General features: G+C 45.8%; 3 protein-coding genes across 5 annotated transcripts; 2 read left to right on the top strand and 1 right to left on the bottom strand.

Moving 5' to 3' along the window:
- Positions 1–108,853: 108,853 nt before the first annotated feature.
- On the bottom strand, positions 108,854–261,671 carry GALC (galactosylceramidase). 3 transcript variants are annotated; one of them, XM_030214067.1, is made up of 18 exons: positions 261,423–261,671; positions 251,079–251,147; positions 215,423–215,486; positions 209,852–209,965; positions 203,812–203,951; positions 187,169–187,207; positions 172,545–172,672; positions 150,289–150,444; positions 146,320–146,444; positions 145,041–145,168; positions 141,458–141,547; positions 138,809–138,898; positions 133,911–134,055; positions 133,435–133,615; positions 127,709–127,872; positions 122,607–122,683; positions 112,932–113,086; positions 108,854–109,013 (listed from the first exon to the last, which is right to left on the bottom strand). In XM_030214067.1, the coding sequence occupies exons 1-17, from the start codon at positions 261,591–261,593 to the stop codon at positions 112,943–112,945; spliced, it is 2,025 nt and encodes a 674-aa protein (XP_030069927.1). In that variant the 5' UTR covers positions 261,594–261,671; the 3' UTR covers positions 108,854–109,013; positions 112,932–112,942. The 3 variants fall into 3 exon arrangements, with proteins under 3 accessions (XP_030069927.1, XP_030069925.1, XP_030069926.1); XM_030214065.1 differs by lacking the exon at positions 172,545–172,672 and adding an exon at positions 154,552–154,682; XM_030214066.1 differs by lacking the exon at positions 172,545–172,672 and adding an exon at positions 154,552–154,682 and having other exon boundaries at positions 108,854–109,015; positions 112,935–113,086.
- Positions 261,672–262,386: 715 nt separating this feature from the next.
- Positions 262,387–265,607, top strand: LOC115477460 (putative nuclease HARBI1). Its single transcript, XM_030214354.1, has 3 exons — positions 262,387–263,543; positions 264,797–265,165; positions 265,514–265,607. Coding segments are annotated over exons 1-3 (1,161 nt in total). The 5' UTR covers positions 262,387–262,753; the 3' UTR covers positions 265,516–265,607.
- Positions 265,608–282,051: 16,444 nt separating this feature from the next.
- On the top strand, positions 282,052–286,846 carry GPR65 (G protein-coupled receptor 65). The gene is made up of 2 exons (XM_030214849.1): positions 282,052–282,626; positions 285,122–286,846. Exon 2 carries the CDS (start codon positions 285,511–285,513, stop codon positions 286,486–286,488), a length of 978 nt encoding a protein of 325 aa, XP_030070709.1. The 5' UTR covers positions 282,052–282,626; positions 285,122–285,510; the 3' UTR covers positions 286,489–286,846.
- Positions 286,847–288,358: the final 1,512 nt, after the last annotated feature.

The raw sequence follows: 288,358 nt of genomic DNA, 5'->3' as shown, positions 1-288,358 counted from the left end.
CAAGACCTTTCAAGTCAACATGATTAAATATTTTGACACCCACCAGACAGGACTTAACAAAGATCTGGGTTTTCTAGCCCATTACAACGCATTAAAATTGTATTGCCTTGTAAATTGTATTACTCTCCTGTCTCCCTCTCACCTATCCACCCCCATCCTGTTAGACTGTCACTGAAATGCTTTGATGTTTCGCTCATATATACTGTCATCTACCAACATTTGCTTATTTCTGATCTGACGAAGAAGGGCAACCTTGGAAAGCTAATCAAGAAATGTATTAAGTTATGTCCAATAAAAAAGGTATCATCTTATTTTCTTTTCCATGTTTTATTTTGTTTTATTTCTATTGATTAATCTTTTCAGAATCACCCCCATGGGCTTCTATATCTAATCATTAGACCCCTCCAACTATGTTTTGAGTCCATACTTGTTCCCGTCTACTGTCGTTACTACCCCTCGCTGTGTGTCTGCCCCAAGCTTGATTGAATTCTGCCATGGTTTAGGTTGCTTCCATCTCTGTTGGGGTGCTATTGTGACAATACTTAAATATAGGCTAGATGCTAAAGTGGGAAACACTTAATTAAAAGATCGTATCTTCAATATCATCCCAATATCTTCAATATCATCTGGCAGAGAATGTATGCTATATATAAGCTGAGCTTGAGGGGATGGTCCTTGAAACAGCCCTTGTGGCGAAACGTGTCATGTTGGACGAGTCATCCCTCATCTGACTTAGTCTCTGCTAAAGATAAGTACATGTTACTACTACTACTACTACTATTTAGCATTTCTATAGTGCTACAAGGCATACGCAGCACTGCACAAACATAGAAGAAAGACAGTCCCTGCTCAAAGAGCTATGTAATAAAAGTGAGCCAAGTATAGGACAATCAAGCCATTGTGACATCACTGATGAGGTTGGCTCTTATTGGTGGCCTGAGGCATTATGACATCACAATATTAGCTCTGGTTACAAGAGACTACTACTACTACTATTTATCACTTCTATAGCGCTACAAGGCGTACGCAGCGCTACACAAACATAGAAGAAAGACAGTCCCTGCTCAAAGAGCTTACAATCTAATAGACAAGAAATAAAGTAAGCAAATCAAATCAATTAATGTGAACGGGAAGGAAGAGAGGAGGGTAGGTGGAGGCGAGTGGTTACAAGTGGTTACGAGTCAAAAGCAATGTTAAAGAGGTGGGCTTTCAGTCTAGATTTAAAGGTGACCAAGGATGGGGCAAGACGTAGGGGCTCAGGAAGTTTATTCCAGGCGTAGGGTGCAGCGAGACAGAAGGCGCGAAGTCTGGAGTTGGCAGTAGTGGAGAAGGGAACAGATAAGAAGGATTTATCCATGGAGCGGAGTGCACGGGAAGGGGTGTAGGGAAGGACGAGTGTGGAGAGACACTGGGGAGCAGCAGAGTGAGTACATTTATAGGTTACAACAAGATTTAGAATTTAAGTTGCTTGGATCACAAGATTTATACAAATAAGACATCACTAGAAACTAAATTATAAATTCACAGTGAATGGGCATTTGAACCCTTTGAGAACCGATGACGAGGTGGGTGCATAAATCCTTGCATTGAAAAATCTCATATATGTAAGGTGCACCGCTGAGGTTTTCGGGGCTGGTTAAAAATCAATGTGGGATGATATTGAAGATATGATCTTTTAGTTAAGGGGTGCTATTGTGAGCACCTATTACCCTTTCAGGACCTCAAAGCCTTCTTCTCCCCAGCTGCAAATCATGACCCCTTGTTCCCAAGATTCTTTTTCATCGAACTATCAATACTCGCCCTCTTTTGGAGCCTGTTGAATATTTGAATGTTTCTTTCCTATCTCTCCTTTCCCTTCTTTCCTCCTTTGAGTTCCTTGGCCTGACCTTCTCTGCTCCATCTTTTAGTATCGGCTTGTACACGGATAATTAATAAGTAACGTCTTGCTTTTGCTGAATGCGGTTGATGTATTACTGCAGTGACTCAACAAGACATCCATTGTCTGTGCTTGATGTATTTGTTTTACGTGTTAAACTGATATGAACACAGAATGAAGGGAAATGCAGAGAGCACATTGGTAAAACAAATGATCAAAAAGGAACGTGCATACGATAATGAAAATCCCGTCATCATTGAGCAGCATTATACAAATAAAGGGCTCGCAAAATCTTGCCCTTAGGTACAAAATTATCCCGCCTGTCAATTTTTTTTAAATTTGAAACTATTATTTTTGAACTTCCTTAATGACGCCTTTACAAACCCTCTATGCTCCTGAGAGTTCCTATCTCGGCGTGATTTATTACAAACTACATGGACCAGACAGCTCTGCATACAATCAACTATTGCGGAAACCACCTTCTTTGGGACACTTAATAGACATGACTGATTAAATCACATCACTATATTCCAGTTCTGAGCCGGAAGTTTCTAATTAGTGAAAGGAGCTTCATGTGCCCAGAATAGTGCTGATCCAAAGGAACTCATTGGTGCAAGATTCGACTAATCAGCTGCTACATAATTCACCCCGCCTCTTTTTTTTTTTTAATAATACGGATAAATGTTTGCCAGAACCCCAGTAACTTGGCCAAAAAGTATCTATTAGCTGGCATGAAATTTTTAAACAAAAAGAAAAAAATTAAGCAATTGCTATCTGTGGGGTCCTTTTATTAACGTGCACTGAAAAATGGCCTGCGCTAGTGTAGGCGTGTGTATTGGACGCGCACAGATTCATTTTTCAGCGCACCTGTAAAAAATGCCTTTTTTTTTACCGAAAATGGACATGTGGCAAAATTTTAAAAATTGGCACGCATCCATTTTGGGTCTGAGACCTTACCGCTACCCATTCATCTTAGCGGTAAGGTCTCGCGCGCTAAACGGGTGGTAATCGTCAACGCGCGTGCGCTGCTGATCACCGCTCGGCTAGTGCTGTGCGTTCAAAAATTTAAAAAATATCTTCTGATGCGCATAAAAAATGGAATTACTGCCCGGGCCATGCGGTAGCCGTGCGGCAGTTCCAAACTGACGCACATTGCGCTTGCGCGGGCGCCAACGCAGCTTAATAAAAGGGCCCCTGTATTTCTTGATCTGCTAGCTCCATGTCATGTTGGGTCACACCAAAGGTTCATCTAGCCTAGTATCCTGCTTCCAACAGTGACCAAATCCAGGCCACAAGTACCTTCCAGGATTCCAAGAAGTGGCTTTCTCCAGGTCTAACCTTAGTAACAGTTTATGGACATTATCTCTTCATCTAGTTCTTTTTTTTCCCCCCTAACAATTCTCCCAATTCAGTTCATAAGACAAGTCCCAGACTTTACGGGGAGGAAAGTTAGGAAGCCTGGAATGGTGGACCAAAGTTAGCCTGCAGCACTGTATATAACTAACTTTCGTAAATCTCTGAAGACATACCTCTTCAACAAGGCACACCACAACATCTAATAACTGTAACCACAACACCCTACCACTCGACCTCCATTTCGATTGATTTCTTTTTAAGCCCGTATGCTTAATTTTATCATGTCAACCCATTCTCTATGTACCAACATTTGTAACTTCTACTCTGGAATGGCGAATGCCATAACGGAGCATTGTAAGCCACATTGAGCCTGCAAATAGGTGGGAAAATGTGGGATACAAATGCAACAAATAAGTATATAATGCTTGCTTGACTATAATTTGCAGATGACACGAAAATAGCCAATAGGGTGGACACCTTGGAGGGAGTAGAAACGATGAGAAGGGATCTCCGAACCTTAGAAGAATGGTCGAGGGTCTGGCAGTTAAAATTTAATAAATGCTACACCAACAACCACAAAAGCAATTATAGTGATATATTTTTTTGTATTTTTGGCAAATTGTTTTGAAGCTCTGTTTTGACATTTTTGCTACCGTTTACTGATGTATGAAAAGTTCTCACAACACAATTATCGGTAGATCAGGGGTAGGGCGGAGGCACTGGTGCTATGATGTCTGGTTGGATCAGGTGGCAGAGCCGGTGGGTGGGAGGCGGGGCTAGTGCTGGGCAGACTTATACGGTCTGTGCCAGAACCGGTGGTGGGAGGCGGGGCTGGTGGTTGGGAGGCGGGGCTAGTGCTAGGCAGACTTATGCGGTCTGTGCCCTGAAAAGGACAGGTACAAATCAAGGTAAGGTATACACAAAAAGTAGCACATATGAGTTTATCTTGTTGGGCAGACTGGATGGACCATGCAGGTCTTTTTCTGCCGTCATCTACTATGTTACTATGACATTTTTGCTACCGTTTACTGATGTATGAAAAGTTCTCACAACACAATTATCGGTAGATCAGGGGTAGGGCGAAGGCACTGGTGCTGTGATGTCTGGTTGGGTATGATGCAATTTAGAACTGCCAGTCAGTCCAGCATGGTATACCCAGTTACTGAGCACTATAAGCAAATTAAAAAATAATAATATCTAATATAATAATTTGCTCCTCCAACATTCTAATGTGTCTCACTGGGATCGTAACCACCTGCTGACATCACTCCTCCAACGTTCTCCTCCAACGTTCCAATGTGTGTCCCTGGGATTGTAACCACATGCTGACGTCACTCCTCCAACGTTCTCCTCCAATGCTCCAATGTGTGTCACTGGGATTGTAACCACCTGCTGACATCACTCCTCCAACGTTCTCCTCCAACGTTCCAATGTGTGTCACTGGGATTGTAACCACCTGCTGACGTCACTCCTCCAACGTTCTCCTCCAACGTTCCAATGTGTGTCACTGGGATTGTAACCACCTGCTGACATCACTCCTCCAACATTCTCCAACGTTCTCCTCCAATGCTCCAATGTGTGTCACTGGGATTGTAACCACCTGCTGACGTCACTCCTCCAACGTTCTCCTCAAACGTTCCAATCTGTGTCACTGGGATTGTAACCACCTGCTGACGTCACTCCTCCAACGTTCTCCTCCAACGTTACAATGTGTGTCACTGAGATTGTAACCACCTGCTGACATCACTCCTCCAACGTTCTCCTCCAATGTTCCAATGTGTGTCACTGGGATTGTAACCACCTGCTGATGTCACTCCTCCAACATTCTCTGCCCCCTCTCCCTCCCAGTTCCATGGGACCCTGGAACTGGGAGGGAGGGACAGAGGGAGGGGGGACCCTGGAACTCGGAGGGAGGTGGAGGGGGCAGGGGAGAGATGCTGCACATGGATGGATGGAGGGGGCAGGACACAGAGGACGTTGCCTGCATATGGATGAATGCAGGGGAGAGAGCAGAATGCAGGGGAGGGAGGGGACCCTGAAACTCGGAGGGAGGCAGGGAGGGGACGACCCTGGAACTCAGAGGGAGGGAGGGTACGATTCTGGAACTCGGAGAGAGGGAGGGGGACAACAATTCTGGAACTCAGAGGGGAGGGAGAGGGGGACGACCCTGGAACTCAGAGGGCGGGAGGGAGGGGGGACCCTGGAACTGGAAGGGAGGGGGGTCCCTGGCACACACTTTCATGCTCACACACACTCTCTCTCTCACAGACACACTCACACCCAGTCTCACTCTCTCTCTCTCTCTCTGTCACACACACACACACTCGCACATTCACTCTCTCACACAGTCACTTTCACACACACTCTCTCAAACATACACACTCCGAGGAAAACCTTGCTAGCGCCCGTTTCATTTGTGTCAGAAACGGGCCTTTTTTACTAGTATCATATAATTGCTTTTGTGGTTTTTGGTGTAGCATTTATGTAATAAAAGAAAAACCAGAAGATTCCTTAATACCCCAGAAGAGACTAACGGTTAAAATGTAATGCCAATAAGTGTAGAGTGATGCACTCGGGGTGCGGAAACCCAACAGAGAGATACCGAATAGGAGGGGAGAGATTAGTAAGCTCGACTCAGGAGAGAGACCTTGGGGTGTTGGGGTCTGAGGATCTTAAGGTGAAGAACCGATACGACAATGCGACGGCCGTGGCCTGAAGGATGCTAGGCTGATGCTAGGATGCTAGAATCAGGGGGGGTTGTGCGTATAAATAAACAAAGAAAGAAATTTGGGAAACACTTTTTCAAGGCATCTAATGAAAAAATGTCAACCCTCTAGTGCCTAAACTCTTTCTTAAGAAATTATTATTATTCATGTAAATTGCTTGAAACAGCAATCGCTCTAAGTGGCAAAAAGCATTTCTGAACTAGTCTAGCATGCATGCTAATACAATTACTGCAATTAAGCTTCTGTATATGCAGAAAATTTAATAGATAAAAGCACGTACCATTCTCTTGAACGAAACTGAAAGAAATATTAGCAAAAGTACATTTAAAGGCATGAAAATATCACTTTCAAGCGAGTACTAGTTTTGCCACCTTTACAGTGGCTGAAAGTGCAGACAGACATTCACAATTAGTAAAACTAGATTGTTTCCCTATAGAGGCCAGGGTGGGGTTTAAAACTTTGATACTACATGGCCCTGGCTTATTTGTTGAATCTAGCAAAAATTCCAGGAACAAATAGCTCATCTAAACATTTCTTAACCTTTCATTATCCAGGTGCTTCAAAAGTTACATATAAGAAGCGGGTTGCGGATCTGGGGAACTGGGTTCAATTCCCACTGCTGCCTAACAGTTGGCAGTGGGTTGAGATCCTGGGGATCAGAATGTATTTATTTATTTATTGCATTTGTATCCCACATTTTCCCACCTATTTGCAGGCTCAATGTGGCTTACATTATTCTGTAGTGACAAACGCCATTTCCGGATCTGATAAATACCAAGTGGTATAGCATTAAAATTCGTAAATGATAGAGTATATTACAAAGTGATATTGCATTAATGTTCATAGATGATAGAGTAAATTACTTTATTCTGTAGTGGCGATCGCCATTTCCGGATCTGAGAAATACAAAATGGTGTAGCATTGAAATTCGTAAATGATTGAGTAGATTATAAGGTGGTATTGCATTAAAGTTCATAGATGATAGAGTAAATTATATGGTAGCTTAGAAGGTCAAATATAGAAAGTCTGTTTCCGGCAAGGGAAATAAAGTGGTAGTGCATGATGCGTTACGCGTGTCCGGTGTAGGGAGTTTGGCTTTGTTTAGTTTTGGTAGAATTTCGTTGTCTAGTATTTAGGATGGATCATTGTGGTATGCCTTCTTGAACAGGTTGGTTTTCAGTAGTTTTCGGAAGATTGTTCGGTCGTGCATTATTTTTATGACATTTGGCAGTGTGTTCCATAGTTGCGTGCTTATGTAGGAGAAGCTGGATGCATAAATTGATTTATATTTGAGTCCTTTGCAACTGGGGTACTGGAGATTCAAGAATATGCGTACTGATTTTTTTGTGTTCCTGGTTGGCAGATCTACGAGGTCTGACATGTAGATCGGGGCTTCACCGTGAACGATTTTGTGGACCAGGGTGCAGACTTTGAACGCAATTTGTTCTTTTAGTGGGAGCCACTGTAGTTTTTCTCTTAGGGGTTTGGCGCTTTCGTATTTTGCTTTTCCGAATATGAGTCTGGCTGCTGTGTTTTGGGCAGTTTGGAGTTTCTTAATGATTTGTTCTTTGCATCCAGCGAAGATGGCATTGCAATAATCTAGGTGGCTTAGCACCATTGATTGTACTAGGCTGCGGAATATTTCCCTTGGGAAGAAAGGTTTTACTCTTTTGAGTTCAATTCCCTTTGCAGCTCCGGGCAAGCCACTTAGCCCTCCACTGCCCCAGGTACAAGTACTTGTATATACTATGTAAACCACTTTGATTGTAACTACAGAAAGGCAGTATATCAAGTCCCATTAACAAGATTCCATACACAATCTCAAAGAGTAGCAACATTCCATTCAGAACCCCAAAGAATAGCAACATTCTAGAATCTCAAGGAGTGAAGATTTGAGATTCTGGAATGTTGCTACTACCTGAGATTCTACATGGAATGTTGCTAGTGGAGGAGTAGCCTAGTGGTTAGCAGTGGACTTTGATCCTGGGGAACTGGGTTCAGTTCCCACTGCAGCTCCTTGTGACTCTGGGCAAGTCACTTAACCCTCCATTGCCCCAGGTACAAAAAGGTACCTGTATATAGTATGTAAACAACTTTGAATATAGTTGCAAAAACCATAGAAAGACTGTATATAAAGTCCCATTAACAAGATTCCATGCACAATCTCAAAGAGTAGCAACATTCCATGTAGAACCCCAAAGAATAGCAAGATTCCGGAATCCCAGCCTAGTGATTAGTGCAGCAGACTTTGATCCCGGAGAACTGGTTTTGATCCCCACTGTAGCTCCTTGTGACTCTGGGCAAGTCACTTAGCCCTCCATTGTCCCAGGTACAAAACTACTTAGATGGTGAGCCCATTTGGGACAGTGCCAGTACCTGTAAGAAACTGGTAACCACTTAGGTCTAGGTAGTATATAAATACAGAGCGGCAGTAAGCCCAATGCGGGCTTACCACATGCTCTTTCGGGACTGCCGCCAGCCCACCGCAGCTGCTGACAATAGTCCCGCCACAAACACGCACCATTTCTGGGGGGAAAAGAAAACCCCTGGAAATGGCTTGCGCAGCGGTAACCCAGTAGTAATCGGGCATCTATGCGTGTTCTTATAGAATACACCTCAGTCCACGCCTAAGGTAGGCATCAGCATGTACATCAGGTTTTACTTGGCGTAACTACCCATGACTAAATTAGTCATGTGGATGGGCACTTGGCGTATTCTATAAGCCACGTAGACATTTAGGCATATTTTTTTTAAAGTACAGCTAAATTTATAGAATATGCCAAGACGTACTTTTTTTCAGTGCCGATTTTTTAGGCATGATATATAGAATCTAGCCCCATGTGCACAGAGGGTGCACTCTTTCCCACTAGGGTGCACTATTATTGGTGAATGACAGCCCATCCCTCACAATTACCTGCAGTGCATGTCCTGAATTTTATCTATACAAAACAGGGGCTTTTAACAAATTGCCAAAAAAAACAGAAATTGTCAAAATGATATTGCCAAAATGTCCCTATACAGTGACTTGTGGGATGTTTGTTGTCTCAGATGAACACTATACGCCCTTATCGATTAAAAGGGGCATCACCATTCTAAGAATAGCCTATCTCAAAACTAACTCGTGCATTTGGGGTGCACAGCTTGCAAGGAGGACTTTTGGAGAATGTCTGCCCACAGACTCAGCTAGTAAACATGAAACTTTTTAATTGTTGGTATCAAACGCTAAAGAGCAATCTATGTCTTCATTTCATGAACACACATACCTCCAGCCCTTAAATTTAGCATCTTCATGCATGCAGCAGTTGACTTGTACATAAGTACATAAGTATTGCCACACTGGGTTAGACCAAAGGTCCATCAAGCTCAGTGTCCTCTTCCCAACCGTGGCCAATCCAAGGTCACAAATACCTGGCAAGATCCCGAAAAAGTTCAATATGTTTTATGCTGCTTATCCCAGAAATAAGCAGTGGATTTTCCCCAAGTCCATTTTAATAATGTTCTGCGGACTTTTCCTTTAGGAAGCCGTCCAGACCTTTTTTAAACCTGCTATGCTAATCGCCTTTGCCACATTCTCTGGCAACGAATTCCTGAGTTTAATTACACATTGAGTGAAGAAAATTGATTTTCTCTGATTCGTTTTAAGTTTATTACTTTGTAGCTTCATCACATGTCCCCTAGTCCTAGTATTTTTGGAAAGAGTAAGCAAACAATTCACGTCTACCCGTTGCACTCCACTCATTATTTTATAGACCTCTATCATATCTCCCCTCGGCTGCCTTTACTCCAAGCTGAAGAGCCCTATCCGCCTCAGCCTTTCCTCATAGGGAAGTCGTCCCATCCCCTTTACCATTTTCGTTGCCCTTCTCTGTACCTTTTCTAATTCCACTATATCTTTTTGAGATGCGGTGACCAGAATTGAACACAATATTAGATGTGCAGTCGCACCATGGACCGATACAAAGGCATTATAACGTCCTCGTTGAATGAAACAATCTACGCTTTGTTGAAGTCTGTTCTTTCTCCAGGCAATATAGTTGCCCTGACAATAGAAATGTTAGCCATGTGATGAATTCATGAATGACAAATTGCAACTCTGTCCTCTCCCTCCTGTGTTCTTCACCTCAGCCATTAGATGCCATGGTCCTTCAATTCAAGAACAGCTTTATTGACAAAGATGTTCCGACACCTAAATTTGTTTGACCTAACAGGACTAGTATTTCTAGACCCCTTTTCTGACCCTCCTCATTCTTTCTCTACTCCCCTCCCCCCCCCCCCATACACACTTCTCTGATTCATTTCATGGATCCCATTAAGTAATTTGGCAAACACAACACAGAATGATCAATAAAGGCAGATCAAAAAAAAAAAAGTGCCCCTTCCACTGTATAATTGTAATTCAAATTTTTTTTATTTACACCGACATTTCCTTTGGAAAAGCTTTTAGTAATCCCTGGTGGAAAGCAACAATCAGCTGTTAAGATGAGATAAATGAGGGAATGGAAAAATATAACAAGCGCTCCACCTGCATATTGGCTTTAAAGTGAACATCGATCATTTGCTAAGGTAATTATTATACTGGCCTGTGAAGACCTTGTGAATGAAAAGGCTTAAGATTTAGTGTTCTGTGTACATGCAAACGATGCATTTCTCCACAGGGTTTGCTAAAAGGGGTCCTCTTGCAAAGCTCAAATTTTTACTCAAATCAGGTTCTGAAGCAGAAGAAGCTTTTGACCACGCAGAAGTTTATGGGGTCCTTTTACTAAGGTGCGTCAAAAAATGGCCTGCGCTGGTGTAGATGCATGCATTGGAAGCGTGCAGGTCCATTTTTCAGTGTGTCTGCAAAAAAAAGGGCCTTTTGTTTTGGCCGAAAATAGACTTGCGGCAAAATTTAAATTGGCACGTGTCCATTTTCGGTCGGAGGCCTTACCGCCACCCATTGACCTAGTGGTCAAGACTCACGTGTTAACCAGGCAGCAATGGTCTATGCGTCTACAATGCTGATTACCACCTGGTTGGCACCACGCACTGGAGAATTTCCGCTGCGCTTAGTGGAGATTACCACCCAGGCCACGCGGTAGCCAGGTGGTAGTTCAAAATTGACACGTGTAGGACGCACAAACGCGCCTACGTGGCTTAGTAAAAGGGCCCCCATGTTAAGCCTATTTTATAAGAGCAAGTTGGCATGTCACTTGCTGAACACTGAGAAGACTCACTGCCTCATCCTATCGTCTCAGTATAATAAGTATAAGCCTACAACTTTAAATATTCCCAACTACTCTCTTCCTATTTCAGATAGCCTAAAACTACTTGGTGTCACAATTGATCGGAACATGACCCTGGAAACCCAAGTAAATTGCACCACAAAGAAGATGTTTTACTCGATGTGGAAACTTAAACGTATAAAACTTTTGTTTTGTTACATTTGTACCCCATGCTTTCCCACTCATGGCAGGCTCAATGCGGCTTACATGGGACAATGGAGGGTTAAGTGACTTGCCCAAAGTCACAAGGAGCTCCCTGTGCCTGAAGTGGGAATCAAACTCAGTTCCCCAGGACCAAAGTCCACCACCCTAACCACTAGGCCACTCCTCCACTCTTTCCTTGAGATGTCTTCCGCAACTTAATACAATCAATGGTATTAAGTCATTTAGATTACTGCAATTAAATTTATGTAGGATGCAAAGAACAACTAATCAAGAAACTTCAGACCGCCCAGAACACAGCAGCAAGATTGATCTTTGGTAAATCAAAATTCGAATCTGCCAAGCCCCTTCTTGAAAAATTACACTGGCTTCCCATTGAGGAACGTATTGCCTTTAAGATTTGCACCTTGATTCATAGGATTATTTATGAAGAAGTTCCTGGATACATGTTAAATCTAATAGATCTACCACCCAGAAACAGTTCCTGCTTTTCCCAATCCTTCCCAAATTTACATTATCCAGATTGCAATGGCCTTAAATACAAATCTACCTACGCATCCAGCTTCTCCTTCATAGGCACACAGCTATGCAATGCACTACCCAAAATCTTAAGATCAATTCAGAACCATCTAAATTTCAGGAAATTACTGAAGACCACCCTGTTCAAGAAGGCTTACCTTCCAGACTCAGCCGAACTTACTTCTTCTTTGTTACAGCAAAATTCATGGACTCTATTATCTTTAATTATCTTTTATTATATCTGTTGTTTTATACGTTGCATATTCAATTACTCTTATTATTACATTGCTTAATTGTATTTTATTGAACTGTAGCCTGCACTACGATATTGTGTAAGCCACATTGAGCCTACAACTAGTAGGAAAGTGTGGGGTATAAACGTGTTAAATAAATAAATTACAAAATACTAGTGTTAAGTGGCACAGAGATAGAATCAAGGGGACAATGCATGGCTACATTGCATGGATATTTACACCAGCCCTAGAACCGGTGTAAATGCACCAATATTTTCAAGTATGTACATAAAAGATTGGATTTTACAATTTATGTGCATACTTGCACTCTTCACCCTTTCTCAGGCCAAACTCCACCCCTGTGCACATCCACTAGCAAAGTGCAAACCATAATGTCATAGCATGCACTTGTGCACCAATCAGTATATTAAGATATCATTTGTGCGAGCACCTGACCACATCCATGTGTAACTGATTAAAATACTACCAAGACCATATACTTCACCGCTGAAAGTACATACCCCTCTCCAGTGGTGTGCTGGTAAATTTTTAACAACAGGCTCTCTCCCCGGTCCACCTCGGTGCCCCCCCCCCCGTCCACCACTGCGCCCCCCATCCACCTCTGCGCCCCCCATCCACCTCTGCGCCCTCCCTGTCTACCTCTGCGCCCCCCCATCCACGTCTGCGCCCCCCCAAATTGCAGAGCTGGCTATAGCCGGGGGGGGGGGCAATGCGTAGTGGATGCATGCCAAAATTGAAGCCACGCAGTAACCGGGCGGTAACTCCAATTTGGCGCATGTTTGGCACACATAGGCACTTACACGGCTTAGTAAAAGGCACAGCCATCAAGAAGGAGCCAGGGGGAACAAAATTCCCTGAGCCCGGGCCTCCAAGGGGGGCCGGCACCGCAGTCCCACCCGCCATCTTTCGTCAACCGTCTGCCACCGGGCCGGGACCCCTGCATTGAAATCACAGCGCCTGTCACCTCCATGTGAAAGCGCTGCAGGCAGCAGGGCATCAGATTGCCTCCCTTCGGGCCTCCTTCCCTCCCTGTGTCCCATCCTCTTCTGAGATAAATTCCGCGAAGGCGGGACACGGGGAGGGAAGGAGGCCTGAAGGGCGGCGATCTGCTGCTGCCTGCAGCGCTTTCACACGGAGGTGAGAGGCGCTGTGATTTCGGGGGGGGTTGAGGGGGGAGTGGCAGCAGCGATGACCTCAGGGGGGCGGCGGGGGTGGGGCCCCAGGCCCGGCCCAGTCTCTCGGCGGCCCTGGTAAAAGGGCCCCAATGTGGGTTGTCTGCTATTGAGAAGACATTGGGAAGTAACTGCTTGCCCTTGGATTTGTAAATGGAATGTTGCCACAATCTGGGTTTCTGCCAGGTACTTGTGACCTGGATTGGCCACTGTTGCAAACAGGATACTGGGCTAGATGGACCATTGATCTGACCCACTATGGCTACTCTTATGTTCTTATGAAGGATCTAGCACTAGCCTTGGCAGCATGTTATGGCTTCAGCTGCCAGCGAACAAAGTGGGTTTGACGGCCCGAGGATGGGAGATGGGGGGAGAAGAGGAAGCAGTGCTGGACTCAGAGGAGGGGGGGCAAAAGAAAAAGAGAGAATGGCTTTGGATTCATAGCAGGAGGGGAGGGAGGGGAAGAGAGAGGCTACCGTGTGCCGGTCCCGTGACACACCTCCCGGGTGCTGTGTCGCAACACACTGGTTGAAAATTGCTGTTCTACAGTGTTGCTAAATGTAAATATTTCTGATAATGTATCATGTTAGTCCTATATTACTAAGTTTCAGTTTGCCATCTCCAACTTTATCTCATTGATTTTTATTATTGGGTTCGGAAATTTGCAGAAACAAGCTCCAGTTGGGTTAAGACTGCCTGCTTTCTCTGCATTTGATTACACCTGAGACTTTGGGATTATTACGATTTGCAAAACTGATTTGTCTAATCCAAACAGTGGCTATGGAGCTGTGTTTGGCCATTTAGAGGAGTGGCCTAGTGGTTAGAGTGGTGGACTTTGGTCCTGGGGAACTGGGTTCGATTCCCACTGCAGGCACAGGCAGCTCCTTGTGACTCTGGGCAAGTCACTTAACCCTCCATTGCCCCATGTAAGCCGCATTGAGCCTGCCATGAGTGGGAAAGCGCAGGGTACAAATGTAACAAAAATAAAATAGATACTATTGGAGATTCTAAATGGAATGTTGCTATTCCACTAGCAACATTCCATGTAGAAGTCGGCCCTTGCAGATCACCAATGTGGCTGCGCAGGCTTCTGCTTCTGTGAGTCTGACATCCTGCACGTACGTGCAGGTCGTCAGACTCACAGAAACAGAAGCCTGCGCAGCCTTCTACATGGAATGTTGCTAGTGGAATAGCAACATTCCATGTAGAATCTCCAATAGTATCTATTTTATTTTTGTTACATTTGTACCCTGCGCTTTCCCACTCATGGCAGGCTCAATGCGGCTTACATGGGGCAATGTAGGGTTAAGTGACTTGCCCAGAGTCACAAGGAGCTGCCTGTGCCTGAAGTGGGAATCAAACTCAGTTCCTCAGGACCAGAGTCCACCACCCTAACCACTAAGGCCACTCCTCCACTGTTGCTGCTATTTGAGATTCTACATGGAATGTTGCTATTCCACTAGCAACATTCCTCCATGTAGAAGTCGGCCCTTGCAGATCACCAATGTGGCTGCGCAGGCTTCTGCTTCTGTGAGTCTGACATCCTGCACGTACGTGCAGGTCGTCAGACTCACAGAAACAGAAGCCTGCGCAGCCTTCTACATGGACTAGCAACATTCCATGTAGAATCTCAAATAGCAGCAACAGTGGAGGAGTGGCCTTAGTGGTTAGGGTGGTGGACTCTGGTCCTGAGGAACTGAGTTTGATTCCCACTTCAGGCACAGGCAGCTCCTTGTGACTCTGGGCAAGTCACTTAACCCTACATTGCCCCATGTAAGCCGCATTGAGCCTGCCATGAGTGGGAAAGCGCAGGGTACAAATGTAACAAAAATAAAATAGATACTATTGGAGATTCTACATGGAATGTTGCTATTCCACTAGCAACATTCCATGTAGAAGGCTGCGCAGGCTTCTGTTTCTGTGAGTCTGACGACCTGCACGTACGTGCAGGATGTCAGACTCACAGAAGCAGAAGCCTGCGCAGCCACATTGGTGATCTGCAAGGGCCGACTTCTACATGGAATGTTGCTAGTGGAATAGCAACATTCCATGTAGAATCTCCAATAGTAGCAACATTCCATTTAGAATCTCCAATAGTATCTATTTTATTTTTGTTACATTTGTACCCTGCGCTTTCCCACTCATGGCAGGCTCAATGCGGCTTACATGGGGCAATGGAGGGTTAAGTGACTTGCCCAGAGTCACAAGGAGCTATTGGAGATTCTAAATGGAATGTTGCTACTATTGGAGATTCTACATGGAATGTTGCTATTCCACTAGCAACATTCCATGTAGAAGGCTGCGCAGGCTTCTGTTTCTGTGATTCTGACGTCCTGCACGTACGTGCAGGACGTCAGACTCATAGAAGCAGAAGCCTGCGCGGCCACATTGGTGATCTGCAAGGGCCGACTTCTACATGGAATGTTGCTAGTGGAATAGCAACATTCCATGTAGAATCTCAAATAGTAGCAACAGCGGAGGAGTGGCCTAGTGGTTAGGGTGGTGGACTTTGGTCCTGGGGAACTGAGGACCTGAGTTGGATTCCCACTTCAGGCACAGTCAGCTCCTTGTGACTTTGGGCAAGTCACTTAACCCTCCATTGCCCCATGTAAGCCGCATTGAGCCTGCCATGAGTGGGAAAGCGCGGGGTACAAATGTAATAAAAATAAATAAATGTCTTGACTTCATGGTGTAGTTTATCTGGATTTTTCAATACAGACTGTTGGAACATCGTTGGGACAAGTACATCATTGTTTGATCAGAATTTCATTAATCCCTTGACTAACATGGTGTGGGTGCAGTCTACATTGGTGTAATTTGTTTCGGTAGTTAGGTTGTTTGTATACAGCACTATAACGGTGTGATTTCAGATTTAATAGTTTTTAAGATATTTTGCAATATATAACTAACTAGTAAAAAAGGCCCGTTTCTGACACAAATTAAACGGGCGCTAGCAAGGTTTTCCTCGAGTGTGTGTATGTTTGAGAGAGTGTGTGTGACAGTGACTCTGTGAGAGAGAGAGTGAATGTGCGAGTGTGTGTGTGTGACAGAGAGAGAGTGAGACTGGGTGCGAGTGTGTCTGTGAGAGAGAGAGTGTGTGTGATTCTCCTCTCTCCCCTGCCCCCCCCCCCTCCAGCCACCCAGCGATTCTCCTCTCTCCCATGCCTCCCCCTCCAGCCACCCAGCGATTGTCCTCTCTCCCCTGCCCCCCCTCCAGCCACCCAGTGATTGTCCTCGCTCCCCTGATTACCTCCGTCGAAGCGGCCGCATTATTGAAAGCCCTGCCCATCTCTAGCCTTCCTTTCGAGTTCGTTCCCTCAGAGTCCCACCCTCTCGGAGAGGAAATGACATCAGAAGGCAGGACTGAGGGAACGAACTCAAAGGGAAGGCTGGAGATGGGCAGGGCTTTCAATGATGCAGCCGCTTCGACAGAGGTAATCAGGGGAGCGAGGAGAATGGCTGTGTGGCTGGAGGGGGGCAGGGGAGAGAGGAGAATTGCTGGGTGGCTGGAGGGGGGCAGAGGAAAATTGCTGGGTGGCTGGGGGGGGCAGGGGAGAGAGGAGAATCGCTGGGTGGCTCGAGAGAGACCTGTGAAGTGACGCATGTGCAGAACAGCCTCTGATACGTCCCTCATGCTGGTGATGTCGCGTTCCTTTGCCTAGCATCTCTGTAGCGTTCCCTTCCCTCTCACTGTTCCGCCCTCGACGTCATCACGTTTTGACGTGAGGGCGGGACAGAGAGAGAGATGGTTTCAGAGTTACGAACCCTTCACTGCAGTCTGCCACGGAGTCAGCTTCAGAATGTTGGAGGTGCAAATTATCATAGTAGATAATTTTGAAATAACTCATAGTTGTGGTAATATATTACATTGATTTTATTTAATGTATATATTTGGTCACTTACTATTGTTATGCTGTTACCAACAATGGAAGTTTTATATTAAACTATACCTGCAGTAGACCACCTTGGGCGAATCTCTTCATAAAGATGGTTAATAAATCTAATTAAATAAATACAAATGTACAATTAGGCCTCAGGATTCCCTTTTGACAAACGGGAATTACGGGTGTGCAGCCCCCTTATGGTTCTGCTCTGACAGAGAAATACTGTGAGTCAGCAGATGTTGGGTGCACTCCCTGCTGGGTCCTGAGAAGCAGGAGCAGCTTCGAGAAAGGAGTGGATGGTTCCTCTCCTGTCTACTCTACCGCCAACTCAATACGCAAATCACTTTCACGTGGTGTAGTTTCCCGCATCATTTATGGGAATTTTTTGTTCATTGTATGTTATTTTTCATTTTGAGAGCAATATCCCCCCCCCCCCCCCCCCCCCAGATATTTAAAACCAGTTAACCAGCCAGGAATGGCTCCCGGTCATTTAAATGACACTTAACCGGCTATCCAGCAACATTCAGCAGGAAATAGCCTGAATGTTGCCAGTTAATACTTAGCAGATAACTGGTTATACTGCGCAATAGAACTGCCTCCACGGGTGGGCCTGGATGGGCCCAGGCCCAGCCACTTTCCCTCCAGACCTGCCCATCCTACATGCTGCTGCTATCGCTGCCTTTTCTCCCGCGGCTCCGCCAGGTCCGGGAAGCAGCGTTCAGCAGCGTTGCCTGCCTGCCTTTTAAACTAATTCATCTCCCCAGGCTCCGCTGCATTTACTTCTTCGCCCGTCGCAAAGCGCTGCCGTTCGCACAGGCAGCTCCGCTCCCCTTTGCCACGTCCATCTGGACCTACGTATCCACTACAGGAAGTGGATCAGAGAGGGCCGGATGGACGCAGCAAATGGGAGAGGAGCTGCCTGTGCGAATGGCAGTGCTTTGCGACGGGCGAAGAAGTAAATGCAGCGGAGCCTGGGGAGATGAATTATTTTGAAAAGGCAGGCAGGCAAAAAACGCTGCTGAACGCTGCTTCCCGCCATGCTGGTGACTGGCGCAGGGATGAGACTTCTCAAGCCTTGGGGGCCTCCAGAAGATTCTTCTGCTGGCAGGGCCCGGAGATCCCCGCCAGCCCAGGTATTTATCTTTACGGGAGGGGGATGGACAGAGAGGAAATATGTGGGTCATGCCCACCCAGTCCACCCCCAGGCCCACCCAAAAATTGAGGTCTGGCTACGCTACTGACTGCCTATCTGCTAATATTCAGTGCATTGCCAGCTAAGTTTGGCTGCCAAATTAGACTGTTGAAATACCTGGAATATCATTGGCTGGTTTAAACAACTGGCCAGCAATGAATATCAGCTTGAATCTGAAGACTTGAAAAATAATTATGACGATTTGAATAATAAATGAAAATTCAAGTGCATAAACATATGGATAAAATAAAATAAAAAAAATGACAAAAAATTATATTTTGGAGGTTTTTTTTACACCGATGATAAGACTGGAGTCCTATAGGTGCTGGCACTAAAGAAAATTCACTTGCTGCCAAGTAGGGACATTTGAGGGCTTTTTCCTCCATTTATCAAACATATAAACGGCAAGTGACCGACTCACCTGCAAATGCGCAGTAGAGTCGGAACGCTGAGAGTGTAGAAGTCCAAGCCCCGCCTCCACCAGCAGTACAGCCCAGTAGGGAGGAGGGCTTGGACATGGACGTGGAAATCATAGGAGGAGGGAGCAGGGAGGGGAGGAGGGGGCGGAACTGAGGGAAACAGATGCTGGGGGGGAGGGCAGGGGAGAGAGCAGGGTTGGTGGACGGGGGGGGGGGAGGCCATAGGAAAACAAAAAACTACCCCGTTGTTACGGGCTTAACGGCTAGTTAATATATAAATCTGAGTTTGATTTAAAGAGCATTTGATTAAAGAGTTACACAAACAAAGTGATGCTTTCAGCTTAGAATATTTGTTTTGTAGACTGATTTGTTTCTGACGTAGAGTCCAGAGATAGGTTTAACTAAATGTACGAGTTGTCGACATGTCTCACGTTGTTTCAAATGAATGCACCTCCCCAGCAGGGATCAGGTATCTTTAGTCATTGGCATTCACCTCTTGAGACAGTGACTTCTATTATTTATACATTTGTTGAATGTACGATGGCCTCCACAGTTCATTTTCACTACCAAACAGTGCACACACTGGATGCAAATGACGTGTCACTGAGGCCCTACTTTATGACTTTTTAAATTGGAATTTTTATTGCGTTTAACATCACTTACAGTTCATGATGATCAATAGCAGATCCGGCTGAGTATTGATATAACTTCAATTAACATATTGTGTAATTATTTCTACTTAACAGGAACTACAAGCTGAAAAGAATAACAATACCCCGGAGTCTGCTGTGCTTACGAAATGAGCGTGTAAGAAAAAGATAAACAGGAATTCAATTACTGCTAATATGCTTTTGTCCTGTATAATTCCTAACTCATCAAAAGGGGAAAATATCAGGAGGTATTTTGTCTGGAGCATATGTTTCTCAAGCTGTAAAATAAATGTTTGATCTAGTTTGGGTGGTGGTGGGGAAGAGCGTTTCTTTCATAAGTGCATAAGTGTTGCCATACTAGGAAAGACCCAAAGGTCCATTGAGCTCAGCATCCTGTTTCCAACAGTGGCCAATCCAGGTCACAAATACCTCGCAAAAACTTGATGTGTAGCAACATTCCATGTAGAACCCCAAAGAGTAGCAAGATTCCATTTAGAATCCCAAGTACATAAGTAAGTATATTGCCACACTGGGATAGACCAAAAGTCCATCAAGCCCAGCATCCTGTTTCCAACAGTGGCCAATCCTGGTCGCAAATACCTGGCAAGATCCCAAAAAAGTACAAAACATTTTATACTGCTTATCCCAGAAATAGTGGATTTTCCCCAAGTCCATTTAATAACGGTCTATGGACTTTTCCTTTAGGAAGCCGTCCAAACCTTTTTTAAACTCCGCTGAGCTAACTGCCTTTACCACATTCTCTGGCAACGAATTCCAGAGTTTAATTACACGTTGAGTGAAGATTTTCTCTGATTCGTTTTAAATTTACTACATTGTAGCTTCATCGCATGCCCTCTAGTCCTAGTGTTTTTGGAAAGCGTGAACAGATGCTTCACATCTACCTGTTCAACTCCACTCATTATTTTACAGACCTCTATCATATCTCCCCTCAGCCGCCTTTTCTCCAAGCTGAAGAGCCCTAGCCGCTTTAGCCTTTCCTCATAGGGAAGTCGTCCCATCCCCTTTATCATTTTCGTCGCCCTTCTCTGCACCTTTTCTAATTCCACTATACCTTTTTTAAGATATGGCGAACAGAATTGAACACAATATTCGAGGTGCGGTCGCACCATGGAGCGATACAAGAGCATTATAACATCCTCATTTTTGTTTTCCATTCCTTTTCTAATAATACCTAACATTCTATTTACTTTCTTAGCCGCAGCAGCACACTGAGCAGAAGGTTTCAACGTATCATCAACGACAACACCTAGATCCCTTTCTTGGTCCGTGACTCCTAACGTGGAACTTTGCATGACGTAGCTATAATTCGGGTTCCTCTTTCCCACATGCATCACTTTCTGTCCGTTCTGTATGATCGAAAGCACTTCTGAATTTGGTAGGGTAGGAGCCAAAGTCCAAACTTGTTTTCAGAATTTGGCCAAATGAATCTATTGGAATCCAGCACAAATAGTCTCAAATGAAAACCATCATGTTCGGGAAAAATGATACTGATTTCTTTATTCCAGAACGTGCTTGATTGTTTTAGATCGATCAACAATCTTTGGATGGACTCACAATTTCTCAGTTCTATTGTTTCTTTATTTGCAATGTTCCCTTTGAGAGAAGCTTGTTGTTCACCATAGCATGTTATACCTGTAATCAGAAGGCGCAGGAGAGGGAAACCAAGGTACGCTCACGTCGGTGAAGAGAACAAAAGCATAAGGAGCCTTCGAGATAGGGGGGCGTCAACTCGTTTATTTGACAGACCCGACACAATCCGTGTTTCAGCAGATAAAGTGCCTGCATCAGGGGTCTTGAGACAATGCACAAATATCCAAAATTGTTATAAAATAGCAATAAAATGCCAAAAAACCCCACCACAAATAAGTACATAAGCACTGCCACGCTGGGAAAAGACCAAAGGTCCATCAAGCCCAGCACTCTGTCTCCGACAGCGGCCAATCCAGGCCCCAAGAAATGCAACTGTTTTGTTTGATACTTGGAATTTTTGTGGCGGGGGGGTTTGGCGTCTTCAGATTGAGCAGTGTTATATTGTTATTTGATGATGATTTTGGATATTTGTGCATTGTCTCAAGACCCCTGATGCAGGCAGTTTATCTGCCGAACCAAGGACCGTGCCGGGTCTGTCAAATAAATTTGCGTTCACGCCCCCTTTCTTGAAGGCTCCTTCTGCTTTTGTTCTCTGCTCATACCTGTAATCAGAACGATATACTAACTGTTTGCCCAAGTCCAGTTATCCTGTGCATCAGAACACAACAGTTCAGGACCACTAAGGCCACTGAGTTTGCCCATCGTTGATGCAATAGGGCAGATCCTAACCAGAGTCGGGCTTACTCTTGCATCCTTGCATCTAAGGATCCTTTCTGCTTTTCCCTGGCTTTCTTGAGCTGTGGAAGCTTCATGCCATATTGTCTTTGTTCTAAAGCTTCCCTTTTGTTGAAACCTGCTTCTTCTGCGCTATGATATACTTCTGTCAAGTGAGTTGAAACGAAACCCAGAAATGTTGGAATAAATGGCAGATAAAGACTTTGAGGCTCATCTTCAAAACAAAGAATGTCTGAAAGAACGTCATAAGGTGGCAGAAGGATGTTTTTCTCTCAAAGACATCCAAGTTGCGATTTTCGACACCACAGTTTTAGACATTTTGCTCCACAGTTCATCCAAATTTCAAGGGGGCATGTTGGGAGCATGTTTTGGGTGGGACATGAATGACACAAAAAGATAGACGTTTTTCTGCAATAATGGAAAAATTGAAAATGACTAGGGCCAAAATTAAGACTTTTCGGCTAGACCTTGTTTCAATCACGACTAAGTGACCAAAAGGTGTCCTAAATGACCAAATGGCCACTGGAGGGATTAGCCCCCCCTTACTTCCATATACTCCCCCAGTGGTCACTGACCCCCTCCCACCCCCTAAATATGTGAAAGAAATACTACATACCAGTCTCGATGACAGCTTCAGATGTTATAGCTAGTCCTATTAGAGCAGCAAGCAGGTCCCGATCCCACTCTGTTACACTTGCGGTGGAAAATATGAGCCCTCCAAAACCCACCAAAATCCTACTGTACCCCTTTGCAGAAAACTACATTGGCTCCCTATCAAAGAACGCATCGCCTTCAAAATCTGCACTATGGTTCACAAGATCATCCATGGTGAAGCACCGGGATATATGACGAACCTAATCGACCTACCAACCAAAAACACATCCGCATCAGCACGACAATACCTAAACCTTAACTACCTAAGCTGCAAAAGACTAAAATACAAATCTACTACTACTACTACTACTATTTAGCATTTCTATAGCGCTACAAGGCGTACGCAGCGCTGCACAAACATAGAAAAAAGACAGTCCCTGCTCAAAGAGCTTACAATCTAATAGACAAAAAATGAATAAAGTAAGCAAATCAAATCAATTAATGTGAACGGGAAGGAAGAGAGGAGGGTAGGTGGAGGCGAGTGGTTACAAGTGGTTACGAGTCAAAAGCAATGTTAAAGAGGTGGGCTTTCAGTCTAGATTTAAAGGTGGCCAAGGATGGGGCAAGACGTAGGGGCTCAGGAAGTTTATTCCAGGCGTAGGGTGCAGCGAGACAGAAGGCGCGAAGTCTGGAGTTGGCAGTAGTGGAGAAGGGAACAGATAAGAAGGATTTATCCATGGAGCGGAGTGCACGGGAAGGGGTGTAGGGATGGACGAGTGTGGAGAGATACTGGGGAGCAGCAGAGTGAGTACATTTATAGGTTAGTAGAAGAAGTTTGAACAGGATGCGAAAACGGATAGGGAGCCAGTGAAGGGTCTTGAGGAGAGGGGTAGTATGAGTAAAGCGACCTACGCATCCAGTTTTTCCTATATCAGTACACAGCTATGGAACACACTACCAAAAACTGTGAAAACCACCTATGACCACCTCCAATTCAGAAAAAAAATCTAAAAACCCACCTGTTCCAAAAGGCTTACCCCCCCCCCCCAACCCAACTTTAATACCTGAAATCAGCGACACTACAACACCACAGTTCATATTGATCACCAAACAATCTCATCTGTTCTTACTGTCCTCTATACGGCCCCACCACATGTTCCTTCATGTAGTCCCTACCCTTCCTACCCCAACTTAACCATTATCTGTATTTGCTTTATTCCGGAGTCTATTAACGCCTCTCTGGTATCATGTAAGCCACATTGAGCCTGCAAATAGGTGGGAAAATGTGGGGTACAAATGTAACAAATAAATAAATAAGGGCTATTGTAGTGGGGTACAGTTGGTTTTTGGTGGGTTTTGGAGGGTTCGCCATACAATATAAGGCGGCAATGGTGAGATGTATACCTGGGACCTTTTATGTGAAGTCCGCTGCAGTGCTCCATAGGGTTCCCCAGTGTGACCAGTCTACTGAAAATGCTGCCCCCCCCCCCCCCCCCACACACACACACACTTCCCCATACATCTCAATAGCTTGTTTTTGTACATTTTTCCCTTGGATTTTTTTTTTTTTTAAATGATCCTAAAAGATAGACGCACCGAGCATAAAAATGTCTAGCAAATAGCCATTTTTTAAATAAAAATTTGGATGTTTTTATGATTTGAAAATGGCCATGTTCACTACTGTATTTTTGGACGTTTTTCACAAAATGTCCAAAATGGGGTTTAGATGTTGTATCGAAAATGTCCCTCCATATGGCCTATCCAGTCTGCTCATCCACACCATGGGATAGGAGGCAGTGTCCTATTGTGGATTAAAAACTGGTTAAAAGATAGAAAACAGAGAGTAGGGTTAAATGGTCAGTATTCTCAATGGGGAAGGGTAGATAATGGGGTTCTTCAGGGGTCTGTGCTGGGACCGCTGCTTTTTAACATATTTATAAATGACCTAGAGATGGAAGTAACTAGTGAGGTAATTAAATTTGCTGATGACACAAAGTTATTCAAAGTCATTAAATCGTGACAGGATTGTGAAAAATTACAACAGGACCTTACAAGACTGGGCGTCTAAATGGCAGATGACGTTTAATGTGAACAAGTGCAAAGTGATGCATGTGGAAAAGAGGAGCCTGAATTATAGCTATGTAATGCAAGGTTCCACATTAGGAGTCACCGACCAGGAAAGGAATCTAGGTGTCGTCGTAAATGAAACGTTGAAATCCTCTGCTCAGTGTGAGGTGGCGACTAAGAAAGCAACTAGAATGTTAGGTTTTATTAGGAAAGGAATGGAAACCAAAATGAGGATGTTATAATGCCTTTGTATCGCTCCATGGTGTGACCGCACCTCGAATATTGTGTTCAATTCTGGTCACCGTATCTTTAAAAATATATAGTGGAATTAGAAAAGGTATAGAGAAGGGCGACGAAAATGATAAAGGGGATGGGACGACTTCCCTATGAGGAAAGGCTAAAGTGGCTAGGGCTCTTCAGCTTGGAGAAAAGATGGCTGAGGGGAAATATGATAGAGGTATATAAAATAATGAGTGGAGTGGAACGGGTAGACGTGAATCGCTTGTTTACTCGTTCCAAAAATACTAGGATTAGGGAACACGCAATGAAGCTACAAAGTAGTAAATTTAAAATGAATCAGAGAAAACTTTTCTTCCCTCAACGTGTAATTAAACTCTGGAATTCGTTGCCAGAGAAAGTAGTTAGAGCAGTTAGCTTAGCGGGGTTTAAAAAAGGTTTGGAAAGCTTCCTAAAGGAAAAGTCCATAGCCCATTATTAAAATGGACTTGGGGAAAATCCACTGCTTATTTCTAGAATAAGTAGCACAAAATGTATTGTACCTTTTTTTGGATCTTGCTAGGTACACGTGACCTTGATTAGCCACTGTTGGAAACAGGATGCTGGGCTTGATGGACCTTCGGTCTGTCCCAGTATGGCAATACTTATGTACTTATGTACCAACTGTTCATCTCTACCATCTCATCCTCTCTCTCCGAGATCCTCTGTGCTTCTCCAATACTTCCTTCAATTCAATCCTTCATCTCCACCATCTATACTGAAAGCCCTTCACTAATGACTGAGTTTAAACTATGAGGATTTAGGAATCTATGTAAACAAAAGCTCTGATAGAAATGTCCAGAATTCAGTGAGGCCAGGAAAGCTTGCTCTTAAGACCATTCACAAATAACTCCCTTATCGCCATAGTTCTGGTTTTGTCCTAATGCAGGGTCACCATAAGGGCAATACTATTGTAAAATTGTTTACGCTAGCCTTACACATTTCTTACTGAAAATGTTGCAGAATGTGGCAATTAGATTGTTAACTCATGCGAAGAAATCAGATCACGTAGCTCACTGTTTAAAAAACATCACTGGCTGCCTGTTATTCAGAGAATTACTTACAAAATTGCATTTCTTACTTTCAAAGCATTTAAAATGGGCTGTCCAGATTACCCAGCTGCTCTTACTATTCCTTACACTCCAGCACGGGTTCTTTGGTCTATTAATGATTATCGACTAATCCTCCCGGGCCCAAAACAAGCTAGACTGGAATCCACAAGACATTTGGCTTTTTACTTTTTGGCCCCTTCTACCTGGAATAACTTGCCGTTGACTTCGCGGTATTTCTTCACTGAAAGATATTAAAATTGCACTAAAGATGTGGCTTTTTGGGCAGGCTTTTGACATTGATCAGGGAGATGGGTAAGGGCTTTCCCTTAAATTTTAGTTATTAGTTATTAAATATAATTGTTACTCACATAAGAACAACGTAAGAGTAGCCATACTGGGTCAGACCAATGGTCCATCTAGCCCAGTATCCTGTTTTCCAAACAGTGGCCAAGCCAGGTCACAAGTACCTGGCAGAAACCCAAATCGTGGCAACATTCCATGTAGAACCCCAAAGAATAGCAAGATTCTGGAATCCTAAAGAGTGACATGATTCCATGCAGAATCTCAAAGAGAGGCAACATTCCATGTAGAACCCCAAAGAATAGCAAGATTCTGGAATCCTAAAGAGTGACAAGATTCCATGCAGAATCTCAAAGAGTAGCAACATTCCATACTACAAATCCCAGGGCAAGCAGTTGCATCCCATGTCTATCTCAATAGCAGACTATGGACTTTTCCTCCAGGAATTTGACCAAACCTTTTTTTAAACCCAGATACGCTAACCGCTGTTACCACCTCCTCCGGCAAAGAGTTCCAGAGGGGGGGGTGTCTTCCTTTTTCTATACTATCATTTGTATCTTTTACATTTTCTTTGTTTGCATGTCTTCTGGCCTATCTTATATTGTAGTTCTTTTCTTATCTTCCTTTCTAATTGTTTTTATTTAATATTGTACCCTGCTCAGTTCTACCAGTTAGTATGGACAGTACAGAAAGTTTAACAAACCATAAACCATAACATGAATGCACACGTTATGCATATAAATGTTTAGAATATGAGCATGTATGCACATGTCTGTGAACTTATGTATACATATGCTATCACGCTGCCTATTCTGCAAATACCTGCTTAACTTCCATATTTCATGGGGGCGGTACATGGGCGGAGCATGGGAGGGATGTGGGTGGAGCTCCCACTTATGTGCTAAACTTACAGAATACTGTAAGTTATGCACGTTCCACTGTGATTTACTTGCATCCCTGCCACATGTACAAGTATGTGTCTGTACTCCCAGCCAGAACTTGATAATAATGAACCTGTCTGGGTCTTCTCTGAACCTAAATCCTGAGGGCCTGAAGCTAGCAGCTGAAATTAAAAGCAAAAACTCTGTGTGACCCAGAAATGGCATTTCGTGACAAGCTGGATTTGCAGCTTGTAGAAAGAGTCACCAAGAGCTAAAATGTTCCAGCCAGGGGCGGAGGACAGAATGTGTATAGGGGTTTTCTGCAAATTATCTGGACATGCAGGCATAAGATAAAAGGTTACTGATGAAATGGACCGTGAAGCAAGCCAGTAAACATTGTAATCGGAAAGATGTTGGTCTGGACCACCCCAATAATCTTGATCAGCTTTAGAAGCAAAGAGGAACATAAAAAAGGCAGGACTAGTGACATGTCTCCCATAGACTCAATGTTAAGTTTTCCATATGTAAGTGATTGTATTTCCTAGCTCTGCGGAGATGTGCCTAGAGGCTGTATCTTTATGCACCCCGTGTACACTCCCATGAGAAAAGCTTTGTAGACATTATCATTATTGGATGTCTGTTTTTCTAGCTTGGTAAGTGAATAAAGTTCAGTATTTTCTCATATCTTTGTGGCGTGCACTTTGTTTCTCCCTAACTACTGGAGTGCGTGGAGTATTCCTCTGGGTTGGGACAAAATAAATAAATAAACAAACAAACTCTTCCAACCTAGGCAGCTGCCAGCCCCCACACATGAGTGAAAACTGAACATGCATGGAGGGGGGGGGCAGGGAAAAGGCTGCAGCTCCCCCAGGCAATTTAGGGTGGGCTTGAACCCAAAGTGGGTGGAGGGTGGGCTTCAGCACAAAGTAGGTGGGTCCCAGCCCACCCATGGCTATGCCATGGCTTTGAGATTGTTGAAATTCTGTCTTGTATCCCCCCCCCCCCTCCTTTTCCTCCATTCTAACATATGCGTATTTAGATCCTCAAGTTCATTTTGCAGGGCTTTAGAGGAGCAAAGATTTTCGATAGCAGTCACAAATAGCATTGTAAATGAACTGCTATGCCTGAAAGCCGGCATTGAAGGACTCCCACACATTTTTAAGAATATAATGGTAAATGAACATTTTAATCGGTGACCACAGCAGGCTGTGATGTAGGAAACAGCATTTGCATCTCTTTTTTTTTTTTTACTGTTCTTTTATACAGATTTTATGTACCACTGCAATCCTGGGAACCTGACTTACTACAGATATTCCTGCTGTGTCACTGCTGCATTTACAGTTAAGAGGGAGAGGACCAGGACACTGTGTGGAGGAGTGGCCTAGTGGTTAGAGCACTGGTCTTGTAATCCAGAGGTGGTAGGTTCAAATCCCACTGCTGCTCCTTGTGATCTCTTGGGTAAGTCACTTAACTCTCCATTGCCTCAGGTACAAACTTAGATTGTGAGCCCTCCTGGGACAGAGAAATATCCAGAGTACCTGAATGTAACTCACCTTGAGCTACTACTGAAAAAGGTGTGAGCAAAATCTAAATAAATAAATATATGGAATGTTGCTACTATTGAAGATTCTACATGGAATGTTGCTACTGTTTGAGATTCTAGATACAATGTTGCTAGTGGAGGAGTGGCTTAGTGGTCAGAACACTGGTTTTGTAATCCAGAGGTGGCTGGTTCAAATCCCACTGCTGCTCCTTGTTATCTTGGGCAAGTCACTTAACCCTCCATTGCCTCAGGTACAAACTTAGATTGTGAGCCCTCCTGGGACAGAGAAATACCCAGTGTACCTGAATGTAACTCACCTTAAGCTACTACTGCCACCCTAACAGTGGCAGCACTGCAGTTTCAGACACAGAGAAGCATCCCTAGCAGCTCCAGGGACAAAGTTGACACTGTAGTAGTGACAGTTTTACAGCTCCAGATACAGAGTTGATGCCCAGCAGTAATGACACTGCAGCTCCGGTTACAGAGCTCTCACTAGCAGTGACAGCGCTTAGGCTGACCCTACCTTTGCTTTCATCTCATTGCCTCCAATTCATACTCCTTCCCCCATCACACCAAACCCCTACACAACTGACGACCCCCCCCCCCCCCCCCAACCCTTCCTTCTCTAGACCCAGCCATAGTTCTTCAGTCTTTACAGAGAAAAAAACCCACCAGGCAACAACTGGTACTTCCCCTGGGCCAGCTCCACTGATCCCTCTAAGCCAGTGGTTCCCAAACCTGGTCCTGGAGGCACCTCAGCCAATCAGGTTTTCGGCAGGGGCGTAGCTAGGTGGGGCCACGGGGGCATGGGCCCCCACAGATTTAGTCCTGGCCCCTGGTTTTGCTGGCAGGGGGGTCCCCAACCCTCCGCCAACCGAAGGCTTCTGCAGCACCGGTCTCCGGCACGTTCGCTGATCTATGCTGCTGTCTTCTTGAGTCCTGACGTCCTGCACGTTCCTTTAAATGAAACTGAGTATGCACTGAAGAAGACTTCGACTAGCGGGGGTTGGGGACCTCCACCAGCAAAGGTACCTTATGGCGGTGGCGGCAGGGGGGGGAGGAGGGTTGGAAGTGGCAGGGGAGGGTCAGAAGTAGTGGGGGAGGGGCGGCGGCTAGGGGAGGCGGGCTAAAATGTGTCCCCCCCCCACCTTGGGCTCTGGACCCCCCTCCCACCGAGGTCTGGCTACGCCCCTGGTTTTCGGGATTCCCACAATGAATATTTATGAGAAAGATTGGCATGCACTGCCTCCAGATCTCTTTCATGAATATTCATTATGGAAATCCCGAAAACCTGACTGGCTGGGGTGCCTCCAGGACCAGGTTTGGGAACCACTGCTCTAAGCTAATTGTGAGTCCTCCAGCTACAGTCCTGCCAGTGGGGGGTGCTGTTTCACTATCACATTTTCAATAGTGAGGGACAGGCAAGCTTTGCAGGACTCCAGAGAATCTGCTTGTCCCTAGTGATAAAAAACTCAATATTGAAGCACCACCCTCCATTGGCAGCAATGCAGTTGCAGGATTCCCGCTCAGCTTAGAGGGAACTGTGGCCAGCTCAATCATTAGGCAGACAAGGCATCCACCTGGTTCAGCACAATTTGGCGGGTGGTACCAATATGGCAGTTAGCCTGTCTAAAGAAGACTTTTAGCGTGGCTGGCATGGGGCCTCAAGCATCCACTCAAGATCAAGGCCTGCTGATTTCCCCTCTTTGCAAAACAGGAAGTTTAGAGGAGGCATGACCCTTAAGTATTGAGTAAACATGGATGCTCAAGTTCCCATACCAGCCATATTGGGTCTTTTTCAGACATGACTACTGCACTGGTGATTCCCCGGAGGGAGAAGGGAAGGGAAGCTGCTGAACACCTTGGGGAGGGTAGGAAAGGGGGGATGCTGGACACCTCAGGGAGGGGAGTAGGAGACAGATGTAGGGCACCTCTAGGGAAGGAGGTGGTGATAAGGAGATAGGGAATGAAAGCGATTCTGGTCACCTGAAAGGGGAGATAGGGAAGGGGAGATGCTAGACAACTTGGGAGTAGGAGTAGGGAAGAGGAGATGCTGGACTATAGACAGTAGGAAAGGTGAGATGCTAGACAAAGGGGGAAACACTTAAAAACATAGAAACACAGAAAATGACAGTGAATAAAGACCATATTGCCTATCCAATCTACCCATTCATACTATCTGCTATTCCCTTAGTGATCCTCTGTGCTTGTCTCATGCTTTCTTGAATTCAAGTACAGTCTTTGTTTTTACCATGTTTCTGCCACCATTTTCATAAAGAAGTATTTCCTTAGATTACTCCTCAGTGTTTCCCCTTTAATTTTCATCCAATGTCCCCATATTCCACAGCTTCATTTCAATTGAAAGAGACTCACCTCCAGTGCATTTATGCCATGGATGTATTTATATGATTTGTATCATAGCTATTGAGATCTTTAAGTCTGTCCCTATAGACTTTATGAAACAGATCATTGACCATTTTGGTAGCTGTCCTCTGGACCAACTCTATCCTGTTTATATCTTTTTGAAGGTATAGACTCCAGAATTGTAAACATTACTATAAATAGGGTATCCTCCTTTCTCTTGCTGGCCATTCCTCTCTCTATGCATCCAAGCATCCTTCTGGCTTTTGCTGTCACTTTTTCTACCTGTTTGGCTACCTTAAGATTATCTGATATGATCAACCCTGGATTCTATAAAGGCCGTCCAAATTTGCATTCCAAAATTTGGGTGCGATTCTGAGATGCGCATGCATCTTAATTGGTTAACGAGACAACTAACAGCAATAATTAGGTGCTATAAATTATTCATGCTAATTGGCACAAATTAGAATTTACACACGCATCTGGCTGCACACTATTTTATAACACTGGGTGCCCAGACGACACCCAGCTTTACCTCTCCACACCAGACATCACTGCGGAAACCCAGGCCAAAGTATCGGCCTGCTTATCCGACATCGCTGCCTGGATGTCCAACCGCCACCTGAAACTGAACATGGCCAAGACCGAGCTCATTGTCTTCCCACCCAAACCCACTTCTCCCCTCCCTCCACTCTCTATCTCAGTTGATAACACCCTCATCGTCCCCGTCTCATCTGCCCGCAACCTCGGAGTCATCTTCGACTCCTCCCTCTCCTTCTCTGCACATATCCAACAGATAACCAAGAACTGTCGCTTCTTCCTCTACAACATTAGCAAAATTCGCCCTTTCCTCTCTGAGCACACCACCCGAACTCTCATCCACTCTCTCATTGCCTCTCGTCTTGACTACTGCAACCTACTCCTTACTGGCCTCCCACTTAGCCATCTATCCCCTCTTCAGTCCGTTCAGAACTCTGCTGCACGTCTTATCTTCCGCCTGTACCGTTATACTCATATCACCCCTCTACTCAAATCACTTCACTGGCTTCCGATCAGGTACCGCATACAGTTCAAGCTTCTCCTACTTACCTTCAAATGTACTCAATCTGCAGCCCCTCCCTACCTCTCTACCCTCATCTCCCCTTACATTCCTACCCGCAACCTCCGCTCTCAAGACAAATCCCTCCTTTCAGTACCCTTCTCCTCTACCGCTAACTCCAGGCTCCGCCCTTTCTGCCTCGCCTCACCCCATGCTTGGAATAAACTCCCTAAACCCATACGCCAGGCCCCCTCCCTGCCCATCTTCAAATCCTTACTCAAAGCCCACCTCTTCAATGTCGCCTTCGGCACCTAACCACCATACCTCTACTCAGGAAATCTAGACTGCCCCAACTTGACATTTCGTCCTTTAGATTGTAAGCTCCTTGAGCAGGGACTCTCCTTCATTGTTAAACTCTACAGCGCTGCGTAACCCTAGTAGCGCTCTAGAAATGTTAAGTAGTAGTAGTAGTAGAGGGGCATAATCTAAGGGCGCCCATCTCCGGGAACGGCTACGAGAAGGGGCGGTCCCAACCGTATTATCGAAAAAGATGGGCGGCCATCTTTTCTTTCGATAATACGGTTGGGGCCGGCCAAATGCCTAGGATTTGGGCGGATTTGAGATGGCCGGCCTCAGTTTTCGGTGATAATGGAAACCGAAGGCGGCCATCTCAAAAACGAGCACATCCAAGGCATTTGGTCGTGGGAGGGGCCAGGATTCATAGTGCACTGGTCCCCCTTACATGCCAGGACACCAACCGGGCACCCTAAGGGGCACTTTTAAAAATAAAAACAAAACATTAAAATACCTCCCAGGTGCATAGCTCCCTTACCTTGCATGCTGAGCCCCCCCAAATCCTCCCCAAAACCCACTCCCCACAACTCTACACCATTACCATAGCACTTATGGGTGAAGGGGGGCACCTAGATGTGGGTACAGTGGGCTTTTTGGGGGGGGTTGGAGGGCTCCCATTTACCATCACAAGTGTAACAGGTGGTGGGGAGGGGGGGTTGGGCCTGAGTCCACCTGCCTGAAGTGCACTGCACCCACTAAAAACTGCTCCAGGAACCTGCATACTGCTGTCATGGAGCTGGGTATGACATTTATGGCTGGCATTCAGGCTGGCAAAAAAAGTTTTTAAAGTTTTTTTTTTTTTTGGTGGGAGGGGGTTGGTGACCACTGGGGGAGTCAGGGGAGGTCATCCCCGATTCCCCCTGGTGGTCATCTGGGCAGTTTGGGCACTTTTTTTGAGACTTGGTCATGAAAAAAAGGGTCCAAAAAAAGCGGACCAAATTTTCGCTACGGCCGCCCTTCTTTTTTCGATTATCGGCCGAGGGCGTCCATCTCTTAAGCACGCCCTGGCACGCCTTCGCTACCCTTCCAACACACCCCCGGGAACTTTGTTCGTCTCCACGATGGACTGCAGTTGGGGGCGCCTAAAATCGGCTTTCGATTATACCGATTTGGGCGCCCACGGGAGAAGGGTGGCCATCTCCCGATTTGGGTCGGAATATGGCTGCCCTTCTCTTTCGAAAATCAGCTGGCTTGTGAGCAACCCAAAAGAGGGCATGGGTGGGTCAGGGGCCTTCTGAAAATTTGTGTGCAGTGTTAGAAAATACCGGGGATGCGTGCCCAAATTGGGTGCCAGGAATTATACCTTGCTTCAGCTGGTGTAAGTCCTGGCACCCAAACTTGGGTGTGGGAATCGGTGCTATGTGGAATGGAACGGGTCGATGCTTTCCAAAACTACTAGGACAAGGGGGCGTGCGATGAAGCTGCAATGTGGTAAATTTAAAACGAATCGGAAGAAATTTTTCTTCACTCAACGCGTAGTTAAACTCTGGAATTCACTGCCGGAAAAGGTGGTTAAGGCGGTTAACTTAGTGGACTTCAAAAAAGGGTTGGCCGGCTTCCTGGAGGAAAAAGCCATAGAATGTTATTGAATGGACGAGGGAATAATACAGTATTTCTAGGATGGGCGGGACAAATTGCTTGTTCTTTTGGCCGCTGTCGGTGACAGGGTGCTGGGCTCAATGGACTCTTGGTCTGTCCCAGCATGGCGATGCTTATGTGCTTATGTACTATAAAGGGCTCTCATGCCGGAGCGAGCTTTATAGATTAGGGCTGAGTGCCAATTTTTCAATCTGGTCCTATGTCTCTGGGCTGTTTACCCTCTTTAGACTGGGTACTTCTGTTTCTTGAAATGTTTACTATGACCATGAAAATATTTGCCCACCTGTTTACAAAGCCACTCTAACGACTGTGGTGCAGTAATGCCGACACAACCCATTCACTTTGAATGGACTGTGTCGGCATTGTCTCGCGGCTTTGTAAACAGGGAAGTTAAAGATGATTGTGCCTTGCAAAGCGATTCAAAGTTTATTGGATGCATCATTTAGTGGAGGGGAGGGGGGGGGACGGAAAAACCTAGAAAAAATGTAAATGGACCCATCCACAAACATTTGCCCAGGACCTCTGAACTGTTAAAGTAGCACCAAGTAGGGGGAAAAGACATGATGGCAGTGTGTCAGGAGTTTAATGATAAAGATCATGATTAGTAGTAACAGCAGTAGTCGTAAGATCTCTATACGTGCAACTCTAGACCTTATTTTCAATTGCTGATTCTTTTTGTCTAATGGCCCCTAAATGTAAAGGAAGAATTAGATCATACGCAGCTATGTCTTCTACTGCTCCTCAGGATCAACAGCGAATAGTGGGGCTTTCACAAGCACCTGAATGGAGCATCTGTAAGCAGGGCCGCCGAGAGACTAGGCCGGGCCCGGGGCAAGGCCACCCCCTGTCACTCCCCCTACCACTGCCGTCCCCTGTCGCTCCCCCCGCCGCTTCAGTCCCCGGTCTCACCTGCCTGCCTCCATGGTGTGAAGGTTGAAAGAGTGGCTATCTCAAAATAAGGATTTCATCCTCATAAGGAGATAAGCTGGAAGATACGCAAGAGAGCTATATTATAACTCTTAAATGTATTAAAGCAGAGAACATCTAAACTCCATTAACTTCTGAGGTAAGGGGTTATTAGGCTTTGAGTCTGCTAACCTAATTAAGTTTATTCCCCATTGGGTGGCTTCTCCATTATTTCTTCTGTACGATTTAAACATTATAGGTTGAAGAAAAGCCAAAGGACTTGTGCAAGGTTTATGCCGTTGTGTGTCCCATACTGTCATTTCACCTGTTCCTTACCTCCTTTTCTCCTCATTCCTAGATCTTCTTCTGAAAAAAAAAAGATATTTTTGCATTTTTATTTATTTACTCCTATTTCGTTACACACCGAAGCTGAGTTTAAAAAAAAAAAACTATCCCACACGTAATAACAACATCTGTTGTCTAAATGGAAAGACAGTTCTGCACAGCGGCGTTCCTGGCCTGGATGGCACCCGGGGCGGAGCGCCGATGCGCCCCCCCTCCCCCGCCGCTAAATTACAACTTCCCCCCCTCCGGCAAAATGACACCCCCCCGGGTGCACGCCGCTGGGGGGGGGTGCCGCGGCCTGCACCCGGGGTGGACTGCCCCCACCGCCCCCCCTTGGTACGCCACTGGTTCTGCATTATCTTTGAATACTTGGTGGTCTGGAGTTTGTCTTGGGCGAAAGTATGAAGAAGTCGCTGCTGTCAAACGACGCTGTGTTCCCAAATTCCAGACAGTTTGGGTTCAGTTAGATATTTTGGGTTCACAGGGGGGGAGGGTCCTTTTACTAAGCTGTGGTAAAAGGGGGCCTGTGCTAGCGTCAGTGCGTGTTTTTGATGCATGCTGAGGCCCCCTTTTACTTGAGTGGGTAAAAGGCTGCCTTTTTTGAAGCCAAGAAATGGCTATGCAGTAAGTGAAACACTTACCATGCAGCTGTTTGAGGGGGGAGCACTTACCACCACCCATTGAGATGGTGGTACGGAATACCACGCTAACCTGGTGGTAACCACTAATTAACTTCTGGCGATACAAAAATAGGATGCATTTTTGTAGCATCGGAAATGGTACGCGCTAGGGGTGTAACCTACTTGCAGACCCCTGTGGTATCCTGGAAGTAGCTCCGTATTGGCGTGCAATAAGACCATGGCAGGCTTACCGCCACTGGATTCTGTATAATCTTCAGTTACATAGAAGCGTATTTTCAAAGCATTTAGTCTTCCAAAGTTACATAGTACTACTACTACTGCTTATCATTTTTATAGTGCTACTAGACGTATGCATCACTGTACACTGGACAGGAAGAGACTGTCCCTGCTCGACAGAGTTTACAACCTAATTAGGACAGACAAACAGGACAAATAAGGGATAAGAACAAAGAGTAGAAAGATTCCAGAATCCCAAAGAGTAGCAAGATTCTGGAATCCCAAAGAGTAGAAAGATTCCAGAATCCCAAAGAGTAGCAAGATTCCAGAACCCAAAGAGTAGAATCCCAAAGAGTAGCAAGATTCTAGAATCCAAAAGACTACTACTACTTATCATCTCTATAGCGCTACTAGACGCATGCATCACTGTACACTGAACAGGAAGAGACAGTCCCTGCTCCACAGAGTTTACAACCTAATTAGGACAGACAAACAGGACAAATAAGAGATAAGGGAATTACAAAGGTGGAAATGGTAAAACATGGGTACTGAACAAGTGAGTAAGGGTGAGGAGTTAAAAGCAGCATCAAAAAGGTAGGCTTTTAGCCTAGATTTGAAGACGACCAGAGATGGAGGTTGACATACAGGCTCAGGAAGTCTATCCCAGGCATATGGTGCAGCACGATAAAAGGAACGGAGTCTGGAGTTAGCAGTGGAGGAGAAGGGTGCAGATAAGAGAGATTTACCCAGTGAACAGAGCTCCCGGAGAGGAATGTAGGGAGAGATGAGAGTGGAGAGGTACTGAGGAGCTGCAGAGTGAATTAACTTATAAGTCAATAAGAGGAGTTTGAACTATATGCGGAAATAGATAGGGAGCCAATGAAGTGCTTTGAAAATGAGCCCCATAGTAACATAGTAAGTGACGGCAGATAAAGACTTTAATGGTCTATCCAGTCTGCCCAACAGTCACACTCATTGTCAACCATGATTAAATCAACAATGAATGTGATAATATATGCTTTATCATGAGTCTTTCTTTGGCATTTCATAGACTGCAGAAGTCCCCCCAGATCTATCTTTATGTTACACCTACCTACACCTTTTTGAATTCTGTCACTGTTTTTGTCTCTCCTGCCTTCCTAGGGAGGGCATTCCAGGCATCCACCACCCTCTCCATGAAAAAGAATTTCCTACATTACTCCTAAGTCTACCACCCCACAACCTCATTTCCCCTTCTCTGAAAGAGATTTCTTTCTATATTAATACCTTTCAAGCAATTAAAAGTCTGTATCATATCTCCCCTGTCCCTTCTTTCCTCTAGCCTATACATATTCAGGTCTTCCAGTCTCTTCTCATACGTTTTATGGCGCAGGCCCAGTATCATTTTTGTCATCTTCCTCTGGACCGCATCTAGCCTTTTTACATCCTTAGCAAGATATGGCCTCCAAAACTGAACACAGTACTCCAGGTGGGGCCTCACCAGCAACTTGTACAGGGGCATCAACACCTCCTTTCTTCTGCTGATTACGCCTCTCTCGATGCAGCCTTGCATCCTTCTGGCTATGGCCGCCGCTTTGTCACACTGTTTTTTCGCTTTAAGGCTCTCGGACACCATCACCCCAAAGTCCCTCCCTGTCTGTGCATATTAGCCTCTCACCTCCTAGGACATATACCTCCCTTGGGTTTCTACTCCCCAAATACATCACGTTGCACATTTTTGCATTACATTTGCAAAATTGAGGAGTTATGCTCTGTGGGTTCTGTATTGTGGGGTGAGAGGGGGTGACTTCTTTGCTATTCAAAGTTAAATAAATAAATAAATTACATCCCTTAAGCAAAATTTCAAAAATATCCCCCTCCATCCCAAAGAAAATTAACCTCCCCATCCCTCCAATATTCAGACTGCAGCAGTCAACAGTTTTTTAAAACTCCGGTCACCATAGGCAAAATTATCCTGATATTCCCTGGTAGTATCCACATACCTCAACTTCTATAAATGGTGCTCAAAATTGAACATGCAAATTTGGGTGTGTGACCAATTTATGTGCGCAATTTAATTAGGTAATGAGCCAATTAGTGCCAATAATAGAAAAGGTTTCTGTAGCACCAGAAATGACGCATGCTGGGGGTGAGGACTAGTGCTAGGCTGCTGCGGTAGCCCGGCAGTATTTCCTGTTTGGCATGCGGGAAGCCTGCGGCGGACTTACCACCGCTTAGAAAAAGGGCCCCTCGGTTTGGAGGTCAGTTGCTATGAATGTTATGTCATAAGAGGGTTAACAGCCCTTTTACTAAGCCAATTAGGTGCCTATCGAGCTTATTTTCGAAAGAGATCGCCGGCCATCTTCTGACACAAATTGGGAGATGGCCAACCATCTCCTGAACCCGGCCAAATCGGTATAATCGAAAGCCGATTTTGGCCGCACCAACTGCGTTCAGTCGCGGAGTCGGTCAAACTTCAAGGGGCGTTTCGGCAGGTAGCAAAGGCGGGATGGGGGCGGGACAGGGGCGTGGTTACAAGATGGCCGGCTTCGCCCGATAATGGAAAAAAGATGGCCGGCTCTGACGAGCATTTCGCTGGCTTCACTTGGTCCATTTATTTTTAGGACCAAGTCTCAAAAAAGTGCCCCAATTGACCAGATGACCACCGGAGGGAATCGGTGATGACCTCCCCTTACTCCCCCAGTGGTCAGCAACCCCCTCCCACCCAAAAAAAAAAAGATTCTTTGCCAGCTTCTATGCCAGCTCAAATGTCATACCCAGCTCCCTGACAGCAGTATGCAGGTCCCTGGAGCAGTATTTAGTGGGTGCAGTGCACTTCAGGCAGGTGGACCCAGGCCCATCCCCCCCTACCTGTTACACTTGTGGTGGTAAATGTTGAGTCCTCCAAAAAAAAACCTAAACCCACTGTACCCACATGTGGGTGCCCCCCTTCACTCCTTAGGGCTATAGAAGTGGTGTAGAGCTGTGGGGAGTGGGTTTTGGGGGGGGATTTAGGGGGCTCAGCACCCAAGGTAAGAGAGCTATTCACCTGGGAGCAATTTTTGAAGTCCACTGCAGTGCCCTCTAGGGTGCCCGGTTGGTGTCCTGGCATGTCAGGGGGGCCAGTGCACTACAAATGCTGGCTCCTCCCATGACCAAATGCCTTGCATTTGGCCGGGTTTGAGATCACCAGCATTAGTTTCCATTATCGCTGGAAACCGATGCCGGCCATCTCTAAAGCCGGCCCAAATGCTGACATTTGGCCGGCTCCAACCGTATTATCGAAACAAAAGATAGCCAGCTATCTTTTTTGATAATACGGTTCGGCCGTCGCTTTACAGCACTGGCCATATAGATGGCCGGCCATCTATTTGGCCGGCGCTGTTCGATTATGCCCCTCCACGTGTGCCCAACACACGCCAAAATTGGGTTACCGCCCAGCTATCGCGTGGCCATTGTGGTAATTTCATTTTTGGTGCATGTCCAAAAAATATTTGTTATTTTCTGTCGCGCGTAGCGGACCCGCGTAGGTCATTACCGCCCAGTTAATGTGTTACCGCTAAGTCGACGGCTGGCGGTAAGGTCTCAGACCCAAAATGAGTGTGCGCCAATTTTGATATTGCCGCACGTCCATTTTCGGCAAAAATTTTAAACAAAGCATTTTTTTTACAGGCGCGCTGAAAAATGAATCTGTGCACACCCGAAACCCACGCCCACACTAGCGCAGGCCATTTTTCAGCGCACCTTAGTAAAAGGACCCTTTAAATTGTTTGATTTAATCGTGGCTTATTGTCAGTATGGAAGGATAACACTGCTTTAAGCATGACTGATTGGTGGAATGTGCTATGTCTTTTGAGAAAGTATGAAGAAGCATTTCAAAACATTTGGGCTTCTCTGGATCATTTGTATACATAGCTGACATTTTGCCGGTGCACAGGGGACACTGTTTTACCCTGTGATGTATAGCCCGCTTTTGTTATTGTCATTGATTATGTTTTGACAATAAAAAGCTTGAACTAAAAAGCTAAAAAAAAAAAAATCATATATGCTCATTTTTCTCATGCAGTCTAGATTTCCTGAAAATCTTCCTGGCTGGAAGATGAGCTTGGGAACCCCTTCCATAAAGGCCACCACATTCTGATCGATGATGACCAAGTAGGAAATTAGCCATTAAAACATGCATCGTCTGCTTATTTATAACAGGGCTGGCCCAAGAATGCTGATAATTAACAGGACTTCTGCTTATTGAGTAACTGATTTGTATTCCCCGAGAAGAAAAGCTGAAATCATGTATCACCCATGAACACAGCATTAAGAAAACAAAACAGGGAATATATATTTCTGTGCTATAAATCCTCCCCAATACGTTCACCTCTGCCTTTAACAAACAGTGCTAGACTTTGCAGGGAAATATTAAAGTTCATTTAAATTGCAAATCTGACCTTATTAAAATGGCTTTTCAGAGAGTCATAAATAAACACTGTGCATTGTAATGTAGCCAAGAGAACGCCGAGCGCACTCTCTCTCTCAACCAACTCTGTAATTAAACTGAGGAAGTAAAAGTTCATTTTCAAAGCTGAAAATTTCAAAGATTTTTTGTGTGTGTGTGTGTGGGGGGGGGGGGGGGGGGTAGGGGCTGGGTTAAAGGCTTGATACTGATTTCTGAGAAATGATTCTACCTAAATTGGGTTTTCTTGAGAATTTTGTGGAACGGTGACTTCTTCCTTTTTATACTTTTTTTTTTTTTGTTACATTTGTACCCTGCACTTTCCCACTCATGGCAGGCTCAATGCGGCTTACATGGGGCAATGGAGGGTTAAGTGACTTGCCCAGAGTCCCACTAACAACATTCCATGTAGAAGTCGGCCCTTGCAGATCACCAATGTGGTCGCGCAGGCTTCTGCTTCTGTGAGTCTGACATCCTGCACGTACGTGCAGGACATCAGACTCACAGAAACAGAAGCCTGCGCAGCCTTCTACATGGAATGTTGCTAGTGGAATAGCAACATTCCATGTAGAATCTCCAATAGTAGCAACATTCCATGTAGAATCTCCAATAGTATCTATTTTTTTTTTGTTACATTTGTACCCTGCACTTTCCCACTCATGGCAGGCTCAATGCGGCTTACATGGGGCAATGGAGGGTTAAGTGACTTGCCCAGAGTCACAAGGAGCTGCCTGTGCCTGAAGTGGGAATCGAATTCAGTTCCTCAGTTCCCCAGGACCAAAGTCCACCACCCTAACCACTAGGCCACTCCTCCTTCACTTTTCTGCTGCATTTAGGGGTCCTTTTACTAAGCTGTGGTAAAAAGTGGCCTGTGGCACTGCATTGTGGCGCGTGAAATTGACACACGCTAGGCCACTGTGCACCATGACAGAAGAAAGGCCTTTTTTTAAAAAGGGGCAGTAAATGGTCGTACACTAGTATTTAAATTAGTGCATGTCTATTTACTGCCTGAGTCCTTACCATCACCTTTTTAATAGGCAATAAGGGCTCACGTGCTAACCCCATGGTAATCGGGCAGCGAGCGGCAATGTGGCATGTATATATCCCCCATAGTTGTATATAGTTGATTTCCTTTTCCTTCCCTTTAATGTCCACCGCTGCTGTAAATATGTAAATGGTGTATGTAGGAAGCTGCTGTTTGTGCACCTTCCCAAGACCTCAGTCATGTTGGTTGTGGGTGAGGAAGCAGAACAGAGAGTAATCACTGCCTATGCACATCTGCTGGTTGGTACCAGGCAGGTGGCTAGCGCGAGACAACATACCTTTACTTTGAGGAGCTCTATGCAGCATGTCAAAAGAGTGGGGGACTGCAGAGTGAATGGGGTTATGGGGATGGTCTGTTGCTTCAAGCTGTCAGCAACAGATAAGGAAATGCTTAGAGTAGGCAAATTATGGCCCACATCAGTGTATGCGGCCCTCTAACTGGGGCCAGCAGTGTAACTATATTCCTAGGATCGTTTGCAAGGAACATCTGTGACGGGACCCAGGTTCCAGTCTCCAGCATGGAAATGGACTGGGAGATCAGCATTCCAGGTGTCCTTATGTCACAGACCATTCAGTCCCATCAACCCAAGCTTTCCCTCAGACCAGAGATCTGGCAGAAGCATTGGTCTAGGAGAATGGTCAGATAATTCACCCCCAGGGGACAGGTGGCTAAAGAGTTCAATGGTGATAGAGGTGTGAGCCACATTACTGTTTTGTATTCTTATTTCTAGGTAACTGTAGCTACATTAGGGGATCATCTCCTTAATTTTATTTCTTATTTATTTCAGCATCTGATATACAGGTGACTCCTTGTACCTTCAAAATGTTCCCCTAATCCCCGGAGGGACACTAGCTGAGCTCATGGCTGTAGGGTGTCTAAATTCCCCACCAATCACAGAACACCTTAGATCAACGTCATCCATGTATTTACTGGAATGTCCATGCCGACTTGGACTAGGGGGCACGCGATGAAGCTACAATGTAGTAAATTTAAAACGAACGGCTGATGCTCAGGAGGAGCAAGAAGAAAGAAGAGCAGGGGGCAGGCAGCGAATGCGGCTGTGCCGGAGACCACGCTGAAGAAGGCTTCGGCTGGTGGGGGTTGGGAACCCCTACCAGCAAAGATGAGGGGTAAGGCCAGGGGGGGTGAGGAGGCGAGGCGTGGCAGTGGGAGGGCAGGGCGGCACTCAAAATGTGCCCCCAACCTCGGGCTCTGGCCCCCTCCCACCGTGAGGTCTGGCTACGCCCCATCAGCACTCCGTTAGCATAACTGCTGTCATTACAGTTGCAGCAGTGCTACCCCCCCCGATACTCCTGATCTCAGCTTTCACCCCTTGATATATCCCCCCCCCCCCCCCCCACGTGCAGGACGTCAGACTCACAGAAACAGGAGCCTGCGTGGTTGCGTTGCTGATCTGCAAGGGCAGGCTTCTACATGGAGTGGCCTAGTGGTTAGAGCACCGGTCTTGCATTGCAATCCAGAGGTGGCTGGTGCAAATCCCACTGCTGCTCCTTGTGGTCTTGGGCAAGTTACTTAACCCTCCATTGCCTCAGGTACAAACTTAGATTGTGAGCCCTCCTGGCACAGAGAAATATCCAAAGTACCTGAATGTAACTCACCTTGAGCTACTACTGAAAAAGGTGTGAGCAAAATCTAAATAAACATTTAAGATTCTGCATGGAATGATGCTACTATTTGAGATTCTATATGGAATGTTGCTATTCCACTAGCAACATTCCATGCAGAAGCCTGCCCTTGTAGATCAGCATCGCGGCCGCGCAGGCTTCTACATGGAATGTTGCTACTGGAATAGCAACATTCCATGTAGAATCTCCAATAGTGCAGGACGTCAGACTCACAGAAACAGAAGCCTGCGTGGCCGCGTTACTGATCTGCAAGGGCAGGCTTCTGCATGGAATGTTGCTAGTGGAGGAGTAGCCTAGTGGTTAGTGCAATGGACTTTGATCCTGGGGAACTGAGTTTGATTCCCACTATAGCTCCTTGTGACTCTGGGCAAGTCACTTAACCCTCCATTGCCTCAGGTACAAACTTAGATTGTCAGCCCTCCTGGGACAGAGAAATATCCAGAGTACCTGAATGTAACTCACCTTGAGCTACTACTGAAAAAGGTGTGAGCAAAATCTAAATAATCACAAAGAAAAAAAAAATCCTTTATTCCAGTTAATATTTGTTCTGCTGTACAGCTTCTGAAGCACTGGACTGAGGAGAATTCAACGCACTTCTTTCGGTCACATCGCCTCTTACTGTTGGAAGTTGGCCATCCACAAGATTTACTGTGTTTTGGGTAAGAATAAAAATGAAACAATTAAGACTTCAGGTTGTATCCACGATGGACGCAGAAAGCTAATAAATTTTAGAATTAAAAGCCAAACAGATAAGCTGGATTGGTTTCTTGCTTTATGGGAAATCCATACCTGGAGGTAAACCTAAATCAGTACACTGTCAGCAAGCAAATTGTTTCCTTCTGCTTCGGAAAAAAAATAATCCAGCCAAGAGGAGGCGGTTGAAATTACATGACATTTGACTCTTTCTTAACTGGTCACTACAGTGCCGGAGCTTTGTCACAGGTAATTGTACAACTAAAGGCCTCACAGCTGCTTAGAAATGATAGACACATCTGCATTAATGTTCCACAAAACTATTTGAGTGGCAATTTTCAAAGGACGTAATGTTCAGCCCATAGTAGTCAGCGATTTTTTTCTTACAGCTACAGGTTGAACTTAGCCTGTATATTCAATACCAGCCACCTCCGGGCAATAGAATTGAATATTCAGGTTCCCGCGGTCACCCAGAACCTAACTGCATTGTGGCCGATATTAGCTCTGCTGAGCAGTTACCTTGCCATGCAAATTTATGACAACGTTTTTGCTGTCCTGACTTTCCCCCCGTTTACAGTGAATGGGCTGTGTCGGCATTAGCGCACGGCAGCAGGGCCACCAAAAGGGCTGGCGGGGGGGGGGGGGCAAAATTCCCCAGGCCCGGGCCTCCAAGGGTGGCCCGGCGTCGGGATCAGGCCGCCGGCACTGCAGTCCCTGGTCTCATCTGCCTGCCTCCTTGGCTCCAGGCCCCCTTTATTCAAAGCAGCAGTCGCAGATCGCCTCTCTTCTGGCCGTCCCTCCCTGTGTCCCGCCCTCGCAGGAACCGGAAGTTACATCAGACTAGGGCGGGGAAGGCCAGAAGAGTCGCGATCTGCAACTGCCGCTTTGAATAAAGGGGACCCGGAGCTGTGGAGGAAGGCAGGTGAGACCGCGGACTGCAGCGGCGGGGGGAGCAATGGGGGGCAGCAGGGGGAGGCGGCAGGGGGGGGGGCGGAGATGGGGCGGCCTTGCCCTGGGTCCGGCCTAGTCTCTCGGCGGCCCTGCACGGCAGGCCACTAGCACAACCTAGTAAGCAGGAGAGGTTTATCTGTTAACTTAACCAGTTAGCAGACTGAATACATTGCTAACCGGTTATGTGTACTGGCTCTGTCCTTGGACTGGCCTGGCACTAACTGGACAATACAGGGGCAGTCAGAGCTGATATATTTGCCGGCCTAACTCCCCCCCCCCCCCCCCCCCCCCCCCGTTTACTAAGCTTTGCACCAAATGTCTGTTATTTTGTTACAAAAATTAAATCACAAAGTAATCGTTTTCACTAAGGAGCCCTTTTACCAAACAGCAGTAAAAGGTGGCTCATGGTGGCATCGGCCTGCGGGATTGCCGCATGCCAAGGCCACCTTTTACAAACGTGGTTAAAAGGAGCTTTTGTTAAAGGGCCAGTATATGGCCATGCGCTAACGATACGCATTGACATGTGACCATTTGCAGGAGAAGCCCTTATCGCTTCCTATGTGGGAGGAGGTCAGGATCCGGCGGTAACCAGGAGCACACAGCACTGCCCGATGACCATCAGGCACATCCTCTGTGCTAAACAATACAAAAAAAGTTTCTAGTGCCAGACATAGTGTGCAGTGAACAAGCCTGGCAGTAGGGCCAATTTCTTGCAACCAAACCCAGCTGTAGCCCTATCGCCAGGTAGTAAAAGGGACCCTAAATGCCATATTGCTAAAACAGATCTTAGCGGTCGCTTCCTGAATGACGCCATTTTGAAAACAGAGACCGTTCAGTTTTTACAGCAAATGCTCGTAACATTTGATAATAATAATAATAATAATATATTTTTAATAATAGCACATTTGGTTTGGGGTTATTTGGAAAAATGTTGGGGGTCTTTTTTTTTTTTCCGGACACCATGTATGCAGTACTGTACAGTGGAGAGAGTTATGTCCCTTCCCCATGGAGCTTACAGTCTAAGGTGTCCTTTTACTAAGGTGCGCTGAAAAATGGCCTGCGGTAGTGTAAGCGCGTGTTTTGGATGCGCGCAGATCCATTTTTCAGCGCAACTGTAAAAATACCTTTTTTTTTTTTAATTTTGACCGTGCGGCAAAATGAAAATCGACATAGTGGACGCACGCCAAAAATGAAATTACCGCCTGGCACACGTGGTAGCTGGGCGGTAACTCAGAATTGGTGTGCGTTACGCGTTTTAGTAAAAAGGCACCTACGGTAATAGGAAAGTGACTTGCCTAAGATTGTATAGATTCCTCAGCAGAAGAAGCAGGATTTCAACTCTGACTTCCTGGACACTCAGCCCCTTGGTTTTATTTTCATCTGAAATAGCTCTATGGATTGCCCTTGAAGGCTGCATTAATCATCCCGTTTTGGAAGGCAGAAAGACTAGATGCAAAGTAGTAGATTAATTATTAATTGAAATGCAAAATTAATTAGTATAGTATTAGAATGAACAATGTGTCACCATATATGCAGAGTAAATGAATACAAAACTGAAGTACTCAGGTTATTTGGGGGGTGTTTTTTCCATCTCAAATAGTGGCCGAGTTTCTAAAGCTTTGAGTATGCACTTTCGGAAGATTAGAATTTCTATCTTCACCTGACCTGGTGCTTTCCAGTTTCAAATGAATGTGGCTGTTAACATATGTTAATTCAACATCAAAGCTGTTCTCTCAGGGTAATAGAAGAAAATTTGAATTATCAGCTGCAGAAAGCTGAGTCAGCAGGATTCAGCTCCTGTTGCTCAAATGGCAGATTTGGCTCCCGGTAGAGGAGAAATGACTACCTGTGAACATCAATGGTGTGGGTTGCCATGGATGATCTTGTACCTTAGAGTGTAGGATCTTGATGAGGAATAAAGAGCCACAGGACACCGAGAAGTAGATACATTCTAATACTGATAAAGCTTTTCTGTCATATCTTGATACAGCATTTATGTAATTTTATGTTATCAGAGTCTTATAACCCGTCAAATCTCCCAAAAGGAATTCAAGGTGAGGTAACGAAAGAAGTAAACTGAAACATAAATCACAACTTCAAAAAAGACACACAATTTAAACATTATACAGAAAATAATTAAACAATATATGTCAACTAACATAGTAACATAATAGTAACATAGTAGATGATGGCAGAAAAAGACCTATACGGTCCATCCAGTCTGCCCAACAAGATAAACTCATGTGTGCTACTTTTTGTGTATACCTGGACCTTGATTTGTATCTGCCATATTCAGGGCACAGACCGTAGAAGTCTGCCCAGCACTAGCCCCGCCTCCCAACCACTAGCCCCGCCTCCCAATCTCGGCTAAGCTTCTGAGGATCCATTATTTATAATTAGAAAAAAGTTAAGGGGCCCTTTTACTAAAGGACGCCGAAAAATGGCCTGCGCTGGTGTAGGAGCGTGTTTTGGACACGAGCAGGTCTATTTTTTAGCGCAACTGGAAAAAAGGCCTTTTTTGTGGCAGAAAATGGTTGATTGCTTAATCTATTCTGTCACTTATGAACTTTAATGCAATACCACTTTGTATTTCTCATTCCGGAATTGGCGATCGCCATTACGGAACAATGTAAGCCACATTGAGCCTGCAAATAGGTGGGGAAATGTGGGATACAAATGCAACAAATAAAAATAAATGTGCGGCACACGTGTCCATTTTCAGCCTGAGACCTTGCCGCCACCCCTTTTTTGCGGTAAGGTCTCACACATTAACCGGGTGATAATCATCAGCACATGCAAACTGCCGATTACTACCTGGTAAGCACCACACGGTAGACTATATAAAATATTTTCTACCACGTGTTTTGGACGCATGTCTAAAATAGAATTACCGCCCAGGGCACGCGATAGCCGGTCGGTAGTTCCAATTTGACATGCGTTGGATGTGCCTTAATAAAAGGGCCCTTCAATTTTTAAGTCTTTTCCGAAAAGCAAAAAGATTCCTTATAGAATGTATCTATACTGGTTAACTGTTCTAGACTCAAGTAGCAGAAAACAAAAATGAACCAGAAAATAATGCTTCAAATCGAATAAATTTAACAGATGGAAAGATTATCAGTCGACATGATTGAATGTTTACAAGCTGAAGATTTTTGCGTGGTTTTTTTTCTTCTTTAAAGTCACAATATTCTGGTCCCTTCAACTTAAAGATAAATGAAGTTTTATCAATCTTTTCTGAAACAGTTTTTTTTTATGCCTGTGAAGAGTTTGAACCCACTATAGATTCTTTCAACTCTAATACATAAGCAAGGGCGGAGGAGCGGGAACTGAAGCTTTTTGTCTTTTCAAGAATTTTTCAGATTGCACCTCGTTTATTTGTATATTAAGGTGTTAAAAATACTATTGCTGATATGTTTTGGGAAAGAGTCCATCTTGTTTGGAAGTGATTTGTTGAAACTCTTTTCAATCTCTATTTTGTTTCGCTCTTGATGAGAGTCGTAATCATCTCAAACCACTTAGGGGGAAATTCTATAAATAGTGCTCAAAATTCAGCCCCGAAAAAATTTGGTGATGAATGGTATTCTATAACTGACTCTCCACGATCGGCACCCTGTTTAAGAACCCCTGAAGAAGGCTTGGGAGTCGAAACAAGGCCCGTGTTGGGTTCAATTTGTCAACGTAGTAAACTTTTGTTGATTATCTTGGAGCATGTGGTTGGCTTCTTCCACTCTTGTGAACTATCTGTAATTTTTTTTAATGGCCATGCACTAATTGCAACATTAGCATATACAAAATATAATTTAAATACAATCCTCAATTAGTTTGAATTGAAATCTGCATTAGACTGTTGTGCTTATAAATGTGGATTTTTTTTTTTTTTGCCAGTGATGAAGAGTTTTTAGCTCTGAAGGGGTTACCCTGGAGCTCTTTGAGGCTTTTCCACCCACTATTATTAATACATTAGCGGATATATTACTTCATCCTTTACCATACATTGTTTTTATAGTGAACATAGATCTACCAACAAGAAACAGAGTCGGATCGTCAAGATCATACCTAAACCTACACTATCCAAATTGCAAAGGACTGAAATACAAAACAACCTACGCATCCGGCTTCTCCTACATAAGCGCAAAACTGGAATGGCCTCCCAAAAGCTGTGAAAACAATCCATGACCACTTGAACTTCAGGAAAACACTGAAAACCAACCTCTTCAAAAAGGCCTACCCCAACGACCCTACGTAAACCTCTTCAACCAGAAACACAGCATGACTAATGATCGCACTGGACAACACACAATCTTCATCCCTCTGACCCTCCACATTTACCTCATTCGATTACTATACAACCTTGTATTTGTTATCAACCGACTGGGCAAACGCCTCTGACAGTACTATGTAAGCCACATTGAGCCTGCCAATAGGTGTGGAAAATGTGGGGTAAAAATGCAACAAATAAAAAAAAAAAAATAATACAGAAACATAGAAAATTAGTCATTTTGGGCCTGATTCTATATATGGCGTCTAAAATTAACTTGCGGTAGGCAATTACGCCTAAGTGTATTCTAAATACCAAGCGTACGTCTATCTGCAGTATTTAGAATACGCTTAGGCATAGTTTATGCAACTGAATCTACGCACGTCCATCTACACCAACGAAAAGCTAGTGTAAATCCCTGCACGTAGATTTATTCATTTATTTGTTGCATTTGTATCCCACATTTTCCCACCTCTTTGCAGACTCAATGTGGCTTACAATACATCATGAATAGTGAGAATACATGAGAAAGTATACCTTTAGTAATAGCATAGAACTTTTGGTAACATGATAATGATAGAACATGGAAATATTTTAACAAGCAAACATCTTAAGAGATATTTAAGAAATATATAAGAACTAGTAAAAAAGGCCCGTTTCCGAAACCAATGAAACGGGCGCTAGCATGTGGTTTTTTTTGTGTGTGTGTGTATGTGTCACAGAGTTATTTTGTGTGTGTGTGTGTGTGTGTGAGTGTGTGAGGGTGCGGTATGTGTGCAGGTTGTTGATGTGTGTCTTTTTTTGTTTTGTTTTGTTTTTTGCTTGGGGGTTGGGGGATGTGGGTGACGGCTTGCCTGAGGACGGGGATGGTTGTTTTAAGCTGGCGGAAGGGAGAAGAGCACGGTCTCGGGCCGTCGGGGGGTGATCCGGTATGTTTGGTCCATTTCAGGCCGGCTGCAGGGGAATGCTGGAACATTTATGCGCTGCAGGAATCAGCGCCGTCTTTTTCCGGGTGCTCGGGGAATATCCGAGGTGGGAGACTGCTTGCCTGAGGCTGGGGATGGTTGGGCACGTCCTTGGCCGCTTCGGCAAAAGGGGAAGAGGAAGGGGGTGGGGAGTTACCTGCAGCCGCCTGAGAAACCATGTATTCTTTGTTTGTTTTGTATTATTAATTTGCATTTCTGTTGAAGAAAGAGTGGATGCCTTTCGAATGATGGAGGTGGTGCGTCGGTGTGCGATTGTTTTGTTAGTTTGGCAGCCAGTCTCCAGCGATTCCTAGGCAGGGAAGGCGTACTCCTCCCCCTTCCTTGGTCGCTGTTTGCTGCTGGCTGGATCATGGGTAATCCTTCCAGCTGGGCCGCAGCGTGTCCTGTTCGCCCACGTCCCAGATGGTGACGGGCACGTTGTTTTCCGACTCCTCTGACTCCATGTCAAGCGATCCCAAATATAGTCTGTGCTATGGGCCCTCTGGTACTCTTCAGTACTGGCATTAGGCATTTAAAAATTTCTCCCCCCCCCCTCCCCCGGTCTATTTTTGCACAAAAAAAAGAAAAAAAATCTCTCCTACTTGAAGAAAGTGGCCAAAAATTATATTTACGGTCTATTTACATTTCCTCCAGTGAAGTAAATTAATAAGATGAATTATGGCAGTTCCATCCTGAGAAATAGAATCAATCTAATGGCTAATACAGTGAATTATTTGTTTTTCTCTCCAACTTGTGAGGAATTTGATTTTTATTTCATAATTTCCAGTGCATTACTCACACACCAATATACTAAGTACATTCAGAGTAAGCATACATCAACAATATATACACGCACAATAATCATAAATAAAACTCAAACCAGATTAAAGTCATAACAGATCTAGCAGACCACGTTACATTATAATACACAAAGGAAGATTAAAATTGAGTAGCGTGATTCACAGTGAAGAGCGGGAGGACTTATTAAAACTAATCTGAGCTTAGGGGGCCATTTTATTAAAGAGATGATGCACGGCAACAGGATTCCTCTACGCCAAACCAGAACTAACGCCGGGCTACCACAGGAGCAAGAGGTCATTTTCACCCCTCATTGGCCATTTCCGGCACTACAAAAATATGTTATTTATTTATTTACTAGTAAAAAAGGCCCGTTTCTGACACAAATGAAACGGGCGCTAGCAAGGTTTTCCTCGGAGTGTGTATGTTTGAGAGAGTGTATGTGCGAGTGTGTGTGTGAGAGAGAGTGAGTCTGGGTGCAAGTGTGTCTGTGAGAGAGAGTGTGTGTGTGAGAATGAGAGTGTGTGCAAGTGCGTATGTGAGACACAGTGTGTGTGAGAGAGAGTGTGTTTCACACAGATACAATGTGCGAAAGAGAGTGTGTGAGACACAGACTCTCTGTGAGACTGAGTGTATGAGACCAAGAGAGTGTGTGAGTGACTGTGTGACACATAGAGAGTGAATGTGATACAGTGTGAGACACAGAGTGTGTGAGAGACAGTGTGTGAGAGTGAGAAAGACATTGACTGAGAGAGAGAGTGTGTGTGACAGGCCCCCCCCTCTGGTGTCAGGCCCCCCCCCCTCTCTCTCTCTCTGGTGTCTGAGCGTTACTGTGCAGGACCCTGAGCTCTGGCTGTGCTTCAATGAACTGACCAATCCTATTTAATAGAATGCACCTCCAACATTCTGAAGCCGAGAAACCTCATGTGGTTGGTCACTTCTGCTTGTGACGAACCCGGAAGTACTCGAGGGCGGAGCTTACAGAGATGGAGCCTGAGCTTCAGAAGCTTCAAACCCTTCACTAAAGCCAGGGAGTCAGCTTCAGAACGTTGAGGTTGGTTTTTATTATATAGGATTTGTTGCATTTGTATCCCACATTTTCCCACCTATTTGCAGGCTCAATGTGGCTTACAATATTCCGTAATGGCGATCGCCATTCTGGCATGAGGAAATACAATTTGGTCTTGCATTAAGTGTTCATAAGTGAACAAGTAGATTGGTAGTCAAGTATAGAGAATTCATTATCGGGATAAGAAATAGAGTGGTGTAGTGTTACAGTTCATTCGAGACAAGTTGATGAGGCAATCAGGTGTAGAGAGTTCGGTTATGTCCAGTTCTGATATAGGTTTCGTTGACTGAAATTCTAATTTGTAGCACCGGTGCTTACCTGGCAGTAATCGGGCAGTGCCGCTTGCTGCCCGGTTGGTGCCAGATAAGCATGGGAGCCCATACCACCACCTCAATGGGTAGAGGGTAAGTGATCCCCCACAGAAACGGCCGCGCGGCAAGTGATTCACTTACCACATGGTCATTTCTTTTCCAGAAAAAGGACAGCCTTTTACCTGCCAAAAACACGCACTGACACTAGCGCAGGCCCCCTTTTACCACAGCAAAAGGACCCCTTAAATGCCCAAACGTAGGCCCTAATAGGAATCACAGCAAAAATATCAAACTCGGAAGGCAAAAAGTCAAGCAAAATCCTGGGTAAATAAGGGGCCCTTTGACTAAAGGGCGTAGGCGCCTATGCATGTACAACCACCGCTCGGCTACCGCATGCCACGAGTGGAAATTCTCATTTTTACGCGTGTCCGATATGGATGGCAGAAAATGTTTTTACTACAGATTGGTTTAGTTATTTCACTCTGTAGGTTTTTCGGAGGTGGTGGTTGACCCATGATTGAAGCCTTAATAGGTGTGTCCACTGAGTTGGTACCCTTGGCTATCGAGGCCTTTTGTTTAAATCATTTTTGATATATTCTTTGATCATAGCACAGATATTTCTCATAGCTAATTAGAGCAAATTTTCTTTAGTTTCTCATCTTTCTGCTCTAAGCAGATTTGTTAATTTTTTTGAATTTTTTATTTTGTACCACGTGGTGCTAGCCAGGCGGTAATCGGCAATGTACACACGCTGACGATTATCGCCTGGTTAATGCAGGAGACCTTACCGCGAAGTCACTGGGTGGCAGTAAGGTCTCAGGCCCAAAATGTACGCGCGCCGCTTTTTATTTTGCCGCACGTCTATTTTTCGCTAAAAAAAAAAGGCCTTTTTTGCAGGTGCACTGAAATATGGGCCTGCGTGTGTCCAATACAGGCACCTACACTACTGCCAACCATTTTTCAACACATCTTAGTAAAAAGACCCCCTAAGAGTATTATGGCCCCTTTTCAAAGTTGCGGTAAGCACTAACGCATGCCTACCACAGCAAAAAAAACGGCGTACCGTGGAGCACGCTGAGGCATCCCATAATTTCAGGGTGTGTATGTGCTACCCAAACACTAAAAAATATTTCTTGTGTGGTGGGGGGGGGGTGTCTAAGGGTGGAGACTGGGCATGTTCTGTGCTATTCAGTTCGTGTAGCTACATTGCCGTGTGCTAACTGATTAGCGCGTCAGCCCTAACTGCCTACAAAGTGGGTGGGGTTGACACGCTTTAATAGCCATATGCTAAATACAAAAAATGCAATTATAATGCATATATGTAAGTTGCGGTATAATGCATTTATGTTTTTGTTTGTTATGTATACTTGTAAAATTTAATAAAAATAAAATTTTTTAAAAAATAGAAAAATTTGCCATTGAACCCTAGCAGTAAAAGTGGCCTTAGCACATGGAAAAGACCTGCATAAGGGCACACTAAAGCCACCTTTGACCACTCTTTGGTAAAAGGAGCCCTCAGTGATTTTTTTTTTTTTAATTCTAGTAATTGTATGTATTCTGGACCTATCAGTCAATTCCAGTTTTGTTTTATTCAGTGGCGTAGCTATGTGGGGCCATGGGGGCATGGGCCCCTGTAGATTTGGCCCTGGCCCCCCTGCCGACAACCCTCTTGACCCCCCTCCCACCGCCAACCCGCCGCCGGCACAACTTAATAAGGGATTGGCATGCGCTAACAATTAGCACGCACTTGAGCCCCTGTTACAAAGCTGCGGCAAAAAGGTGCCTGCGCTGGCATCGGTGTGTGTTTCTGACACACGCCCAGGCCCCCTTTCACCACAGCGGGCAAAAGGCAGAAAAGCTCAATACATTTTATGATGCTTATCCCAGAAATAAGCAGCGGATTTCCCAAGTCAATTTAATAATGGTCTATGGACTTTTCCTTTAGGAAGCCGTCCAACACTTTTTAAACCCTGCTAAGCTAACTGCCTTTACCACATTCTCTGGCAACGAATTAATTACACATTGAGTGACTAAACATTTTCTCTGATTCGTATTAAATTTACTACTTTGTAGCTTGATGGCATGCCCCCTAGTCCTAGCATTTTTGGAAAGAGTAAACAAATGATTCACATCTACCTGTTCCACTCCACTCATTATTTTATAGACCTCTATTATATCTCCTCTCAGCTGTCTTTTCTCCAAGCTGAAGAGCCCTAGGTGCTTCAGCCTTTCTGTACCTTTTCTAATTCCACCACATCTTTTTTGAGATGCGGTGACCAGAATTAAACACAATATTTGAGGTGTGGTCGCACCATGGACCGATACAAAGGCATTATAACGTCCTCATTTTTGTTTTCCATTCCTTTCCTAATAATATCTAACATGCTATTTGCTTTCTTAGCTGCAGCTGCACACTGAGCAGAGGGTTTTAACGTATCATCAACAATGACGCCAAGATCTCTTTCTCGGTCGGTGACTCCTAACGTGGAACCTTGCATGACGTAGCTATAAATCGCTTTGCATTTGCTCACATTAAACGTCATCTGCAATTTTGACGCCCAGTCTCCCAGTCTCTTAAGGTCCTCTTGTAATTTTTCACAATCCTCTTACGATTTAACAACTTTGAATAACTTTGTGTCGTCAGCAAATTTAATTACCTCACTAGTTACTCCCAACTCTAGATCACTTATAAATATGTCCTGGGTCCGGTTCACTGTCCACTGCACTGACCACTAGGCTATTCCATCCACTTGCTTGCTGCTTTTTTGAGAATGGCCATAGCTATAATAGAGCCTGGTATCTACTGTCACATCTTTGGTGGGGGGGGAGGGTCAGTGACCACCGAGGAATTCATTAGACAAACTGCAGAGTAAAGTGTCCCAAATCTGAGTTTCAAAAATCGCAATTTAGAGGTTTTGGTGAGGAAAACGTCCATCTGCCATTCTGTGCCTCTTTTGCAACGGTCTTCTCTTTTGAAAATGAGCATCGTAGCATGTAAATGCACGGGGGGAGGGGGAGTGTTCACAAGGGTGAACCATGGAACAGGCATTGGCAGGGCAACAGAGAATACAGCAACTTACATGTGCCCCTGCGGCACCTGGATGCTTCACTGTTACAACTGAAGAAAGATTGATGACATCCGAAGTAAGAGAAGAAACAGCCAAAGGGTCCAAATCAAGGAAATCCAGGGTTTATTGACAAAACATTAGTACAACAAAGACCCAGCATGGCCGTGTTTCGGCATATGTTGCCTGCATCAGGGGTCTACTGCTTCCAGAAAACGTGCATATGTGTGAGCACCAAAATCACAATGTTTTAAACTTTGCTGGAAGTTTCTTCTTCCTGGATAGTATAGTGCTTGTAGTCAGGCTGAATGAGAGGCTGGATGTCAGATGGAAAGAGGGAGAGGAGGGACAGACACTGGATGAGGGGGAGAGAAGGGACATATGCCAGATGGAAATGGGGAGAGGAGGGACAGACACTGGATGAGGGGGGAGAGGAGGATAGATGCCGGATGAAAGGGAGAGAGAGGATGCAGATGTTAGATAAACTGGGGAGAGAGAGGGGCCTGAGTGGATGGAAGTGAAGGGAGAGAGGGGCCAGATGCTGAATGGAGGAGGGAGAAAAAGAGGAGAGACTCTGAATGGAAGTGAGGAGAGAGAAGGGTCAGATGCTGGATGGAAAGGGGGGAGAGAGAGGGGACAGAATTTTCCCCCTCCTGCACATGAGACAGACAGAAACAAAAAAAAGGCAAAGATCTGCCACAGAAATGGCAAATCAAAAGAAAAAAAGCAGATCAAAAAAGACAAAAAAATAGAACAGGAGGGTAACAGAAGAAGTGGTTTATTACACTTCTTCTGTTCTATTTTTTTTTTTCTTTTTTGATCTGCTTTTTTTCTTTTGATTTGCCCCTCCTGCACATGAGAACCTCCCCTCCCGACTACCCCCTACAAGAGTACCTCCCCCCTCTGAACCCTCCTGCCCTGTTATCTGACTGTCAGCATCTCTTTGCTCTATAGGATTCAACACTGCAAGACTTTCTTCCTATTGTATTTTGGTTTGCCCTCTGTTACACCAGGTCAATGGCTGGTTTATAAGTGCAGGCATCGAAATGTTAGTTGTGCTGATACTGGGTTATGCTGGTATTCTACAGTGGAATCTGGGCAGAGTGTTTTTTTCTAGTGAAAAAGGTGCCGGTTCTCAAATGCCAGGCCACCCTTCAGGGGTGGAGTGATCACCGATGGACCCACCCCACAATAGCCAGGTCTATGACAAGGCAGAATTGGTGTGTAGAGCCTGAGCTCTTTCATTAAAACTTGGGGACCATGGGTCAGTTTTAGCAGACAATGGAAAAGGTGCCGGTACTCAGTACCCCCAAGTACCCCCTCAAAAAAAGCCCTGCTTTTATCACATGTAGCAGTGATTTTGATTTCTACAGGCATTTCTTTTTTCTTTCATTTAGGGGGCTTATCAACATGAGCTATTGTTAAGACGTTATTTTACTGTTAACTTGTAATTAGCTTGATTGTTCTATACTTGGCTCACTTTTGATAATGTGATGTCATAATGCCTCATTCCACCAATGGCTAACAGCCAACCTCATCAGTAATGTCATAATGGCCTGATCACCTACACGTGGGTCCCTTTTATCCAGTGCGTTTGTTCTAGCAAAAGAGGTGCCGATACTCAAATGCTAGGCCACCCTTCAGGGGTGAGGTGTTCACTGAGGGACCCACCCCACAATAGCCAGGCCCCCTGCAACCAGTCACAGAATCTATGACAAGGCAGAATTGGTGTGTAGAGCCTGAGCTTTTTCATTAAAACTTGGGGACTATGGGTCAGTTTTAGCAGGCAATGGAAAAGGTGCCAGTACTCAGTACCCCCAGGTACCCCCTCAAAAAACCCTGAATCTGGGTACCCGGATGCTATTACAGGTAACAGACACAAAAAGGTGATGAATTGGCACAGGTCATACGTACATAAGTACATAAGCACTGCCACGCTGGGAAAAGACCAAAGGTCCATCAAGCCCAGCACTGTCTCCAACAGCGACCAATCCAGGCCCCAAGAACCTGGCAAAAACCCCAAATTTAATAACAATCAATGGACTTTTCCTTCAGGAATATGTCCAGACCCCCTTTAAACTCAGCAAGGCCAGGTGCCATCACTACCTTCTCCGGCAATGAGTTCCAGAGTCTAACCAAGTGCTGAGTAAAGAAAAACTTTCTCCAATTTGTTTTAAACCTACCACATTCTAATTTCATCTTGTGTCCCCTGGTTCTATTATTGTTAGAAAGTACACATCTGTCCGCTCTACCCCACTCATTATTTTGTAAACCTCTATCATATCACCCCTCAGCCGCCTTTTCTCCAGGCTAAAGAGTCCTAGCCATCTTAACCTCTCCTCATAGGGTAGTTATCATTTTCGTCGCCCTTCTCTGCACCTTCTCCAATTCCTTTATATCTTTTTTGAGATGAGGCGACCAGAACTGAACACAATACTCCAGGTGCGGTCGCACCGTGGAGCGATATAACGGCATTATAACATCCTCATGCGTGGTTTCCATCCCTTTTCTAATAATACTCAACATTCTGTTCACCTTCTTAGCCGCCGCAGCACATTGAGCTGAAGATTTCAACGTCCTATCCACAATGACTCCCAGATCCCTTTCTTGGTCCGTAACTCCTAAAGCGGAACCTTGCAGGACATAGCTGAAAATCATTGAGTCTCCCATTGTGCTTCCCTGACAGATGCACAAACTGACAATTGGCAACTCCTGCTCACAAGTTTCAAACCGGTGGTAATTCAACCTCTTTTGATATTTTTATTTCAACATAAGATATCAATGAATACGCAGCCAATTAACTCTGCTTTAGCCGCTGTGCCCCTTCCCATATCCCTGCATTTGCATGATATTTTTTTTTTCTGGAACTGCAAAGTGACCACTGCATGCTGTGAAATAATTCTTCAGAATAAGATGTCAGAAGCAGTGAAAGTTATAAATGTGGGCCAAGGACCTCTCACGTCCTGAGCGTTAAAGGCCCGTACGCTTCATGTGACATGAGTCACTCATTCTCCCTCTCATGACACCTTCATGTGACAACGCTCCCCTATGAAAAAACGTACACATCCTAGCATACCTTCACCAGCAACTCACATTGCACTGCAGAAAGCTCAATTTTTCGTTTTCCTTAATGAAAGCAGGATTACGTGTCCATGATTATATCAGCAGCGAACAGGTCAAGATTGCCCGATTCTGAATCTGTCCTTGCTATCATGAAACTCTAAATGTGTTCATCATTATTTTGAGCCTGGTTCTGCTTACTGAAATGTAGTCGAATGCGTTGCTTCTTTTCTTCATGCTTCTCATATTCGGTGCATGTTTCCGATGTCTCCTGATGTGGGCGCAGTGCCGATTATCCATGGCTTGGACTATAATGAATAGTTGGAACCGTTATTGTGCTCTTGACAGATATCAATAATCAGTTAAGAACATAAGCACTGCCATACTGGGACAGACCGAAGGTCCATCAAGCCAAGTATTCTGTTTCCAACAGTGGCCAATCCAGGTCACAAGTACCTGGCAAGATCCCAGAATATCAAAACAGATTTAATGTTGCTTATCTTAGAATATGCAGTAGATTTTCCCAAGTCCATCTTAATAATGGACTTTTCTTTTAAGAAATTATCCAAACCTTTTTTAAACCCTGCTAAGGTAACTGCTTTTAGCACATTCTCTGGCAACAAATTCCAGAGTTTAATTACTCTTTGAGTGAAGAAATATTGTCTCCGATTTGTTTAAAATTTACTATTTTGTAGCTTTTTACATGCCCCCTAGTCCTAGTATTTTTGGAAAGAGTAAACAAGAGACACTCAGCATTTTATAAACCTCTATCATATCTCCCCTCAGTTGTCTCTTCTTCAACCTGAAGAGCCCAGATGCTTTAGCATTTCCTCATAGGGAAGTTGTCCCATCCCCTTTATCATTTTGTCACCCTTCTCTGTACCTTTTCTAATTCCACTATATCCTTTTTGAGATGCAGCAACCAGAATTGAACACAATATTCAAGGTGCGGTCGCACCATGGACCGATACAAAGGTATTATAACGTCCTCACTTTTGTTTTCCATTCCTTTCCTAATAATACCTAACATTCTATTTGCTTTCTTAGCCGCCGCAGCACACTGAGCAGAGCATTTCAACTTCTCATCAACAATGACGCCGAGATCCCTTTCCTGGTTGGTGACTCCTAACGTGGAACCTTGCATTACGTAGCTATAGTTCGGGTTCCTCTTTCCCACATGCATCACTTTGCGCTTGCTCACATTAAACGTCATCTGCCATTTAGATGCCCAGTCTCCCAGTCTAGTCAGTTAAATGTGATGAAAAGTTTCCAGGCTCTTGATGTGGAGAGGGCATAGGGAAAGATACAGTGGGCCTGATATTTTAAATGGTTTAAATGGGCAGAGAGGCTTCTGCCCGGTTAAACCCTGCTGAGCTGGCCAGCCGCCAATATTCAACGGCAGTTAAGTGGAATATTGAATATTGTCTGTGGCCACCTTGGCACTATCTGGTTAGTATCTGAGTGGTTCAAGGGTGGAATCAGGGCAGAGTCAGGATAGAGCCAGTAGCCAAACAGACTATTCCCAACAAGAGCACCTCCCCTCTGAACCCTCTTGCTCATGATCTTACCCTCCTGACCACCCCCCCCCCCCCCCACACACACACACACACACACACCAGCCCCTATCCTGGAATCCCACCCCCACCTGCTTACCTTATGGTCTTTGGTGGTCTAGTGGGTAGTTAGGGCAGGAGCAATCCCCACTGGTTCGTGCCCATGCTGGTTCTGAGTTCAAAATGGCTGCCGTGACCTCTTGTATCAGAACTGCAAGATTGCTGCTAGAGGTCACATCAACCATTTTGAACTCAGAAATGGCACGAGCAGGAGCGAGTGAGGACTGCTAATGTACCAACTACCCGCTGGACCACTGGGGACCCTAAGGTAGGCTTGGGGTCTACAAAGGGGTGGGAGAGTCCTGGATAGGGTTTGCTCGTAGGGATAAGTCACGAAGGGGGATAAGATCATGTGGAGGGGGGCAATTCTCCAGGCAAGGCAAGGTTGGAAGGAGCTAACTTGATACTACCTCCATTGTATGAAATTTAGCTCATTCATTGTGGATATCCTGAAAACCTGGGTGTGTGCTAAGGACCTGGTTAAGAACCCCTGGTCTACAGGCACCCAGTTATAGAATGCTCGCCTTTGTGCGTCGATATTTCCAAATTTATTTATTTTTAATAAGAATTTCTCTTTCTGTTGCCGGATAGGAGAATCGTTTTGATCGGACGGTGCTAGACTCTTCATGGATGTAGCGCTATAGAAATGATAAGTAGCAGCAGTCAATTTGTTTTCTTCGCTGAGCTCTCCGACGGCGAAAACAGCCTCTGCCATGGAGCAGAATCAGGGCAGAAATGCTTAGGCAGCATCGGAATGGTTTTGGTCACATCTTCCCCCAGGGATAGACTGCAGACGGTGCTGAATGCAAGACGTGCACCGCCGGAACAGTTAACACATCACCAGGCAGGCAGCGAGAAGCAAAGACAAAATTACAAACAGGCTCCGGCTGCTTCTAAAGACCTGGATGCAGCACAGAGAAATGGACAGTCTGATGTATAGTTAATAAATTTACAAGCAGAATAGTTAAGGCACTTAGATTCCTGTAATAAAATCTTGGCCCGATTGATTACGTACTTGTCTAGCCAGAAACCAGAACTTCATTTTATCTTATTTTTTTTAACCTTCGCCTTTAGGCGGCCTGGACATTCCATTATCATTTGCTAAACACAGCAATAAAGCCCGGTGGAAGACTGCAAATCAACTGTGAATAACGGAAACGTCTATGGGCTTGTTACACCCACTGTTTCCTCTAAGCTGTGTGGGAGCCCTTTAATATTTTGCTTTCCATTGCTAGGGACAGGCAGCTTCCCTAACAGTGTTGCCAGATGGAAAAAAAATTTGTCACGCCCAAAGCCAGCCCAAAACCGCACAAAGTCAACCTGCATGTGAATGACATCATTAATAAATATTAATGAGTCAATTTGCATATGAATGGCCTCGTTAATAAATATTAATGAGGCTATTTGCATACAAATGGCGTCATTAAGTCCGCCTCCGTGGGGCTTCTACTGGCCGCGGCTGTGGGAAAACCAGCCAACCCGTGGCCAGTGGCCGCGGGGGAAAAAAACTGCAGTGGGCAAAAACAACGCCAGCGGGGCTTTAAAAAAGCCGCCCAAAATCCCGCAACCCGCATGCGGCGTGAAAAAGCCGCAGTGGCTCACGAAAAGGAGCCCAATTGGGCGAGAAACCCGCAGCCCTGGCAAAACTGCCTCCCTAGAGTCCTGCAGAGCTCGCCTGTTCCCTTCACTATTGAAAATATGATAGTGAATTAGCACCCCCTGCTGGCAGGACTGTAGGCGGAGGACTCCCGCTCAGCTTAGAGGGAACAGTGCTTAACATTGTGCACCATTTGGCCTGTGCAGACGTTGCACAGCCCTACCTGTCCAAAACCAGCAGGTGGAAAAGAGAAAGCTATGAAAACTCAGAGCTCCTGAAGCAGGCCACAAAATCCTCACGAGAAATGCAACCGAGACAGCCATAAATCACCAGTTTTCCTGGAGCATAGACCAGTTTACAAAATACAACAACACTATTCCTTCTACATGTGCGATAGCATGTACTTAAAAACAAAATAAGACAAAATGAATTAACGGAAATTATGTGAATGGCTGTCCTAGAGATACTGATTAAATCTGTACATCGGACATTGAAGGCAGCCCTAACAAGAGGTGAGAAAAGGCAAGACCTTTAAGGAAGATGGGACTTCTGACCACCTTTGACGTCACTGGGATAAATTTACTGCACTGTTAAGCTCTGTGGTATGTCTTCTAAGGCATTGAGGACCCCATGCCACAAGGCCTGCTTCCAAAAAGACAGCAGAGACCTAATAAATACAGAGACTTCTGACATTTATTGACATCCCGGAGGCTCGTGGTATATGAGAGACAGAGCCACAGAATGCTAACGAGTATCAGGCTAGTGCAGTGAAAGATGAAATGAAGCGACTGAGCTAGAATCCAAAGGAGGAAAAACTGACAGTGAGACTTCAAGGCGTCATACTGATGTTGCATTCAGAGATACAAATACAGAATCCTGTTTCTTACTATAAAGTCTAGTAAAATGCCCTGTTTGGAAGCATCTCGGTTACCCTTTGTGAACACTGACTTGTATAGATATAGTATATGTCACTGAGGATCAGAACAGATTTCTTTGATTTGCAGATAATCAAGGCATTTATGGGCACTAAAGCAATCCTTTGGCAACACAGGTAAAATCGTCATGCTAATAAAGGCTCCCTTTTAGCAAGCTGCGGGAAAAGGGGGCCTGCGCTGGCATCGGCGCCTGTTTTTCACGCGTTTTACCCGCAGCGGGTAAATGGGAAGTCTCGCTTTCCTGCAGGAAATGGCCATGCGGCAAGCAGGGGCGTAGCCAGACTTCGGCAGGAGGGGGATCCAGAGCCCGAGGTGAGGGGGCACATTTTAGCCCCCCCCCCCCCCGGCATTGCCGACCCCCCCCCCCCCACCATTGCTGACCCCGCCACCGCCGCCACCACCAACAACAACTGTACGTGCAGGACATCAGACTCAGAAACTGAACGAAGCCTTGTGCTGGAAGAAGAGGACCTTGGCTGACGGGGGTTCGGGTCCCCCGCCAGCAAAGATAGGCGACGGCGGGTTGGCGGCAGGAGGGGGGTCGAGAGGGCTGTCGGCAGGAGGGTCCAGTGCCAAATCTATGGTAGCCCAGGCCCCCATTAGCTACGCCACTGTCGGCAAGTAAAGCACTTGCCACGTGGCCATTTCAGGGGAGGAGCCCTTACCGCCACCCATTGCGGTAAGGGCTCCCATGCTAACCCGGCAGTAACCGAGCAGCGCACGGTACTACCTGATTACTGCTGGGTACACTCCTGAAATGATGCCATGCTAGGGGTGGGAAGTGCTGCAAGGCTGCTGTGGTAGCTCGGCGGTACTTCCTGTTTAGCAAGCGGTAAGCCTGCGTTAGGCTTACCGCCGCTTAGTAAAAGGAGCTCAAAGTTAGCTGAATCATCTTTATGACCAGACTGCTGTGGTGGGACACAACTGGCCATGTCCAGAGGTCATCCTTCCTGTCCAGTCAGCGTGTTTCACAGAATACAGCGCCCATAGGGGTGAGTTCTATAAGTGGCACCAAAAAAAAATCGACGCCGGAAAAAAACCCACCTAGCGCTACTCTATAAACCACACTTACCGTTAGGAATACTTTAGAAAATAACAGTGCCGGGAATCGTGCCTACATTTAGGCATGAACATTTACGCTAATGAAAACCTGGTGTAAATCTCCATGTGTAAATTAAGTGCAAATCCCACTAATTCTATAACAACTCACATAAATTTTAGGAATGCCCTCTTTTTTTTTGCACTAGAATTTAGGAGCTTCTCTTTATAGAATACATCTAAAAAGATGCTTGAGTGAATTCTAATTATTGCCAATTAATACCGACAATAGCTTATCACCCAATTATCAGCGCTAATTGGCTCGTCAATCAATTAAGTTGCACATACAGATTGGACACGCATTCAAATTTGCAAGCGCAATTCAAAGCGCCATATATAGAATCCGTGGATATTGTGTTAAATTCATATAGTAATGCTTTAGACATCTAGTTGTGGGTTATGTTCATCGTTGCCCAACCACGGAAGGGGTTCAGTCTTCAGTTATTCTCAGCTCAACAGGGGAATTTCCATTTGTTACCTTCCATCTTAAGTAGAGAGGTGTGGTAGCCGTGTTAGTCCACTCTTAAAGGTTATCAATAGAAATCAAACAAAATAAAACATGGAAAAGAAAATAAGATGATATCTTTTTTATTGGACATAACTTAATACATTTCTTGATTAGCTTTCGAAGGTTGCCCTTCTTCGTCAAGATTCAATCTGCACAGACATCACATGAAAATAACCGGTGCCAGTCAAGCCCCCACCCCTGTAGGCCAACACTTTACAAGACCAGAACACTGCACCAATGATTTCACAGTAAGAATACTGAAAGGTAATTTTAAAACAATACAGGAATGTAAGACCTTTGAAATGATTGAATATTTTGACACCCAACAAACAGGACTTAATAAGGATCTGGGTTTTCTAACCCATTATAAACCATAAAACTGTATTTCTCTGTTTATTTCTCTGTTTATTACCCTCCTCTCACCTACCAACACCCATCCTGTTAGAATATCAATGAAATGCTTTGATGTCCCCATGCATACCCCCACCCTCCCACTCTGTCAGACTGTCAAAGTAATGCTTTGATGTTTCTCTTATATATACTATCTGCTACCACATTTGCTTATTTCCGATCTGACGAAGAAGGGCAACCTTCGAAAGCTAATCAAGAAATGTATTAAGTTATGTCCAATAAAAAAGGTATCATCTTATTTTCTTTTCCATGTTTTATTTTGTTTGACTTCTATTGATAACCTTTAAGAGTGGACTAACACGGCTACCACACCTCTCTAGTTCAAAGGGGTTAATGTCTCATTCAGTTTCAAAACAAAGCAAAAAAAAGAAAAACCATCCCTTTAAATCCGAGTTCTCCCAAGTCCAACCGCCTGGGTTTCAGTTTTAAAAGTCTTTCCGCTTGGGTGGTTGCAGAATGGCAGTACACCTCCCACAACACAGCTTACTTGACTCCTGTGACCACCCACTGCCTTCAGTCCCTGCAACTCTGCCCCAGAGTACAATTACAGTCCATGCCAACCGGTTCCTCCAAACCTGGTGTGCTGGGCCCTCCAGACTCTCCTTCCTCCAAGCACTCCATTAACTCTGCTTCTCTGCTAGGCTGTTGGTTAGAGACCTCCTCCCCCTCTCAGGTGGAAGGAATCCTGTACTGATTTCTGACCCAAGGGAATTGAGCTTTGTCATCACGGCTCCCCCTTCGGGCCCTCGTCTGCCAAAGCAGCTGCTCTTTCCAGTCCTTTTCCCCCTCCCTTCCCCGTGGTGTTCCTACCGGGTTTTGGGCCCTACCCCACCGATTCCTTCTCCCAGGGCCTTGTGGGGAATGTAGTCTGGCCCCATACCTCCTCCTGACCTGCTTAGACCCTCCAACCTCCTTACAACATATAAAGTATCACATACCATGTAAAATGAGTTTATCTTGTTGGGCAGACTGGATGGACCGTACAGGTCTTTATCTGCTGTCATTTACTATGTAACCCCTCCCACGACCCCATGCCGCCCTTTAACCCTCTGCATCTGGGTTCCCTTGTTGAGATGTGCCCTTCATCCCATACTCAACTGGATCTTCGTCCAAGTCTATGTTCCACCTCAAGACATTTTCTCTCATTTTCTTAACTTGTTTCATTTTAACCCTTTCACTCCCTCAGGGTTGCATGCACTGAGAGCACCACAAGAAACAGAGACTTATGGGGACTTGCCCAGGTTCAAATTCAGAGGGAGACAGTAAGAAAACATTAATTTCTCCTGCCATGAAGCCCACGGGCTGCTTTTGAAGTAAACCTGATGATTTTCAGTATGTAACACTATGGCTTCCCTTCTGCAAATGTTTATAAGAGGAGCAGAAGAATCACCAGCATCCGACAGGCTGAAACAGTCCTGAAGAAACCTGTGGGGAGGGATCTTAACCCTATCCTTTGCCTAAAGATAAGCAGCTTATACTGGATACTGGGAGTGTAAATGAATTGTTTAATCCAAAAGTAAATAAATGCACTGTGAGAAGGTCTCAGCTGGGAAACAGAAGCGATTCCTTTTGCTTCGTTACTAAAACAGTATCAGACGCTTGTTTGAAAAGGTCTTTGTTACCTCTTTGATAGAGGCATTCTGAATACGCCATGCGCCCTCCCTGCCCATCTTCAAGTCCTTACTCAAAGCCCATCTCTTCTCCCTTGCTTTTGGCGCCTAACCACCTTCCCCATTCATGATACCTACACTGACTACATAGTTTGTTACCTTTAGATTGTAAGCTCTCTTGAGCAGGGACTGTCCTTCCCCATGTTTTAACTTGTACAGTGCTGCGTAACCCTTGTAGCGCTATAGAAATGCTAAGTAGTAGTAGTAGTGAATGAGCTGAGGACTGAACTGCATGATGTATATGAGGGCCTTATCGAAACATTATGCTTGCAAGCCTCGTCTTAATATTCTGTCGTGCAAAGTGTATTAAACTTGATACCAGTCAGCAGTGGGGGCACCAGAGGGGCAAAGAGATGCGGCAGGGAACCAATGAATAAGAAATTCTGGGGAAACCCTGAAGGAGGAGTCCTACCCTACTGTTTGCAAAAAGCTGCTGCAGATGTCCTGGATTCCTGCTCGGTGAAGTAAACTGCAGGAACATGTGATTCATTTGAATGAATTTGGACGTTTTCATTTTGTTTTTTAACATTAAGGCCGACCCAGCTTCAAGAAAAAAAAAAAAAAAAAAAGATAACCGCTAGGCTTCCACTCCCTACCTCACCCCAGCTCATGGATCTTCTCCAGTAGGACTCTATATTCCCCACAGTCCCTGAAGATGCTAGGACTCCACTCTCCCCCAGCCCCCACTCCTAAGGACCTGTTGGATCGCTAGTTCCGCCCCTCCTCCATCTGTTTCCCCTGTACTCTCTAACTCCTCGATATCTCTGATATCACATTTTAGGTATCTAGGTGTCAAACTGGACCAAGAGTTTTCCTTTTCCCATCAAATCTTCTCCCATGGCTCAAGCCTGCTTTTACTCTTTACGGCAATTTAAAACTGTTAGACCATATTTAGACATCTCCTCCCAGAATACACTTCTCTACATGCTCGCACTTTCCCGTCTCAACTACTGTAACACCATTTATGCCGATCTGCCCCAATACGCCCTCTGTCATCTTCAGACTAATCAAAATATAGCCACTAGGATCCCCCTATGCTCTACAAGGTTCGACCGTATTACCCTCCTCCTTAACCAACTAAACTGGCTACCAATTTCTTCATGTATACATTACAAAATCCTGGTACTAGTTCACGAGGTCCATTATTCAGGTCTCTCATTCTATCTTTTTTCCTTTCTTATTTCATACATTTCTTCTAGGGCCGATTGCTCTTTTCAGGACAACCGTCTTCAAATTCATACATATCCTATCCTATATAATAAAAAGCACCTCCAACGTTCTAAAGCTGACTCCGTGGCAGTGAAGCCTTGAAGCATTCGTGCTCTCTGTAAGGCTGTATCCATCTCCTGAATTGACGTCACGTACTTCCGGGTTCGTCACAAACAGCACTGACCAATCACTGGAAGGGAACGCTGAAGAGTTGCCAGGCAAAAGAATGCAACGTCACACGCATGAGGGTGTCGTCGTCCCTCCCTTCCAGTTCCAGGCCCCCTCCCTCCAAATTCTAAACGTCATCTTCACTTACCAAGTTGGGGTTACAGCGGTCGTCAGCAGCGGTAAAAGGCGTGCAGGCTCGGCCCTTCTTTGTCTCTCAGCTCTGGTCCCGCCCTTGCGGAAACAGGAAATGAGGGCAGGACCGGAGCTGAGAGAGAGAGAAGGGCCAAGCCTGCACGCCTTTTACCGCTGCTGACGACCGCCGTAACCCCAACTTGGTAAGTGAAGATGACTTCTAAAATTCGGAGGGAGGGGTGCTGGAACTGGAAGGGAGGGACACTGGGAGGGAGGGGGGATCCTGGAACTGGGGGAGGGGATGACCCTGGAATTTGGAGGGAAGGAGGGAGGGGACAACCCTGGAACTCGGAGGGAGGGAGGGGGATGACCCTGGAACTCGGAGGGAGGGGGGATGACCCTGGAACTTGGAGGAAGGGAGGGAGGGGGGACAACCCTGGAACTCGGAGGGAGGGAGGGGGACGACCCTGGAACTGGGAGGAAGGGGGGGCCCTTGGCACACACTCTCATTCTCACACACACACTCTCTCTCTCACAGACACACTCGCACCCAGTCTCACTCTCTCTCTGTCACACACACACACACTCGCACATTCACTCTCTCTCTCTCACACACACAGTCACTCTCACACACACTCTCTCAAACATACACACTCTGAGGAAAACCTTGCTAGCGCCCGTTTCATTTGTGCCAGAAACGGGCCTTTTTTACTAGTAAGTACATAAGTATGGCCATACTGGGACAGACCAAAGCTCCATCAAGCCCAGCATTCTGTTTCCAACAGTTGCCAATCCAGGTAACAAATACCTAGCAAGACCCCAAAAAAGTACAAAACATTTTATAGTGTTTATCCCAGAAATAGTGGATTTTCTCCAAGTCCATTTAATAATGGTCTATGAACTTTTCCTTTAGGAAGCCATCCAAACCTTTTTTAAACTCCACTAAGCTAACCGCCTTTACCACATTCTCTGGCAACGAATTCCAGAGCTTAATTACATGTTGCGTGAAGAAATATTTTCTCAGATTCGTTTTAAATTTACTACTTTGTAGCTTCATCGCATGCCCCCTAGTCCTAGTATTTATGGAAAAACAAGCGATTCACGTCTACCCGTTCCACTGCCCTCATTATTTTATATATCTCTATCGTATCTCCCCTCAACTGTCTTTTCTCCAAGCTGAAGAGCCCTAGCTGCTTCAGCCTTTCCCCAACTCATGCCATCCCCTTTATCATTTTTGTCGCCCTTCTCTGTACCTTTTCTAATCGCACTATGTCTTTTTTGAGATGCAGTGACCAGAATTGCGCTTAGTGTTTGAGGTGCAGTTGCACCATGGAGCGATACAAAGGCATTATGACATCCTCACTTTTGTTTTCTATTCCTTTCCTAATAATACCCAACAAGCTATTTGCTTTCTTCACCGCAGCTGCACACCGAGCAGAGGGTTTCAACATATCGTCAACTATGACACCTAGATCCTTTTCCTGGGCAGTGACTCCTCATGTGGAACCTTGCTTCATGTAACTGTAGTTTGGGGGTTCCTCTTCCCTATATACATCACTTTGCACTTGCTCACATTAAACGTCATCTGCCATTTGGATGCCCAGTCTCCCAGTCTCATAAGGTCCTCTTGTAATTTTTCACAATCCTCATGCGATTTAACAACTTTGAGTAACTTCGTGTCGTCAGCGAATTTAATTACCTCACTAGTTATGCCCATGTCTAGATCATTTATAAGTATGTTAAAAAGCAGCAGCCCCAGCACAGACCCTTGAGGAACCCCACTAACTACCCTTCTCCATTGAGAAAACTGACCATTTAACCCTACTCTCTGTTTGCCATCTTTTAACCAGTTTTTAATCCACAATAGGACACTATCTCCTATCCCATGACTTTCTAATTTCCTCTGGAGACTTTCATGAGGTACTTTGTCAAATGCCTTTTGAAAATCCAGATACACAATGTTGACCAGCTCACGTTTTTCCACATGTTCATTCACCCCTTCAAAGAAATGTAGTAGATTTGTGAGGCAAGATTTCCCTTGACTAAATCCATGCTGGCTTTGTCTCATTAATCCTTGCTTATGTATATGCTCTGTAATTTTGTTCTTTATAATAGTCTGTGGTGAATGCTGAAGGAGAATACCTAAGGAACTGCTCCCTTGGACACCTCCTCTGCTGGCCTTTTCGCTCTATCTTTCTCTGGAACCTTCTCACCATGGTTCATTATTGGAAATTGACTGACCGCCCTGCTCCTAGACTCTATCTCATTTCGAAACCATTTCTGTATTCCGAACCACTTGAGAAACAGACGTACCCTAACCTTCCATCATCCACAGCCCTGCAGATAGGATTGTTAAACATTTGTTCACTAAAAAAAAAAAAAATCAGTTTTGTTCCACAACCTTCTGTTACAATTCGGTTTTAATACATTAGGAATGACAGAATAAGTACATAAGTAATGCCATACTGGGAAAAGACCAAGGGTCCATCGAGCCCAGCATCTTGTCCACGACAGCAGCCAATCCAGGCCAAGGGCACCTGGCAAGCTTCCCAAACGTACAAACATTCTATACAATCAAGCCATTGTGACATCACTAATGAGGTTGGCTCTTATTGGTGGAATGAGCCACTATGACATCACAATAGGTTAAATCACTGCTCTATGTAATAAAAGTGAGCCAAGTAGAGGACATAAGTACATACAGTGGTGGAAATAAGTATTTGATCCCTTGCTGATTTTGTAAGTTTGCCCACTGACAAAGACATGAGCAGCCCATAATTGAAGGGTAGGTTATTGGTAACAGTGAGAGATAGCACATCACAAATTAAATCCGGAAAATCACATTGTGGAAAGTATATGAATTTATTTGCATTCTGCAGAGGGAAATAAGTATTTGATCCCCCACCAACCAGTAAGAGATCTGGCCCCTACAGACCAGGTAGATGCTCCAAATCAACTCGTTACCTGCATGACAGACAGCTGTCGGCAATGGTCACCTGTATGAAAGACACCTGTCCACAGACTCAGTGAATCAGTCAGACTCTAACCTCTACAAAATGGCCAAGAGCAAGGAGCTGTCTAAGGATGTCAGGGACAAGATCATACACCTGCACAAGGCTGGAATGGGCTACAAAACCATCAGTAAGACGCTGGGCGAGAAGGAGACAACTGTTGGTGCCATAGTAAGAAAATGGAAGAAGTACAAAATGACTGTCAATCGACAAAGATCTGGGGCTCCACGCAAAATCTCACCTCGTGGGGTATCCTTGATCATGAGGAAGGTTAGAAATCAGCCTACAACTACAAGGGGGGAACTTGTCAATGATCTCAAGGCAGCTGGGACCACTGTCACCACGAAAACCATTGGTAACACATTACGACATATCGGATTGCAATCCTGCAGTGCCCGCAAGGTCCCCCTGCTCCGGAAGGCACATGTGACGGCCCGTCTGAAGTTTGCCAGTGAACACCTGGATGATGCCGAGAGTGATTGGGAGAAGGTGCTGTGGTCAGATGAGACAAAAATTGAGCTCTTTGGCATGAACTCAACTCGCCGTGTTTGGATGAAGAGAAATGCTGCCTATGACCCAAAGAACACCGTCCCCACTGTCAAGCATGGAGGTGGAAATGTTATGTTTTGGGGGTGTTTCTCTGCTAAGGGCACAGGACTACTTCACCGCATCAATGGGAGAATGGATGGGGCCATGTACCGTACAATTCTGAGTGACAACCTCCTTCCCTCCGCCAGGGCCTTAAAAATGGGTCGTGGCTGGGTCTTCCAGCACGACAATGACCCAAAACATACAGCCAAGACAACAAAGGAGTGGCTCAGGAAGAAGCACATTAGGGTCATGGAGTGGCCTAGCCAGTCACCAGACCTTAATCCCATTGAAAACTTATGGAGGGAGCTGAAGCTGCGAGTTGCCAAGCGACAGCCCAGAACTCTTAATGATTTAGAGATGATCTGCAAAGAGGAGTGGACCAAAATTCCTCCTGACATGTGTGCAAACCTCATCATCAACTACAGAAGACGTCTGACCGCTGTGCTTGCCAACAAGGGTTTTGCCACCAAGTATTAGGTCTTGTTTGCCAGAGGGATTAAATACTTATTTCCCTCTGCAGAATGCAAATAAATTCATATACAGTGGGGGAAATAAGTATTTGATCCCTTGCTGATTTTGTAAGTTTGCCCACTGACAAAGACATGAGCAGCCCATAATTGAAGGGTAGGTTATTGGTAACAGTGAGAGATAGCACATCACAAATTAAATCCGGAAAATCACATTGTGGAAAGTATATGAATTTATTTGCATTCTGCAGAGGGAAATAAGTATTTGATCCCTCTGGCAAACAAGACCTAATACTTGGTGGCAAAACCCTTGTTGGCAAGCACAGCGGTCAGACGTCTTCTGTAGTTGATGATGAGGTTTGCACACATGTCAGGAGGAATTTTGGTCCACTCCTCTTTGCAGATCATCTCTAAATCATTAAGAGTTCTGGGCTGTCGCTTGGCAACTCGCAGCTTCAGCTCCCTCCATAAGTTTTCAATGGGATTAAGGTCTGGTGACTGGCTAGGCCACTCCATGACCCTAATGTGCTTCTTCCTGAGCCACTCCTTTGTTGCCTTGGCTGTATGTTTTGGGTCATTGTCGTGCTGGAAGACCCAGCCACGACCCATTTTTAAGGCCCTGGCGGAGGGAAGGAGGTTGTCACTCAGAATTGTACGGTACATGGCCCCATCCATTCTCCCATTGATGCGGTGAAGTAGTCCTGTGCCCTTAGCAGAGAAACACCCCCAAAACATAACATTTCCACCTCCATGCTTGACAGTGGGGACGGTGTTCTTTGGGTCATAGGCAGCATTTCTCTTCCTCCAAACACGGCGAGTTGAGTTCATGCCAAAGAGCTCAATTTTTGTCTCATCTGACCACAGCACCTTCTCCCAATCACTCTCGGCATCATCCAGGTGTTCACTGGCAAACTTCAGACGGGCCGTCACATGTGCCTTCCGGAGCAGGGGGACCTTGCGGGCACTGCAGGATTGCAATCCGTTATGTCGTAATGTGTTACCAATGGTTTTCGTGGTGACAGTGGTCCCAGCTGCCTTGAGATCATTGACAAGTTCCCCCCTTGTAGTTGTAGGCTGATTTCTAACCTTCCTCATGATCAAGGATACCCCACGAGGTGAGATTTTGCGTGGAGCCCCAGATCTTTGTCGATTGACAGTCATTTTGTACTTCTTCCATTTTCTTACTATGGCACCAACAGTTGTCTCCTTCTCGCCCAGCGTCTTACTGATGGTTTTGTAGCCCATTCCAGCCTTGTGCAGGTGTATGATCTTGTCCCTGACATCCTTAGACAGCTCCTTGCTCTTGGCCATTTTGTAGAGGTTAGAGTCTGACTGATTCACTGAGTCTGTGGACAGGTGTCTTTCATACAGGTGACCATTGCCGACAGCTGTCTGTCATGCAGGTAACGAGTTGATTTGGAGCATCTACCTGGTCTGTAGGGGCCAGATCTCTTACTGGTTGGTGGGGGATCAAATACTTATTTCCCTCTGCAGAATGCAAATAAATTCATATACTTTCCACAATGTGATTTTCCGGATTTAATTTGTGATGTGCTATCTCTCACTGTTACCAATAACCTACCCTTCAATTATGGGCTGCTCATGTCTTTGTCAGTGGGCAAACTTACAAAATCAGCAAGGGATCAAATACTTATTTCCCCCACTGTACTTTCCACAATGTGATTTTCCGGATTTAATTTGTGATGTGCTATCTCTCACTGTTACCAATAACCTACCCTTCAATTATGGGCTGCTCATGTCTTTGTCAGTGGGCAAACTTACAAAATCAGCAAGGGATCAAATACTTATTTCCACCACTGTAAGTAATGCCACACTGGGAAAAGACCAAGGGTCCATCGAGCCCAGCATCTTGTCCACGACAGCGGCCAATCCAGGCCAAGGGCACCTGGCAAGCTTCCCAAACGTTCAAACATTCTATACATGTTATTCCTGGGATTTTGGATTTTTCCAAGTCCGTTTAGTAGCGGTTTATGGACTTGTCCTTTAGGAAACCGTCCAACCCCTTTTTAAACTCTGTTAAGCTGACCGCCTTCACCACGTTCTCCGGCAACGAATTCCAGAGTTTAATTACGCGTTGGGTGAAGAAAAATTTTCTCCGATTTGTTTTAAATTTACTACACTGTAGTTTCATCGCATGCCCCCTAGTCCTAGTATTTTTGGAAAGCGTGAACAGACGCTTCACATCCACCTGTTCCACTCCACTCATTATTTTATATACCTCTATCATGTCTCCCCTCAGCCGTCTCTTCTCCAAGCTGAAAAGCCCTAGCCTCCTTAGTCTTTCTTCATAGGGAAGTTGTCCCATCCCCGCTATCATTTTAGTCGCCCTTCGCTGCACCTTTTCCAATTCCACTATATCTTTCTTGAGATGCGGCGACCCAAATTGAACACAATACTCAAGGTGCGGTCGCACCATGGAGCGATACAACGGCATTATAACATCCTCACACCTGTTTTCCATATCTGCCATTTAGAATCGTAGCTTAAAGAAGGAGATACTTATTATCATAAACAGGCATGCCCTAAAACCTTTGTGTTTATCTGTAAACGTCTTCTCAAAAAAGAGAGGGTGTGGAGCTTTATCAAACTATTGATTCACCAGTTTTGCTATCTAGATGCTAAGCTAATCCAGACCTTGTGTTTCGTATCACTTTTATTTATTTATTTTATTTTGATTTGTGTTTAGTACCACCGTCTATTAATTTATCAGCCCCCTCCTCTCTCAAGTATCTGTAGATACTTTGTTTATTACCTATGGGGGTCCTTTTACCAAGCTGTTGTAAAAAGAGTCCTGCGGCAGCCGTTTTTGTTTACCGCGGCAGATTTTAAAAAAGGCCAAAAATCGTCATGGCCATGCTGTAAAATTACATTTACCGCACGGCCATGCAGGGGCAGCACTTACTGCCACCCATTGAGGTGGCAGTAAGGGCTCCCACAGTAACCTTCAATTGCACTCAATCTGCAGCCCCCCATTACCTCTCTACCCTCCTCTCCCCGTATGTTCCCACCCGTAACCTCCGCTCTCAGGACAAATCACTCCTATCTGTACCCTTCTCCACCACCGCTAACTCCAGACTCCGCCCCTTCTGCCTCGCAGCACCTTATGCCTGGAACAGACTTCCTGAGCCCTTACGCCATGCGCCCTCCCTGCCCCTCTTCAAGTCCTTACTCAAGGCCCATCTCTTCTCCCTTGCTTTTGGCGCCTAACCACCTTCCCCATTCCTGTTACCTACACTGACTACGTAGTCTGTTACCGTTAGATTGTAAGCTCTCTTGAGCAGGGACTGTCCCTCCCCGTGTTTAAACTTGTACAGCGCTGCGTAACCCTAGTAGCGCTTTAGAAATGCTAAGTAGTACATAAGTACATATAAGTAATGCCATACTGGGAAAAGACCAAGGGTCCATCGAGCCCAGCATCCTGTCCACGACAGTGGCCAATCCAGGCCAAGGGCACCTGGCAAGCTTCCCAAATGTACAAACATTCTATACATGTTATTCCTGGAATTGTGGATTTTTCCAAGTCCGTTTAGTAGCGGTTTATGGACTTGTCCTTTAGGAAACCGTCTAACCCCTTTATGGAGGATCTTGGCACTGTCCTTATCTCAATTCAGTCAAAAGGGCACTGTTTAGATTTACTGGCAGACAGTGGCATAGCTATGGGGTGGCCTTGTGGGTCTAGCCCCCCCCCCTATATTGGATCTGGGACCTCTGGCTTGGCTAGCAGGGGTCCCCAACCCCTTCCAGCTGAAGCCTTTCTCCAGCGCTGTTCTCTGCACATTGCCTGCCCTGCTTCCTCTCACGTCACGTGCATGCTCGGTTTTAGTGCAACTGAGCACGCGCGACGCTTCGGCATGGCCAGGAGCAGCGTAGGAGAGGACAGAGTGAGGGAGCAGACAGAAAAGCGCGGGGGCGGCAGCCCAAGTGTGGGGGTGCAGCGCCGCAGCAGTGGCCCAGGTCAGGGGCAGGCACGCGGGCAGTCCAGTCGTGCCTCAGACCCGGCTGTGTCTCTCAGCGGCCCTGCTTGAATTGTGATGTCCCATTCCAAAGCAGTGTCTCATTTGTAGCCCTGTTTCTCAACATGAAATACAGGACTACAAATCCCAGAATGCTTTGGAACAGCAAGTCATTTTGGGTGGCTGTGGGGTTCGAAAGGGACCAACCAACTTGACCTTAGTGTCCTAAAGTTATCGTGGCTTGTTATTCTTTCGATCCAGGGTAACACAGAGGAAAGAGAAAGTCAGCAAATACCCCCAGACTGAGCGTGGCTCATTTCTCATGGCAACTATCAAACACTTAGAAAGACTGAGAAAGATAACCGAAGCAAAGATACAGCTGTCACTGAAGAAGCAATTAGATGCTGTCCTGAGGGAGACAGTAAATAGAGAGGGATGAACTTGGATAGACTAAGAACTCTTTACTCTACGTTCAAAGAGATAGACAAGAGGATTTAGAGGGTCTGCTTGGAATGTAAATTTGGCTCTACTGTGTCAAACTTCAGCATGTGCTCCGGTGGATTCCACAGATATTTTGTACTTCTCTCCTCCGCCTCTCCTCAGAGCAGGGTGGCAAAGGGTGTGAGACCTTCTGCCTCCTCCAGGCTGCTTCAGCCCAGGGCAGGACCACTTTTCCAGCAAGAATAAGCAATGGAGTCTCTAGACCCCCTGCAGAACTGCCACGGTGGAGTTTTGTCAATGCTCTGGAAATCTGCCCAGTTTCTCTGCAGCCTAATATGCAGTAAGGGGCCCTTTTACTAAGCTGCGTTAACAGATTTAGCACATGCCAATCATTAGCACTTGCCAAATCCATCAGTGCACCTTAGTAAAAAGACCCCTAAACATTTTTAATGAAATCCTTGTATTTATTTTACTGACTGAATCAGTGGCGTAGCTACGTGGGGCCATGGGGCCCCCCTGCCGATGATCGTCTCGACCCCCTGCCTGCCGCCAACCCTCCCCCGCTGCTGCCTACCTTTGCTGGCGGGGGACCCCCAACTCCCACCAGCCAAGGTCCTCTTCTTCCAGTACAAGGCTTTGTTCTGTTTGTCTGACGTCCTGCACGTACACGTGCAGGACGTCAGACTCACAGAAACAGAACGAAGCCTTGCAGATCAGCCAGCGGCCGCATTGATTTTTTTTTTTTTTTTTGTTATATTTGTACCCTGTGCTTTCCCACTCATGGCAGGCTCAATGCGGCTTGCAAATTATATACAGGTACTTATTTGTACCTGGGGCAATGGAGGATAGAAGATCTGCAAGGCTTCGTTCTGTTTCTGTGAGTCTGACGTCCTGCACGTTGTACGTGCTGGACGTCAGACTCATAGAAACAGAACGAAGCCTTGCACTGGAAGAAGAGGACCTCGGCTGGCGGGGGTTGGGGTCCCCCGCCAGCAAAGGTAGGGGGAGGGTTGGCGGCAGGAGGGGGGTCAAAGTTGCTGGTGGTGGTGGTGGCGGAGGGGGCTAAAATGTGCCCTCTCACCTCGGGCTCTGGACCTCCTCCCGCCAAAGTCTGGCTACGCCCCTGGGCTGAATCCATGTCCCTGTCCAACAATCAAATACAATTATTTGAGAAGGAGAGTGTAAGTCTACCACTTGCGAGAGTTAAGCAAAATACCACAAAATACTATGAAAATGTACATGCACGTCATACACAAATTTAGACACACAGTTCCATTCACAGACAGAACTGAATTTTGAAGAATAACATTTACAGGGAAGAAAAGGCATTTCTTTGCTTCATATGGGAGATTAACATTCTCAAATCACTGTGCGGCAGAAAAACATCCTTTAAAAATAATAGCACCAAAACAGGCTTTTTGTGGCTTCTACCTCACGTCACACGTTCTGAGCTTGCACTTATAATCATTAATTAATTAATTAGGATTTATTTACTACTGTTCTCCCACAGGCAACCTTATACTGGTCTTTAGTGGTTAGTGCAGTGAACTTTGATCCTGGGGAACTAGGTTCGATTCCCACTGCAGCTGCAGCTCCTTGTGACTCACTTAACCCTCCATTGCCCCAGGTGCAAATGAATACCTGTATATACTATGGGAACCACTTTGAGATTGTGTATGGAATCTTGTTAATGGGACTTGATATACTGCCTTTCTGTGGTTTTTGCAACTACATTCAAGGTGGTTTACGTGATATATACAGGTACTTATTTGTACCTGGGGCAATGGAGGGTTAAGTGAGTCACAAGGAGCTGCAGTGGGAATTGAGCCCAGTTCCCCAGGATCAAGGTCTGCTGCACTAACCACTAGGCTACTCCTCCACTCCTTTGGATTCCAGAATCTTGCTATTCTTTGGGGTTCTAAATGGAATGTTGCTACTCTTTCAGATTGTGCATGGAATCTTGTTAATGGGACTTGATATACTGCCTTTCTGTGGTTTTTGCAACTACATTCAGAGTAGCGACATTCCATGTAGAACCCAAAGAATAGTAAGATTCTGGAATCCAAAGGAGTGGAGGAGTAGCCTAGTGGCTAGCGCAGTGGACTTTGATCCTGGGGAACTGGGTTTGATTCCCACTGGAGCTCCCTCTAACTCTGGGCAAGTCACCTAACCCTCCATTGCCCCAAGGACAAATAAGTACCTGTATATACCGCATAAACTGCTTTGAATGTAGTTGCAAAAACCAGAGAAAGGCAGTATATAAAGTCCCATTCCCTTTATAGCCTAGCTCTAAAACATGTTAGTGGTCTTTTCTCCTGCAACGGCCTCCCCTTTTTCTCAGCGGACCTTGAGTCCTTTGTCTATCTGCTGCTGTTAATTTATTTATTTGTAGCATTTGTATCCCACATTTTCCCATCAATTTGCAGGCTCAATGTGGCTTACATTTGACGTAATGGCGGTTGCCATTTCCGGGTAACAGAATTACAAATGGTATTGCGTTCAGGTGCATACATACATGGTAACATATGGAACAGGTTATGGTATATATATATATATATATATATATATATACCATGTGTATACATACATGGTAAAGAAGAGTTCAATATGGTATTGCATGAAGGTTACCGAGTAATAGATTGGATTGTAGCATACATTTGGTCATCTAGTGATAGTGCTTGATCATTCATAGCAAAGAGGATAATCAGACATGTGATAAGAGTTCGGTTTTGTCTAGGTCGTGTATAATGTTATTATTTAGTATTTAAGATGGATGTTGATGGTATGCCTTCTTGAAAAGATCTGTTTTCAGTAGCCTTCGGAAGATGTTTAGGTCTTGCGTTGTTTTTATGGCCTTCGGTAGTGCGTTCCCATAGCTGCGTGCAGATGTATGAGAAACTGGTCACGTATGTGGATTTGTATTTTAGCCCTTTGCAGTTAGGACAGTGGAGATTGAGGAATGTGCGTGATTTCCTGATTATCTCTACTATCTTTGCTTTGATGGGTCAGCAAGGGTACAACCTCTCTTGCCAATCAAGGGCTGCCCTCTGTGGCCTCCTCTGTAACCTGGTCTCAGGCTCTGACCCTATTGGTCCTTTTACCTCGTCCTCTGGCCATGTGGGTGTTCTTCTTGGTCCCTCTGTCCCTGCGAACTCAGACACTTCCATCTCCCCTCAGAAGAATGTGCTTGCCTGCTCCCCTGGAGCGAACTTGCCTTTTTACCAATACTGTCACCATTCAGCACCTTATCTCCGGAACTATTTCCATCTGCCTTCCAACTCTCCCACCTCTGCCATAAAGCCTTTTTCTCTTCAAACCTCCACCTCCATCCACTGTTGCAGCATTCAGACCTAGGAAGTCTCATGCCTTAGGGCAACAAGCTTCTGAGAATCCAGAAACTGTGAGTAAATTAGCTACATTGATTCAATAAAGTACATTTCAGAAAAGAACAAAGACTTCTCCTGTGTGCTGATGTGCTAAGGTTATACTGCCTGGATCTTATAACACGTGTATGCTTTAAGAAGGACAGGATCAAGAAAGCGACCCTTTTTAATAAAGTTATATTTCAAGGCCTACCTAACATTGAAGTCTCCTTGTGCTTTTTTCTACTGCGTGAGAGTATGCTACTTATAATGTCAACACAATACACATTAAGGTGTGCAGTTATCAACACAGGCTATTGCCAAGACGTGTTAATCTACCGCCTTCTGCCATCTTAGCATAAGAACAAAAGAGTAGCCATAGAGGGGCAGAATCGAAAGGGACACCCAAGTTTTGCTGAGGACGTCCTCGCAAAACATCCCGGTGGAGAGGCGGGGAAACCCGTATTATCGAAACAAGATGAATGTCCATCTTTCATTTCGATAATACGGTCGGGGACGCCCAAATCTTGACATTTAGGTCATCCTTAGAGATGGTCGTCCCTAGATTTGGCCGTTTCTGATTTTCAGCCATAATGGAAACCAAGGACGTCCATCTCAGAAATGACCAAATCCAATCCCTTTGGTCGTGGGAGGAGCCAGCATTCGTAGTGCACTGCTCCTCCTCACATGCCAGGACACCAACCGGGCACCCTAGGGGGCACTGCAGTGGACTTCACAAATTGCTCCCAGGTGCATAGCTCCCTTACCTTGGGTGCTGAGCCCCTCAACCCCCCCCCCTAAAACCTACTCCCCACAACTGAACACCACTACCATAGCCCTTAGGGATGAAGGGGGGGGCACCTACATGTGGGTACAGTGGGTTTCGGGTGGGTTTTGGAGGGCTCACATTTACCACCACAAGTGTAACAGATGGGGGGGGGAATGGGCCAGGGTCCGCCTGCTTGAAGTCCACTGCACCCACTAAAAACTGCTTCAGGGACCTGCATACTGCTGTGATGGAGCTGGGTATGACATTTGAGGCTGGCATAGAAGCTGGAAAAAATGTTTTTTAAATTTTTTTTGGGTGGGAGGGGGTTGGTGATCACTGGGGGAGTAAGGGGAGGTCATCCCCGATTCCCTCCGGTGGTCATCTGGTCAGTTCGGGCACCTTTTCGAGGCTTGGTTGTGAAAACAAAGGGACCAAGTAAAGTCGGCCAAATGCTCGTAAGGGGCACCCTTCTTTTTCCCATTATCGGCCGAGGACACCCATCTCTTAACCACGCCCCCATCCCACCTTTGGTACACTGCCGACATGCCCCCGTGAACTTTGGTCGCCCCTGCGACGGAAAGCAGTTGAGGATGCAAAAAAATCGGCTTTTGATTATGCCGATTTGGGCAACCTCGGGAGAAGGACACCCATCTCCCGATTTGTGTCAGAAGATGGGCGTCCTTCCCTTTCGAAAATAAGCTAGATTGTAAGTAACATCTATACGCTCAACTATTGAGTTGAAGCAAAGTATATTAAGCACTACTCCTAATGACCACTTTGCCTAATAATTATACTGCTCCAAACAGTATAGACTGAACATACTTTCATTAAATAAAATGAGTCTCAAAGCTCCTGGGTCGTTATCGCTTTAACTGACACCCGCAATGCAGTCCATTGTTGAGAGGAAACCCAGTCAGTGAGAAAAAAAAAACCTCAAAACATTAGGAGGAAAAGCCATATTGTCTACTGTCATTTGAACATTTTTACTGCTGTAATTGTCTATTGCCTATTATTGTGCACTACCTTGGGTGAAGTTCTTTAAAAAGACAGTAAATAAAATCCTATTAAACACATAAAAACAAAATAACAGGGTACATGTGAGAAGGGTAAAAAGACGCCTATTTTATAAAAGCAACTGAAGTTCATGTGTGTCTTTCGAAAATAATCTCCCAGAACCAGCTCCACTAGTCAGGGCCGCCGAGAGACTGAGCTGGGCCCAGCACAGGGCTGCCGCCCTCCCCCCCCTACACACACACACACACACACACACACACACACACACACACACACACACACAGAATTGCCGCTGAAACTGCAAGTACCTTGGCTGTTGGACATAGGAGCCAACTTTTCAAAATTATTGGGGGTGCTAAGCCCAATGGAAATAACCCTTCCCTGGACATATACAAGGAATTTTCTCAATATTGGGGGTGCCCAAGCACCCACAACACCCACAGTCGGCTCCTAAGCTATTGGGGATCCCGAGGCCCCGCCAGCAGAAGAGGACTTCCTCCAGCGCTGCCCTTTCCTCTGCCTGCGGCTGCTTTTCTCTCACGTCGCTCATGCTAGGTTTCAAAACCAGGATATATGCAAAAGCAAATCCCACAGTCCTTGGTAAAAAAAAATAACAATATGTACTATATGAAACCAAGACTTTGTCTGCTATATGTAGACCACTGCTAACAGCAATACTGATGAAAAACGTTTTTATATATATATCTAAACCCTATTGTATTGATCTCTTAAAGTCCATATTCAAAGAGTGCCCTCAGAAACACCCACTCATTTTAAGGCAATGTCATGTCTTTTGCCGAGTGGCATAGCACCTCTTTCTTCGGGCCACTCTTCTGCATAAGTGTATGTGCTATTGCCCCAATCAATAGTGCTATAACATAGTGCTATATCAAACAAACGTGTACTTATCTTAAAAACGTTTTTTTTTTTCAAATTTCAATTGCTCAACTTGCTTCTTGTTTTTCTACTTCCCAGTCGCTCATTCCGACTGAATAAATGGCTTCCTCTGGAAACGCCCGACTCCGCGGGCTTCAAGAAACTTTCCTCAGGGACTCGGGTTAAAGCCGTCAAATGCTTCAGCTACAGCCACTCTCTCAGGCTGCACCATGTGTGCGACTTTCACTGGATGCTTGGTCTGAGGGCCCAGCAGCCGCTTGGCAGGCAACGCAAGGAGGGCCTGGTGCCAGAGTTTTCTCTCTCCTGCTCCTGTCGGGATGTGATCACCCGAGTCCCGTCAGGAGCAGGAGAGAGAGAGACACCCCAGCACCAGGATCCCCTTGGAAGACCGGGCCTGGGGAATTTTGTTCCCCCCTGCCCCTACTCTCGGCAGCCCTGCCACTAGTGCCCAAATACCCCTCTGAGAATGATAATGATGTGTGCATGCTCTCTACAGAGGGGCACCATTAGAAGCCTGTTCTGAAAGGAAGGCAGCTGTCTACTTTCCTTCCTGGCATACTAGCCTAACTGGGTATTCACATCAGGGGTGTAGCTATGGTGGGGCCTTGGGGGCCTGGGCCCCTGGTTTGGCTGCTTCTCAATCAGGATTGCCCTTTTAGGAGCCAGACAGGCTCCGTAACCAATCACAGCTGAACTGATTTCTGAGGAAGGCAGCTGACCACACTGGCGGGGACACAGTAAAAGTAGACGAGGGAAGCCTGCAGGGCTGGCGCAGGCTGGAATCGCTGTCAGCGACAGCTTGCGGATAGACCGGGGAGGGAGAAAGGAGCAGATGCCGGCGGATGGGGGAGAGGGGAAGGAAAGAGAGGAATGGCTACCGGGGGGTGGGGGTGGGAAAGAGAGGAATGGATGCCGGTTAGGGGGGGGGCAGTGAAGAGAGGAACGGATGACAGGTGAGGGGGGGGGAAGAGGAGCGGATGCCGGCGGGTGGGGGAGATGGGAAGGAAAGAGAGGAATGGCTACTGGGGGGGGGGGGGGAGAGGAATGGATGCCGGCTGGGGGGGGGGGGGGAAGAGGAGCGGATGCTGAGCACTTGAGATGCCAGACTAGTATGGAGATACAGTTTATTAATTATTTTTGTGAAGAGGGCTATAATTCTACTTTGAAACAGAGTCAATGAACGTGAAAGAATAAAACAGCAGGTAGTAAGAATAAAGGAATAGCAAACTATGGTTATTTAAGAATAAAATATCATTTTTCTTTCAATTTAATTGTATGGACCTAACTACTTTAATAAGCAGAACCGTTACGCTTTGCTGCAATATTTCTTTAGACTTGGGGGTGCCGTGAAAAATTACTGATACACTAAGGGTGCCTTGGCCCGAGAAAGTTTGGGAAACACTGTACTAATGTTTTGCCCAAGAAGAGACACTGCCAAGGAGAACAGCGATGAAGCAACCAGTGCTAACAATAAAACAATTATAACCACTAAATAAAAGACAAGATAAAAGCAAGCAACAATACCTTTAAAAAAAACGGAAATAAAACCCTGTACTGATGGGTCTTCAAATACGTGTGGCTTTCAGCACGGAGTAAGGGCATAGAAGGCGGGTTTCTTTCAATTGAAAGGAAGCTCTAGAATGAGGGGGCGCAGGATGAAGGCAAAAGGGTTCAAACTCGGAAGTAACTTCTTCACGGAAAGGGTGGTGAATTTGTGGAATGGCCTCCTGGTGAAGGTGGTGGAGACAAAAACTAGATCTGAATTCAAGAAAGCTTGGAACAAGTACATAGGATCTCGAAGGGAGAGACAGGGATAGTAGATGGTGTGGATGGGCAAATTTGACACGCTATCAGGCTCATGTTCAAAAGAGAAAAACATCCATAGAGCACCTGTGATAATAAGTAAAAACATAACTAATGATGTTGGAAACAACTCTGGTAACTGCTGTTTTCTCTGTATCCTTCCCATGTTCACAGGGGGCCACAGGTTACCCACCCCTCTTCTAAGATAAGGAACTATTTAGGATCTTACCCATTTATTTATTGATTGCATTTGTATCCCACATTTTCCCACCTATTTGCAGGCTCAATGTGGCTTACAGAGTTTATGACATAGTCATTACATCATATCAGATATACATAGTATTGAATAGAGATTAAAAAGTAAGGGAAGAGAGTAGGAAGGAGTTAGGCAGGATAGTATGGAAGGTGGACTTTGATAATTGGAAGGATTGGTGAGGTAGTTTTGTGAGGCTATGGGTTCTCTTTGTGGGCCTTGTTGAAGAGATGTGTCTTCAAAGATTTGCGGAAGTTGGTTGTTTCGTCAATGGCTTTCAGGGCTGTAGGTAATGCATTCCACAGCCGCGTGCTCATGTAAGAGAAGGTGGTGTCGTGTATCAGCTTGTATTTTAGTCCTTTACAGCTGGGGAAGTGCAGATTGAGAAATTTGCGGGATGATCTTATGGCGTTCCTGGGAGGCAAGTCCACGAGGTTTAGCATGTAGATTGGGGCATCTGCGTGAATGATTTTGTGTACAATCGTGCAGATCTTGAACGCAATGCGTTCCTTGAGTGGGAGCCAGTGAAGTTTCTCTCTTCGGGGTTTTGCACTTTCGTATTTGGTTTTTCCAAATATGAGTCTGGTGGCGGTATTCTGGACTGTTTGGAGTTTTTTTTTTATAGTCTGTTCTTTGCAGCCAGCGTACAGTGTGTTGCAGTATCCAGATGACTTATTACCATTGACTGTACTAGGGTACGGAATATGTATCTCGGGAAGAAAGGTTTTACTCTTTTGAGTTTCCACATGGCATGGAACATCTTTTTCGTTGTGTTCTTCACATGAACATCGAGTGTGAGGTTTCGGTCAATGGTAACTCCAAGAATTTTCAGATTTTGTGCAACGGGGAGAGAGCAGTATGGTGTGGTTATGGTGGAGTATTTTATTTTATTTTATTTATTTATTTTATTGCATTTGTATCCCACATTATCCCACCTCTTTGCAGGCTCAATGTGGCTTACAATTCATTGTGGATATTGGAAATAGAGAATAGAAAGTATACATTCGGTTTATAGAGAGTTTGGGTTACATGGTGGTGAAGTACATGGTTGTATTACAGCAAAAGACTTTATAAGACATTCTTATATATATTAAAAATTGTACAGTTACATGTGTTGATCTTTGTGATATATCTTTTCGAAGAGATAGGTTTTCAGTAGTTTGCGGAAATTGGCCAGTTCATGGACCATTTTCAGGTTGCGTGGTAGGGCGTTCCATAGCTGCGTGCCCATATAGGAGAAGATGGATGCATGCAACAATTTGTATTTCAAACCTTTGCAATTGGGAGGATGAAGATTGAGGAATGTGCGAGAAGATTTTATTGCGTTCCTGTGAGGTAGGTCTATTAGGTCTGACATGTAGGCTGGGGCTTCTCCATGGATAATCTTGTGGACTAGGGTACAAAGTTTGAACGTGATGCGTTCTTTGGGTGGGAGCCAATGTAGTTTTTCTCGTAGTGGTGTCGCGCATTCATATTTTGGTTTACTGAATATTAATCTGGCTGGTGTGTTCTGGGCTGTCTGGAGTTTTTTTTTTTTTAAGTATTTGCTCTTTGCAACCAGCGTATAATGAATTACAGTAGTCCAGATGACTGAGTACTAGTGATTGTACCAGATTGCGGAAGATGGACCTTGGAAAAAATGGTTTAATTCTTTTTAGCTTCTACATTGAGTGAAACATCTTCTTGGTTATGTTTGTAGCATGATTCTCAAGTGTTAGGTGTCGATCTATGGTGACTCCAAGAATTTTTAGGGTGTCCGATAGTGGTAGGTTTAGATTAGTTGTGTTTATGGTGGTGAATTTATTCTTATTGTGTTGCGAAGTGAGTACAAGGCATTGGGTTTTTTCTGCATTAAGTTTCAGCTGGAATGCGTCTGCCCAGGAGTTCATGATGTGTAGGCTTTGCTTGATTTCGTTGGAGATTTCCCTTAGATCTTGTTTGAATGGGATGAAGATCGTTACATCATCAGTAGTTGTTTTTGTTGTGTTGTGAGGTGAGTACAAGACATTGTGTTTTTTCTGCCCAGGAGTGCATTGTTTTAGTGTTGGGGGAGAAGACAATATCATCTTGGTTTTTTTGTCTCATTTTTACCCTGTCTGTATCACTTCTCCAGCCCATTTCATTCAACAAGTATTTGGCCCCCACCTGTTAGCCCAGTATCTATCTCTCACTTCACTCTCCTTTACTTTTTGAGGGGGGAAGGATTACCTTTAGATGGTGCTGTGCTCCACCTGGAAGTTTAGACGAAGTCAAAAGGTCATGGATTTGATATCCTACTTTTCTGTGGTACAACTCTGTCCCTAGTTGGATCATATTACCTGGAGCAATTTATTTATTTAGATTTTGCTCACCCCTTTTTCAGTAGTAGCTCAAGGTGAGTTACATTCAGGTACTCTGGGTATTTCTCTGTCCCAGGAGGGCTCACAATCTAAGTTTGTACCTGAGACAATGGAGGGTTAAGTGACTTGCCCAAGATCACAAGGAGTAGCAGTGGGATTTGAACTGGCCACCTTTGGATTGCAAGCCAGGTGCTAGGCTACTCCTCCACTAGCAAGTGTAGAATCTCAAATAGTAGCAACAGAATCTCAAATAGTAGCAATATTCCATGTAGAATCTCAAATATTTGTTTATTTATGTTTTGCTCACCCCTTTTTCAGTAGTAGCTCAAGGTGAGTTACATTCAGGTACACTGGGTATTTCTCTGTCCCAGGAGGGCTCACAATCTAAGTTTCTACCTGAGGCAATGGAGGGTTAAGTGACTTGCCCAAGATCACAAGGAGCAGCAGTGGAATTTGAACCAGCCACCTCTGGATTGCAAGTCCACTCCTCCACTCCAATGGAGGGTTCAGTGACTTACTCAGTCACAAAGTGCCGTAATAGGAATTGAGCCCACGTTCCCTGCTTCTCAGCCCACTGTACTAACCATTAGCCCATTCTTTTCTCCTTCCTCCTTCCCCTTGAGCTGTTTTTTTGTTTGTTTGTTTTTCAATTGTAAACTGCATAAAAATCAGTTCATGGTGGTCTGTGGTATATCATAAATTTGTAAATATATAAATAAAATAAAAATAGACACTGTTTCTGGAGAGCTACCAACTAAAGGTGCTTTTGTTACAGATTCTTAGGGTTGGCAATGGACTCCTCCAGCTTCGCCCGACAGGGTTGATTCAGTCCTGAGTTTACCCCCGTTTCATGTAGGGATTTGTAATACTGCTTTTCTTGGGGAATTCACTTGGGAAATCTGATCCACAGGTCCTGGATAAACTCAGGACTGGATCAACCCTGGCGGGTGAATCTGGAGCCTGTTGGCATGTCCTACAGATGCCCCCATGTCTGAACTGGTATTTTTTCCAGAACTTGTGGGACTTTTTCTTCTTCTGTGTCAGTCCAGCAAAAGCCCTGGGATATTTTGCCTCCCCAGCCCCCAATGCCCAAAAGCCTCTTTAATTTGCTCTTTTTATGACTTTTCCTGGTTATCAATAGAAATGAAACAAAATAAAACATGGAAAAAAAAATAAGATGATACCTTTTTTATTGGACATAACTTAATACATTTCTTGATTAGCTTTCGAAGGTTGCCCTTCTTCCTCAGATCGGAAATAAGCAAATGTGCTAGCTGACAGTGTATATAAGTGAAAACATTCAAGCATTACTATGACAGTAAAATAGATACCATTGGAGATTCTACATGGAATGTTGCTATTCCACTAGCAACATTCCATGTAGAAGGCTGCGCAGGCTTCTGTTTCTGTGAGTCTGACGTCCTGCACGTACGTGCAGGACGTCAGACTCACAGAAGCAGAAGCCTGCGCGGCCACATTGGTGATCTACAAGGGCCGACTTCTACATGGAATGTTGCTAGTGGAATAGCAACATTCCATGTAGAATCTATAGAAATCAAACAAAATAAAACATGGAGAAGAAAATAAGATGATACCTTTTTTATTGGACATAACTTAATACATTTCTTGATTAGCTTTCGAAGGTTGCCCTTCTTCGTCAGATCGGAAATAAGCAAATGTGGTAGCAGATAGTATATATAAGAGAAACATCAAAGCATTACTTTGACAGTCTGACAGAGTGGGAGGGTGTGGGTATGCATGGGGACATCAAAGCATTTCATTGATATTCTAACAGGATGGTGTGGGAAGGTGAGAAGAGGGTGATAAACGGAGAAAAAAAAACAGAGAAATAAAACTTTATGGTTTATAATGGGCTAGAAAACCCAGATCCTTATTAAGTCCTATCTGTTGGGTGTCAAAATATTCAATCTTTCTGACTTCAAAGGTCTTACGTTCTTGTATTGTTTTAAAGTTACCTTTCAGGATTCTTACTGTGAAATCACTGTTGCAGTGTTCTGGTCTTGTAAAGTGTTGGCCCCATGTTTTATTTCTATTGATAACCTTTAAGAGTGGACTAACACGGCTACCACACCTCTCTACTTATGACTTTTCCTGAAATCTTGTATAAGAGGAGAGCCACATCAACAAGGCGATTTTACCAACAGAGACACAATGACCTCACTGGCAATAATAATTATTGGAGTACTGACGTAAATCTGTGAACAATTCCCATGAGTCTGAATGTGACACAAACTGGGTTTCCCACACCCTGTCCCCTGTCCTACTCCCATTTATTTTTATAGAGTTAATGCTGGAATTTTTACTAATACATAATGTTATGTATTAGTAGAATCCTGAAGGGGGGAGGGGAAAATCAACCACATTAAAAAAAAAAAAAAAGCAGATGCTTTGTTCAACGCAATCTGTCTAGACCAGATACAAAATGAAGACGCTGCTTGTGGACAGACAGCAGGCTCTGTGTAAATTGAGTCTTTTGAAAGCGTGACCTCCATTCATTTCAGTCATTATATTATCCTTTTTTTTCCCTTCCACCCCCCATAAAAACATATCCCAAACACAGATTTAGCCACCGATCGAAACCTGCATGGGCCCCGGGTGTCATGGTTGCTGAGGCAACACTGCCACCTAGTGGAGACGAGAGTGTAGGCCACTCGTCCACTTTCATCATAAACTTGTCAAAAAAAGATAAAAAGTCCTAAGGTACGTGTCAAACCTCTATTTTTCATTTGGAAACCAATCTTTGTGATCCCTCTATAGATTTTTCTGAGAACAGATCAGACTTGCTGTAATGAGGTTTTCTTTTTTTTTTTTTCCTTTCCTGGAGTCTGACTGAGCTGGGTTTACCCGTCTTGCCAAATGGAATGCTAGCAGTTACCTGTTTTCAGTTCAGGTTAAGACCTGTTTTGTTTTGTTTTTTTTTGTAAAAAGAAGAGGGAACAGGAAATACTGCAGTAGCATCCAAAATAAGGTGTTTCTGAAACTTAACCACACTTTTTGTGCCTGCCTATCTCTTTCACTGGCCACCTGGACTGACGGTAAGCTTAAAGGTGCAGAATCTGTGTGTGTGTCTTGGTGAAGATATGATACAGATGTTTAAATACCAGAAAGGTCTTAATATACAAATATTTTCCAGAGACAGGGAAGCAGTAAAACTAGAGGACATCAATGGAGGTTGCAGAGGGGTAGGCTTAAGAGTAGCATCAGCAAATACTTTTTCAGAGATGCCCTCGAAGTGGAGGTGATGGAGAAAAAAAGCAGTGATGGAATTCAAAAAGGCATAGGATAAACACAGAGAATCCCTAAATAGAAACAGGATGGTATCATAACAAAACTTAAATGCTGATGTGTTATGATGGGCAGGAATGGTGCTTAGACCGAAACTCCAGCAATGATTTCTACAGTTCGATTCCCTCTGCAGCTCCTTGTGACTCTGGGCAAGTCACTTAACCCTCCATTGCCCCTACTACAAAATAAGCACCTGAATATATGTAAACTGCTTTGAATGTAGTTGCAAAAACCTCAGAAAGGTGGTATATCAAGTCCCACTTCCCCTTATGACATCACAATATCAGAAGTGAGCCAGGTATCGGGCAATCAAGCTATTGTGACATCACTGATGAGGTTGGCTCTTATTGGTGGAGTGAGTGGAGGAGTAGCCTAGTGGTTAGTGCAGTGGACTTTGATCCTGGCGAACCGAGTTCAATTCCCACTGCAGCTCCTTGTGACTCTGGGCAAGTCACTTAACCCTCCATTGCCCCTGGTACAAAATAAGTACCTGATTATATGTAAAACCGCTTTGAATGTAGTTGCAAAAACCTCAGAAAGGCGGAATATCAAGTTCCCTTTCCCCTTACAGTCTTTGTCCCATATATGGCAAAAGACAAATCCGAATAGGGGACATAAGGACAGTAGCAGATGGTGAGAGCTTCAGAAGCTAGGATCAGAGGAGCAGCCATAAAAGGGTCTGGGTGGGCATAGACGCCCCCCCCCCCCCAAGGCACCCCAAAATACCGGTGCTCAGCTTGGCAAGTTGGTAGCTCCTTCCTGAGCCAATGACACCAGTACTCTGCACATGCTCAGTTCTTGCACAAGCCCAGAAACCGAAAGTAACTAAATCAAAACAAATGAACAGTGCTCAAAATGACAATGAAAATGAAGTGAAACAAATATAATTGGGTTTCTTATCCCTTTGTCCCCTCTTTCTTTCCACTATTAGTTCCCTTTTTTCCTCCCTTCTCTTTCCCTCCCCGTTCTTTCTTTTCTTTTCCAGACATGTTCATCCCACTTTTCCTTTTCTTCGCCCATCCCTATCCCTTCCCGTTTCTTGATATTGCCTTTGGAGTAAGTACACACAGGAAATCCAATACGTTAGCATTTATCTTTCAAAAAAGGAGACTATAATAAAATGAGAAGAACAGTGAAAAAAAAAAAAAAAAAAAAAAGACTTAAAGGAGCCGCTGCGAAGGTCAAAAATTTGCATCAGGCGTGGATGCTGTTCAAAAATATCATCCTGGAAGCCCAGGTCAAATATATTCCACGTATTAAAAAAGGAAGGAAGGAAGACCGAATGATAGCCTGCATGGTTAAAAAGTGGGGTGAAGGAATCTACTAGAGCTAAAAGGAAATCCTTCAGAAAATGGAAAAAGGATCCGACTAAAAATAATAAGAAACAGCATAAGGAACGGCAAGTCAAATGCAAAACGCTGAGAAGGAAAAGAGGGACTTTGAAAAAAAGATTGTGTTGGAGGCAAAAGCACATAGTACATTTTTTTTTAGGTATATTAAAAGCAAGAAGCCGGCAAAAGAATGGGTTGGACTGCTAGATGACAGAGGGGTAAAGGGGGCAATCAGGGAAGACAAAGCCACAGCTGAGAGATTAAATGAATTCTTTGCTTCGGTCTTCATCGAGGAAGATTTGGGAGAGATACCGGTGCCAGAAATTGTACTCAAAGCTGATGAGTCAGAGAAACTGAATAAATCTCTATAAACCTGGAGGATGTAATGGCTCAATTTGACAAACTGAACAGTAACAAATTGCCTGGACCGGCTGGTAGTTATCCCAAAGTACTAAAAGAATTGAAAAATGAACTTGCAGAACTATTGTTAGTAATATGTAAATTTATCTTTAAAATCAAGCATGGTACCGGAAGATTGGAGGGTGGCCAATGTAATGCCGATTTTTTAAAAAGGTTCCAGAGGAGATCCGTGAAATTATAGACCGGTGAGCCTGAAGTTGGTGCCGGGCAAAATGGTAGAGACTATTATAAAGAACAAAATTACAGAGCATATTCAAAAGCATGGATTAATGAGACAAAGAGGGGAATAATCGAACGGCGCCGGCGAAATACATGGCCGGCGATGTATTTTGGCGGCGCTGCAAACAGCTGGCCAAACCTGTATTTTCGAAAAAGATGGCCGGCCATCTTTTGTTTCGATAATACGGTTTCGGCCAGCCAAGTGCATTGGATTTGGCCGGGGTTTGAGATGGGCGGCTTCGTTTTTTAGCGATAATGGAAAATTATGTCAGCCATCTCAAACCCCGGCCAAATTCAAGGCATTTGGCCATGGGAGGAGCCAGCATTTTTAGTGCACTGGCCCCCCTGACATGCCAGGACACCAACCAGGCTCCCTAGGAGTCACTGCGGTGGACTTCAGAAAAGCTCCCACGTGCATAGCTCCCTTACTTTGGGAGCTCAGCCCCACAACCCCCCCCCCCCCCCAAAAAAAAAACCCACTACCCACAAATGTACTGCACCCACTAAAACTGCTCCAGGGACCTGCATACAGCCTCTAGGACCTATTGCTGCTGTATAACTTTGGCACACCAGTTCACACCTGAAGAGTAATCTCTCTGAAAAAGTCCTTTCTTGAAATAAGCACATTTACTCACAGTTAACTGCAGATCAGAGGTTGTGCCCCACTGGCAAAGAGTCCCCTGGTACTAAGATTAGCAGTAGGTCAGAGCTGGCACAATGGTGTACAATGCCCTCTTTCAGCACCATTCAAGGTAAGAACTACGTTCTCTAACGTGGGTAACACAGGAAAGGGAACTAAAACTGGCTTACAAAAATGGCCACTACCGCATGGACTACAACAGGAAACAAAACAGGGCACACTCTGACCCAGTAAGCAGGGTGAAAGCACCAGGGGAGTAGAGCCTACCAACTACCAATACCTACACCCACCACAATGCATTGCTGATGTGACTCTGCAGTGCAAATAACAGAAAACGTGTCACGCTCACCCCAGAGCCACATCACAAGCAGGAAAAGGCTGTCGGAGGACAGAACACATTCTGCTGTCATGGAGGTGGGTACGGCATTTGAGGCTGGCATACAGGCTGGAAAAAAAAGTGTTTAAAGTGGGGTTGTTTTGGTGGGAGGGGGTTAGTGACCACTGGGGGAGTACGGGGTCATCTCCGCTTCCTTCCGGTGGTCATGTGGTCAGTTCGGGCACCTTTTTGAGGCTTGGTCGTGAAAATAAAAGGACCAAGTAAACCCAGCGAAATACTGCTTAACGCCGTTTTTCTTTTTTCCATTATCGGCGAAAGCCGGTTATCTGGTAGCCACGCCCATCCCGCCCATGTCCCGCCATCGCTTTGCCGCCGACACGCCCCTTTGAACTTTCACCGGCGAGGCGACAGGAAAGCGGCGATGCTGTCAAAAACAGCAGCTTTCGATTATACCGATTTTGCCGCTTTTCCAAGATCGCCGGCCATCTCCCGATTTGTGTCGGGAAATGGCCGGCAATCACTTTCGATTATGAGCTGGAAAGCCAACATGGATTTACTTTAAAGCCTTTGATACTTTCTTTTCCAAACTTTAAGTAATAAAAAGTTAAATAATTTAAATTCAGAGTCTAACATCTGTTTCTCTGCACTAATTATGATCCACCGATTACCTTTACTCTTTCTTCCTTTGAGGGAGAAGGACAAGGTTCTTTTTTTTAATAAGCAAGGGTCTCCGATCAGAGAGCACACTTATCAGAAGTAAAACTTGGCCCCGTTGATACCCTACAGTGTACCAGATCTGAAAGAGTAGCTAAGGTCAGCTCTTGGGTGAGGGGACCCCATACATCCATATAGAATTTCTGTGTTTGCTAGGATCACTTATCACTTTCGTTATTTTCTTCCACTGCTGTACACGCTCTTGGCTTGCTTTCATTCAATCTGGTTCTGCTTTGTGCTCTAACTTAATCCAGGCAATTTATTTTCTCTTACTCTCTTACCTATCTATATGTTCCATCTTTGCTTATACCCTACACTGTCAATTAAAATGTTCTATTACATATTGTGTTGACATTGTAAGTAGTAACTATGCCATATCTTGGATTGTTTATTTTTTTTACTGCTTTAATTGTCTATGGCTTGTTTGATTTATTCTTACTGTACACCACCTTGAGTGAATTCTTTCAAAAAGGCGGTAAATAAATCTGAATAATAAATACATTTCAGGGGTGTTTATATTATATACACACACACACACATAAGTGCTTCAAAATCTTTTCATCAAATTCAGTTTGTTGTCCCAAATATATTACTGTCAGTTTTGATATTTTGTATTATAGTATTGTTTCAGGGGTCCTTATTCATTCATTTTTAGTTGTATACCGTTAGACTTAAGTGGTTCACAATTTTTTTATTTATTACATTTGTACCCCGCGCTTTCCCACACAATGCGGGCTCAATGCAGCTTACATAGTAATTTGAAATACAAAGCCATATAATAGAAATTTCAAAGCTTGATAGTGTATGATTAGTATAAGGGTGGTGGACTTTGGTCCTGGGGAACTCAGGAACTGAGTTCAATTCCCGGCACAGGCAGCTCCTTGTGACTCTGGGCAAGTCACTTAACCCTCCATTGCCCCATGTAAGCCGCATTGAGCCTGCCATGAATGGGAAAGCGCGGGGTACAAATGTAACAAAAAAAAAATAGATACTATTGGACATTCTACATGGAATGTTGCTACTATTGGAGATTCTACATGGAATGTTGCTATTCCACTAGCAACATTCCATGTAGAAGCCTGCGCGGCCACATTGGTGATCTGCAAGGGCCGACTTCTACTATTGGGCACAGGCAGCTCCTTGTGACTCTGGGCAAGTCACTTAACCCTCCATTGCCCCATGTAAGCCGCATTGAGCCTGCCATGAGTGGGAAAGCGCGGGGTACAAATATAAAAAATAAATAAATAAGAGAGGGTAGACAGGATAGGATAGTATAAATTTGGGAGAAATGGGGTAAGGAGGGATGGAGAAGAGAAGGATGGGATGAGTAGAGGGGGACTGGGGTACTGGGTCTGTCCCCAGTGGGCTCACAGTCTAAGTAGTACATTGTACTGCTGTTGTACCTGGGGCAACGGAGGGTTAAGTGACTTGCCCGGGGTCACACGGAGCTGCAGAGGGAATTGAACCTGGTTCTCCAGGATCTCAACCTACTGCCGACCATCAGGCAGCAGCAAGAATCGAACCCAGTTCCCCGGGTCCACAAACTCGCTACGCTAACCATTAGGCCACTCCTCTACTAAGTCTTTGCAAACTGTTAATTAGGCAATCACTTTGAATGTCATGTCACTGAAGTTAAGCATTATATCAGAATTGGACAAATCTCTCTTGTCATCCCCCTTCTCCTCCACTGCTAACTCCAGGCTTCGTTCCTTTTCTCTCGCAGCACCTTATGCCTGGAATAAACTTCCTGAGCCTGTACGTCTAGCTGCATCTCTACCTGTTTTCAAATCTATGCTGAAAACCCATCTTTTCACTGCTGCTTTTGGCTCCTAGCCACTACTCATTTGCCCTCCCCCTTGTTCCTTCCCTCCTTCTCACCCAGTACTTCCCTCATCCGTAACTGTCTTGTCTGTCTGTATTACTTAGATTGTAAGCTCTATTGAGCAGGGACTGTCTCTTTGTGTCAGGTGTTCAGTGCTGCGTGCATCTGGTACAGTGGCGTAGCCAGAAGTCAATTTTTGGGTGGGCCAACAGGTTGGATGGGTGGGCACTAGACCATGGTTTGCTGGTAAATGTTTAACAACAGGCTCTCTCCCCGGTCCACCTCTGCGCCCCCCCCCCTCCCCCACCTCCCCTCCAAATTGCAGAGCTGGCTATAGCCGGGGAGAGAGCCTGGGGGGAGGGGGGGGAGGCAATGCATTACTCTCTCCAGGAAAAAAAAAAATGATCCCAGGTTCCAATCTAATTCATGTTTAATGTGGGATAAAATGCCACAAATAAGTGAATAAATATAAACGTTTAATGTTGAGCACCTGATTCTCAAAGTGGACTTATTCCAACACTATAATGAAAATAAAATGATTTTTTTTCTACCTTTGTTATCTGATGACTTTATTTTTCTGATCATGCTGGCCCAGTATCTGATTCTGCTGCTATCTGTCCTCTTAACTCTGTTTCCAGGGCTTCCTTTCCATTTATTTCTTTATTTTCCTCCTTTCTTCTTCATTTCTTGCTCTACATCTGTAAGTAAAAGCTGGGTCCTCCGCAGACTTGACTGTCCAGTGGATCCAGCTTCTGCCTGTTTTCCCCATCCATGTGCAGTTTTTCTCCTCTCTTCCTTTTCCCTCATATCTTCTCTTTCCTCTCTCTTCCCTCCCCTCCATCCATGTCAGCATTTCTTCTCTCTCCCTTCCCCTCCATCAATGTGCATCTCCTTCCTCTGTCTTCCCTCCCCTACATCCATGTCCAGAATTTCTTCTTTCTACCCTCCATCCATGTGCACCTCCTTCCTGTCTTTCCTTCCTTCCCCTCCATCCATGTCCAAAAATTCTCTCCCTGCCCTCCCCTCCGTCCACCCATGTCCAGCAACCCTCCTCTCTCCCCTGCCCTCCTTTCCATGTCCAGCAATTTCTCCTCTCTCCCTGGGCCCTGTCCTCCCCTCCATGTCCATCGATGCTCCTCTCTCCCCTTTGACCATCTCCCTCTCATTCCCTCTCCAGCACTCCCATTCCCCCCTCTGTCTCTCCCTTACCCAGTCTCCTAAATTCCTCCCCCATCTTTCACCCACTTCATTAGTCCCCCATTCCCCATACTCTGTACTCACCACCCTCCCAGTCCCATCCATCTCCTGCTCCTTCCCTCTGCTCACCACCCCTCCCAGTCCCATCCATTTCCTGCTCCTTCCCTCTGCTCACCACCCCTCCCAGTCCCATCCATCTTCTGCTCTTTCCCTCTGCTCCCCACCCCTCCCAGTCCCATCCTTCCCTCTGCTCACCACCCTCTGCTTACCAACAATAAAGAACGACAACGTGGATGCAGGCAGCAGCTCACAGGTTTGCTTGCTGTGATTTGAGTGAATGGCGACGGCCGCGCGGGGGAGTAGACAGAGATTTTCTAAATGGCTTCCAGTTCCTTCCCTCCATCTCTAGTCGCAGCGGCGAACTGGCGGTAGTAAAAGCAAAAAGCAGCCAGGCTCCTTGACTCCGTTCTTCGCTTCCCTGCCCTCTCTGCGTCCCGGCCGCCCGCCCGAAAGGAAATGACATCAGAGGATTCCTCTGATGTCATTTCCTTTCGGGCGGGTGGCCGGGACACAGAGAGGGCAGGGAAGCGAAGAACGGAGTCGAGGAGCCTGGCTACTTTATGCTTTTACTACCGCCGCCTGCCAGTTCGCCGCTGCGAGTCTGGAGAGATCAGCTGAGCCAGAGCGGGTGCCGTTTCTGCTGCAGTGTGTGCACGCTTGGGCGGGCCTGAGCTGAAATTGGGTGGGCCTGGGCCCATCCAGGCCCACCCGTAGCTACGCCCCTGGTCTGGTAGCGCTATACAAATGCTAATAATAATAATTGCTTTTAACATTAATTATATGTCATCTTACCTGGGGGTTCTTTTTTTTAGTTCTAAAACTCAATGTTATGCTAGGATCAATTTGCTATACATTATTTATTGGTTAAACATTTCTTGTATACGTAGACAATGTTCAGTTCTGGTCATTCATTCTTCCTTTTTTCATATAATTACTTGGGTTTCTTATATAGGTTGTTCCAAGCATAGGGTGAGGCGAGGCAGAATGAGCGGAGCCTGGAGTTGGCGGTGGTGGAGAAGGGTACTGAAAGGAGGGATTTATCCTGTGAACGGAGGTTAAGGGCGGGAACGTAAGGGCATAAGGGCTCAGGAAGGTTGTTCCTGAGCCCTTACGCCAAGCCCCCTCCCGGCCCGTCTTCAAGTCTTTGCTTAAAGCCCACCTCTTCAATGCTGCGTTCGGCACCTAACCCTTACCGTTCAGTGAATCCAGACTGCCCCAATTTGACTGCCCCTATCGGACCGACCGTTCACTTGTCTATTAGATTGTAAGCTCTTTGAGGAGGGACTGTCTCTCTTTGTTAAATTGTACAGCGCTGCGTAACCCTAGTAGCGCTCTAGAAATGTTAAGTAGTAGTAGTAGTAGTAGTAGTAGTAGTATTACATATAGCAGTGATTTAACCAGAGCTGAGATTGTGATGTCATAATGCCTCATTCCACCAATGCCTAAGAGCCAACCTCATCAGTGATGTCACAATGGCTTGATTGTCCTATACTTGTCTCACTCTTATTACATATAGCAGTGATTTAACCAGAGCTGAGATTGTGATGTCATAATGCCTCATTCCACCAATGCCTAAGAGCCAACCTCATCAGTGATGTCACAATGGCTTGATTGTCCTATATTTGTCTCACTCTTATCTATTAGATTGTAAGCTCTTTGAGCATGGACTGTCTCTCTTTTTATATTGTACAGCGCTGCGTAACCCTAGTAGCGCTCTAGAAATGTTAAGTAGTAGTAGTATATATATATATATATATATATAAGACTTCCGGTGATGTGGTGAGCGGGTCGGCAGCAGCTTAACTCGGCTCTGAGGTCCCTCGCTGTTGAGCGCTAACATTTATGAGGAAATAAGCTAAAACAACTGCCTACCACGATAGCGAACAGTGCACACACTGCATGGACAAGTTCCTCCACAAATCGCCGACGGAAATGGCACAGAAATCTTCAAAAAGAGAAAAAACTAAAGCGGGGGGAAGCGAGTCCAAAATGGCGGACGCGATCGCGGTCGCGGCACCAACTCCTATATTTACAGACGCTCAGCTGGAACAAATAACAGCGGCAGTAATAAAAGCCATGGATCCGCGCTGGAACTCGCTATCAGAACAATTGGAGTCCTTCCAGGCAAGATTGGACGGCTTGGGGAAAAGAACTGGGGATTTAGAAACAAGAGTCTCAACTATTGAGGACGAAACTCAATCACAGACCCCAGATTTAGCTTTGTTAAAAAAACAAGTAGCAGAGCAAGCCCAGAAATTGGAAGACCTGGAAAACAGATCCAGAAGAAACAATATAAGAATAGTGGGCATACCGGAGAAGGTTCCAGAGAAGAACTTGGAAACGTGGCTGGAGGCATGGCTGGCAAAGGAGCTAGCAGTAACAGATTCTGGAAACCCCCTAGTGGTGGAACGGGCGCACCGCGTGGGCCGTAAAGATGACTCTAAAAATCGCCCCAGGGTGATTGTGGCGAAGATACTCAACTTTAAACACAAAGTGGAAATAATGAACGGGTTTCGCCTCAGAAGAACAGAACTCGAGTATGAAGGGCACAAGATATTGATTTTCCAAGACTACTCTCAGTCTGTTCAGGAACAGCGGAGAGGATTTCATCCGTTATGCTCCTGGCTAATTACAAATCATCTGAAATTTGCCTTGATGTACCCAGCCCGCCTTAAGATTTTGTTCCAGGACAAGTGGCATCATTTTCATACTGTGGCTGCAGCTAAATCTTTCCTCGCAGACAATGGGCATGCAGTGGAAGGCTGAGTAGATACATGTTAGATAATGTGCACTGTTATGTGAAATTTTGTGGTTATATTATAGAGCGGTGGTTGTCACTTAAGATGTTACAGGGAGCGCTGGGAGCGAGGGCCTCTTGCCTCTAACGGGAGAGAACATTCTGTGTTTGTTCACAGAATGACCGGGGTGCAAGATTGGGTATTGGGGAGAAGGGATGGGGGGGGAGGAAGGGAGGGGGGATGGGAGTTGGATAAGGGGGGTAGGGTTGAGTATGGGGAAGGGAACAAGGAGGTTAGTGAGGAATGTCATGTGCTCCACAGAATGAGGACAAGGCCATTGCTGCATAGGATGTGGAGAAGAGTCATCAGTATTAGAATGATTATTTATACAACTCACTGGGGGGAGGCTGGGTCCCCTGGGGAGAAGATCAAAGATGGAAATGGCTACTGGGGCACGTTAATAACAATGTATGGCACATATTAAGAAAACAGGGTTCATCTCGTGGAATGTGGGGGGGATTACGTCGCCAGTAAAGCGGGCAAAAATATTAGCGGCATTGCGGCGACATGAGGCAGATATAGCTTGTTTGCAAGAAACTCGTCTCTCAGAGGTAGAACACATGAAGTTAAAAAGGTCTTGGGTGGGAGAAGTATTCTCAGCCTCGGCTGATGGGAGGAGGCGAGGGGTAGCGGTCCTCCTTAAAAGGAGTGTGGCTGCTAAGGCAGAACTGGTATCAAAGGACGAACAGGGAAGATACGTTTTAATAAAATTGTGGCTACAGGGGAAGGAGATGGCGTTGCTGGGTGTCTATGGCCCCAATATATATGAACCTACTTTTTACCAAACATTAATACGTCAGTGCGCTAAACTGCAGTGCCCGCTGATAATATTGGGTGATTTCAATTTAGTGGTGGATCCAAAGCAAGATTGTTCAACTCCTAAAGGGGATACACAGGGAGGATGCAAGGCAAAGGCGCTGAAGGTGTTTATGAATACCTTGGGGGTGTTGGATACATGGAGAGTAATGCACCCGGGCGAGAAAGAATTCACCCATTTGTCACGAGCGCATGGGACTCTATCCAGAATAGATTATATTATGGTAAGCAGAGAGATATTCCCAATGGTCTTACAAGCAGAAATAGGCCCTGAGGAGATATCAGACCACAGCATGGTGTGGGTGGACATGGAGGCGCCTAGTTACTTTCAAACTAACCGGGGATGGAGATTTCCAGGGTACCTTTATGGGAACAAAGATTTTGCGCAATTTATTGTAACAAAATGGGAAGATTATGTCAAATTCAATAGCCAGCATTTAGATAATCCCAGCTTATATTGGATGGCAGCGAAAGCGGTCCTCAGAGGAGATGTGATAGCATACGTGACGGCACGGAATAAAAAGATAGCTAGGGCTATAGTACAACTGGAAAAACAGGCACAGAGGGCAAAACGACAATACGCGGCTAACCCAAATAAAAAGACATGGGAACACTATAAGACAATACAAGTAGGCCTCAACTCATACCTGCATGAGAAGACCACTAGAGCGATGTTTTATCAAAAATACAGATTGCATAGGCATGGGAACAGAACAGGCCCCTTACTAGCAAAATTAGTAATGAACTGGAAACCTCACCGGGTGGTCACAGCTGTGAGAGACAGTCAGGGGGCGCTACGGACCAAAAATGAGGATATCAGACAAATATTCGTGCAATATTACTCTAAGCTATATCAGAAACAGCAAACGATTAGAGAACAGTCTCTGGATACCTATTTGGGAAGGCTGGGTGTTCTGCGCTTACAAGACCAGGAAATTAGACAGCTGAATGAACCCATCCAGGGCCAGGAACTCCAAAAAGTGGTTAGAGGGCTGGCGCTATCCTCTGCACCAGGCCCTGATGGATTCTCGGGGGAGTTTTACAAGCTATTGCCCGAGGCTTCCCTGGGCGTCCTTGGGGCATATTATGATACTGTAGTGGAGGCTCGGAGGTTTCCGCAGTATGCAAACTCAGCGCTTATAACTCTGTTACCGAAACCGGGTAAGCCCGAAGACCAAGCTGAGGGCTATCGGCCAATATCACTACTTAATGTGGATAATAAAATACTGGCAAAGATTTTGGCTGATAGACTAGCAAAAATTCTGCCGAGGTTAATCGGGGAAGACCAGACGGGGTTTGTGCGCAATAGACAGGCAGGTGGGAATGTCCGCAAGTTGCTCTTGGGAATGGCCCGTAGCAAACATGAGGAAGTACCAGCACTCCTTCTGAGCCTCGATGCGGAAAAAGCATTCGATAAAGTGGACTGGGAATTCATGTTTGATACGATGAGCTATATGGGCTTTCAAGGCTGGTTTTATGAGGCTGTCACTGCATTATACACAGAGCCCTCAGCTGCGATCCTTCTTAATGAAGTTAAAAGTGAGAATTTTCAGATATGCAGGGGGATACGTCAGGGATGCCCCTTATCGCCCTTATTATTCATCATAGCGCTGGAACCCCTGCTCAGAGCCATAAAATTGGAAAGGGCAATACAAGGGGCTAAGATAGGAGCCAATGAGATTAAAGTGTTAGCATTTGTCGATGACCTGCTGGTCTTGAACACTAACCCTAATGAAGCACTCCCGATATTATTAAATATAATTGAGAGATATAGCCAACTATCGGGGTTCACCCTCAACCTTGCAAAGTCAACAGCCATGATGGTGCATGGGGAAGGGACTCCCAGCTCTAGGCAACTTAAGGTGAATTGGGTGGATAGCGAAATTAGGTATCTGGGGGTCCGTATACCAAAAGATTTAACACAATTGTACCACCTAAATGTTTCCGGTTTGATGAGGGACACATGCACAAGATTGCAATTGTGGCATGACTACCCACTTTCTTTGTTGGGTCGTATTGCTATAATTAATATGATGATAGTGCCTAGGTGGCTATATGTTTTTCAGGTACTTCCGCTATTCCTAACAACTTCAGCGGAAAAGAAATGGACGAGAGTCATCCAACGTTTCCTCTGGCGGGGGAAACAGGCACGAATACCATTGTGGATACTTCACACTCCAGTGGAATATGGGGGCTTGGGGCTTTTGAACATCAGACATTTAACAATAGCGAGTGGCATGCGCCACATAAATGACTGGCTCAGAGGAACGAGCTACTTTTCGGCCACAGCAATAGAAACGGCAGCGCTACAGCATGTACATCCGGGATACATGTTGCATGCTTCAAAAGCGATAATAAGTAAGGAGTTTGTGGACACAGGAATCTTCACATCAGCACGAGCGGTCTGGAGATGGGTTTGCAGACTACACCGCTTTTCAGCAAAGACGACACCGTACTTGCCCATATGTGGGAATTTGGATTTTCCACCAGGGCAGCTACATAGTGCTTATCGGAGATGGAAAACGCAGGGACTGACCTTTTTGGCACAGGTGTTGACAGCGGAAGGAAAGATTCAGCCCTTTGGGGAATTACAAAAAAGATATCAACTACTACCATCGGACATTTTTTACTATTTTCAATTGAAACATTACATCACCGGTTTACCCTGGGACGATTTGACTGAGGATGTCCAGGAGGAGTTGGCGGAGGCATATACCATCAGATCCCAGCAGAAGGTTCCATTGAAATTCCATCATAGACACCTTAAAGATGCAAATACAGAACTTGACACTGGAAAGCTGGCAGAGGCATGGAGTGCGGAGCTGGGAGTAACTATAAAAGCTGCAACAGTAAAGGAACACATCTTGGGACTGAGGCACATAACCCAATCCTCAAGACACTGGGAGATGCAGTACAAGGTAGCGCTCAGAGCATATATACCGCCAAGGCGGGCCTTTCACATGGGCTTATCCCCAGATGGGGCATGCCCAAAATGTGGGGCTGTAGGAGCCACTCTTGGACATATGTTTTGGGCCTGCCCGCAAATACGTACCTTTTGGGACAGACTTTTGAAATGGATCTCACATGCTTGGAAGACTGGCTGGCAACCCAGCCCGGAGATGCTGTTTGGAAAACTGCAAATAATTAAACCAATCCCACAAGGCATGCGTGAATTCTCGCTTCGTGCTATAATTGTGGCCAAGTTAAACATTTTAAAATCATGGCTGTCCATAAAAGCTCCCTTGCTTCAGTCTTGGAGAGGGGAGATGATACAACTTATGAGATTTGAAAGGTTGGAAGCAAAACGACAACCCCCCGCCAGAGAGAAAAGATTCTTTCGCAGATGGGGCCCCTTTTTGGACACATTGACTCCTAGAGCGCGAGGCCATTTAATGAACATGTGAAAAGCAAAGCACGGACTTGATTAACAGGTTAAGAGACTGAATTACCTCCAAGGGGGGGGAGGGGGGGGGAGGGAAAGGGCGGGTAGTAAAGTTTGATTGTATATGTTTCTGAAAATTAATAAAAATCATTTAAACATATATATATATATAAATTCACATGTTCTAAAATTCCTTTCCTTTATCCCCAACTACACACAGCGCAGTCAGGCTCTGACACAACTAACACAACACAACACAACACAACCCCCCCCCCCCCCCCCCCACCACCTCACAAACACACAGACATAAAATTCAGGCCTTTTCCTCTTTTTTTTTTATCCAGAGAGGTACATGTGGGGTATGAGGCAGAGTGGAAAGCGACTAAAACAGTAGGTGCTCACAAAATCCAGTACCACAAACTTGTTTGAAAATCAATTTTATTGCTTCTCTGAATTTCCATTGATCCATATAAATCCCACCGTTCCCAACCCCCAACACAGAAATCACACCTTCCCATTCACCCAGCATTATACAGGACAACTGTAAAAGACGGCTTTTCTGATTAACTGGTTTAAAATGACCAAAAATCTCAACAAATTGCAAAAAAAGAAAAAAAAATCCAACAGCCTTCCAAAGTGCTTTATCTCAAACCAAGATGTTAGCATTTTCAGAAAACATGGAATGTTTATACATAGTGCAAAGATTCATAAAACAGACCCTCTCGGACTGAGCATTTGCACTGCTCAGGGCAGTTTTAAACCCATAGAACGATCTCATACAGCTGAATTTCTGCTGCAAAGAATATTGATGTCCCAGGTTTTATCAAACATATAAACGGCGAGTGACCGTACTCACTCGCAAATGCGCAGTAGAGACCTTCTCTGCCCCGCCCCCACGTCAATACGTGATGACGGGGGGGCGGAACACAGAGGGTCTGTACTGCGCATTGCTGAGGGAGGGACACCGCCGTCTAACGCTCCCCCCACCCGAGTCGCCACCGCCACCCACCTTCTACCCGGTCAGCGAGGGTCCGGGAACGCAGCACTGAGCTCTGCTGAGCTGCCGACATCGCCCTTCCTTCTTCTTCTCTGCCTTTGTCCCGCCCTCGACGACGTTACATCACGTCACACGAGGGCGGGACAGACAGCTGCAGGCAGAGAAGAAGAACGAAGGCCGACGTCGGCAGCTCAGCAGAGCTCAGTGCTGCGTTCCCGGACCCTCGCTGTTTCAATAGCGGAGCGAGGGCCCGGCCGGGTGGAAGGTGGGTGGTGACGGCTCGGTGGTGGGGGTGCGAACTCGGAGGGGGAGGGGCAGCGGCGAACTCGGCGGTGGGGACGGGCCTTTCAACCCCCCCTTCCTATAATAGCCCGTTTTTACGGGCTCAAAGTCTAGTATTTATAGAAAAACCAATTCCTTGCTAAAATACTTATTTTTAAGGCACTCATTAAAAACAACGTACACATTGGTGAGGCCCCACTTGGAGTACTGTGTTCAGTTTTGGAGGCAGTATCTAGCTAAGGATGTAAAAAGACTGGATGCGGTGGGAAAAAAAAAAGCTACGAAAATGATATGGGATTTACGTTGCAAACCGTACAAGGAGAGACTTGCCAACCTGAACGTGTATACTTTAGAGGAAAGGAGAAACAGGGGTGACATGATACAGACGTTCAAATATTTGAAAGGTATTAATCCGCAACCGAACCTTTTCCGGAGATGGGAAGATGGTAGAACTAGAGGACATGAAATTAGATTGAAGGGGGGCAGACTCAAGAAAAATGTCAGAAAGTATTTTTTCACGGAGAGAGTGGTGGATGCTTGGAATGCCCTCCCGCGGGAGGTGGTGGAAATGAAAACGATAACAGAATTCAAACATGCGTGGGATAAGCATAAAGGAATCCTGTGCAGAAGGAATGGATCCTCAGGAGCTTAGTCAAGATCGTGAGGCAGGGCTGGTTGATGGGAGGCGGGGATAGTGTTGGGCAGATTTATACGGTCTGTGCCAGAGCCGGTGGTTGGGAGGTGGGGCTGGTGGTTGGGAGGAGGGGATAGTGCTGGGCAGACTTATACGGTCTGTGCCCTGAAGAGCACAGGTACAAATCAAAGTAGGGTTTACACAAAAAGTAGCACATATGAGTTATCTTGTTGGGCAGAATGGATGGGTCGTGCAGGTCTTTTTCTGCCGTCATCTACTATGTTACTATGTCACAGAACTGCTCCTTAATTATGGACTTGCCTCCTAGTGAACTCATTCCAAAAAGCCAAAACTACTGAATAGAGCCGAGAGGGACTTACTGCAACACGTACAGTCACCGCTGCTTGGAACTGCATGGCTGGAAGTCCATGCTGGTAAAAGAAAAAGTGGGATGTTTGACCACGGAAACCAAAGACTGGAAAGATGGAGTCTTCAAAAAAACAAGCGTTTGTTGTTTGTTTTTTTGAAGAATCCATCTTTCCAGTCTTTGGTTTCCATGGTCAAACATCCCACTTTTTCTTTTACCTTGTGTCTCCCATGGGGCGTTCGAGTTCTCCGCCTTTGGCGGATTTTCCTGGAAGTCCATGCTTACAGAACAGACCAACCGTGCGTCTACTGGGGGCTGACCTTAGGACTCACAGACTACTGGCCAAGAGACTACATACTGCGGACACAGAAAAACCATCTGAAATGCAAGTACAGATGGGAAAACCAATAATCAGACAATCAAAAGAACTTGCTGGCATTTATCCCGACAACCAAGGCCAATTTATTAGAAAGCTAGTTAAGTGAGGTTGAGGGTTTCCGAATTCAGTACAGTCAACTGAATGCTTCACACAGTCTACCCACCACAAATTCCCTGGCTGCGTAGCTGGTCCCTTCGTATTATAGCGCAGTGTAAATGTCACCAGGAAATGACAACCACCCTTAGCAGCTTTTAACAATGACGACGCAATTATGAGAGCACACCTGCTAGAACAAATCTGGAGGTTCAGAGTTATACAGGCTGCTTCTCTCTCACACCAGATATTTAGTAGTGTTACAATCCAAGAGTAATATGACTAGAACCTACATTCTACATTAAAATCTCATGAACTCAGCACTTGAGTTGATTAAAGGTGTGAAGAGGTAGATTAGTGCAAGGCTGTAATGCACCATGACACCAGGAAAGCTTTCACTTACAACTAGGGGAAGTCTTAAAGTGCACAGAATTATCGCTAACAATCCTCTGAAATGCACTATTTAAATTAAAAGGGCATGATGCGTTTCTACCGGAGGAAATTCCCCTGCGAGAAACAAGAACAGGTACCAGATAAAGGCCAGGTCAGAAAAGGCTTCTCTGCATTTCTGCCTATTCACGTATCAGGGGAAGGCAATGCCTGATACACAAAACTCCTCCCCCTCAGCACACTACCTTTCCCCATAGACCCGCCCAGTCAGGCCGACTAGCTAAACTCAGGAGGCACAGCCTGGATGGGGCAATGTTGCCTTTTCACAAACATTGGGTATTAAAAAAAAAAATGTACTTGAAGACCCCCACCCTCTAATTCTGCTTTGCCTTTGGCTTCACATGTGTATTAACAGATTCTGGAAGAGACGCACCATCATCACCCATACACAGGTGACGTCCTCCATTCCCCTCCCCCCAATATCTTTCCTTTACACTGCCTGAATTTCTTTCAAACAAATCTAATTCTAGATTACACCGTCACCCTTGGTTCCCTGCCACCACTTGGGTGGGAAAACGGCCAGGAAAATAACTGCTTTGTAGCGGAGTGACGGGACAACAAGAGGATACAAAGGAGAGACAAACAGCAGGATCGAAAGATGTGCAGCCACTCTGCCCCTCTTGTCAGAATCATAGTACATGCTGCCCACTCGGCTGAATGCCACCAGTGGCAAAAAGCAGAATGTATTTTCAGCGGTAGTTAATGGATCGGTATTATGAAGCCAGAGAAGGTAGTGACTGCAGCTGGCCTTGCTGAGTTTAAAGGGGGGTCTGGACAGATTTCTGAAGGAAAAGTCCATTGATCGTTATTAAATTTGGGGGTTTTTTGCCAGGTTCTTGGGGCCTGGATTGGCCGCTGTCGGAGACAGAGTGCTGGGCTTGATGGACCGTTGGTCTTTTCCCAGCGTGGCGGTGCTTATGTGGTTATGTAGTGACGGCAGCTGGCCTTGCTGAGTTTAAAGGGGGGGTCTGGACAGATTTCTGAAGGAAAAGTCCATTGATCGTTATTAAATTTGGGGTTTTTTTGCCAGGTTCTTGGGGCCTGGATTGGCCGCTGTCGGAGACAGAGTGCTGGGCTTGATGGACCGTTGGTCTTTTCCCAGCGTGGCGGTGCTTATGTGGTTATGTAGTGACGGCAGCTGGCCTTGCTGAGTTTAAAGGGGGGGTCTGGACAGATTTCTGAAGGAAAAGTCCATTGATCGTTATTAAATTTGGGGTTTTTTTGCCAGGTTCTTGGGGCCTGGATTGGCCGCTGTCGGAGACAGAGTGCTGGGCTTGATGGACCGTTGGTCTTTTCCCAGCGTGGCGGTGCTTATGTGGTTATGTAGTGACGGCAGCTGGCCTTGCTGAGTTTAAAGGGGGGGTCTGGACAGATTTCTGAAGGAAAAGTCCATTGATCGTTATTAAATTTGGGGTTTTTTTGCCAGGTTCTTGGGGCCTGGATTGGCCGCTGTCGGAGACAGAGTGCTGGGCTTGATGGACCGTTGGTCTTTTCCCAGCGTGGCGGTGCTTATGTGGTTATGTAGTGACGGCAGCTGGCTTTGCTGAGTTTAAAGGGGGTCTGGATAGATTCCTGAAGGAAAAGTCCATTGATCGTTATTAAATTTGGGGGTTTTTTTACCAGGTTCTTGGGGCCTGGATTGGCCGCTGTCGGAGACAGAGTGCTGGGCTTGATGGACCGTTGGTCTTTTCCCAGCGTGGCAGTGCTTATGTGGTTATGTAGTGACGGCAGCTGGCTTTGCTGAGTTTAAAGGGGGTCTGGATAGATTCCTGAAGGAAAAGTCCATTGATCGTTATTAAATTTGGGGTTTTTTTTACCAGGTTCTTGGGGCCTGGATTGGCCTCTGTCGGAGACAGAGTGCTGGGCTTGATGGACCTTTGGTCTTTTCCCAGCGTGGCGGTTCTTATGTGCTAATTTAAGTGACTGAACAAACATGTGATTGACTTCCATTTCATAAAACTTCAGTAGTTCATCCTTGGTCAGTTGATCTGTTTTGTGCTTATGTAGCATCACGGTTTTTTTAAACATATATATATATATTTTTTTTTAACATATATACATATTACTCTATGGTGGTTATGCAAATTGCAGAGAAAACCAGATGGAGCTTCAGTGTGTCATGTGCCTGTTCGTACCGCCTTTAACCAGCAGAAGGGCGAAATTATAGTCTTAGTCACTGCAGAAGCTACTCGTCTGTTTCTACCTCAGGGTTCATGGAGCAACAGGGGCCTGGAAGAGAAAGATAAGGTCAAGTGCTTCAGTCACATTTTTTTTGGGCAATAGCAAGCACATGCAATAGCTTCAAATAGATTAATAAAGGGAATCCCATACCTGGAGCCTCTGAAATGTAAAACATCTAACTAGGCATTAAGAGTGAAATTTTCTAACAGAGCACCTAGGGTAAGAGGCCAAGCAGGCACCTACTTTGGTGCTATTTTATAAACAGACATCGATGAGGCATATTTTCAAAGCACTTAGCCTTCCAAAGTTCCATAGAAACCTATGGAGCTTTGGAAGGCTAAGTGCTTTGAAAATATGCCTCAGGATGTGTCTTAAATTACTAACACAAGTGGCAGAAAGTGTGCTGTGAATGCTCAAGAACATGTGTAAATGTTTGCATATACAGTTCACAAGTAGGCATGTAGGATTAGCATATATTGAAAGTAAGTGGCTAGACCCATGTCAATCTGGCTTCAGAACTGGAAATAGAACAGACGTCTCCCGTGTCCCTTCTTGATGATCTGCACAGAAACCGTAACAGGGGGATCCGCCTCTATACTAGTGCCGCTGGATTTCTCAGCAGCCTTTGGCACTGTGGATCATATAACATCATGCATACAAGACTGGCAGAAACAGGTAACAGTAGCACGGTATTTACTTGGTTCAAATCCCTATCTGTCAGACTGACAACAATCAACCGTACAAGTCTGTCCAGCACTATCCCCGCCTCCCAACCACCAGCCCCGCCTCCCAACCACCGGCTCTGGCACAGACCGTACAAGTCTGTCCAGCACTATCCCCGCCTCCCAACCACCAGCCCCGCCTCCCAACCACCGGCTCTGGCACAGACCATATAAGTCTGCCCAGCACTATCCCCGCCTCCCAACCACCAGCCCCGCCTCCCAACCACCGGCTCTGGCACAGACCATATAAGTCTGCCCAGCACTATCCCCACCTCCCAACCACCGGCTCTGGCACAGACCGTATAAGTCTGCCCAGCACTATCCCCACCTCCCAACCACCAGCCCCGCCTCCCGATCTTGACTAAGCTCCTGAGGATCCATTCCTTCGGCACAGGATTCCTTTATGCTTATCCCACGCATGTATACCACGCATCTTGTCCCCATCTATATATCTGCACTTGGCCCCTCAGCTATAGGGTAAGTTGTATTGTAGAAAAGCATTAGTATCATAGCAATGTTATTTGAATGTTTTAACTTCAGTGAGCTTATTAGATATTTCATGAGTATTATACTCATTGTATTACATCTCTGTTATTTGAACTTCAGTGCTGTTAAATGTGTATATTTTTGATCATGGTTCAAGGTACATAAGTATTGCCATACCGGGAGAGACCAAAGGTCCATCAAGCCCAGCATCCTGTTTCCAACAGTGGCCAATCCAGGTCACAAATACCCGGCAAGATCCCAAAAATGTACAAAAACATTTTATACTGCTCATCCCAGAAATAGTGGATTTTCCCCAAGTCCATTTAATAACGGTCTATGGACTTTTCCTTTAGGAAGCCGTCCAAACCTTTTTTAAACTCTGCTAAGCTAACCGCCTTTACCACATTCTCTAGCAACGAATTCCAGAGTTTAATTACACGTTGAGTGAAGAAAAATTTCTCCGATTTGTTTTAAAATTTACTACATTGTAGCTTCATCGCATGCCCCCTAGTCCTAGTATTTTTGAAAAGCGCGAACAGACGCTTCACATCTACCCGTTCAACTCCACTCATTATTTTATAAACCTCTATCATATCTTCCCTCAGCCGCCTTTTCTCCAAGCTGAAGAGCCCTAGCCGCTTTAGCCTTTCCTCATAGGGAAGTCGTCCCATCCCCTTTATCATTTTTGTCGCCCTTCTCTGCACCTTTTCTAATTCCACTATATCTTTTTTGATAGGTTTCAATTTGCTTTTTTCAAGTTTACCTCATTTATTGTATTTATGTTTATTCTTGGTCATTTCACTATTGTTATGCTGTTAACAACATTGTAAGTTTTATGTTAAATTATACCTGCTGTACACTGCCTTGGGTGAATCTCTTCATAAAGGCGGTTAATAAAAGCCCAATAAATAAACTGAATATAATCAGCACATGTTATTTGCAGACTCCACCTACAGTCTGCACAGACCGTGTCACAAGCGGCACCAACATGCCATTGCACTTACTTTTCCATCAGACCTAGTTTTTTTTTTAAAAAGTGATTTTATATACTGGTCATTTTTGTGCATATGATAAAGATATATATCAAAAATTGTCCCTTAAAAGTTATAAATCCTGGGCTCAGCCAGTCAGGCAACCAGTATGAGCTCAAGGAGTTGTGTCGCTCTGAGCCAATTCTTGCTTTGCGATGCATCAATCCCCCCTCCCAACACACATCCAACCAGGGGCGTAGCTATGTGGGGCCACAGGGGCCTGGGCCCCCGTAGATTTGGCCTTGGACCCCCTGCCGACGAACCTCTCGACCCCCCCCCCCCCCCCTTTTTGGAATTCGTTGCTAGAGAATGTGGTAAAGGCGGTTAGCTTAGCAGAGTTTAAAAAAGGTTTGGCCGGCTTCCTAAAGGAAAAGTCCATAGACCGTTATTGAATGAACTTGGGGAAAATCCACTATTTCTGGGATGAGCAGTATAAAATGTTTTGTACTTTTTGGGGATCTTGCCAGGTATTTGTGACCTGGATTGGCCACTGTTGGAAAAAGGATGCTGGGCTTGATGGACCTTTGGTCTGCCCCAGTGTGGCAATACTTACGTACTTATGAGACAATTTGTAAATTGTTACCTTTTTGAACGTACAGACAGTATTATCAGTGAATCAAGATTAAAAAAAAAAGTATTATAAAAGACTCAGGATGGCATCAGCCCCAGTGAATAATCAGCCAGTGATCTGCATTCTATCTTCTGTGCATAGATGTTTAAAGAAAAAAATATATATAAATATATAGATAGATAAATATAGATATAGATATCTTACGCAGCATCTCAAAGACAACCAGAAAGCCATTGCTGCCTGGATGTCCAACCGCCACCTGAAACTGAACATGGCCAAGACTGAACTTATTGTTTTCCCAGCCAAACCCACTTCTCCTCTCCCTTCACTCTCTATCTCAGTTGATAACACCCTCATCGTCCCCATCTCATCTGCCCGCAACCTCGGTGTCATCTTCGACTCCTCCCTCTCCTTCTCTGCGCATATCCAGCAGATAGCCAAGACCTGTCGCTTCTTCCTCTATAACATTAGCAAAATTCGCCCCTTCCTCTCCGAGCACACCGCCCAAACTCTCATCTACTCTATCATTACCTCTTGCCTTGACTACTGCAACCTACTCCTCACTGGCCTCCCACTTCTATCCCCCCTTCAGTCCATTCAGAACTCTGCCGCACGTCTTATCTTCCGCCTTAACCGATATACTCATACCACCCCTCTCCTCAAGTCACTTCACTGGCTTCCAATCAGGTACCGCATACAGTTCAAGCTTCTCTTACTCACCTACAAATGCACTCGATCTACAGCCCCTCCTTACCTCTCTACCCTCATCTCCCCTTATGTTCCTACCCGTAACTTCCGCTCTCAAGACAAATCCCTCCTTTCAGTACCCTTCTCGACCACCGCCAACTCTAGGCTTCACCTCGCCTCACCCCATGCTTGGAACAAACTCCCTGAGCCCATACACCGGGCCCCCTCCCTACCCATCTTCAAATCATTGCTCAAAGCCCACCTCTTCAATGTCGCCTTCGGCACCTAATCACTACACCTCTTCTCAGGAAATCTCAACTACCCCAACTTGACATTTCATCCTTTAGATTGTAAGCTCTTCTGAGCAGGGACCGTCCTTATTCGTTAATTTGTACAGCGCTGCGTAACCCTAGTAGCGCTCTAGAAATGTTAAGTAGTAGTAAAGTGACACCATTTAGCAGACACACACCTCCCAAGGTTTTAGCTGGCATCCACGGAGAAGTTGTCGAACTGTGCCGGCTCAAAGGATCGTGTGCCGATGGCAGCCCAGCCATTGTGTGATCCAAAGGTGAACACGTCCTTCCAGAGGGGATAGCCATTCAGCATGCCGGAAGCAACGAGGCCCTGCGGAAAGGAACAGAATGAGGTAAAGGAGGAGTGGGGGACATAGGCTGTCCAAGGAGTATGTTGCTGATTATTTGCATTTTTCTTAACATTGATTTGTTCCTTGAAGCTACCACCTTAACCAGCCTATGATCAAGGAACTACTTAATTCCTCCAGTCTGTCCCAGACAGCTAATTGTTACTCTTCTCTGATGCAGCTCTGGCTTTTGTGCACTTGAATGCTTGCTATGATTTTAAAATCTGTGTCTTATCAGCTGCATTCACATCAGTGGCGTAGCTACGTGGGGCCTGGGCCCCGTAGATTTGGCCCTGGACCGCCATGCCGACGACCCTCTTGACCCCCCCTCCCGCCGTCACCGTCGCCTGCCTTTGCGGGCGGGGGACCCCAACCCCCGCCAGCCGAGATCCTCTTCTTTCCGCAAAAGCTTCCTTCTGTTTCTGACGTCCTGTATGTACAACGTGCAGGACGTCAGACTCGCAGAACGAAGCCTTGCCGATCAGCTGATCTGCAAGGCTTCGTTCTGTGAGTCTGATGTCCTGCACGCACTACGTGCAGGACGTCAGAAAGAAAGGAAGCCTTTTGCAGAAAGAAGAGGACCTCGGCTGGTGGGGGTTGGGGTCCCCTGCCAGCAAAGGTAGGCGACGGCGAGTTGTCGGCCGGGGGGGGGCAAATTTGGTGGCGGGGGTCGGCAATGGCAGAGGGGTGGGGGTCGGTGGCAGCGGGGGGCTAAAATGTGCCCCCTCGCCTTGGGCTCTGGACCCCCCTCATTCACATACAGTGCTAAGAGGACTGGCCTGAAAGAGACGGAAATGTTTGGTTCATCACTTGGAAACTGCAGCGTTTCCTTGTGTAAATGGCCAGGACACAGACGCTAAAAGCAGGCATGGGTTGGGAAGGCAGAAAAAGTAAAATGTAAAACTCATTATTTCAAACTGCAGCCAGGTTCATATATAAAATCTTGTTTTGAACGTGCCTCCCCTTTATTAATCAAATTACACTGGCTTCCCATCAAAACGAGAATCACCTTCCAATTATGAACCTTTATCTTTCAAATCTTAAACGACACAGCTCCAGACTATATGGTATCACTAATAAACTTACCCCAAAGAAACACTAAATATGAGGCAAGAGGGGGGCGCGACAAGATGGCGTCGTGAGCGGATGTGTTGGAAGTGAGCTCTGACCCTTTCCTTCCAACTAAACAATTCCTGGTGCTATGCCGCACACTAAGCGTAAGGTGACGCTCCGAGGGATTCCCCTACCTTCGGGAACGTCTACACCGGTAGGACAAGGACTCGAGCACTTCTTCCCCGCTCTTTCTCGTGGAGGCAGTGTGGATTCCTTGACGGGGGGAATTGGTGAAGCGGTCCCCCCGCTGGAAGCTGAAATATCTCTTTCCCCGCCATGCTCGATGCCTCCTCTGTGCCCTGCAACGATTGCCAGCCGCGCGGGGTCTACTCTGGAGCCCGGAAGGGGCAATTCAGAGAGGCCCATAGGGGAACGCGGCAGAGCTGAGACAACAGCGATTGCAGGACGAGACACAGAGGTAAATCTGGACAGGATTTGGCGGAAGCTCTTAGACATTGAAAAAGCCTTGGGACGCTCCTCAGAAGAGGTAAAATCTTTAAATTTACACGTGAAAGAAGTGAAAGACTCTCTGGATATGGCTAAGCAAGATTTTTCCACAAGAATTGAGGCCTTACAGAAAGAGACTAAGCAGACTGTAGATTTCAAGGTGGCTGTGATTAAGGATAATTTGGATATTAGAAGGAAGATTGAACAAATGGAGAACTATAACAGGAGATTGAACTTACGTGTTTTAAATTTTCCTAGACTGTTGGGTGTATCTCCAATTGATATGTTTGTTAGATTCTTGAAAGAAAACTTGAATTATTCACAGGAAGTAGTTCCTCCATTAAATAAGATTTATTATATACCTAGCACAATGAAAAAGGTTGAAGGAGAGATATCAAATAATTTACAAAACGTCACAGCTATTTTGGAGAAATCTATAGATGATGCAAGTGAAAGAGGGACACTGTTGGTGTCCTTTGTTTTTCAGCAAGACCTGAATGCAATTATGAGATTATACTTTAACTCAACTAATCATAGTTTTGCAGGTCAAAAGATTTGGCTTTACCCCGATGTGACAAAATCAACTCAAGAAAACAGAAAAATGTTTCTCTCTATGAGTTCAAAAGTTGTTGATAAAGGGGGAACTTTCCTCTTGGCTTACCCGTGTAAATGTCTCATAAGGCTTAATCAGACAAAATATGTTTTTTATATTCCTGATCAGCTTAAATCCTTTCTAGAAGTAGAACAGAGTCAGAGTTAAAAGAAATGTAGAGAAATACGACTCCATAATTTTGGAGAAATTATTTGATAATTTGTTTTTTTTTTGTTAAACTTCACTAATTCCTGCCCCCCGTTTTCCTTCGCCTTATTAGGCTTTGAGGTCTAAGTAAGCCAGATTGTATTAGATTAAGTTTGAAATGATTATATCTGTATGACTATTATGGTTGTGTTAACTTGACAGTTTGCTATACCTGTTAAAGTTTAATACAAATGATAATAAAAATTATTATACAAGAAATATGAGGCAAGAAACTATCTCAGCCTACACATCCCAAATTGCCAAAAAGTGATCTATAAAACTGTCCACTTTGCAGACTTCACTTACCTAGGAACCAAATGGTGGAACTCCTGACCACCCAAAATAAGAAATATACAGGAATATACTAGATTCCGCAAAGTCCTCAAATAGTTCCTATTCAAATAAACCCTCACAAAGAACAACCATATCTCAAACAATTCATTACTACCGGAAGTAGTTATTACTCTATTTACCATTAACTTTCTCTTTGCTTCATGTGCAATTTCTTATTCATAATAGATTTTCTAAATGTTAAACATCCATCGTTATCCCAGTATGTTTATGATACTGTTTTGTAATATTGGATTCTTACAAATTACTTTCTTATGCATTATTCTTTGTTATGTATCCTATATTGTTCATTGTAAGCCACAGTGAACTCAAACTTGTTCGGGATAACGCGGGATATAAATGTCACAAATAAATAAATAAATATACACATACATACATCCCGTTGACTTCTGCAGGTGCCACAAACCATAAACAAACAGAAAAAGAACAAAGAGAAAAAAAATACTCCACATCACCTCTTTTCAGGCCCCCCCCCCCCAAGAGGAAGAGTGGAGGAGTGGCCTAGTGGTTAGGGTGGTGGACGCTGGTACTGGGGAACTGAGGAACTGAGTTCAATTCCCACTTCAGGCACAGGCAGCTCCTTGTGACTCTGGGCAAGTCACTTAACCCTCCATTGCCCCATGTAAGCCGCATTGAGCCTGCCATGAGTGGGAAAGCGCAGGGTACAAATGTAACAAAAATAAAATAGATACTATTGGAGATTCTACATGGAATGTTGCTACTATTGGAGATTCTACATGGAATGTTGCTAGTGGAATAGCAACATTCCATGTAGAATCTCAAATAGTAGCAACAGTGGAGGAGTGGCCTAGTGGTTAGAGTGGTGGACTTTGGTCCTGAGGAACTGAGTTCGATTCCCACTTCAGGCACAGGCAGCTCCTTGTGACTCTGGGCAAGTCACTTAACCCTCCATTGCCCCATGTAAGCCGCATTGAGCCTGCCATGAGTGGGAAAGCGCGGGGTACAAATGTAACAAAACAAAACAAAAAAAAAGACAGCATTCCAACAGAAAAATAAACAGAACTACTCACAAGAAATCAACAAAGTGAATCAAAGGACAAAGGGAATGACGTTTCTCACGCTTACCTCACAGAAGTCACACATGCCTTTAGTGGAGATTATTAAGAACAGTGGATCAATACGCTGGCTGATAAATTATTGATAAGTCTTAAGTGTTACTGTTTAAACTTTTGTTCAAAGTTAGTTTTTGGTTTTCATGTTTTATGCTTAATGGGTTGTCTGTTTTACCTTTTAATCCACCTACGTCATGAAACACCTAGAACCTACCTGGGGTTAACCCTGTGGCCAGCTGGAGGGTCTGTCCCCAGTCAGTCCAGGACAGCAAAACTAATAAACTATAGGTTTATTATCATGAAAAAGTTGAACAGTGAACATTAAGAAAAAGAAAAACAGATGGAAAAGTACAGCAAGCAATAGCCGATCAATTCACAGGCCTGAAAACTCGCGGTTTCGTCACAACCTACAATAGTAAATAGAGCAGAATAGCGATCATTTAAATAAATATATAGATTTAATCAAAGTGCTTGTTTGGCCAGGATTCGAAACAAGTGATGGGGTAATTATGCTTAATCTCCTGGGGTTTAATTTGCCATTGAAAATCTTAAAACTCATCTTTTGGGGTTTCACTCTATTTGGAACCATTTCTGGATATATAAATATGTGGGGTCCATATATAGGTCAATATATGGAGGTGTCAAAATAATCGCAGGCATTTAAACGTGGAAGATGCCAAGTGATGGCACTCTGCACTCATACAGGTTGGTGAAGTTGCTACTCTCGCTGGACCTACTGGCAAACAGAAAGCTTTTCTTTCAAACACATTTTTAACTTGAGTTTTATCAGATGAAATTGTCTTTCTCCAGAGACCGTCTGGTCTTATCTTGCAATCTGCATTGAACTTGAATGGCTTTGGCGGAACAGAACAGAACGTTGGTATTGGTAATTTGCCAGGGGTCTGTGTAGGTATTTTACAAAAGACTCCATGTTCAGCAGAGTCTCTTGTGTGAACAGCCCATCCATCCTGAACTAGAGGCCAACTGAAACCGCTGGCTTTGGTTTTGACTGATCCCAAATCTATGGAAGTCCATCATTCGGTATCAGCCAGAATCAGAACCGTAACTGTGACCATGGCCGCCCCCCTCCGGCTGCTGAAGCCACAGCCACCACCACCCCCCTGCCGCCATCTTCCTACCACCCCAAGAAAAAAAAAAACGTTCCCCCCAGGCCGCCCACCAACTCCACCCTCCCCAGGCCTACAATCTCAAGGCTCTGGTGGTCTAGAGGCTTCTTTGGTGCTTCTGCTCCCAGTGGCTCTGTACTCCAAAATGGCAGCCAGGACTTCCTGTGGTAGCCTCGCAAGTCTGCCATGGGAGGTCGCGGACGCCATTTTGAAACAGCATACGCCACCAGACCACCAGGGTCTTGAGAAGGCAGACGGAGAGGGAGAGTTGGAGGGCGGCCCCGGGGAGGGGGCCCACGTTTTTGGTTGTAATCGAAAATGCTCAGGCATTTTTAGCCGAAACCCGAACCTAAATTTCAGGTCTGTTTCGGTGCCACATCCAAAAACGTAAACAAAATTCAATCGGCCTCTATCATGAACGTTCCAATGCCCCACCTCAATGTGCTACGTAAAACGGGGTTAAAGTGTAAAAATTTTTAGATTCCAAAAAACAACAAGGCAAACGATCTGCAAAATCCAATATGGGAAAGAAAGCCAGCAGATCAATGTCGCAACAAAAAGATTTTATTGAAGATACACGGTATGTGACATTGATCTGCTGGCTTTCTTTCCCAAAATTTTTAGATTGCAATTTATTTTAAATAAAAAAAAAATACACCCGATGCAGTAAACCAACATCCAAAGGCATTCGGCACTAAAAAATCGTCTCATGGTGTTCTCTTTTCAACCTTTTCCGTTTACTCCAATTTTTTTTTTTTAATTTATAGAAGTCTTTATTGAACACTGGTAATACAGAACAAAAAATACTCAGCTCGATTCAACACATAATAGAACAGATTTCTAGAATTTAGCACAGAGTACCTTCTTGAACAGATATTTAGATCAATTATCCCTGTCAATTCGAATACTAACGTCACTTCAGAACATTTTTAATTTTATTATTGAAGTTCCTCCATAATTTGCATTTACTCCCATTTAAAACCCTTTTCGTGTGTTTTTCAACGCTAACCCTCTTATTAAATGTGGCTAAGGACGCCACCACGCTCTATCACATCAGGTTCTTATAGGGGACGCTCTCACGCCACCCACGTCATTTCCTGCTTTTCCTATATACGTTGTGTGCTGCACAGGCTTGAGTTCTGCAGCTGTATCCAATTGATAAGTGATCTATAAAACCACCTTAGGAGACTGCTTTCAATCTAACCTTTGGCTATAATGGGGAATCAATGATGTATTAAATGCCTTTTTTTTTTTTTTTAAATCTTAGAAAAAGTTCACTGCATTATAGATGTTTTGCTTTACGGTTGGCCTAAAAGTCTATTAAGAATCTTCCGTTTACATTCTAATGTCAGCGAACAGAATCATCTCTCCTTGTTAATGCCACCGTCCCTTTTCTTAGAGACTTTTAGAAAACAGAGCCATTTTCCTCACTTAAATTATCCCACTCAAAGTATAAGTGAAACTCAACCTTTTGAGACAGGTATTACATCTAAAAACTGCTTCTTCCCGTTGGTGGCCTTGTGTGTCTGAAGCACTGTGCCTAACCTTGTAGAACGATACGAAACAGGAACATTTAACTGGTTGGCATGACGGCAAACTGCCAACCCATGTTTAAGTGGTTAGCATATCCGGGTTTAAAAAAACTGGTTTGGACAAATTCCTGGAGGAAAAGTTCATGGTCTGCTCTTGAGATGTACATGGGGAAGCCACTGCTTGCCCTGGGATTGTTACTGTTTGGGTTTCTGCCTGATTTGTGACCTGGCTTGGCCACTGTTGGAAACAGGATAATGGGCTAGATGGACCATCGGTCCGACTCAGTATGGCTATTCTTATGTTCTTATATACAGGGCCGGTCTTAACACGTGCGGGGCCCTATGCAGACCAATTTGGTGGGGCCCCGTCCTAGCCCCGCCTACCCTAGCCCCGCCCCCACCCTAGCTCCACCCCATTGATAAGATTATTCCATTTTTAGAACATTTTTTTATTTACAAAATTTCAAATAAAGACAAATGAAGCTAAACTTGTACAAAAAACCCCTGATTGAAATAATAAGCACAATGCTATCATGAAACCTCCCCTCCCCAGAAATTATTCAGTTCAAGTCCACTACAATTAGTAGCGGGCCCAAGCCGGGGGTGGATGCCGCGCCGATGGTGGCGGGAACGGAGTGGCCGAGCCGCGGGAATGGGGATCATCTCAGGCGACTAAGGCGAGCAACGGCGGAGGTCGGAGCGGAGGCACGAGCGAGGCAGAGTTGAGGCGCTTTTCGGGGCCCCCTTAGGCGTGCCGTGCGGGGCCCCCTTAGGCGCGGGGCCCTATGCAGTCGCCTTGGTCGCCTCTGCCTAAGACCGGCCCTGCTTATATAACCTGCACAGAGTAGCAGGTGCACCTTCATGTTTGTTGGGCAGCCTGGATGGACTGTGTGGGTTTTTATCTGCCATCATTTACCGTGTTTTGCGAATGCCTTGTGCGTCTGAGGTGCTGTGCCTGTCTTTTAGCAGTACATGAATCAGGGCAGCAGTAATATTACATCTAAACCCTGACTTTTAAAAAGCTATTACCACTCACTGCCACAAGATGGCAGCACCACAGCAAGTAGCAATAAAGAAGTCACTTCTTTCAACCATCAAGTCAATAGAAATCAAACAAAATAAAACATGGAAAAGAAAATAAGATGATACCTTTTTTATTGGACTTAACTTAATACATTTCTTGATTAGCTTTCGAAGGTTGCCCTTCTTCCTCAGATCGGAAATAAGCAAATGTGCTAGCTGACAGTGTATATAAGTGAAAACATTCAAGCATTACTATGACAGTCTGACAGGGTGGGAGGAGGGGGGTGGGTAGGAAGTATGCTACCACACTCCTCTACTTAACCATCAAGTCAGGAATAATAGCCATATCTTCCTGCCCAATTCATTCCCCCCACTGCCCCCAGTGCTGCCCATTCTGATTTTAGGGGGGGGGGGGTCACACTTCCCTCTCGACACCAACGAAAGTGTTTCATTTCTAAAACTGGGCACACTCCAGGCCAAATTTACAGTGTTCCCCCATCAATTAAAAAAAACACCACAACGCAACTTGTCAACGTGGCTACCCAGGTCTCAGATTCTCTGCTGAGACATCCAGTTTATGCTCAGTATCTTTAGGGGATAATAGTGAGCAGAGATGGGGAAGGGGGGGGGGGAGGAGGAAGGCAGTTTATAACTAGGACATTTGAAAAAAAATTAAAAAAAAAGAGGGCAAATAAACTAATTCCAAGCATTTTAGTAAAGTTAAAATAAGCAGATTATTTGACAGTTTAATAGAGCAGTACAGTGGGGGGTTTATGATTTACAGCTCTGTGTACAAAGGGAACAGGCTGGCAAAGCACAGGAGAGTAAAACGTGGCCTGGCTTAACCTCCCTCATGACATGGCACCACCTGGTCACCCAGGCGAAAAGGGTTTCGGACTCCGTCACTGCACAAGAACCTCTTCACTTCCTACACATGCTGAACGAGAATACTGGGAACACGATGGAGAAAGCAGGAGCGGAGGACTGACATTTTTTTCCAATTACTATTTAGTTTCAAGGTAAACTACAATTTAATTCCTACTTACGAACTGATTGAGTGGAGGAGTGGCCTAGTGGTGGACTTTGGTCCTGAGGAACTGAGTTGGATTCCCACTTCAGGCAAGGCAGCTCCTTGTGACTCTGGGCAAGTCACTTAACCCTCCATTGCCCCATGTAAGCCGCATTGAGCCTGCCATGAGTGGGAAAGCACGGGGTACAAATGTAACAAAAATAAAATAGATACTATTGGAGATTCTACATGGAATGTTGCTACTATTGGAGATTCTACATGGAATGTTGCTACTATTGGAGAGTCTACATGGAATGTTGCTATTCCACTAGCAACATTCCATGTAGAAGGCTGCGCAGGCTTTTGTTTCTGTGAGTCTGACGTCCTGCACGTACGTGCAGGACGTCAGACTCACAGAAGCAGAAGCCTGCGCGGCCACATTGGTGATCTGCAAGGGCCGACTTCTACATGGAATGTTGCTAGTGGAATAGCAACATTCCATGTAGAATCTCCAATAGTAGCAACAGTGGAGGAGTGGCCTAGTGGTTAGGGTGGTGGACTTTGGTCCTGGGGAACTGAGGAACTGAGTTGGATTCCCACTTCAGGCACAGGCAGCTCCTTGTGACTCTGGGCAAGTCACTTAACCCTCCATTGCCCCATGTAAGCCGCATTGAGCCTGCCATGAGTGGGAAAGCGCAGGGTACAAATGTAACAAAAATAAAAATAAATAAAAAAAATTGATAAATAAATACTCTGGTGGCCAATTTTAAAAATCCCTCTTCAAGGCTGGAAAACCACAAATATAGCCAAGATGTTTAACTTGACCTTGCACATATATTTCGTGAATATTCAGGGAGAATATCCTGAAAAACCAAACCCGTCTGTGATCCTTGGGGTTGCTGAATAAAACCACAGTACGACCTTCAGTTTCAATTTTAAGCTGCTGACCTCCCGAAGCATACACACTTGCTGTTTATAGGAAAACAGACAAGAAAAAAATCAGCAGATCACCCTTCATCACGTTACTCACATGGATGTGAAGCGTCAGCGTGTGCCACTCCCGGGCCCGGACTCCGGATAGTCCTTTCTTCAATACGATGTGTCTCTCTGCAATACAAAATGGACACTGTTGCGCGGGCCGATACCTTCACTTCAGACCTGGGAACAGGTAGAGGCGAAGCAACAAACAATGTTCCGTTAAGCAGCATGTGCGGCCCTGCAGTGTGCTGTTCACGGCTGGATGGCCTCACAGCTGGATTCCAGCTCAGGAACACACATCTGGACACAGCCCCTGCACTGCTCAGACGCTGCTGCAGGATGTTATCTCACAGAAATCTAGAAGTATCAGATCTGCCCCCCCCCCCCCCCCCCCCCCCCCCCAACAGAGCTGGGCACTAGGTATGAAAGATCAACTGACAGGGCCTGCTTATTACCCACTGCGGCAGTTTTTTTGGTTTTGTTTTTTTAACTTTATTAGCTCAGCAGTAAAAACCCAACAAACCAGTCAAATCAAATAAAATACAGGTAACGTATATACATCCATACAAACCACTACCACCCCTCCAGAGGGTTCTTATCCCGGAAGGCACTATTAGGCGGTTTGATACCTCATTGAGACTTTGGAGTAGCCTTGTGGTTAGTGCAGTGGACTTTGATCCTGGGGAACTGGGTTCAATTCCCACTGCAGCTCCTTGTGACTCTGGGCAAGTCACTTAACCCTCCATTGCCCCTGGTACAAATTAAGGACCGGAATATATGTAAACTGCATTAAATGTAGTTGCAAAAACCTCAGAAAGGTGGTATATCAAGTCCCATTTCCCTTTCCCTATTTGTAGATTCTAAATGGAATGTTGCTACTGTTTGACAATTCTGTATGGAATGTTGGTAGTGGAGGAGTAGCCTAGTGGTTAGTGCAATGGACTTTGACCCTGGTGAACTGAGTTCAATTCCCACTGCAGCTCCTTGTGACTCTGGGTTAGTCCATTGCCCCTGGTACAAAAAATAAGTACCTGAATATATGTAAACCACTTTGAATGTAGTTGCAAAAACCTCAGAAAGGTGGTATATCAAGTCCCATTTCCTTTTCCCTATTTGAGATTCTACATGGAATGTTGCTATTCCACTAGCAACATTCCATGTAGAAGTCTGCCCTTGCAGATCAGCAACGAGGCTGTGCAGGACGTCAGACTCACAGAAACAGAAGCCTGCGCGGCCGCATTGCTGATCTGCAAGGGCAGACTTCTACATGTAATGTTGCTAGTGGAGGAGTAGCCTAGTGGTTAGTGCAGTGGACTTTGATCCTGGGGAACTGAGTTTGATTCCCACTGCAGCTCCTTGTGACTCTGGGCAAGTCACTTAACCCTCCATTGCCCCTGGTACAAAATAAGTACCTGAATATATGTAAACCGCTTTGAATGTAGTTGCAAAAACCTCAGAAAACCACTATATCAAGTCCCATTTCCCTTTCCCTTATGACATCACAATATCAGAAGTGAGCTAGGTATCAGGCAATCAAGCTATTGTGACATCACTGATGAGGTTGGCTCTTATTGGCGGAATGATTGGAGGAGTAGCCTAGTGGTTAGTGCAATGGACTTTGATCCTGCGGAACTGAGTTTGATTCCCACTGCAGCTCCTTGTGACTTTGGGCAAGTCACTTAACCCTCCGTTGCCCCTGATACAAAATAAGTACCTGAATATATGTAAACCGCTTTGAATGTAGTTGCAAAAACATCAGAAAAGGCAGTATATCAAGTCCCATTTCCCCTTTTTTTTTGTGTATGTATAATCCCTTCAGACCCACCAAATACGCTCCAGAACACATATACCCTCGATTTTTCACCCAATCATACTGAACCCCCCCCAATAACTCTCAAGGCTCTAGTGGGTGTTTCCTCTACGGACCTAATCTTCCGCTTCCATCCCACCCACGTTTTTTGCATGTCTCTGCAGAAATCAGGTCATTAGTGTCAAATAGGTGCAAACCCATACTTTTTATTGTACTTGCTGGGGGGGTTCAGTGCGCCCTCTGACATCCTTTCCTTCAGAATCAGATTATTTTGACAAGCAATAGTGGGGTGAAGAATACAATTTTTCTGGCCTGTGGGAACAATTCTGCCCACCCATGCCATGCTCCAATATCTCCCAATCCCCCAGTATGAGCAGATATGTACAAGGTAACTTAGTTCCAACCCAAGACATTTACAACTTCTGTAAGATAATTCTATAAGCGATCCCAAAAACCAGGCATTCCAGGAAGGAATGAAGCCAGTATTCCGTCAGCTCTTATCAGTGCTGTGGCAGTTAAGAGGCGATTCTCACCAAGGTGATTACATTTGCATTGCAGATGACGCAAAACTAATCAAAGTTGTTAAAAGACATGTGGACTGTGAAAAATTGCAGGAAGACCTTAGGAAACTGGAAGACTGGGCATCCCAAAGGCAGATGGAGTTTAATGTGGACAAACGCTAAGTGATGCACATTGGGAAGAATAATCCGAATCATAGTTACCTGATGCTAGGATCCACCTTACGAGTCTGCACTCAAGAAATAGATCTAAGGTGTCATTGTAGACAATGCGTTAAAATCTTCTGCCCAGTGTGCGGTGGCGGCCAAAACACTACTACTACTACTACTACTTAACATTTCTAGAGCGCTACTAGGGTTACGCAGCGCTGTACAAATTAACGAATAAGGACGGTCCCTGCTCGGAAGAGCTTACAATCTAAAGGACGAAATGTCAAGTTGGGGTAGATGAGATTTCCTGAGAAGAGATGTAGTGATTAGGTGCCGAAGGCGACATTGAAGAGGTGGGCTTTGAGCAATGATTTGAAGATGGGTAGGGAGGGGGCCCGGCGTATGGGCTCAGGGAGCAAACAGGATGCTGGGAATTATTAGGAAAGGGATGCAAAATAAGACCACGGATATTACAATGCCTCTTTATCTCTCCATGGTGCGACCTCAACTTGTGGAGTATTGTGTGAAATTTTGGTCGCTTTATCTCAAAAAGAAGATATAGAATTCGAAAAGGTTGAAAGAAGGGCGACCAAAATGATAAGAGGGGATGGATCTGCTCCCATATGAGAAAAGCCTAAAGAGGTTAGGACTCTTCAGCATACAAAAGAGAGCTGGGGAGGGGGGGATATGATAGAGGTCTACAAAATCCTAACTGGTATAGAATGGGTAAAAGTGAATTGATTTTTTTACTCTTTCAAAAAAGTACAAAGACCAGGGAACACTCAATGAAATTACATGGAAATATTTTTAAAACAAATAGGAAGAAATACTTTTTCACTCAACAAATAGTTAAGCTCTGAAACTCATTGCCGGAGGATGTGGTAACAGCGGTTAGCGTATCTGGGTTTAAAAAAAAAGATCTGGACAAGTTCCTGGAGGAAAAGTCCATAGTCTGCTATTGAGACAGACATGGGGGAAATTTATTTATTTATTTATTTACACTTGTATCCCGCACTTTCCCACTAAAAGCAGGTTCAATGTGGCTTACACAGTAGTGGATAATACAGAATTTTTAGATAAGGTAAGAAATTAAGTATAACATAGTGATAGTATGGATGGGTAGGTAGAGATAGGCGATAGAGAGGGGGGTAAGGTGGGAGATAAAGTCTGGGTCAATGTCGTTTTCTCTTCAGTATATGTAAGATAGATGGGTTCATGAGATTAATCTGGGTCTTTTGGGTAGGCTTGCTTGAATAAATGGGTTTTTAGTGCTTTTCTGAATGGTAGGTGGTCATGGATTGCTCGGATAGGTCTAGGGAGTGCGTTCCAGAGTTGGCTGCCCAGGAAGGAGAAATTGGATCCATAATAAGTTTTGTACTTGAGACCTTTACAGTTGGGGTAGTGCAGGTGAAGGTAATTTCGCGAAGATACCGACATGTTTCTTGCTGGGAGGTCGACCAGATTTATCATATAGTCCGGAGATTCGCCGTGTAATATCTTGTGGATTAAAGTGTGGGCTTTGAAGTTGATGCGCTCTTTGATGGGCAGCCAATGTAATTTTGCACGAAGAGGAGTTCCACTCTCAAAGCGTGATTTGCCAAAAATGAGTCTCGCTGCTGTATTTTGGGCAGTCTGAAGTTTTTTTTCAGCCTAAGAAAATACTGTTACAGTAATCAACGTGGGTAAGTACCGTGGATTGCACCAAGTTCTGGAATGTTTTCAGGGGTAGATATGGAAACCACTGCTGTCTCTGAGATTGGTAGCCTGGAATCTTGCCACTATTTGGGTTTCTGCCAGGTACCTGTGACCTGGATTGGCCACTACTGGAAGCAGGATACTGGGCTAGATGGACCATCGGTCTGATCCGGTACGACTATTCTTACGTTCTTATACTGAACTACAAAGCTGGGCAACAAAGCAGTAGGCCAACTGCTAGGAAACATCAGATCTACCCCCTTCCCATATTCCATACCACCACCAAACGGACGTATTAAACACGAGTGTAATCTGGACACCGCCACATCAAAGCCACTGATTAGAAACTGAATGTCAGAAGAATTTTTACTAAGCAAGGAAGAGGTGAATGTGAAAGTCTAGTCACAGATGAAACACTAAGACTGCTTGGAGTAAGTTTCTAGGGTAAGCTGTATCATTAATATTAGTTAATGATAAGATGTATATGGAAATATATCTAGTTTTGTTTGTTAATTCCTACCTTGGATCAATTACCTAAACAATTGTGGCCGATATTAACAAAAATCTTAGATAATTGTGTCCCCCCCCCCCCCCCCCGGCCGCTGTTTTATTTCCTCGGCACTGTGTCTGCCGTACGTGGTTAAACTTCTAACTTCTTTAACAGTCACTCTGCTAAGTAATGGGATCCCAACCTCTTCCCCGTATAAAGGACACGCTACTTTGCCCCCCATCAATCTCTTGGATTTAATCATGAAAAGACCCCAAATTAAGCTGGGCTGGCTTGGAGACAGCAGCTGTGGAGTAGATTTCGGAGCTACATCGAATGCAACGTAAGATCTAGCATTTTATACAAGGCTCATAACTTCTCTTCCTCCACATCTGCTGAAAAATACAAGGCCTGGGGAGAACAGCGACAGGGTGGTAAATCGAGCAGGAGTGAACAAGTCTTATTACTGCTCATTACTCTCAGCAGGTACTCACCGAGGTCGGCAGTCACGCTGTAGCTGCCATCTGCAAACACCCAGAAGAACAGGCCCTTAGCACTTGGGGTTGGTGACCCGCCCCTGTCAACCCTGCCAGCGACAAAGACACCACCATTCTCAGGGGTCTCTATGTAGACGTCACACTTCACAGTCATGTCAGTCCTGGAGAAGAAACATTGGCATCAATGAAAACGGTGGAATCAGAATGAACCGAGGAGTCCCTCCCCTGTCCAGCATCTCCCCAGGCTGTAAGGTTTAGCTTCACAAGTCGTGCTGCACTACCTAAATTTTGGCTCTGCTCCATCAGGGCTTCTTCTTTTCCCCATAGGAGGAAGAAGCAGCTCTTGGTCACCTCTCTCTGCCCATCGCCCAGGCCATCGCCCGCCTCTGCTCAGCCACACAGAGGAGAAGTGGCTTTTAAAAGGCATTGATCAAGAAGCAATGGGTGCAAGGGTCGGAAAATGCTTTAATTAAAAGTAACGAGTGATGGTTTAAAGCCACCTCTGACTCGCAGTCCCTATTTAAGTAGTAATTTCAGCAGAAACAGCCAAACCGACACACAGGCTGCTGCATCTTACAGACTAAAGTCTTATCGGGTCCAGCTCATCAGAGGCACAGATGTACAGAAACATTTAATTTTACTGTTAATTATCTAACAATTGTAACAATCTTGTATTCTATGGTAATTATGCTGATTCAAGGTGACACTGGCCAATGGGGGGGGTCAACCCTCTCTGGCTTATTCATTTTAGGAGTGCTTCCCCTTTCACCTTCATTGTTTAATTATTATTATTACTATTTGTTACATTTATATCCCACATTTTCCCACCTATTTATAGGTTCAATGTGGCTTACATAGTACCGGAGAGGCGTTTGCAGACTCCGGTGTAAACAATTACAAAGTGATATTGTGGTAAGATAAAGTTCATGTGACACAGCCACACTAGGGAATCGTACAACGGAAGAGTTGTGTTATGTCCATTACATGCTTTAGTTTTGTTGTGTTGGAGAGTTCAGGCATTTATGTTGGATCGGTAGGGAATGCCTTTTTAAACAGATAGGTTTTTAGTGTTTTCCAGAAGTTTAGGTGGTCGTACGTAGTTTTCAAGGCTTTTGGTAATGCGTTCCACAGTTGTGTGCTTATGTAGGAAAAACTGGGCGCGTAAGTTGTTTTGTATTTGAGTCCTTTGTAGCTTGGGTAGTGCAGATTTAGGTAATGTTTTATGTTTTAATTAAACCATTAGCGGACTATTCAGATCTACTTCATTTGCAATTTTAAATATATATATAGGCAGATAACACCACACTATTAATACCTTTTACGTCAGGTAATTCTTCTCATGAAATCAATTCTGTTGCGCTGTTTACAGGCACTTGATGATTGGGTACGGTCATTCAAGTCGAAACTAAACAAAGAAAAGACTAAATATCTTTGGATTGGTTCCTTAACCCTTTTGAGAGAGATAATCCTACTATCAAGACTTGGCAATTCTGACCTAGCTCTTAATTCAGTTTCAAGAGTTTTAGGTGTAGAACTGGTCAGCCAACTTTCTTGTACTTCTCAGGTCAATAAGGTGGTCAGCAAAGCCTTTTTGTTTAATTATTTTAAAAGCTCCGGGTTTTTGTAAATACTTTGAACCCATGATTCTTTGTTTAGTAGTTTAATCATTAATATTGCCGTTATTGGACTACTGTAACTATATTGGTTGTACAAAAACATTTAACACTGAAGTTACAGAGTACTGCAATCAGAGTCATGTTTTCAGTAGGGAAATATGACATTTCTTTTTTTTTATGTCGCAGTTACATTGGCTGCCAGTGGAGGCTAGACTGCAATTTAAAGTATTTGTCTCGACTTAAGGTTTTTCATGGGGATTCCCCGGGTTATCTGGTTGATCATTTAGTCTTCTTTAACAGAAACGGTGAGAGAGCTATCAGAAATCTTTTTTTTTTTCCTAGATTTCCCCACGGTTCATAAAGCAAAGGCTTGTCGAAACTTGAAATCTTCTTTAACTTACCGAGCGGCTTCTTGTGGAATTCTCTTCCATCGTTTTTAAGACATAAGGAACATTATTCCGAGTTCCGGAAATTACGAAAGACTTTTCTCTTCAGAAAGTATGTTGCATAATTTATAGATGTAGTAGCCTGGCTTTAAATTTTCTAACTATTTTGCATAATTATCTGGAGTATGCTCCTTTTCTTGATCTTATCCTCTTAGAACTTGTCGGTTGTAACGGGCTATACGATCTTAATGTAATGAGAAGAAAAATTCTTACCCAGCAAACCAATTCTTTCCTGACAGCTGGAGCAAATGGAAGACTATTTCCCCTCGGAACATTACGGGCATGAACAACAAATATATATATATATTTTTTTTGCCTTTGCCTTTCAATTCTAAAATGACTTTAAGATAGACTTAATATTTCACAAATGCACCCGGTCTGCGGCTCCTCACTACCTCTCTACCCTCATCTCCCCCTATGTCCCCGCCCGTAACCTCCGCTCACAGGACAAATCCCTCCTGTCAGTTCCCTTCTCCACCACTGCCAACTCCAGGCTCCGCTCATTCTGCCTTGCCTCACCCTTTGCCTGGAACAATCTTCCTCAACCCCTACGCCAAGCTCCCTCCCTACCCATTTTCAAATCTCTGCTTAAAACTCACCTCTTCAATGCCGCGTTTGGCACCTAACCTCTCATGAAATATAGTATTACCTACCAGACGGACTCTACACTTGTCTTTAGAGTGTACACCTGTCTTTTTAGATTGTAAGCTCCTTGAGCAGGGACTGTCCTTCCATGTTAAATTGTACAGCGCTGCGTAACCCTAGTAGCGCTTTAGAAATGTTAAGTAGTAGTAGTAGTAGTATTTCACTTGTGCTTTTAAATGGCAATGCAAATCGACTGGATCTACATAAGCTGCTGCAGATACATCTGGCCACTAGGTGGCACTCCAAGACCAGCAAAGCTTGAACCCAACACTAATTCCAGCTAAAGCCAAAGTACTGACAGATTTAAATTATTTCAGTTCAATTTCTGCCTCTCAATTTCTCTAAATCTCCTGTTCTTTTTCTCCCAAAGTACATCAGTTCTCATGTTTTTGCTTCTTTTATAGAAATGTAAGGTGTGAATGTACTATTATGGGCAGGCCAGCTGTTTTGATATTCCGCGCATCAGTGCACAGAGCTCCATCGCGTTAGGAATAAAGGAGCAGATTCTATATATGGAGCTTAGATCTCCATGCGGAATACTCGCGTAACTTAATTGGCGTAACAATCAGCGTCCTTAACAGCACTTAGCAAGCAATAAATGAGCACTAATTGGCAATTATTGCAATCTATGCGCGGAAATTGCCAAGTGTATTCTATATAAAGAACTGCGCCTAAATTGTAAAGCGCACAGTTCAAAATAAATGCATGTAGTTTGAAAGGGGCATGTTTACGGGCGTTTCGCGGGCGTTCCAAAATGTCCACGCTTAATTACAGAATACGGGTCTGTGCGCCTAAATCCACACACGCGAATTTACACTGGGTTTTTATCGATGTAAATGGCCACTACAGTATCAACTAAGCGTACTTTTATAAACCGTGCCTAAACGCTTAGTTCCGCGTGGATTTATTTATTTTTTTTTAGGCGCCATATATAGAATCTACCCAGACCAATCCGATTAATAAACGACTTTAGAAACATGCTGAAAGCTCATCTCTTTAAGCAAGCCTACCCTAATGCCCCAACCTAATCTCGCCAACTTCCACCCCCAATTCTGTTCTGACTTAAATACCAACCTCCCATCCTTCTCTTTCCATCTCGCCTTAATTTTATCCCTCCTTACCCCTTTTCTCCCAAATTGCACTATCCTATCCACCCTCTTTTATCCTAGTCATATATTATCTAGCTCAATTTATCATACACTGGGAGACTGGGCGGCTAAATGGCAGATGACGTTTAATATGAGCAAGTGCAAGGTGATGCATGTGCGAAAAAAGAACCCGAATTATAGCTACGTCATGCAAGGTTCCACGTTAGGAGTTACGGACCAAGAAAGGGTTATCAACGACGACACCCAGATCCCTTTCTTGGTCCGTAACTCCTAATGTGGAACCTTGCATGACGTAGCTATAATTCGGGTTCTTTTTTCCCACATGCATCACCTTGCACTTGCTCATATTAAACGTCATCTGCCATTTAGCCGCCCAGTCTCCCAGTCTCGTAAGGTCCTCTTGTAATTTTTCACAATCCTGTTGTGACTTATCAACTTTGAGTAACTTTGTGTCATCAGCAAATTTAATTACCTCGCTAGTTACTCCCATCTCTAAATCATTTATAAATATATTAAAAAGCAGCGGTCCTAGCACAGACCCCTGAGGAACCCCACTAACTACCCTTCTCCATTGTGAATATATATTATCTACGCTGAAACCTTCTGCTCAGTGTGCTGCTGCGACTAGGAAAGCGACTAGAATGTTGAGTATTATTAGGAAAGGTATGGAAAACAGGTGTGAGGATGTTATAATGCCGTTATATCGCTCCATGGTGCGACCGCACCTTGAGTATTGTGTTCAATTCTGGTCGCCGCATCTCAAGAAAGATATAGTAGAATTGGAAAAGGTGCAGCGAAGGGCGACTAAAATGATAGCGGGGATGGGACGACTTCCCTATGAAGAAAGACTAAGGAGGCTAGGGCTATTCAGCTTGGAGAAGAGACGGCTGAGGGGAGACATGATAGAGGTATATAAAATAATGAGTGGAGTGGAACAGGTGGATGTGAAGCGTCTGTTCACGCTTTCCAAAAATACTAGGACTAGGGGGCATGCGATGAAACTACAGTGTAGTAAATTTAAAACAAATCGGAGAAAATGTTTCTTCACCCAACGTGTAATTAAACTCTGGAATTCATTGCCGGAAAATGTGGTGAAGGCGGTTAGCTTAGCAGAGTTTAAAAAGGGGTTGGACGGTTTGCTAAAGGACAAGTCCATAAACCGCTACTAAACGGACTTGGAAAAATCCAAAATCCCAGGAATAACATGTATAGAATGTTTGTACGTTTGGGAAGCTCGCCAGGTGCCCTTGGCCTGGATTGGCCGCTGTCGTGGACAGGATGCTGGGCTCGATGGACCCTTGGTCTTTTCCCAGTATGGCATTACTTATGTACTTATGTACACTACTAAGCCCAACTTTACATTGTTTTACTACTGTTTTATTAAAATTCTATTAACTTTGTATTTCAAATTACTATGTAAGCCGCATTGAGCCTGCATTGTGTGGGAAAGCGCGGGGTACAAATGTAATAAATAATAAAATAATAATAATAATAATCTGGCCCAAACAGACTGTAAGCTGTCCAGGAACCCAGAAATACCTAGTGTACCCTATATGTAACTGACCTTGAACTACAACTGAAAACAAAGGTGCAAAAAAAAATTAAAAAAAACAAAAATCTCTTCTCTAATGTGATCAACCAGCATCTCTTCCACACTCGGTTAATACTATTCATATCCTTTTAACGTCCCCAGTCTGCTATATATAGAAAATTAAAAAATATATAATTGGTGATTTCTACCCATTTCATTCCAGAAAAGGCTCTGCTGCTTTGCCAAAGTCACCCGACTAGATCGTGAAACTAATCTGCATCAAAAATCCTTGCTATTTTAACAAAGTTGCCAAAAATCACCCTTTGCCATCTCCTAACCAGCACGGCCCCGGGAAATAATTCTACCCATACTGTACCAGCTATAGTTCCCAATGACGCTGATGGTCTGGCCTGCGTCTATCACCCATGTGATGGGCCGCTGCGTGAGCACCTGACGCAGGGTGAAGACATGCTCGCCAGGGTCAGAAGAATTGGTGAAATATTCATAGACTCCCGCTTGGTCGGCGAAGTTAGGAGCCTCGCTGAAAGGCGGGTTACCTGCAGGAAGCCCAAACAGAAAATCAGCAACTCATGGTTCTCCAAAGACACCCCAGCCTCCATTAGAAATCTCACTCTTCAATGCCCTGCAGTGCTTTTTTTTTTTACCGGTTATGATAAAGCCGCCACAAAAGCTTTAACACAACCACCGAATCTGGTGAAACCCCCCTCCCCCGCCCTACTTTACATAATAATGTTTGCTTTAAAAGATACAGCATTACAACTGTTAAAAGCAATGGGACACGGGCTCTGTTGACGATCCTTTTCTTAGGTGTACATCAGAAGAGATCCTTACGGACATCAAAGTCGTCCTGGTAATGCGAGGGAAATGGCTGGGATTTGGGCGGCTCTGGGTAGAAGCCCTTTTGTCCCGTCGTGATGGTCGTCACAGTGTAGACTTCATCAACATCCAGCTCCAGGGAAAAGGCTCCTTTACTCAGCTGCAATGAAAGGCACAGTTTTTTGATTAGTATAACAGGGGCAGCATACAAGTTATGCTCAACAGCAGTTCTTACAAGATTCTGAGGCGGTCTCAAATCGAAACCCCAGGCAGTTCTGCACACAACTCTAAGTGGATTTTATGCAGCTGGGATCTGATTGGTTTTACCCTGATTTATAAGTACAAACATAGTACATAAGTGTTGCTATACTGGGTCAGACCGAAGGTCCATCAAGCCCAGCATCCTGTTTCCAACAGTGGCCAATCCAGGTCACAAGTACCTGGCAAGATCCCAAAACAGTACAACACATTTTAAAGCTGCTTATCGTAGAAATAAGCAGTGGATTTTCCCAAGTCCATTTTAATAATGGTTTATGGACTTCTTTTAGGAAGCTATTCAAACCTTTTTTTTTTTAAACCCCGTTAAGCTAACTGCTTTTACCACATTCTCCAACAATGAATTCCAGAGTTTAATTACACGTTGAGTGAAGAAATATTTTCTCTACTTTGTAGCTTCATTGCGTGCCCCCCTCGTCCTAGAATTTTTGGAAAGAGTAAAAAGGCGATTCACGTCTACCAGTTCCACTCCACTCATTATTTTATAGATCTCTATCATATCTCACCTCAGTCATCTTTTCTCCAAGCTGAATAGCCCTAGTCTCCTTAGTCTTCACCTCTTTAGCCTTCATAAGCACAAAACAGAAATCCTAGAGCTCAGACACCGAGCAAGTCCTGGAGTCGTGAAGCAGAATACATTGTGAGCCAACATTTATAATTCTGAGGCTATAATTGAACATAGTAATGGTGATGAGCATAGAAAAATGAAAAAATAAAAATGTGATAAAGGCAGTAAGGTGATTAGGAAAATTACAATGTAATGGTTAAAATGCACATGAACAGAGATGAGGAGATACCCAACGCAAAAAGGTCTCTATGTGAGTGAAAACATTCGACAAGCATAATAGTATGTGCAGAAGCAGATGGGAATCAGAATCATAAATTAAAAAAATAAATAAAAATGAAAAATATATGAAAAAATATAAAGAGTAATAAAAAACTAAGCAAACTGGACACATACTGTAGTAGTCACGTGGAGGGGCATAATCGAACGGGGGCGCCCATCTATAAGGGCGGCCATCTGTAATGACGACCCCATAGAGCGGCGTACCCAACTGTATTATCGAAGCAAGATGGGCGGCCATCTTTCATTTCGATAATACAGTCGGGGCCGGCCAAATCTCAACATTTGGGCCACCCTTAGAGATGGCTGCCATTGGTTTTCGCCGATAATGGAAACTAATGGCGGCCATCTCAAAATCGGCCAAATCCAAGCCATTTGGTCGTGGGAGGAGCCAGCATTTGTAGTGCACTGGTCCCTCTCACACGCCAGGACACCAACCGGGTACCCTAGGGGGCACTGCAGTGGACTTCACAAACTGATCCCAGGTGCATAGCTCCCTTACCTTGTGTGTCGAGCCCCCCCCAAAAAACACTACCCACAACTGTACAACACTACCATAGCCCTTAAAGGGTAACGAGGGGCACCTATATGTGGGTACAGTGGGTTTTAGAGGGCTATCATTTACCACCACAAGTGAAACAGGTAGGGGGGGGGGATGGGCCTGGGTCCGCCTGCCTGAAGTGCACTGCACCCACTAAAAACTGCTCCAGGGACCTGCTGTGATGGAGCTGGGTATGACATTTGAGGCTGGCAAAAAAATGTTTTTTCATTATTTTTTTGGGTGGGAGAGGGTTGGTGACCACTGGGGGAGTAAGGGGAGGTGATCTCCGATTCCCTCCGGTGGTCATCTGGTCAGTTCGGGCACCTTTTCAAGGCTTGGTCGTGAACAAAAAGGGACCAAGTAAAGTCGGCCAAATGCTCGTCAGGGCCGGCCTTCTTTTTCCCATTATCGGCCCGAGGTCGGCCATCTCTTAACCACTCCCCCACCCCGCCTTCGGTACGCTGCCGACACGCCCCTTGAACTCTGGCCACAATCGGCTTTGGATTATACCGATTTGGCCGGCCTTAGGAGAAGGCCGGGCATCTCCCGATTTGTGTCGGACGATGGCCGCCCTTCTCCTTCGAAGATAAGCAGGATAGTGACCTTTTTGCGTTGGGTATCTCCTCGTCTCTGTTCATGTGCACTTTAACCATTACATTGTAATTTCCCTAATCACCTTACTGCCTTTATCACATTTTTATTTTTTTATGCTCATCACCGTTACTGTGCTCAATTATAGCCTCCACTTCTTCATGGCTTCCAGTATCATCTCTATGCTGACGACACCCAGCTTTATCTCTCCACACCTGACATCACTGCGGAAACCAAGGCCAAAGTATCAGCCTGCTTATCCGACACTGCTGCATGGATGTCCAACCACCACCTGAAACTGAACATGGCCAAGACCGAACTTCTTGTCTTCCCACCCAAACCCACTTCTCCTCTACCTCCACTCTCTATTTTGGTTGACAACACCCTCATCGTCCCCGTCTCATCTGCCCGCAACCTCGGTGTCATCTTCGACTCCTCCCTCTCCTTCTCTGCGCATATCCAACAGATAGCCAAGACCTGTCGCTTCTTCCTCTATAACATTAGCAAAATCCGCCCTTTCCTCTCTGAGCACACCACCCGAACTCTCATCCACTCCCTCGTTACCTCTCGCCTTGACTACTGCAACCTGCTCCTCACTGGTCTCCCACTTAGCCACCTATCCCCCCTTCAGTCCGTTCAGAACTCTGCCGCACGTCTTATCTTCCGCCTGAACCGATACACTCATACCACCCCTCTCCTCAAGTCACTTCATTGGCTTCCGATCAGGTACCGCATTCAATTCAAGCTTCTGCTACTAACCTACAAATGTACTCGATCTGCAGCCCCTCCTTACCTCTCAACCCTCATCTCCCCTTACGTTCCTACCCGTACCCTCCGCTCTCAAGACAAATCCCTCCTTTCAGTACCCTTCTCCACCACCGCCAACTCCAGGCTCCGCTCTTTCTGTCTCGCCTCACCCAACGCGTGGAACAAACTCCCCGAGGCCATACGCCAGGCCCCCTCCCTGCCCATCTTCAAATCTCTGCTTAAAGCCCACCTCTTCAACGTCGCCTTCGGCACCTAACCTCTACACCTCTACCCAGGAAATCTAGACTGCCCAACTTGACATTTCGTTCTTTAGATTGTAAGCTCCTTTGAGCAGGGACCGTCCTTCTTTGTTTATTTTGTACAGCGCTGCGTAACCCTAGTAGCGCTCTAGAAATGTTAAGTAGTAGTAGTAGTATTACATATAGCAGTGATTTAACCACAGCTGAGATTGTGATGTCACAATGCCTCATTCCACCAATGCCTAAGAGCCAACCTCATCAGTGATGTCACAATGGCTTGATTGTCCTATATTTGTCTCACTCTTATCTATTAGATTGTAAGCTCTTTGAGCAGGGACTGTCTCTCTTTGTTAAATTGTACAGCGCTGCGTAACCCTAGTAGCGCTCTAGAAATGTTAAGTAGTAGTAAGTAGTAGTATATGAAGGTTCTATCTGTGTCACTTTTTGCTCTGTCTCATTACGATGCCATTGTTTTAACATTCACATATTTATATCTCTCTATATGTTTTACCTTATTGTGTCCATTTCTCTTAGACCCCTGAAGAAGGCTTCGAGCCAAAACACGACCCATGTAGGGTCTTTGTGTCAATAGGTTTTTTTTTTTTAATGCTTTTACCTTTTGTTTGCCGCTGTCATTTGGAACCCTCTTCACTCTCACCCTTGGTGGCGTTGCTTGTGAGAACTGCGAGGACCCCCCCCCATCCCCCCCTTTGTTGTTTGATTGAAATATTATAACCTGCTTTGTCCACATGTGTTTTAGCAAAATATGGGACCATTGACTGACTGATTAACCGATGCTTTGAAGGAAAGATTTTTTTTTTTTTTTAAATACGTTTAGGTGCCTGAAAAGTTTCTGGGGACCCAAGGTCTCGTCCAGCTGCACTGTGTACCTCTTATGCAGGGACAGATTAAGGGTTCCTACAGATCCAAACGATACCCTAGTTTCACCATCCACAGTGGCTCTTTCATCCACCCTACAACCCTATTAGTCTATCCTGGGCAGGGAGAACTGTCACATAGTCAGTTGCCTCTGCCAAACTCACTCCTGCTTCCAGTTCTCTCTGACCGCTGTTAGCCAAACAGCTGTGCTTCGTGTCGTTGCTTTTTTTTTAAATCAATCTTACTGTGTGCTTTACATGGTTAAAAGCACTCACTATTAAACACAGATATTTTAGCTAGGTGGGGCCACAGGGGCCTGGGCCCCCTCAAATTTCTTCTGGGCCCCTGGTTTTGCTGGCAGGGGGCCTGAACCCCAGCCAGCTGAAGCCTTCATCCAGCACTGTTCTGCTCTCTCTTCCCCTCACTAGAAGGAGCATGCAGGACGTGAGGGGAAGAGACAGCAGGGCAGGTAATGCAGCGGTGCTGGACGAAGGCTTCAGTTGGGGGGGGGGGGTTGGGGACCCCAGCCAGCCAAGATATTTGCAGTGGCGAGGCAGCAAGGCGCGGCGGGGCGGTGAGGCAGTGGGGGGAACGGCGGCAGGGAGGCACACCAACACCTTGGGCTCTGGTCCCCTCCCACCGCAAGGTCTGGCTATGCCCCTGCATACACACTGCCGGGATCTGAAAAATTGAGATGTCTGAGGGAACAGCCTTTGCTGAACATACTGGTGAAATGAAGAGTAGGACAACCACACAGGGAGACCCACACCCCTACCTTCAACGGAGCACGCTGTCTGAACAGGGTCAGGTTGGAGCGCTCGAAGTCCAACTTAGAGTACCACACCTGGAGAGAGCTCAGTTCGCTCTGGAAGGAAAACACACCAGAAAATATGGAAGAACGTTAGAAAAGCCTTGAAAAGTCACACCAAGGTCTATCAAAGCCCAGCATCCAGTCTTCCAAAGTGACCAGTCCGGGTCTCGCAAGGACCCAGCAGGACCTCAAAAAGTACATGCATTTCCTATAATTAATCTTCAGGGATAAACAATGACTCACCCAAGTCTACTGGCCAATAATTTTTAATACAAAATTCTTCCTCCGGGAACGTATCCAAATCTCTTTTGAATCCAGCACCAGATTCTACAGCTCAATTACCCGCTGTCCAAAATAAAACAAAACACCCACTTTTTTATAACTTGCTTTCAATCTGCTGCTCTTCAGTTTTTAGGCAACTGTCCTCTTGCTTTTGTGTTGTTTGAAAAGGTTTACAACAGGGGTGTCCAACCTCAGCCCTCGCCAGGTCGGGTTTTCAGGATTTCCCCAATGAAAAAGCATGAGATCTAATTTGCATACGGTGGAGGAGGTGCATGCAAATAGATCCCGTGCAAATTCACTGGGCAAATCCTGAAAACCCTACTGGGTTGCGGCCCTCGGGGACTTCCTGGTTTACGATGACTCCCTTATTTAACCATCCACTGCAACTCATGATTTTGTGATCCTCTCTCTTATCCCCTTTCTCAGTCGTCTCTTCTCCAAGCTCAAGAGCCCTAACTTGCCCGTCCTTTCTTCATCCGGAAGGTGTCCCTTCCCCTTTAGCATTTTTAATACCCTTTTCGGAACCTTTTCTAGTCGCGCTATGTCCTTTTTCAGATGGGGCAACCAGAACCCGCACATAATACTCGAGGTGCCGTTGCGTCAGGGGCATATACAGAGACCTAATGATATTCTCTCGCCTTTGTTCTTCACTCCTTTTCAGATGATCCCTAGATTCTATTTGCATTTTTTAGCAGCTGCAACACTGGGCTGAATCCTGGTCCCCCCTGACATTTTTCTTGAGTCTGCCCCCCTTCAATCTCGTTTCACGTCCTCTAGTTCTACCGCCTTCCCGTCTCCAGAACAGGTTCGTTTACGGATTAATACCTGTCAAATATTTGAACGTCTGTATCATATCACCCCTGTTTCTCCTTTCCTCCAGGGTATACATGCAACTCAATAAATACACACCCTCCCCCCCAACTCACTTCATTTTCCCTTCTATCCAGCTTGGATCTCAAACATCACATTTTGCTTCTGGTGACTTAAGTCATTTTAAGTATTTGCCTGCATTTATATCCCACATTTTCCCACCCATTTGCAGGCTCAATGTGGCTTACAATATAATACAACAAGAATCACATTGATGGAAAAAGAAAATCAGAATATAGATAACAGATAAGGTGCAAAAATATATCATGGCAACCATATGAACGGAGTATGAATTTCAGCATTGTTGCAGATAAGGTGCATAAGAAAATTATGTATAAGAAGAAGTGGATAAATGGGTAAAAAAAAAATAACATAATAATAACAGGACATAGTAACATAGTAGATGACAGCAGAAAAAGACCTGCATGGTCCATCCAGTCTGCCCAACAAGATAAACTCATATGTGTATACCTTACCTTGATTTGTACCTGCCTTTTTCAGGGCACAGACCGTACAAGTCTGCCCAGCAGTATTTCCCGCCTCCCAACCACCAGTCCCGCCTCCCATCACCGGCTCTGGCACAGACCGTATAAGTCTGCCCAGCACTATCCCCACCTCCCAACCACCAGTCCCGCCTCCCACCACCGGCTCTGGCACAGACCGTATAAGTCTGCCCAGCACTATCCCCACCTCCCAACCACCAGTCCCGCCTCCCATCACCGGCTCTGGAACAGACCGTATAAGTCTGCCCAGCACTATCCCCACCTCCCAACCACCAGTCCCGCCTCCCATCACCGGCTCTGGCACAGACCGTATAAGTCTGCCCTCCACTATCCTCGCCTCCCAACCACCAACCCCTCTTCCCCCCACCTGCTCTGCCACCCAATTTTGGCTAAGCTTCTGAGGATCCATTCCTTCTGCACAGGATTCCTTTATGCATATCCCACGCAAGGACAAGATATAATGATTCAGTAATTAGGGTGTAAGTTAAATTAAGCAAATTAGAAAGGTCCATTATAAATGTATCTGGTGACGCTTAGGTGTCAGTTTCTTATGGGGGATCTTTTCTGTACGTCTTTTTGAACAAGTCTTTAGTAACATGTTTCGCCAGAGATGATCACAAATAAAACACTGTGATACCAAGGTCTCCAGCGGCTTGAGTTAGCTGTTATACTTCCATTAAAATATTCTCGTGTACCCCAGGGAAAGACTGCATTAAACCTACTCGTGCACATCTCCAGGAGATGCTGCACACAATTCACTGCGTGTATGGCAATTCCCCATCAGAACCTGCGTTCCCTTCCGTAGCGACTCCCCACTTCTCCAGCCGGCTGTGGCTCTTCTCACCGCTGTAAGCGTGAAACCTTTGCAATAAGGTCATTTGACCACACTTACATGGCCCCGATGCTTATTTATTTATTTAAATATAAAAAGAACTCCAAACCAAAGACATTCACTCACAAAAGATCCTTTAACGTAGAAGGTTGCATTCTGCGGGGAGACGGTGAAGCCTGGAAGTGGAGGTCGGATGCAGATGGAGTGGTTATGTGACTGGAGCAAGAAAAGAAAAGAAAGAAAAAAAATTTTTTTTTAAAGCACAAAAACGGTTAACTTAAACTGCAATCAAAAACTTCAACCCAGGTGAAGGAGGAGTTATCTGATCACTAACCAGAAAATCAGACATTTCACGATGTACATTAAGAGTAGCCATACTGGGTCAGGCCAAAAGTCCATCGAGCCCAGTATCCTGTTTCCAACAGTGGTGAAGCCAGCTCACAAGTACCTGGCAGAAACCCAAATAGTAGTAACATTCCCATGGTACCCAATCCCACGGCAAGCAGTGGCTTCTCCACGACTATGGACTTTTCCTCCGGGAACTTGTCCAAACCTTATATTAAAGCCAGATACTCTAATCACTGTTACTACACCCTCTAGCAAAGAGTTCCAGAGCTTAACCATTCTCCGAGTGAAAAAATATTTCCTCCTATTTGCTTTAAAAGTATTTCCCTGTAACTTCCTTGAGTGTCCACTAGTTTTTGTACTTTTGGAACAAGTTAAAAAAACAAACAAAAAAAAAACGATTTACTTCTACTCGTTCTACACCACTCGGGATTTTGTAGACCTCAATCATATCTTCCCTCATCCATCTCTTTCCAAGTTGAAGAGCCCTAACCTCTTTTGCCTTTTCTCATATTTACTGACATGGGAAAGGGCAGCCCATGAGTTAGAAACCTTATGATAAATTCATCAGTTCCAGTGTAAAGCTGGAACACTCATTTTTATTTTTTTTTGTCACATTTGTACCCTGCGCTTTCCCACTCATGGCAGGCTCAATGCGGCTTACATGGGGCAATGGAGGGTTAAGTGACTTGCCCAGAGTCACAAGGAGCTGCCTGTGCCTGAAGTGGGAATCAAACTCAGTTCCTCAAGACCAAAGTCCACCACCCTAACCACTAGGCCACTCCTCCACTGTTGCTACTATTTGAGATTCTACATGGAATGTTGCTATTCCACTAGAGAAGTCGGCCCTTGCAGATCACCAATGTGGCCACGCAGGCTTCTGCTTCTGTGAGTCTGACGTCCTGCACAATCTCCAATAGTAGCAACATTCCATGTAGAATCTCCAATAGTATCTATTTTATTTTTGTTACATTTGTACCCTGCACTTTCCCACTCATGGCAGGCTCAATGCAGCTTACATGGGGCAATGGAGGGTTAAGTGACTTGCCCAGAGTCACAAGGAGCTGCCTGTGTCTGAAGTGGGAATCCAACTCAGTTCCTCAGGACCAAAGTCCACCACCCTAACCACTAGGCCACTCCTCCACTGTTGCTACTATTTGAGATTCTACATGGAATGTTGCTATTCCACTAGCAACATTCCAGCCCTTGCAGATCACCAATGTGGCCGCGCAGGCTTCTGCTTCTGTGAGTCTGTGCAGCCTTCTACATGGAATGTTGCTAGTGCAATAGCAACATTCCATGTAGAATGTCCAATAGTAGCAACATTCCATGTAGAATCTCCAATAGTAGCAACATTCCATGTAGAATCTCCAATAGTATCTAGTCTCGTCTTCCCCCAGGGTGGCTTTACTCATACTACCCCCTCTCCTCAAGTCGCTTCACTGGCTCCCTATCCATTTTCGCATCCTGTTCAAACTTCTTCTACTAACCTATAAATGTACTCACTCTGCTGCTCCCCAGTATCTCTCCACACTCGTCCTTCCCTACACCCCTTCCCGTGCACTCCGCTCCACGGATAAATCCTTCTTATCTGTTCCCTTCTCCACTACTGCCAACTCCAGACTTCGCACCTTCTGTCTCGCTGCACCCTACGCCTGGAATAAACTTCCTGAGCCCCTACGTCTTGCCCCATCCTTGGCCACCTTTAAATCTAGACTGAAAGCCCACCTCTATAACATTGCTTTTGACTCGTAACCACTTGTAACCACTCGCCTCCACCTACCCTCCTCTCTTCCTTCCTGTTCACATTAATTGATTTGATTACTTTATTTTTGTCTATTAGATTGTAAGCTCTTTGAGCAAGGACTGTCTTTCTTCTATGTTTGTGCAGCGCTGTGTACGCCTTGTAGCGCTATAGAAATGCTAAATAGTAGTAGTAGTAGCAACATTCCATCTAGAATCTCCAATAGTAGTAGACTTTACGCCTTCTGTCTCGCTGCACCCTACACGCCTGGAATAAACTTCCTGAGCCCCTACGTCTTGCCCCATCCTTGGCCACCTTTAAATCTAGACTGAAAGCCCACCTCTTTAACATTGCTTTTGACTCGTAACCATTCGCCTCCACCTACCCTCCTCTCCTCTTTCCTCTACACATTAATTGATTTGCTTACTTTATATTTGTCTATTAGATTGTAAGCTCTTTGAGCAGGGACTGTCTTTCGTCTTGCCCCATCCTTGGCCACCTTTAAATCTAGACTGAAAGCCCACCTCTTTAACATTGCTTTTGACTCGTAACCATTCGCCTCCACCTACCCTCCTCTCCTCTTTCCTCTACACATTAATTGATTTGCTTACTTTATATTTGTCTATTAGATTGTAAGCTCTTTGAGCAGGGACTGTCTTTCGTCTTGCCCCATCCTTGGCCACCTTTAAATCTAGACTGAAAGCCCACCTCTTTAACATTGCTTTTGACTCGTAACCACTCGCCTCCACCTACCCTCCTCTCCTCCTTCCTGTACACATTAATTGATTTGATTACTTTATTTTTTGTCTATTAGACTGTCTTTCTTCTATGTTTGTGCAGCGCTGCATACGCCTTGTAGCGCTATAGAAATGCTAAATAGTAGTAGTCTCTTGTAACCAGAGCTAATATTGTGATGTCATAATGCCTCAGGCCACCAATAAGAGCCAACCTCATCAGTGATGTCACAATGGCTTGATTGTCCTATACTTGGCTCACTTTTATTACATAGCTCTTTGAGCAGGGACTGTCTTTCTTCTATGCTTGTGCAGCGCTGCGTACGCCTTGTAGCGCTATAGAAATGCTAAATAGTAGTAGTAGTAGTAAAAACAGAGAAAAATAGAACATTAAGTAACAACATTTTCATTTAGTGCAGGCAGTACTGTCAGTGTGTATTTATGTTCATTGTCTTTGGTTTTGTATTTCTCCAGTTCAATCTGAAGCAGCGTGGACCCCGGCACCATGACCCCATTCTTAAATGCACACAGGTTTTACTCCTTACTGTATAACCCTTCCAAATTCACTTAGCTCAGCCACCAGGATCCCCCTTCTCAAATACAGAGGGGTTTTATCCCCTACTATACAGCTTTCTCCGAGTCCAGTCACCATAGTTCTATTCCTCAGCTGCAGGCCCTGAACCAGAACGCCTTCTGTAAGGGTTAAATCCAACCCACTAGTAGAATTCCCTTCCCCCGATCCGTCCTGAGTGCCGTAAATACTGACTCAATAGCACCCCCATGCCCCTGCGGTCTGGGGAGCAGAAGCCCCAAGGTCCTCCATAGGGTAAGCGTGCAGCCACCAGGTCAACCCAACCGATCTTCGATTTTGAAGAAAGCGACTTACCATCGTTTCAATGATAATAGTGAGGTTCCCCTGGCCATCTGTCAAAGCAACGTAGCTGCCCCCTTTCTCTAAATGCCCAACGGTCTGCAGGTAATGCCACCCTGGCTGGGTAAACTGAGTCGTGTGCGCTGTAAGATATTGGGAAGAAAGCAAAGCCAGCATAATTAGGAGATTACAGCTGCATCCAGGTCATAACACACAGCAACTTACATCAACTGTGATTGACTTGCGGTAACTCCCTCCGATAGAAAATTAAAGCACCTTTAGACATATTAAATCCATTATGAATCAGCAGACACCCATTGCCCAAAAGATAGCATATTCTCAAAACAAAAAACACACAAAAAAGAAAAAAACCTTGTAGTTCCAGGGGGGAGTTTTTGGGAGGGGAGAAAGGAGGAATCTGCCAAAAATCCGTCAATAATTAGTGCTGTGGCTGTCAGCTGCAGGACAAGGTCGAAGACTGAATGGATACAAATTGAAGTAGCCCCTTAGTCTCTCTCAGGGTATTTCCACGGGAAGGCACAGGTGGGGGGGGAGGAATTCTATAAAGGGTGTGAAACGTTAGGCACCAGAATGATGGGTGGTACACAAGAATTCTATAAGAGCATCTGGGCGCCTAGATTCAGTTATGCAATACCAGCATGAGTTGGCATTCACGCACTTGCGCAGTGCCCACGGCAGGTGTAAATGTGCACAGCTACATGCGTCTATTTACTAGGATTTATTTACCGCCTTTTTGAAGGAATTCACTCAAGGAGGTGTACAGTAAGAATAGATCAAACATGAGCAGGAGGCAATTAGAGCAGTAAAAATATTCGAACAACAATACAAAGTATGGCATGGTAGACTACTTGCAATGACAACACAATATGTACTAGAACATTATAATTGGTAGAGAAGGGTAAGGCAAAGTTGTAACGTATAGATCAGTAACGTGCATCACTTTAGCACGTGACACTATTCCGCACCCCATGTGAACACCTCTTGTATTTCTGTACTATGCAAGTTGCGTGCTAAGGTTATAGGATACCACTTCTCGCACTTACCTGTGAATCTGAAACACGGACGCGTGTTAAGCGATTCGTGTTCTATAATCTGAGCATGCGAACGGCACTTACGTTTAGGCTCACCTTTCAGAATGAGGGGGGAGGGGGGCTTTGCATAGCTGCCACCGTGATGTACCAGATCTGTGGTGGGTCAATACCCCATTACTAAAATCACACTGTAAATATTATGGGGGTATCTTGAGCCTTACAATTCAACAATAATATTTAACCTGTGATCCAAATGGGAGATTCCACCACATAGTGCCCACTCCATGGTTCCTTTGCCGTCATCAATCCATCCCGGCCAAAAGGCAACTCCTCATAGTAACTTGCCACCAAATTCCAAGAGATCGTGCTGGGGAAAAGAGTATCCAACTGTTACTCACTTAAACTAGTTTTGTCACACATTCTACAACTGTTCCACATAATCTCGGAGAAAAGCAGCTTTCATCAGGTCCAGATATTTATAAATGATTAAAGAATGGAACTGATCAAAAGTTAACAAGCATAACCAGGAGCGGCCCGACCATTAGGCCGCCTGAGGCGGGGGCCTCAGGCAGCACTCTTCAGGGGTGGCATATCCCCACTCTTCGGGGGGGCGGGGTTCATGGCGTTTACCTGTTTACTCAGTCATGTTCCAAATATGGCAGCGATTCCCATACGCTGTCCTGCTACCAGCACCCGCCTCTTCCCTTTACTGCAGCCTCCTCTCTGATGTAACTTCCTGTTTCATCAGAGGCTCAGGCAGCCGCAGTAAAGGGAAGAGGCGGGTGCCGGAGGCAGGGCAGCGTAAGGGGAATCGTTGTCGGGTTTGGAACGTGATGAAACAGATAAATGCATCTCAGCCCGGTGGGGGGGGGGGGGGGGCAGCATCTTACCTCTGCCTCAGGTGGCTTCTTGCTTTGGGCCGGCACACTCATTCCCCAGCTGTAAAGGTCTAAAATACAGATTAATACATGCGTCCAGCTTTTCCTACATGAGCATGCAGTTGTGGAATGCATTTCCACTTGACCTGAAAACAATCTACGACTCAATCAACTTTCGCAAGTCACTGAAGACTCGTCTCTTCAACAAGGCATACCACAACGATCCCTAATAGGAACTGCAGCGCATCACCATTTACCTGATATTCTGAATGTTATGTCTCCATACCTGATTGCTTAATTCTATTATGTCATTCATGTTCTTTATGTAATACCAATTGTATCTTTTACCCTGGTATGGCGAATGCCATGACGGAACATTGCAAGCCACATTGAGCCTGCAAATAGGTGGGAAAATGTGGGATACAAATGCAACAAATAAATAAATAAATATTAAAGGATTTGAAGCAATTATTTTGTACTATTTCACAAATCTCTAGCTTGCAATAACCGACTCATCGATGGCTTCGGGCAAAACGTTGACGACAGAAGCGGCACTCGCTGTGAGTGTTGGAACCAGAAGACACAAAACAGACCCTCAGTGAACGGCATCCGTAAAGGAGAAGGACACAGACCCAGCTCAACAAATATCAACAGTTCTGGCTGAGCCACAGAATATGAAAAGACTTGATTACTACAAATCACTCTGTGGTTAAAGTTTTACAATCAGAGATGGAGAATTTAAGCTCTCAACCGCGAACTTTTCAACAGCATCGAACGACGCACGATTTCGCTGGAAGGTAAAATTACTCTTGTGGATTTTCGTACAAAGCAAATCCGTAAGCTAAGGACGGAGTTTGAGGCTGTGAATAACAGAAACAAGAGGAATCACGTTCACATTATCGGTATACCCGAGACTACAGAAGCGGATAACGTTATTGTACTTTGTGAGAAATCTTTCATGGAAGCCCTCAAAAATGAACTTTGATAAGTCGCTGAAAAATTGATCTCGCGCACAGAGTCCCACTGGGCAGGGGCGAAAATACCCAGGCCCCATTGTTTTGCAGATCCTTCAATATCCAAAAGTTCTAGCCATTTTAACAGAAGCCAAAACAAGTGCACCTTTAATGTGGAAAGAGAACAAAGCCTTCATTACTCCTGATGTCAGCAAAACCACCGCCGCTAAACAAAAATCATTCAATGCACAATATGGCCTTTTCTATCCTTGATGGATCAGGATCACCATCAACATCACCAAGAATTGGGAAGACCCTTCTGATCTCAAAAGCTACCTGCGCATGGACACCTGATATGTTTAAAACTTGTGAGCTCTACTTGCTAGTAGGTTTGATTTGAGGTCACACTCTGGTCTAGTTAGTTGCTGAGGTATTGCTGTGGTTTCCCAGCCAAACTCAAATCTCATCCAATTATATGCTCTACTTTGTCAGCTTTATCTACTGTGGATGTCATTACTACAACATCCTGGCTACCCTCCTCCTCTTAGTCTTTATGGTTTAACCCACACATTCAGATAAAAGGACCTCCACTGTTTTGGCATGAATGGGTGTCTCATGGAATATTATCTCTTCAGCATATTTTGACCCATGCCAGCTTAAGTGGCTTCCAGATCTACAGCCTATCTTCCATTTGTCAGATGAGAGGCATTTTTAATAGGACATCTAAATCCAATTTTGGACTTTTTACAAACACGGCCATTTTCAAATCAAACGTTCAACTTTTTGTTTCGAAAACGGCCATTTTCTACACATTTTTGTGCTCAGTGCAATTTATCTTTTAGGACCATTTTCGTGGAAAAAAAAAACGTCCAAGGAAAAAAAGGCACAAAAACAAGCTATTGAGACGTATGGGGGAGGGGGAGCACCCAGCATTCTTAGTAGGGTATCCATAAAGACATCCCAGCAGAGACGTGAGGCACCCTAGGAAGGACTGCAGTGGACTTCACATCAGGGCCGCCGAGAGTGAGCCGGGCGGCTGCCGCCCCTACCCCCCGGATCGCTGAAACTGCCACCCTCCCCACCCGCCTGCCGGAACTGGAAATGCCTTGGCTGGCGGGGATCACGTTGATCTGCTGTTAGTAATATGTAACCTGTTAAAATCATCTGTACTACATGAAGATTGGAGGGTGGCCAATGTGACGCCGATTTTTAAAAAGAGTTCTAGGGGGTGATCCAGGAAATTATAGCCCAGTAAGCCTAACAGTGTCGGGCAAAACAGTGGAAACTATTATGAATAATAAAATTACAGAACACGTAGACAAATATGGTTTAATGGGCCTGAGTCAATATGGGTTCAGCCGAGGGGAGTCTTGCCTCACCAATTTGCTTCACTTCTTTGAAGTCATGAATAAATATGTGGATAAAGGTGAGCCGGTTGATGTAGTGTATGTAGATTTTCAGAAAGCTTTTGATAAAGTTCCTCATGAGAGACTCCTGAGAAAGTTAAGGAGTCAAGGGATAGGAAGCAATGTCCTTCTGTGGATTAGGAATTGGTTATTGGACATAAAACAGAGGGTAGGATTAAATGGTCATTTCTCTCAATGGAGGAGGGTGAACAGTGGAGTGCCACAGGGATCTGTACTGGGACCGGTGCTATTTAACATTTATAAATGATATGGAATTAGAAAAGGTACAGAGAAGGGCAATGGAAATGATAAAAGGCAATGGGACGACTTCCCTATGAGGAAAGGCTAAAGTGACTAGGGCTCTTCAACGGAGAAAAGACGGCTGAAGAGAGATATGATAGAGGTCTATAAAATAAAGAGTGGAATGGAATAGGTGGAAATGACTTGCTTGTTTACTCTTTCCAAAAATATTAGAACTAGGGGGAATGCAATGAAGCTACAAAGTAGTAAATATAAAACAAGTCAAAGAAAATATTTCTTCACTCAACGTGTGACTAAACTCTGGAATTCGTTGCCAGAGAATGTGGTAAAGGCGGTTAGCTTAGCGGGGTTTAAAAAGGGTCTGGACGGCTTCCTAAAGGAAAAGTTCATAGACCATTATTAAATTGACTTGGGAAAATCCACTGCTTATTTCTGGGATAAGCATCATAAATTGTATTGAGCTTTTCTGGAATCTTCCCAGGTATTTGTGACCTGGATTGGCCACTGTTGGAAATAGGATGCTGGGTTTGATGGACCTTCGGTCTGTCCCAGTATGGCAGTGCTTATGTTCTTAACCCACTACATTATCCACAGTAAACAGTCTCCTGTCCAAGGTACTCTGTATCCAGAAACATCTACATGTCCTGATACTCCACGTCACTGAAGATACTTTTAGAGGACAATTCAGGATTTAACCGACCCTAGAAACTTACGAAGTCATGTTGCCATTGACGTAGTTCTGGTTCAGAATGCGGGCCCAGCAGCCTCCTCCCACCTCATCATTGAACGTGCTGTAGTCTTCTGAAGACCAGAGCTTCTTTCCAGTCTTTAAAGCATCCACCACTGTGTGTGTTCCAGGGTAATGGGCTCTGCATTACGGAAAAGAGGAATGGACGACACACAAACACACAAAGAAATTCCGGTCAAAACAAGGGTGAATGGCACAAGCAGCAAACAAAGAACGGCACTCTTGAGTTCTGTTTTATGAAGACATGCAATCAAAGCGCAAAAAGCACGGGGAAATTCGTAACCACAGTCCAAAGCAAGAGTATAGGATGCCACAAAACACAACCAGTCAACGGGATGACGTCAAAGAGTCCTTTATTCAAAGCATCAGTAACTGGGTCAAGTTATTGGTGCTTTGAATAAAGGACTCTGAGTTCAACCCATCGGCTGGTTGCGTTTTGTGGTGTCCTCTACTCTTGCTTTGGACTTTGGACTACACGTAGTGCTTTTGGAAAGTCACAATCGCCACAGAAAGGAAGTTGGGTCACCGATGAGCATTTTTTGGTCAAAACCCAGATGCCATTTCATAGAGAGATTTCAACCTCTGTACCTCAAATTAATGTTATGACAAAGTACATAAATGGTACGTCTGTCTAAAAAAAAAAAAAGCCCCCTAAAATTATGCTCTAATAAACTTATATCTAGACCTGCAAAACCAGTGGGCAGCTGTTCAAGTATCATAGGTCCCGTGTGCTTCACAATTTGTTTTCAATAAAGCCATCCTAAAAAGGTTTAGTTTTGCTAAGATCACATCAGTGGTCTAAAACACATTTTTTTATATAATTAGGTAATTTTAGGAAGGGTATAAAATGGAGGTATTTAAGAGGTTTTTTTGAGTTTAACAAATTAAGGGGCCCCTTTTACTAAAGCTTAGCACACGAATGTTAGCATCTGTTAAGTGCCACATGGCCCAGAGGTACAAAATAGGAGCACAGCATTTAGTAAAACGGCCCCTAAATTCTTATGTAGGGCTTTAAATCAGATTCCATCATAACCTAGAGGAGGTGATCGAAAGATACTTCTACATTAAAAGGAACAACCTTGTTTCTTCATATTGAAAGCAGTGCAGCCCTTGGGTCTAAATGCTGTGGTCGAGAGGAACCGTCTTTTTTTTTCGAAAAAATGATGTCGCTTCTTCTAAACAGTTGATATCATTTTTATGAGCTTAAGAAACTGATCATTTGCGACAACATCTTTAAAACTTGAGCATTTTTGAAGAAAATTTGCATTTCCTACACTATTTGGTGCAGAGGAAGACTATAACGAAGGAGGATGTGCGTGAAAGCTTCTGCTACCCCACACAATTAGCGGCTCAAGTTGGCCGACTAAGAGCATCCTCTAGAAAGGAAGGTGCCTTTTTCCAAATTTATTAGGGAAGCAGATGCTGGTATGGTACACAGCACAGAATAAAGTTCCGTACAAAAACATTTCCTTCATACGATTTCCTAATTCTGAGTATTTTCAATTGTAAACCATGGTCACTGAAGCGTGGCGAGATATACAGTAGCGTTACGACACTAATGATTACGGGCTGAAAGTAAGCCGAGCTATGTTCACTTTACTACATGGATGCTACTGCAGAGACATTCATTCCTCAAGCAAGACTAGCAAAAACTGCGGTTATTGCTGGTGATGGAGATATGGTGACTTGCTGATAAAGCTTAAATTTTGTACACAGAAAGAGTACAGAGAAGTTCTTCACTGATATTATAAAGTAACGGGGGGGGGGGGGTACTCACTCTGCTGCTCCCCAGTATCTCTCCACACTCGTCCTTCCCTACACCCCTTCCCGTGCACTCCGCTCCATGGATAAATCCTTCTTATCTGTTCCCTTCTCCACTACTGCCAACTCCAAACTTCGCGCCTTCTGTCTCGCTGCACCCTACGCCTGGAATAAACTTCCTGAGCCCCTACGTCTTGCCCCATCCTTGGCCACCTTTAAATCTAGACTGAAAGCCCACCTCTTTAACATTGCTTTTGACTCGTAACCACTTGTAACCACTCGCCTCCACCTACCCTCCTCTCCTCCTTCCTGTACACATTAATTGATTTGATTACTTTATTTATTTTTTGTCTATTAGATTGTAAGCTCTTTGAGCAGGGACAGTCTTTCTTCTATGTTTGTGCAGCGCTGCGTACGCCTTGTAGCGCTATAAAAATGCTAAATAGTAGTAGTAGTAGGGGGGGGGGGGTTACATCACCGATGTGTCTTAGCCACAATAATAAAATTTGTGGTTTTTGTGTGACTTGACAATGTCTTTTCCCCCCTTATTTGTGAAGTCATGAAATGTAGCTTTCTTAGTAAAATCTTGGGGTTGCCAGTTGCCACACCCTCCATCTGAAGATGTCATGTTAATGTTGAAACTTCTCACGTCAGAATCAGCATGGAGTCCCTCATCTGTCCTGTTGTACACAACAGAGATGTGTCGTCAGACTCTCTACTAATGGCTCATACGACAAGGAAAATGACAGCGAGCGGCACAGACACAGGCATCAACTCATCCCAAAAGGAGACGGAATTCATCCTGTGGAGTGGAGGAGTGGCTTAGTGGTTAGAGCACCAGTCTTGCAATCCAGAGGTGACCAGTTCAAATCCCACTGCTGCTCCTTGTGATCTTGGGCAAGTCACTTAACCCTCCATTGCCTCAGGTGCAAACTTAGATTATGAGCCCTCCTGGGACAGAGAAATATCCAGTGTACCTGAATGTAACTCACCTTGAGCTACTACTGAAAAAGTTGTCAGCAAAATCAAAATCCTATATAGTAATTCTCACCTCCAATATTCTGACTTGCTGCCTGGGACCGTGGCTCATTCCAAGTTGGTCTGCTAGGCTCCGTAGATCAGGCTGACATCACCGTAGCCATTATGATGTCAACTTTAGAACCCCGGGGAGAGGGGGGGGAACATGCCTCACAGCTGATCCAAATCCAGAGGAGGGTCACTGGACATGGGTGGCTGGAGGGGGGGGCAGGGGAGAGAGGAGGGTGGCTGGACATGGATGGCTGGAGGGGGGGCAGGGGAGAGAGGAGTGTCGCTGGACATGGGTGGCTGGAGGGGGGGCAGGGGAGAGAGGAGGGTCGCTGGACATGGGTGGCTGGAGGGGGGGCAGTGGAGGGTCGCTGAACATGGGTGGCTGGAGGGGGAGCAGGGGAGAGAGGAGGGTCGCTGGACATGGGTGGCTGCAGGGGGGGGGCAGGGGAGAGAGGAGGGTCGCTGGACATGGGTGGCTGCAGGGGGGGGCAGGGGAGAGAGGAGGGTCGCTGGACATGGGTGACTGCAGGGGAGCTGAGGAAAACCTTGCTAGCGCCCGTTTCATTTGTATCAGAAATGGGCCTTTTTTATTAGTAAATAAATAAATAGATATTTGAGATTCTAACATGGAATGTTGCTGAGTGGAGGAGTGGCCTAATGGTTAGAGCACTGGTCTTGCAATCCAGAGGTGGGCAGTTCAAATCCCACTGCCGCTCCTTGTGATCTTGGGCAAGTCACTTAACCCTCCATTGTCTCAGGTACAAACTTAGATTGTGAGGCTTCCTGGGACACAGAAATACCCAGGGTACCTGAATGTGTAACTCACCTCGAGCTACTACTGAAAAAGGTGTGAGCAAAATCTAAATAAATAAATGGCAGTGAGTGAAGGGATAAGGTAACAGCCTTACAGGATCAGGCCTTTAAGAATTTGTAGGCTTGTTTATAGTGACAGAAAACCTGAGGGGGAAAGGGGAGGGATACTGAGCACCACAGCAAAGGGATCATTTTAAGTAAACATTCCCCTTATACACTGAATATAATGGATTAATTTCACTAAAAGTTGATAGTTACCATTCTATTAAAAAAAAAAAAAAAAAAAAAACTTCCTTCCACCCCCAAAAATCCAGAAGTCTCTCCAACACAAAGGCCTCCACGCATCAAAATGTACTCATCCTAAATTCAATATTTTTTCTTCCATGAGAGAGAGAGAGAGAGAGACACAGACAGACAGACAGAGAACAGCAGAATTCCCATGAAACAGCTTGCATGTGACTGCAGGTGTGGAAAAACAACCTCTAAAAAGGCAGTGGTAAGTCTAGACTGTGAAACCCAGGCTTCGTTCTAGGAGTCTTTTGTTCAGCCCTTCTTTATCTCCCCCCCCCTCCCCCCACCACCACCATCACCACCCCCAGGTTCAAGACGGAGATAAATCCCCTACCCTATCACATCAATCACCCTGTGCAGTTCGGAATCGCGAAGCATGTAAAAGGAAACCGGCTGCCAAAGGTTGTCACTGGCTACGATCTTCACTCGCCGCAGACCCGCTTTATCAAGAGTATACCTTAACAGCTAGTGGAGAAAAGAAAAGGACAGAAAAACCAAATCTCAGTCACCAACTAAAGACAAAATTATAATGGCGATTTCACCTGGTAGCTAAAACAAAATGGAGGAAGGGGACTTCTTTATGCATAGAAGTTCATGCTGTCTTATACTGCTAATTTAAAAAAAGGGGGTTGGGGGAAAGGGTGTGTGATGGGGTGGTGGACATGAGGTAAGGAAATGTCGCTTTGGCTTGCCCATCAGTGTTGCCAGCTGGGAAAAATTTTCCCAGCCCCAAACCAGCCGTAAACCCGCCCAAAAACCGCCTGTAGCCAATCCCCGTCTCCCGCGTCACCGAACCCCACCCCCCGCGTCACCAACCACGCCCCCGCGTCACTAACCCCGCCTCCCATGTCACTAGCCACGCCCCTACGTCATCCCTGACATCAACCCCGCCCCTGAAAGGCTTCTACTGGTCCAATTTGGACCAATAGAAGCCCCGGAAAAGCTTCTGTTGGACCAAATTGGACCAATAGAAGCCCCGGAAAAGCTTCTATTGGACCGAATTGGACCAATAGAAGCCCCGGAAAAAAACCGCCAAACTTGCACAGCGGCAACGGGAAAACCGCCCAAAAAACCGCATCCCGCGGCCAGCGAAATTTTCCCACCGCCGCTGGCGAAAACCCGCCCACCTGGCAACCCTGTTGCCCATACCTAGTTTCCCCCCCCTCCCCCCGTTGCCACCCCAAATACTTCTGTCTAGAGACACCACTGATCAGCCTTATCAGAATTGTCTCACACCAGCTGAAAGAGAAGGCAGCATTTCCTTCATGGCAAAGTTATTCCCCTCTCCCCCCACCCCCCCATGCTGCCACAGCCCTCTCCCTCCTTCCACCAGCAGGGAACACCGCACCAGTGCTTCTCTGCCCATCTGACCCTCACCACATCAGACCTTGATGCTGCTGACTGCCCACAGGAAAGTAGCTTTTGTTAGCATTAGAACGGGCAAGCTTGAAGTGGCAGCGCCAATGCTGAAAGACCGAGCTCAGCTGGGTAGAGAGCTGCGGGGGGGGGGGGGGGTCGGGTTTTGGGGAGGGAATCTGGTTGGGGAAGGAGGAAAGCAGACAAAAACAGAGTTTGAGCTTCAGTTAGGGACCGAGAATGAAAAAGAGGTAAAAACTGCATCTTATGTACCTTCTCAGTGATAGAAAAGGAAAAAAAAAAAACACCTAATTACTCAAAGACGGTGACTGTATTTTGATAGATATTGCAGAATACCAAACACAGAATTTCTCTGTACTCCTAAGCTACAACTTTAGAGCAGGTGGCCAGCCAGACACCATTTCTCCACTTTGCATGCAAAAAAAGAGGTGAGGCCAGATGAGAGGTGATACACCGACTGCCATCCAAGCAGCTCTTTACCCAAAAGCTGTAAATGTAAACAGATCTCATCTGTGACAATGTTTGAAACTCTTCAAGAAAGCCTCGATTTGCTGAAAAATAAAGCAAACAGACAAGCGAAGGCATCAGTGTCCCGTGCAGAGATTCCTAACTACAGGTCAGCCATTAGCTCAGAATACCAAGGCCTACGAAGCACATGCAGGAAAAGAAACTGTCCATCAAGTGAACGTGTTTCTAAACTAGGTGACATACATAGAAAAAGTGAGACCTGAGCTTACAAAAGCCCCCCCCCCCCCCGATATAAGAAAAAAAAGAGAATTCTTTTTGGTGGGGGGGGGGGGGGGGGGGAAGAGTGATTTAAGACAGCCCTAATCATTTTTTCTTCAAGATTCAGGTATGTGCCGTAACAATCAAACAACACCTCCCCCACCCACCCAACCTGAGGGTCTTAACTCTTAGGTCAGGGGTTCTCAGGACACATCCAGCCAAGTCTGGTTTTCAAGACACCCACAATGGATCATATGCACGAGATAAAATCTGCATGTCTACCTCCATTGTATACAGATCTCTCGCATTATGGGAATCCTGAAAACCTGATTGGCTGAGTGCGTGACACGAGGTCTGGATTAAGAACCACTACACTAGACAAACTAGGCAGTCACCCGGGGTGGGGGGGGGGGGGGGGGTGACAGAGAGAGCAAAAAGCGACTGCAGTCAAAGCGAAAGAATAGGTCCCAATAGCCTCAAAAAGCATTACAATGTGCTTCTAAATAAAGGCATGGTGGCCAGTTTCCAAAATGGAGAGAAGCAAAGTAGCAGACAAGACAGATCAGGAAAATAATCGCCAATGTATCGCTTCCATAATATGATTTTATCCTTATAAGGAAAGTCTGATGATAGGGCCACAGAGAGACTGGGCCTTGCCCCCGCCACTCCCCCCCCACCGGGCTGGGCCCCCTGCATTGAAATCACAGCGCCTCTCACCTCCATGTGAAAGCACTGCAGGCAGCAGATCGCCTCCCTTCGGCCCTCCTTCCCTCCTTGTGTCCCGCCCTCGCGGAAGTTAAGTCAGAAGAGGGCGGGACACAGGGAGGGAAGGAGGCCCAAAGAGAGGCGATCTGCTGCCTTGCTGCCTGCAGCGCTTTCACACGGAGGTGAGAGGCGCTGTGATTTCAATGCAGGGGGCCCGGCCCGGTGGCAGACGGTCGACGACGGAGGGCGGGTGGGACTGCGGCGCCGGGCCCCCCTTGGAGGCCCGGGCCTGGGGAATTTTGTCCCCCCTGTCCCCCTCCCCCCCCTCGGCGGCTATGATGATAATTGTTCATAATGTGCTACACGTAGGCTAGTGACTGGGAACGCCATTTGTTCTGTCTTATTTGCCTCTGATGCAGCCCTAATGGAGGGCAAAACATGGCCATGCTGGACACTGTTTTAGCCATCCTTGTGTTGCAGTTTACCACTAAACTACTTTACAGACTGCTTTGTCTGGTCTGCTACTTTGCTTCCATCTTGGCGTTTGCAGACCAACTGTCTTGTTGCTTTCTCAGTTTCCAAATTTCAAAACGTGTTGTGTGTGTGTGTGGACACAAATACCAATCAGGGTCAAGGGAAAGAAAACAGTGGCGTAGCCACAAGTGGGCTTGGGTGGGCCAGGGCCCACCCATTTATGGCTCAGGCCCACCCAACAGTAGCACATGTTTAGTGGTAATTGATGGTAATCCCAAGCTCCGCCAGCTGAAGAGTTTCCCCTGATGGTAACAAAAACGCTACTCTCCATGACACCAGCACCTGCGCATGCTCAATTTTCAGTGTATTCCTGCTGCCAAGGTGGAAAGAAGCGTTTTTCCACCAACTGAGATTTTTTTTTTTTGGGGGGGGGGGGGGGGGAGAGCACGGTGCCCACCCAATTCTTGTCTAGGCCCACCCAAAATCTGTTGTCTGGCTAAGCCCCTGAAAGAAAACCCAGCAGTTTCATCAGTCTTTGCTTCCCTTTCTGTCAGGCTTCCAAATGAGAGCACAGGGCTCAAGAGGTGAGTAAGTAGGTTCTTCTGTAAAAGACTCTGGACTACGGGACAAGTTGATAAGTTGCAGTTTTTTTTGTCTCCTTTGAGTTGCAGTTTTTTTTGTCTCCTTTTCATCTAAGTCATGAGGGGGGGTTAAAGTCCTATAAACAGTGGTGGATGAAATTCCCTGGGGTGGAGATTTAACACGAAGTATGTTTCTTCACCCAAGGAAGATCCTGAAGTCAAGCTCAGTTCACGGGTCAGAGTGACAGGAATCCCAGCTAGGGTCTTGTGATGGGGATTGTTGGGAGGGCCGAAGAAGCTTGGTTTTCTTTTGGGTTAGTAATCCTATTTCCCCCAAGAGGCTCACAGAGAGAAGGTAGAAGGGAGACTATTCAGAAATCATGTGGATATAGAGCTAGAGAAGGTCTTTTGATCTGCAAGACATCTCAAAGCCCAAGTTCCTGATTAGGAGCAGATAAGGAATTCCAGATGTGGACAGAGAGGAAGAAAAAAGAAGAAATTGCAAGCCATGTCTACTTAACGTTTCTCCTTAATTTATCTATGTTAAGAACAGCTGTCATCTTATGATTTTAATCACCCAGTGAAGATTATTTTTATTTCTACAGCCCAAACCTAAGCTGGACTAGATTAGATCTCATGTGAGAGAGTGAAAGTGCTTGGAAAACAGAGAGAGGAACTGAACCCATGTACGATATTCCAGCCAGTCTTCCCCCACTTCTTAGGACCTAGATGTTAGGGTGTGCAGTCTCTCTCCCAGGGGCGTAGCCAGCCTTCCGTGGGAGAGGGGTCCGAGCCCGGGGGGAGGGGGCACATTTTAGCCCTCCCCCCGGCGCCGCCCCCCCACCGCCGACATTGCCGCCCCCCCTCCCGCTGCAAACCCGCCGCCGCTGCATCCTACCTTTACTTTTGCTGGCGGGGGATCCCACTCCCCGCCAGCCGACGTCTTCTTCTTAGTCGCTTCCCGCTCTTCAATTTGTTTGCTGACGTCCTGCACGTTGTACGTGCAGTACGTCAGACTCAGAGAACAGAACTGTTCTCTGAGTCTGACGTCCTGCACGTATAATTACGTGCAGGACGTCAGCAAACAAATTGAAGTGCAGGAAGGACTGAGAAGACGTCGGCTGGCGGGGAGTGGGATCCCCCGCCAGCAAAAGTAAAGGTAGGCGGCGGCGGGGGCGGGTTCGCCGGGAGGGGGGTCCTGGGGTGAATCTGCGGGGGCCCCGGCCCCCTCAGGCCCCACGTAGCTACGCCACTGCTCTCTCCACTTCAAAACACTAGCCCTTGGATACCACCAGTGAGGAGACACCACAGGACCAGCAATACACATGACAGCAGAAAGACCACATGGCTTCTCGACCCCTTCAGACTAACTGCCCAGCTCCACAATCTCTACCTCTCCATCAGAAGAACTTCTATGCTTGTCCCATACTTTCTTTAATTCAGACACAGTCCTATCCCCAAGCAACTCCACTGGGATGCTGTAGCACGGGACCACCACACTTTCTGTACCCCCCTTTCCCCTTCACTGTATGACACTGTACCAGAACCTCTTCCGTTAATGAAGCCTCTCACCTGTACATTTATGATCTGGAGATATTTAAAATGTCCCTAACCTACATTTCCTTCAGGAAACATTTAGATCTTTATGATGAAGGCTATTGAGTGGAGGAGTGGCCTAGTGGTTAGGGTGGTGGACTTTGGGAACCGAGGAACTGAGTTCGATTCCCACTTCAGGCACAGGCAGCTCCTTGTGACTCTGGGCAAGTCACTTAACCCTCCATTGCCCCATGTAAGCCGCATTGAGCCTGCCATGAGTGGGAAAGCGCAGGGTACAAATGTAACAAAAATAAAATAGATACTATTGGAGATTCTACATGGACTACTACTACTACTACTATTTAGCATTTCTATAGCGCTACAAGGCATACGCAGCGCTGTACAAACATAGAAGAAAGACAGTCCCTGCTCAAAGAGCTTACAATCTAATAGACAAAAAATAAATAAAGTAAGCAAATCAAATCAATTAATGTGAACGGGAAGGAAGAGAGGAGGGTAGGTGGAGGCGAGTGGTTACAAGTGGTTACGAGTCAAAAGCAATGTTAAAGAGGTGGGTTTTCAGTCTAGATTTAAAGGTGGCCAAGGATGGGGCAAGACGTAGGGGCTCAGGAAGTTTATTCCAGGCGTAGGGTGCAGCGAGATAGAAGGCGCGAAGTCTGGAGTTGGCAGTAGTGGAGAAGGGAACAGATAAGAAGGATTTATCCATGGAGCGGAGTGCACGGGAAGGGGTGTAGGGAAGGACGAGTGTGGAGAGATACTGGGGAGCAGCAGAGTGAATACATTTATAGGTTAGTAGAAGAAGTTTGAACAGGATGCGAAAACGGATAGGGAGCCAGTGAAGGGTCTTGAGGAGAGGGGTAGTATGAGTAAAGCGACCCTGGCGGAAGATGAGACGGGCAGCAGAGTTTTGAACCGACTGGAGAGGGGAGAGGTGACTAAGTGGGAGGCCAGCAAGAAGCAGATTGCAGTAGTCTAAACGAGAGGTGACAAGGGTGTGGATGAGGGTTTTGGTAGAGTGCTCGGAAAGAAAGGGGCGGATTTTACGGATGTTGTAAAGAAAGAAACGACAGGTCTTGGCGGTCTGCTGGATATGAGCAGAGAAGGAGAGAGAAGAGTCAAAGATGACCCCAAGGTTTCGAGCTGAGGAGACAGGGAGAATGAGAGAGCCATCAACAGAAATAGAAAACGGGGGGAGCGGGGAGGTGGGTTTGGGGGGGAAAATGAGAAGCTCGGTTTTGGTCATATTTAATTTCAGGTGGCGTTGAGACATCCAGGCAGCAATGTCAGACAAGCACGCTGAAACTTTGGTTTGGATGCAAGGTGAGATATCAGGGGTAGAAAGGTAGATTTGGGAGTCATCAGCATAGAGGTGGTAGGAAAAGCCATGGGATGAGATTAATGAACCAAGGGAAGAAGTGTAGATAGAAAAGAGGAGGGGGGGGGGGTCACGTGATGCACGAGAGCTGAACGGACGTCTGCTGGCTCGGCTCCCTTCCCCTCAGCTTCATACCCCAAATTAAAAGCGCAGATTGAACACCTACCCCCTATCAAACAGCACGGCAAACCAGTTGAAAGCGTGGAGAAGTAAATCGCGAAGCTCTAACAGGTAAAGGAGCCAGGGATGCCAGAAAAAGCGCTGCGATCTGGAAAAGAAAAGAGCAGCGTGGCAAAAAGCAAAATGGCGTCGCAGGCATTGAATGCATCGCCATCTGCACAGCTCCGCAACTCAAACGTCTCGCCGGTATCAGAGGATTTGGTGCAAGTATCCATAAAAAACATGTCCCAGTTGTTAGACGATAAACTTGCTAAGCTGAATGCGGGCATGGACGACATAAAAGAATGTATAGCGAGCCACGCGGTCCGCCTACAACAGGCTGAGGAAAGAATATCTTCGCAAGAAGACCAGATGGCAGAAGCGGCTGGACGCATCGGGGACTTGGAGGCACAAGTTCGCACTTTAACTGAGAGGGTGGAGGATCAGGAAAATAGAGGACGACGAAATAACATCCGGTTCGTGGGCTTCCCTGAATCACTCAATGAAGCAGAGCTGAAAGATCTAGCAGAGCGGGAGATTCCCCGGCAACTGGGGCTGGCACCAGACCTAGGCCAGGGACAAGTGGAAAGAATTCATCGTATTGGGCAGCGCAGAGAGCAGGCTGTAAAGCCAAGAGTGGTTATTGCACGCTATATGAACTATGCTGTTAAAGCAAAAATACTAGATCAATACAAGAAGCAGAGAAACGTGGAATACAATGGAAAGCGAATACTGATGTTTCAAGACTTCTCCTTCCGAGTTATGGAGCAACGGAGATTGTTAACGCCGTTTTGCACCCAGCTGTTTGAGAAAAAAATTAAATTTGCACTACAGTACCCAGCCAAAGTACGAATCACTCATCAAAATCAATCATTCACCCTCACAAAGGTGGAAGAACTGCAGGCTTTTCTGGGTAAGCTATAGAGAGAGCTGGATTCGAGCGGCGGAGTGGGGGCAGGACGGAAGGCGAACTGGACAAGAATGCTAAATCAACAAAAATGAATGTGATGGTTAAATAATAAAAAACAGCAAAAAGGTTATATGGGAGCAGACTTGAAAAGGACAAAAAAGAATATACTGTCGACTAACGAGATAAGAACAGTGAGTACATAGCCTTGAGAAACACCACCCCTGTGTAGCATCCAGACTTTTGTGGCAGGCAATCCACCGAAGCCATTTACAAGATTGAAAACTGTGTAACTCTCTTTCTTAAAGAGTGGAGAGGACGTTACATATATAACAGGCAGAGCCAAGCAAGGCAGCAACAGGGGCGAGCCTCCAGGCTTAAATGAGATGACGGATCGCACAGAAGGAACTGCTATAAAGCATTTCACGCAGCATGTGCAGCTCTGACAGAATCTGGATGCCCCAGTATGAGAGAGACTTTGCAAGAGCGCCAGGGAAGATGAGTGGTAATAAAGTACAGTTCACAGCATCTAATGTTTTTCTTTCAGTTTAAAGGTTGGGAAACATTTGGGAGTAACACTGTTAAGGGTTGAAGGGGGAGGTATCTGACTTTGTGATTGAGTTAATCTGTGTTTAAGCGAAAGTAATATTTCCTTTCAGTTTCACGTTGTATCTGGGGGGAGCTGGGGGGAGGGGAGGGAGCAATTCAGTAACATGGGATGGTTGAGGGGGGAGATACCTCAATCAAGGAGGACAGGGTGGAAGAAGGGAGGGGAGGAGCTTGGCAGCCACGGAGATGTGCATGGGGGAGTGCTGGGAAGATAGAAAGAATGGATGGCAATGCGCATGGGGTACAGGAGGGAAGGAGGAGAGGGCAGGAGGGGAGGGGGGAGGGGTGGGTGAGTCAGAGGGGGGGAGGGAAAGCTCAGATGAGAAACAAGAAGCATATAAAGCTTAAGGAGTTCATGTGGCTGCAGAATGAGAAACTGCACCTTAAACGAGGATACAGACAAAGGCAAGGGAGGAAGCAAGGGTCATTAAGGTTCTGGGGTGGCACTGCTGGGATGCTACCCTGGGAAAAAAATAAAGCAATGTATTGTCATACAAGCATGGCTCAGGCGTGGGAAAATGGGTAGTTTGCGGGTAGCAACCCTTAATGTAGACGGTATACACTCTCCCATAAAACGGAAAAAGATCTTGCACTATAGTAAACAAATGAAGGTGGATGTGTTGCTACTGCAGGAGACACATTTGTCGTCATCAGAGCATATCAAACTGAAGCAGGGCTGGGTAGGCGAACTCGTCTTTGCCTCTTTTAACAGCAGGCGGAGAGGTGTGGCGATACTTATGCGAAAAGGGATCGACAGCACCTGTCATAGGGTGATCCAAGATCCAGAGGGTAGATTTGTAATCTGGGTAGGGACCTTACAGGGGGAGAAGACGCTGTTATGCTCGGTTTATGCGCCCAACATTTACTCGCACAAGTTTTATCTGCAACTGCTAGCGGCCCTGGCCCCACTGAAGGAATACAAAATGTTCGTAGGGGGAGACTTTAACATAACAGCAGACCCGTTAATTGATTGTAATCCACCCAAGCCACGACCCAAGGGGCAGGGGGTTAGGGGTATAAATTTACTCCAACAGGATCTAGGGTTAGTAGACATTTGGAGAGTCTTGCACCCCGATGAGAAAGATTATACTTTTTACTCACACGTGCACAAATGTAGGGCGAGACTGGACTATATACTGGTAGTGCAGCCACTCTTTGCCCGGAGTCGGGCAGCAGAAATTGAGGCGGAGGTAGTATCGGATCACAGTATGGTTTGGGTAGACTGTAATATCAATGGGGGAGGGAAAAAAGTCAGTTGGAGAATGAACCCCACTTTATATCAAGAAAGGGAATTTCGTGAATTCCTTCAACAAGAATGGAAGCAATATATAATAGACAACGTATCCTCAGTTGCTAGCCCAATAACACTGTGGGAAGCAGGAAAAGCCGTGATGAGGGGTAAGATCATAGAATACACGGCGAGAACCAGGAAAAAGAGCGATGAGGAACTACTAGAGAAATTGAGGATGCTGCAGGCCGTTCGGATTAAAGTGATGAGGGGCGATGCAAAGCAGCAGGTAGTCTTTAGAGAGCTAAAATGTCAAATTAATAGCATCTTGAATCAAAGAGCGGCAAGGGACATCCTAGTATATAAATACAAACTCCATAGGTGGGGCAACAAGACAGGTAGCCTACTGGCTAACCTAGTTCGAAACAGAGCGGCAAAACAATTGGTAAGCCGCATTAAAACTACAAAGGGGCAAGTAGTCAGTAAGGTGGAGGAGATAAAAGAAGCGTTTGTAGATTTTTACAAATCTCTTTATGATAGGGGAAGCAGTGATAGGAAACAGCGGGAGGAATTTTTTCGGAATCTTGATTTACCTTCCCTGACGCAGGAGCAGAGAGTAACTTTGAACATGGGCATCACAGGACCTGAAATTCAAGAAGCAGTAAAAAAGCTTAAATTAGCAAAGGCCCCGGGGCCAGACGGGCTAGGACCCGAATTTTATAAGATCCTGGGAGGACAGTTGGCAGGGCCTTTTAGTGAATTGTGTGATACGCTGTGTCAGGAAGGACAATTTGTGGGAGATTTAACGCATGCCTCTATAATAGTACTTCCTAAGCCGGGACGCGATAAAGAATTATTGGGCTCATACAGGCCTATATCCCTGTTGAATCAAGATATAAAACTATTTGCTAGTATTATGGCTGCAAGATTAGGTAAGGTTTTGCCATCTCTGGTGCATCCAGACCAGTCTGGCTTCGTACCGGGAAGATACGCCTCTACTAATATATTAAGAGCTTTAAGTGTCATTCAGGCAGAGGGGAATCAATCGGGAGATAAAGTCATCGCCAGTCTAGACGCAGAAAAAGCGTTTGACAAGATTTTATGGGACTACCTTTTTTGGGTGCTGCCGCAATTTGGAATACATGGGGAGTTCTTGCAGGGAGTAAGGGCTCTATACAGGAACCCCACGGCACAAATAATGGTAAATAACGAACTATCCTCCTCATTTGTGTTGCAGAGAGGTACACGACAAGGCTGCCCACTGTCGCCTATGCTATTTGTCTTGGCATTGGAGCCCTTAGCGAGTAAAATCAGGCAGACACGGGAGCTCCAGGGAATTCAAAGAGGGCAGGCAGAATACAAAATTAACCTCTTTGCTGATGATATGTTGATCTTTCTGGGGGAGGCCAATAAGGGGATCCCTATTCTAATTAATCTTATCCAGCAATTTGGCACTTTTTCAGGGTTAAGAATTAACTTTGAGAAATCAGAAGCAATGGCGTTGTCTAGTAACAGTATAAGTAAGAACTGTCCAGATTTCCCCCTAACTTGGACGCGGGGTCCTATGAAGTATTTGGGCGTGTATTTACACTTAGATTTTAAGATCATATACCAGAAAAATGTTAGAGATAAGTTAGAAGCAATTAAGCGCTTATGTGGGCAGTGGAAAGATCTACCAGTGTCACTCATGGGCAGGATCGCACTGGTAAAAATGGTGCTATTCCCAAAGATTTTATATGCCCTGCAAATGGTGCCTTTGTGGGTACATAGTAAGGATGAGGGGGTATACAGGGGAGCAATTTTATCTTTCATTTGGGGAGGCAAAAGAGCTAGGATAAGATATAATAAATTAACGAGGGCAAGAAATGAAGGGGGAGCTAATTTGCCAGATCTCCGGCTTTATAATGTAGCGGCGCTCCTGAGGTGGATACACGAGCTGCACTCGGGACATTATGTCTTTGCACCGCCAGAAGTGTGGCAGAACGCCAACCAGCATTGCTCAGTGCTTAATGGCTTGCAGGTTAGGAGCACACAGGTTAAGCTTACACCTCTTACGAGACCGCTAAAGATGGCATGGGAGTGGTGGCGCCATAGGATAGGAGCTACAGAGGGGCCATCGCCATTCTTAGAACTACAGGACAATCCGGGATTCCCAGCAGGCGTAGGACCTACACATATTAAGGAATGGGTAAAGAGAGGATGTAGGTATGTAGGGCAAGTAGTGGGGGAGGGGGGAGCCCAGATTCTCTCCTTTGCAGAATGTCAGGAACGTTGGCACATCCCACAGAAGTTGTTTTTCTCATATTTACAAATTAGACATTATGTATTCACGCTGCGAGGCAAAGCAGATAAGCTTCCAACATTTACGGCACTAGATGTGGTGTTTAAACAAGTACCGCCGGGGTGCAACAAACTCTCACATTGGTATTACTTGGGGAAAACTTGGAGGCCAGCAGTAATGGTTGATACATTGGCAGGACAGTGGAGTAAAACGGTAGACTTGGAAGTCTCGAACAAAGAGTTACAGAACTGCTTCGAGCTAGCCTACAAAATAACGCCCAATGTGAGCTGTCATGAAACCCAATTTAAAATACTACATCAGGCATATATTACGAGGAGCAGGGGCAAAACAATGAGATTGTGGGACTCTGAAGACTGCGAAAAGTGTGTGAACCAAAAGGGTACCTTAGCACACCACTTTGTGGAATGTGGGCAATTACAGGGTTTTTGGAAAGGAGTGCTGAAGCACTTGGAAGAAGTGATAGAGCAGCCCATAGAATGGAGCTACAGGATCTTACTAATGGGCTCAGAGACGGACTTGCGCACACAAGGGTTAAACTTGTTCCATTCTAGGTTTGTTCTCCTAGCACTGGTGCTGGCTAAAAAGGTTATATTACAACACTGGAGAGACAAGAATCCTCCCCCTCTGAATAAGTGGTACACAAGTATGAAACAGATGGCGGGATGGGAGGGGGGAGGTCAGTTTGAATATGAATGGAGCAGACCGCCACCAAGCCGACACCTATGGCAAAGGAGTTATCAGTGCTTAACACAGCTTCCCAACAGGGAGACATAAGTGACGAGGGGGGCACAGGGAGAGCGCCACAAAGGGCCTGCAGTCACACGAATAGGAAGGGGATAGGGGAGGAGGGACAGGGGGGAAGGGAGGGGGGATAATAATGAGAAAATTAAGAGAACGGACATGAACGAATGGATGTGTATGGATAGAAGCACATGAAGAGGGTAACGTATCGCACCAGTCATGGGGACATAGCCCAGATAGGTCTGGGGTATTAAGGATTGTTAGATGGCTGATAGGTGCTTAGGAGTTCACGTTCAATGTTAAATACTCTGTACTACATATGTTATGTATAGTTTTGGTAAGGTACTTGGAAATCTAGTTGATGTACGCTCTACGCTGGCAGTGTGCCTTTGAGCGGAAAAATGGTTGTAAGATGGAAGTCTGTTACTCTTATTAATAAAAACATAAAAAAAAAAAAAAAAAAAGAAAAGAGGAGGGGACCAAGAACAGAACCCTGAGGTACGCCGACAGGCAGAGGGATAGAAGTAGAAGAGGATCCACCAGAGTGAACACTAAAGGTGCGGAGGGAGAGGTAGGAAGAGAACCAGGAAAGGACAGAGCCCTGGAATCCAAGTGAGGACAGGGTATCGAGAAGTATGCTGTGATCGACAGTGTCAAAAGCAGCGGAAAGATCAAGAAGAATGAGGATGGAATATTGACCTCTGGATTTAGCCAGTAATAGGTCATTGGAGACTTTAGTAAGCGCAGTTTCAGTTGAGTGGAGAGGGCGAAAACCAGATTGTAATGGGTCAAGAATAGCATGTGAGGAGAGAAAATCAAGGCAGCGGCGGTGAACAACACGCTCAAGTAATTTGGAGAGAAAAGGAAGGAGGGAGATGGGTCGGTAATTAGAGGGACAAGTAGGGTCAAGTGAAGGCTTCTTAAGGAGAGGTGTGACCACAGCATGTTTAAAGGAAGCAGGGACAGTCGCAGTGGAAAGTGAGAGGTTGAGAATGTGACAGATAAAAGGAATAAGAGTAGGAGAGATGGCATTAAGAAGGTGGGTGGGAATGGGATCAGAGGAACAGGTGGTACATTTTGAGGAAGAAAGGAGAAGTGTAGTTTCCTCAATAGTAACTTCAGGAAAGGAGGAAAGGGAATGAGGGGAAGGAGAGAGAGGGGAACGGACTAGTGGAGGGAGAGCTGGTGAGGTAGAGAAAGCAAGGTTTATCTTTTGAACCTTGTTGTGAAAGAATTCAGCAAGGGTCTGAGGAGATAATGAAGGGGGAGTTGGGGGAGGGGGCACCTTGAGGAGAGAGTTCAATGTGGTGAAGAGAAGTCGAGGATTAGAGCCAAGAGAGTTGGTCAGTTGGATATAATAATCCTGTTTGGCACGTAAAAGAGCAGATTGGAAGGAGGTCAGCATGAACTTAAAGTGTAAGAAATCAGCAAGGGCCCGAGATTTCCGCCAGAGGCGTTCGGCGGAGCGGGTACAGGAACGTAGGTAGCGGATATTAGAAGTCAGCCAAGGTTGGGGTTTTGTACGCCTTACAGGGCGGGTCATCAAAGGTGCAAGAGTGTCTAAGGCAGAGGATAGAGTATTGTTGTAAGAAGAAACAGCCTCGTTGACAGACGTGGATGGTGCCACAGTAGAGAAGAGGTTTGAAACATGGGAGGATAGAGATGAAGGGTCAATGTCGTGAAGATTCCTAGATAAATTAGATAGGATAGGACGGGACTGGGAGGGAGGAGATTTAAGTGTGAAAGTTATAAGATGGTGATCAGAGAGGGGAAGATCGGAGGCAAGGAAACTAGAGGGTGAACAGTTGGAGGAGAAGATGAGATCAAGACAGTGACCATTTTGATGAGTGGGGGAGGTGGAGCATAGTTGGAGATTACAGGACGACGTTAAAGCGAGTAACTTGGAAATATAAGAGTTGGAAGGATCATTAGCAGGAATATTAAAGTCACCAAGGATGAGAGAGGGGGAGGAAGGATCATGGAAGAAGGCAAGCCAGGCATCAAAGTCACTGAGAAAGGATGAAAGGGACTTATCAGGGGGACGATAAATGACCGCTATTCGAAGAGGCAGAGGAGAGAAAAGGCGGATAGAGTGGACTTCAAAGGAGGAAAAACAGTGAGATTGAGGTGGAAGAAGGGGTTGAAATCTGGAGGAGGGAGAGAGAAGTAGTCCAACACCGCCCCCACGGCCAGCAGAGCGAGGAGTATGTGAAAATAGATAACCACCATGGCACAGGGCTGCGACTGAAGCAGAGTCATCAGGGCAGAGCCAGGTTTCTGTTATGGCGAGCAGATGGAGGTGACGCGAGATAAAGAGGTCCTGGATATAGGGGAGTTTGTTACAGATAGAGCGGGCATTCCATAGGGCGCAAGAGAAGGGCAGAGAAGAGGAGGGGAGTAGAGGAATAGAGATGAGGTTAGAGAGGTCACGGTGAGATCTGTAGAGTTTGGATAATAGTTGGTGAGGAGGGCCAGGATTGGGATTGATGTCACCAGCTGAGAGTAAGAGAAGGAGTAAAAGAGAGCGGAGGAGAGTAGGAGAGGTGTGGCCACGAAGGCGTCGAAGGCGAGAGGTATTTAGGTGGAATGGGGAAGGCAAAATGGAGGGAAGAAAGAGACGGAGATTAAAAGCCAAGAGGGAGGAAGAGGGTAGGAGAGAAGGTGAGGTGATGAAGTCAATGGATGGGAAGTGAGTTCCTGTAGCGGAGAGAGGTAGGGGGTGAGGGAAAAGATTAGGAAGGGACAGAGCTAGGAAGAGAATGTGAATAGGGGCCATAAATGATTAAGGTACTTTAGCAACTGGAAAAAGATTAGATACAAAGAGAAAAATGCCGCGCGGCACCTAGAGCGGAGGCCCTGAGTGGATCGGGGTGGACCTGGAATGTTGCTACTATTGGAGATTCTACATGGAATGTTGCTACTATTCCACTAGCAACATTCCATGTAGAAGGCTGCGCAGGCTTCTGTTTCTGTGAGTCTGACGTCCTGCACGGACGTCAGACTCACAGAAGCAGAAGCCTGCGCGGCCACATTGGTGATCTGCAAGGGCCGACTTCTACATGGAATGTTGCTAGTGGAATAGCAACATTCCATGTAGAATCTCAAATAGTAGCAACAGTGGAGGAGTGGCCTAGTGGTTAGGGTGGTGGACTTTGGTCCTGGGGAACTGAGGAACTGAGTTCGATTCCCACTTCAGGCACAGGCAGCTCCTTGTGACTCTGAGCAAGTCACTTAACCCTCCGTTGCCCCATGTAAGCCGCATTGAGCCTGCCATGAGTGGGAAAGCGTGGGGTACAAATGTAACAAAAATAAATGAATAAAAAATATTGATCATTTTAGTAGTTGCCCTTTGGACTGACTCTGTCCCGTTTATTTCCTTATGAAAGGTGTGATCGCCACAGCTTTACACAGCCCTTCAAATGAGCTCTCAGACTTATTCAGAGGCACAATCAATTCCTTTTCCCTGCAAGCCATTCCTCTTCCTGTGCACACAAGCATCCCTTCTAAGATATCTCCATTGCTTGTCTACCTGTTTGGCCATCAGACATGTTCACCCCCAGATTCTGCTCATCTTTCGTGCACAGAACTTCACCCCATACTCTATTGCTCCCTTGGGATTTTGCAGCTCCCGTGATTGACCCTGAATTTTTTTTAGCATTAAATCTTATACTGCCCAATTCTACATCACTCCTCAAGCTTTGTTAGATCCTTCCACTCATTTCCACTCCTTCTCTGTTGCAGGTTTTGGTATCATCTGCAAAAAGGCAAACTTCCCAGCAGCCTCTCTGCGATATCACTTAGAAAAATGTAAAGCACCACACCAATTTTTTTTTTGGTTACATTTGTACCCCGCGCTTTCTTCCCACTCATGGCAGGCTCAATGCGGCTTACATGGGGCAATGGAGGGTTAAGTGACTTGCCCAGAGTCACAAGGAGCTGCCTGTGCCTGAAGTGGGAATCAAACTCAGTTCCTCAGTTCCCCAGGACCAAAGTCCACCACCCTAACCACTAGGCCACTCCTCCACTGTTGCTACTATTGGAGATTCTACATGGATTGTTGCTATTCCACTAGCAACATTCCATGTAGAAGTCGGCCCTTGCAGATCACCAATGTGGCCGCGCAGGCTTCTACATGGAATGTTGCTAGTGGAATAGCAACAATCCATGTAGAATTTCCAATAGTAGCAACATTCCATGTAGAATCTCCAATAGTATCTATTTTATTTTTGTTACATTTGTACCCTGCGCTTTCCCACTCATGGCAGGCTGAATGCGGCTTACATGGGGCAATGGAGGGTTAAGTGACTTGCCCAGAGTCACAAGGAGCTGCCTGTGCCTGAAGTGGGAATCAAACTCAGTTCCTCAGTTCCCCAGGACCAAAGTCCACCACCCTAACCACTAGGCCACTCCTCCACCAATGTTGCCCCAACCCTCAGACTGGGCTCCATTTACCTCTGCCCCTTGCTCCTCCCATTCAACTAGGTTCTAACCTAATCAGATACTTCTGGATCCACATCAAGGGTGTTCAGCGTATAATCACCTGTTCAGAACGATGTCAAAGGCGTTGCAGAAATCCAAGTACACAGGGCTGGCCTTAGCAATTGCATGGTCCCTAGGCAGACCAGTGCCCCACCCAGGACTATAGATTTCATGATGACCTTCCAGTCACCTCTACTCTGCTGATATGATTGTGACTGAGGTTGGCTGAAGCCTGGCTGGGAAGGCGAGAGTGATCATCTCCTGGAGCCCTGGCTGGCTTGTGCTCGGAAACGTTGGCGCTACTGGAAGGCCCAACCACATAAAGAATGTGAGGAGGTAAAGCCGAAAAGGCAATGCAATGGCGCTATCCTTCTGAGAAGCGCAAAACCAAAGGGCGAGAGGAAAGAGATGTAAGAGCTGGCCAGTGGTGCAGTGGGAGGAAATCTAGAGCGTCGGTGCTGAGGAGCACAATTACATAAGGGAGGAGAGGGGGAACAGAAGGAGACAGGAGGGAAAGGGAAAAGAAGCTAACTTAAGTCAGCTGCCAAGCTGACCCAGTTAAGCACAGGGCTCTGCACGCCACCCCTGTTGCCCATGCGTAAGGCCAGCCCTGCAAATACACCATATCTACTGCTCTCCACAGTCCAGCTCTCTGGTCATCCAGTGCGAGAAATGGACACCATTCATGCTTGTAGGTCACCTGAATGCCTCCAGCTCTGAATTTTTCTGCTAAAGTTCAAACAGAACACTGCCATTTTTCATCACGCATCAAAGTGGGGGGCCAGAGGAAGATAATTTCTATAAATTTACTTTAAGTCAGCTCATCTGCTAAACCGTATTTAACTCAATTTTTAAAAAGCAGGCCAAAGTCTTATGATTTTTGTCCCCCCACCATGGTTAATCATCTCATTTCCTGTTCAAGATGCATTTGACTCAGCCCACATACCCCAATCTTCCTCAGGTACGAACACAAATAGCAAAATGTGACACCCTAAGACAGGTTACGCTGGTCTCTCCCCTCCGAGGGTGCTGTGGCTAATTGTCCACGTAACCACATTATAAAAAGGCGCCTCCGAGAAATGAGTGTACCTGTGTGCAATCACTTACCCTACAATCTGAACGGCCTCATTAAGATAGGGGTCAACTATCATTTCGGCTGCAATCTCCCAATGGTTGTCCGAGGCAATGATACCGACATTCGTTAAGCCCACTTTATCCAAGGTATGCCGAAGGACCTTAGTGACAGACAAAAGACTTCACAGCACAGCTTACAAGACTTACAAGATCAATGGAAAAACTAGACAACCTGGCGGTCAACTTAGCCACCTGCTGCTGGAAACGAAATTAGTTATGAGGGTTAGCTCTTGTTTTCTGCTCCTGGACATAAGACCGCTTGCTGATAAGAAGCAGTCTTATGTTAATTGTGACTGTATTTCTACCACACTGAGCTTCAGGAAGATATAGTGACTTTGAGAAATGAGAAAAACAAAAACAGTTAAAGACAGAAGCTACCCTGGTACACTGAGGCAGATTATACAGTTGATGGGACTGAGGGGTGCTGTGGAGGAGAATGTATGCAGCCAGCCATGGAGCAGTGCAGCAAGGATAACCTGGAAGGAAAATCTCATTTATGGAACTAATAAGGGCGATTATAATAGGGATAAAAGAAATGGAATAAACACAGTGTACCATGGGATATCACAAGGGTTCTCGGGCTCTAGACTAGAGAGCTGCACGGGAACGGGGTTTGCGGGATTCCCGCAGGGACGGAAGCAGTTCTGCGGGGTTCCCGCGGGGACAGAAGCAGTTCCTGTGGGGTTCCCGTGGGGACGGAAGCAGTTCTGCGGGGTTCCTAAGGGGACGGAAGCAGTTCCTGTGGGGTTCCCCCGGGGACGGAAGCAGTTCTGCGGGGTTCCTGCGGGGACGGAAGCAGTTCTGCAGGGTTCCTGAGGGGACGGAAGCAGTTCCTGTGGGGTTCCCGCGGGGACGGAAGCAGTTCTGCGGGGTTCCCGTGGGGACGGAAGCAGTTCTGCGGGGTTCCTGCGGGGACGGAAGCAGTTCTGCGGGGTTCCCGTGGGGACGGAAGCAGTTCCTGTGGGGTTCCCGTGGGGACAGAAGCAGTTCTGCGGGGTTCCCGCGGGGACAGAAGCAGTTCTGTGGGGTTCCTGCGGGGACGGAAGCAGTTCTGCGGGGTTCCCGTGGAAGTGTAAGCTACACCTGCACCAGCCTCTCATCTACCGAGTACCAAGTTCTTTTGAGTGCTGTCTTCTCCTCCTCCTCCTCCTTGCTTTAACAGCACAAATATGGAAAATTTTCCATTAAGGAGGTGGTAGAGACACAAATGATGATGGAATTCAAAAAGACGTGGGATGAACACAGAGGATCTCTAATTAGAAAATGGAAGTTATAAAAAACCTAACCTTAAATGGCTGCATGTGTGTGGATGTGTGAAGTAATGCTTAGATGGCGACTCTAGCTGTGATTAACTAGGGTCGATACCGGGCAGACTTGCATGGTCTGTGTCTAATATATGGAAGTCTGGTTTAGGATGGGCTGGAAAGGGCTTAGACAGCAACTTCAGTGGCTGGAACATAAGGACAGTTCTGGACAGATTTTTACCATCTGTGTCCCACAAATGAGAAGACGCATAGACTGGAGTGGGCTTCAACGACAACTCCAGCAGTTGGAACATAAGGCTAGGGCCAGATAGACTTCTATGGTCTATGTTCCAGAAACACGAAAGAAAGACCATAATCAAGTATGTAATATCACACTTGTTGATTTAATCATGAATTGATAATGAGTGTGACTATTGGGCAGACTGGATGGACCATTCAGGTCTTTATTTGCTGTCACTTGCTGTGTTACAATTAATCCTCTTTGCTCCCGGGCTGATGCGCAGACCTCAGCTCTGACACAGGCATGAGCATCAGATGTCACCTGACCTACTGGCGCGTGCATGTGGTGACCTCTCAGCACACAGTCCCAGTAAATCAGAAACAAATCTTACAGGTGCACACCAGAGTGTTCCAAGTTTCAGCTTCCATTCCTTCCTTGCCTACAGTGCTGTGGCTCAAATCCAGAGACAGACTGAGGGAGCTGACTGGAAATTTCTTTTATGTACCATTAAATTCTTACAGTGATGGGTGGGGATGGGTTAAAATCTTGTGGGGACGGGTTACATTTTTGCGGGGATGGATGGGGATGGGTAAGATTCCAGTGGGGACGGGTAAGATTTCTGTCCCCGTGCAACTCTCTACTCTAGACAAAACTGAGGGTAACGGGGAAGAAATCCAGAGATTGAAGACATTACTTGCTTGCCTGGCTGAGCTCCTGTTCCCACCTTTGTGTAAACGTCTCAAACAGACGTGTTACACCCACACCTTGCAATCAAATGCCTATGTGTAACCTCTTACATTGCTCAATATACTTCCAACTTGCGTCCAGGGTTTACAAAGAGACATTTCTGTACAAGGACGTCTCATTGTAATAATAATAATAATAGTTATTCAAATGTTCTATTTCTCCTGAAAAAAAAAGACCCTCAGTATATGAAAACCCCAGGCTTTGTTTAGACTAAATATTTCACTAGTACCGGGTGAAAATGTCTAAGGCAGAGAGAAGCTCTGGTCTCCAGCCTCAGGCTTCCCCAGAGGAGAGGCTTACAAGTTACAAAAATCTCTTGTGTGCCATGATGAGCTGTAACACTCCCCCCCTCCCTCAGGGACCTGCTGTTGATTCTGCAGACTTCAATTAGAGCATAACACATAGTACCAGGAAGACTAATTAATCCAGGTCACCATCTTCCCTTCACGAGAGCTGAAATGCAGCAGAAATACTGGTGGCATATTATCCCGGGGGGGGGTGGGGGGGTGAAAAGTTTCACAGTGCCAAAGCTTTGATAAATTCATACTCGGAATGAACAAAAGGGTCTTTAAAATACTAGGGCTGAGCCAGCAAACAACCCAGCAGCATCAGACACAGCAGACCGAGCATGGATTTTCAGACTGGGACTCCTGCTCTTTTGCAGACAGGACACGTGATCTCAAGAGCTGGTCAAATTCTGATTAAAAAAAAAAAAGTGTGATCACATCCGAGATCAATTTTGCTTCTTTGGCATACAATGGGCTGACTAATGGACAACTGGTGTCACTTGTCCATGCACATTTAGTGCATTCTGTGTTATGAGTATATAGTAAAAAAAGGCCCATTTCGGAAAGAAATGAAACGGGCGCTAGCCAGGTTTTCCTCGTAGTGTATGTGTGTGAGAGTGACTGTGTGCGAGAGAGAGAGAGATTGAGTGCTTGTGTATCTGTGTTTGAGTGTGTGTGTTTCAGAATGACTGTGTGCGAGTGTTGGACACAGTGAGTGACAGAGACAGAGTTTTCCGAGAGCTACAGTGTGTTTGACAGAGCGTCTGGTTACTTACCCCCCCCCCCCCCATTCGTACTTTTCCCTTTTGTTGGGCCCCCTCCGTTTCCTCCCTCTTTTCCCCTCTCTTGCCTTCCCCCTCCCCATCTCTACTGAGTGAGTGTGTGCCCCTCCCTCCCCACCTGCTTTTCCTTCTATTAAGCAGTTCTGTCTTCCTTCCCTAATGTCCTCCTCCTCCATGCCAGCATTCTGACTTCCTTCCCTGATTTCCTCCTCCTCCATGCCAGCATACCCTCCCAGGCAGAGTTGACCCTGTTGCTATGAGATTAGGTTGTGTGTGTTGATGTCGGTTACCGAGGGTGGCTCCGGGATCTCGGTGCAAGTTGTGTTTGTGTGATGCTCTCTTTACCGCCCCGCCGTCGACATCATCGCTTACCGAGGGGGGCTCAGGATCTCCGTCCAAGTTGTGTATGTGCGACGCTGTTTGTTCCGCCCTGCCGTCGACGTAATCGCGTGGTGACGTGAGGGCGGAGCTACACGTCCCTCTTCGTCGTTCCGCCCTCTCTCCTGCTTTCGGCTACTGATTGGCTCCTTGAATGTGTTCCGCCCTCAACGTCATTACGTTTGACGCGAGGGCGGGACTCACAGACTGTGTTTCTGCTGCTTCAGAGCTTCGAACAAACGAACTGGCTTCATTGACGTCAGTGGTCAATGGAACGTTGAGAGTGTTTTTTATGTCCAGATGGGGCGTGGCCTAGGGCGCAGGTGGGCGTGGCTGAGTGCGGGAGTTCGAATAGCCTAGGTCAGGAGCCACAGTTGGAGTGAGGGGAATTCAGAATGTCTGAGGGGGATTTTATTTATATAGATGCTTTCAAAAATTGTTTTTCTTCTGATGCATCCAATAGGCTAAACCATGGTCAAGGTTTGATTAGCTTTTAAATTCGTTTTTTTTTTGGGGGGGGTGGGGCTTTGTCTTGTTTTGTTGGTAAATTGTTTTATTCACCAATACCATTGGTATTTCTAGTTATTATATAATTAACTAGTAAAAAAGGCCCGTTTCTTAAGGCAAGGAAACGGGCGTTAGCAAGGCAATCCCCCACCCTCCCTCCCTCGCTCGGTCGCTATGTCCCCTCCCAGCCTCCCTGGCCTGCCACCCACCCAGTTCAAGGCCCCCTCACGCCCCTCCCACCAAGTTCCAGACTCCGCCCTCCCTCCATTTTCAACACCCCCCCTCTCGCCGAAAACCGTCCCCCGCCGCCGTCAAGTACCTGTGCTGACGGGGAACCCCCAACCCCCGTCAGCCAAACTCCTGTTCTGGCCTTCACGACGTTGCTTCCTCAATGATTTTCTGTTCAAGTTTCTGTGCGTGCATCTGACGTACGCAGAGGAACTTGAACAGAAGATCATTGAGGAAGGAATGACGCGAAGGCCAGAACAGGAGTTCGGCTGACGGGGTTGGGGGTCCCCCGTCAGCACAGGTACTCGACGGCGGCGGGGGACGGTTTCGGCGAGAAGGGGGGGGGGGTCGACAGGGTCGCGGAAGGAGGGTTCAAGTGTCCGTAACGTGGGGGGGTGTTGAAATCGGAGGCAGGGCAGAGTGTGGAACTCGGTGGGAGATGCGTGAGGGGACACGGGGTGTTGATCTTCGTTGGGCGGGGGGGGGGTGGTTTGGTGATGCAGCGAGGGGGGGGGTTCTGCTCCCTGCCACTTGCTCCAAAGTGGCAGGGAGCGGGAGGGGGGAGGAGTAGGGTTGACGTCACTGTGTTCTTTTTTTTTTTTTTTTTTTTTTTATTATATTTTTATTAAAAGTATGAAAGGCATATAACAAAATCCAGGCAAAATTTTTCGTAAGTTGCAACATACATAACATGTCTGTAAAGTCTCTCTAGTAACACCAGAGCAACAGCAGCTCGTATATCTTGGATGATAAGCAGCTCAAACGTCATACAAATTCTCAACTTGTAAATACTTAACTTGTGAATAAATACATGAGAGCTGCAGTTCCCCTTACACATGAGCCAGTATCATTTCAGCCATTAGTTCGTACAACCTTCCACCTCATTTTTATTTTTCTTCCCCCCTCCCGTCCCTCCCCCCCCTTTCTTCCTCCCTCCCTCCCCTGCTCCTGGAGAAACCTGAGACTCAAGATACGACTTCTCAAAGAGCTGCCAGACATGTCCATATCCCCGTCTGCTCTGTCCCAAGGACCTATGGCGCTCCTGCTCCCAGCGGGCCATCTGCTTCATTCTGGCTAGCCATAGATTGACAACCGGGGGCTCTTCAAGTGTCCAGTGTGCCAGGATTGTTTTACGTGCCACCAAGAGGGCTACACCCACAAACCGAACTTGAGGATATTGCAGGCCCTGCTCACTTAATTGAGACTCATCCCCCAACAACAGGATCTTATAAGACCACTCTATAGGACTCCCTAGCGTGCACTCCAGCATTTCCAATACTTTCCTCCAAAACTGAGCTAACTTTGTGCATTCCAAGAAAGTGTGAATCAGTGTGCCCTCTCTATGTTTACACCTCATGCATGTACTATCCTCCCATAGCCCCATGCGCTTACCCTTTTCCCGTGTTATGAAAGCCCCATGCAGTAGCTTGAATTGCATCTCTTGCAAGTTCGCACTAGGGGTTGATTTAAAGGCCAATGTGAAGTAATTAGACAGCATATCCACTGTGACCTCTTCTCCCACCTGCTCCCCCCACCAACTTGCCAAGCCAGCAAAAAAAGTAGCTTCCTTCTGCTCCTTCCCCAGGGCGTACCACACCGCCAGCTTGTTTGCTGATTCCGGCATCTGACAGAACAGCATATCCAATCGGGTGAAGGCGGGCCCCCGGGACTTCGCAGGAGTCAGTGTGGCGCAATAGTGCCTCCACTGTAGAAATGGAAAAAAGTCTGCTTTCTCTAGGTTCCACTGGGCCTGCGTCTGCTCAAATGAGGGGAAGGACCCCTCTTCAGATGTAATAAAATGTCCCACATAACGACACCCATTTTTTGCCCATATCTTAAACCGTGATACCCCTTGTCCCGCTGGAAAGTCAGGGTTGTCCACTGCAGCCAGGAATGGAGATGCTCCTATAGCCTTCCCCAGACTTACTCTCCACCACTCCCAGGCCCTCTGTAACGGCTGTAACAAAAACTGCAATTCTCCCTTCCTACCCACCCTCCTCTGTATTAGGTTAAATGCAGAGTGAGGGAGAAGTTCGTCTTGCCAGATGTTTTTCGGTGCGTATCTATCGGTACTCCCATGTAGTTCGTAGATCCATCTAAGTAAGGCTGCCACGTTATACAGGCGGAGGTCTGGAAAGTTTAGCCCGCCCTTAGCTCTGGGTAAGGTTAGCTTAGCAAAGCTAATTCTAGCCCTGCGCCCGGCCCAGATAAAAGTGCCTATGAATCCTTTGTAATACAGCTCATCCTTGCGTGTAATCCACAGTGGCAGCATTTGCAATGAATACAGAATTTTTGGTAGCATTACCATTTTAACGAGGGCTACTCTGCCCAGTAGGGAGAGCGGCAACTCCTTCCAGCGCTGGCACAACGCCTTAAGGCTGTCCAACTTATCCAGTACATTCCGCCTGTAAATCTCTCGCATGTCACTATGTAAATACACTCCCAAATATTTTAGCGTACCCTCTGACCATGCCAAGGGAAAATTAGGCAGCTGCCTGCATGTGCACGGGGATGACACCGGCAAGGCCTCCGACTTATCGAAGTTAATCCGTAAGCCTGAAAACGATCCGAACTGCACGAGTAAATCTACCAGGTTATGGACACTTGCTGAGGCATTATCTAAATAGATGAGCATGTCATCAGCGAACAAATTGATTTTGACTTCCTGGGACCCCAGTCTAATACCTTCTACTGCACTGGTCTGGCGAATTTTAATAGCAAAGGGCTCTAAAGACAGTACAAATAGCATGGGCGAGAGTGGGCAACCCTGCCGCGTACCCCTTTCCAATGAGAAAGTCTGAGACAATGCCCCATTGATTAGTATCTGGGCTGTAGGATGGCTATATAGAGCTCGGATTCCACCCAAGAATTTTCCCATAATGCCAAATTGAGGTAAGACCCAGAACAAGTAATCCCATAAAATCTTATCAAAAGCTTTCTCAGCATCTAAACTTGTAATTATTGCGTCTCCGGAAACCTTTCCTTTTCTTTGTATAACTGTCAACGCTCTCAAGATATTAGAGGAGGCATACCTCCCTGGTACAAATCCTGCTTGGTCCGTGTGTATTAACTCAGGCAAAACCCTTCCCAACCTATTTGCCATAATGTTCGCAAACAGTTTAATATCTTGATTTAAGAGCGAGATTGGTCTATAAGAGCCCAACTTCTCTTCATCCCTGCCAGGTTTAGGAAGCACTACTATATGGGCATGTGTGAGCCCTCCTCCCGCTCTTCCGGAAATACACAAGTGATGACATAATTCTTGAAAAGGGGAACAGATTTTGATTCCCAGAATCTTGTAGAATTCCGGCCCTAACCCATCAGGACCTGGCGCTTTGGCCAACTTTAAACGTTTAATCGCCAGATTAACCTCTTCTCCCACTATCGGTTCATTCAGTTGGTCTCTCTGCTCATTGGATATCTGTGGTAGAGAAATATCCTGGAAGAATGCCTCCCTTTGCTCCCTGTCTACCTCTCCTTTATTATATAACTCTTTATAAAACCTCACAAACTCCTCTTGTATGCCTTCATTCGTGGACACTACCTCCCCTACAGGCGACTTTATCTTTGTAATGATCTTCCTTGCCCCTCTACATTTCACCAGAGATGACATCAACTTCCCTGCTTTATTCCCCCATCGAAATAGATTATATTTATACATGTTTATATCTTGGGCTGCTCTCTCATTCAAAACGTCATTAATGCATTTCCGTATTGCCCAATACTCTTTTTTCGCCTCCTCATCTTTCTGACGGGCACATCTCCCTCTTAACTGTTGTAGTTGGTTTGACAGGGTAACTAAGCGCTCATTTCTCTCCCTGTTCTTTTTCGCTGTATACGCCAATATGTGTCCCCTAAGTACGGCCTTTCCCGCTTCCCAGTACACAATAGGGTTCACTGTCTCTGGATCGTTGTCCTTTATATAGTTGTCCCATGCTAACATTAGAAAAGTGCGAAATTCCAAATCTAAGTACAAGGTAGGGTTCATACGCCACATCCTCGTCTCACTGCCCTGCCTCCATTGTATATCCACCCATACCAAACAGTGATCTGACACTGCCCCGTCTACTATTTCTGCCGCATGCGCCTTCGATATAAGAGAGGAATCTATCAATAAATAGTCCAGTCTCGCATATACCCCATGCACTTGTGAGAAAAACGTATAATCGTAGGACTCTGGATTCAGCATGCGCCAGATATCAATTAACCCCAATTCCTTCATCAGAAAGTTTACCCCTTTATCTTTCCACGCCGAGGGATGTGGTTTTGCTGGCTTGCAGTCTATCAGGGGGTCTGCAGTAATATTAAAATCTCCCCCAACTACCAACTTGTACCCGCTAATCGCCACCAACTGCGCTAGCACCCCCGAGAAGTAAGAGTGGGAGTATACATTGGGAGCATATATAGAACAAAGAGCTACTCTCTGACCCACTATTTCCCCCAACCAAATAACATACCGACCTTCCGGATCCTGCACTATTTTATGTGTAGTAACATGGTGCTTTTTATGGAACAGAATGACAACCCCTCGCTGCCTGTTGTTGAAGGACGAGGAAACTAGTTCTCCCACCCATCCTCGTTGTAGTTTTCTATGCTCTTGTTGCGTGAGATGTGTCTCCTGCATAAAAAGTACATCAACTTTCATCCTGGCACAATAAGACAAAACCTTAGAGCGTTTGATAGGGGAATGGATACCATCCACATTCAAGGATCCAAATCTCAAACTACCCATATGACTTCGTGCATCTGGTGGGCTTGCTGATTACCTGAAATCCAGAGGCAGTGTCCCAGCTCACCACCTCCCTCTCAAAGAATGGCTTTCTCCTTTTTCCACTCCTGTCTTCACGCCAGGCTGTCGTCTCCCCTACTCCAGGAGCCCCCTTCCCTCCTCCCCCTATCCCGCCCCCCAAGTCCCCGCCCTCTCTCCCACCTTCACATCCCGTCCACCATTCGCACCCCACATCCGCTCTCCACCCGCTCTCCCCACTCACACACACACCTACCTTCCCTTTTACTGCCTCCCCCTTCCCTGCCCTTCCCTCCAGAACACCCAGTGTTGCAACCCCTGCCCAAGAAAGCTGCTCCCCCCTCCTTCCTCTTCTCCCCGATCCCCCCCTCTACTGCTGCCATTATGCTATTCGTGGCCACAGCTTCTTACTACTCCCCCCCCTCTTAAGCAGGAATACCTTTAGTAACACCTTTAGTAATCTTAACCCAGAATATTTCCTCATAAAATACATCCTGTGTTACTGCCTCCTCTTTAGTTTACTACTGCATTACAGCATTACCTGCGAGGCTAAATGAATACAAATAGTAAATTATCCGCATAACTATACTCAAAAGAAAGAAAAAGGAAGAAACATAAAAGGATGCAGACATGCTCTGTGCGGGTGAGCTATGGGTATCCTCCTCATGCCTGCAGCGTTCTTCACTTGCATCCCCGCAGACTCCAAAGCAGCAGGCTCAGAGACGCCGTCACATCTCCGCAGTTAATATATGATTTACTTTTGTCTACATTTCCACCAGGCCTCAGATGCCTCTTCCTTAATACTCACAGACTCATAACCCCTCTGTAACAATATCTCCCAGGGGAAGTTGTCCACCCTATGTGAGGAGTGGTCTGGTCACAAAATCATAAAGCAAAAAATGCAATCCCCGCATTGTGGAGCCACGTGCTCATCTCCTGATTTACTGTCCTTAAAACATATCCGATGTTCTGATTCGCAGTTTTATCCAATGCCGGCTTAAGTCCCCTGGCATGATCCCAGCTCACTTCAGTCGGTCTACAAACGATTGAAGCTCCTCTGGTTTCTCCATAAACAGAACTTGCCCCTCATGCAGCACTCTCACCTTTGCTGGGTACTGTAGTGAAAACTTGATCCCCTTGTGAAAAAGCTGGGAGCAAAATGGAGACAGGCGCTTCCGGAGCTCCGATACTTTCGGCGAGAAGTCTGGGAATAACAGCACTGCGGTTCCCTGGTACTCCAGCTTCCTTTTCTGACGATATTTTTCCATTAATCTCGCCTTGTCAGCGTAGTTGAAAATTCGGGCAATCACAGGGCGCGGCCTGCTGTTCTGATCTTTCAGGGCACCCACTCGATGCACCCGTTCCGCCTTCAGTCGCTGCCCCTCCACCTCTAGGCCCAGCTCTTTTGGTAGCCACGTTTCCACCAGTTCCCAGATCTCCTTCTCTTTCACAGTCTCTGGCACTCCTACCAACCGAATGTTGTTGCGCCTGCTCCTATTTTCCTGATCCTCTACCCTGTCTTCTAGCACTTTGCATCTTTTTTCCATGACCGCCAGCTTAGCTTCGATTCCACTCACCGCATCTTCTTGGTGGGAAATCCGCTCCTCTGCATGCTGTAGTCGGGTACTCTGTGCCGCCATATTTTCTTTTAAGTCGTCCATAAAGACATGTAGCGTGGACAACTTATCATCCAGCACTGCAGCCATGTGCTTCATTATTTCTTGGATTGCCGCCGCTTGCAGAGCGACCACCGGAGGATCTGAGCTCGCTGTTTCTTCCCCCTTCTCCTTTCCGGTCGCCATTTTGACTGTGTTTTGCGATCCGCGCCTTTTCTGTGTTCGCGGGGTCTTTGCCGGCATTACCTGCTTGCCGCACCACGCCGCTGAATCGTCGGCACTAGCTCTTCCTGGTGCTGTTCGCTGACTTTTTCTTATTAACTTGGGGGTTGAATCGGGGCAAAAAGTGCGATAAATGCCGTTTTATGTAGCGTGGCAGAGGAGAGCAGCCGCGGGACGTCCGTCTAGGTTCCTGCCATCACGTGACCCCCCGACGTCACTGTGTTCTAATCGGCTTAGCAGACCACATGCAGGGGTCCACGGTCCCAGGCAGGTTAGAACGTTGGAGGCGAGTATTATTATATAGGATATATTTCTTAAATTTTCCATTTAGGATCCGTTTCATTGTCACCACTCCCCTTCCTGGTTTCCCATTAAAGAAAAATAGATTTAGATCAGAGGTTCTCAACTCAGTCCTTGGGACACAGCCCGCCAATCAGGTTTTCAGGATATCCACAATGCATATGCATGAGAAATCTGCATGACCTGCCTCCACTGTATGCAGACCTCGCTCCTGCATATTCATTGTGGATATCCTGAAAGCCTGACTGGCTGAGTACCCCTGATTTAGATGAATGAATTGGGACCCAAGACCAGTGGACTATGTTGCAGAAGGTAGGGGGGATTGATTTAAATAAATAAAATAATGGGGGAAGGGAAGGGGGATGGCACCCAAGAAGTGGAGGAGTGGCTTAGTGAGTGGAGGAGTGGCCTAGTGGTTAGAGCACCGGTCTTGCAATCCAGAGGTGACCAGTTCAAATGCCACCGCTGCTCCTTGTGATCTTGGGCAAGTCACTTAACCCTCCATTGCCTCAGGTACAAACTTAGATTGTGAGCCCTCCTGGGACAGAGAAATATCCAGAGTACCTGAATGTAACTCACCCTGAGCTACTACTGAAAAAGGTGTGAGCAAAATCTAAATAAATAAATATATGGAATGTTGCTGCTATTGAAGATTCTACATGGAATGTTGCTACTGTTTGAGGTTCTAGATACACTGTTGCTAGTGGAGGAGTGGCTTAGTGGTTAGAACACTGGTCTTGTAATCCAGAGGTGGCTGGTTCAAATCCCACTGCTGCTCCTTGTGATCTTGGGCAAGTCACTTAGCCCTCCACTGCCTCAGGTACAAACTTAGATTGTGAGCCCTCCTGGGACAGAGAAATATCCAGAGTACCTGAATGTAACTCACCTTGAGCTACTACTGAAAAAGGTGTGAGCAAAATCTAAATAAATATTTGAGATTCTACATGGAATGTTGCAACTATTTGAGATTCTACACAGAGATTCTACACAGAATGTTGCTAGTGGAGGAGTGGCCTAGTGGAATCCCACTGCTGCTGCTCCTTGTGATCTTGGGCCAATCATTTAACCCTCCATTGCCTCAGGTACAAACTTAGATTGTCAGCCCTCCTGACACAGAGAAATATCCAGAGTACCTGAATGTAACTCACCTTGAGCTACTACTGAAAAAGGTGTGAGCAAAATCTAAATAAATAAATATATGGAATGTTGCTACTATTGAAGATTCTACATGGAATGTTGCCACTTTTTGAGATTCTGGAATGTTGCTACTGTTTGAGATTCTAGGTACAATGTTGCTAGTGGAGGAGTGGCTTAGTGGTCAGAACACTGGTTTTGTAATCCAGAGGTGGCTGGTTCAAATCCCACTGCTGCTCCTTGTGATCTTGGGCAAAGTCAGTTAACCCTCCATTGCCTCAGGTACAAACTTAGATTGTGAGCCCTCCTGGGACAGCGAAATATCCAGTGTACCTGAATGTAACTCACCTTAAGCTACTACTGAAAAAAGTGTGAGCAAAATCTAAATAAATAAAATAAATAAAGAAGTAGGGGGAGTGCTGCCGGGTGAATAAAAATCATGCAGGCAATTCTGTAACTAGGCGTTACCATATAGACTCCCAAATTATATGGGCTGTGAGCTTACTATAAGAGCAGTTGCATACCATATTCTTATAGAACACTAGCATAAGTCGGAATCTACACCGCTACATTTACGAATTCCCACTTATGCCATGTCAGTAGCGGGAGTAAATACATGCGCCTAAATGCGGCACCTTAGCGTGTAACCTACAGTATATCTGAGTTCCATACATTAATTCTGGATACGCCCATGCGCCACCCACACCCCTTGCGTTCATAATAAATATGGGTCAATTAGTTTTTACCTGCTAATTTTCTTTCCTTGAGTCCCTTCAGACCAGTCCAGAAAGTTGGGCAGTTCTACGCCTAAGTTATACAATACTCTAAGCACACAGCTAGCACTTATGCATATGTACGTGCTAGTAATCTGTAACTTGTGTGTGTAACCTGACACCTAACTTCAGGCAGCCAGCTATAGAACGAGGGGGAATGTTCCTAATTCAGCACTGCTACTGATGTAAAAGTCGTCTGTGGGACAGGGGTTCTCAAACGTAGTCCTCAGGATACATCCAGATTTTCAGGATGCCAACAATGAATAGGTGTGAGATATTTGCATACAATGGAGGCAATGCATGCAAATTTATTTCATGCATATTCATTGTGGATATCCTAAAAACCTGACTGGCTAGGTATATCCTGAGGACTGTGCTGAGAGCCCGTGCTGTAGGGGTATCTCCTGAAGTTATCAATGGCTGAGGAGGACTTGTAGACCTTCAGAAGTTACCATGAGCCCATCCTCCTCCCAGTGAGCTGTCAGACGATGGCAATTCCAGTAAAACTGCAAACGACACCCCATCCGATTCTTCTCCTGTGCTGCTTACAATAATGGCGATCCTCAAAACCAGGGGTTCTCAACCCAGTCCTTGAGAAAACGCCTAGACAGTCAGGTTTTCAAGGAATTCACAATATGCATGAGATATCAATACGCAGGCACTACCTAATTCTATGCAAATCTTATTGTGGATTCCCTTAAAACCTGACTGGCTAGGTGTTGTCTCAAGGACTGCGTTGAGACAGCCCCTGCTCAAGACAGTTGCCCCGTCACGTGGGCGGTTAGGTCACTGGATGCCCACTCAACCTGCTGCAGTAGACTTTCTAAAGAGCAAGTCAATAAATTAGTATCTGTGTCATGGCTGACCGCAGTTAGGATCCCCTATAAGTTGCAAAGCAAGGCAATTCACACCGATTAAAGGCAGGTCCCATAAAAACAAAAGCAGACCTGACAAGCCGACACCAGTGAATTTAAGAACAGCGTAAACATTTGCCACAGAACAAGAGAACACTGTCTCAGCTACGTTTGACTAACCAGTGTGTGCCTACCCCCCCCCCCCCCCCCCCCCCCCCACCCCAGCCACCACCTCTCCATTTTGCATTTTCAGTCAGATTTCAAGTTAAAACACCCAAGGTAAAATCCCTGGTGCCGGGGACTGGCACTAAAATGCAAAATGCACCATTTTTTTGCTTCTGTAACAGAAAGACAAAAATTCAAGAAGAGAAGAGGTTGCCACATAGCAGGAGGCAGTGGCCCACACTGGCACAAGCAAACTCAGCTCATCATTTGCCACCCTGTGTATATTCAGCTTTCGGAAAGACATGGGGTGATAGAGTAATATTATCCACCTAACAAAAACACAAGCAAAAAATATTCATTGAAATGACGTACCTTGATGTATTTGCTGTTAAATGGCCTCTCATTCCAGATCTGCAAGGGACAAAATATGAAACTCAGAAGTGTCTAGGATACATAGAGGCATATTTTCAAAGCACTTTGGGAGGCTAAGTTCCATAGGTTTCTATGGAACTTTGGGAGGCTAAGTGCTTTGAAAATAAGCCTCATAGTAACATAGTAGATGACGGCAGAAAAAGACCTGCACGGTCCATCCAGTCTGCCCAACAAGATAACTCATATTTGCTGCTTTTTGTGTATACCCTACTTTGATTTGTACCTGTGCTCTTCAGGGCACAGACCATATAAGTCTGCCCAGCACTATCCCCGCCTCCCAACCACCGGCTCTGGCACAGACCATATAAGTCTGCCCAGCACTATCCTCACCTACCAACCACCAGCCCTGGCACAGACCGTACAAGTCTGTCCAGCACTATCCCTGCCTCCCAACCACCAGTCCCGCTGCCCACCACCGGCTCTGGCACAGACCGTATAAGTCTGCCCAGCACTATCCCCGCCTCCCAACCACCAGCCCCGCCTCCCGATCTTGACTAAGCTCCTGAGGATCCATTCCTTCGGCACAGGATTCCTTTATGCTTATCCCACGCATGTTTGAATTCCGTTACCGTTTTCATTTCCACCACCTCCCGCGGGAGGGCATTCCAAGTATCCACCACTCTCTCCGTGAAAAAATACTTCCTGACATTTTTCTTGAGTCTTCCCCCCTTCAATCTCATTTCATGTCCTCTCGTTCTACCACCTTCCCATCTCCGGAAAAGGTTCGTTTGCAGATTAATACGGATACGGATAAGAAGGGGTCAACTCAGGGAGACAGTCGAGTTTGATCTGAGAAGGGCAACTGTCTATTCCTCCACTGCTATTTGAAGAGTCGCTGAGATAAGGAACCACACGAGTACTCTATTAATCATGTGTAGATCGTTACATTAACAGTCGAGAGCTCTGATCAGTCCCAACTGCAAGTGACATTATTTCAAGCAACTGCAATTAAAACGTCAAATATTTCCCAGAAATTAAACTCAAAAAGATGAATTCCAATGATATTTCATTGTTTAAACTAATGCCGATGATTGCACAGAAGCAAATCCTCGGCGTACGAAATATATAACGCAACAGCGAAGATGACTCGAAAATAAGCAGATGGTGCTTCAGATGGTCTAAACTTTATTTTCATTTTTTTTTTTTAGACAAACGAGCCTTCGCTTGTAGCCTAGAAGCTCGTGTGAGCTTTCAGTTGTTTCAGCGCACAGAGCGCTTTGTGTGTTTGTTGGTTTTTTTCCATACCGATTATAGCCAACATCCCAAGTGGACGTTTCAGTGCAATTTAAAGAGACTCCTGATGAAGGCCTTGCTGGCTGAAACACAGCTGTGTCAAGTCACATTTAGACTAGCTGAAGCATCGCCTGCTTATTTTCGAGTCATATTGTTTAAATTAAGAGAGACTATATTTAGCCATCTATTGAATTGCTTTAAATTTTCTTTTTCAATTTGGAGGTCAACTGCTACTACTACTACTTATCATTTCTAAAGCGCTACTAGACGTACGCAGCGCTGTACACTTGAACATGAAGAGACAGTCCCTGCTTGATACAGCTTACAATCTAATCAAGACAGACAAATAAGGCAAATAAGGGACAAGGACAAAGAGTAGCAAGATTCCAGAATCCCAAAGACTACTACTACTACTTATCTACTATAATAAAACTCACCTCAACGTTCTGAAGACAACATTCTGAAGTCACTCAATCACTCCCTGACGGACCAATCAGAAAAAACACCCTCAACATTCTGAAACACAAAGGACCATCATAACACCGTTCCCAGGCAACACTAGGCAACGTAAGACGGACCAATCAGAGGAAACTACGTGACAATAAGGGAGGAGCATTCCCCTGCAGAATGGCCCATTATCTGTGCAGCACGGAGAGCACAGAACCACCGCTGGAACAAGAGAAGAATATTCTTGCTGTGGGTATGTGCAAAAATAGACCGGGGGGGGGGGGGAGGGGGGAATTTTTAAATGCATAATGCCAGTACTGAAGAATGCCAGAGGGCCTATAGCACAGACTATATTTGGGATCGCTTGACATGGAGTCAGAGGAGTCGGAAAACAACGTGCCCGTCACCATCTGGGACGTGGGCGAACAGGACAAGCTGCGGCCCTGCTGGAAGGATTACCCGTGACCCAGCCAACAGCGACCAAGGAAGGGGGAGGAGTAGGGAAACACGCGGAGCGTGTTTCCCTACTCCTTCCCTGCCTAGGAATCGCTGGAGACTGACTGCCAAACTAACGAAACAACCGTACACCGACGCACTACCTCCATCATTCAAAAGGCATCCACTCTTTCTTCAACAGAAATGCAAACTAATAATACAAAACAAAGAATACCCGTTTTCTCACGCAGCTACAGGTAACTCCCCACCCCCTTCCTCTTCACCTTTTGCCAAAGCGGCCATGCCCAACCATCCTAAGCCTCAGGCAAGCCGTCTCCCACCTCGGGGATTCCCCGAGCACCCGGAAAAAGACGGCGCAGCTTCCCGCAGCGCATGTTCCAGCATTCCCCTGCAGCCGGCCTGAAATGGACCGAACATACCGGATCACCACCCGATGGCCCGAGACCGTGCTCCTCTCCCTTCCGCCAATTTAAAACAACCATCCCCGTCCTCAGGCAAGCCGTCTCCCACCTCCAGGATGCCCCGAACCCCAGCCCAACGGAAAAAGACGGCGCTGCTTCCCACAGCACATTTCTCTTCCAGTGTTCCCCTACAGCAGCCCTGAAACGGCCAAAAAATACCGACAGACCAAGAATGTGCTCCTCTACCTTCCGCCCATCTAAAACAACACTGCTGCCTCAGCACAACACAAAAAAAAAAAAACCCCGGAAAAAACAATCCACCACTCAGCAAAGGCTGACCCCCCTACAACCACATTTACATTTCACCAACACAAAGACCCCCCTCCACAAACCTCCTTGACAGACAAAACCACACACACACAATACAACAGACACACACCCTCAAAGCCACACACCAATCCATCCCACTTTGCCAGCACAGCACAGCACATCCCCCAACCCCCCAAGCAAAAAAACAAAAAAAACAAACAAAAAAAAAAGACACACATCAACAACCTGCACACACACCCCACCCTCACACACACACACACAAAATAACTCTGTGACACATACACACACACAAAAAAAGCCACATGCTAACGCCCATTTCATTGGTTCGACTTTCTTTACAACTTAGAAATTAATTTGCAGCGCATTCTGGTACCAGTACTACGTAAAAACCGCCAAAGGGAGCAAAGTGAAAAATTTAACACCTGGTATATTCAGGGCTGGGGTTCTTGAAACCTCATTCACCTACAGTTTCAGTGCTTGGTACCTGCCCAGGCTGAAGAGCTGTTACAGATAGAAGTTACTGGCAGGGGGGGATCAGAGGTTGAAAAGTAGGGACCTCCCCTCCCCCACACACGCACAAGCGCACCCACCCAAATAAAACTTAAGGAAAGATTTCCCAGGCCGGCTAACCTTTCTGCACAGCTGCAATTGGGTAAGTAAGGAGACACGAGTTCAGTCTTTGGACTGTCAGATTTCCCATCTGTTTAATCCATTAACCTTACTCCTAATTTGTTCATTATTCTGACTTCCTCCTCAGTGTTAATCAGTTTAAAATCTAGTAAACAACCACTTAAAGGATTATAGCAGTACAGCAGAGGTTTCAATCATCATGTGAATGGTTTTTAAACTGCCAAACCCTTAGCGGAGATTGGGTTGCTATGCTGGTAATTGGGGAAACAAAATGGGAGCTGGGCAGACTTCTACAGTCTAAGCCCTGAGAAAGGCAAGGACAAATCAAACTCGGGTAGACAAATAAAGTATCACAAACCATGTAAAATGAGTTTATCTTGTTGGGCAGACTGGATGGACTGTTCAGGTCTTTATCTGCTGTCATTTACTATGTTAGTCTTTGGGGTTCTACACGGAATGTTGCTACTAATTGGGATTCCAGAATCTTGTAACTCTTTGGGATTCCAGAATCTTCAGAACTTTTAGTACAAGAACAGTGCTGGGCAGACTTCTACGGTCTATGCCCTGATTGTGACTGAATAGAAAGGGATGGGCTACGCCCTGATTGTGACTGAATAGAAAGGGATGGGCTAGAGTGTAAATTTTAAGAGACTTCGACGTTAGCTTCAGAACTTAGTACAAGGAGAGTGCTGTGCAGACTTCTACGGTCTGTGCATTTAACTATGTTACTCTCAGGGGCTCTACACGGAACGTTGCTACTAATTGGGATTCCGGAATCTTGTAACTCTTTGGGATTCCAGAATCTTCAGAACTTTTAGTACAAGAACAGTGCTGGGCAGACTTCTACGGTCTGTGCCCTGAGAAAGGCAAGGACAAATCTAACTCTGTTATGCATATAAAGTATCACATACCATGTAAAATGAGTTTATCTTGTTGGGCAGACTGCATGGGCCGTACAGGTCTTTATCTGCCGTCATTTACTATGTATGTTAAAAGTAGAGGGTAAATCTCTGCCCCTACAAAAGGCTCTGTGTAGTAAGAAAATATAAATTCAGGTGAGAAATTTTCAGCAAAACCTAAGGCCTGCAACCTACTTGCAAGAGAAGGGTCCATTGCTGCCAGCCGGGAGGGAATCATCTGAGGTGGTGCAAACATAGCCGCAAGCAACATGGCTACGGTCTCCCTTCCCCCTCCCCAAAATAAAATGGTCTACCGCTGCTCCAGCTATGTTTAACTTGTCGGCTGTGCCCAGCCAAAAGAACCAAAGCACTGCTCATCCGATGGCTCTTCAGCGTCAGAAGAAGAGGAAACCACAGCTTTCTCCTCCCACTGTTGGTATTTCGCCACCACCACAGTAGACCTTTGTGCCCCACAAACAGAAGAGCGCTTGTTTTCATCCTGTAGCACTGCCATAGTGAAAACACACCAGTGACCTTACTAGTCTAAGAAAACCAATGGAGTTAAAAGCAAACGCCTTTCAGGTAAATCACAGTGGGAAAATTAAAAAAACAAAACAAAGCAGCATCGACACAGGCAACTGCTAGTCTAACTGTCGAGCAGCAATTAAGTTCAGGCACTCAAGAAATTCCCCCAAGGGGGTCTGAAGCACAAGAAAAATATAACCTCTTAAGGGGGAGCGGGGGGGGGAAAGAGAAAAAAAAATAAATTTGGTCTGGAGGGACATCTCTTAAAAAAAAAAACCCAAACGCCACCCCCTTCTCAGACTGCAGCTTTTCCTTTTGGTCTTTTGTTTGTTTGTTTTTAATATATGGCTGACCAATGAAAGGAAATAAAGTCCTACCAGACCACCATAGGTTCCATTGGAAGCCTATCACCTGCTGGAGACTGAGAAATACTGACTGGCTGAAGGGTTGCACAAGGTTCTTAAGCATTGACATCACATCACACTAGTTCTCAGTCTCCCCCTGCTGCCAGGACAGACGAACCTGGCCTTACAGCTTTAGGAAATTAATGTGAGCAAGTGCAAGGTGATGCATGTGGGACAGAAGAACCCAAACTATAGCTAATGCAAGATTCCACATTGGAGTCACTGACCAGGAAAAGGATCTAGGAGTCATTGTTGACAATACTTTCAAACCTTCTGTGCAGTGACGCCTAAGAAAGCAAACAGAACGTTAGGAATTATTAGGAAAGGAATGAAAAACAAAAATGAGGACGTTATAATGCTTTGTATAGCTCCATGGTGCGACCGCACCTTGAATACTGTGCGCAATTCTGGTCACCGCTTCTCAAAAAAAGTTATAGTGGAATAAGGAAAGGTATAGAAAAGGGCGATGAAAATGATAAAGCGGATGGGACGGCTTCCCTATGAGGAAAGGCTAAAGTGGCTAGGGCTCTTCCACTTGGAGAAGAGACGGCTGAAGGGAGATACGATACAGGTCTATAAAATAATGAGTGACTTGGAAAGGGTAGGCGTGAATCGCTCATTTACTCTTTCCAAAAATACAGGGACTAGGGGGAACACAATGAAGCTATTAAGTATTGCAAATTGGAGATATTTCTTCACTCAATATGTAATTAAACTTCAGAATTTGTTGCCAGAGAATGTGGTAAAAACAGTTAGCTGAGCAGGGTTTAAAAAAGACAGTCCATCAAGCCATTATTAAGATGGACTTGGGGAAAATCTGATGCTTATTTCTAGGATAAGCAGCATAAAATGTATTGCACTGTTTTAGGATCTTGCCAGGTACTTGTAACCTGGATTGGCCACTGTTGGAAACAGGACACTGGGCTTGATGGACCAGTGGAATGGTAACTCAAGTTTAGTAGCCCAAAAGTGAATATTTTAGGCACAAGCCTTGCAAAGGAATATTGTAACTATTAAATCCAGACACATGGGACAGGGGAGGGTGAGATAAGGCATAACTAGGATACTTTCTGCCATGTGCTTCATTCATTTGTCTTTAATAGACTTGGAAATTGGACTCGTAAATTTTGTTTCGGCCCAGAACATGTCACAAAGCACAAAATTTGCCAAATGGTCTAGATCTGGAAGTTTATTTGCCTGTATGTTCGCTTAAACATGCCGTTCCCCAAGGGCTTCTTACACTCCTGAATAAAAGGCCAAAATGACATCAATCAAGCCCATTTTGAGATTTCTGCAGCCAGGATACAACTAGCCAATTTAAAGGTGGGCTCCACTTGCACCCTGTACAGGAGCAATTGCTGCTTATGCTTTTTACAAAATCTGAAAATGGCCGCCGGAGTCCTGGCAGCCATTTTGGCTCGGGAGCCAGAAGGGGCAAGAGCAACTAAGGATCGCTCTTGCCTGGAAGAGGCCACTAGACCATCAAGGCATTTAAAAATAGGCACAGGGAAGGCCTTCGGGTGGTTAGGCAGCCTGGTTGGGGGGGGGGGGAGGGGGGGTTCTGAAATCTAAATTCAGTTAGCCTCTAGTTTCAATGACCTTTGGTCTGTCACAGTATAGCAGCTCTTCCGAGTTAAATGTAAACCTGCTTTGCATCCACAAAAGTCCAACCACTCCCCAACAGGCAAGACATTTCTCCCTGGAACTCGCCATACAAAAAAATATTCCAATTCTCTTGTCATCTTGGCAAGCAGTACCTACCATTTTGCCCTATTCAGGACACTAATCCATTCCCTCGTCTTGAGCCATTTCGACTGCTGCAATGGAATTTATACCGGTTGTAAGGAGCACGCCCTTAAGAAACTCCAGACAGCGCAGAACACAGCGGCGAGGCTGCTATTTGGCAAATCTCGATTTGAGGCAGCAACGCCCCTTCGTGAGAAGCTCCACTGGCTCCCGATCAAAGAACGGATTGAATTCAAAGTCTGTGCTCTTACCCACAAGATTGTATACGGGGACGCTCCAGCCTATACGTTCAGCCTGATCGACCTCCCGCACCTATCTCAATCTCCACTTTCCTAACTGCAGGAACTTAAGATACAAGCTGCTCTTTGCCTCTTCATTTTGCTTCCAGTGTCCCCGTTATTGGAACGCTCTGCCATCAACGTTAAAAGAGAGACTACCAATCACAGACTATTCAAGAAATCCCTAAAGACCTACCTATGTGAGCGATCATTCTCCTCAGCTGCTTGACCTTCTGCATCTCCGCCTTCCTTCCCCTGCTGTTTTCCCTCTCTTCCCCTCGTCTACTTTATTCTCTGCTTTGCACTAGTACTAATTATGCTGAACTTTTCCTCAAACGCTGTAAGCCACATAGAGCCTGCCTTGGTGGGATTATGCGGGATATAAATGGTCACAATAAATAAATAAAATCTAACATAAATTTCTCAACTACCAAACACACTGTGAAATACAAAAGCCTGAAAAAAATTCTAGCATGCATATAAGAAACCTGTTATACAACATTTGAACTCAGTCCTATAATTCAAACAGCAAAACCTGACCTACAACTATGAAAAACTACTATAGATCTCTACACAAAACTACGTGTAAACAGAATAGTGTACCCTGGTCAAAGGCAAAACAGCTACTTAGGAGCCAGCTCTGAATCCAGTGGGTGCTGAGAACCCCCAATATTGAGCAAGCTGCTTCACTGTGTCCAGGGAGAAGGTGTTTATATTGTGTCTGGCACCCCTAATCGTTTTGAAACATTGGCACCTTTGCACAGATAGACCCTCGCCAAATACAGACCACAAAATTAAAAATAGAAACATGAAAACAAAAACTGAACCGGTGGTCAAAAATCAGCATTTACCACAAGGGGGAAAGAAAATAAAATTCATTTCCTCTTGTACTGAACACAATACAAAGGACATCCACAATGCGCATTTCCCAAAACTAACATATTGCAGTTCATAAATCCAGAATGAACACTTTCTACCTTTGCTGTCTGGGCATTTTATTTTTCCCCGATTATGTTGGTTCAAGTGAGTTTCTCTCTTCTGCTAACTCTTTCCAGTGGCTGCTATTTGCCCTATCTTCTTCTATTCCCTCACATCTGTCTCTGACATATTGATCTTTCCTTTTTAACTCTTTTCTCCCTGTTCACTCAAATTTCACCCTCCAGTTCTCCACCTCCTTATTTTCCACTTACCTAGCAGCTTTCCTTCTCTCAGGCCTTAGTTCTCCCATTAACACTCTCACTCCTTCCCCAGTCTCCCATTCCCCATTACCACTCTCACTCCTTCCCCAGTCTCCCATTCCCCATTACCACATCTTTACCCTCTGTACTCACCATCTTCTTTTCACTCATCTCCTTGAAACCATGTGGGAGAAGACATGGAGGACTGTCGTGTTCAGCATCTCCCCGCCTTCCACCTTTGTAGCTCATCATTTCCTCTTTCCTTCTCTCCATAGTGCAGCATCTCCTCCTTTCCACCCCTCTCCCACCCTTACAGCCCAATATCTATCCCTCTCCCCTCCCCCATTTGTAGCCCAGCATCTCCATATCTCCTCCTTTCCCCAAGGTCCAGCATCGTATTTCTTGTCCCTACACAGCTGGGGACCCCCACCCCTCCTTCGGCTGTACCTTTTAAATGTTTCTGCTTGTAGAGGCCGCCAGCAGCAATGAATATGCGCTGATCTCGCAATCCCCATAGCAGTCTCTGATGCTTCCTGCCTATGCGGGAACTGGAAGTTGCACCAGAGAAAAAGCTATGGGGAGGGCAGAAGCAGTGATCGGCACTGCTGCTCAAAATGACTGACTTCTTTCTGCCACTGCAGAGCAATCTAGATATCATTACCTCTCGCCTTGACTACTGCAACCTACTCCTCACTGGCCTCCCACTTAGCCATCTATCCCCCCTTCAATACGTTCAGAACTCTGCTGCACGTCTTATCTTCCGCCTGGACCGATATGCTCATATCACCCCTCTCCTCAAGCCACTTCACTGGCTTCCGATTAGGTACTGCATACAGTTCAAGCTTCTCCTACTAACCTACAAATGTACTCAATCTGCAGCCCCTCACTACCTCTCTACCCTTATCTCCCCTTATGCTCCTACCCAAAACCTCCGCTCACAGGACAAATCCCTCCTCTCAGTACCCTTCTCCATCACCGCCCTTTCTGCCTCATCTCTCCCTATGCTTGGAATAAACTACCTGAGCCCATAAGCCAAGCCTCCTCCCTACCCAACTTCAAATCCTTGCTCAAAGCCCACCTCTTCAATGTCGCTTTCGGCACCTAACCATTGTACCTCTATCCAGGAAATCTAGACTGCCTCAATCTTGATTGACTGCACTTTTTGTCCTTTAGATTGTAAGCTCCTTTGAGCAGGGACTGTCCTTCTTTGTCAACTGTACAACACTGCGTAACCCTAGTAGCGCTTTAGAAGCGTTAAGTAGTAAGTAGTATATGTTGTGTGTATTCTAACTTGAACAAACACAGAAAGAAGGATGAAAATGCCCTCAAAGTGTTTTTTATTGTGACAAGGCGGTGGCCGTAGCGAGAAGGTTGCTAGGCTGTATAGAGAGAGGTGTGACCAGCAGAAGAAAGGAAGTGTTGATGTCCCTGTACAAGTCGTTGGTGAGGCCCCACCTGGAGAATTGTGTTCAGTTTTGGAGGCCGTACCTTGCGAAGGATGTTAAAAAAAATGGAAGCGGTGCAAAGAAAAGTACGAGAATGGTATGGCATTTGTGTTCCAAGACGTATGAAGAGATTTGCCGACCTGAACATGTATACCCTGGAGGAAAGGAGGAACAGGGGTGACATGATACAGACGTTCAAATATTTGGAAGGTATTAATCCGCAAACAAATCTTTTCCAGAGATACGAAGGCGGTAGAACGAGAGGACATGAAATGAGACTGAAGGGGGGGGCAGACTCAGGAAAGATGTCAGGAAGTATTTTTTCACAGAGAGGGTGGTGGATGCTTGGAATGCCCTCCCCGGGAGGTGGTGGAGAGGAAAACGGTAACGGAATTCAAACATGCGTGGGATATACATAAAGGAATCCTGTGCAGAAGGAATGGATCCTCAGAAGCTTAGCCGAAATTGGGTGGCGGAGCCGGTGGGGGGAAGAGGGGTTGGTGGTTGGGAGGCGAGGATAGTGGTGGGCAGACTTATACGGGTCTGTGCCAGAGCCAGTGGTGGGAGGCGGGACTGGTGGTTGGGAGGTGGGGAATCCTGCTGGGCAGACTTATTCGGTCTGTGCCCTGAAAAAGACAGGTACAAATCAAGGTAAGGTATACACATATGAGTTTATCTTGTTGGGCAGACTGGATGGACCATGCAGGTCTTTTTCTGCCGTCATCTACTATGTTACTATGTTATTGCCTTTAGGTAAACCAAGCTGTGCAAATCTCACTGCAAGGCTGAAATGCTTAATTGTAATCGTACCTGAAACATAAGGGGAAAAGCCTGGGTACACTATGCTGGACAAGCCAAAAATCCTTCCACAAGGCTGAAAACACTTTTTCTCATGGCTCCCCAGTATATTTGCTCATGATGGCCTCTTCATCTTTATCCCTGAGAACGTTCCGAGCTTTACACTGTGTCCACGTATGTTCCATAAACACAATGGCTGCAGCTTTGAGTTTATGTAACAAGTCACCAGTTCATTAATCAGATCAGTGAACTGGGTAAAATGTCAAGCTGTTACTCACAGCACAGCAACACAAAGAGAAGTCAAAAGCATCAAGGGCCTTCAAGGTCGGGATAAACTACTACTAATAATAATCATCATTTTTATAGTGCTACTAGACGTACACAGGGCTGTACACAGAACATGAAGAGACAGTCCCTGCTCGACAGAGCTTACAATCTAATTAGGACAGACAACCAGGACAAATAAGGGATAAGGACAAAGAGTAGCAAGATTCCGGAATCCCAAAGAGTAGCAAGATTCTGGAATCCCAAAGAGTAGCAAGATTCCGGAATCCCAGAGAGTAGCAAGATTCTGGAATCCCAGAGAGTAGCAAGATTCTGGAATCCCAGAGAGTAGCAAGATTCCGGAACCCAAATAATAGCAAGATTCTGGAATCCCAAAGACTACTACTACTTATCATTTCTATAGCACTACTAGACGTACGCAGCGCTGTACACTTGAACATGAAGAGACAGTCCCTGCTCGACAGAGCTTACAATCTAATTAGGACAGACAAACAGGACAAATAAGGGATATGGGAATTACTAAGTTGGGAATGATAAAACATGGGTACTGAACAAGTAAGTAAGGGTTAGGAGTTAAAAGCAGCATCAAAAGTTGGGCTTTTAGCCTAGATTTGAAGACGGCCAGAGATGGAGCTTGACGTACCGGCTCAGGAAGTCTATTCCAGGCATATGGTGCAGCAAGATAAAAGGAACGGAGTCTGGAGTTAGCAGTGGAAGAGAAGGGTGCAGATATGAGAGATTTACCCAGTGAACGGAGTTCCTGGGGAGGAATGTAGGGAGAGATGAGAGTGGAGAGGTACTGAGGAGCTGCAGAGTGAATTCACTTGCAAGTCAATAAGAGGAGTTTGAACTGTATGCGAAAACAGAGAGTCAATGAAGTGACTTGAGGAGAGGGCTAATATGAGCATAGCGACACTGGCAGAATATGAGTCGTGCAGCAGAATTTTGAACATATTGAAGAGCAGAGAGATGACTAAGTGGGAGACCTGTGAGAAGCAAGTTGCAATAGTCTAAGCGAGAGATAAGAGTGTGGATAAGGGTTCTGGTAGTGTGCTCAGAAAGGATAGGACAAATTTCGGTGATATTATAGAGAAAGAAACGACAGGTTTTAGCAGTCTGCTGAATATGTGCAGAGAAGGACAGAGAGAGAGAGAGAGGAGTCGAAGATGACTCCAAGGTTACGAGCTGATGAGACAGGGAGGTTGAGAATGTTATCCACAGAGATAGAGAATGAGGGAAGAGGAGAGGTTGGTTCATTTGGTCCTTTATTCAGAGACCCGACACAGGCCGTGTTTCGGCGTTAAGATGCCTGCATCAGAGGTCAGATGAATGGGTTTCAGCTAAAAAAAAAAAAACCACGATGTTCCAATACAAATCGATCAAGGACCAAAGTTACTCAGTCGTATAATACTTTATAACATTGTGTTTCTGTTTTTTTAAGCTGAGACCCATTCACTGGACTCCTGATGCAGGCATCTTACGCCGAAACACGGCCCATGTCGGGTCTATGAATAAAGGACCAATTGTTTATCCCAACTGTAAAGGCCCTCGGTGTTTTTCGATTGTGTTGTTGTTCACCGAAAGCTCGATGAATAGCTAAACAGCGAACTAGTCATCACCTTAGCTGACTAAATCAAGAGAGAAATAGAAGAAAGAAAGAGCCAAATGCAGGAAAAGCACAGAAGACTTATCTCTCTATATAAAACGCACCTCCAACGTTCTAATGAAGCCTCTCTTAGCAAAGTGAAGGGGGTGAGATTGCATTGTGTCTGCCCCGCCCACGCGTCAAACGTGATGACGTCGAGGGCGGAGCAATGACACAACCAATCGCATCGCTCGGCAGCGAAGCATCAGGGAAGGAGGCGGCGCTCTCGACGTCTAGCCTTCCCTTCGCTGTGTTCCGCCTTCTTCTGACGTCAAGGATGACGTCAAAAGAAGGCGGAACACAGCGAAGGGAAACCTAGACGTCGGGAGCACCGCCTCCTTCCCTGACGCTTCGCTGCCGGAACCGCCAAGAAGGTAAATTTAAAAACAAGAAAAAAAAAAAAAAAAAACACGCATGTTGGGGGGACAGAAAAGGGTGGCCAGTAAAGTACAACAATGGGAGCAGGAGGGCAGGGGAGAAACGACAGCATCGATGCGAAGGAGGGGGGGGGAGAAGAGGGCGGCCCAGGCTGGCACATGGGAGAGAGAGGAGCATGGATGCGAGGGGGGGTCATGGAAGGGAGAGAGGGGACTTGCTGGAAAAGGATGAATGGAGGCGGCAGGGGACAGAGGATCATGGATGGCCATGGATTGGGAGGGCAGGGCTCAGGGAGAGAGGGCAATTGCTGGAAAGGGATGAATGGAGGGGGCAGGGGACAGAGAAGCATGGATGGGCATGGATTGGGAGGGCAGGACTCAGGGAGAGAGGGAAATTGCTGGATAGGGATAAATAGAGGGGACAGATGGCCATGGATGGATATGGATTGCAGGGCAGGCCTCAGGGAGAGAGGGGAATTGCTGGATAGGGATGAATGGAGGGGCCAGGTGACAGAGGAGCATGGATGGGCATGGATTGGAAGGGCAGGACTCAGGGAGAGGGGAATTGCTGGATAGGGATGAATGGAGGGGACAGATGGGCATGGATGCACATGGATTGCAGGGCAGGCCTCAGGGAGAGAGGGGAATTGCTGGATAGGGATGAATGGAGGGGCCAGGTGACAGAGGAGCATAGATTGGAAGGGCAGGACTCAGGGAGAGGGGAATTGCTGGATAGGGATGAATGGAGGGGACAGATGGGCATGGATGCATATGGATTGCAGGGCAGGGCTCAGGGAGAGAGCGAAATTGCTGGATAGGGATGAATGGAGGGGAGAGATGGCCATGGATGCATATGGATTGGAAGGGCAGGACTCAGGGAGAGGGGACTTGCTGGATAGGGATGAATGGAGGGGACAGATGGCCATGGATGCATATGGATTGCAGGGCAGGCCTCAGGGAGACAGCGGAATTGCTGGATAGGGATGAATGGAGGGGCCAGGTGACAGAGGAGCATGGATTGGACTCACACTTTCACTCTGACTCAAACAGTCACTCTCACATACACTCTCCCAAACATACACACTCCGAGGAAAACCTTGCTAGCGCCCGTTTCATTTGTGTCAGAAACGGGCCTTTTTTACTAGTGTACTACATAAAACAATCAGGCTGTCTAGTCCAAGCAGAAACACAGAACACTTGGATTAAAAAAACAAAAAAATAAAAGCATAGCATATCCAGGGAGCAACACCAACTCCTCAAGAAATAAAAAGGTCTGAAACTAACACAACAGAAGGCCACATGGAGTCAAATTAGAGGTTTCTAGCATATTTGTCACTAGTAAAATAGCCTTGGTGGCTGCCTGGAAACAATCTATCATGCCCCCTATAGCTATGATGTTGAGAAAATTGGATTATATTCACCAGATGACCAAATTGACAGCGATACGAAAAGGCTGGCTGATTACCTTTCATAAAGCCTGGGATGCATACCACACTAGGTAAGCAGGACCATGCCAGAGGTGTATAACTATATTTTTCAGGTTCTCTAGTAGAGTAAGACAGACTGTGAAATGGATGTGAAGCGTCTGTTCACGCTTTCCAAAAATACTAGGACTAGGGGGCATGCGATGAAGCTACAATGTAGTAAATTTAAAACGAATCGGAGAAATTTCTTCACTCAACATGAAATTAAATTCTGGAATTCGTTGCCAGATAATGTGGTAAAGGCGGTTAGATTAGCAGAGTTTAAAAAAGGTTTGGACAGCTTCCTAAACGAAAAGTCCATAGACCGTTATTAAATGGACTTGGGAAAAAATCCACTATTTCTGGGATAAGCAGTATAAAATGTTTTATACATTTTGGGGATCTTGCCGGGTATTTGTGACCTGGATTGGCCACTGTTGGAAACAGGATGCTGGGCTCGATGGACCTTTGGTCTTTCCCAGTATGGCAATCAGGGCTTTTTTTTGAGGGAGTACTGAGTACCGGCACCTTTTCCAGTGTCTCCTAAAATTGACCCATGGACCACAAGTTTTAATGAAAGAACTCAGGCTCAAGACACCAATTCTGCCTTTGTCATAGATTCTGTGACTGGTTGCAGGGGGGCTGGCTATTCTGGGGTGAGTCCCTCAGTGATCACCCCACCCCTGAAGGGTGGCCTGGCATTTGAGTACCGGCACCTTTTTTGCTAGAAAAATTGCACTGATGGCAATACTTATGTACTTATGACTCTAGACTGCATTCTTTTATGGGGAGGGAGGGACTGGTTAGGGGTGCTGGGAAATATTTAGTTATCCTTGGTGATTGTTATAAGGTTTCAAACAACAGTTGGGACTGCTGTTTTCTTTGTTTGTGTTTTTGTATTCAGTAACTTTTGCCTAATAAAGATTGTGAAATGCAAAAAAAAAACAAAAAAGGCCTTGCCAAGTCAAATGCAATGGAAGCTTCGTGTACAAGAACTGTCATTAACTTCAACAGGAGAATGTATTGTTATTGGAATATTTTTACTGCTGTAATTCTCTATTGCTCATGTATTGTACACCACCTTGAGTGAATTCCTTCAAAAAGGTTGTAAATAAATCCTTTAATAATACGTAAACAAACTACCTAGGGAGCCCCTTGCCATATTCAAAGGAGTTGTCACTATTTTATAACTAGACCCTTACAACAGTTATTCCCCAAGTATTCACTCACCCATCCCCAGACAGTTTACCAACCATCCATCCCGTTGGGGTACATAAGTATTGCCATACTGGGACAGACCAAAGGTCCATCAAGTGACCAATCCAGGTCACAAATACCTGGCAAGATCCCAAAAAAGTACAGAACATTCTATACTGCTTATCCCCAAGTCCATTTAATAATGGTCTATGGACTTTTCCTTTAGGAAGCCGTCCAAACCTTTTTTAAACTCCGCTAAGCTAACCGCCTTTACCACATTCTCTAACAATGAATTCCAGAGTTTAATTACACGTTGAGTGAAGAAACATTTTCTCTGAGCTACCCACTATACTAATGAGGAGGGGGTGGGCATGTTGTAAACATTAGTTTTCTTTTTCTTCCGATTGTTTTTACTGTTTCTGGATTTGAAGTTCTTTACACACTTGTTGCTGTCTTCACATAACGTGTCCTCTATCCTTCACCAGCTATATCACATTTTGGCTGAGAGATGTATTTGTTCACATCCTGAGGGGATCGTATCTTAACACGAGACAGATAACGTGATGCAGCTATTTTAACAAGCAGGAAATGATCTAGATTATGTGGAAATGCAGACAGCACAGCAACAGAATGATACCGTTCTCATTTAAACGCCACAGAGGTCACCGATACTACAGCACAGAAGACCCCTAGCCACCAAAAAAATAAAAAAAAAAAGAACAGAACCAAAGGCCATATCAGCTGCGGCCTCCAACGTGGAAGCGACTTACCTGCCAGAGTCTACGTTAACCGGAAACCTAAAAATATGCAGAGAAAAAAAAAATCAGAACATGCAAACTAACTCACCCCAACGTAATCAATATCCAAGTCGTGGTACTGTTTAGCGCCAATAATCCAAGAGACGACGTAGTAAGCTGTGATATCCGGGAAGTCGTAGGGCCAGTTCTCTCCCCGGCCGATCCATCCGGGAAACGCCCACGGCAGCCCTGCAGAGAAAAGGAGAAAAGATGGAAGAATGAACGCAGGGGGCAGTCCCGAGAGCCAGTCCTGCATCTGTGCAGCAGGCAAAGACAGTCGAACAACTTTAAACAAAGATAAGGATGATGCAGGATGTCAGACTCACAGAAGCAGAAGCCTGCGCGGCCACATTGGTGATCTGCAAGGGCCGACTTCTACATGGAATGTTGCTAGTGGAATAGCAACATTCCATGTAGAATCTCAAATAGTAGCAACAGTGGAGGAGTGGCCTAGTGGTTAGGGTGGTGGACTCTGGTCCTGGGGAACTGAGTTGGATTCCCACTTCAGGCACAGGCAGCTCCTTGTGACTCTGGGCAAGTCACTTAACCCTCCATTGCCCCATGTAAGCCGCATTGAGCCTGCCACGAGTGGGAAAGCGCAGGGTACAAATGTAACAAAAATAAATAATTTCCATGTTTGGTCCTAAAACTGCTATTCAGAAATGGAAATCTTTAGACCTTTTTCTCTACGCTAAGGACTAATTTTATGACTTGAACTGGGCTTTGTGTATTGTACTGCGTGTTTTATCTTGTTGCACTGCTTTTTGTGTTGCTGTATTTTTGAAATTTAATAAAAATATTACAAAAAACAAAAAAAAATTTAAAAGTAAAAAGCAGACAACTCTCCTGCTGGGTTCAATACAGGGCCGGAGGTTAGAGGGTGACCACATTTTTTTTATTTTTTGGCAAAATTGAATTTGCAGCCGAAATTTGCCACTCAGTTTCTGCCGAAACCTAAGCCAAAACTAGCCCCGCCCACAAACCGTAGCAACCTCCGCTCCCTCCTCCAACAATAACAGCCTCCACACCCTCCTCCCTCACAAAGGTAGCCTCTATTCCCTCTACCCATAGCAATTCTAGCCATGCTCCACACTCCTTCCCTAAATAGGAGTGGTCCCCACCCCTTCCACAATCCGCTCCACTCCCCCAACTGAACAGGAGCACCCCCACCTATAGGCTCCACCTTCTCCCCCTCCCCTCCCCTCCCCCCCCAGGTCTACCTTAGAGTTCCTGGTGGTCTGGTGGCTGGTTGAAACTATCCAAGCCAGCTCCACTCTCAAAATGGCTGCCATGTAACGTTGCAGCGGCCATTCTGACAGAAGACAGGAGACCAGCACTAGATCAGAAGCTCTAAGGTAGGCCTCGGGGGGGGAAGGGAGAGGTGCACAGAACGTGGGTGAAAGTGTTATGGACACATGCAACAATTTTTAGCTTCAGCCAAAAAAAAAACAAAAAAACAAAACTCACCAGTATTTTCGGTCGAAACTGAAACAAGGCCGAATTCAGATTTCCAGCCAGTTTCGGTGCCAAAATCAAAACTGAAATTCAGCTGGCCTCTACAGGAGGTGCCTATCTGCAAAACCAAGTGTTGAGTACAGAACTCTCACAGTGCACCAAATACACAGCACAGCTACTGTTATCTGAAATGCAACTTGTTTTAATAAATATTTTTTTTGCTTCGCTGGAATGAATGACAGCTGTTTGGCAAGAGCAGGCCTGCTTCCATTCAAACTGTCACCGTCACTGGGACGTGTTATAACTAGTTCCTACTAAAAGAACAGATGTATTCAATTCTGGTCGCTGCATCTCAATAAAAGATATAGTGAAATTAGAAAAGGTGCACAGAAGGGCGACAAAAATGAAAAAGGGGAAGGGACGACTTCCCTATGAGGAAAGGCTGAAGAGGATAGGGCTCTTCAGCTTGGAGAAAAGGCGGCTGAGGGGAGATATGATAGAGGTCTATAAAATAATGAGTGGATTGGAATGGGTAGATGCGAATCGCTTGTTTACTCTTTCCAAAACTACTAGGACTAGGGAGGCATGCAATGAAACTACAAAGCAGTACATTTAAAACGAATCAGAGAAAAAGTTTCTTCACTCGATGTATAATTAAACTCTGGAATTTGCTGCCAGAGAATCAGTAAAAGCAGTTAGCTTAGCGGGGTTTACAAAAGATTTGGATGGCTTCCTAAAGGAAAAATCCATAGACCATTATTAAAATGGACTTGGGGGAAATCCACTGCTTATTTCTAGGGTAAGCAGCATAAAATATATTATACTTTTTTGGGATCTTGCCAGGTATTTGTGACCTGGATTGGCCACTGTTGGAAACAGGATGCTGGGCTGGATGGACCTTCGGTCTATCCCAGTATGGCAATACTCATGTACTTATGACCCCATCGAAAAAAAACCCAGCTCATTTCACCCCCATGTAAAAAGGGACCAAGGCTGATATGACTGTTTATAAGTGTGTTTCTCAACCCAGCCCTCGGAGCACACCCAGCCTGTCAGGGTTTTTGGGATACCCACAATGGATATGCATGAGATAAGTCTGCATACAGTGGAGATAATGTATGAAAATCTCTCTCATGCATATTCATTGTGGATATCCTGAAAGCCTGACTAGCTGGATATACTCCGAGGACTGTATTGAGAACCTCTGATTTATGGAACCGATTAGAAACATACACAATCTTCCTTCATGAGACTAAAGCATAAACATTAATGATAGGAGTGTTTAGAATGTTTTATTGTCAGATTAGGAGTAACATATGGTTTTATCACTTTTCTTATTTGTTACATTTCTATCCCACATTTTCCCATCTCTTTGCAGGCTCAATGTGGCTTACATAATGTCGGAGTGACAGTCGCCACTTCTGGATCTGAAAAATACAGAGTGGTAAAACATGAACATTATAAGGTAGATTATTATTATTAACATTTGTATAGCGCTACAAGACGCACGCAGCGCTGAACACCTGACACAGAGAGACAGTCCCTGCTTGATAGAGCTTAAAATCTAAAAATACAGACAGACAAGACAATTAAGGGCGAGGAAAGTCCTGGGTGAGAAGGAACAAGGATAGGGGAATTGAGTAGTGGTTAGGAGCCAAAACATTCCATGTAGAATCTCCAATAGTAGCAACATTCCATGTAGAATCTCCAATAGTAGCAACATTCCATGTTCCACTGCACTAACCACTAGGCTACTCCTCCACTAGTAACATTCCATGTAGAAGCCTGTCCTTGTGCGTCCGCGCAGGTTTCTGTTTCTGTGAGTCCGACGTCCTGCACATATGTGCAGCACGTCAGACTCACAGAAACAGAATCCTGCGCGGCCGCGTTGCTCATTTGCAAGGGCAGGCTTCTACATGGAATGTTATTATTATTAACATTTGTGTAGCGCTACCAGACGCACCCAGCGCTGAACACCTGACACAGAGAGATAGTCCCTGCTCGATAGAGCTTACAATCTAAAAAATACAGACAGACAAGACTATTAAGGGCGAGGAAAGTACTGGGTGAGAAGGAACAAGGATAGGGGAATTGAGTAGTGGTTAGGAGCCAAAAGCAGTGGTGAAAAGGTGGGTTTTCAGCATAGATTTGAAAACAGGTAGAGATGGAGCTAGGCGTACAGGCTCAGAAAGTCCATTCCAGGCATAAGGTGCCGCGAGAGAAAAGGGACGAAGCCTGGAGTTAGCAGTGGAGGAGAAGGGGGAACAACAAGAGATATTTGTCCAGCGAGCGGAGTTTACGGGAGGAATGTAGGGAGAGATGAGAGAGGAAAGGTAATGGGGGGCTGCAGAATGGATGCATTTAAAGGTCAGATTACATGTATGATTACAAGGTGATACTGTAGTAATGTTCACGTTGAAAGAATGATTTACATTACGCCGTAATGGCGGTCAACCTTTACGGATCTAAGAGATACAAAGTGGTGCAGCATTGTTACTGCAGAAAGGTACACTAAAAACAAAAGATCGGGTTGCTAGCCTTGGGTGTGACGTGTCCTGTGAGGCTGAACACTGTCGTGTAGGAAAAGGACAACCAGATAGCTCCTGTCTCTAGCTTTGACCTTCTCTGAGGCGCGACATGACTTTATGTGCCCGCAACCTCGCAGTTATCTTTGACTCCTCCCTCTCCTTCTCTGCCCATATCCAGCAGATAGCCAAGACCTGCCGCTTCTTCCTCTTTAACATCAGCAAAATTCGCCCTTTCCTCTCTGAACACACCACCCGAACTCTCAACCACGCTCTCATTACCTGTCGCCTGGACTACTGCAACTTACTCCTCACCGGCCTCCCACTTAGCCATCTATCCCCCCTTCAATCTGTTCAGAACTCTGCTGCACGTCTCATATTCCGCCAGAACCGATATACTCATATCACCCCTCTCCTCAAGTCACTTCACTGGCTTCCGATCAGATACCGCATTCAATTCAAGCTTCTCCTTCTTACCTACAAATGCACTCGGTCTGCTGCCCCTCACTATCTTTCTACCCTCATCTCCCCTTACATTCCCGCCCGTAACCTCTGTTCACAGGATAAATCCCTCCTCTCAGTACCCTTCTCCACCACCGCCAACTCCAGGCTCCGCTCATTCTGCCTCGCCTCACCCTATGCTTGGAACAACCTTCCTGAGCCCTTACGCCAAGCCCCCTCCCTGCCCGTCTTCAAGTCTTTGCTTAAAGCCCACCTCTTCAATGCTGCATTCGGCACCTAACCCTTACCGTTCAGTGAATCCAGACTGCCCCAATTTGACTGCCCCTATCGGACCGACCGTTCACTTGTCTATTAGATTGTAAACTCTTTGAGCAGGGACTGTCTCTCTTTGTTAAATTGTACAGCGCTGCGTAACCCTAGTAGCGCTCTAGAAATGTTAAGTAGTAGTAGTAGTAGATTTAGACAAACACATTCAGGATACACCCAGTTCTGTAGGGCGTGAGTAATGCTGAAAGTGCCATGAAAATAGGCTATTGGAAAACTGCCTTCCCTACGGGGAAAGTTAGAGCATGGTGTATTTTTTCAGCCAGTCTCCCAGAAGAAGGGTTAGAGCAGGGACTGCAAGACAGTATCCACAGAAAAGAAAAAAGTTCCCTCAGGTCTCATCGACAATTCTTCACAATGAGGAAAGGCTGAGGCGGCTAGGGGCTCTTCTTGGCCTCTCCTTCTCTCACCTGCGTGCCATATGGTCTCTCAAACATCCCCCCCCTCCCGCATACCTTTTAAATAGCAGATTTTCACCGGGAGCAAGCAGCAACCAATACACACTGCTCATGTTGGGCCCGCAGCCTTCCCACTGAGGCAACTTCCTGTTTCCGCATAGGTGGAAACACGTCGGAGGGAAAGAAGCGGGGCTGGTGCAAGTAGTATGCGTCAGTCGCTGCTTGCTGCAGGCGAAGATCTGCTATTTACAAGGTATGCAGGAGGGACAGTTGTTCGGAGTTTTCAGCTGGTGGGGCTTGGGAATCCCTGCCAGCCACATCATGGGTGTGCTGCTACTGGGTGGGCCTGAGTCCAAAGTGGGTGGGGGCCTGGACCCAACCAGGCCCACCCTTGGCTATGCCACTGTGGCACAGACAGCATGGGAAAGAGCAGGTAGAAATTGCTCCCACCCCAACTAGCCATTAGACCACCAGGGACTCCAAGGTGGACCTTGGGGGGGGGGGGGCGGCAAACATGCACGTTCTATGGGTACACAGCAGTGCGTTTCAGTTTGAGCTGAAAATGTACTGGCATTTTTGACCAAAACAAGGCTGAATACGAATTTCAAACCGGTTTCGACGCTGAAACCAAAACCCTTGACGACCTTGTGTTCTCCAGTACCACTTTTTTTTTTTTATAATTCTTTTTATTAACTTTTTTCTTTACATACATCCCACATAGCTGAACCCATTTATCACACAACTTTCTCATATATGAATCAACAACCTCCCTCCAACCCCCCCTCCCCCCTCCAGGCATCTCAGGTGTACATCCAACTCCAGTACCACTTTTAAGCAGCGTATGAAGACGTGTGTCTTGATTAAGCAAACCACCTTAGTAACAAAGTTTCAGCTGCGTGAACTGAACAGCCATCGCTGGTTTTACCTATCAAGGTGATGTTCGGATTCCTCTTCTTAGCCTCTTTCATCAGCCACCACTCATAACCCCGAAAGAAGTTCTCATCATCTTCGTAGTGCATGTGGGAAGGCTCCGTGCCATCTATGACAAAGAGTTAAAAAATAAATACAGTACTTCTAAAGAAAGTACCCTAAGACACAGGCCTCGAAACGCACATTCCCCAGAGCTGAATGCAATATTCCTTAGTTTTATATACAGAAAAGAAGAAAATTAAAGCCAATTTACTATGATCTGGTACAGGGTCTGTACTCAGTCACCCTTCAGTCGAACACAGGGGCGTAGCCAGACTTCGGCGGGAGGGGGGTCCAGAGCCCGAGGTGAGGGAGCACATTTTAGCCCCCCCCCTCTGGCGCTGCTAACGCCCCCACCAGGTACCTTTGCTGGCGGGGGGGGGGGGGGGGGGGTCCCTAACCCCAACCAGCCGAAGTCCCCTTCAGCGCCGGTCTCAGCGTCCGGCGCGTTCGCTGATCTGGATTTTGTTTCTGCGAGTCCTGACATCCAGCATAGGTACCTGACGGTGGAGGAAGGTTTGCAGCGGTGGGGGGGGGGGGGGGGTGAAAGCAGAGCTAAATCTGCAGGGGCCCATGCCCCCGTGGCCCCACCTAGCTACGCCCCTGGTCTAACAGAAGATGACGCTTCCATACCGATCCTGCAGGATTACTAAAAAAACAACACTATACAAGATCTATACAAAACCGAAACCTACCACATGACTGATTAACCTCTTTGCTATTAATGATCAAGCACTATCACCTTAAACCTTATGTCGAATAGGGTCTCTCTATAGTTGATGACCTAATGTAGTGCTGGGCAGACTTATACGGTCTGTGCCTGAACCGGTGGTGGGAGGCGGGGCTGGTGGTTGGGAGGCGGGGATAGTGCTGGGCAGACTTATACGGTCTGTGCCAGAGCCGGTGGTGGGAGGCGGGGCTGGTGGTTGGGAGGCGGGGATAGTGCTGGGCAGACTTATACGGTCTATGCCAGAGCCGGTGGTGGGAGGCGAGACTGGTGGTTGGGAGGCGGGGATGGTGCTGGGCAGACTTATACGGTCTGTGCCAGAGCTGGTGGTGGGAGGCGGGGTTGGTGGTTGGGAGGCGGGGCTAGTGCTAGGCAGACTTCTACAGTTTGTGCCCTGAAAATGACAGATACAAATCAAGGTAAGGTATACACAAAAAGTAGCACATATGAGTTTATCTTGTTGGGTAGACTGGATGGACCGCGCAGGTCTTTTTCTGCCGTCATCTACTATGTTACTATGTAATGTATGTTACAATACAATTTATTACTCAGGAACCTTCATGCAATACCATAATGTATTCTTCTTTACTATATATATATATATATATATATATATATATATATATATATATATCTTAATCCTAATAGGGGATATATATATATATAATAGGAGGTACCTAAAACATTAATAACAAACAGTACTCCTATTCTATATAAATTACAAAATCTTTATTAGTGAAAACAAACCAGTGCATTAAAAGCATTACCAAATAGTATCCCTGCAACTCACTCCCACTGCCATCCACACCAGACTTATACCCTGATCACATATGTAAATCCCACACAAAACATTGAACAAAAACCCTAAATTGCAGTTTCTTCACCTTCTGTGTATCGCCAGAGCACAATCTCAAAAAAGATCAAGGGGAACTGGAGTACGGAGAATGAATGAGGATACCAGAAAAATTGTTTATTCACATAAAAAATGACCCGACACGGCCGTGTTTCGGCCCAAAGGCCTGCCTCAGGGGTCTTTAGAACCTTGGGTAGTTTGATGTAAGCCGTGCACTCTGAGAAAAATAATCTAGCAGAACCCTCTTAGGTCTCCTCTCCTCTGAAGAAAATTTTAGGTAATGACCAGGAACAAACCTGTGATACTTCTCTCATAAGATACATTTGCGATTATGAGAGAAGTATTCCTGGTCATTACCTAAAATTTTCTTCAGAGGAGAGGAGACCTAAGAGGGTTCTGCTAGATTATTTTTCTCAGAGTGCACGGCTCACATCAAACTACCCAAGGTTATAAAGACCACTGAGGCAGGCCTTTGGGCCGAAACACGGCCATGTCGGGTCATTTTTTATGTGAATAAACAATTTTCTGGTATCCTCATTCATTCTCCTCACTTTTTTGTTTCATATCTCACGGTTTCGTGAGGGTTTTTACCTCCTTTTTGTTGTGCCTTTGGAACTTTGGAATACACCAAGTATGTGGGTTTAATTTACCTATCCCTGGAAGCCTCCCACTGACCTGAAGCATTCTTTGGCTGCCTTTAATTTAAAGGTTTGACTGTGTGCAGGAGGATCACAGATTTGTGTGACTCTGCAATTCCCAGTGTTTCCCTGTGGTTTATTTTAATCACAGGGATAAGAACAGTGGCTTTATATTGCAGTGGAGTTTTTTCCTTCACTTGAGGACTTGTTGGATACAAAGATCAGTAACGTTCAATATCTGCTGTGATTATTAAAAACTGGGCTTTGTGTGCCCTTCTGGGTTTTTTTTTAAGGCTCACTGACTGATCCTTTTTGAGATTGTGCTCTGGTGATACACAGAGGCTGAAGAAACTGCAATTTAGGGGTTTTGTTCAATGTTCTGTGTGGGATTTACATTTTTTTTTGTTACATTTGTACCCCGCGCTTTCCCACTCATGGCAGGCTCAATGCGGCTTACATGGGGCAATGGAGGGTTAAGTGACTTGCCCAGAGTCACTAGGAGCTGCCTGTGCCTGAAGTGGGAATCGAACTCAGTTCCTCAGTTCCCCAGGACCAAAGTCCACCACCCTAACCACTAGGCCACTCCTCCACTGTTGCTACTATTTGAGATTCTACATGGAATGTTGCTATTCCACTAGCAACATTCCATGTAGAAGTCGGCCCTTGCAGATCACCAATGTGGCCGCGTAGGCTTCTGCATGGAATGTTGCTAGTGGAATAGCAACATTCCATGTAGAATGTCCAATAGTAGCAACATTCCATGTAGAATCTCCAATAGTAGCAACAGAATCTCAAATAGTAGCAACATTCCATGTAGAATCTCCAATAGTATCTATTTTATTTTTGTTACATTTGTACCCCATGCTTTCCCACTCATGGCAGGCTCAATGCGGCTTACATGGGGCAATGGAGGGTTAAGTGACTTGCCCAGAGTCACAAGGAGCTGCCTGTGCCTGAAGTGGGAATCGAACTCAGTTCCTCAGGACCAAAGTCCACCACCCTAACCACTAGGCCACTCCATGGATCAGGGTATAAGTCTGGTGTGGATGGCAGTGTGAGTGAGTTGCAGGGATACTATTTGATAATGCTTTTAATGCACTGGTTTGTTTTCACTAATAAAGATTTTGTAATTTATAGAACAGGAGTACTGTTTGTTGTTTATATATATATATATATATATATATATATATATATATATATATATATATATATATACCATGATCTGTTCCATATATGTTATGTTCCATGTACAGTGGTGGAAATAAGTATTTGATCCCTTGCTGATTTTGTAAGTTTGCCCACTGACAAAGACATGAGCAGCCCATAATTGAAGGGTAGGTTATTGGTAACAGTGAGAGATAGCACATCAGAAATTAAATCCGGAAAATCACATTGTGGAAAGTATATGAATTTATTTGCATTCTGCAGAGGGAAATAAGTATTTGATCCCCCACCAACCAGTAAGAGATCTGGCCCCTACAGACCAGGTAGATGCTCCAAATCAACTCGTTACCTGCATGACAGACAGCTGTCGGCAATGGTCACCTGTATGAAAGACACCTGTCCACAGACTCAGTGAATCAGTCAGACTCTAACCTCTACAAAATGGCCAAGAGCAAGGAGCTGTCTAAGGATGTCAGGGACAAGATCATACACCTGCACAAGGCTGGAATGGGCTACAAAACCATCAGTAAGACGCTGGGCGAGAAGGAGACAACTGTTGGTGCCATAGTAAGAAAATGGAAGAAGTACAAAATGACTGTCAATCGACAAAGATCTGGGGCTCCACGCAAAATCTCACCTCGTGGGGTATCCTTGATCATGAGGAAGGTTAGAAATCAGCCTACAACTACAAGGGGGGAACTTGTCAATGATCTCAAGGCAGCTGGGACCACTGTCACCACGAAAACCATTGGTAACACATTACGACATAACGGATTGCAATCCTGCAGTGCCCGCAAGGTCCCCCTGCTCCGGAAGGCACATGTGACGGCCCGTCTGAAGTTTGCCAGTGAACACCTGGATGATGCCGAGAGTGATTGGGAGAAGGTGCTGTGGTCAGATGAGACAAAAATTGAGCTCTTTGGCATGAACTCAACTCGCCGTGTTTGGAGGAAGAGAAATGCTGCCTATGACCCAAAGAACACCGTCCCCACTGTCAAGCATGGAGGTGGAAATGTTATGTTTTGGGGGTGTTTCTCTGCTAAGGGCACAGGACTACTTCACCGCATCAATGGGAGAATGGATGGGGCCATGTACCGTACAATTCTGAGTGACAACCTCCTTCCCTCCGCCAGGGCCTTAAAAATGGGTCGTGGCTGGGTCTTCCAGCACGACAATGACCCAAAACATACAGCCAAGGCAACAAAGGAGTGGCTCAGGAAGAAGCACATTAGGGTCATGGAGTGGCCTAGCCAGTCACCAGACCTTAATCCCATTGAAAACTTATGGAGGGAGCTGAAGCTGCGAGTTGCCAAGCGACAGCCCAGAACTCTTAATGATTTAGAGATGATCTGCAAAGAGGAGTGGACCAAAATTCCTCCTGACATGTGTGCAAACCTCATCATCAACTACAGAAGACGTCTGACCGCTGTGCTTGCCAACAAGGGTTTTGCCACCAAGTATTAGGTCTTGTTTGCCAGAGGGATTAAATACTTATTTCCCTCTGCAGAATGCAAATAAATTTATATACTTTCCACAATGTGATTTTCCGGATTTAATTTGTGATGTGCTATCTCTCACTGTTACCAATAACCTACCCTTCAATTATGGGCTGCTCATGTCTTTGTCAGTGGGCAAACTTACAAAATCAGCAAGGGATCAAATACTTATTTCCACCACTGTATGTTACCATGTATGTCTGCACCTTAACGCAATACCATTTGAAATTCTGTTACCCGGATATGGCAACCGCCATTACGGCAAATGTAAGCCACATTGAGCCTGCAAATCGGTGGGAAAATGTGGGATACAAATGCTACAAATAAATAAATAAATAAAATACTAAACTTCCTCAGCATAAGTTTAATTAAGTCCTGGCACAGTGACTCCTCCTTAAACAAATACTGAACCCATTTTACAACAGCTGTTTAATAAAGATCAAATAATTAAAAAAAAAAAGTGACTATTGTTATGTTACATTGTTACTATGAAAAAAAAAGTCTGACCACGATCAATTGCAACTGAGAATCTCAACAACAGAGAACCAAAATCACGCTAGGATTCCTAATTTTCTGCTTTAAATCCTAGATTAGTTCTTAGAACAACGAAACCGACAATGAATAGCCCAGGATAAAAGCAAACCTGTACCTGTGGTCTGCGCATCACCTCCAATCTCTACCTTTAGAATGTGCAGGGAGGCGCCAAAGTTTGGCTAAAAAGAATAAAACAAGAGAGAGAGAGTCAAACAACGATTAGGACAAAATAAATTCCTTATTGCCGTCTCCTGTAACTAAACATTAAGCAACAGTGAACACAGTCGAGGATTACAATAAAATGCACTGCCGGAAAGACAGCAGAGGCAGGCGGCAGTCCAACATTTGCTGCAAAACATTCAATGGCTGACGAGGGGGAGCCACATCCCCACGGACCGCCACGTATCCCTTCAGAAGGAGGCGATGTACCTCCCCCGCCTCAGGCTGACCACAAATCTAAATCACACGCATGCCAGAAGTCAACAGCAGCATGAGGCAGTTCAACATGGAAGGCTGTACGTTATTCACCTGGACTAGAAGACACGTGACTAGTCTACAATGATATGCATAAAGACACGGTCTAGGTATCAATACGATGTTACACATGCCTAATATAAGTGTGGAGGAGTGGCCTAGTGGTTAGGGTGGTGGACTTTGGTCCTGAGGAACTGAGGAAATGAGTTGGATTCCCACTTCAGGCACAGGCAGCTCCTTGTGACTCTGGGCAAGTCACTTAACCCTCCATTGCCCCATGTAAGCCGCATTGAGCCTGCCATGAGTGGGAAAGCGCAGGGTACAAATGTAACAAAAATAAAATAGATACTATTGGAGATTCTACACGGAATGTTGCTACTATTGGAGATTCTACACGGAATGTTGCTACTATTGAGAGTCTGTTGCTACTATTGGAGATTCTACACGGAATGTTGCTACTATTGGAGATTCTACATGGAATGTTGCTACTATTGAGATTCTGTTGCTACTATTGGAGATTCTACACGGAATGTTGCTACTATTGGAGATTCTACATGGAATGTTGCTATTCCACTAGCAACATTCCATGTAGAAGGCTGCGCAGGCTTCTGTTTCTGTGAGTCTGACGTCCTACAGGACGTCAGACTCACAGAAGCAGAAGCCTGCACGGCCACATTGGTGATCTGCAAGGGCCGACTTCTACATGGAATGTTGCTAGTGGAATAGCAACATTCCATGTAGAATCTCCAATAGTAGCAACATTGGAGGAGTGGCCTAGTGGTTAGGGTGGTGGACTTTGGTCCTGAGGAACTGAGTTCGATTCCCACCTCAGGCACAGGCAGCTCCTTGTGACTCTGGGCAAGTCACTTAACCCTCCATTGCCCCATGTAAGCCGCATTGAGCCTGCCATGAGTGGGAAAGCGCAGGGTACAAATGTAACAAAAATAAAATAGATACTATTGGAGATTCTACACGGAATGTTGCTACTATTGGAGATTCTACACGGAATGTTGCTACTATTGAGAGTCTGTTGCTACTATTGGAGATTCTACACGGAATGTTGCTACTATTGGAGATTCTACATGGAATGTTGCTACTATTGAGATTCTGTTGCTACTATTGGAGATTCTACACGGAATGTTGCTACTATTGGAGATTCTACATGGAATGTTGCTATTCCACTAGCAACATTCCATGTAGAAGGCTGCGCAGGCTTCTGTTTCTGTGAGTCTGACGTCCTACAGGACGTCAGACTCACAGAAGCAGAAGCCTGCACGGCCACATTGGTGATCTGCAAGGGCCGACTTCTACATGGAATGTTGCTAGTGGAATAGCAACATTCCATGTAGAATCTCAAATAGTAGCAACAGTGGAGGAGTGGCCTAGTGGTTAGGGTGGTGGACTTTGGTCCTGAGGAACTGAGTTCGATTCCCACCTCAGGCACAGGCAGCTCCTTGTGACTCTGGGCAAGTCACTTAACCCTCCATTGCCCCATGTAAGCCGCATTGAGCCTGCCATGAGTGGGAAAGCGCAGGGTACAAATGTAACAAAAATAAAATAGATACTATTGGAGATTCTACACGGAATGTTGCTACTATTGGAGATTCTACACGGAATGTTGCTACTATTGAGAGTCTGTTGCTACTATTGGAGATTCTACACGGAATGTTGCTACTATTGGAGATTCTACATGGAATGTTGCTACTATTGAGATTCTGTTGCTACTATTGGAGATTCTACACGGAATGTTGCTACTATTGGAGATTCTACATGGAATGTTGCTATTCCACTAGCAACATTCCATGTAGAAGGCTGCGCAGGCTTCTGTTTCTGTGAGTCTGACGTCCTACAGGACGTCAGACTCACAGAAGCAGAAGCCTGCACGGCCACATTGGTGATCTGCAAGGGCCGACTTCTACATGGAATGTTGCTAGTGGAATAGCAACATTCCATGTAGAATCTCAAATAGTAGCAACAGTGGAGGAGTGGCCTAGTGGTTAGGGTGGTGGACTTTGGTCCTGAGGAACTGAGTTCGATTCCCACCTCAGGCACAGGCAGCTCCTTGTGACTCTGGGCAAGTCACTTAACCCTCCATTGCCCCATGTAAGCCGCATTGAGCCTGCCATGAGTGGGAAAGCGCAGGGTACAAATGTAACAAAAATAAAATAGATACTATTGGAGATTCTACACGGAATGTTGCTACTATTGGAGATTCTACACGGAATGTTGCTACTATTGAGAGTCTGTTGCTACTATTGGAGATTCTACACGGAATGTTGCTACTATTGGAGATTCTACATGGAATGTTGCTACTATTGAGATTCTGTTGCTACTATTGGAGATTCTACACGGAATGTTGCTACTATTGGAGATTCTACATGGAATGTTGCTATTCCACTAGCAACATTCCATGTAGAAGGCTGCGCAGGCTTCTGTTTCTGTGAGTCTGACGTCCTACAGGACGTCAGACTCACAGAAGCAGAAGCCTGCACGGCCACATTGGTGATCTGCAAGGGCCGACTTCTACATGGAATGTTGCTAGTGGAATAGCAACATTCCATGTAGAATCTCAAATAGTAGCAACAGTGGAGGAGTGGCCTAGTGGTTAGGGTGGTGGACTTTGGTCCTGAGGAACTGAGTTCGATTCCCACCTCAGGCACAGGCAGCTCCTTGTGACTCTGGGCAAGTCACTTAACCCTCCATTGCCCCATGTAAGCCGCATTGAGCCTGCCATGAGTGGGAAAGCGCAGGGTACAAATGTAACAAAAATAAAATAGATACTATTGGAGATTCTACACGGAATGTTGCTACTATTGGAGATTCTACACGGAATGTTGCTACTATTGAGAGTCTGTTGCTACTATTGGAGATTCTACACGGAATGTTGCTACTATTGGAGATTCTACATGGAATGTTGCTACTATTGAGATTCTGTTGCTACTATTGGAGATTCTACACGGAATGTTGGTACTATTGGAGATTCTACATGGAATGTTGCTATTCCACTAGCAACATTCCATGTAGAAGGCTGCGCAGGCTTCTGTTTCTGTGAGTCTGACGTCCTACAGGACGTCAGACTCACAGAAGCAGAAGCCTGCACGGCCACATTGGTGATCTGCAAGGGCCGACTTCTACATGGAATGTTGCTAGTGGAATAGCAACATTCCATGTAGAATCTCAAATAGTAGCAACAGTGGAGGAGTGGCCTAGTGGTTAGGGTGGTGGACTTTGGTCCTGAGGAACTGAGTTCGATTCCCACCTCAGGCACAGGCAGCTCCTTGTGACTCTGGGCAAGTCACTTAACCCTCCATTGCCCCATGTAAGCCGCATTGAGCCTGCCATGAGTGGGAAAGCGCAGGGTACAAATGTAACAAAAATAAAATAGATACTATTGGAGATTCTACACGGAATGTTGCTACTATTGGAGATTCTACACGGAATGTTGCTACTATTGAGAGTCTGTTGCTACTATTGGAGATTCTACACGGAATGTTGCTACTATTGGAGATTCTACATGGAATGTTGCTACTATTGAGATTCTGTTGCTACTATTGGAGATTCTACACGGAATGTTGCTACTATTGGAGATTCTACATGGAATGTTGCTATTCCACTAGCAACATTCCATGTAGAAGGCTGCGCAGGCTTCTGTTTCTGTGAGTCTGACGTCCTACAGGACGTCAGACTCACAGAAGCAGAAGCCTGCACGGCCACATTGGTGATCTGCAAGGGCCGACTTCTACATGGAATGTTGCTAGTGGAATAGCAACATTCCATGTAGAATCTCAAATAGTAGCAACAGTGGAGGAGTGGCCTAGTGGTTAGGGTGGTGGACTTTGGTCCTGAGGAACTGAGTTCGATTCCCACCTCAGGCACAGGCAGCTCCTTGTGACTCTGGGCAAGTCACTTAACCCTCCATTGCCCCATGTAAGCCGCATTGAGCCTGCCATGAGTGGGAAAGCGCAGGGTACAAATGTAACAAAAATAAAATAGATACTATTGGAGATTCTACACGGAATGTTGCTACTATTGGAGATTCTACACGGAATGTTGCTACTATTGAGAGTCTGTTGCTACTATTGGAGATTCTACACGGAATGTTGCTACTATTGGAGATTCTACATGGAATGTTGCTACTATTGAGATTCTGTTGCTACTATTGGAGATTCTACACGGAATGTTGCTACTATTGGAGATTCTACATGGAATGTTGCTATTCCACTAGCAACATTCCATGTAGAAGGCTGCGCAGGCTTCTGTTTCTGTGAGTCTGACGTCCTACAGGACGTCAGACTCACAGAAGCAGAAGCCTGCACGGCCACATTGGTGATCTGCAAGGGCCGACTTCTACATGGAATGTTGCTAGTGGAATAGCAACATTCCATGTAGAATCTCAAATAGTAGCAACAGTGGAGGAGTGGCCTAGTGGTTAGGGTGGTGGACTTTGGTCCTGAGGAACTGAGTTCGATTCCCACCTCAGGCACAGGCAGCTCCTTGTGACTCTGGGCAAGTCACTTAACCCTCCATTGCCCCATGTAAGCCGCATTGAGCCTGCCATGAGTGGGAAAGCGCAGGGTACAAATGTAACAAAAATAAAATAGATACTATTGGAGATTCTACACGGAATGTTGCTACTATTGGAGATTCTACACGGAATGTTGCTACTATTGAGAGTCTGTTGCTACTATTGGAGATTCTACACGGAATGTTGCTACTATTGGAGATTCTACATGGAATGTTGCTACTATTGAGATTCTGTTGCTACTATTGGAGATTCTACACGGAATGTTGCTACTATTGGAGATTCTACATGGAATGTTGCTATTCCACTAGCAACATTCCATGTAGAAGGCTGCGCAGGCTTCTGTTTCTGTGAGTCTGACGTCCTACAGGACGTCAGACTCACAGAAGCAGAAGCCTGCACGGCCACATTGGTGATCTGCAAGGGCCGACTTCTACATGGAATGTTGCTAGTGGAATAGCAACATTCCATGTAGAATCTCAAATAGTAGCAACAGTGGAGGAGTGGCCTAGTGGTTAGGGTGGTGGACTTTGGTCCTGAGGAACTGAGTTCGATTCCCACCTCAGGCACAGGCAGCTCCTTGTGACTCTGGGCAAGTCACTTAACCCTCCATTGCCCCATGTAAGCCGCATTGAGCCTGCCATGAGTGGGAAAGCGCAGGGTACAAATGTAACAAAAATAAAATAGATACTATTGGAGATTCTACACGGAATGTTGCTACTATTGGAGATTCTACACGGAATGTTGCTACTATTGAGAGTCTGTTGCTACTATTGGAGATTCTACACGGAATGTTGCTACTATTGGAGATTCTACATGGAATGTTGCTACTATTGAGATTCTGTTGCTACTATTGGAGATTCTACACGGAATGTTGCTACTATTGGAGATTCTACATGGAATGTTGCTATTCCACTAGCAACATTCCATGTAGAAGGCTGCGCAGGCTTCTGTTTCTGTGAGTCTGACGTCCTACAGGACGTCAGACTCACAGAAGCAGAAGCCTGCACGGCCACATTGGTGATCTGCAAGGGCCGACTTCTACATGGAATGTTGCTAGTGGAATAGCAACATTCCATGTAGAATCTCAAATAGTAGCAACAGTGGAGGAGTGGCCTAGTGGTTAGGGTGGTGGACTTTGGTCCTGAGGAACTGAGTTCGATTCCCACCTCAGGCACAGGCAGCTCCTTGTGACTCTGGGCAAGTCACTTAACCCTCCATTGCCCCATGTAAGCCGCATTGAGCCTGCCATGAGTGGGAAAGCGCAGGGTACAAATGTAACAAAAATAAAATAGATACTATTGGAGATTCTACACGGAATGTTGCTACTATTGGAGATTCTACACGGAATGTTGCTACTATTGAGAGTCTGTTGCTACTATTGGAGATTCTACACGGAATGTTGCTACTATTGGAGATTCTACATGGAATGTTGCTACTATTGAGATTCTGTTGCTACTATTGGAGATTCTACACGGAATGTTGCTACTATTGGAGATTCTACATGGAATGTTGCTATTCCACTAGCAACATTCCATGTAGAAGGCTGCGCAGGCTTCTGTTTCTGTGAGTCTGACGTCCTACAGGACGTCAGACTCACAGAAGCAGAAGCCTGCACGGCCACATTGGTGATCTGCAAGGGCCGACTTCTACATGGAATGTTGCTAGTGGAATAGCAACATTCCATGTAGAATCTCAAATAGTAGCAACAGTGGAGGAGTGGCCTAGTGGTTAGGGTGGTGGACTTTGGTCCTGAGGAACTGAGTTCGATTCCCACCTCAGGCACAGGCAGCTCCTTGTGACTCTGGGCAAGTCACTTAACCCTCCATTGCCCCATGTAAGCCGCATTGAGCCTGCCATGAGTGGGAAAGCGCAGGGTACAAATGTAACAAAAATAAAATAGATACTATTGGAGATTCTACACGGAATGTTGCTACTATTGGAGATTCTACACGGAATGTTGCTACTATTGAGAGTCTGTTGCTACTATTGGAGATTCTACACGGAATGTTGCTACTATTGGAGATTCTACATGGAATGTTGCTACTATTGAGATTCTGTTGCTACTATTGGAGATTCTACACGGAATGTTGCTACTATTGGAGATTCTACATGGAATGTTGCTATTCCACTAGCAACATTCCATGTAGAAGGCTGCGCAGGCTTCTGTTTCTGTGAGTCTGACGTCCTACAGGACGTCAGACTCACAGAAGCAGAAGCCTGCACGGTCACATTGGTGATCTGCAAGGGCCGACTTCTACATGGAATGTTGCTAGTGGAATAGCAACATTCCATGTAGAATCTCAAATAGTAGCAACAGTGGAGGAGTGGCCTAGTGGTTAGGGTGGTGGACTTTGGTCCTGAGGAACTGAGTTCGATTCCCACCTCAGGCACAGGCAGCTCCTTGTGACTCTGGGCAAGTCACTTAACCCTCCATTGCCCCATGTAAGCCGCATTGAGCCTGCCATGAGTGGGAAAGCGCAGGGTACAAATGTAACAAAAATAAAACAGATACTATTGGAGATTCTACACGGAATGTTGCTACTATTGGAGATTCTACACGGAATGTTGCTACTATTGAGAGTCTGTTGCTACTATTGGAGATTCTACACGGAATGTTGCTACTATTGGAGATTCTACATGGAATGTTGCTACTATTGAGATTCTGTTGCTACTATTGGAGATTCTACACGGAATGTTGCTACTATTGGAGATTCTACATGGAATGTTGCTATTCCACTAGCAACATTCCATGTAGAAGGCTGCGCAGGCTTCTGTTTCTGTGAGTCTGACGTCCTACAGGACGTCAGACTCACAGAAGCAGAAGCCTGCACGGCCACATTGGTGATCTGCAAGGGCCGACTTCTACATGGAATGTTGCTAGTGGAATAGCAACATTCCATGTAGAATCTCAAATAGTAGCAACAGTGGAGGAGTGGCCTAGTGGTTAGGGTGGTGGACTTTGGTCCTGAGGAACTGAGTTCGATTCCCACCTCAGGCACAGGCAGCTCCTTGTGACTCTGGGCAAGTCACTTAACCCTCCATTGCCCCATGTAAGCCGCATTGAGCCTGCCATGAGTGGGAAAGCGCAGGGTACAAATGTAACAAAAATAAAATAGATACTATTGGAGATTCTACACGGAATGTTGCTACTATTGGAGATTCTACACGGAATGTTGCTACTATTGAGAGTCTGTTGCTACTATTGGAGATTCTACACGGAATGTTGCTACTATTGGAGATTCTACATGGAATGTTGCTACTATTGAGATTCTGTTGCTACTATTGGAGATTCTACACGGAATGTTGCTACTATTGGAGATTCTACATGGAATGTTGCTATTCCACTAGCAACATTCCATGTAGAAGGCTGCGCAGGCTTCTGTTTCTGTGAGTCTGACGTCCTACAGGACGTCAGACTCACAGAAGCAGAAGCCTGCACGGCCACATTGGTGATCTGCAAGGGCCGACTTCTACATGGAATGTTGCTAGTGGAATAGCAACATTCCATGTAGAATCTCAAATAGTAGCAACAGTGGAGGAGTGGCCTAGTGGTTAGGGTGGTGGACTTTGGTCCTGAGGAACTGAGTTCGATTCCCACCTCAGGCACAGGCAGCTCCTTGTGACTCTGGGCAAGTCACTTAACCCTCCATTGCCCCATGTAAGCCGCATTGAGCCTGCCATGAGTGGGAAAGCGCAGGGTACAAATGTAACAAAAATAAAATAGATACTATTGGAGATTCTACACGGAATGTTGCTACTATTGGAGATTCTACACGGAATGTTGCTACTATTGAGAGTCTGTTGCTACTATTGGAGATTCTACACGGAATGTTGCTACTATTGGAGATTCTACATGGAATGTTGCTACTATTGAGATTCTGTTGCTACTATTGGAGATTCTACACGGAATGTTGCTACTATTGGAGATTCTACATGGAATGTTGCTATTCCACTAGCAACATTCCATGTAGAAGGCTGCGCAGGCTTCTGTTTCTGTGAGTCTGACGTCCTACAGGACGTCAGACTCACAGAAGCAGAAGCCTGCACGGCCACATTGGTGATCTGCAAGGGCCGACTTCTACATGGAATGTTGCTAGTGGAATAGCAACATTCCATGTAGAATCTCAAATAGTAGCAACAGTGGAGGAGTGGCCTAGTGGTTAGGGTGGTGGACTTTGGTCCTGAGGAACTGAGTTCGATTCCCACCTCAGGCACAGGCAGCTCCTTGTGACTCTGGGCAAGTCACTTAACCCTCCATTGCCCCATGTAAGCCGCATTGAGCCTGCCATGAGTGGGAAAGCGCAGGGTACAAATGTAACAAAATAAAATAGATACTATTGGAGATTCTACACGGAATGTTGCTACTATTGGAGATTCTACACGGAATGTTGCTACTATTGAGAGTCTGTTGCTACTATTGGAGATTCTACACGGAATGTTGCTACTATTGGAGATTCTACATGGAATGTTGCTACTATTGAGATTCTGTTGCTACTATTGGAGATTCTACACGGAATGTTGCTACTATTGGAGATTCTACATGGAATGTTGCTATTCCACTAGCAACATTCCATGTAGAAGGCTGCGCAGGCTTCTGTTTCTGTGAGTCTGACGTCCTACAGGACGTCAGACTCACAGAAGCAGAAGCCTGCACGGCCACATTGGTGATCTGCAAGGGCCGACTTCTACATGGAATGTTGCTAGTGGAATAGCAACATTCCATGTAGAATCTCCAATAGTAGCAACAGTGGAGGAGTGGCCTAGTGGTTAGGGTGGTGGACTTTGGTCCTGAGGAACTGAGTTCGATTCCCACCTCAGGCACAGGCAGCTCCTTGTGACTCTGGGCAAGTCACTTAACCCTCCATTGCCCCATGTAAGCCGCATTGAGCCTGCCATGAGTGGGAAAGCGCAGGGTACAAATGTAACAAAAATAAAATAGATACTATTGGAGATTCTACACGGAATGTTGCTACTATTGGAGATTCTACACGGAATGTTGCTACTATTGAGAGTCTGTTGCTACTATTGGAGATTCTACACGGAATGTTGCTACTATTGGAGATTCTACACGGAATGTTGCTACTATTGAGATTCTGTTGCTACTATTGGAGATTCTACACGGAATGTTGCTACTATTGGAGATTCTACATGGAATGTTGCTATTCCACTAGCAACATTCCATGTAGAAGGCTGCGCAGGCTTCTGTTTCTGTGAGTCTGACGTCCTACAGGACGTCAGACTCACAGAAGCAGAAGCCTGCACGGCCACATTGGTGATCTGCAAGGGCCGACTTCTACATGGAATGTTGCTAGTGGAATAGCAACATTCCATGTAGAATCTCAAATAGTAGCAACAGTGGAGGAGTGGCCTAGTGGTTAGGGTGGTGGACTTTGGTCCTGAGGAACTGAGTTCGATTCCCACCTCAGGCACAGGCAGCTCCTTGTGACTCTGGGCAAGTCACTTAACCCTCCATTGCCCCATGTAAGCCGCATTGAGCCTGCCATGAGTGGGAAAGCGCAGGGTACAAATGTAACAAAAATAAAATAGATACTATTGGAGATTCTACACGGAATGTTGCTACTATTGGAGATTCTACACGGAATGTTGCTACTATTGAGAGTCTGTTGCTACTATTGGAGATTCTACACGGAATGTTGCTACTATTGGAGATTCTACATGGAATGTTGCTACTATTGAGATTCTGTTGCTACTATTGGAGATTCTACACGGAATGTTGCTACTATTGGAGATTCTACATGGAATGTTGCTATTCCACTAGCAACATTCCATGTAGAAGGCTGCGCAGGCTTCTGTTTCTGTGAGTCTGACGTCCTACAGGACGTCAGACTCACAGAAGCAGAAGCCTGCACGGCCACATTGGTGATCTGCAAGGGCCGACTTCTACATGGAATGTTGCTAGTGGAATAGCAACATTCCATGTAGAATCTCAAATAGTAGCAACAGTGGAGGAGTGGCCTAGTGGTTAGGGTGGTGGACTTTGGTCCTGAGGAACTGAGTTCGATTCCCACCTCAGGCACAGGCAGCTCCTTGTGACTCTGGGCAAGTCACTTAACCCTCCATTGCCCCATGTAAGCCGCATTGAGCCTGCCATGAGTGGGAAAGCGCAGGGTACAAATGTAACAAAAATAAAATAGATACTATTGGAGATTCTACACGGAATGTTGCTACTATTGGAGATTCTACACGGAATGTTGCTACTATTGAGAGTCTGTTGCTACTATTGGAGATTCTACACGGAATGTTGCTACTATTGGAGATTCTACATGGAATGTTGCTACTATTGAGATTCTGTTGCTACTATTGGAGATTCTACACGGAATGTTGCTACTATTGGAGATTCTACATGGAATGTTGCTATTCCACTAGCAACATTCCATGTAGAAGGCTGCGCAGGCTTCTGTTTCTGTGAGTCTGACGTCCTACAGGACGTCAGACTCACAGAAGCAGAAGCCTGCACGGCCACATTGGTGATCTGCAAGGGCCGACTTCTACATGGAATGTTGCTAGTGGAATAGCAACATTCCATGTAGAATCTCAAATAGTAGCAACAGTGGAGGAGTGGCCTAGTGGTTAGGGTGGTGGACTTTGGTCCTGAGGAACTGAGTTCGATTCCCACCTCAGGCACAGGCAGCTCCTTGTGACTCTGGGCAAGTCACTTAACCCTCCATTGCCCCATGTAAGCCGCATTGAGCCTGCCATGAGTGGGAAAGCGCAGGGTACAAATGTAACAAAAATAAAATAGATACTATTGGAGATTCTACACGGAATGTTGCTACTATTGGAGATTCTACACGGAATGTTGCTACTATTGAGAGTCTGTTGCTACTATTGGAGATTCTACACGGAATGTTGCTACTATTGGAGATTCTACATGGAATGTTGCTACTATTGAGATTCTGTTGCTACTATTGGAGATTCTACACGGAATGTTGCTACTATTGGAGATTCTACATGGAATGTTGCTATTCCACTAGCAACATTCCATGTAGAAGGCTGCGCAGGCTTCTGTTTCTGTGAGTCTGACGTCCTACAGGACGTCAGACTCACAGAAGCAGAAGCCTGCACGGCCACATTGGTGATCTGCAAGGGCCGACTTCTACATGGAATGTTGCTAGTGGAATAGCAACATTCCATGTAGAATCTCAAATAGTAGCAACAGTGGAGGAGTGGCCTAGTGGTTAGGGTGGTGGACTTTGGTCCTGAGGAACTGAGTTCGATTCCCACCTCAGGCACAGGCAGCTCCTTGTGACTCTGGGCAAGTCACTTAACCCTGCATTGCCCCATGTAAGCCGCATTGAGCCTGCCATGAGTGGGAAAGCGCAGGGTACAAATGTAACAAAAATAAATAGATACTATTGGAGATTCTACACGGAATGTTGCTACTATTGGAGATTCTACACGGAATGTTGCTACTATTGAGAGTCTGTTGCTACTATTGGAGATTCTACACGGAATGTTGCTACTATTGGAGATTCTACATGGAATGTTGCTACTATTGAGATTCTGTTGCTACTATTGGAGATTCTACACGGAATGTTGCTACTATTGGAGATTCTACATGGAATGTTGCTATTCCACTAGCAACATTCCATGTAGAAGGCTGCGTAGGCTTCTGTTTCTGTGAGTCTGACGTCCTACAGGACGTCAGACTCACAGAAGCAGAAGCCTGCACGGCCACATTGGTGATCTGCAAGGGCCGACTTCTACATGGAATGTTGCTAGTGGAATAGCAACATTCCATGTAGAATCTCAAATAGTAGCAACAGTGGAGGAGTGGCCTAGTGGTTAGGGTGGTGGACTTTGGTCCTGAGGAACTGAGTTCGATTCCCACCTCAGGCACAGGCAGCTCCTTGTGACTCTGGGCAAGTCACTTAACCCTCCATTGCCCCATGTAAGCCGCATTGAGCCTGCCATGAGTGGGAAAGCGCAGGGTACAAATGTAACAAAAATAAAATAGATACTATTGGAGATTCTACACGGAATGTTGCTACTATTGGAGATTCTACACGGAATGTTGCTACTATTGAGAGTCTGTTGCTACTATTGGAGATTCTACACGGAATGTTGCTACTATTGGAGATTCTACATGGAATGTTGCTACTATTGAGATTCTGTTGCTACTATTGGAGATTCTACACGGAATGTTGCTACTATTGGAGATTCTACATGGAATGTTGCTATTCCACTAGCAACATTCCATGTAGAAGGCTGCGCAGGCTTCTGTTTCTGTGAGTCTGACGTCCTACAGGACGTCAGACTCACAGAAGCAGAAGCCTGCACGGCCACATTGGTGATCTGCAAGGGCCGACTTCTACATGGAATGTTGCTAGTGGAATAGCAACATTCCATGTAGAATCTCAAATAGTAGCAACAGTGGAGGAGTGGCCTAGTGGTTAGGGTGGTGGACTTTGGTCCTGAGGAACTGAGTTCGATTCCCACCTCAGGCACAGGCAGCTCCTTGTGACTCTGGGCAAGTCACTTAACCCTCCATTGCCCCATGTAAGCCGCATTGAGCCTGCCATGAGTGGGAAAGCGCAGGGTACAAATGTAACAAAAATAAAATAGATACTATTGGAGATTCTACACGGAATGTTGCTACTATTGGAGATTCTACACGGAATGTTGCTACTATTGAGAGTCTGTTGCTACTATTGGAGATTCTACACGGAATGTTGCTACTATTGGAGATTCTACATGGAATGTTGCTACTATTGAGATTCTGTTGCTACTATTGGAGATTCTACACGGAATGTTGCTACTATTGGAGATTCTACATGGAATGTTGCTATTCCACTAGCAACATTCCATGTAGAAGGCTGCGCAGGCTTCTGTTTCTGTGAGTCTGACGTCCTACAGGACGTCAGACTCACAGAAGCAGAAGCCTGCACGGCCACATTGGTGATCTGCAAGGGCCGACTTCTACATGGAATGTTGCTAGTGGAATAGCAACATTCCATGTAGAATCTCAAATAGTAGCAACAGTGGAGGAGTGGCCTAGTGGTTAGGGTGGTGGACTTTGGTCCTGAGGAACTGAGTTCGATTCCCACCTCAGGCACAGGCAGCTCCTTGTGACTCTGGGCAAGTCACTTAACCCTCCATTGCCCCATGTAAGCCGCATTGAGCCTGCCATGAGTGGGAAAGCGCAGGGTACAAATGTAACAAAAATAAAATAGATACTATTGGAGATTCTACACGGAATGTTGCTACTATTGGAGATTCTACACGGAATGTTGCTACTATTGAGAGTCTGTTGCTACTATTGGAGATTCTACACGGAATGTTGCTACTATTGGAGATTCTACATGGAATGTTGCTACTATTGAGATTCTGTTGCTACTATTGGAGATTCTACACGGAATGTTGCTACTATTGGAGATTCTACATGGAATGTTGCTATTCCACTAGCAACATTCCATGTAGAAGGCTGCGCAGGCTTCTGTTTCTGTGAGTCTGACGTCCTACAGGACGTCAGACTCACAGAAGCAGAAGCCTGCACGGCCACATTGGTGATCTGCAAGGGCCGACTTCTACATGGAATGTTGCTAGTGGAATAGCAACATTCCATGTAGAATCTCAAATAGTAGCAACAGTGGAGGAGTGGCCTAGTGGTTAGGGTGGTGGACTTTGGTCCTGAGGAACTGAGTTCGATTCCCACCTCAGGCACAGGCAGCTCCTTGTGACTCTGGGCAAGTCACTTAACCCTCCATTGCCCCATGTAAGCCGCATTGAGCCTGCCATGAGTGGGAAAGCGCAGGGTACAAATGTAACAAAAATAAAATAGATACTATTGGAGATTCTACACGGAATGTTGCTACTATTGGAGATTCTACACGGAATGTTGCTACTATTGAGAGTCTGTTGCTACTATTGGAGATTCTACACGGAATGTTGCTACTATTGGAGATTCTACACGGAATGTTGCTACTATTGAGATTCTGTTGCTACTATTGGAGATTCTACACGGAATGTTGCTACTATTGGAGATTCTACATGGAATGTTGCTATTCCACTAGCAACATTCCATGTAGAAGGCTGCGCAGGCTTCTGTTTCTGTGAGTCTGACGTCCTACAGGACGTCAGACTCACAGAAGCAGAAGCCTGCACGGCCACATTGGTGATCTGCAAGGGCCGACTTCTACATGGAATGTTGCTAGTGGAATAGCAACATTCCATGTAGAATCTCAAATAGTAGCAACAGTGGAGGAGTGGCCTAGTGGTTAGGGTGGTGGACTTTGGTCCTGAGGAACTGAGTTCGATTCCCACCTCAGGCACAGGCAGCTCCTTGTGACTCTGGGCAAGTCACTTAACCCTCCATTGCCCCATGTAAGCCGCATTGAGCCTGCCATGAGTGGGAAAGCGCAGGGTACAAATGTAACAAAATAAAATAGATACTATTGGAGATTCTACACGGAATGTTGCTACTATTGGAGATTCTACACGGAATGTTGCTACTATTGAGAGTCTGTTGCTACTATTGGAGATTCTACACGGAATGTTGCTACTATTGGAGATTCTACACGGAATGTTGCTACTATTGAGATTCTGTTGCTACTATTGGAGATTCTACACGGAATGTTGCTACTATTGGAGATTCTACATGGAATGTTGCTATTCCACTAGCAACATTCCATGTAGAAGGCTATGCAGGCTTCTGTTTCTGTGAGTCTGACAGACTCACAGAAGCAGAAGCCTGCGCGGCCACATTGGTGATCTGCAAGGGCCGACTTCTACATGGAATGTTGCTAGTGGAATAGCAACATTCCATGTAGAATCTCAAATAGTAGCAACAGTGGAGGAGTGGCCTAGTGGTTAGGGTGGTGGACTTTGGTCCTGAGGAACTGAGTTCGATTCCCACCTCAGGCACAGGCAGCTCCTTGTGACTCTGGGCAAGTCACTTAACCCTCCATTGCCCCATGTAAGCCGCATTGAGCCTGCCATGAGTGGGAAAGCGCAGGGTACAAATGTAACAAAAATAAAATAGATACTATTGGAGATTCTACACGGAATGTTGCTACTATTGGAGATTCTACACGGAATGTTGCTACTATTGAGAGTCTGTTGCTACTATTGGAGATTCTACACGGAATGTTGCTACTATTGGAGATTCTACACGGAATGTTGCTACTATTGAGATTCTGTTGCTACTATTGGAGATTCTACACGGAATGTTGCTACTATTGGAGATTCTACATGGAATGTTGCTATTCCACTAGCAACATTCCATGTAGAAGGCTATGCAGGCTTCTGTTTCTGTGAGTCTGACAGACTCACAGAAGCAGAAGCCTGCGCGGCCACATTGGTGATCTGCAAGGGCCGACTTCTACATGGAATGTTGCTAGTGGAATAGCAACATTCCATGTAGAATCTCAAATAGTAGCAACAGTGGAGGAGTGGCCTAGTGGTTGGGGTGGTGGACTTTGGTCCTGAGGAACTGAGTTTGATTCCCACTTCGGGCACAGGCAGCTCCTTGTGACTCTGGGCAAGTCACTTAACCCTCCATTGCCCCATGTAAGCCGCATTGAGCCTGCCATGAGTGGGAAAGCGCAGGGTACAAATGTAACAAAATAAAATAGATACTATTGGAGATTCTACACGGAATGTTGCTACTATTGGAGATTCTACACGGAATGTTGCTACTATTGAGAGTCTGTTGCTACTATTGGAGATTCTACACGGAATGTTGCTACTATTGGAGATTCTACATGGAATGTTGCTACTATTGAGATTCTGTTGCTACTATTGGAGATTCTACACGGAATGTTGCTACTATTGGAGATTCTACATGGAATGTTGCTATTCCACTAGCAACATTCCATGTAGAAGGCTGCGCAGGCTTCTGTTTCTGTGAGTCTGACGTCCTACAGGACGTCAGACTCACAGAAGCAGAAGCCTGCACGGCCACATTGGTGATCTGCAAGGGCCGACTTCTACATGGAATGTTGCTAGTGGAATAGCAACATTCCATGTAGAATCTCAAATAGTAGCAACAGTGGAGGAGTGGCCTAGTGGTTAGGGTGGTGGACTTTGGTCCTGAGGAACTGAGTTTGATTCCCACTTCGGGCACAGGCAGCTCCTTGTGACTCTGGGCAAGTCACTTAACCCTCCATTGCCCCATGTAAGCCGCATTGAGCCTGCCATGAGTGGGAAAGCGCAGGGTACAAATGTAACAAAAATAAAATAGATACTATTGGAGATTCTACACGGAATGTTGCTACTATTGGAGATTCTACACGGAATGTTGCTACTATTGAGAGTCTGTTGCTACTATTGGAGATTCTACACGGAATGTTGCTACTATTGGAGATTCTACATGGAATGTTGCTACTATTGAGATTCTGTTGCTACTATTGGAGATTCTACACGGAATGTTGCTACTATTGGAGATTCTACATGGAATGTTGCTATTCCACTAGCAACATTCCATGTAGAAGGCTGCGCAGGCTTCTGTTTCTGTGAGTCTGACGTCCTACAGGACGTCAGACTCACAGAAGCAGAAGCCTGCACGGCCACATTGGTGATCTGCAAGGGCCGACTTCTACATGGAATGTTGCTAGTGGAATAGCAACATTCCATGTAGAATCTCAAATAGTAGCAACAGTGGAGGAGTGGCCTAGTGGTTAGGGTGGTGGACTTTGGTCCTGAGGAACTGAGTTCGATTCCCACCTCAGGCACAGGCAGCTCCTTGTGACTCTGGGCAAGTCACTTAACCCTCCATTGCCCCATGTAAGCCGCATTGAGCCTGCCATGAGTGGGAAAGCGCAGGGTACAAATGTAACAAAATAAAATAGATACTATTGGAGATTCTACACGGAATGTTGCTACTATTGGAGATTCTACACGGAATGTTGCTACTATTGAGAGTCTGTTGCTACTATTGGAGATTCTACACGGAATGTTGCTACTATTGGAGATTCTACATGGAATGTTGCTACTATTGAGATTCTGTTGCTACTATTGGAGATTCTACACGGAATGTTGCTACTATTGGAGATTCTACATGGAATGTTGCTATTCCACTAGCAACATTCCATGTAGAAGGCTGCGCAGGCTTCTGTTTCTGTGAGTCTGACGTCCTACAGGACGTCAGACTCACAGAAGCAGAAGCCTGCACGGCCACATTGGTGATCTGCAAGGGCCGACTTCTACATGGAATGTTGCTAGTGGAATAGCAACATTCCATGTAGAATCTCAAATAGTAGCAACAGTGGAGGAGTGGCCTAGTGGTTAGGGTGGTGGACTTTGGTCCTGAGGAACTGAGTTCGATTCCCACCTCAGGCACAGGCAGCTCCTTGTGACTCTGGGCAAGTCACTTAACCCTCCATTGCCCCATGTAAGCCGCATTGAGCCTGCCATGAGTGGGAAAGCGCAGGGTACAAATGTAACAAAAATAAAATAGATACTATTGGAGATTCTACACGGAATGTTGCTACTATTGGAGATTCTACACGGAATGTTGCTACTATTGAGAGTCTGTTGCTACTATTGGAGATTCTACACGGAATGTTGCTACTATTGGAGATTCTACATGGAATGTTGCTACTATTGAGATTCTGTTGCTACTATTGGAGATTCTACACGGAATGTTGCTACTATTGGAGATTCTACATGGAATGTTGCTATTCCACTAGCAACATTCCATGTAGAAGGCTGCGCAGGCTTCTGTTTCTGTGAGTCTGACGTCCTACAGGACGTCAGACTCACAGAAGCAGAAGCCTGCACGGTCACATTGGTGATCTGCAAGGGCCGACTTCTACATGGAATGTTGCTAGTGGAATAGCAACATTCCATGTAGAATCTCAAATAGTAGCAACAGTGGAGGAGTGGCCTAGTGGTTAGGGTGGTGGACTTTGGTCCTGAGGAACTGAGTTCGATTCCCACCTCAGGCACAGGCAGCTCCTTGTGACTCTGGGCAAGTCACTTAACCCTCCATTGCCCCATGTAAGCCGCATTGAGCCTGCCATGAGTGGGAAAGCGCAGGGTACAAATGTAACAAAAATAAAATAGATACTATTGGAGATTCTACACGGAATGTTGCTACTATTGGAGATTCTACACGGAATGTTGCTACTATTGAGAGTCTGTTGCTACTATTGGAGATTCTACACGGAATGTTGCTACTATTGGAGATTCTACATGGAATGTTGCTACTATTGAGATTCTGTTGCTACTATTGGAGATTCTACACGGAATGTTGCTACTATTGGAGATTCTACATGGAATGTTGCTATTCCACTAGCAACATTCCATGTAGAAGGCTGCGCAGGCTTCTGTTTCTGTGAGTCTGACGTCCTACAGGACGTCAGACTCACAGAAGCAGAAGCCTGCACGGCCACATTGGTGATCTGCAAGGGCCGACTTCTACATGGAATGTTGCTAGTGGAATAGCAACATTCCATGTAGAATCTCAAATAGTAGCAACAGTGGAGGAGTGGCCTAGTGGTTAGGGTGGTGGACTTTGGTCCTGAGGAACTGAGTTCGATTCCCACCTCAGGCACAGGCAGCTCCTTGTGACTCTGGGCAAGTCACTTAACCCTCCATTGCCCCATGTAAGCCGCATTGAGCCTGCCATGAGTGGGAAAGCGCAGGGTACAAATGTAACAAAAATAAAATAGATACTATTGGAGATTCTACACGGAATGTTGCTACTATTGGAGATTCTACACGGAATGTTGCTACTATTGAGAGTCTGTTGCTACTATTGGAGATTCTACACGGAATGTTGCTACTATTGGAGATTCTACATGGAATGTTGCTACTATTGAGATTCTGTTGCTACTATTGGAGATTCTACACGGAATGTTGCTACTATTGGAGATTCTACATGGAATGTTGCTATTCCACTAGCAACATTCCATGTAGAAGGCTGCGCAGGCTTCTGTTTCTGTGAGTCTGACGTCCTACAGGACGTCAGACTCACAGAAGCAGAAGCCTGCACGGCCACATTGGTGATCTGCAAGGGCCGACTTCTACATGGAATGTTGCTAGTGGAATAGCAACATTCCATGTAGAATCTCAAATAGTAGCAACAGTGGAGGAGTGGCCTAGTGGTTAGGGTGGTGGACTTTGGTCCTGAGGAACTGAGTTCGATTCCCACCTCAGGCACAGGCAGCTCCTTGTGACTCTGGGCAAGTCACTTAACCCTCCATTGCCCCATGTAAGCCGCATTGAGCCTGCCATGAGTGGGAAAGCGCAGGGTACAAATGTAACAAAAATAAAATAGATACTATTGGAGATTCTACACGGAATGTTGCTACTATTGGAGATTCTACACGGAATGTTGCTACTATTGAGAGTCTGTTGCTACTATTGGAGATTCTACACGGAATGTTGCTACTATTGGAGATTCTACATGGAATGTTGCTACTATTGAGATTCTGTTGCTACTATTGGAGATTCTACACGGAATGTTGCTACTATTGGAGATTCTACATGGAATGTTGCTATTCCACTAGCAACATTCCATGTAGAAGGCTGCGCAGGCTTCTGTTTCTGTGAGTCTGACGTCCTACAGGACGTCAGACTCACAGAAGCAGAAGCCTGCACGGCCACATTGGTGATCTGCAAGGGCCGACTTCTACATGGAATGTTGCTAGTGGAATAGCAACATTCCATGTAGAATCTCAAATAGTAGCAACAGTGGAGGAGTGGCCTAGTGGTTAGGGTGGTGGACTTTGGTCCTGAGGAACTGAGTTCGATTCCCACCTCAGGCACAGGCAGCTCCTTGTGACTCTGGGCAAGTCACTTAACCCTCCATTGCCCCATGTAAGCCGCATTGAGCCTGCCATGAGTGGGAAAGCGCAGGGTACAAATGTAACAAAAATAAAATAGATACTATGGAGATTCTACACGGAATGTTGCTACTATTGGAGATTCTACACGGAATGTTGCTACTATTGAGAGTCTGTTGCTACTATTGGAGATTCTACACGGAATGTTGCTACTATTGGAGATTCTACATGGAATGTTGCTACTATTGAGATTCTGTTGCTACTATTGGAGATTCTACACGGAATGTTGCTACTATTGGAGATTCTACATGGAATGTTGCTATTCCACTAGCAACATTCCATGTAGAAGGCTGCGCAGGCTTCTGTTTCTGTGAGTCTGACGTCCTACAGGACGTCAGACTCACAGAAGCAGAAGCCTGCACGGCCACATTGGTGATCTGCAAGGGCCGACTTCTACATGGAATGTTGCTAGTGGAATAGCAACATTCCATGTAGAATCTCAAATAGTAGCAACAGTGGAGGAGTGGCCTAGTGGTTAGGGTGGTGGACTTTGGTCCTGAGGAACTGAGTTCGATTCCCACCTCAGGCACAGGCAGCTCCTTGTGACTCTGGGCAAGTCACTTAACCCTCCATTGCCCCATGTAAGCCGCATTGAGCCTGCCATGAGTGGGAAAGCGCAGGGTACAAATGTAACAAAATAAAATAGATACTATTGGAGATTCTACACGGAATGTTGCTACTATTGGAGATTCTACATGGAATGTTGCTACTATTGAGAGTCTGTTGCTACTATTGGAGATTCTACACGGAATGTTGCTACTATTGGAGATTCTACACGGAATGTTGCTACTATTGAGATTCTGTTGCTACTATTGGAGATTCTACACGGAATGTTGCTACTATTGGAGATTCTACATGGAATGTTGCTATTCCACTAGCAACATTCCATGTAGAAGGCTGCGCAGGCTTCTGTTTCTGTGAGTCTGACGTCCTACAGGACGTCAGACTCACAGAAGCAGAAGCCTGCACGGCCACATTGGTGATCTGCAAGGGCCGACTTCTACATGGAATGTTGCTAGTGGAATAGCAACATTCCATGTAGAATCTCAAATAGTAGCAACAGTGGAGGAGTGGCCTAGTGGTTAGGGTGGTGGACTTTGGTCCTGAGGAACTGAGTTCGATTCCCACTTCGGGCACAGGCAGCTCCTTGTGACTCTGGGCAAGTCACTTAACCCTCCATTGCCCCATGTAAGCCGCATTGAGCCTGCCATGAGTGGGAAAGCGCAGGGTACAAATGTACAAAAATAAAATAGATACTATTGGAGATTCTACACGGAATGTTGCTACTATTGGAGATTCTACACGGAATGTTGCTACTATTGAGAGTCTGTTGCTACTATTGGAGATTCTACACGGAATGTTGCTACTATTGGAGATTCTACATGGAATGTTGCTACTATTGAGATTCTGTTGCTACTATTGGAGATTCTACACGGAATGTTGCTACTATTGGAGATTCTACATGGAATGTTGCTATTCCACTAGCAACATTCCATGTAGAAGGCTATGCAGGCTTCTGTTTCTGTGAGTCTGACAGACTCACAGAAGCAGAAGCCTGCGCGGCCACATTGGTGATCTGCAAGGGCCGACTTCTACATGGAATGTTGCTAGTGGAATAGCAACATTCCATGTAGAATCTCAAATAGTAGCAACAGTGGAGGAGTGGCCTAGTGGTTGGGGTGGTGGACTTTGGTCCTGAGGAACTGAGTTTGATTCCCACTTCGGGCACAGGCAGCTCCTTGTGACTCTGGGCAAGTCACTTAACCCTCCATTGCCCCATGTAAGCCGCATTGAGCCTGCCATGAGTGGGAAAGCGCAGGGTACAAATGTAACAAAAATAAAATAGATACTATTGGAGATTCTACACGGAATGTTGCTACTATTGGAGATTCTACACGGAATGTTGCTACTATTGAGAGTCTGTTGCTACTATTGGAGATTCTACACGGAATGTTGCTACTATTGGAGATTCTACATGGAATGTTGCTACTATTGAGATTCTGTTGCTACTATTGGAGATTCTACACGGAATGTTGCTACTATTGGAGATTCTACATGGAATGTTGCTATTCCACTAGCAACATTCCATGTAGAAGGCTGCGCAGGCTTCTGCTTCTGTGAGTCTGACGTCCTGTAGGACGTCAGACTCACAGAAGCAGAAGCCTGCACGGCCACATTGGTGATCTGCAAGGGCCGACTTCTACATGGAATGTTGCTAGTGGAATAGCAACATTCCATGTAGAATCTCAAATAGTAGCAACAGTGGAGGAGTGGCCTAGTGGTTAGGGTGGTGGACTTTGGTCCTGAGGAACTGAGTTTGATTCCCACTTCGGGCACAGGCAGCTCCTTGTGACTCTGGGCAAGTCACTTAACCCTCCATTGCCCCATGTAAGCCGCATTGAGCCTGCCATGAGTGGGAAAGCGCAGGGTACAAATGTAACAAAAATAAAATAGATACTATTGGAGATTCTACACGGAATGTTGCTACTATTGGAGATTCTACACGGAATGTTGCTACTATTGAGAGTCTGTTGCTACTATTGGAGATTCTACACGGAATGTTGCTACTATTGGAGATTCTACATGGAATGTTGCTACTATTGAGATTCTGTTGCTACTATTGGAGATTCTACACGGAATGTTGCTACTATTGGAGATTCTACATGGAATGTTGCTATTCCACTAGCAACATTCCATGTAGAAGGCTATGCAGGCTTCTGTTTCTGTGAGTCTGACAGACTCACAGAAGCAGAAGCCTGCGCGGCCACATTGGTGATCTGCAAGGGCCGACTTCTACATGGAATGTTGCTAGTGGAATAGCAACATTCCATGTAGAATCTCAAATAGTAGCAACAGTGGAGGAGTGGCCTAGTGGTTGGGGTGGTGGACTTTGGTCCTGAGGAACTGAGTTTGATTCCCACTTCGGGCACAGGCAGCTCCTTGTGACTCTGGGCAAGTCACTTAACCCTCCATTGCCCCATGTAAGCCGCATTGAGCCTGCCATGAGTGGGAAAGCGCAGGGTACAAATGTAACAAAAATAAAATAGATACTATTGGAGATTCTACACGGAATGTTGCTACTATTGGAGATTCTACATGGAATGTTGCTACTATTGAGATTCTGTTGCTACTATTGGAGATTCTACACGGAATGTTGCTACTATTGGAGATTCTACATGGAATGTTGCTATTCCACTAGCAACATTCCATGTAGAAGGCTATGCAGGCTTCTGTTTCTGTGAGTCTGACAGACTCACAGAAGCAGAAGCCTGCGCGGCCACATTGGTGATCTGCAAGGGCCGACTTCTACATGGAATGTTGCTAGTGGAATAGCAACATTCCATGTAGAATCTCAAATAGTAGCAACAGTGGAGGAGTGGCCTAGTGGTTGGGGTGGTGGACTTTGGTCCTGAGGAACTGAGTTTGATTCCCACTTCGGGCACAGGCAGCTCCTTGTGACTCTGGGCAAGTCACTTAACCCTCCATTGCCCCATGTAAGCCGCATTGAGCCTGCCATGAGTGGGAAAGCGCAGGGTACAAATGTAACAAAAATAAAATAGATACTATTGGAGATTCTACACGGAATGTTGCTACTATTGGAGATTCTACATGGAATGTTGCTACTATTGAGATTCTGTTGCTACTATTGGAGATTCTACACGGAATGTTGCTACTATTGGAGATTCTACATGGAATGTTGCTATTCCACTAGCAACATTCCATGTAGAAGGCTATGCAGGCTTCTGTTTCTGTGAGTCTGACAGACTCACAGAAGCAGAAGCCTGCGCGGCCACATTGGTGATCTGCAAGGGCCGACTTCTACATGGAATGTTGCTAGTGGAATAGCAACATTCCATGTAGAATCTCAAATAGTAGCAACAGTGGAGGAGTGGCCTAGTGGTTGGGGTGGTGGACTTTGGTCCTGAGGAACTGAGTTTGATTCCCACTTCGGGCACAGGCAGCTCCTTGTGACTCTGGGCAAGTCACTTAACCCTCCATTGCCCCATGTAAGCCGCATTGAGCCTGCCATGAGTGGGAAAGCGCAGGGTACAAATGTAACAAAAATAAAATAGATACTATTGGAGATTCTACATGGAATGTTGCTACTATTGAGATTCTGTTGCTACTATTGGAGATTCTACACGGAATGTTGCTACTATTGGAGATTCTACATGGAATGTTGCTATTCCACTAGCAACATTCCATGTAGAAGGCTATGCAGGCTTCTGTTTCTGTGAGTCTGACAGACTCACAGAAGCAGAAGCCTGCGCGGCCACATTGGTGATCTGCAAGGGCCGACTTCTACATGGAATGTTGCTAGTGGAATAGCAACATTCCATGTAGAATCTCAAATAGTAGCAACAGTGGAGGAGTGGCCTAGTGGTTGGGGTGGTGGACTTTGGTCCTGAGGAACTGAGTTTGATTCCCACTTCGGGCACAGGCAGCTCCTTGTGACTCTGGGCAAGTCACTTAACCCTCCATTGCCCCATGTAAGCCGCATTGAGCCTGCCATGAGTGGGAAAGCGCGGGGTACAAATGTAACAAAAATATAGGTTAATCAGCTCTGCTTTTTGGTTAACTTGTAAGCAAGAAGCAACAGGAAGAAGGGCAGGTAGGGAGAAATAGCGACACTAGGTATAATTAAAGGACTATATGTAAATGCTGGTATTATCCAAAACAGCTTTTCTCCTTAAAGATTCCTAGTCTGGACCAAAACATCAGCATCATGATTTTAAAAAAAAAACATTTTTTTTTGACTAAGAGGTTTTCCAATGCATTTCAAATGCTTGGACTTTTTTAAGCCTCTCTACAAATCAAGGAAGAGTATTTATTTATTTACCGTTTTAAGGAATTCACTCAAGTCGGTGTACAGTAAGAATAGATCAAACGTACAGCAGTACAAATATTCAAAAACAATACAAAGTATGGAATGGTATAGTAGCATAGTAGATGACGGCAGAAAAAGACCTGCACGGTCCATCCAGTCTGCCCAACAAGATAAACTCATATGTGCTACTTTGTGTGTATACCTGACTTTGATTTGTATCTGCCATTTTCAGGGCACAGACCGTAGAAGTCTGCCCAGCAGTATTTCCCGCCTCCCACCACTGGCTCTGCCATCCAATCTCCGCTAAGCTTCTGAGGATCCATTCCTTCTGAACAGGATTCCTTTATGTTTATCCCACGCATGTTTGAATTCCGTTACCGTTTTCATCTCCACCACCTCCGGCCGGAGGGCATGCCAAGTATCCACCACTCTCTCCGTGAAAAAATACTTCCGGACATTTTTCTTGAGTCTGCTCCCCTTCAATCTCATTTCATGTCCTCTAGTTCTACCGCCTTCCCATCTCCGGAAAATGTCAACACAATATGTAATAGAGCATTATAGGTGATAGTGAAGGGTAAAGCAGAGATGTAACACATAAAGGGTAAGAAAGTAGGAAGAGTTAGAAAATAAGGTGACTGATTTAAAGAAAGTTGCACATGAGGACAGAGAGATGATTAAATGTAATCCCAGCTAGGGTAGGAGTGGATATACATGTCCTGCTGCAGTATATGCAGCCAGAGTCACTCCTTATGTGTGTGAGTGAGATTAACAACTTAGTTCTTTGTTCCATTAAAGGCCTGGTTGAAGAGCGAAGCTTTCACCTGCTTCCTGAAGTAGAGATAGTCTTGTGTTAAGCGGAGCCTTTCAGGCAATGCATTCCAGAGTGTGGGGGCTACTCCGGAGAAGGCTCGCTTGCGGGTATCACATTATGTAATGTCTTTTGGAGAGGATCTGTGCTGGGACCGCTGCTTTTTAACATATTTATAAATGACCTAGAGATGGGAGTAACTAGTGAGATAATTAAATCTGCTGACGACACAAAGTTATTCAAAGTCATTAAATCGCGGGAGGATTGTGAAAAATTACAAGAGGACCTTACGAGACTGGGAGACTGGACGTCTAAATGGCAGATGACGTTTAAGGTGAGCAAGTGCAAAGTGATGCATGTGGGAAAGAGGAACCTGAATTATAGGTACGTCATGCAAGGTTCCATGTTAGGAGTCACGGACCAAGAAAGGGATCTAAGTTTCGTCGTTGATGATATGTTGAAACCTTCGTGTCAGTGTGCTGCTGCGGCTAAGAAAGCAAAGGTAAAATTATGTATAATCATACCTGATAATTTTCTTTCCATTAATCATAGCTGATCAATCCATAGACTGGTGGGTTGTGTCCATCTACCAGCAGGTGGAGATAGAGAGCAAACTTTTGCCTCCCTATATGTGGTCATGTGCTGCCGGAAACTCCTCAGTATGTCGATATCAAAGCTCCATCCGCAGGACTCAGCACTTAGAGAATTACACCCACGAAGGGACACTCTGCCCAGCTCACCACCGCCGAAACGGGGGAGGGGAATTAACCCAGCTCATCCCCACACAAGTGGGGGAGGGGAATCCGTCCAGCTCATCCCCGCGGAGCGGGGGAGGGACACCACACCCGCCGATGCGGGGGGATCTGGCTTATCCTGCAACCGCAACCGCGGGAGGAGCTGACTGACCCCAACACCGCCGAAGCGGGAGGGGTACAAAGCTGCCCTACAGCCGCACGAAGCGGGAGGGAGTGCCGGCAGAATTTATGTCTCAATCCAGCCCCGTAAAACGGGGGGGAGAGGAATGCAGCAGCTCACTGTAACACAAACTCGTCTCAACTCTTGAAGAATCCAAGTGAAAAAACTTGAACACGAAGTCTTTCTGAAGTAACTGAAGACTAAACTTGCAGCTGAAATGCAATCAGAATAAAAACAGTACAGATATCTGGGAGGGGCTATGGATTGATCAGCTATGATTAATGGAAAGAAAATTATCAGGTATGATTATACATAATTTTACCTTCCATATCATCAAGCTGATCAATCCATAGACTGGTGGGATGTACCGAAGCAGTACTCACCCAGGGCGGGACATTGACATCCCTGACCTCAACACTGAAGCTCCAAACCGGGCCTTCGCCCGTGCAGCCACCGTCAAACGGTAATGCTTGGAGAATGTATGAGCCGAAGCCCAAGTTGCCGCCTTGCATATCTCTTCCAAGGAGACGGATCCGACCTCTGCCATCGAGGCCGCCTGAGCTCTCGTGGAGTGAGCCTTCAGCTGGATAGGCGGCACCTTCCCTGCGGCCACATAAGCCGCTGCAATGGCTTCCTTGACCCATCTTGCCACCGTAGGCTTAGCAGCCTGCAGACCCTTACGAGGACCTGCACACAGGACAAACAGATGATCCGATTTCCGGAAATCATTGGTCACTTCCAAGTATCTGATGATGACTCGCCTCACATCCAGATATTTAAGAGCAGAGTACTCCTCTGGGTAGACCTCCCTACGAAAGGAAGGGAGACAGAGCTGCTGATTCACATGGAAGCGAGAAACAATCTTGGGCAGGAAGGAAGGCACTGTGCGAATAGTCACTCCTGCCTCAGTGAACTGCAGAAAAGGCTCTCGACATGAGAGCGCCTGGAGCTCGGAAACTCTTCTGGCTGAAGTGATAGCCACCAAAAAGACTGCTTTCAACGTCAGGTCTTTCAGAGATGCCCTTGACAAGGGTTCAAAAGGCGGCTTCTGCAATGCTCTTAGCACCAGGTTGAGATTCCACGCAGGCACCACTGAGTGCAGAGGAGGGCGCAGGTGATTAACTCCCTTGAGAAAGCGCACCACATCTGGCTGCGAAGCCAGGGAAGCACCCATCAGGCGGCCCCTGAAGCAAGCCAGAGCCGCTACCTGGACTTTAAGGGAACTGAGCGACAGGCCTTTCTCCAGACCTTCTTGCAGGAACGCCAACACTGAAGAAATTGGAGCAGTGAAGGGAGAAAGTGAGCCTGCTTCACACCACGCTGCAAATATACGCCAAACCCTGGCGTAAGCAGTAGAAGTAGAGCGCTTCCTCGCTCTTAGCATAGTGGCGATGACCTTGTCTGAGAAGCCCTTCTTCCTCAGACGCTGCCGCTCAATAGCCAGGCCGTAAGCCCAAAGGAGGAGGGATCCTCCATCACCACGGGACCCTGATGTAACAGGCCCTGCTCCACTGACAGCCGCAGAGGATCGTCGACTGAGAGCCTGATCAAGTCCGCATACCAGGGACGTCTGGGCCAATCCGGGCCCACCAGGATTACCCTGCCGGGATGCTTTGCCACCCGGTCTAGCACCCTGCCCAACATGGGCCAGGGCGGGAACACATAGAGGAGCTCTTGTGTCGGCCACTGTTGGAGAAGAGCATCTACTCCCAGGGATCGAGGGTCCCGTCCTCTGCTGAAAAAGCGCGGCACTTGGCAATTGGCCGATGACGCCATCAGATCTAGGCTCGGCTGGCCCCAGCGCTTCGTGATGTCCAAGAACGCCTGAGCAGATAGCTGCCGCTCTCCGGGCTCCAAAGTATGGCGACTGAGAAAGTCCGCCTTGACATTCATGACTCCGGCAATGTGGGCCGCTGAAAGCTGCTCCAGGTTCGCTGCCGCCCACTGGCATAGATTCATAGCCTCCTTGGCTAGATGGGCGCTCTTGGTACCTCCCTGGCGGTTGATATAGGCCACAGCCGTGGCATTGTCCGACAGGACCCGTACAGGCTTCAACACCAGTACCGGGATGAACTCCAATAACACCAACCGAATGGCTCTGAGTTCCAGGAGGTTGATAGACCACTTGCCTCTGCAGGAGACCAGAGCCCCTGCGCTGTCCTTCCCAAGCATTGGGCTCCCCAGCCCATCAAAGAGGCGTCTGTCGTGACGACAATCCACTCCGGGGTCACCAGAGGCATTCCTGCAGACAACTTGTCTGTCTGCGTCCACCAGCTCAGCGGCTTGCGCACTGCTGGGTCCAAGGGAAGGCGCACAGCATAATCCTCCGACATCGGAGTCCAGCGCAACAGCAGAGATAGCTGTAGTGGTCTCATATGAGCCCTGGCCCAGGGCACTACTTCCATCGTGGCCGTCATAGAGCCCAACAGCTGCACGTAGTCCGAAGCCCGAATAGGAGAGGCTACTAGGAACTAGTCCACCTGAGCCTGAAGCTTGACAATCCGATTGTCTGGCAGGAACACTCTGCCCACTTGGGTGTCGAATCGAACTCCCAGATACTCCCGGGACTGAGTCGGGCGCAGCTGGCTCTTCTTCCAGTTAATGATCCATCCCAGGGAGCTCAAAAGAGCAACTACCCGGTCCATAGCTTTGCCGCACTCTGCATAAGAGGGGGCTCGGATCAACCAGTCGTCCAGATAAGGATGGACTTGTACTTCTTCCTTTAGCAGGAAGGCCGCTATGACCCCCATTACTTTGGAAAAGGTCCGCGGAGCAGTAGCCAACCCGAAAGGGAGGGCTCTGAACTGGAAGTGTCGTCTCAGGACTGTAAAACGCAGAAAGCGTTGGAGAGGAGGCCAGATGGGAATATGCAGGTACGCTTCCTTGAAGTCCAAGGAAGCCAAGAACTCTCTTGCCTTCACTGCCGCTATAACAGAGCGGAGAGTCTCCATGCGAAAGTGCCTCACTTTCCAGGCCCGATTGACCCCTTTGAGGTCGAGGATAGGCCGGACAGGACCTCCTTTCTTTGGAACCACAAAGTAAATGGAGTAACGTCCCTTGCCAATCTGATCTTTTGGCACCGGAACGACCGCACCCAGGCGGATCAGGTTGTCCAAGGTCTGCTGCACTGCCACAGCTTTGACCGGAGACTTGCAGGGAGAGAGTACAAACCCGTCTCTTAAGGGTCGGCAGAACTCTAGCTTGTAGCCGTCTCTGATGACTTCCAGCACCCAAGCGTGTGAAGTTACTGTGGTCCGCTCACCCCGAAACGAGGACAGCCGTCCTCCAATCTGCACTGGGGCGTGGACCAAGGCCCCGTCACTGGGTACAAGACCCTGGGGGAGGACCGGAGGGAGCAGCTCCGGGACGGCGGTCTCTGCGAAAGGAATGCTGCTTGGGGGAGAAATTCCTCTTGAAGGAAGAGGGAGCAGAGGAGCCCGGCCTGCCCGGGCGGTACCGACGGGCTTCCTGAAACCGTCCTCTGGAGGGACCGGGACGGGTACTAGCCCGAGCCCTGACCTCTGGTAACCTCTTGCCCTTAGACGTGCCGAGATCGGTCACGATTTTGTCCAGCTCGACCCCAAAGAGCAGCTTGCCTTTAAAAGGCAATCTAGCCAGGCGGGATTTAGAGGCGTGGTCAGCAGACCAATGTTGCAGCCAAAGCCACCGCCGCGCAGAGACTGTCTGAGCCATGCCTTTAGCTGAGGCTCTCAAGACAACATACAGCAAGTCTGCCAAATAGGCTAAGCCCGATTCCAGGGCCGGCCAATCAGCCCTCAAGGAATGATCCGAGGGGGAAGCCCGCTGCACCATAGTCAGGCACGCCCTGGCCACATAGGCACCGCAAACCGAGGCCTGCAAACTTAAAGCAGTCGCCTCAAAGGACGACCTTAAGGCCGCCTCCAATCTTCTGTCTTGGGCGTCCTTTAGGGCCGTGCCACCTTCCACCGGCAAAGCCGTTTTCTTAGTCACCGCAGTGATTAAAGAATCCACGGTAGGCCACAGATAGGCCTCACGTTCACTTTCAGGTAAAGGAGAGAGGCGGGACATAGCCCTAGCCACTTTGAGGCTCGCTTCCGGGACATCCCATTGAGCCGAAATTAAGGTGTGCATGGCATCATGCACGTGGAAGGTTCTAGGCGGGCGCTTCATCCCCAGCATAATGGCAGAGCCAACAGGGGCTGAGGGAGAGACGTCCTCCGGAGAGGAAATCTTCAAAATGCCCATGGCCTGCACTAACAGGTTGGGCAAATCCTCTGAGCTAAAAAGCCGCGCTGCAGAGGGGTCATCCGCTCCATCTGAGCGGGAATCCATCAAGGACCGTTGGGAGACCTCAGACACGCTGCCCTCATCTACATCGGAGGAGACAAAGTCCTCCAAGGCCTGGAAATCAACCAGAGGGCGTTTACCTCTGGGAACCTCAACCTCTTTACCAGAAGAGGGAGCAGGGGCAGCGTTTTGCATGAGGAAAGCCTGATGCAGCAGCAAAACAAACTCGGGGGAGAAACCCCCCCAGACTGTGCACTTCCGCAGCCTGGGCAACAGCCCTAGACGCACCCTCAACCGGCGCTCGCAAGAGCGGGGGAGAGACATGCTGCGCATCCAAAATGGCGTCCGGCGCGACACTCCGCGAAGGAGCCGCGCGGGAAGAACGGCGCTTATCTTTAGCCGCTTTGTGCCGTCACCCAAATTAAGGGCGTTCATGGCAATAATGTCTCCAACCTCAAGGGCGGCCCACGAAGAAGCCGTCCGAGCCGCGTGGCCGGCCAAGATGGCGAAGGCGAGGAGCGGGGGATGGGCGTTTATGGCGGGAAAAACCGCCACGCCGGAGAAAGGACCGGGACATTCCTCGGTCACGAAACTGTCACCCAACAAGGGCGAATCAGGCTGTAAGACCCCCGCATCCCCTCTAGAAGCGCTCAAGCGATCCGGGGAGCGACCCTTTGCGCCCTCGCCCTCCGACGCCATATGCCACGAGGAGAAGAATCGGGGAACCCCCTGCCCGCTATAAAAAGGTAAAATTACCTGCTTGCCGCTCCGAGCTGTAACGAACTGGTGTCCCAGTGAGTAGCTGCAATGAACGTTTAAATAAACGTCGAAATAAACGCCTTTAAGGACGTTTAAAATTTTCTTTTTTTTTTTTTTTTTTTTTTTTTTTAACGGAGCCAGCGGGAGGGGGGAGAAAAGGAGGGACCTGGCACCACCAGGTTTGCACTTGCTCAAAAGAGCCCTCAACCCCAGGCCTCAACAAAACCTAAGGATTAGGCTTGGAGGCCTAGCCAGAGCTGCTGCTGTGTGTGACCACCACCTGCTGAGATAGAGAACATACTGAGGAGTTTCCGGCAGCACATGACCACATATAGGGAGGCAAAAGTTTGCTCTTTATCTCCACCTGCTGGTAGATGGACACAACCCACCAGTCTATGGATTGATCAGCTTGATGATATGGAATAGAATGTTATGTTAGGTATTATTAGGAAAGGAATGGAAAACAAAAATGAGGATGTTATAATGCCTTTGTATTACTCCATGGTGCGACCACACCTTGAGTATTGTGTTCAATTCTGGTTGCCGCATCTCAAAAAAGATATAGTGGAATTAGAAAAGGTGCAGAGAAGGGCGACAAAAATGATAAAGGGGATGGGACGACTTCCCTATAAGGAAAGGCTAAAGCAGCTAGGGCTCTTCAGCTTGGAGAAAAGGCGGCTGAGGGGAGACATGATAGAGGTCTATAAAATAATGAGTGGAGTGGAACAGGTGGATGTGAAGCTACAATGTAGTAAATTTAAAACGAATTGGAGAAAAGTTTTGTTCACTCAACATGTAATTAAACTCTGGAATTCGTTGCCAGAGAATGTGGTAAAGGTGGTTAGCTTGAAGGAGTTTAAAAACGGTTTGGCCGGCTTCCTAAAGGAAAAGTCCATAGACTTTATTAAATGAACTTATGGAAAATCCACTATTTCTGGGATAAGCAGTATAAAATGTTTTGTACATATTTGGGATCTTGCCAGGTACTTGTGACCTGGATTGGCCACTGTTGGAACCAGGATGCTGGGCTTGATGGACCTTTGGTCTTTCCCAGTACGGCAACACTTATGTACTTATGAAAGTCCTTGGGAGGACCTTGGTGTCCTTGGCAGTGTGTGGAGGATCATCCTATTTTTCAGGTACTCAGGGCCATTTACGATCATGTTTCTGTGGATTTAGATTGCACATTTCAATTGCACAGGAGTCTAACCAAAATAGTATTGTTTAATCTCCGTAGAACATGCTGAAGGCAGTTAAGCCCCATAAGGTCACAGCCTCATCACGGATCCAGCCACATGGCTGCTTCCTCACTACAGATTCGAAAGCTAATCAAGAAATGTATTAAGTTATGTCCAATAAAAAAGGTATCATCTTATTTTCTTTTCCATGTTTTATTTTGTTTGATTTCTATTGATAACCTCACTACAGCAGTAATCAGACCCCTGAATGCCTCAAGGGGGAGGGGGGGGGTGTCACAGGGGCTAGTGCTACCTATAGGAGCAGAAGAATTACCCGATCGTTAGTGCAGTGAGCTGAGAACCAGCAAAAGCTGGTTCAAATCCCACTGCAGTTGTGACCTTAGAGGGCTAAAAGACTTTCTCATTTCATCAGATACAAACTTAGAGCCTCTTATCAAACCGCACTAGTGGTCCCCGGTGTGGCAATACTAAGGTTACCATATGTCCGGATTTACCCGCCTTCGGGGCAGGAAAGAGCCCCCTGTTTCCTGCCCGCAGCGCTGCCCTGCATGCATCCTTCCTGTTGGTGATCTCGGCGCTGATTCAAAATGGCCGCCGAGAGTTGAAGTGAACTCGCGAGCACAAATTTAGCCACGCAGAGCAGAGCGCTCAGCTGTCTTGTTAAAAGTATGGCCAGCTGTTACCGAGTTTCTGAAGTCTTTTCCTCTATTATCTTATAGTTATCAATATAGTAGAGAGATTGCTTGCCCTAAGTAGATATTGTATGTTCAAACATTATACGGACAAGTACCAAGAGAATTGTTAAGTATAACAGAGTTATACTACAAAAATATATCCTGACAGAGAAGGTGGAAGACGCAGAAATGACCTCCCAGTGGATCACACTCCCACTCTGCTAGGGGAGATAGAGAATGCTGAGGAGAGGCGGTGGAGCGGGCTGGTGTGGGGCACTGGAGGGGGTGTGCTCTCTGTCTCCCTCTGCTGGTTGATGGACACGGCCCATCTGTAATGGCTGCATCTGCTTGATGACAAGGAATTGTACGTTTGGGAAGCTTGCCAGGTGCCCTTGGCCTGGATTGGCCGCTGTCGTGGACAGGATGCTGGGCTCGATGGACCCTTGGTCTTTTCCCAGTGTGGCATTACTTATGTACTTATGTCCTGTACTTGGCTCACTTTTATTACATAGAGCAGTGATTTAACCTATTGTGATGTCATAGTGGCTCATTCCACCAATAAGAGCCAACCTCATTAGTGATGTCACAATGGCTTGATTGTATAGAATGTTTGTACGTTTGGGAAGCTTGCCAGGTGCCCTTGGCCTGGATTGGCCGCTGTCGTGGACAGGATGCTGGGCTCGATGGACCCTTGGTCTTTTCCCAGTGTGGCATTACTTATGTACTTATGTCCTCTACTTGGCTCACTTTTATTACATAGAGCAGTGATTTAACCTATTGTGATGTCATAGTGGCTCATTCCACCAATAAGAGCCAACCTCATTAGTGATGTCACAATGGCTTCATTGTATAGAATGTTTGTACGTTTGGGAAGCTCGCCAGGTGCCCTTGGCCTGGATTGGCCGCTGTCGTGGACAGGATGCTGGGCTCGATGGACCCTTGGTCTTTTCCCAGTATGGCATTACTTATGTACTTATGTAATATTTGAAACAGAACCCAAGAATGTTCTGGAAAAGCACAACGGCTCCTTCACAGTAAAGAAGAAAACAGGATGCCAGAGATTAACTGGGGCTTAAAGACACTCTACCAAAAGTACTATGGGCAGACTGCACGGACCTTACTGGTCTTTTCTGACAGACTAGGAGGCATATTTTCAAAGCACTTAGCCTTCCAAAGTTCCACAGAAACCTATGAAACGTTGGAAGGCTAAGTGCTATGAAAATATGGCTCCTCTAGGTGCGTATGTAACCACCTCCGATACCGTATTTCCAAAATCAGGAAAGAATAGTTTTCATTTTAGAAAGAATCTTCTTAATATTATTCAAAGACATGTCTGGTAAACAACAGAGTGGAATGAAAAAAAAAATTCCCACATAATGACCATTTCTATAAGCCCTCTCTCCGCCCGCAAAACAAACATTCAACTTTAATTGCTTCTGCATGTGACTGCAGCTCGATACCGTGATTTCTTCACCTTATGCAAGCAAGCATTGAAAGCAAAAAACATTTACCTTAAACAAATAATCTAAGATTTGAGTGCGGTATGGCTCCGGGTAATTCACCAGAAGTCGAGAAGTTGCCTGAAAAAAAAAAATAAATAAATAAGAGACAGGACTATCCACATACTTTAGATAAAAGAAAAGGATTCAATGCTAAACACACAGGTTTCCTTTCTGTTTGAAGAACAATGGTGGTTTGAACAAGCCTGTCAATGATTAATGTGTTTTCAGTACATGAAACTATATCAGGCATTCAGAAAACAGGTGGCCAGAGACACAGAAAGGCCTGCCACTGCTTCCAAAACATACGAAGACTAGATAAACACTGTACAATGCCAACAGCTGCTGAAGCACCGCATTAAATGGTCCATTTTCACCAGAGCAGAAAACCATTGTGGAGTGGAGGAGTGGCCTAGTGGTTAGGGTGGTGGACTTTGGGCCTGGGGAACTGAGGAACTGAGATGGATTCCCACTTCAGGCACAGGCAGCTCCTTGTGACTCTGGGCAAGTCACTTAACCCTCCCATTGCCCCATGTAAGCACGGGGTACAAATGTAACAAAAATAAAATAGATACTATTGGAGATTCTACATGGAATGTTGCTACTATTGGAGATTCCACATGGAATGTTGCTACTATTGGAGATTCTACATAGAATGTTGCTACTATTGGAGATTCCACATGGAATGTTGCTACTATTGGAGATTCTACATGGAATGTTGCTATTCCATTAGCAACATTCCATGTAGAAGGCTGTGCAGGCTTCTGTTTCTGTGAGTCTGACGTCCTGCACGTATGTGCAGGACGTCAGACTCACAGAAGCATAAGCCTGCGCGACCACATTGGTGGAATAGCAACATTCCATGTAGAATCTCAAATAGTAGCAACAGTGGAGGAGTGGCCTAGTGGTTAGGGTGGTGGACTTTGGTCCTGGGGAACTGAGGAACTGAGTTGGATTCCCACTTCAGGCACAGGCAGCGCCTTGTGACTCTGGGCAAGTCACTTAACCCTCCATCGCCCCATGTAAGCCGCATTGAGCCTGCCATGAGTGGGAAAGCGCGGGGTACAAATGTAACAAAACAAAAAAATTGTCCATCCATCCCTCGTTAAAATGTCAGAAATCCACCCAGCTATTGTGCACTAACATAGTAAAAGATGGCAGATAAAGACCTGTACGGTCCCATCCAGTCTGCCCAACAAGATAAACTCATTTTACATTGTATGTGACATTTTATATGTATACCTGAGTTTGATTTGTCCTTGCCTTTCACAGGGCACAGACCGTAGAAGTCTGCCCAGTACTGTACTTATACTAAAAGTTCTGAAAATTCTGGAATCCTAAAGGGTTACAAGATTCCGGAACCCCAATTAGTAGCAACATTCCACGTAGAACCCCAAAGAGTAACATAGTAACATAGTAAATGACGGCAGATAAAGACCTGAATGGTCCATGCAGTCTGCCCAACAAGATAAACTCATTTTACATGGTATGTGATCCCGAGTTTGATTTGTCCTTGCAATTCTCAGGGCACAGACCGTAGAAGTCTGCCCAGCACTCTTCCTGTACTAAACGTTCTGAAGATTCTGGAATCCTAAAGAGTTACAAGATTCCAGAATCCCAATTATAAGTACATAAGTAGTGCCATACTGGGAAAGACCAAAGGTCCATCTAGCCCAGCATCCTGTCACCGACAGTGGCCAATCCAGGTCAAGGGCACCTGGCACGCTCCCCAAACGTAAAAACATTCCAGACAAGTTATACCTAAAAATGCGGAATTTTTCCAAGTCCATTTAATAGCGGTCTATGGACTTGTCCTTTAGGAATCTATCTAACCCCTTTTTAAACTCCGTCAAGCTAACCGCCCGTACCACGTTCTCCGGCAACGAATTCCAGAGTCTAATTACACGTTGGGTGAAGAAAAATTTTCTCCGATTCGTTTTAAATTTACCACACTGTAGCTTCAACTCATGCCCTCTAGTCCTAGTATTTTTGGATAGCGTGAACAGTCGCTTCACATCCACCCGATCCATTCCACTCATTATTTTATACACTTCTATCATATCTCCCCTCAGCCGTCTCTTCTCCAAGCTGAAAAGCCCTAGCCTTCTCAGCCTCTCTTCGTAGGAAAGTCGTCCCATCCCCACTATCATTTTCGTCGCCCTTCGCTGTACCTTTTCCAATTCTACTATATCTTTTTTGAGATACGGAGACCAGTACTGAACACAATACTCCAGGTGCGGTCGCACCATGGAGCGATACAACGGCATTATAACATCCGCACACCTGGACTCCATACCCTTCCTAATAACACCCAACATTCTATTTGCTTTCCTAGCCGCAGCAGCACACTGAGCAGAAGGTTTCAGCGTATCATCGACGACAACACCCAGATCCCTTTCTTGATCCGTAACTCCTAACGCGGAACCTTGCAAGACGTAGCTATAATTCGGGTTCCTCTTACCCACATGCATCACTTTGCACTTGTCAACATTGAACTTCATCTGCCACTTGCACGCCCATTCTCCCAGTCTCGCAAGGTCCTCCTGTAATCGTTCACATTCCTCCTGCGACTTGACGACCCTGAATAATTTTGTGTCATCGGCGAATTTAATTACCTCACTAGTTATTCCCATCTCTAGGTCATTTATAAATACATTAAAAAGCAACGGACCCAGCACAGACCCCTGCGGGACCCCACTAACTACCCTCCTCCACTGAGAATACTGGCCACGCAATCCTACTCTCTGCTTCCTATCTTTCAACCATTCCATGTAGAACCCCAAAGAGTAACACAGTAACATAGTAAATGACGGCAGATAAAGACCTGAACAGTCCATGCAGTCTGCCCAACAAGATAAACTCATTTTACATGGTATGTGATACTTTATATGTATACCCGAGTTTGATTTGTCCCTGCTTTTCTCAGGGTACAGACCGCTAAGTCTGCCCAGCACTCTTCTTGTACTAAGTTCTGAAGCTAACGTCAAAGCCCCTTAAAATTTACACTCCAGCCCATCCCTATCTATTCAGTCACGATCAGGGGGTAGACCGTAGAAGTCTGCCCAGCTCCCATTTTGTTTCCCCAATTACCGGCATAGCAACCCAATCTCCGCTAAGGGTTTGGCAGTTTAAAAACCATTCACATGATGATTGAAACCTCTGCTGTACTGCTATAATCCTTTAACTGGTTGTTTACTAGATTTTAAACTGATTAACACTGAGGAGGAAGTCAGAATAATGAACAAATTAGGAGTAAGGGTAATGGATTAAACAGATGGGAAATCTGACAGTCCAAAGACTGAACTCAGGTCGAGTGACATTTCATTTCTATGTCTCCTTACTTACCCAATTGCAGCTGTGCAGAAAGGTTAGCCAGCCTGGGAAATATTTCCTTAAGTTTTATTTGGGTGGGTGCGCTTGTGCGTGTGTGGGGGAGGGGAGGTCCCTACTTTTCAACCTCTGATCCCCCCCTGCCAGTAAGTTCTATCTGTAACAGCTCTCCAGTCTGGGCAGGTACCAAGCACTGAAACTGTAGGTGAATGAGGTTTCAAGAACCCCAGCCCCGAATATACCAGGTGTTAAATTTTTCACATTGCTCCCTTTGGAGGTTTTTACGTAGTACTGGGTACCAGAATGCGCTGCAAATTAATTTCTAAGTTGTAAAGAAAGTTGAACCTGTTTTGTTTTTTTTTTTTACAGTATTTCAAACTGTAGGGGTATTTCCCTGTGATCTAGCCTAAGCTGGTCTTGGCCTATACAAGCCTATGACATCTTGGTATAATAAGATGGCTGCTGCAACCTCTCTGTGTCAGCAAGATCCAGCTTCAGCTTGTGGAAAATCACTGACAGGCTTGCTAAAGCCAAGGAGAGTCTGTGTTATAAACACCCCCTTCTATCACCCTGAGAACGGAGTAGGGAGGCAGATATGGCTCCAGAAGTTACCATTCTCCAAGGTCACAAAACAAAGAACTCTTCTTGCCCATGTACTGAACTGGACAAGATCATGATTGGTTCCTACCGTCACACGGAGAGGTACGGGGAAAGCGGGAACAGAAGTAAGTTGGTGAGTGGGAGACCCTTGGAAGAGGGGCAACTGGTAAGAGGACCTGAGAGATCCAGCAAGGCTCGGGGGAGCCAGAGACTTTGTATGATACCAACATCGTGACCTGCATCCTGGTGCAAATACCTGTGGCAGAGATATTGGCTCTGATAACCAAAGGAGTGACGGGAACCTACGTGGGCTGATAAAGACCTGCACTACATAAGACACAGACAGCTAAAATAGCGTCTGGGGAGATTCTGCTCCGGTCTTATCTGAAGCCGTCATCACGACAGCGTGGTAAGATCACAGTGATATATTTCCTGGTCTGGGGTTAGGCAGTGGTTTTATCTAAGTACGACTGGTTTATGTCAGCTCTTGGTCAGGGAAAGCAGCTAATGTGTATTTTGCATAAGATGTGATAAGTTTCATAAGGATTATTAGGTTATCATTTGAACTGTTCCAATCATTACCGTACTTAGTCTCAGGATAATCAGAGTGTAGTTTAGACAATATATTTTCGGTAGTGCTCATATCAGTAAGGGATATTTTTATTGCATAAGCTAGCGCAGAGTATTTCTATTTTCTTATCCATAATAAAGCTAATACAGTGGTGGAAATAAGTATTTGATCCCTTGCTGATTTTGTAAGTTTGCCCACTGACAAAGACATGAGCAGCCCATAATTGAAGGGTAGGTTATTGGTAACAGTGAGAGATAGCACATCACAAATTAAATCCGGAAAATCACATTGTGGAAAGTATATGAATTTATTTGCATTCTGCAGAGGGAAATAAGTATTTAATCCCTCTGGCAAACAAGACCTAATACTTGGTGGCAAAACCCTTGTTGGCAAGCACAGCGGTCAGACGTCTTCTGTAGTTGATGATGAGGTTTGCACACATGTCAGGAGGAATTTTGGTCCACTCCTCTTTGCAGATCATCTCTAAATCATTAAGAGTTCTGGGCTGTCGCTTGGCAACTCGCAGCTTCAGCTCCCTCCATAAGTTTTCAATGGGATTAAGGTCTGGTGACTGGCTAGGCCACTCCATGACCCTAATGTGCTTCTTCCTGAGCCACTCCTTTGTTGCCTTGGCTGTATGTTTTGGGTCATTGTCGTGCTGGAAGACCCAGCCACGACCCATTTTTAAGGCCCTGGCGGAGGGAAGGAGGTTGTCACTCAGAATTGTACGGTACATGGCCCCATCCATTCTCCCATTGATGCGGTGAAGTAGTCCTGTGCCCTTAGCAGAGAAACACCCCCAAAACATAACATTTCCACCTCCATGCTTGACAGTGGGGACGGTGTTCTTTGGGTCATAGGCAGCATTTCTCTTCCTCCAAACACGGCGAGTTGAGTTCATGCCAAAGAGCTCAATTTTTGTCTCATCTGACCACAGCACCTTCTCCCAATCACTCTCGGCATCATCCAGGTGTTCACTGGCAAACTTCAGACGGGCCGTCACATGTGCCTTCCGGAGCAGGGGGACCTTGCGGGCACTGCAGGATTGCAATCCGTTATGTCGTAATGTGTTACCAATGGTTTTCGTGGTGACAGTGGTCCCAGCTGCCTTGAGATCATTGACAAGTTCCCCCCTTGTAGTTGTAGGCTGATTTCTAACCTTCCTCATGATCAAGGATACCCCACGAGGTGAGATTTTGCGTGGAGCCCCAGATCTTTGTCGATTGACAGTCATTTTGTACTTCTTCCATTTTCTTACTATGGCACCAACAGTTGTCTCCTTCTCGCCCAGCGTCTTACTGATGGTTTTGTAGCCCATTCCAGCCTTGTGCAGGTGTATGATCTTGTCCCTGACATCCTTAGACAGCTCCTTGCTCTTGGCCATTTTGTAGAGGTTAGAGTCTGACTGATTCACTGAGTCTGTGGACAGGTGTCTTTCATACAGGTGACCATTGCCGACAGCTGTCTGTCATGCAGGTAACGAGTTGATTTGGAGCATCTACCTGGTCTGTAGGGGCCAGATCTCTTACTGGTTGGTGGGGGATCAAATACTTATTTCCCTCTGCAGAATGCAAATAAATTCATATACTTTCCACAATGTGATTTTCCGGATTTAATTTGTGATGTGCTATCTCTCACTGTTACCAATAACCTACCCTTCAATTATGGGCTGCTCATGTCTTTGTCAGTGGGCAAACTTACAAAATCAGCAAGGGATCAAATACTTATTTCCACCAGTGTATATATATATATATATATATATATCAGCTGTGTCTTTCTTTTTCACTCTACACACCGAAACACCTGGAGAGGTGCCAGAAGCAAGATTCCTGTATCTCACCCTAGACAGAGCTAGTGAGTCTGTTAGGCAGACTTATACATCAGGGAATCTTGGTATAAGTAATCTGTGGGTACTTGTTGCCCTAGGTATTATTTATCTCACCCTACAAAACCTAACTTCTAACACCTATATGTAAACTGCTTTTTTATGTATTCAGTTTCACACTACCCACCTATATAGCTTAGGATCGTGTATGACACATAGAAACAATCATTCTGCTAATAATAAAATTAGAGCTATACCGAATACCATATTATACTATTCAGCTGAATACAAATAATGAAAAATATTATTCAGCCGAATAATGGACACTGAGCTTTAACATAGCAAATAATAAAATAAGCAACTTGAAATCAGTATTCAAGTGATAATTTCAGTAGGATCTAGCACAGTAGAGCCCTGAATTATTCAAATTTAAATCACTATTCATTTCAATACAAATAATGTATTCGGGGCTGAATCAAATCAAATACGAATATTCGGTACAGCCCTAAATACAATATTAAGATAAGAAAGTACCCCACACTGATCTATTTATTCTGTTTGGTTGCTTATCAATAAATATTATTTGAAAAAACAAAATAACATTAACATAGAAAAAATGCAAGTAATAAAATTATGTATTCAAAATAAAGCTGTTTTTTGCCTCTGATAGACTTGCTTTTCAAGTAAAAGCAGTATGAAATAGCCAAGCCCTGGCTTGTTTCTAGCTCAAATGGTATGTTAGAATTCTAATCTCTGCACGTAAAACACCTACAGTAGTGAGACAATACAGAAGGCTCACGTCCTAGTTCCTACACTTCCTTGAGGTCTCACTTTATATTTTTTTACCATCTCATAAAGTATGCTCACTCAGCGACTTCAATGGCGTGCTCCCTCTAGAAAGAATGAATTTTCAGTTATTTCTTTTGACAAAATTTGAGTCCATAGATTCAAAGATAAACCTAAATACTCATGTTCCCAATTTTGACACAGGCAGGACACCAAACAAAAGAAGTTATTAAGGAGCCCCTGACCACAACCTCAAATCTTTTCTTTTGTAAAGTAGGCTTCAAAAAAAAATTAACAGGTTAATTGACTGTAGGAAGCATTACCAGCAGACTACAAATAGCCCCGTTATGTTTTAGCCTCCTTTCTGAATGAAAGTTATACAGAATGCTAACAGACCATTTGAGCTAGAAACAAGCCAGGGCTTGGCTATTTCATACTGCTTTTACTTGAAAAGCAAGTCTATCAAACGCAGAACAGCTTTATTTTGAATACATAGTAACATAGTAGATGACAGTAGGAGCTTAGTCAAGATCGGGAGGCGGGGCTGGTGGTTGGGAGGCAGGGATAGGGCTGGGCAGACTTATACGGTCTGTGCCAGAGCCGGTGGTTGGGAGGCAGGGCTGGTGGTGGGGAGGTGAGGATAGTGCTGGGCAGACTTATACGGTCTGTGCCTGTGCCAGAGCCGGTGGTTGGGAAGTGGGGCTGGTGGTTGGGAGGCGGGGATAGTGCGGGGCAGACTTATACGGTCTGTGCCAGAGCCGGTGGTGGGAGGCGGGGCTGGTGGTTGGGAGGCGGGGATAGTGCGGGGCAGACTTATACGGTCTGTGCCAGAGCCGGTGGTGGGAGGCGGGGCTGGTGGTTGGGAGGCGGGGATAGTGCTGGACAGACTTGTACGGTCTGTGCCAGAGCCGGTGGTTGGGAGGTGGGGCTGGTGGTTGGGAGGCAGGGATAGTGCTGGGCAGACTTATACAGTCTGTGCCAGAGCCGGTGGTGGGAGGCGGGGCTGGTGGTTGGGAGGCGGGGATAGTGCGGGGCAGACTTATACGGTCTGTGCCAGAGCCAGTGGTTGGGAGGTGGGACTGGTGGTTGGGAGGTGGGGATAGTGCGGGGCAGACTTATACGGTCTGTGCCAGAGCCGGTGGTTGGGAGGCGGGGCTGGTGGTGGACAGACTTGTACGGTCTGTGCCAGAGCCGATGGTGGGAGGCGGGGCAGACTTATACGGTCTGTGCCCTGAAGAGCACAGGTACAAATCAAAGTAGGGTATACACAAAAAGCAGCAAATATGAGTTATCTTGTTGGGCAGACTGGATGGACCGTGCAGGTCTTTTTCTGCTGTCATCTACTATGTTACTATGAAACATATGGAAGAAGCAAAAAAACGGAAGAACTCAAAAGAACCAGACTCAAAAAATGAATGAAAAAAGCCAAATTTATTGCACGAGACCCTACACGGTCCGTGTTTCGGCCACCCAGGCCTTCCTCAGGGGTCTATGGATTGGCTTATATAAATATTCATATACAGTGGGGGAAATAAGTATTTGATCCCTTGCTGATTTTGTAAGTTTGCCCACTGACAAAGACATGAGCAGCCCATAATTGAAGGGTAGGTTATTGGTAACAGTGAGAGATAGCACATCACAAATTAAATCCGGAAAATCACATTGTGGAAAGTATATAAATTTATTTGCATTCTGCAGAGGGAAATAAGTATTTGATCCCCCACCAACCAGTAAGAGATCTGGCCCCTACAGACCAGGTAGATGCTCCAAATCAACTCGTTACCTGCATGACAGACAGCTGTCGGCAATGGTCACCTGTATGAAAGACACCTGTCCACAGACTCAGTGAATCAGTCAGACTCTAACCTCTACAAAATGGCCAAGAGCAAGGAGCTGTCTAAGGATGTCAGGGACAAGATCATACACCTGCACAAGGCTGGAATGGGCTACAAAACCATCAGTAAGACGCTGGGCGAGAAGGAGACAACTGTTGGTGCCATAGTAAGAAAATGGAAGAAGTACAAAATGACTGTCAATCGACAAAGATCTGGGGCTCCACGCAAAATCTCACCTCGTGGGGTATCCTTGATCATGAGGAAGGTTAGAAATCAGCCTACAACTACAAGGGGGGAACTTGTCAATGATCTCAAGGCAGCTGGGACCACTGTCACCACGAAAACCATTGGTAACACATTACGACATAACGGATTGCAATCCTGCAGTGCCCGCAAGGTCCCCCTGCTCCGGAAGGCACATGTGACGGCCCGTCTGAAGTTTGCCAGTGAACACCTGGATGATGCCGAGAGTGATTGGGAGAAGGTGCTGTGGTCAGATGAGACAAAAATTGAGCTCTTTGGCATGAACTCAACTCGCCGTGTTTGGAGGAAGAGAAATGCTGCCTATGACCCAAAGAACACCGTCCCCACTGTCAAGCATGGAGGTGGAAATGTTATGTTTTGGGGGTGTTTCTCTGCTAAGGGCACAGGACTACTTCACCGCATCAATGGGAGAATGGATGGGGCCATGTACCGTACAATTCTGAGTGACAACCTCCTTCCCTCCGCCAGGGCCTTAAAAATGGGTCGTGGCTGGGTCTTCCAGCACGACAATGATCCAAAACATACAGCCAAGGCAACAAAGGAGTGGCTCAAGAAGAAGCACATTAGGGTCATGGAGTGGCCTAGCCAGTCACCAGACCTTAATCCCATTGAAAACTTATGGAGGGAGCTGAAGCTGCGAGTTGCCAAGCGACAGCCCAGAACTCTTAATGATTTAGAGATGATCTGCAAAGAGGAGTGGACCAAAATTCCTCCTGACATGTGTGCAAACCTCATCATCAACTACAGAAGACGTCTGACCGCTGTGCTTGCCAACAAGGGTTTTGCCACCAAGTATTAGGTCTTGTTTGCCAGAGGGATTAAATACTTATTTCCCTCTGCAGAATGCAAATAAATTCATATACTTTCCACAATGTGATTTTCCGGATTTAATTTGTGATGTGCTATCTCTCACTGTTACCAATAACCTACCCTTCAATTATGGGCTGCTCATGTCTTTGTCAGTGGGCAAACTTACAAAATCAGCAAGGGATCAAATACTTATTTCCCCCACTGTATACATCCAAATATTCATTCAAATTCGGACAGATCTGCTAAGCCTGTCCCAATTTCTGCACATAAACACCGACCAGGGTGAGGGGCGCATTGCCACCGCCCGGGCAGATAGATACCCTATTCCCACTCACCCCTCCGCCGCTCAACCCGCCAATGCCGTCAAACTCTCGACCCAGCCCGCCCCGGCTGTCCAGGACATAGTCCTCGCTGCTGCCCGAGCTGACCAGCAGAAGCAACAGGACCAGCACCGGAGAGGCCCCGCGCCCCCAGTCCGCAACACGAGTCCACGCCGCTAACACCATAGCACTCCAACGCCTCCCTGCACAGCAGCAGCACCGCTTCGCATCTGCACGCAGTCTACTGTGCGTGCACCACCGACCGACCTGCTGTGAGCAAGGGTGTGTTGTCAGCTGATCCTCCCCGATGTTCAATCACATGACCGGGCAGCGCGTTTCAAACCTCATTCTGAATCCCACGAGCACGCACTGCCACTGATCGTCTGGCTCAGACTCAAAGGAGGTTGGATAAAAAAAAAAAACCTCCTTGTTCTGGCTTGTTGGGTCACCTGATTGGGGGCAGTGTGTTTTTTCAAGCTTCGTTCCCAGGCTTCAGAGGGGAGGAGGAAGAGGCAGTGTCTTCTGCACTTCAAGCCTCGTTCTCAGTCACAAGCCCTGATCCTCTCCGGCTGACTGGTGTGTTTCAAGCCTCATTCTGAATCCCACGAGCACGGCACGCACTGCCACTAATCGTCTGGCTCAGACTCAAAGGAGATTGGATAAAAACCCCTCCTTGTTCTGGCTTGTTGGGTCACCTGATTGGGGGAGCTTCATTCTCAGGCTTCCGAGGGGAAAAGGAGGCAGTGTCTTCTGCATTTCAAGCCTCTTTCTCAGTCACAAGCCCTGATCCTCTCCGGCTGACTGGTGTGTTTCAAGCCTCATTCTGAATGCCACGAGCACGCACTGCCACTGATCGTCTGGCTCAGACTCAAAGGAGATTGGATAAAAACCCCTCCTTGTTCTGGCTTGTTGAGTCACCTGATTCGGGGAGGGGGCAGTGTGTTTCAAGCTTCGTTCTCAGGCTTCCGAGGGGGGAGGAGGAGGAGGAGGCGGCGGCGGCAGTGTCTTCTGCATTTCAAGCCTCGTTCTCAGTCACAAGGCCTGATCCGCTCCGTCTTTGACTGGTGCGTTTCAAGCCTCATTCCGAGTCGCAAACAAGTCTCGAGCCTCCGCTCAGCTGATGGAAGGCGCTGCGTTCCTGGCCTCGCTCTGAGAGTCACAGTAGGCAGCAAGCCGGCCTAGCTGGGCAACAACAACAAGTCTGCAACACAAAGCCCCAGTCCCGGGAGAACTTAAGTTTTACGCGGCTCCGTGTGGGTTAGAGGCCTTGAAAGCCGCTAGAACCGCCAGGGCCTGGGCAAAAGACTGGGCGGGTTCCGTGGAGCCAGCGTAGAGGGAACTAGAAGATGGTTTTAGCAGGTGGCTATGCCAATGTGCTTATGCTGGTCACGCCGGCGTGTGGGGTGGCAGGAGAAGGTGGAGAAAACCGAGAGCGAAGGGGGGTGCAAGGCAACCAGGCAGAAGAAAGGAGGAGAGAAGAAGGCCAGGTGAGGAGGCCCCGCAGCAGACAGCTCAGACAGCGTATGTATCGGCCAAGGGCAGCCCTGGAGGGGATGCCAGAGAAGACAGTGGTGCATAACTACCGCCTGTGCACAAGGGCCATATTGGCCCTGTACGAAGAAATCAAGTGTGACATCGACCCAGCCACAGCCCGAGGGCATGCCATACCCGGCTTGTCAAAGCTGCTGGGCACCTTGCACTTCCTTGGCAACGGATCATTCCAGAATGCGATTGGCATGGCCTGTGGCATGGACCAGTCCTCCTTTTCCAGACACTTCAACCAGGTATTGCAAGCCCTGAAGAAGCGCGTCCGAAACTACATACGGTTCCCGGAGGAGCAGGCCCAGTGGCAGGAGTTAAAATCTGAGTTTTTCAACGTTGCCGGCGTGCCGGACGTGATGGGTGCCATAGATTGCACCCACGTTGCTCTCGCGCCTCCCTCGGACAGGGAAATGGCCTTCCGCAACCAAAAGAACTACTACTCGCTGAACATCCAGGTCGTTTGTGATGCGCGGATGAAGATTCTCAATGTGGTTGCAAAGTTTCCGGGGAGCTTCCATGATTCCTACATTTTATCCAACTCGGCACTAGGGCGCAATTTTACTGAGGGAAAATATGGAGAAGGCTGGCTCTTAGGTAAATCTCACGCAGCACTACAATGGCTTGAAAGAGCAAGGGAAAACGGTTGTTACAGTTCTGCTCCTAGGAGAGAGATATCAAGGGGGGGGGTGTTAATAAGTGCTAGGGGGCACATAAAGAAGCTACTAAGTAGTAAATTCAAAATGAATCGGAGAAAGTATTTCTTCACTAAATGAGTAATTAAACTCTGGAATTTGTTGCCACAGAATGTAGTTAAAGCAGTTAGCTTAGTAGGGTTTCAAAAAAGTTTGGATAATTTCCTAAAAGAAAAGTCCATAGACCATTATTAGGATGGACTTGGGAGTGGAGGAGTGGCCTAGTGGTTAGGGTGGTGGACTTTGGTCCTGGGGAACTGAGGAAGTGAGTTTGATTCCCAGCACAGGCAGCTCCTTGTGACTCTGGGCAAGTCACTTAACCCTCCATTGCTCCATGTAAGCCGCATTGAGCCTGCCATGAGTGGGAAAGTGCGGGGTACAAATGTAAACAAAACAGAAAATCCACTGCATATCAAACATATAAACGGCGAGTGACCGTACTCACTCGCAAATGCGCAGTAGAGACTTACCTCTCTGCCCCACCCCCGCGTCAATACATGATGACAGGGGCGGGACAGAGAGGGAAGTCTCTACTGGCATCCTGCAGACGTCGAAACCGCTCCCCCGGAGTCGCCGCCGCCCCTCCATCTGGCCCGAGCACTGTGAACTTACATCACCACGCAGCAGCAGGCACATCAGCAAAGCTGCCGTCGGGCTTCCTTCTCTGCCTTTGTCCCGCCCTCGCCGACATTACATCACACGAGGGCGGGACACAGGCAGAGAAGGAAGCCCGCCCTGACGGCAGCTTTGCTGATGTGCCTGCTGCTGCGTGCTGAATGATGTAAGTTTACAGTGCTGCTCGGGCTGGGTGGAGGGGCGGCGGCGGCAACCTCGGGGGGGGGGGGGGGGCTCGGAACCCCCCCCCACGGCTAGTTCTAGGATAAGCAGCAGAAAATCTACTTTACTGTTCTGGGATCTTGCCAGGTACTTGTGACCTGGATTGGCCACTGTTGGAAACAGGATACTGGACTTGATGGCAATGCTTATGTTCTTATTTTCTTAAGAGTAGACTGTAAGTGGGCTAGAAATAGGCTACAAATTTTGCAAATAAATAGGGGGGAGGTGCAGGAATCATAGGGCAACCTTTTCACATGTTTAGTATATTCATACAAACTGAAAATAACATAAATCATGTATGCTTTTTTATATTGATAGGAGATGCTGCATACGGCTGTAAGCCATGGCTGCTGACCCCCCTGTCAGCACCACATACACCTGCAGAGAGACGGTACAACGAGGTACATGCCACAACAAGGTCTGTTATAGATCGTACCTTTAGAGTACTGAAGAGCCGCTTCCGCTGTTTAGATCGTTCAAGAGGGTCGTTGCAGTACGCCCCAGAAAAAGTTGCTGACATCGTCCTGGTGTGTTGCATGCTGCACAACCTAGCGCTGAGCCACGAGATGCTAAGTGAAGTAGCTCCAGACCTGCCACGTGAACCCCTCATTTGTTCTACAGCCACTGAACCAGACGCCGAGAGTGGGATCAAGCTCCGACAGAAGGTTATAGAAGATAATTTTTCATGTATGTAGTACAGACAACCTTTTTAGAACTATCCACTATTCTAAGACTTGTATTGCTGGGTCCTCCATGGATCTACTGGTTTTCCGCATAATGTATTTTCTGGTTGTGCCGAGATTAAACATATTTTAAAAATGGGCTGAATAATGTGGCATAGAATTGCGTTATTCAGTGGTTGTGGGGTGGTAAATTGTTGGATCGTATTAGCCTCTAGGCTGGTGAATCTTCTAGCCATATAATAAACATTTCACTGTATGACGTTGGCTTATTGGGGTCTATGAAGGTGGGGTGGGTTATAATTTTATACCTTTGTTTACATCAAGTTCTTTTTTTTTCTCTGTCTCCCTACAGAACGTTTTTGGTTCCAGTGACTATTGTTTGCTGCATTTCTTCCATTCCTTTTTTCTTTTTGAAGATCATCAGAGTATAATAAACCTTTATATATTACAAAAATACAGGTGAATATTTATTTTTCCCCCCAGTGGGATTATAATCTGTGCTGTAAACTGGGCAATGGGAGGGCAGATCAGAGGGTAGACATATGGAACGGCAGGGAGGGAGCAGCAGTGTTGAGGGTGTGAGGCAAGATCGGCTGCTGGTTGGCTGTTCCAGGGCAGACGGGCAGCTCTGTGGGTGCCATAATTGCCATAAGTAGGAGTCGCTAACCCGAGAGGGATGGGATGGTCAGAGCTGATGTTCAAGCAGTCCACAAAGAGCAGAACACACATCTTGTAATATAGAGAAACCTTTATTCTAATCGATTCCAGAGATCACAATGCTCGGCGTGGCTGCGTTTTGCCGTCCTAAAGGCTGTGTCGTGGACTAATGCTGTACAATAGAAACATATTTATATTTTTACATTTTTATGATTTACATTGCCCTGTTTTCTAATTATTTTTAAGTTATACAATCAATTATAAGTAGAGGAGTGTGGTAGCCGTGTTAGTCCACTCTTAAGGTTATCAATAGAAATCAAACAAAATAAAACATGGAAAAGAAAATAAGATGATACCTTTTTTATTGGACATAACTTAATACATTTCTTGATTAGCTTTCGAAGGTTGCCCTTCTTCGTCAGATCTTCGTCTTACGTTCTTGTATGGTTTTAAAGTTACCTTTGAGGATTCTCACTGTGAAATCACTGGTACAGTGTCCTGGTCCTGTAAAATGTTGACCAACAGGCGTGGGAACCCTGCTGGCACCAGTATTGTTCATGTGATGTCTATGTAAATTGAATCTTGTCTTAAGCATCTGGCCTGTTTCTCCAATATAGCATCCTTCGTAACATTTTTTACACTGAATGATATATACCACATGTGGTTGTGCCAAGATTAAACATTTTTTTAAAATGGGCTGAATAATGTGGCATAGAATTGCGTTATTCAGTGGTTGTGGGGTCATTGTGGCCTGTGGGGTGGTAAATTGTTGGATCGTATTAGCCTGTAGGCTGGTGAATCTTCTAGCCATATAATAATATAATAAACATTTCACTGTATGACGTTGGCTTATTGGGGTCTATGAAGATGGGGTGGATTATAATTTTATACCTTCGAAAGCTAATCAAGAAATGTATTAAGTTATGTCCAATAAAAAAGGTATCATCTTATTTTCTTTTCCATGTTTTATTTTGTTTGATTTCTATTGATACAATCAATTATAAAATCATATTTGACATTACACTTAAAAGGACGTACCAACTGTCCTGTTTACTAAGCTGCGCTAGAAGCGTGCTAGCATGTTTAGCGTGTGCTAAAAACGCTAGCACACTTTAGTAAAGAGGGCCCAAGTCTTACCACATATAAACTCCTTAGGAGTACAAAAGTAAAAACAAACCAGTTAATGTAAAAAAAATATATATATAGTCACTGCACTTATAGAGGAGGGCGAAAGGTGGCCACATCGATATTGTGTTCTCTATAACTGATTGGAATCAAATTTTCTCTGTATTACAAGACATGTGTTCTGCTCTTTCTGGACTGCTTGGCATCTTTTGCAGACTAGTTTCCTCCTCTTGGATTTCTTCCAGAGCTGATGTTCAGCAGCACCCTCCAGTGAAAGAGAGCTCATGTCTTTTGCTTTGAGAGGTAGCATGGTGGCATCTCTGCCATCACCCTAAGCTTTCTTGGCATTTTTATTTATTGCATTTGTATCCCACATTTTCCCACCTTTTTGCAGGCTCAATGTGGCTTACAATACATCATGAAAAATAGAAGACATTAGAAAATAGATATTTAGTATTACGGAGGAATCTTGGGCAATACGATTATGAGAAAGCAAGATGCAGATATTATAAGACAGTTTTGAATATATTGTGTGTGTTCACATTTGTTGATCTTTGTGGTATGCCTTGTTAAAGAGATGGGTCTTCAGCAGTTTGCGGAAGTTCATTAGTTCGTAGGTCATTTTTAAGTTGCGCGGCAGTGCGTTCCATAGCTGTGTGCTCAAGTAGGTAAAGTTTGACGCGTGCATTAGTTTGTATTTTAGACCTTTGCAGTTAGGGTAGTGCAGATTGAGGAATATGCGGGATGATCTTTTGGCATTCCTGGGTGGTATGTTGCCATTCACCTGCAGAGCTGCAATGCAAGCTGTAGCCTCAGCTTCAGGTTGCAGCACAGGCATGGTACCATTCAGAGGACCACATGTGCTGGAGGTTGAGGTGCAGGCAGAGGCAAAAACATATAATGGAGGTCTGATGAAAGTGAAGGCAGCAGTGGCCAGGACAGGGGGTTTAGAGCAGCTAGGCAGTGGAGGTCATGGGCAGCAACGAATAGCCAGAGTTATGAGGACCGTTGCTGCCTACACTGCAGGAGAGCAGGAGGCGTTTTGTTGTCTGTAGCCTCTTCCCAGGAACATCACAAATCGACGCAATGTGTGTGTTTTTACGGAAGGTTTGGCATACAAGGGTTTAGAAAATTGTGGTGGTCTTTGGGATTTACAAAGACCCCCTATAACCCAGTACTATCCATGACAGAACAGCTGCAAGCGGTCAAGCCCCTTCCTCCAGCTGTGTACCTAGGAGTGAAAACAGAACCCAGTGACAGCACAGCTCCTGTACTCTACTGGCATGGAAATAATAGCACCCATTCAAGCATACATCTTGTGCCTATGCATTCATTGCAGTGCACATAGGAAGGCAGGCAGTTGTACGCACTGAAGTATGTAACAGTAAAAGATCAGTTGAAAAGAAAAAGGGGCCCACAATTGACCAGAAACAGCAAAAGGAGCATCAGGATAGGCAGAACTGGAAAGGGAGAGAGAAGAAGCGGGTATACTGTGGAGAAAAGGCAGGAGAGAACCATCAGGGGTGGCTTGAAAAGGTAACAGCGAAAGATCGATTGAAAAGAAAATGAGTGTCTGCTTGCTATCGCTGTCCTCGTGATTTGTGCTACAGCTTTCTGGCTAAGTGCTGTGACCTTTTTTTTTTTTTTTAGCCCTGTGCACTGCCCCACACATCTTTTTCGCCCCTCACCAACCCTGGTTGCTGTCTATCTGTGTTCCACCCTCATCCACATGCACGCTGCTGCCGTTCTCCATGGTTATTGGCAACCAGAACCGACCCAGCACTAAAACACACAGGACTAGTTCCAAAACAAAGCTTGATACACAAGGGAAACAACACACGTGACCAAGGATTCGTTGTCTGTGTTCATGGCAAACCACCACCAATGCAAAAGGGACCCTGTTTAGAGCTTGCTGGCCTTATATATGCCCTAGCATTCACAGCACTTTTTCAGCACTTCCTTCCTTTCTGGCATCCATTAGTATGCACCCACTTTACAGCACCCTCTATTTTTTGCCTTGCTATTGTTATTTAAAAGCATTTTTGTTCTCTGTAAAATATTGTCTTACTAGTAAAAAAAGGCCCGTTTCTGTATGAAAGGAAACGGGCGCTAGCAAGGTTTTCCTCTCTCCCCCCCCCCCCCCCCCCCCCCCCCCCCCCCCCCCCCCCCCTCGCTCTCTCCCTCTGTCCCCTCCGATTTCCACGGCTTCCTCCCTCCCTCTGTCACTCTCCTTCGCTCTGTCCTCCCTCCAAGTTCCATCCCCCCCATCCCCCAACGTGCACGTGGCCCCTCCCCCCTCCAAAATCGCCCCCTCTCTAACCGGGGTCCCGGCGGCAGCATTGAAGAGCGAGCAGGCTCAGCGAGTCTGCTGCCTTTCCTTCTTTGAGCTCTGACTCTGGTCCCGCCCTCATTTCCTGTTTCGGCAAGGGCGGGACCAGAGTCAGAGCGAAGAGAAGGGAAGGCAGCAGACTCGCTGAGCCTGCTCGCTCTTCAATGCTTCTGCCGGGACCCCGGTAAGAGGAGGGGAGGAGGGAGCCTCTTGCACGCAGGGACGCCACTTCCAACAGTTTTGTTTTTTGCTTGTGTTTCAGCTGTTCCGGTGGTCCCACAGGAACAGCTGAAACAGAAGCGGAAGAAAAGGCCGTCGGTAGCGGCGTCCCTGCGTGCAGGAGTTAAGAACTTTTAAGCAGGTGGCTGTTACGGAGGGGAGGGCAAGAGAAGGGTGGAGTGGGAGTGGTCTGCTGGGAGCACGTCAGAATGCGGCCAGTGACGTCAGTGTGATCTACCGCACCTAGCAGACCACCTCCAGCGGAAGCCACAGTCCCAGGCAGCTTCAGAACGTTGGAGGTGAGAATTATTATATAGGAAGAGCACATTTGAAACCTCTTCTTTACTATAACATGCACATAACACAGCACTCCAACGTTATGCCCAAACACACACACCCACACCCACAAATGTGCTGGGCAAGCAAACATTATGTGCAGGTCAAAATAGGAAGCATCCCAGACTACCTTATAAGGAGAAAATCTCCTTATTTGGCAGCAAGGAGGTTTGATAACAGGAGATGGCATGAGCCTATCTAGTCCATTATGTGGGTTGAAGCCAGTAGGTGGAACACTTGTCCTATCAATTTTATTCTTTTGGGTATAGCAAAATGGCAGCAGCTGCATAGGGGAGACTTAAAACCTCCTTGAGTGGAGACCAGCTTTAGCCTCGTAACTACTACTACTATTACTATTTAGCATTTCTATAGCGCTACAAGGCATACGCAGCGCTGCACAAACATAGAAGAAAGACAGTCCCTGTTCAAAGAGCTTACAATCTAATAGACAAAAAATAAATAAAGTAAGCAAATGAAATCAATTAATGTGAACGGGAAGGAAGAGAGGAGGGTAGGTGGAGGCGAGTGGTTACAAGTCAAAAGCAATGTTAAAGAGGTGGGCTTTCAGTCTAGATTTAAAGGTGGCCAAGGATGGGGCAAGACGTAGGGGCTCAGGAAGTTTATTCCAGGCGTAGGGTGCAGCGAGACAGAAGGCGCGAAGTCTGGAGTTGGCAGTAGTGGAGAAGGGAACAGATAAGAAGGATTTATCCATGGAGCGGAGTGCACGGGAAGGGGTGTAGGGAAGGACGAGTGTGGAGAGATACTGGGGAGCAGCAGAGTGAGTACATTTATAGGTTAGTAGAAGAAGTTTGAACAGGATGCGAAAACGGATAGGGAGCCAGTGAAGGGTCTTGAGGAGAGGGGTAGTATGAGTAAAGCGACCCTGGCGGAAGACGAGACGGGCAGCAGAGTTTTGAACCGACTGGAGAGGGGAGAGGTGACTAAGTGGGAGGCCAGCAAGAAGCAGATTACAGTAGTCTAAACGAGAGGTGACGAGGGTGTGGATGAGGGTTTTGGTAGAGTGCTCGGAAAGAAAGGGGCGGATTTTACGGATGTTGTAAAGAAAGAAACGACAGGTCTTGGCAATCTGCTGGATATGAGCAGAGAAGGAGAGAGAAGAGTCAAAGATGACCCCAAGGTTTCGAGCTGAGGAGACAGGGAGAATGAGAGCCATCAACAGAAATAGAAAACCTTGGTTGGTAGACTGACCCCACATAGTGCATCCCAGGATGCACCACGTGGGGGTCAGGCGGCGACATTTTGGAAGATGGAGGCAAGGAGCAAATGTTGCTTCTCATTAAGATTTTTTTATTTTTGTTACATTTGTACCCCGTACTTTCCCACTCATGGCGGGCTCAATGCAGCTTACATATTATATACAGGTACTTATTTGTGCCTGGGGCAATGGAGGGTTAAGTGACTTGCCCAGAGTCACAAGGAGTTGCCTGTGCCTGAAGTGGGAATCGAACTCAGTTCCCCAGGACCAGAGTCCACCACCCTAACCACTAGGCCACTAGGAGTAGCCTAGTGATTAGTGCAGCAGGCCTTGATCCTGGGGAACTGGGTTCAATTCCCACTGCAGTTCCTTGTGACTCTGGGCAAGTCACTTAACCCTCCATTGCCCCTGGTACAAAATAAGTACCTGAATATATGTAAACCGCTTTTGAATGTAGTTGCAAAATACCAGAAAGGCAGTATATCAAGTCTCATTTCCCTTTCCCTATAGAACCCAGGTTCCACTAGACCAGTGATTCCCAAACCTGGTCGTGGAGGCACCCCAACCAGTCAGATTTTCAGGATATCCACAATGAATATTCATGAGAAATACTTTCACACACTGCCGCCATTGCATGTGCATTTATTGTGGATATCCTGAAAACCTGACTGGAAGGGGTGCCTGCAGCAGGACCAGGTTTTGAAACCACTGCAGTAGACTATCAGGTAGTTATTTTTGGGGTGTTGGGGAGAATTGGGTGGTGGGGATCCAGTAAACTACTGTGGACTTTTTTGTGTGGAGGGGGGAGGAGAAAGGGGACCTGTGGCAGGTTTAGCACTCTACTGGACAGCACTCTCTTAGTTCCAGGTTCATAGGTGGGAAAATGTGGGATACAAGTGTAACAAATAAATATAAAATAAATAATTAGCAAACCTAGGGCCCTGTCTAATGCGTGTTAGCATTTTTAACATACCAATAATTAGCATGTGTGCTTAACGTGTAGGTGCCTATAGGGATATTGTAGGCGTGTGCACAGTTAACGCACATTAAAAATGCTAACGCGCCTTTAGTGCGGCTTAGTAAACAGGGCCCTAAGTCATTTTAAATACTGATTAAAAAATGTTTAAATGTTGTGTTCATCAAAGACTGATTCATAGTGACGGTGGATGGCTGCCTTTAAGGACATTTTATCTTTCCATATACGAAGCTACACCATTTAAATATATTTTGATTGGGTTGCTTTCTTTACGAGTGTATTAAGTGGAAGTAAGGAAAGATTTCTTGATTAAACTGTTGAATGTATCTTCTTGCATCTAATCATGACGTTTATGAAGGTGTTTCCTGCTGCCGTTGGACGGGGAGGCCACTTCTTTCGTGCTGGCTGCGAATCAGCATGTACCAGAGGCGGAGCTATGGGCGGGACTGAGTGAAGCTATGGACAGCTGTGGGCGGGCCCTAAATCTCCTACTGAGTGGGTGCCCCCCCCCCCCCCCCTGCTCTGCCACTGTGAGATTTCAACCTGGGCCTCCCACTGCTTTAACCATTAGGCCTATTCCTCTGCCCCTAGAGTTCTATAAATTGAATACATTTTTATTTAAATATTTTAAGCCAGCCTCATTTACAATCACACTTATTTGGATTTTCTTGGGGTTAGACCATTATTAAAATTGACTTGGGGAAAATCCACTGCTATTTCTGGGATAAGCAGCATAAAATGTATTGAACTTTTTCAGGATCTTGTCAGGTATTTGTGACCTGGATTGGCCACTGTTGGAAACAGGAAGCTGGACTTGATGGACCTTCGGTCTGACCCAGTGTGGCAATACTTATGTACTTGGAATTCTGAATGGAATCTTGCTACTGTTTGGGGTTCTAAATGGAATGTTGCTACACTTTGAAATTCTGCATGGAATCTTGTTCTTTAGAATTCTAGAATCTTGCTACTCTTTGGGGTTCTACATGGAATGTTGCTACACTTTGAAATTCTGCATGGAATCTTGTTATTTAGAATTCTAGAATCTTGCTACTCTTTGGGGTTCTACATGGAATGTTGCTGCTAATTGGGTTCCTGCCAGGTACTTGTGACCTGGATTGGCCACTATTGGAAACAGGATACTTGGCTTGATGGACCTTTGGTCTGTCCCAGTATGGCAACACTTAGGTAATTATGTACCTGCTAACACCCTTCTTCCTCAGGTGGAAGCCCCAGGTGACTGCACTTTTTGTCCTTTAGATTGTAAGCTCCTTTGAGCAGGGACTCTCCTTCTTTGTTAATTGTACAGCACTGCGCAACCCTGGTAGCGCTTTAGAAACGTTAAATAGTAGTAGTAGGTGCCAAGGTGGAAGCCCCGGGTACCAAGCATGTTGGGATTAATGGAGCCTGCCCAAGGGGGACTCCAGCCAGGTTGATTCTGGACCCAGGGGACACCTATAAGGGGGTGCTACATCATTGCAAATAGAGTCAAGCAGTGGGGATGTTTATTTATCAAATCCCAGTCAGACTTTCTGCCTACGTCATCCAATTTAACATGGATTTTTCCATCTATATCTATAATGTGGCAAAGGCTTTTTGAGTGGAGAGAGGGGTATTTTTTTAAATATGTATAAGAACCATATCCACCTATTTCAGAATAATTGTTTATGCCCCCAGTTGGCTGCAATTTATTTTTTTGTTTCATTTGTATCCCTCGCTTTCCCACTCATGGCAGGCTCAGTGCGGCTTACATGGGGCAATGGAGGGTTAAGTGACTTGCCCAGAGTCACAAGGAGCTGCCTGTACCTGAAGTGGGAATGGAACTCAGTTCCTCAGGACCAAAAACCACTAGGCCACTCCTCCACTGTTGCTACTATTTGAGATTCTATATGGAATGTTGCTATTCCACTAGCAACATTCCATGTAGAAGTCAGCCCTTTCACCAATGTGGCCGCACAGGCTTATACGTGCAGGACGTCATACTCACAGAAACAGAAGCCTGCGCAGCCTTCTACCATGGAATGTTGCTAGTGGAATAGCAACATTCCATGTAGAATCTCCAACAGTATCTATTTTATTTTTGTTACATTTGTACCCTGCGCTTTCCCACTCATGGCAGGCTCAATGCGGCTTACATGGGGCAAAGGAGGGTTAAGTGACTTGCCCAGAGTCACAAGGAGCTGCCTGTGCTTGAAGTGGGAATCGAACTCAGTTCCCCAGGACCAAAGTCCACCACCCTAACCACTAGGCCACTCCTCCAGCCCCAGACAGAAGTGTCTAAACTAAGGGGATCAGAAGAGACAGGAATCATAGGCTGTAGCATACAACTTATACACAGTGTATTAGTTACAGTGGAAGAGGTCCTTGCCACGGACACATTTGGGGTGCATTGTAAGACTACCGATTGCTGGTTTTTGGCATGTTGAGGATTATACTTTAATTTTTACAGAATTCAATTTCTCTAAAGATAATTTTTGACGGAATTAAAAAGTGCCCTAATGTTACATATGAGTAGTGAACTAACTGATGAGATGGGTATTAGGTGCAGTTGGTCACTTCAAGCTGTTGTTTTGTGAATGGTCAGGTGGAGCCGCATGGAGATTTTTATACAAAGGTACGAGTGCTGGATTAATATAATGTCGGATTATGTTTACTGTAGATTTAATTACACCACCTTCACACAACATCAAACTAAGGTGAAGGAGGAAAAAGTGAGAGGGGGCAGCCAAGGCAATGGTTTGAAGACTCCAAGACACCAGTAAAGTAACATAAGCAAAACAGCAAGGCCTCAGCTACCAGGAGAGACAAAGCAGCACCAACAGTGGCATGAACAGACCTCCAGAGGGAGAAAGAATATTTCTTTTCTTTTTTTTTAATCTCAGTGGAACCAAAAGAGCAGCAGCTACAGTGGCATCAACTCAGTGGGGTAACTGAGTTGATGCCACTGTTCAAACTTCTTCTACTAACCTATAAATGTATTCACTCTGCTGCTCCCCAGTATCTCTCCACACTCGTCCTTCCCTACACCCCTTCCCGTGCACGCCGCTCCATGGATAAATCCTTCTTATCTGTTCCCTTCTCCACTACTGCCAACTCCAGACTTTGCGCCTTCTGTCTCGCTGCACCCTACGCCTGGAATAAACTTCCTGAGCCCCTACGTCTTGCCCCATCCTTGGCCACCTTTAAATCTAGACTGAAAGCCCACCTCTTTAACATTGCTTTTGACTCGTAACCACTTGTAACCACTCGCCTCCACCTACCCTCCTCTCTTCCTTCCCGTTCACATTAATTGATTTGATATGCTTACTTTATTTATTTTTTGTCTATTAGATTGTAAGCTCTTTGAGCAGGGACTGTCTTTCTTCTATGTTTGTGCAGCGCTGCGTACGCCTTGTAGCGCTATAGAAGTGATAAATAGTAGTAGTCGTAGTCTCTTGTAACCAGAGCTAATATTGTGATGTCATAATGCCTCAGTCCACCAATAAGAGCCAACCTCATCAGTGATGTCACAATGGCTTGATTGTCCTATACTTGGCTCACTTTTATTACATAGCTCTTTGAGCAGGAACTGTCTTTCTTCTATGTTTGTGCAGCGCTGCGTACGCCTTGTAGCGCTATAGAAATGCCAAATAGTAGTAGTAAAAAGGTGTCGGCATTAGTTCAGTAGGCATAAAGTCCTAAAGGTTTGGCCGTTGGTGTTCACAGTGAACTGGACGCCCCCAAAAATATGAAATGTAAACTACGTACTCAGCCCACTTGCAGCTCCCATGGAAAGTCAGTAAAATCCCACAGAGGGAGGTTTATCTTAATAAAGATCAATGTTATCATCTCTGCTGTTAGCCACGAATGATGTCGATTTTAGTGTTGCAATGCATACATGAGTGTCAGTGAACACGCATGCACGCTGTTATCAAAAAAACAGAAGTGCACTGCTGATTCTGACTCTGTATACAGTAACTCTGAGAGCTGAGTCTCTGCAGCCCCTCTGTGCCATAGGAGCCAACTTTTCAAAATTATGGGGGGTGCTAAACCCAATGGAAATAACCCCTCCCTGGACACATACAAGGAATTTTCTCAATATTGAGTCGGCTCCTATGCTCTGTGCACATCACTGTCACCTTTATATTGAGAGAGGAGGTACCACATGTACTAAACATGGGCAGAATCTCTGTGTACCTCTCCTAAAAATATATACTAGAAAATGTTTGGCAGGGACCTTACGAGACTGGGAGACTGGGCGGCTAAATGGCAGATGTTGTTTAATGTGAGCAAGTGCAAGGTGATGCATGTGGGAAAAAAGAACCCGAATTATAGCTACGTCATGCAAGGTTCCACGTTTGGAGTTACGGACCAAGAAAGGGATCTGGGTGTCGTCGTCGATAACACACTGAAACCTTCTGCTGAGTGTGCTGCTGCGGCTAAGAAAGCGAATAGAATGTTGGGTATTATTAGGAAAGGTATGGAAAACAGGTGTGAGGATGTTATAATGCCGTTGTATCGCTCCATGGTGCGACCGCACCTTGAGTATTGTGTTCAATTCTGGTCACCGCATCTCAAGAAAGATATAGTAGAATTGGAAAAGGTGCAGCGAAGGGCGACTAAAATGATAGCAGGGATGGGACGACTTCCCTATGAAGAAAGACTAAGGAGGCTAGGGCTATTCAGCTTGGAGAAGAGACGGCTGAGGGGAGACATGATAGAGGTATATAAAATAATGAGTGGAGTGGAACAGGTGGATGTGAAGCGTCTGTTCACGCTTTCCAAAAATACTAGGACTAGGTGGCATGCGATTAAGCTACAGTGTAGTAAATTTAAGACAAATCGGAGAAAATTTTTCTTCACCCAACGTGTAATTAAACTCTGGAATTTGTTGCCGGAGAAAGTGGTGAAGGCGGTTAGCTTAGCAGAGTTTAAAAAGGGGTTGGATGGTTTCCTAAAGGACAAGTCCATAAACTGCTACTAAACGGACTTGGAAAATTCCAAAATTCCAGGAATAACATGTATAGAATGTTTGTACGTTTGGGAAGCTTGCCAGGTGCCCTTGGCCTGGATTGGCCGCTGTCGTGGACAGGATGCTGGGCTCGATGGACCCTTGGTCTTTTCCCAGTATGGCATTACTTATGTAGGGACTGTCTGCTGTGCTCTTACCTGCCTTGATGATATACTAGATAAGGAGCATCATTATCTGTGCCTTCATGAAAGGAAATTGCATGATGGGAGACCCACCAGTGAGCGTTCTCAGGAGTAGCCTCCACAATCTGGAGCTGTCTCCCAGAGAGGCTACACCTAACTCCAGACTACCTCTGCTTCAGGAAGCAGGTGAAAGCCTGGCTCTTCTTCCAAGCCTTTAATGCCTGTAATGATTATCTAGCGGCCACACCACAGCTGGACTAGCTCGCTGTGCACCTTGTAACAATAGGCACTGAGGATCCTGAGCATTGTCTGTGGAAAATGCCCCACCACCTGGGACCCTGAAGCAGCTAGGCGAAACGCTGGCCATCGTTGGCCTGGGCTGTAGAGAGTCTAAAGAAACGGCTCTATGTTCACTCTGTACCCTATCTGTGTTCTACTGAGATAAGTGTCTTTATTTTTGCACTACCAGTAACTAGTTGATGAACATTAGAAGATAGCACAGATTGTACTATGAGAAATTATCTAAAAACCATTTGACACTTTTTTATAAATATTTTTCATAAAAAGAATTTTTCAGAAAAGGGATAAATGTTATTATGGGGAAGGTTTCTGGCAATGATGAAGTGACGATTGTTATGATAACTCAGCTCTTTAAATCTGCTTCTGTTCCCACTCCTTTTTTGCTACTGCATTACGATATCTCTCTATATTCTGTAGGAGTGATAGAATTGAGGTATTCTGCTAGTGTTTAGTTTACGTGTGGGGATCTATACCAATCTGACCCAGTGGCTTAGCTACGGGTGGGCCTAGATGGGCACAGGCCTACTACTACTACTATTAAACATTTCTATAGCGCTACTAGACTTACGCAGCGCTGTACAAATTAACATGAAAAGACAGTCCCTGCTCTACAGAGCTTACAATCTACATTGGACAGACGAACAGACAGCTAGGGGTGGGGAAATTGCAGTGGTAGGGGTGATAAGTGAGGGTGTTGAGTAAGAGAGTCATGGTTAGGAGTCGAAAGCAGTAGCAAAGAGGTGGGCTTTAAGCCTAGACTTGAAGACAGCCAGAGACTGAGCCTGACGTACTGGCTCAGGGAGTCTATTCCAGGCATAGGGAGCAGCGAGATAGAAGGAACGGAGCCGGGAGTTAGCAGTGGGGGAGAAGGGGGACCCACCCATTCTTGGTTCAGGCCCACCCAGCAGCAGCACCACACTGCTCTCTCCCCCCCCCCCCCCCCTCTCCTCCGCAGAGTCCCAGCATCTGTGCTCCTGTCTCTGAACCCAGCCCTCCCCGGTGTACCTTACAGGCATCCTCAGTGCCTGCAGCGATTCATTCTCGCTGCTTGTGCCGGCCCTGCAGGCTTCCATCTGCTGCGTTCTGCTAGACAGGAAACAGGCGATGACATCAACGAGGGTGGGACATGGCAGATGGAAGCCTGTGGGGCCGACGTAAGCAGCGAGAATGAATCACTGCAGGCGCTGAGGATGCCTGTATGGTGCACAGGAGAAGGACGGGTTTCAGAGACAGGAACGCCACGGAGGAGAGATGTGGGCTAGGTGAAAAAATCTGTATTTTAAAAAATATCTCTGGGAAAATATTGGTATGGAAGGTGGGGCACGTGTGCATGGAAGGGCCCCTCCAGTTTACCTCTGGGCCCATCCAAAATACCGAGTCTGGCTACGCCTCTGACCTGGTCTGTTCTTCCAGCAGGAATTATATTAGTATTCTAGCCGGCTGTCTTTTATAGGTAGGGTTGTTGCTATTTGAGTCCCAGACATTAATGCTGCTTTATTATGACAGGTCTTCCATATAGGTAAAAATAATACTTTTGAAGTGCAAATTTGACAGTGTTGCTCCACTTATGAAATCTCTGCATTGGCTTTCTATATTAGCTTGAGTGGAGTCTAAATTAATAGGTTTTGCTTTTAAAATTCTAAATGATAACTGTCCAGGTTAATTTAAATGAGGTCCGATCCCATTATGCCTCGCTCAGCTCATGAAAACATGCTTGAATTACTGTTGGCTTCAACTCAGAAACTGAAGTCCACTTGTAAGACACTTTTTGGTGTTGCAGCTCCTGGTCTTTGGAATTCTCTACTATTAGCCTTCAGGGGCGTAGCCAGATTTCGGCGGGAGGGGGGGTCCAGAGCCTGAGGTGAGGGGGCACATTTTAGCCCCCCCCCCCAGTGCCACCGACTCCCCCCCCCCCCATTGCCGAACCCCCCCACCACTGCCACCACCACCTTTGCCCCCCCCTCCCGCCGCCAACCCACCGCTGCCGTCGCCTACCTTTGCTGGCGGGGGACCCCAACCCCCACCAGCCGAGGTCCTCTTCTTCCCAATCCCATGCAAGGCTTCGTTCTGAGTCTGACGTCTCAGGACGTCAGACTCAGAACGAAGCCTTGCGCGGGATTGGGAAGAAGAGGACCTCGGCTGGCGGGGGTTGGGGCCCCCCACTAGCAAAGGTAGGTGACGGCGGGTTGGCGGTGGGAGGGGGGTCGAGAGGGTCATTGGCAGGGGGGTCCAGGGGCAAATCTACAGGGGCCCAGGCCCCCGTGGCCCCACGTAGCTACGCCACTGCTTTAGATTGTAACAAAATTAGCCCCCCCCTAAGCTGCGCTAGTGGCTGCCACGTGGCAATGCCGACTGTGTTTTTGTGTAAAATGTTAAAATCCTGGCTTTTCTATAAATATCTGAACTAGGTCATTATTAAACTCTGTATTAATACTTAATTGTTTAGTCTGTAAGATCAGATCTGACTGGATCTTAACTTCTGAGCCACGGTACATAAAAAACTATGGAAGGTAAAAGCAAAAGGCAGACGTAATAAGAAGATAAACAATCTTTATTGAAAACACAAAAAGGCTACCAAGATTTACACATCTGTGCCCGACATGGCCATGTTTCGCCTTGAAATGACTGCGCCAGAGGCTACGTTACCAGCTGGTGGAAAATTACAAACTTCACCACGTCTGGTCCAACAGATAATGAGGTTAAAATCAATGCTCCTTCCTCTGGGTGCATTTATGTAATTTATTTATTTATTATCTCATTTATACCCCACATTTTCCCAACTGTGTCAGGCCCAATGTGGCTTACATCACACTGCAAAGGTGGACGCCAATGCAGTAAATTAAGCTAATACATCATGAAACCTACATAAGAAATAAAGGAGAGGATGGGGAAGAAACAAAAGGAACAGGGAAATCAGGGGAGAGAAGGGAAGGGTGGGTGTGTCCAAAATTGTCATTATTTTTTTTTAGTTACATTTGTACCCCGTGCTTTCCCACTCATGGCAGGCTCAATGCAGCTTACATGGGGCAATGGAGGGTTAAGTGACTTGCCCAGAGTCACAAGGAGCTGCCTGTGCCTGAAGTGGGAATCAAACTCAGTTCCTCAGTTCCCCAGGACCAAAGTCCACCACCCTAACCACTGGAAGAAGATGTAAGAGATCTACCTGTACTGGAAATGGTTTTCAAGGGTAACGATGTGAAGGAACTGAAAGAAATCTTGATGAACCTGGAAGACGTAATGAGCCAAATCGACAAGTTAAAGAGTGATAAATCACCTGGACCAGATGGTATACACCTCAGAGTACAAAAAGAACTCAAACATGAAAATGCTGACCTGCTGTTAGTGATCTGTAACCTGCCATTTCCTTGGGTGTTATAGGGTCCCTTTTAATCCTAGCTACCCCTACTTCCCTGAATAGCATAAACAGGGAGAGAGGAGAAGGAGGAGTTACATGGAGAGGTGTAGCTCTTCTGTGATCCCTCCTTCTCCTGCCCCTCCCTCAGGGGGCGGGGGGTAACAGTGGGCTCATGCAGAGGCCAGGAGGAGCTAGAGTGGAGGACTAGCCCAATGGTCAGTACAGTGGACCTTGATCCCGTGGAACTGGGTTCAATTCCCACCGCAGCTCCTTGTGACTCTGGGCAAGTCACTTAACCCTCCATTCCCCAGGGACAAATAAGTACCTGTATAAACTATGTAAACTGCTTTGAATGTAGTTGCAAAAGCCACAGAAAGGCAGTATATCAAGTCCCATTTCCTATTCCCTGTTTGAGATTCTACAGAGAATGTTGTTAGTGGAGGAGTAGCCTAGTGGTTAGTATAGCAGACTTTGATCCTGGGGATCTGGGTTCAATTCCCACTTCAGCTCTTTGTGACCCTGGGCAAGTCACCTAACCCTCCAGCTACCAGCTTTTAGACTGTCAGGGTTGAGGTTGTGCAAAGGGTTATTTGGCAACACTAGATTGTGGCAGGGAGAGCGATAGAAGAGGAAGAAATTTGGGGAACAGAGACAAAGTTATGAGGCAAAAGCAGAGCACAGAAGCAAAAGAGACAGACAAAGTATAGAAGACTAGTAAAACATGCCCGTTTCTGGAGCAAATGAAACAGGCGCTAACAAGGTTTTCCTCCCGAACCCCCCCCCCCTCCCTACCCACCCCTTCGGCGTTGTGAAGCCACTGACCGCCATTGCTCCGCACCTCGTCAACGCACTCCACCTTCATCTCCTGAGTCGTGAAGCCAATGAAGCCATTGCTCCGCCCTCAACATCATCACGTTTGACACGAGGGTGGGGCCCAGAGACAGTGATTTCGGTGGCTTCACCACCACGAACCCTTCGAAACTAGAAGGAAGTGCCCGAAGGAAGTGACACTGACGTCAGTGTCCTCAGAACGTTGAGGGTGAGTTTTATTATATAGGATAACGATAAACTAGAGAGAATGAGAAAATAAAAAACAATGGAAGACATGAGAGAGATCCAAAGAGAGAATCGAAAGTAACAAGTCATAGAGAGAAAGAAAAAGAGAAAACTCAAAGGAAAAATCATAAAAGAACCCTGCTAAGGAACAGGAGAGAGAAGCGAGCTGTGGAAGTGTCATCAACCCAGAACAGCAGGGTGAGCGGCTATGAGTCACCGCTCTTTCAGTTCCGCTCAAGATTTCTTCAAGAGTGGGACTTTCAGAAGTGTCACCAGCAGCAGTCAGGTGCTTTTTCCCAGACACGTCATTACCTTTGCAAGCAGCTGCGCAACACAACTTCCCTTTCTGCCCCAGAGTTGCTTCAAAGCCAACCCCAAGTATTTCATCATTCGAAAAAAAATAGCACCAGAAATAGTTTTTCACTTTAAATGCATTTCCTCTTCTACACGCACACTAAATCCCCCTCCTCCAACCCAACTACAGAAGGAAATGCACATCAAAATCACTTGAGACAGGCACTTAAATATTCTGTAGCTTCAAAAATCCAACGGTTGGCAATGCCAAAAGCATATACTGGCTGGTATATACAATAACTACCGTCGGTGGAGCCAGAAGCAAGGAAGAGCTGCATCTTGCCACCTGCTAAGCTTTTGTCTGAGGGCATTTTCTTTCCTGCTGTCACCTGCTGAAGACACATAGAAGTAACTTCCTAAGGAACATCTTGGTCACGGCATGTTCCAGGAGATCTCAAGGGCTTCGGCAGAGGTAAAAGATCTGGGTACCTGGGAAGGGGATAGAAAAATGAATGAACAGTCTGAAGTTTCCTTGTATGGTTTCATTAAAATTCAGTTGTAGTTGCTGGTATGGAACAATTCTCAGTTATGTCACCCCGAAATGTAAAGTACATCCAGAAGAGTCCAACACTCCATGGCTTGCTAGGCCACTTTGCTAATTCATGTCTACACAGGTCAGGACGGTTTAGAGCTGCAGTGTAAAAAGCGTGTGCATTTCTGACAGCTTCACAGCAGCGCAGTGTTATATTGTTGATGATTTTCAATGTGTTAGAGCACACCCAATTTACAAGTTAATTTTAGTGGGGTTTTGCATTTAACAAAAATCGTCTGTCAGTTTTTTCATGTATTGTAACTAGCTAATAGAGAGTTAATCCTGGAACACTAAGGGCTCCTTTTTCAAAGCCGCGCTAATGATTCCCACACGGAAAATGCGACGAAGCCCATAGGAATTGAATGGGCTCATTTGCTGCGCTGAGAATCACTACCACAGCCTGCAAATAGGTGGGAAAATGTGGGGTACAAATGTCACAAATAAATAAATACAAGGAGCCCTTAGTGCCTCCAAAATGGAAGGCGGTAAGTGGTCCCACATTCACTTCCTTCAGGTACCGCAACCTAACAGTTACATTAATGCATGACCTGCAATTAAAAATAAGGGGAATGTCCTCAAAAGGTGCCACGTGAAATCTGGGCTTAGCACCCAATAAAATCCTGCATTACAACATGTTAAGCCCACATTTTAATGCACTTTAATAAAAGGGTCCTTTAACTTTGGGTTTCTGCCAGGTACTTGTGACCTGAATTGGCAACTGTTGGATACTGAGCTAGATAGACCATTGGTCTGGCCCAGTGTGGCTATTCTTATGTTCTTACTGTGTCACCAAAATATTACAAACAATCTTAAAATATAATAACAATAATAATAATAAAAGCATAAAACCTCTCCCAGACAGTACACAAATCCAACAACCATCCGACTAACATAGCATGTATTTGGTTACTACTACTACTACTTAACATTTCTAAAGCGCTACTAGGGTTACGCAGCGCTGTACAATTTAACATGGAAGGACAGTCCCTGCTCAAGGAGCTTACAATCTAAAAGGTGGTTAGGTGGGGTCCACTCGCTCGTTACCTCTCGTCTTGACTATTGCAACCTTCTCCTCGCTGGCCTCCCGCTTAGCCACCTATCCCCCCTTCAATCTGTCCAAAATTCCGCCGCATGTCTTACCTACCGCGTGAACCGATACTCTCATATCACCCCTTTCCTCAAGTCGCTTCACTGGCTCCCGATCCGCTACCGTATACAGTTCAAGCTTCTGCTATTGACCTTCAAGTGCACTCAATCTGCAGCCCCCCAGTACCTCTCTACCCTCCTCTCCCCGTATGTTCCCACCCGTAACCCCCGCTGTCAGGACAAATCACTCCTATCTGTACCCTTCTCCACCACCGCTAACTCCAGACTCCGCCCCTTCTGCCTGGCATCACCTTATGCCTGGAACCGACTTCCCGAGCCCATACGCCATGCGCCCTCCCTGCCCATTTTCAAGTCCTTACTCAAAGCCCATCTCTTCTCCCTTGCTTTTGGTGCCTAACCACCTTCCCCATTCATGTTACCTACACTGACTGCATAGTTTGTTACCTTTAGATTGTAAGCGCTCTTGAGCAGGGACCGTCCTTCCCCATGTTTAAACTTGTACAGCGCTGCGTAACCCTAGTAGCGCTTTAGAAATGCTAAGTAGTAGTAGTAGTAGTAGGGTTATACTTATAAATCAATATATATTAATAAATAATATAATATGAGTACAAGTCATCTGATAAAACGTGGCCATCCAACTCATCATCTCAACTACCAGGTCTCAGGCATGAAGAACCTCATTAAGGGGGCCCTTTTACTAGCCCACGTGGGTGCCTACGTGCGCACAACTTGCGTAAATTCATAGTTACCGCCCGACTACTGCGTGGCCCGGGCGTTAAATTTCATTTTTTCTGCATGTCCGCTACGGGCACCGGAAACCAGGAGGTAATCGTCATTGTGCGCGCCTAGACGACTACCGCCCGGTTAACGTGTGAGACCTTCCCGCTAAGTCAATCGGTGGCAGCAAGGTCTCAGGCCCAAAATGGACCCTCGCCAATTTTGATGTTGCTGCATGTCCATTTTCGGCAAAAATTTGAAAAGGCCTTTTTTTAATATACAGGCGCGCTGAAAAATGGATCTGTGCGCACCCAAAACACGCGCCTACACTAGCGCAGCCCATTTTTCAGCACACCTTAGTACAAGGACCCCTAAAGAAGCATCCTAATAAATAAATAAATATGTAATTGACAGAGCTATAATTGAGGGTAGGCTTGGGTGCTGGGGGAAGCTATGAAGTAGAGCGACAGTGATCAAGACATGAAGAAACTTCGGTAGATGATCTACATTGTCCATAGCTGCTGTAGATAACTATTCCCTGTTTCTTCCAGCTGAGAGACTAGAAGATGTCCCATTATCAAAGGATGTTAGCACCGCATCACCGTGATCCTTGAGAACCTCAGCATGGAACAGAACGTTTCTCAGCTGGAGCGGATGGGGTGGCTCACAATGCATCAAGGAAAGTTAGACAACTGCATCGATCTTCCTAGAAGAGTCGCACCCTCCATAGTGTTGCATCTTTACTTTTCAGCTTGGAATCTTGTTCTTTGAGTTTCCAGCCTTCTGACAACAAACCAAGTAGCTTCTCTGGATGAACTAGTAGAAAATCCTTAAACTTTTAGCGTCTTTGCATATCCCCCCCACCCCCACCCCCGACTACATCTCTTGTTATGACTTTGTGTCGACCACTGCCTTAACCTTCCCTTGAGTCACCAGATTGATGATGAATAACAGTTCGAACAGCTGCGACGTTCCTCACGAACAAGATGGAACATTTTATTCAGCTATTTACATCTTTGTGACGGTGATCAGCATCCCGGCTAACTTCGTCTCACTCTGTGTAGCCTGCCTCCAGGTGAGAAAGAAAAACGAGATAGGAATCTACCTCTTTAACTTATCTTTAGCCGATCTCCTATACACCCTGACTCTACCTCTGTGGACTTATTACATAATGGCACATAACAACTGGAAGCTCCCCGCCACCCTTTGTTCAATCAGTGAATTCTTCAAATATACGAACTTTTATACCAGCGCTGGGTTTCTTACCTGCATCTGTGTGGACAGATACCTGGCTGTGGTATACCCTTTACGTTTTTCTCAGCTGCGAACAAGAAAAAGCGCAGTGAAACTCAGCATTACGGTTTGGGCCGCTGCAATATTATCAAATATCATCATTTTAGCGTATGAACAAACACGGGTTGACCAAAGTCAGCATAGGCTGTGCTATGACATCTTCCCGCTAGAACCGTGGAAAGCCTCCTTCAACATTGTTCAGACTTGTGTTTGGCATTTTGTCCCTTTGGCAATCATGGCGCTTTGCTACCAAAGAATCTACACATCTGTGAGGTATAACCAAGCCACAGCGGACAGAGAGAAAAAGAAAATTCAGAAGCTGCTCATAGGGATCATGGCCACATTCGTATTCTGCTTCACGCCTTACCATATTGTGCTACTAATTCGCAGCACTGGGGAACCGGGCAACTGTGAGTTTGCGCAACGGATATCACAACCCTACAAAGGCACCCTGGCACTGGCCAGCTTGAACTGTATCGCTGACCCAGTCCTGTACTGCTTCGTGAGCGAGACTGGGAGAAACGATATCCTGAACTGCTGTGCCCAGCAGAAAAAAGCTTCACAGCCACAACATGAGGGTTTCACGATGTCACCTCTAACAAGTGACAATACAGCCCCTGTCTGACTCAACATGGCACAGATATCAAAGGAGGTCATGGATGCAAGCTCTGCGGATGCAGCGGGGGCTTGAGCCAGTATTCACTGAGTTCCTTCACCGTGATCAGAGAAGGGTAATTTGGCTGACTGCAGCGGTCACAATTATTTTGAAAAGTTGGATCTCACAAGTATGGTATTCTTATGAAACGGAGGTTTTGCAGAACACGGACTATAAGAATGGTGGCATATACAGTATTAACCTTTATCCTAGCCTGTGCTTTGACTGTAATGAGGCATATTCAGCTGTGAGTCTGGATCCAACCGATACCTAAAGTCTCATTTCAAGTCCTCAGAAAGGGAAGGGAAATGGAACTTGATATACCACCTTTCTGAGGTTTTTGCAACTACATTCAAAGCAGTTTACCTATATTCAGCTACTTATTTTGTACCTGGGGCAATGGAGGCTTAAGTGACTTGCCCAGAGTCACAAGGAGCTGCAGTGGGAATTGAACCCAGTTCCCCAGGATCAAAGTCCACTGCACTAACCACTAGGCTACTCCTCCACTAGCAACACTCCATCTAGAAGCCCCCTGCCCTTGCAGATCAGCAATGCAGCCGCGCAGACTTCTGTTTCTGTGAGCCTGATGTCCTGCGCAGCCGCGTTGCTGATCTGCAAGGGCAGGCTTCTACATGATGCTAGTGGAATAGCAACATTAACATTCCATGTAGAATCTCAATAGTAGCAGCATTCCATCTAGAATCTCAAATAGGGAAAGGGAAATGGGACTTGATATACTGCCTTTCTGAGGTTTTTGCAACTACATTCAAACCGGTTTACATATATTCAGGTACTTATTGTATACCAGGGGGCAATGGAGGGTTAAGTGACTTGCCCAGAGTCACAAGGAGCTGCAGTGGGAATCGAACTCAGTTCGCCCAGATCCACTGCACTAACCACTAGGCTACTCCTCCACTCCTTAAATTACTCGGAAAAAATATCTCAAAGTATTTGCAGCCCTATAGTATTTACCTGTGCTGTTTGGCCCCCAGATCAACCACACACAGAGACCAAGCAGGTCTAAATATACCTGGAGGCGCATTTTCAAAGCACTTAGGCTTACAAAGTTACTGAGGGGCTCATTTGCAAAAGAGAAAAACGTCCAAAAAGTGGCATAAATCTGCACTTGGACGACTGTCTCATAAAAACGTCCAAATTGGTATTTTCGAAACCAATGTTTAGATGTTTTTCTATGAAGTGTGTCAGAAAGTATGTTCAAATCACAAGGGGGCATTTCAGGGGCATGTTAAGGGCGGGATCTGGGCATTCCTAACACTTGGGACGTTTTTCTGCCATAATGGAAGAAATCAAAAACGTCCAAGGCTAAAAGTTGGACGTTTTGGTCTAGACCTCTTTTACTAACGAACAAGGCACAAAAAGGTGCCCTAAATGACCAGATGACCACTGAAGGAATAAAGGAATGCCACCCCCTTGCTCCTTCAGTGGTCACTGACCCCCTCTCACCCCACAAAGATGTAAATGAAACAGTATATACCAGCCTGCTCTGCTGGGATGCCTGTGTGGCCAGTCTGCTAGGAAAGCTGGCTCCTCCTACGTCCCAATGGCTTGATTTTGTGCTTTTTTCACTTGGAATTAAATTTTTTTTTTTTTTTTTTTTTTCGAAAATGGACCAAAAAGATAAACATTTTCAGCACAAAACATCTAGAAAATAGCCATTTTTGAAAAAAAGATAGACCTTTTTTCTATTTTGAAAATGGCTATATTCCCCTTTTGAATTTTGGATGTTTTGCGCAAAACGTCCAAAGTTCCACTTAGACGTCATATCGAAAACGTCCCTCTTAGTAACCTATGGAACTCTGTAAGTCTAAGTGCTTTGAAA

This window comes from Microcaecilia unicolor, chromosome 9, assembly GCF_901765095.1.
Source record: "Microcaecilia unicolor chromosome 9, aMicUni1.1, whole genome shotgun sequence".
Taxonomy (NCBI): domain Eukaryota; kingdom Metazoa; phylum Chordata; class Amphibia; order Gymnophiona; family Siphonopidae; genus Microcaecilia; species Microcaecilia unicolor.
The sequence above is the reverse complement of the archived record's forward strand: the minus strand, read 5'-3'. Positions and strand labels throughout refer to the sequence as shown.

Excerpts from the sequence above, each read along its gene's own strand:
- LOC115477460 (XM_030214354.1), top strand. The coding sequence starts at position 262,754 with ATGGTTTTAGCAGGTGGCTATGCCAATGTGCTTATGCTGGTCACGCCG. Across the intron at positions 263,544-264,796 it reads TGGAGAAGGCTGGCTCTTAG|GAGATGCTGCATACGGCTGT; the intron begins GTAAATCTCACG and ends TTATATTGATAG.
- GPR65 (XM_030214849.1), top strand. The coding sequence starts at position 285,511 with ATGATGAATAACAGTTCGAACAGCTGCGACGTTCCTCACGAACAAGAT.
- GALC (XM_030214065.1), bottom strand. The coding sequence starts at position 261,593 with ATGGTGTTAGCGGCGTGGACTCGTGTTGCGGACTGGGGGCGCGGGGCC. Across the intron at positions 154,683-187,168 it reads TTAACAGCAAATACATCAAG|CTGTTAAGGTATACTCTTGA; the intron begins GTACGTCATTTC and ends TTTCTCCACTAG. Across the intron at positions 146,445-150,288 it reads GTCAATGGCAACATGACTTC|CACGATCTCTTGGAATTTGG; the intron begins GTAAGTTTCTAG and ends TCTTTTCCCCAG.